Source organism: Rhinatrema bivittatum, chromosome 5, assembly GCF_901001135.1.
Source record: "Rhinatrema bivittatum chromosome 5, aRhiBiv1.1, whole genome shotgun sequence".
Lineage (NCBI taxonomy): Eukaryota > Metazoa > Chordata > Amphibia > Gymnophiona > Rhinatrematidae > Rhinatrema > Rhinatrema bivittatum.
Genome location: NC_042619.1, coordinates 55,767,935 through 56,056,292, shown reverse-complemented (window position 1 = coordinate 56,056,292; position 288,358 = coordinate 55,767,935). Strand labels below are relative to the sequence as shown.

The following is a 288,358-nucleotide window of genomic DNA, read 5'->3' as shown; positions in this document are numbered from 1 at the left end:
GACCCTACCTTGGGTTTTCACTCCTGTTTCAGTGTGGGGTTTCTAATTTCAATGCTAAATTAACCCCTTACCTCTCCAGCAGCACTGTTCCCTCATTGGCAGCTGATTGGTCCCTCCACTGCCAAATGTCAATGAAAGGATCAATCCCCTTTCAGAATCCTGAAAGGACAGCTGACAGTGGAGAGACCAATCGGCAGACACTGAAGGAATAAATACATTAATATTATGTGTCTATTTGCGTGCAATTAGCCTCCTGCATCCCTCAGGGACCAGTTTTTAACATGTGTGTTGAATTAAACCCGAGCTAAAATCTGATTTTAGCTCGGATTTTATTATATCAGCCCCTTTGCTCCTAAACAGTCCTTCGATGTGCTGACATATTTTTACATTGTTTCTAGGAAAGAATCACTAGCAAATACATTTCCCCGCAGCCTCTATAAAGAGAATGCAAGTTTAGCCTTGGGAGGCAAGTTCTAGGTGAGTAGTAGTAACAAAAAATAAGCATGAAAATCACAGACAGCATGCATACCAAGTCAGATTACTGAAAATATTAAAACATTACCTCAGCATTTGATTCCTGGATAGTAATTTGACATACAACATGTTTATACTGTGACTGGTCTGTTAGTGTGAATGCTGCCTATGTTTTTCACCATTTATATTTCATGCATGCTCACAGCAAATTTTTTTATAGGAACAAAAAAGTGAATAAGGAACCGCACTGAATATCCATTTATCAATTGTTATATTAATAGTTGCAACTTTACTTCTAGTAGATTTCCACTAAATTATTCTATGATGTGGCACGAAATGTCAACCCTGCCAAACTCCTTTTAATGATTAGTCAATGTGTCTACTCAATATGCAATTATGTCCTGTTTTCAAATTCTAAAAATGTGTAGTTATACTGTAACCATGTTAATATGAACATTAATTTGGCAAGCAGCATTCATGCTGCAGAAGTAGCTGCCCATCTGTTGTGCAAAAATGTCCTAGCATGACTGAACATAAGATTTTAATGATGGCAGTTTTTTAAATAAATAAATCACAGAAAAGAAATCAAAATAACCCACTAGTAGCACAGTTCCACTTCTAAAGGTAACATCATAAGACATTACAAAGTGCTTTTTACCCTCAGTATTTGCTGCAGGTACTTTTGTACTTGATTTTTCCTGCAGGTAGATTTTCCATGGGGATTAATGCATGTAGATTTGAAAATGCAATCAACGTGCATTACTTTCCTCCTCCAACCTAAACACCTCTCCTCACCCCCTCCCCAGGACTAGCTACTCCTAATGCTGCTAAAAGTGTGCATGTTCTGGAACCCGTCACATACTGATGACCGGATTAAAGGTGAGAAGCTTTCAGACAGCTCTTTAATCCAAGTAAATCCATACTTACACCTAGGTATGACGTCTGAACATTGTCTTTCCCAGATTCTGAAACCTTTTTTCAAGATCAAAAAGTTTTTTATCTGATCTCAAAACCTCACATTCTACATCATCATTTTTTTTTTGTCCTTTAAAAAGGTATCACAATCTATAAAGACTCCTTGATACCTAGTTTTTTGGATTTTTATCAAAGGGTCTTTCTTCAGAAGTGCTTGTTTTTGTGAAAGATCAATCCACATTTTGCATAATTAATCAACTACATATCATAGTCAAGAGGACCTTAAATACTTGGGATTTTTTTCATACAACTGTTTTCACATTTCAAGCATTACCCTCTTCAGAGGTCCAAAACCTAAATTACGAAAATTATATGTTGATCCATTATCCAACAAAAGGTTTTGAGCAGCTTATTGTAATTGCTCATAAATAAGGGAACAATATCATTACAAATCTTTTTTGCATACACTACATTAATTTCTTCTTTCCATCTGTCCCAATCTTGATTTCTTTATATATTTTTATCTCACAAGGATTTCTGTTTCATGCATTCCTTTTAACCAGTGTAGCATGGCCTTGCCTCTTCTACTAATAAAATCCCTATTTGCTGCTGTTGGGGTTTGGGGCCGGATTTTAAAAGGGTTACGTGCACCGGGCCTTTTTTAAAAAGGCCCAGCGACACGCGTAAAGCCCCGGGACGCATGTAAGTCCAGGGGGCTTTACAAAACGGGAGGAGCAGGGGCAGGGTGTGGCGGTCCGGGGACAGAGGCAGGGCCAGAGGCCTCCAACAGAGTGGCCATTCCTGCTGTGTTGGAGGATCACGTGCCAGCAGACTGCTGCGCGCGCAAAAGGTAAAACAAAAATTTGAGGGGTTTAGAGTAGGGCTGGGGGGAAAGGTTAGGGGAAGGGGTGGGGAAGGGGTGGGAAGGTCAGGTTAAGGGAAAGAGAAGTTCCCTTCCAGGCCACTCCGATTTCGGAGCGGCCTGGGAGGGAACGGGGGAAGGCAGCGCGGCTCGGCACACACAAAGTTCACAATTGTGCACCCCCTTGCGCGCGCCGACCCCTGATTGTATAAAATGTAGGCTGCACGCACTTCTTTTAAAATCTATTGCTCAGGTTTTCCCACCCACTTATTTGGATGGTCTCAGGGGTATAAACTGCTTCTTGAGCATGTGCAAAGGGTCTTTCTTCTGTTTCAGAGGATTCATCAGGAGGTCCTTCTGCTCCTGGTGGCTTGACCAAGAGGCTTCAGAGAGGAGTGGGTTTTTGAGAGGAGTTTGAAGGAGTTTGGACTTTTGGAAGAGTTTTATCTTGAAGAATTTTTTGCTTTTGGGACTCTATGTTCCAGTTACTAACAAACATGACAATTGGACTCTGTGGTTTATTTCTTAGTGCCTTGTCATTTGAAAGGACCAGCCTTGTGAGTTTAAAAAAATCACTCAATATAGAGGACATGATTTCGATTCCCAGTTCAGGTATCTACTCCCTGCATTGTCTGGCTCTGGGGATGCTGCAGATGAAGCATTCACAACCGCTGCTGGGGTAGCTAGTCATAGTCATGTACCTAGTGGCCAGATTTAGGCCCATTGCAAGGTTCCCAAAGAAAGCATGGTCCCAACCAATCAAAATAAAATTTTACAAAATGATTTGTTTGACATGATTTCCCCTCTGATAAAATCATGCTGCCTCAGATCTTGGAACACATGATTTGTTGTGAGGTGGAATAATGTTGGGGCCACTTGCCAATAGTGATTATAACATGATCAAATTTGACTGGATAACTGGAGGGAGGATATTAAGGACATCTACTGTGATAGCATTAATTTTCAAAAGGGAAATTATGAAAAAATGAGAAAAATAGGAAAACTCAAAGAAGCAATTGCAGAGGTTAAGGCACGGATGCTGTTCAACAATACCATCTTGGAAGCCCAGATCAGATGTATTCCGCACATTAAAAAAAAAGTAGAAGGAAAGCCAAATGACTGCCAGATGGTTTAAAGGTTAGATGAGATAGGCTATTATAGCAAAAAGAATATCTTTCAAAAAATGGGAAAGGGATCCAAATGAAGAAAACAGGAAAGAAGCTTGCTGAAGAAGCAAAAATTCATATTAAAAACCTTTTCAGGTACACTCAAAGCAAAAAGCCTGCAAGGGAGTCAACTTGTAGGATAGGGTCTGATCGTCGCCAATAGGGAGAAGCCCATGCCAGGGCCTTCCCTTCCAAGAGCGACAAAATGTAGGTAGTCTTAGTGAGGTCGTCCGGGAATGAAGAGGCTTGAAGTTGAAAATGCATGCTGCACTGGTCGATGAATCCTTGACACAACTGAGGATCCCCTGCATAGCATGGAGGTATGGGTAGTAGAGTTGTAGTTTGGGCGGGGTTTGTCATCAGTGCGGGCACAGCAGTAGCAGTAGCTTGAGCCACGGCCATGGAATCCAGGCGTGCATTAAGTCGTTCTAAGGATGAAGCCATGAATTCTAGGATATGTTGTTGCTCCATGACTTTCTGGGCCAGTCCCGGAATGGCTTGCCGTGCCAAGGCCTCTGCCGGGTCCATGGCCTTGGTATTCTGTTATGGAAGTGGTCCCTTGTTTCGAGGTAGAGGACTACCGTCAAAGGGCGAGGCCTCTTGGACTGAAGAGACTTGCTAGAAGTCTTCACCCTGGAAGCATGCGACCCCCCCAGGAGGAGCCCGTAGGGGTCCGGCCGTTGGGACTTAGGTGACTCCTCTGAAGACTGTAGAATGTCTGGATGCAGGCGCCTCCTGCAGGTCATGGGTTCCAGACGGCTGGCGCCACCAGCAGGTCGAGACAGTCTGAAGACGGAGACGAGGAAGAGTCCAAACCGGTCCGAGAATCAAAACACCAGCAGGGTCCGAGTCCAGTCCAGGGTCGAGGCAAGAGAAGGGTCCAACACCGTACCGGGATCAAGCCAGGAGAAGGGTCCAACGCCGTACCGGGATCAAGCCAGGAGAAGACACGTCCACCAGTCCAGAGGTCAAGAGCCAAGAATCAATCCATGGAGCAAGGAAGAAGAGCGGGACGAAGAACCAAGAACCAGGAGCCAGGAACACACTCAGGTCAGAACCTCAATACCAAGGCAAGGTCTGAGGAGCAGACCTTGCCTTTAAATACAGGAACCTGGAGGAGGTGCTTCAGAAGGGAGCCACGACACTTCCTGTCGTGGCCCCTTTAAATCTTGTCTTCAGCCGTGCGCGCGGCCCTAGTGCAGGAGGGGGAAAAGGGGCGGAGTCGCTGAAAGAAGCAGAGCCCCGCGGCCAGCCGAACAGCGACCCAGGCCGCACGGAGACCGTCGTCGGAGGCTCCCTGCACCTGCAAGAGCCTCAACAGAGACCCGACGCTGCGGGTAAGAGCTGGGACCCGGCCGCGGCGGTCCGCAGCCGGTGGCCATGACAGTCGGTCCCGGTCGCGGGTTGCTGTGGCCGGCGGTCGTAACAAAAGATATAATTGCAATGGAGAAGGTACAGAGAAGGGCGACCAAAATGATAAGGGGAATGGAACAGCTCCCCTATGAGGAAAGATTAAAGAGGTTAGGACTTTTCAGCTTGGAGAAGAGACGGTTGAGGGGGGATATGATAGAGGTGTTTAAAATCATGAGAGGTCTAGAACAGGTAGATGTGAATCGGTTATTTACTCTTTCAGATAATAGAAAGACTATGGGGCACTCCATGAAGTTAGCATGTGGCACATTTAAAACTAATCAGAGAAAGTTCTTCTTCACTAAATGCACAATTAAACTCCGGAATTTGTTGCCAGAGGATGTGGTTAGTGCAGTTAGTATAGCTGTGTTTAAAAAAGGTTTGGATAAGTTCTTGGAGGAGAAGTCCATTACCTGCTATTAATTAAGTTGACTTAGAAAATAGCAACTGCTATTACTAGCAACGGTAACATGAAATAGACTTCATTTTTGGGTACTTGCCAGGTACTTATGGCCTGGATTGGCCACTGTTAGAAACAGGATGCTGGGCTTGATGGACCTTGGTCTGACCCAATATGGCATGTTCTTATGTTCTTAAGGCATTATTATGAGTTTTCAAGAAAGGATTTCAATTCCCAATCCCCACCCACCTTCCAAACCCTTGTCACCCATAGCCCTCTCCTCTGAGGAGGAGCATTATTTCTGCAAAGTACTGTCAGCTTCTCACTTGTGGCTACAACTCGAGTCATTAGGGGCAAGAAAAAATTGAGAAGAAGAAGCTCACTCACCTATGTCTGAAATCCACAGCTATATGTACTTTCAGAAAATATACATTGTGCTTAGAGTCCTTATTGTGGTACAATCACAAAGAAAAGAGAGGATGGCTACGGGATTGTGTCAAGGCTGTGACCCACAACCTGTTTCCCCTATGAAAACAGAGGCCACTAACAAGACATCTAGTCACAAGTTATATTTCATGAAAAATGAGACAATATGAGAGTTTTAATGACTGATGGCAATTTGTATTGCTGAGAAGTGCTGTAGCACCAGAGAGAAGAAGGCGTCACCTATTGCTGGAAGCCGCATAATATACAGCAGCAGGAAATGAGAGTTCTGCTTTGATACCGTATTGTTTCAGGCCCCGTACTCAAACAAATAAAAAGAAAGAGAGTAAGTCATCATGAGACAAGTTATATTTTCTGAAGCCAGAAAAAGTGCCCGTAATCTCCCATGAACTGGGGAAGTATGACTGAAAAAGATGTGTTTGGTCTACTCATTTCCTCCAGCTGGAGAGGAATTATGGATAAATATTACTAGAAAGCTTCATGAATGTTACACATATGTAAATCCTTTCTTTTGCTTTAAAAATGAAAAAAAACATACATTTGTTTAGAAACATATATATAAATATATATTTATTTTTTTTTACTTTTATCTTTTGTGGTTTAAGCATTCCTTTGACCATGGTGATGTCAAACCCTTTATCTTATCTGATGAAGAAAGGATAACTTCTGAAGGCTTGTCACAGATGTATTAAGTTAATAAAAAGCTATTACTTACAAATTGTTTGACTCTTAAGGAGAAATGTGTGTCTGTCCTTTCTTTCAGCCTTTAAAATGAAAGGAACTCTTTAAGATTTTGGAGCGGAGCGGCCTTGGAGGGAACGGGCAGCGCGCGCTGGGCTCAGCGCGCGCAAGTTGCACAAATGTGCATCCCCTTGCGCACGCTGACCCCAGATTTTTGTTCGCGCCTGGTGCGCGAACAAAAGTATGCGCGCGCGTAGATTTATAAAATCTACCCCATGTGTATTCATTTCTGATCTTACCCAAAACATGTCTCTGGGATTGCATCATCTCAGTCTGGCCAAAATTATACACATTATGGGACCTGGTGCATACTTTTAGCTGGATTGAGTGAGGGCAATTTTTAGTTTGCCAATTCACGCAGGTGAATTGCTATTTACCCATGTAAATGTCTTTGAAAACTGCCCTCATAACACACTATGAACATCTCTTATAAAAATATATGTGGCATTAAACCTACACTTAACATCAGATCGCCCTTGAACAAAATTTAATTCCATAATAAGAAAAGTTAAGATTCTAAATCAGAGGTGGGCTATTCTTGTCCTCAAGGGCCATAAACTGGTCTGATTTTTAGGATATCCCTAAGGAATATGCATGAAATAGATTTGCACTCAACCGAGGCAGTATGCAGGCAAATCTCTCTCATGCATATTCATTAGGGATATCCTGAAAACCCAACTGGTCTACAGTCCTCTAAATAGATGGTCTTTCATATAGATATGGCAAAGGTGATAAGAGTTTCAGTTTAAACTGGCATATATTTTACTACAAGAAGCAGCATCCTCTTCAGAATGTCTGCTCTTAAGTACCTACTTCCAATCTGCAAATAAGCATACATTGTAATTAAAGGGTAATTTAATAATTACCCACAGACTTCCAGCCTGAATTTTCAAAGTAGACTTATGCGCATAAGTCTGCTTTGAATATACATGGGTTTAATGCATTTAAACTTATTTGGATTTTGGCTCACCTTTCCTGAAATACTCAAGATGAGTTACAAAATAAAACATAAAGGAGTTGATTTCCCAAAGGGTTTACATATAGAAAGCCTAGATTTACGCCTGTAAATGGCCCTTTGAAAATCAACCGGGAATCTCCGTTGCCCAGAAGTGTGTGCCAACCCTGATTTTGCACATTCTTTTGTGTTTGGCCACAAGAGGCATTCTGGGAAGGTGGAGTTGGAGCAAGGATTTACGTGCATATTTTAGAGTTTTTGAAAGTATGCACATAAATCTACACACACAAATTTAGACCAGCTTGGGAGGACTTTGTGCATATATGTCTGCGTGTCTACTTGTTAACTTATTTTCTAGTAGCAAAGTGTACATGCAGTATCATCCAAATCCTGAAACAAACTGTGAACGCTGGAAATACTTTTGTGTTTGACATAACACATTAGCCACTAAGAAAGCTTGTCCATAGAAGCAAATATATTTATTAACAACTGACAAAGCTGGATAATTTATGGTTATACTCTGACATATAAAGGATTGTTTTCAATTATTTCCTCTACACCAATTATGCTTATTCAAGCTTCCAATGTATTTTGTCAATCATAACTGTACATAAAACACTTAAAAGTGAACAGTAAGCAGTTTCTTCTTTACACAAATATCATTGAACCTATAATTACATCTCATTAAACTTTAGTACAATAATTTACAAATTAATTCATTGCATTTGGCCTATGTTTGTAGAATATTCATGAAATGACTTTATCGTGCTGATATGTTTATGGCTCGTAGTGTATCAGCCTCATGGTTTTCCAAATACAGAAATACAGTAACTTTACTGAAGACATGGGGGTCTTTGCAATAAAAATTTAGCGTGCACTTTAAGGCATTACCGGCATGCTTAAAATAGCATGCTATGCGTTAACAAGCACACTAAACTGGGGTCTGTTGTTAGCAAGGCCATATTAAAATTAGCACCTACCTAAGAAATATGGTTATTCATATGGTTTGTTCTCCTCCACTTACTATTTGCCATTCACTTGTTAAATCAAAACATGTAATGCCTACCTTGGAGTAGGTGTTGCATTTTAACATGCATTCTTCTCTTGAAATCCCTTGTGCTAAGCAGCTAACATGAAAGGGCTAATTAGCATGGGAGATTTCATTGCCCCAAATACCCCATAAAGATTGACATGGCACCCCCTCCCCCTCCCTGCTGCAAATCTCAAGGTATTCTTCCCCCATTTAATGTGCCAATCTTCTCTGCCCCCTCCTCCTCCAGAGCTACCCTACCCTTTGATCCCCCCCCCCCCCCCAAGGAATGATCAAGCCCTTTCTGGTACTATCCTCTTCCCCACAAAAATGAGGAAGCTTCTTCTAAGGGTTACCCAAGACTTCCTCCAACCCCCACCACCCTTCCATATTGGCCACCTACCATTCTGAGGTCCCCTCAACAGGAGGGACTACAGAGCAATCCTGTTGGCATAGTTGAAAATCTCAGAATTATGAGTTCTCATGGCACTTCCCTACATAGTGAAGCACCACTAGGATTTAACATTCTGAGTTTGATGGCCATGCCAGAAGGAAGGCTTTGCAATCCCTCTACCCAGTGAAGAAAGAGTAGACCTCCAGAGTAGTAATTGACCATTCCAAAGGAGTGGGAGGGGGATCATAGATCTTAGGTAGCCCCCAGAAAAGGAATTGTTCACTGTTGCAAAGGAAGGTAGCCTCAAGGGGTCATCTTCATTCTTAACAGGGAAGCAAATTAGTAGGTGGAGGTAGTTTCAGATAGGGCTTCTTCGTGCAGTAGAAGGGAGACTGGTACTTTAAACGGGAGAACCTCAGGATCTGTGGGAAAAGACTAAAGAGGTTAGGACTTTTCAGCTTGGAGAAGGGGGGATATGATAGAGGTGTTTAAAATCATGAGAGATCTAGAACGGGTAGATGTGAATCAGTTATTTACTCTTTCAGATAATAGAAAGACTAGGGGGCACTCCATGAAGTTAGCATGGGGCACATTTAAAACTAATCGGAGAAAGTTCTTTTTCATGCAACGCACAATTAAACTCTGGAATTTGTTGCCAGAGGATGTGGTTAGTGCAGTTAGTGTAGCTATCCCTGGTATCTCTATAAAAGGACCTATGGACACCCACGTGCAACGTACACTAAGATCGGAAGTGGCACAGGTGGAGGGGCCCCTTGATTTTATTTCTGAGGCCTCCCCATTGGACTTGTCAACATCTTTATCCCCGATCCAAAAGGAACCACCTGTAAATCCGGCTACATCTAGAGCCCATGGGCTTTGGGGGGAGGGCCCATCTGCGGAAGTCGCAGAGATAGAGTCCCCGCCAGCAGGTCCAAAACCCCTGGATTTGTCTAAGATGGAAAGTCCTGAGGTAGTCCTTTTAGGACAGACCACCTCACTGAACTTGGTACAGGGAAGACCCCACCAGGATCCAATAAAGTTGGACAACTCTGTTTATTTGCCTAAAATATGTGTCCCACAGATAAGTAAACCCGAAGTGGTTACATTGGATGTAATAATGGAAGCTATAGTGAGTTTGCAAAATTCTGTAGTAGCCCAAGTTAATCCTGTTATAGAAAAAGTGAATAAATTACAAGAGAATATAATAAATATGAAGATGAGAAAGGATAAAGAAATAAAAGATTTAGAGAAAATCAAGGGAGACTTAGACAGTTCAAAACTGGTACAAGAAGCAATGATAAAAGAAAATCAAATATTGGAAATGAAATTGGAGAATTTGGAAAATGCTAATAGAAAGAAAAATCTTTGCTTTGTTAATTTTCCAATGTTACCACATATGTTACCTAAAGAAATGTTCAAGAAGTATTTACTTGAAATTTTTAAAATACCTGAAAATACAATACCACCGTTAGCTAAGATTTATTATATTCCAATGTATAAAAGAGGAGAACAGGAAGAGCGGGAGGGAACACAGGTTATGGATAAGTTAGAATCTAGTCTGGATGTTTCCAAAATTTTGGAAACATCTGACAGTGATATGGTACAGAGTGCTCCATTATTAACCACTTTTGTTTTTGAGTCTGATCGAGACTGGGTATTCCATTTATTTTTTAAACATAGGATGGAGCCTTTTCTGACATTAGCTATAAGAGTATATCCAGACTTTTCTAAATCTACACAAAAAAGGAGGAGACAATTTCTTTCATTTAAGGCAAAAGTTCTCCAGATAGGGGCTACTTTTTGCCTTAAATATCCTTGTAAATGTTATGTAGGATTTATTTGTTATTTGATACTATAATATTGTTATTTGTTACTATAATTTGTTACTATAATATAACCCATTGTTATTTGTTACTATAATATGATTATTGAGTTCAAATGTTTTTCTTTTTCTTGTAACTATTTCTATGCCATGTTCAATTTGTACTTTGTTTTATAGTTATATGTAAAGCCCCTCCCTTTTGGGCATCTCACTGTTTTATGTAAACCGGAGTGATTTGTATCTGATACAAAAACCTCGGTATATAAAAATTAAAAATAAATAAAAAAATAAATAGGATACAAGGGCAAGTCCATTGTGTTCTATACTCCTCCTCAATTATCAATTTTCCTAAGTGATAAAACAAAAGTGTGGGACCCTGTGTTGGAAACTCCATAGGTTCCATAAGTGCAGTGAGCCCAATAAAAGTAAATGGTACGTTGTCATTGTACATTATGGATATTAGTTAAATTTCTTTGAACTCTTGTTTACATTGTCTCCTTATATTGAGGACTGAAATATGCATTGTGGTTGTAATTATTTAGTACTATTAAGTTTATTGAATTTATGTTTTCTTTGCCAAATGCTTTTCCTAATCAAGATTGATCTTGTTGTATTAATGTAAAACTTGAATAAATATTAAATTAAAATAAATGCTTCAACAGTAGGGATCTGCAAATGTCTTTTAAAGAAAGCTCTGTGAACCAAATTAATAAACTAGCAAAAAATCTGGGGCTTCATAAAAAATCTGCAAATCCTTCTTAAAGAAAAAAAGGCTGGTTAGTGACAAAATTCAAAGCATAGCATGTAAAAATCAGCTTCTGATTTCTATGAATCATTGAATGTTCTTTGATCAACTTTGGATTTATTTTTTTTTTTTTTTACAGATTTTTTTTCCTGAAATCCATAGTTACAAACTTGGGCCAGGATTCATCATTCTGTGCAGAATGATGAAGCCTGCTCTAAAGGGGGCGGGCGATAGCCTGCAGCCGGCCACACCACAGCGGTGCGGTTTTGCCTGCCATGGTGTTGCCAGCTGCAGGCTAACGCGGGCATAGCGCCACCATAAAAGGTGGTGCTATTCCCCGTGCTACTGCCGGCGATAGTGTTTGAAACATTATCGCCAGCAGCAGTGCTGCCGCCGACTCCTCCCTAACTCCACCCCAACTCCTCCCCTTCCCCTAATTTTAATGTTACCACCGTGAAAAGGCCCTAACACACACGAAAGGTCCTTAGAAAATAGCCCCCTTGGATGGCTTTTCTCATGATCCTGGGTAAATCTGTGGATTTTGACAACATGGGTTCCATCAGATGCAAACATCTTTATGCATCCCTAATTAACAATAAGGCTAGTGAGCCAGATGAGATTTCTGTGCTAGGATAGAATATCTCAATCTTTTTTATTAACTAAGAGCCATCATATGTGTACTGACTGCTGTGTAGACAGGTTTTCCTTTGTCAATGGAATATGAATTTCTTTGAGAGATTTTTCACACCATGATTACACATTGCACTGAAAAGTCCATTGAAAAGTTTCATGTAATGATGGGCTATTACTTCCAAAGAATATGCTTACTAAAAGAATAAAGCTAGAGGGGGCATATTTTAAGATTAATTTGTCATTTTAATTTCTGTCTTGTGGATGCCATCTTAGATCAAACCCTTCAGCTTTTAACCTTGAATGTCACTTATTCTTAATGACTGTGCTTTAGAAGCCTGTTAAAAATTAGATTGACTATATGACAAATACTTCTAAAAATTCATTTATGAAATATATGGTAGATGGTAAAATATAAGCCTGTTCAAAGTAGTTTAACTATGTGACAAATGCATCATAAAATATATATGAAGAATGAAAAAATATGTCAAGTTTATTTTCATTACAAAGAGAGAATGTTTATGATGTGCTTTGGTGCTGCTTGTAGAGGAATGGGCTAAAAGAAGTGCAATGCTTTCTTAAGAGTAGCCCGGAAAGTTGTATCCATCTCTAAGTAGCTGCCCTAAATAGTGGGACATTTACAGAAGGTTTACTTTTTATATTTGCTTTGCAGGTCTTTATGTTCAGGGAGTATTCAAACAAACATATCAGACAGTACGATCCATTTTACACAGTTAAAAACACCTGTACTGCTGTACCCCTCTCAGTTCTATTCGCATGATCACTTGAAACAAGCAAGGTTCCAAGAGAGTAAGAGAAGAGTAGATGTACCGTAGTTCCACTCCACAAGGGTAAGAGAAAGGAGAAAGTGGGAAACGGAAACTACAAACTGTTTAGTATAAAATTGGTGGTGAGCAAAGTAGTGGAAATGATAGTGAAAGAATAGTGCAATACCTTGATGCCAGGAGTGAGTTTCAGAAGCCTTGGCAACATGGCTTACAAAAGGAAGATCTTAACAAACTTGATCAAATTCTTTGAGATGATCAGAGTAGTATATCGAGGATGCCATAGATGTTGCCTATCTGGATTTCAGTAAAGCCTTTAGCACTGTTCCACCTATGAGACTGGTAATAAAGCTGCTGGTTAAAGTAAATAAGAAACTCGTTGAACAACAGAACTTGGAGAGCAGTGATCAACGGGGTCCATTCTGGTGGCGAGAAAATGACTGGTGGGATCCTAGGCCCAGTCCTCTTCAATGTCCTTGCAAATAATATTGTAAACAGGCTAAAAGGGAAGGTGTGCCCGTCTCCAGATGATCTGAAAATCTGCAGCAACGTGGAGGACAGATAAGATGAAAGATTTTATTTATTTATTTTATTTATTTATAACTTTTATATACCGGCATTCGTAAAAAAAAACATCATGTCGGTTTACAGACAACTGAGAAAGGAAATTACAATGATAGATGGAGGAAGGATAGGAAGTTAAAAGGTGACAACTTTACTGTAGAGCCAACGGGCGCCACAGTTATTAAATGAGATTACATGTGGTTAACCAGGTTGGACATAAATTAATTATATACAAGTGGCGACAGAGTGGGGGGTAGCGCGGGGTGGGGGATGAAGCGCATAGGGGAGGCGGGGTGGGGTAGGAACTGTACAAGGGGGCAGGTGGTGGCAAAGGGAAGGAGAGGTGGTGACTGAATATCAGGAAGCCATAAAATGGATGGGGTGGTGAGGGAGGGAGGGTGTGTAGGGGGGCGGGGGGACACTGTACTAGGGAGAGGGAAATAATGAGTGTTGAGGAGAAGTCAAATGCTAGGGTTGAGAGGCGTTGGGATAGGCCTGTTTAAATAACCAGGTCTTGATTCCTTTTTTGAATTGATTAAGTGAAGGTTCTAGTCGGAGCTCGGTGGGGAGGGAGTTCCAAAGGGTGGGGCCGGCGATGGAGAAGGCTCTCGCTCTGGTGTTTGTGAGGTGAGCAATTTTGAGTGAAGGGGTGTGGAGGGTGCCCGCAAGGGCACCCTCCACACCCCTTCACTCAAACTAAAAGAATGGTCAAGAATTTGGCAACTGCATTTTAAATTTTAAAAGGCATAATTATGTATGTGAAGTACAGAAAACCAAGAGTCAAATACCATTTTGCAGGGAAGAACTAATAGTTGTCAGCAGGAAAGAGATTTGGGGGTTATCAACACCAGTGACCTCAACATAGCTAGTCAGTGTGACAGAGCATTTAAAAACGTTAATATGTATACTTGCATAAAGGGGCCTATGTACTGACAGCATGCTATTTTTGGAGACTTCTGGAAGTAACCTGTCAAAAACTGCACATGCAATAAATTGATCATCCAATGTACTAACAATTAAATGTAGAGCACAAGCATGCGCAGAGTGCTATTTTACTGGGAGTATGATCATTTGACTACATCAGTGCTCTGCTTATATTTATGTTTTCATGTTCCCTGCACCAGCCAGACCAAAATAAGATGGTCTGATTAGCATAAGGGAACCTCCCTCCCAAATGCCCAATTGTGAAAACAAAGGTCCCCTTCAACACTCTCCAAGACCAGTAGGAAACCACTCCGTCCCCAGCACCCTCCTGAGCCAACAAGCAGAAAACACATAGACACATAAAAACATAGAAACGACGGCAGAAAAGGACCAAATGGGCCATCCAATCTGCCCAGCAAGTTTATGGTAGTATCTGCTGTGCCATGTAGGCTACCCCTATGCTTCTCAGTTTCTCAGACCATAAAAGTCAGGGGCCTCGTTGGTTACTGTTTGAATCCAATTCCCCATAACGTCTTGCCTTTGAAGCAGAGAGCAATGTTGGAGTTGCATCAAAGTAATCAGGCTTATTGGTTAAGGGTAGTAACCTCTGCATCAGCAAGTTACCCCAAACTTATTTGTTTCCCAGACCATAAAAGTCGGGGCCCTTGTTGGTTGCTGTTTAAATCCAATTCCCCTTTCCCCCTGCCGTTGAAACAGAGAGCGATGATGGAGTTGCATCAAGCGTATGAAGGCTTTTTGATAAGTGTAGTAACCGATGCACCAGAAAGTTACCCCCATGCATTTTTTAATTCATTTCCATCTTCTAGCTTTAGGGATCCACAGTGTTTATCCCATGTCCCTTTGAATTCTTTCACTGTTTTTGTCTTCACCACCTCCTCTGGAAGAGCATTCCAGGAACCCACCATCCTCTCCGTGAAGAAATATTTCCTGACGTTGGTTCTGAGTCATCCTCCCTGGAGTTTCATTTCATGACCCCTAGTTCTACTGATTTCTTTCCAATGGAAAGACACCCAGGCACCTCCCTCACCCATCCTGCCTCTGAAATTCTGCCGGTTTGCCATATCTGGTGAAATGGTGCCACTCACATCTTTACACTTTGTATATTGTGAAACATGTGGTCAGTGTAAAGTTATGCTGAGCAATAGAAGGCCCTATTAAATTTCACTGCTGATACTGTGCTGTTAGTAAATAGCATGGTAATAATTGATGAGGTCATTGCCCTGATATTTGCATGTTTGGCATATGCTAGTACATTTAAATTTATGTAGCCCTACACAGGGGTATGGTCTATATAATGATGGTTTGATTTCCCCTCTGTAAATAGACTTCTGAGGGGAACTATCCCTGAAATGAGTATTCTAGTAGTGCATCTGTGAGCTAAAGAGCACAGCAAAGTAAAACAATACAACTGTTATTGGGCCTTATTTTAAAAAGCATTTACACGCTTAAGAGAGAATTTTCAAAGGAGTTATGTGCTCTAATACTGAACCACACCATCCAGGGATCACTGGATCTCAGATAATCATCCTCTACAACATCAAAGATATTGGTCCCATTGGTAAGGTCCAGTATCCCCCCCTCCTGGATGGGTTCTGCTACCAGTTTATAGGACAGTTTCCCTGCAAAAAATCCAGGATCTCCCTGCTTCTAGAAGACCCCCACAGCCACGATATCCCAATCAACGTCAGGCAGATTGCAATCCCCTAGCAATAGCACCTCCCCTTTCAAAACAATTTTGTGAATATCCTCCATTAAATCTTTATCCATTTCTTCAGTCTGTGATGGAGGTCTGTATATTACACTAATATAAATAGATGTACCATTCTCTCCAGATTAACCCACAGTGCCTCCAATTTACCTCCAAAACCCTGCAATTCTATTGCTTTAATATTATTTTTTTTATATATAATGTGATATCTCCTCCCATTCAAAGAACAGCTCCTTTATATATAGTGCCATGCCTCCTCCCTTCCAAAGATGAGCTCCTAGGTGTGGATGCCTAGTAGGGGAATTATGGACACAGCTATCTGAAAGGACATCTTCCTGCCAGAAGCTTCCTTTTTGCTGATGAACTTAGAGCTTCTGGTGAGTACTATCTTGTTTTATTATGGGTCAAAACTGGGAGTTTTTCCTATGTGGTCCTGGAGCTAGAGGAACTCTAATTGTTTTGGCTGTTATGACAGTGTAGAATCTTTGTGTCTACAAGGCTGTCTGTTTAAGATTTTGGAAGTTGGATCCTGTGACTCATTATATTCGTATTTTTATTGCTGGTACCCCAGAAGAGTAAATAGAAGTTTGATAGCTAGAACTAAAAAGCTATCATAAGACTCCTTTTGTTAGATCCCAGAGTACAGTTTTGATGAGCCAGTAGAAGACAGTCAGAGATTGGCAATATTTCCACACTAGATGGTTAGAGAGGGAAAAAATGTTTTGCCCTCATTTTCCTTTCATGAAGAATAATACACTCCTTTCTCTTTAAACCTGGTCCAATTCAACATCTTACCTGACCACATTTTTTGGTCAGAGCTTGTTTTAAGACAAAAAAAAACCCCTAGCAGGGGTTACACCATGAAAGTTTTCCTTCTTCTTCTTGTAGGCAGTTAGCTGTTTTCATAATAACTACAGGACTAATTTTGTCAGCTAAGACAGCTCGGTGTGCTTGGCTGGCACAAGCAGCAGCAGCGGAGAGATCCAGCACACTGCTGTAAGCACTGGGTTGCTCTCCACCATGTCACTGGAGCATCGGGAGGAGACAGTGGAAAAGGAAAGCGCTGAGATGAGAGGCCCTAGTGAGATGGAGATCATTAGGGCAAGCACGGAGAAGATGGTGCCCGAAACACCCCAAAGTTGATAACCAGCTCTAAGAATTGAGCTAGAAGACCAGATCTGTCTTCAGTTGATGTACTGTTTCATTAATTCTTAAAGGCGAATTTAAAAAGCCCTACACATGCCAAAGTTGGGAGATTATGCACAGAAGTCAAGCCGGAGAGCACTATGCGGATTTTAAAAAGTGTGCAAGTATGCTCATATCTCCCGGTATGCGCAGAAAAATGTTTTTGCAAAAAAAGGGGCGTGGGTAGGCATAAGTATTGCACCAAGGTCCCCTACTGCGTAACTTTACTTCTGCTATGGATTTGTGTGTAAGTCCTCAAACAACAAAACTAAAGAGATTAGTGGGTTTTAAGAGTAAGGACTAACAGGGTAAAAGGTAGGGGGATTAGGAAGTCCTATCCTTTACCTGGATAAACTGGGAGCAAACTGGGGAAACTGTTAATTGCATCGGCACACGTATCTACTAAAATCCCCCACTTACACAGTAGAGGTAGCATTTGCGTGCACGTGTGTGTCCATATAAAATTGCGTGCACATGTTTGCGCATACAGCCTATTTTATATCATGCGCAGATATATGTGCGTATGTTAGAAAATGGCCCTGTTGGTGCCGCGACCGGGCCTGCTCACCTCGTACTTCCCTCCACAAGCTCCAGACACTCTTCCCTCGCCTTGGCTGCCAGCTCTCGGCGTCCTCTGCGCCTCCCCCGCTCATCGCCATCTTCGCAGGCCTCACAGCGGAGCTCCTGTCGGGGTTCCGCGTCCTCAGCATCCTCTGCCCCTGCCCCTTGGTGCGCACTTGGCCCACATTCTGCCCTTTAAAGGGCCCAGGGCAGGAACTTCGGCCCGGACACCGCCTGATGATGTCACCTAGTCTCTGCATTTAAGGCGAGGCTCTGCCCCCAGAACCTCGCCTCGGCAAACGGGTCATCTCTTAGGAGAAGCTAGTTGCCGTCCTGTGTTACCGCATTCTTCTTCCTTGCCTGTTCCAGTGTTCCTGCGTCCTTGTTCCAGAGTCCCTGCGTTCCTGTGTCTTCCAGTGCTCCTGTGTCTTCCAGTGCTCCTTCATTCCTGTGTTCCCATGGTCCTTCCTCCTGCAGCATCTGTTCCTGTCCCGCTACCCAGGTTGTACCTACTTGGACTGATTTCACAGTACTGACCTCGGCTAATCTGACCATGTCTGGACTGATTCTCGGTATTGACCTCTGCTTGCCTCTGACCATGATTGAACCGCTGCCTGGAACTGACCACTGCTTGCCCTGACCATGCTCGGACTGATATATCTGGAACTGATGCTTGCTTTGGCTGACTACCCTCGGACAGATAGCCTGGCTTTGACCCTTGTGCTCCATAAGGACACTCTCTTCGCTGCCCCAGTGACCACCAGGTCAGCCTGTTTCGACGCTACCCGCGGCCTTCTTCTAACTAAACTTATAGGCACTGCCTATCTTGACCGGATGACCTCTAGTTCCTGTCTTACTCCATTGGTCTCCGGTTCCCTCCGTTCTGGTCTAGTTCAGTTGTTCTCCACAAGCCGCGTACCCTTGCTCATGGTGGGCACACCTCTCCGCTACCTCTCTGGGAGACCCTCAGAGGCCCACCTAAGCCCAGGCGGTCCGGGAATCCAAGGGCTCAACCCAAGGAGCCCCCGGACTGTTATTGGTGAAACTTCAGTTAGCCTCGTTCTCCTTGTGTGCCGCACCTGCTGGCGGCAGGCGCCACCTGGGAATCCTCAGAGGGCCGTATCAATCCTGCGCCAGGCCAAGGGTCCACCTCCAGCGCAACAGCGTGAGCCAGCAAATGTGTATACATGTGCTCCCGTGCGGCTGTTTCAAAATTACCATCGTAGTGTGCCTAAGCACACAAGTAAGAAAATAAATCTGGCTTGATTCTTTGCTATTAAGTGTTCTATTATGATACTGTTTTGAAAAAAAAAAATTGAAAATGCAAAAACTATGAAAAAAAATTTACATTGAAGTAAAGTGAGAAGGTCCCAGTATTTAAAGGTCATCTTTTGTTCAGAGGGTGTTACATATACTCTTTGACAGATAGCCTGTTACAGCTCGTTTGGGCTTGGTTTATGGAAAAGGTTATAAAAACCCTGACTATACATGGACTGGGGCTTATCCAGGGATGCAGATCTAAACTGAGGAAGTAGCTGTGACTCTCTCCCAGGGTTACAACAGGGGAGAAGCAGGAGTAAGGCAGAGATTCTTAACCAGCCTCAGGAAGCGTGAAGAAAAGAAAACTAAGATTTTTGCAATACTGTCTTAAAGATTCCTACACTTCACTCTGGTGGGAACTTACTTGTATCAGGAAACAACCTAGACTTGCTATAGTATCTCCTCCCTAGACAGGTATTTATATCCCTATGGTAGGCCCACCTAGTAACTAGAGGTGGGGATTAGGTATTAGTGTAGGGGGTTGGGGGCCACTTTCACATTCAACATGAGACGTACGAACAGAACAGTGGTCTCTTGTGAAGATTTGATGGCCTTCGGAGTGAGGAAACACACTCCAAGATGAGATTTGGGCAATGTTCTCTCCACCTAGCTTGATGGACACTCTACCTGGGCAACAACAAGCTAGGTGGAGAGAACATTGTCCAAATCTCATCTTGGAGTGAGTTTCCTCACTCCGAAGGCCATCAAATCTTCACAAGAGACCACTGTTCTGTTCGTACGTCTCATGTTGAATGTCAAAGTGGCCCCTAACCCCTTACCACTCTTACCTAATCCCCACCTCGAGTTACTAGGTGGGCCTACCGTAGGGATACAAATACCTGTCTAGGGAGGAGACACTATAGCAAGTCTCTCTCTCTCTCTCTCTCTCTCTCTCTCTCTCTCTCTCTCTCTCTCTCTCTCTCTCTCTCTCCCCCCCCCCCCCCTGCAATATATACTGGCAATGTAGCTCAAATTGGGTTAATAGTGTGATTTGCACTAAGAGTGTGTTGCATAGCTGTTATTGCAATTTGCATAAGGTAACACCCCTTTTTGGTATCCCATGCAATATTGGAAAATGAGGCCCTAAATCAGCAAAGACTCTCTGCAGGGCTTGGTGGATTTCTGTCTGCAGAACTCGAGGGATTTCTTCCTTGAGCTGGAGTGTGAGTAACTAATTTTGATAATGGAAAAGAAAAGAGGACCAAGGTAGGCCAAAGAGTATACTGTGTAAAGAGAAAGAAATAACTATTGCTGAGAGAAGAGAAGATTTTGGTTAAGGACTGTGATTTTTATTTTTGTTATTGCTACTTCCTGTTTTGTTTCACCATGTTTTCTTGTGAAGCCGCAGCAGTAAACTGTTTTTATGCTGGAGCACAATTACTGAATAGACATTGGTACATTTCTTGGGGGTGCATCTGCAGGTTATCCTGCCACCAGCTCACGGCCCCAGAGATATTGTCCCCCACCATAGGAGAGCGGTCCCAGTACTTCCCAAGGCCAGGAAGGTAACCCAGAGTGGAACAGGGGCTACATTTATCTAATCATGACTGGGGTGGATTGGGTAAATAGAGGACAGTTATTTACACTTTCAAATTATAATAAAACAAGGGGACACTGCGTGAAACTAAAAACCAGCAAATTTAAAACATATCATAAAAAGCATTTTTTCCCCATTCAGCGCACAATCAAGTTGTGGAATCTGCTGCCAGAAGACGAGGTCAAGGCATCTAGCATAGCGGAGTTTAAAAGAGATTTGGACATGATCCTGGAGGAAACGTCCATAAACAATCAATAGCCAGTTAGACTTGGGAAAGCCATCGCTTATCCCGGGGAGTGAACAACAAGGAATGGATCTATGTTTTGGGATCTGCCAGGTACTTGTGACCCGAACTGGCCATTGTCAGAGACAGGATGCTGGGCTCAGTGGATCTTGGTGTGATCCAACATGGCATAGCTTATGTTCTTATGTACCTATTGATTACATAGGAACATAGAGGTTGAATACATATATGCAGGTGGAAATAACTAGAATAAATTTAACTCTAAGAGTACGGGGAAAAAAAGACAAGCTGGAGATAGATAGGACGATAAGTCTCACTGTCTGTATACAGTACTAAAGTTCAATAGCATGGAAACTTAAGTATTTAATTGCTGATTTCCTCAATAAAGTCTTTTTCAGCCCTGCAATATTTTGAATATATGGGAACCTGCTTAAGTACTGAAAGTGGTGGAAGTTTTCTGTATGAACAGTCATGACATGCAGTCCAAGTGCTTTTTCTGCTGTTCAAATTCAGTGGCTCATTAGAGTTATGTTCTGTAATTAAAAGTGAGGATAAACCTACTGTGACAGCTTTAAGCAAGTAAAAAAAAAAAAAATTAAATTACTTTTCCTGATGTATTAAAAATAATGAAACTGATCCACTTTCCTTTTGAGCTGTGACAATATGCAGCCTGTCTTTGCAGTTTATAGCCTCATTCTATGAGCAAGATTCAGTCCATTTATAAATGCAGACTCCTAATTTAATTTGTCCAAGAAAGGGAGCTCTGTTGTTTTTTGGGGCACAGTAAATATTGCTATTTGCAAATGGAATGTCAGGAAAATCTACAGGCATGCTATTATTTTATCTCTTTTTCATTCTCTACTGCATTTATAGTTAGAGTGTTAGATAATTACACAGTATTAACACTTTTCACTCTAATGGCTAAGTACTTTATAGGCTCTTAGAGAGTCTAAAGTTTAATAGCTAGCGTGGCTTTTGCATGGTCATAAAGTACTCAGTGCAGTTGGTAGCATTCCTCATATCCATATAGCCTTAGAAATGTTAATTGAATGCACTTATTGAAAACTAAGAATTTCTTTGTACAGAAAAGCATTAGGGGGATCAGCTGAAGGTATTCTTAAAACAACAGGAATGTTGCAAGAAGCTAAGTACCCTGAACCTATGGTAGCCACTGGTGATGACACTTGCACAGGATTGTTCATAGCATGTGGTGTGACAGGGCGGGTCCTCGACAGCAATCAAATCTCCACCATCTGCTGCAGGCTTTTCAGTATCCAGCAGCCTTAGGCACCATTATTTTTAGCAACCAAGGGGCCCCTTCAGTCATGGATCCCCAGCCTCTACCAAAATCAGAAAAACCTTCAACCCAACAGGTACAAGGTATTTTCCCAGCTAGCAGACTACCTCACCTCAGTCACAAATGCAGGTCATAAAGTATAAATAGTAAGGTGCGGACAAAAACTGGACTGGAAACCACTAAAAGCCAGACTCATATGCAGTGCAATAAATCAAACACAGAAATATCACCATTCCTCTTTCAGAAAAGTCAAGAAATATAAATTAATGGTAACAGTGAGGAAACCATACTAATAAAAAGCATATTTCAAGCAGATGACAAATATAACACCACCTAATAATTGAGAAGAATAAGGATAAAAAAAAACTTTAAACTTTAAACATTTCCCCAAAGTCAATCAAATATTTCAAAACAGCAGACATAGCAAACACCCAATAATAAAAAAATAAGGATAAAAAAAAATCCCCCTCTCCATACCTGGAAATTTTTCGTTTCTAGTCACCCTGAGAGTGTAGACTCTCTCTTTCAAAGGCACACACATGCCAGCTCCCAATCTCTCTCTCTTTCACAGGCACACACTCAAGCAGGCTGCCAATCTCTCTCTCTCTCTTTCACAGGCACACACACAAGCAGGCTGCCAATCTCTCTCTTTCACAGGCACACACACAAGCAGGCTGCCAATCTCTCTCTCTTTCACAAGCAGGCTCCCAATCTCTCTTTCACAGGCAAACACACAAGCAGGCTCCCAATCTCTCTCACACACAGGCACACACACACAAGCAGGCCCCCAATCTCCCTCACACACACACACACACACAAGCAGGCTCCCAATCTCCCTCACACACACACACACACACACAAGCAGGCTCCCAATCTCTCTCTCTCTTTCACAGGCACACACAAGCAGACTGCCAATCTCTCACTCTCTTTCACAGGCACACACACAAGCAGGCTCCAAATCTCTCTCTCTCTCACACACACACACACACACACACACAATCAGGCTCCCAATCTCTCCCTCTATTTCACAGGCACACTCACAAGAAGGCTCCCGATCTCTCTCTTTCACAGGCACACACACCAGCAGGCTCCCATTCTCTCTCACACACAGGCACACACACACACAAGTAGGCTCCCAATTTCCTTCACATACAGGCTCACACACACAGGCACACACACACACAAGCAGGCTCCCAATATCTCTCTCTCTTTTTCACAGGCACACTCACAAGAAGGCTTCCAATCTCTCTCTATCACAGGCACACTCATAAGTAGGCTTCCAATCCATCTCTGTCTTTCATAGGCATGCACACAAGCATGTACCTCTGCTCATTCTTCAACTCCCACTGGCCTAGATTGAAACAGCGGCCCACCATCTGGTCTCTCTTTCTCCTCTGGTGGGCGCCACTGCCATATCTCCCTTCTCCTCCTTTGGTCCCGCTGGCCTGGGCTCTGGTGGGTGCTGCTGCCATATCTTTTTTCTTCATTTTTGGCTCTGCTGGCCTGGGTTCCAGTGGATGCCACTGCCACATCTCTTTTCGTTTTCAGCACTCTTGCTGTGTCTCTTAAGTGTCTCCTCGCTGATGGGAACCCCTCCAATGCTGACGTCAACCAGGTTGCACCCCGATGCTGATGTCCTGCCTGCGCGCCGATGCCATCCTGCCCCCCTCCCCTTACTGAAGTCATCATCAGAGGCCCATTTCAGTGCAGCAGCAGCAGCAAAAAGGTGACATTTTGGGCCTTTAATAAGAACACAAGAACATGCCATACTGTGTCAGACCAAGGGTCCATCAAGCCCAGCATCCTGTTTCCAGCAGTGGCCAATCCAGGCCATAAGAACCTGGCAAGTACCCAAAAACTAAGTCTATCCCATGTTACCGTTGCTAGTAATAGCAGTGGCTATTTTCTAAGTCAACTTAATTAATAGCAGGTAATGGACTTCTCCTCCAAGAACTTATCCAGTCCTTTTTTAAACCCAGCTGTACTAACTGCACTAACCACATCCTCTGGCAACAAATTCCAGAGTTTAATTGTGTATTGAGTGAAGAAGAACTTTCTCCTTCTTGTGAGTGTGCCGATGACATTGAGAACTCCAGCAGGATGTAAAAGACTCGGCAAGCTGCATCTAATGCTTTTCAAAATTTCTTTCACAAGCCAGATTAAAAGTAAGGGTTGGATTTGGCCTGCAGGCCATAGTTTGCCCACCCCTGAACTAGACTCTGCCCCTGTGGTGAGGTCATAGTAGTTAGAATTGACGCTCTCCATTGGGAAAGGTCATTTGAGATAATTTAACCTCTGCATCTAAGTGATGCAGTAGCAGAATTGGGGAACTGGAGTCAGTTTTAGCTCAGACTGAAGGAATGAGTGTCACTCCTTGAAGAGGAGACTTGGAGGTTCTTCCTTCCACTGGGAAAAGATCTGGAGGAGTGGGCTCTCTCTCTCTTAACAGAGGGGTGCCTGAAAAGAAGAAGTTAAGGAGTGCAGGAGAGGTGAAGTCCTGGAATTCTAGTGAATGCTGAGAAGTGCTGTGAGAAGTTCTGAGTCTGAGGGTTCAAGGAGGAAACGATTACTTCTGAAACAGAGTCTGTGTAAGGATTGTCCACGAGAGATCAAAGAGAAACTGCCAACAGAGGAAAGTCTCTAAGGAGGCCTGTCTGACAAAGGAGTTCAGCCAGAAGGTTCATCCAAGTCAAAGAAGCTATGGGAAGGAAAGAGGAAGGCCTGCCCTACCTAACAGATATTGGCACAGACCCAGGAGTGAAAGGGTCCCTGCCCCAGGGAACAGACCTGAAGAAAGAGGTGAATCTGCTGAAAGAAACAGAGTTTATTTCATTGAATTTGGACTTGTGTTAGTATGTGGTGCACTAGCAACTGATGTACTCTTTTTTGGACTTTGTTCTACCCGCTGATCAATTGCCAGTAAATACTTTTTTTTTTAATTTTTTTTTTTTTTTAACAGGGTGGTGATTTGGGAGTGACTGGATCAGTGAGCAAAAGAGCAGCTGTGCAAAGAAAAACCCTAGGGGCCTTGAAAAACTGTTTCTTTCCACCATCTGTGAAAACATTAGGAGGTCATGTGTTCGTGTCAGGTCAGTGATTCTTCTCATGTACCCCCATGCTGACCAGGATGGGGGCTATATATATGCAAATATATCCCATGCATATCCTATTGCATATATAGCCCCCATCCCAGTCAGCTTTTGGGTAGTCCCATATTCATTGTAGATATCCTGAAAAGCAGACCTGTTTTTGAAACTTGAGAACAGGAGTTGATTACCCCAGTCAATTCACTTCTTTCCACCATGTATCCTGCATTCCTGTACACTTTCCTGGACTTTTGGATTCATACGCTCATTCAGCAGTCTTCTTGCAAAACACCAGTGGCACCCATCACCCATACCTGTGTCCACACACCCCATCCCCCAGCAATCAAGTCTCACTCACCATTCCATGAATTTAATGTTTGTATTCCCAAGATTATGTTACCATTGATGGATACAAATAATTTACAAAGTCAATCTTCTGAAATGGAAAAAGCATAGCCGCAGTTTGATTTATTCAGTGCAAGAATGGAAACATAATCTTGCTGACTGCATCCCTCATTATCAGTGCAGATTCTTTATACTGGATGCCAATTCTGTGTGCTGTAGGGGGAACTTCTCCGTAGTATATAAGCTAGTTATGAGAAGCTCAAACGTTTTCTGGCAAGCCATCATTAGCCCTACCACCTACTTGCTTCCAAGGGATAAAGAATGTGACAGATAAACTTTCTTCCCCAAATTTTGTTTTTTTTGAGTGGCGCATAGAGGGAGCTCCATCCTCAGCTGTCAAAGCTCAAGGATGAATGCACACCTCTTCCTGTATTCAAAATCCAACTGTTCAAGTAACTACCATCTGTGTATCTATTGTGAGAAGAAAGAAATCCCCCACTTGCTTAGTAGTTCTGCACCACAGCAAGAGGGACAAAGAGCATATGGGATGAGGCAAAAAAAAAAAAAAAAGGAAGTGGAGGTGGACCCAATAGCTCTTAAGGTTGAGGCTTGTCTGGTCTCCTCCCCCACCCAATGTTCTCAAAGAATAAAAGTGTTTACAGAATAGAAACTACAGGCCAATTAGTCTCATTTTGTGAGAAAGAAATGTATGGAGAGTCTATTGAAGGAAAAAATAGTCAAATATCTAAAATCCAATAGGTCCCAGGGCATGAAACAGTGTGGGGCGGATTTTAAAAGGGTTACACGCATAATATACGTGAGTAACCCTTTTAAAACCCTTCTGCGCGCACCGAGCCTATTTTGCATAGGCCCGGCGACGTGCGCAAGCCCCAGGACGCGCATAAGTCCGGGGGCTTGAAAAGGGGGTGGGGAAGGGGCGGGGCCAGAGCCTCCAGGCACAGCGGCCATTTGCCGCTGTGCCCGGGATCGCGGGCCGGCCGTTGACTGGCGCGCACAATCTACGCCTGCCCAGAGGCAGGCGCAACTTAGAGTTAAAGGTAATGGGGGGTGGGTTAGGTAGGGGAAGGGAGGGGAAGGTGGGGGGGGCGGAAGGAAAGTTCCCTCTGAGGGAATGGAGGAAGGCTACGCGGCTTGGCCCGCGCAAGTTGCACAATTGTGCACCCCCTTGCGTGCACCGACCCTGGATTTTATAACATGCGCACAGCTGCGCGTGCATGTTATAAAATCGGGCATAGATTTGTGCGCTCCAGGTTTCATGCACAAATCTATGCCCGTGCACAATTCTTAAAATCCAGCCCAAACTGAGCAGCTTGGGGTGGGCCCCAAAATAGAGGCCTGGGTTATAAACTGATTAAAAGATATAGAACAGAGGAAAGTGGTAAATGGAATTCACTCTGAGGAAGGAAAGAGGTTTATTGGAGTGATATTGACAGGGATCTGTCAATATCAGTATTGTTCAATATCTTTGTGAGTGGATATTGTAGAGGGGTTAGAAGGAAGAGTTTGATCTACAACAGAATCAACACCCCTGAAGAAATGACAGAATGAGAAGTGATCTAAGAAAATTCAAGGAACAATTGAGTGCTTGAAAGTTAAGATTCAAAGCAAAAGAAAAAGTTCAGTATCAAATATTTGGATTGCAAAAATACAAGAGAATAGTATACAAGAGGGTAGTGAGACCAACCAGGAGAGGGTAGTGCACCAACCAGGAGAGAGACGTTGTGCTGATTATTTCTGGTAATCTCAGAGTAGCAAAACAGTAAAATAATGCAGTGGCCAGAGCCAAAGGTGCATAGGGAGAGGCATAGCCAAATGAAAAAAGGAGTTGATGTCTCTGTACAAGTTATTGGTGGAACCTCACCTACAATATTGTGTTCTATTCTGGAGCCTGCACCTCTAAAAGGATAATGTGGGGGTATATAGGGAGAGGCATGGTCAGCAGAAATTATGTTGATATTGCCCCATGTTATGTTTATAGGAGGATGTGAACCCTAGACTCTGATGAGAGGTGTTTCTGCCCACAGGGAGGAGCCCTGTGAGCCTCACCGTCAACAGGCACAGTCTCAGTGGCGTGAGACACAGCTAGAATGGAGACTTTATTAAATGGAGAAAACAATAATGTCCACAGAATAGCAGATGTAATAGCACTGTGCTGGGCAATGAGGAATGCCCAGAGTGAGACCACAGATGAGAAGATCCGGAGTGGCCCACAGAACGGGTTATGCCGGGAATCCCCTCTGACGAGTGTAGGCAGTCACAGTAAGACAGATCCGGTAGTGGCCCGCAGAGCGGGGTATGCCATCTCTGACTATGTAGTAGATGTTGAAGAACTGGTAGAGATGCCGGAACCCGGAAGTGGCTCCCGTAGTTGGAGTGATGATATTCTGTAGTGCAGGAAAACTAAATGACTTCTACCGGGTACGCTGGGTACGCCGCGTGGAATCCTTAGTACCGATAGTAAAGTAGAAGTCAGTAGAGGTACTCACAGAAGATGGTTCCTGTAGAGAGAGAGAGAGAGAGAGAGAGAGACCTGAGGAGCAGGTCTGTAGCAGTCAAGCAGATAGGCCCTCCAAGGAACGGTTAGCCGGGAACGCAGGGGAGCCCCCGAGGAGCGGGTACTCCTCCCGATGACGTCAACCCGCAAGCGGGTTGACGTCATCGGGAGGGGACGCCCCCGAGATTCCCACTATGACGCCTTCAAAAGAGGCCCTTGCACGCGCACGCGCACGCACACCTAGGTGATTCCGGTACCAAGATGGTGGTCGGCAGCGCCCACACTGACTCGGGAACACTGGAGGGGTTGGCAGGGATTGGCAGAGGCCGCCATTTTTCCCAGACTTGATGGAGCGGGGAAAAAAAAAAAAGAGGTGAGCATGAGAGATCACAGCCATCTGCAACCGACAGGCGTAACACCCCTGTATAAGTCCCTGGTTTAGACTTCATGTGGAATACTGTATGCAATTCTGGAGACCACACCTTCAAAAGGATATAAACAAGATGGAGTTGGCCCAAATAGTGGCTACTAAAATGGTCAATGATCTTTATTCTAAATCATAAGAGGACATACTTAAAAATCTAATGTATACCAAAGAAGAAAGGCAGGATGGGGGAGATATGAAAATGACATTTCAAGGTATCAATGCACAAAAGATGGGCCTCTTTCAACAGAGAGGAGGCTCTGGAACAAGGGATCATGAGGGTGAAAGAAGATAGGCTCAGGAGTAATGAAGGAAATACTGCTTAACAGAGAGGATGGTAGATGCATGGAACAGTCTTCCAGTAGAGGTGGTGAGTGTGTAAACCATGCATTTGCATGGGGAAGCACACTTGGAGGGTCAGTGGCTGCAGAAGAAAGGGAGCGGAAGAGGCCCAATGGAGCCATCCCACTGGCTGCTGAAGATAAGACAGAGAGAAGCCCAGTATTAGACTGCTGGTGGAGTCCATCCCTTCAGTGGCCGAAGACAAGAGTCCAGATGCAGAGTCACTGGCAGTGCTCATCCTGCAAGAAGCAGAAGACAGACAAAGAAGGAGTGGCCTGTTGCAGAGCAGTCTGTGGAGCCCATTCTGGCACTATACCCTTCCCTATCACACATGAAATTTCTATTCATAGAGATTCCACATTGTATTTGTCTCCTGCAGGACTTATATTCTGTTTGACTAGATTATAGTGCCACTCCTCTTCCAGTTTGACATGGTCTATCATTTTGATATAATTTATACCCTGATAATTTTTCAATTAGATCAGAACCCAGACCAGGTCGTGGGGGGGGGGGGGAGGTTTATTGGCCATTATAAAATCCTATTTAAATCCTAAAAAAATACAAATTATTACACGGTTCCTTATGAACTTTTGCTTATCGCTACAGATATCTTAAATGTCTGTATTATTTATAGCCCTCCTTGAGTTCTTTACTCAGATTTGTCTAGCTTCTTGGAAATTATTTCATCTTTGCCTGTAGATTTATCTAAAACTATTATAATGGGAGACTTTAATACATATTAATAATAATCCTCCACTTCCATTAGAGACTTCCCTTTTAGATGCCATGTCTGACCTAGGATGGGAACAATTAATATCTGAACCCACTCATATTCAAGGCCACATTCTAGATCTAGTTTTTTGTAATCCCTTACTGGGTTCACTGGCCTCAGGGAAGCTTACTATTGATCCCATACCCTGGTCTGATCATTACCTGATTTCTTTTACGTTAAACTTGGTAAACGCCTTTTCTGGTAAAAACTGTAATGTACTTACTCACAAACATAAATTCATTCATACAGACCCTTTCATTGAAGCAATCATGCCCAACTTGCCAACAGAGATAGAAACATATATAGAAACATAGAAACATAGAAGTGACGGCAGAAGAAGACCAAACGGCCCATCCAGTCTGCCCAGCAAGCTTTCACACCTATTTCTTTTCATACTTATCTGTTACTCTGACCGCTGAGGTCAGGGCCCTTATTTGTAACTTTTTAGTTCCAATTCCCTTCCATCCCCACCACTAATATAAATGATACAGTCGACAAATGGAATTCTACAATTATCAGAACTTTAGATATCATTGCCCCATTAAGCACAACTTCTCATAACAAAATTAAACCTAAAGCCCCTCTGCACAACTTTAAGATATTACTATGACATAAAGACCCTTGCTGTAGTTACACGATGTTAGGTTCTATATTAGGAGCTACCACCCAGGAAAAAGATCTAGGCATCATAGTGAATAATACTTTAAAATTGTCGGCTCAGTGTGTTGCAGCAGTCAAAAAAGCAAATAGAATGTTAGGAATTATTAGGAAGGGAATGGTTAATAAAACGGAAAATGTCATAATGTCTCTATATCGCTCCATGGTGAGACCACACCTTGAATACTGTGTACAATTCTGGTCGCCACATCTCAAAAAAGATATAGTTGTGATGGAGAAGGTACAGAGAAGGGCAAGGAAAGGCTGAAGAGGTTAGGGCTGTTCAGCTTGGAGAAGAGATGGCTGAGGGGGATATGATAGAGGTCTTTAAGATCATGAGAGGTCTTGAACGAGTAGATGTGACTCTGTTATTTACACTTTCGAATAATAGAAGGACTAGGGGGCATTCCATGAAGTTAGCAAGTAGCACATTTAAGACTAATCGGAGAAAATTCTTTTTCACTCAACGCACAATAAAGCTCTGGAATTTGTTGCCAGAGGATGTGGTTAGTGCAGTTAGTGTAGCTGGGTTCAAAAAAGGTTTGGATAAGTTCTTGGAGGAGAAGTCCATTAACTGCTATTAATCAAGTTTATTTAGGGAATAGCCACTGCTATTAATTGCATCAGTAGCATGGGATCTTCTTAGTGTTTGGATAATTGCCAGGTTCTTGTGCCCTGGTTTTGCCTCTGTTGGAAACAGGATGCCGGGCTTGATGGACCCTTGGTCTGACCCAGCATGGCAATTTCTTATGTTCTTAACATATATGGCAGCATAAAAAAAACTCCAAAAGCAAAAACACATTTCATTGCACCTTAAGACAATACAACAAAAAAATCAATCTAGCCAAAAAAGTTACTACGCGAAGAAAATTTCAAAAGCAAATGGTAATCCAAATGTTCTTTTCAACATTGTTCGTTCCTTAACTACTATAAACAATACACATTCTACTACTTACGATACTACCATGTGTAATAACATAGCTACTTACTTTAAAGTTCTAAACTGGTTTTCTTCATTTCTATCTGGTCACACACAACAGATCAATACAGGTAATCATTCCTCTGAACAATACTCTTCTGGTGTTCCTCAAGGTTCTTCTCTATTCCCCATTCTCTTTAACATCTGCTTACTCCCTCTGTGTAATATTCTATCATCATTAAATGTACAATTCAAAATATATGCAGATGCTCCATTCAATAATTCCTGGTCTTCTACTTTATCCTCAGTTATATTATACTTTAATACAATCAATACATGGCTTTCACACAACCATCTGAAACTGAATACATCTAAGACTGAACTAGTTCATCTTTCATCTATCTCCAGTTCTAGGATCGGCCCCCCTCTCATCTTTCCTTAAATGGTGTTTCTATACATATTACAAATCAAGCCATTAACTTAGGAGTAATAATCAATACAGACTTATCCATGACTGAACACATTTCATCTATCACAAAAAAAGTCATTCTACAAAATTAATTTACTTAAAAGATTTTGTCCTTTGCTTTTCCAACAAGACTTTTGTACTGTTCTCCTATCCTTAGTATTTTCCGTCTTAGATCACTGTAATGCTCTTTTTATTGGTTTACCAGATTCTACATTGCATCCACTACAACTGATTCAGAATACTGCGCACGCATCCTATCAGGTACATCTATACAAAATCATAAATCTCCTGTACTTCAATCTTTTCATTGGCTCCCTATAAAATCAAGAATCCAATATAAAATCTTAACAATAATCCATTCACTCATATATAATTCCTCCGCTACCTGGTTATGCTCTACGCTCCGTATCTATCAACCGGCAAGACACTTAAGGTCGCTATCACAAAATCTACTGGAAATTCCCTCTCCAAAACTTGCCAGATTACACTTCACAAGAAAACATGCTTTCTCCATTGCAGGTCCTTTTCTTTGGAACTCCATACCGAACTCACTCCATCAAATTTCCAACAGACAGCAATTTAAAAAATCCTTGAAAACATATCTATTTCAGATGGCGTATAAAAATTCCAATAACTGAATAATACCTATAAATATTCAAATGTTTCTAAATCTCAACATAGTTATTAGGCACTAGTACTCTTTCTTTGCTTTTGTAGAAAAAACAAGAATAATCTTATTCTTTATTTGTTTTATATTAACCAAGTTTTTGTAATTTTTCTTCATATTTGTTTTTATTCTTTACTTTTTATTTTTTACATTTTTATTTTATTTTACTTTTATTGTAAACTGTTTTGATCAATTACTTGTAAAGGCGGTATATAAACATTTTTACATAAATAAATACCCTGTATTACAGTATCCTATTGGTTATCCTCCTTCCACCAGGTTTCTAAGTTGCCTATTATATCTTCGTTCAGTGCCATAGATTCTAACTCCCTAATCTTATTTTTAGATTCCTGGCATTCACATACAGACAATTCAAATTATGTTTTTTTAAGTTGTATTCACAACCTGTCTAGCCATGGAAATGGGTAGTTTGGAATGATCTTTTTTTGCTCTTTATTGAAATGCACCTGATCTACTTCTGTGTCTGTCACAAGCTCTCTATGTATTTTCACTTTATAAATTGTTTCAAAGTCTGCAGGTAAAAATTACCCACTGATTGTGCAAATGTTTTGAAAATTGACTCCCTCTAGAATAATCCCATTTTGGCAAATAACGCAACATAAAATGACCAATGTGAATCTTTGACTTTGGTTAACCTTTCTAAAGAGATTTCGAGTACACATTAAAGGTATTATTCACTTCCTGGTAGCAGCTAGATATACTCTGACTGCCTAGCAGAAGAAAGAACATTCCCCTATTTTAGCTGAGTGGATGACAAAAGCATGGGAAGTTGTAATTATGAAAAGGAATCAGTCTTGAGAAAAAAGGCAATAAGACTTTTTCTTAAAGTTTTCAGAATTGGAAATAGGATTTTGTTTTCTTTCCCGCCTAAGTAATATTGACCAATATGCTGCTTCAATTAATTTATAATACAAATAAATTCAAACTGTATTCAGGTTTTATTATCAATATATGTGAGACTATATAAACCATATTATGTGGTTTTGTTAAATATGTCTTGAATAAAAATTTAAGTAATAAAAAAAAAACAGAATTCAACAAGAAGATGTGTGAACATAGAAACACAGAAACATAGAAATGACGGCAGAAAAAGACCGATCGACCCATCCAGTCTGCCCAGCAAGCTCCCATACTTATTTCATGATGCCTTGTTTCCTTATTTAACTACAGACACTATCCAACAGCAGGGCAGCTTTCAAAATGTTCACTGACATCACAGTGTGCTTTGATCTCCCTGATAACTGTATTGAAGTGAACTGACCAGTTTCTCTAAAAGTTAAAAAACAGGAATTCTATGGATCTTGGGTATCAGGAAGACATTAGTAGTGTGAGCTGAGAGCCACAGGGTGCCCTACCATCAGCGGCAGAAATTTAAATGAAATTGGATGAACAGTTCAGAAGTCATTGAGGGGAGGATATACTGGATGACAGACAGAAATGATCCTATAGGGCCAGTGGAAGGAAACTAGGCCAGTGTTTCCCAAACCTCTCCTAATGACCCCAGTGCCAGCCAGGTATTCCAGTAGGGGGATCCCCTTTGAAGATGTGGTCTCTCCCTCCTACTTTCCCATTACACCTTCCTGAGTCCTGTCCCTCCCCAATCTCTAGCCCTCTCCTCACCTCAAGGTGATCGTCTCAGTGGAGATATTCAGGCAGCAGCGAATGCAACAAGAGGAAAGATCTGCGTGGAGCCTGTAAACTAGTCTACAGTCACAAATGCTATAGTAATCTCCACAGGACTCCTCCTGCATAGACTTCTCTTAGCAAAGAAATTCCTGTCAGGGAATGGCCACCACAGGGTCTGCAAGGCCCCACACAGATTTTTCCTCCTATTACCACCACTGTCACATGAAGGTGCTGCCCACCAGGTCTGATTTTCAAACCCTGTGCAGTCCAATAGGTTATATATACCCTAAACTCCATTCCTGCATGCAAATCTATTGTGGATATCCTAAAAACTTGACTGAGTATGACGTCAGTAGGATAGGTTTGAAGACCACTGAAATAAGCTAAAAACTTCAATGTAAACGTTTGGCAGCAGGGATGCCAAGGAAGAAAACCTTGGTATACTGTTTTCTGTGACCAGCTCTTCAAATGACATCAAACAGTTGACTGGCAATACCACTTCCTAGTCCCTCTTCAAAATACAGGGTGCTGTGTCAGAACTTGACTTCTGTTGCTGCTATCTTACAGTAATCTGGGGCCAGCCTGTCATTGGGTAGCAATATGATAGCCCACTGTTATCATTTAATGAGAGAGAGCACACAGTTTGTGACTTGTAGTAGGTCATAGTTAGCTTTAATAAGTTGTGCAGTGGTGGATGTAATGATGACAGCAGCAGTTCATCACAATAATCATACAGTCTTTATGATATATTATCATCAATCAGTATATGCAGAAACAACATCAATCATCAGAGAGACAATTATGCTTTGATAGGATTGAAACAAAATGCATTTCGTCTGAAGATGAGACTCTCATGATCTTGAAAGCTCACGTAGACAAGGATCTTTGGCTAATTCTCACACTGATTTGATAAAAAGCTATTATAACCTGCAGAGTTTCAAGTTTCTCCAGGACCAATATAATTAGAGGCATTCTGCATTTTCAGTAAGATTATTCTTACTGTGTATTTATAAACAAAACTCATTTTTCCTTTTTACATCAACAAAATCTTAGCACCTTTTTCAAACTATAGTTGAAAAAAGGAGCATAGACTTGTGAGATCATCTGGATTCAGCAGTAGTGACAGGAATAGACATCTAGCATGCAAACTGGAAGGATGAAATTTAGCAAACTATATTTTACAAACCTAGGATTTTTAAAATGTTTTGCCAGAGAAGAAAAATATTTTTATATTTGGTTTAATGTACATGTATATTTGAATGAAGGGAGGACAATCCCCAAATTTGGAAATAAAATACTTTGCTTACGTCACTCAGATGTTCTTAGTGTTTGGGTAATTGCCAGGTTCTTGTGGCCTGGTCTGGCCTCTGTTGGAAACAGGATGCTGGGCTTGATGGACCCTTGGTCTGACCCAGCATGGCAATTTCTTATGTTCTTATGTCAGATATTAACCTTTGTAGTTCATTAATTTTATTCTTGTCTCTTCTTTCATTATGTATTTCAGTGTCTATTCTAATAAAACAGATAATATCGGTGGACCTGAACTTTCATCCAAGATCCCTTCCAGCTAGGATCCTCATCAAAAGAAAGGACAACTATCTGTGAGTAATAAATTCATCTGAAATAGGAGAGTATACCCACCCGACATCTTCAGTCAATGCTGGGGGGCTAGAGTAGAGACTCTCTGTGCCAAGTATTAGACTTTTACCATCTAGGAGGGGTTCCCACCCAGAAAAGGGGTCTTAACCTGAGGGAATCTACTGCTCTATCCAGCGGCGGATTCACGATGTCGGACTGGCCTGGGTATTCACCGCCCAGGCCGGCCCAGGACACGTCACGTGGTCTGCCGAGCGCGGCTCTGTCACGGCCGCGCGCGGCAGACCACGTGACTGGAGCGATCGGTCCACCGGGTGATGCCCGATCCCCCGATAAGCCAATCCGCCCCTGGCTCTATCTAACCCAGGACGGCAGCAAATTTCCTGGCCCTAATAATAGACTCTTGCACAGATAAAGGGCACAAGGACGGTATATCAAGAGAAAAGAGAGAACCATGGAGCCGGAAACCTATTTGTTTGTGCAATTCAACCATGCTGTTCGCAGTAAAGTATTATTTTTGGACACTCACTCAGTGGTCCCTGTGTATTCTTTGGCACACAGCACTGAGTGTAACAATTCACCTAGCCCAGGGAATTCAGCGCATGAAGCTAACCACCCCACACTGGGACCTGAAAGGACTCCTTTCTACCCCTAGTCATAATGACCTGCACATTGGGAGGGGAAGAGTCAGAGAAGCTAGCCAGGGTCCCTACCCCATACAGCAGACAAATAACTTTATGTACCCACCCGTGCTGGACTTTCTCTCTGGGGTGGGATTACAGGGAGAAGAATGGGGAGAAAAAGAAGATGATTTGAAAGGCATGGGCTAAAAGACAGAGAATTAGCCTGCTACCTCCTTAGGGGGTGTATTGAGCTCTTGTTCATCATATCCTTTGCTAACTTGCCTTACAGAGAGATCTGTTGTCTAATGTCTTCTCAATACTCCCTTTTATTGCTATCCATAGTTCCTCTGTACTCTTCAGATCCTTGTTCCCTGGATAAAGATTTTTACACACCATCCCTCATCATTCTTCCAAATTTCCAGTCCCTAATTCTAGCATGGTTCAGTTCAGGTACAAATCTAATATAACATCTCAAGCTACATGATAACTAGATTCTGAATTATCCCTTGTCATGAAGTTTCTAAGACTGCTTTCATCTGTTAGTACCAGATCTAGTATAGTTTTTAGAGATGTGCATTCGTCCTGTTTCGGCAACCCCGAAAAACAAAGCAAATATTCCCAAAATTTTGTGAAAATTCGTTTTTTGGAGTTAGTGCTCTAACCTGAAATTCGGGGCGGTGAAAAAAAAAAAAAAAGACCCGAACCACGGGAAAATGGAATTTCCCACGGCAGGCCGATAAAGGCCGATCCAAAAGGTTCGGCTGAAGCACATCATTAATGGTTTTCCCTTGAATTAGTTTGTCCTCTAGCTCAGTGATTCTCAGCCCAGACCTGGGGACCCACCCAGCCAGTCAGGTTTTCAGGAGATCCACAAGTAATATGCATGAGAAAGATTTGCATACAAAGGCAACAGCAAATGCAAATCTATCTCATACGCATTCATTTTAGATATCCTGAAAACCAGACTCACTGAGTGTATTCCGAGGACTGGGTTGAGAATCCCTGCAGGCTGCCAAAGGAATGCCTCTTTGTAGGATGCTGCACCTGTAAGAAGGACATCCGTACAAGCAGGACAGCCCCTCTGCAGGCCATCCTGATGAGGTCCCTTATGTCTGAATCCACCTTTTTACCCTGTACTGAATGCATATATACTATTTCCATGTATACAGAAATCATCTTAGCATTTGCCAGGGCAGCTTACAGTAAGTCAATTCTTCCCTGCTCTCCCTCCACATAGGAAAAAAATAGATTTGAAAATATATGAAAACCATCTCTTTTGTCATCTCTTTTTCAAGAGCATGTTATTTATTGCACTTCCCAGCAAAACTAAAGTCACATTTTCAGATAATACTATTTATCTTCCACATTAAATAAGGTTCCACCATCCATGCTACTTAATCAAGATTAATAAGAGTTTCCTAGAGAATGCAATTATTTCGGTTTGTTACCAGAATAATATTTTTTCCAGGTACTTTTACATAGCTAATAGGGACAGTGCCCTTTACCATGCTGGCCTGAATTCAATCATCCAGATCTTGATATTACAGACACATGACTTATAAATGCTTTCCCTAGCTACAGGAAGCGGGAGTTTAAAATGAATGATGCTAACTTTCCAAAGGCCTGGCTTAAACAAACTGCAATTTTTTTCCACTTGCAGCCAAAATATTATCCAACCTGGAAAGGGTCAAAGTAGATGGGTTGTTTGGGATTTTTTGCATTCCTCCAAATTTTGTAGAACAGGGCCCACAGCAATTATTGTAACAGAGTGAAAAGCAAAACAAGACAATAGAAATGTATTTAGCTAGGTGCATGTCATTACAGTCACTTCTGGAAAAAGTTTCTGAGGGCAATTTTCACTTGCCTGCAGTGCTGCAAAGTATGGGGCAGATTTTTAAAATTACGCGCGGGGGGGGGGGGTACATTTGTGCATGCTACCCAGCGCGCACAAATGTACACCCGATTTTATAACATGCGCACGCTGCTGCGCGCATGTTGTGAAATCCGGGGTCGGCGTGCGCAAGGGGGTGCACACTTGTGCACCTTGCGCGAGCCGAATCCTAGGGGAGGCCCGATGGCTTTCCCCGTTCCCTCCAAGGCTGTTCTGAAATCGGAAATCCTTGGAGGGAACTTTTTTTTGTTCCCCCCCCACCTTTCCCTCCCTTCCCCTATCTAACCCACCCCCCAGCCTTACCTAAATCCCCCCCTACCTTATTTTGTTGAGTTACGCCTGCCTCTGGCAGGCGTAACTTGTGCGTGCCGGCTGTCTGCTGGCGCAGCAGGCCCCGACACAGTCCTCTGTGTCGGGGCACTCGGCCACGCCCCTGGACCCCCGCCATGCCCACATCATGCCCATTTTTGCAAGCCCCAGGACATACGCGCGTCCCGCGGCGCGTATGTCGCGTAGGCCTTTTAAAATCCCCCCCCTCTATGGGTGATTTTGCAGTTATGCAATTTTCAGCAGGTAGCATAACAGGGGACAAAATACCACATGTGAATCTGAAAATCTAATCTAAGCTTGTAGTTTCTCTCCCCTCCCAATCCCAGCCCCAGGGGCAGCCCTTTCTATGAACATAAGAACATAAAGAACATAAGAAAATGCCATACTGGGTCAGACCAAGGGTCCATCAAGCCCAGCATCCTGTTTCCAACAGTGGCCAATCCAGGCCATAAGAACCTGGCAAGTACCCAAAAACTAAGTCTATTCCATGTTACCATTGCTAATGGCAGTGGCTATTCTCTAAGTGAACTTAATAGCAGGTAATGGACTTCTCCTCCACGAACTTATCCAATCCTTTTTTTAAACACAGCTATACTAACTGCACTGACCACATCCTCTGGTAACAAATTCCAGAGTTTAGTTGTGCGTTGAGTAAAAAAGAACTTTCTCCGATTAGTTTTAAATGTGCCCCATGCTAACTTCATGGAGTGCCCCCTAGTCTTTCTACTATCCGAAAGAGTAAATAAACGAGTCACATCTACCCGTTCTAGACCTCTCATAATTTTAAACATCTCTATCATATCCCCCCTCAGCCGTCTCTTCTCCAAGCTGAAAAGTCCTAACCTCTTTAGTCTTTCCTCATAGGGGAGCTGTTCCATTCCCCTTATCATTTTGGTAGCCCTTCTCTGTACCTTCTCCTTCGCAATTATATCTTTTTTGAGATGCGGCGACCAGAATTGTACACAGTATTCAAGGTGCGGTCTCACCATGGAGCGATACAGAGGCATTATGACATTTTCTGTTTTATTCACCATTCCTTTTCTAATAATTCCCAGCATTCAGTTTGCTTTTTTGACTGCCGCAGCACACTGAACCGACAATTTCAATGCTATGACGCCTAGATCTCTTTCTTGGGTTGTAGCACCTAATATGGAACCCAACATTGTGTAATTATAGCATGGGTTATTTTTCCCTATATGCATCACCTTGCACTTATCCACATTAAATTTCATCTACCATTTGGATGCCCAATTTTCCAGTCTCACAAGGTCTTCCTGCAATTTATCACAATCTGCTTGTGATTTAACTACTCTGAACAATTTTGTGTCATCTGCAAATTTGATTATCTCACTCGTCGTATTTCTTTCCAGATCATATATAAATATATTGAAAAGTAAGGGTCCCAATACAGATCCCTGAGGCACTCCACTGTCCACTCCCTTCCATTGAGAAAATTGTCCATTTAATCCTACTCTCTGTTTCCTGTCTTTTAGCCAGTTTGCAATCCACGAAAGGACATCGCCACCTATCCCATGACTTTTTACTTTTCCTAGAAGCCTCTCATGAGGAACTTTGTCAAACGCCTTCTGAAAATCCAAGTATACTATATCTACCGGTTCACCTTTATCCACATGTTTATTAACTCCTTCAAAAAAGTGAAGCAGATTTGTGAGGCAAACCTGTTTCCAACAGAGGCCAAACCAGGCCACAAGAACCTGGCAATTACCCAAACACTAAGAAGATCCCATGCTACTGATACAATTAATAGCAGTGGCTATTCCCTAAGAAAACTTGATTAATAGCACTTAATGAACTTCTCCTCCAAGAATTTATCCAAACTTTTTTTTAACCCAGCTACACTAACTGCACTAACCACATCTTCTGGCAACAAATTCCAGAGCTTTATTGTGCGTTGAGTGAAAAAGATTTTTTTCCAATTAGTCTTAAATGTGCTACTTGCTAACTTAATGGAATGCCCCTAGTCCTTCTATTATTCGAAAGTTGTTCAAGACCTCTCATGATCTTAAAGACCTATCTCATATCCCCCCTCAGCCGTCTCTTCTCCAAGCTGAACAGCCAATCTTCCAGTCTTGCAAGGTCCTCCTGTAATGTATCACAATCCGCTTGTGATTTAACTACTCTGAATAATTTTGTATCACTCGTCGTATTCCTTTCCAGATCATTTATATATGTATTGAAAAGCACCAGTCCAAGTACAGATTCCTGAGGCACTCCACTGTTTACCCTTTTCCACTGAGAAAATTGACCATTTAATCCTACTCTCTGTTTCCTATCTTTTAACCAGTTTGTAATCCACGAAAGGACATCGCCTCCTATCCCATGACTTTTTAGTTTTCTTAGAAGCCTCTCATGAGGTGTTTGTCAAATGCCTTCTGAAAATCCAAATAACTACATCTACAGGTTCTCCTTTATCCCCATGTTTATTAACCCCTTCAAAAAAATGAAGCAGATTTTTTAGGCAAGACTTCCCTTGGGTAAATCCATGTTAACTGTATTCCATTAAACCATGTCTTTCTATATGCTCTACGATTTTGATCTTGAGAATAGTTTCCACTATTTTTCCTGGCACTGAAGTCAGGCTCACTGGTCTATAGTTCACCCCTGGAGCTTTTTTAAAATATTGGGGTTACATTGGCCACCCTCCAATCTTCAGCTACAATTGATAATTTTAATGATAGGTCACAAATTTTAACTAATAGATCAGAAATTTCATTTTTTAGTTCCTTCAGGACCCTAGGATGCATACCATCCGGTCCAGGTGATTTGCTATTCTTTAGTTTGTCAGTCTGGCCTACTACATCTTCCAGGTTCACAGTGATTTCGTTCAGTTCTTCTGACTCATTATCCTGAAAACCATCTCCGGAACTGGTATCTCCCCAACATCCGCATTAGTAAACACAGAAGCAAAGAATTAATTTAGTCTTTCTGCAATGGCCTTATCTTCCCTAAGAACCCCTTTAACCCCTTGGTCATCTAATGGTCCAACCGACTCCCTCACTGGTTTCTTGCTTCAGATATATTTTTAAAAGGTTATTTTTATGAGTTTTTGCATCTATGGCCAAATTCATTTCAAATTCTCTCTTCGCCTGTCTTATCAATGTTTTACACTTAACTTGACAATGCTTATGTTTTATCCTATTTTTATCCTATGTTTTATCTTATTTTCTTCCAATTTTTGAAGTATTTTCTTTTACTAAAATAGCCTCTTTCACCTCACTTTTTAACCATTTCGGTAATCATTTTGCCTTCCTTCCACCTTTCTTAATGTGTGGAATACATATGGACTGAGCCTCTAGGATTGTATTTTTAGACAATGTCCATGCCTGTTGAACTCTTTTAACCTTTGCAGCTGCACCTTTCAGTTTTTTTCTAACTATTTTTCTCATTTTATCAAAGTTTCCCTTTTGAAAGTTTAGTGTTAGAGCTGCAGATTTACTTATTGTCCCACTTCCAGTTATTAGTTTATATTTGATTATGTTATGATCACTGTTGCCAAGTGGCCCCACCACCGTTACCTCTCTCACCAAATCCTGTGTTTCAATAAGAATTAAATCTAAAATTGCTCCCTCTCTTGTTGGTTCTGAACCAATTGCTCCATGAAACAGTTATTTATTACATCCAGGAACTTTATGTCTCTAGTAAGTCCTGATGTTATGTTTACGCAGTCAATATTGGGGTAATTGAAACTCCCATTATTATTGCACTGCCAAATTGGTTAGCTTCCCTGATTTCTCTTAGCATTTCATCATCTGTCTGACCATTTTGTCCACTACACTGTTACCCAACACACAAGGGATTTCTACCCATATAGACTCTACTGAGCATTTAGTCTCTTGTATGATCTTTATCCTGTTGGACTATGTCCTCCCGGACATAAAGTGCCACACCCCCACCAAGTTGATCCTCCCTATCATTGGGATATAATTTGCACCTTGATATAGCACTGTCCCATTGGTTATCCTCCTTCCACCAGGTCTCTGTGATGCCAATTATGTCAATCTCATCATTTGCTGCTATACACTCTAACTCTCCCATCTTACTTCTTAGACTTCTGGCATACAGACATTTCAAAGGGTGTTTTTTGTTTGTATTAACAACCTGCTTTTCAATTGTTAGGGATAATTCGGAAATCATTACCTTCAGTGATGTTTTACATATAGGCACACGGACTACGTTTGCGTTTATTGGAACCTCTCTGTTGGGATGCCCTAACTCTCCTGTTTCATTAGTATCCTTTCAAGGATACATTACAGAAGGCACCCCTGCCCCTCCACCCTTCCCCTGGGTCCCTGAAACAGAAGGGCCCCTGGCCCCTCTCCTTTCTCTACAGCCCTCCTGAAAGCAGAAGGCCCCGTCCCCCAACTCTCCAAAAAGAAGGAAACCCCCCTCCCAGTCCCCCAAAAGCCATGGCATGGCTGGGGCAAGGTGTTGTCGGCGCAGTAGTATCCTATCTGCTCCCAGTTGCTTCCTGCATTGCTCTGACAGCAATAGTGAAAGCATACCATGTTATTATAGTACTCCCATGCTCCTGGCAGGGGTTTCGGGGATTGGGGTGTGACATTGCCTAATCTTCCCTTTACTATGCACAGGTAATATCATAAATATGTTACTGTCCTAGCTCACTACTTTGAGACCCTCCCATAATTTCTGAAATGTCTCCTTTATTCTTCCTAACCCGGTCACTTGTACTCATGAATGACATAAACCTCTCTCTCTCTTCCTTCTGCACCAGCAATCTTAAATGTGGTTTGTACCCTAGTTAGCCAAGGTTCCTGGTAGGTATTCGATCTTCTTGACTTTCTCCAATTCTGCTCCTACATTACTTTCTCTGATCAAGTTGCCTACCAAAAGGACTCTCTTCCTGTTTTGCTTGGGGTTACTTTTATGTTGGATTTCTTTCTTCAGTTCCGTGTTCCCTTACGTACTTGACAGAGCATAACTTCAACTGCTAATGCCATGAAGGCATTCTTTAGTGGAATCAAATGGGGGCTATATCTCAAGTGCACAGGTCTTATCCTACCAGAATTCAACAAAATCCATTTATTTCTAGTCCCAAAACATCTCTGCATGCTGATTTCATGATGTGCGATCCAACCAAGGCTTTCTTATAGACTTTTTTTGTGGAGACTCTGTGTCTCATCTGTTGTGTAGGGTTTTCTTTTTTTCACAAAACTATTTTGGGAAAAATCCATTCCTTCCTCTGAAAGAATGAATAAGAGATGGTCAGTAAAACTAGTAAGAGCAAAAACTAATTCTAAGAAAGGTGCGCACAAGAAGATAGATCTTCTGCCCAGTGGCGTAGCCACGGGTGGGCCTGGGTGGGCAGGTGCCCACCCAACTTAGACCCAGGCCCACCCAACTAGCACCGGAACTGCAAGGCTGTCGCGGGATCCCATCCCCGCGACAGCGAACAAGAGAACCCACGCCTCGCGTGCCATCACGGCACACATGGGGAAGCGCTGCTGCGGCCGTATGGCCAACCGGTCTTCCTGTTCGGGGGGGGGGGGGGGAGCGGAAGCGCCGCGCGCAGCTTCCGCTTCCTCCCCCCAATGCAGGAAGATCAGCTGCCTCTCCTGCTACCACCCGTTCTCCTGCTATCTTCGGGTCAAACGGCCCGCCGAACTTCCTGTTTGGGGGAGCGGAAGCGCTGCGCACAGCTTCCGCTTTCTCCCCCAGAGCAGGAAGATCAGCTGCCTCTCCTGCTGCCACCGGCCTCCTGCTATCTTCTTCGGGCGTCGGGCCATATGGTCCGCCGATCTTCCTGCTTGGGGGGGGGGGGGGGGGGGGAAGCGGACGTTGTGCGCTGCGCTTCCGCTCCCCCCCCCCGACAGGAAGTTCGGCGGGCAGTACGGCCCGACGCCCGAAGAAGATAGCAGGAGGCCGGTGGCAGCAGGAGAGGCAGCTGATCTTCCTGCTCTGGGGGAGAAAGCGGAAGCTGTGCACGTGCTTGAATGTGTATGTGTGGATGAGAATGGGAGTGTATGTGTGGGTGAAAACTGGAGCCTGGGTGTGTATGTGGGTGAGAATGGAAGCTTGAATATGTGGGTGAATGGGAGCTCGAATGTGTGTATGTGTGGTTGAGAATGGGAGCCTGGGTTTGTGGGTGGGTGAGAATGGGAGCTTGAATGTGTGTATATATGGGTGAGAATGAGAGCCTGGGTTTGTGTGGGTGGGTGAGAATGGAAGCTTGAATATGTGGATAAGAATGGGTGCTTGAATGTGTGTATGTGTGGGTGAGAATAGTACCTTAAATGTGTATATGTATGGATGAGAATGGGAGCTTGAATATGTGTGGGTGAGACTGGGAGCATGGGTTTGTGGGTGAGAATGGGAGTCTGGGTTTATGTGTGTGGGTGAGAATGGGTGCCTGGATGTGCGTCTGTGTGTGCATAAGAATATAAGCCTGGGGAGGGGTGAGAAAGTGAGAACTTGAATGTGAGCTTGTGGGGGGGTGGGGGGGGGCGAGCATATGAGAGTGACAGCTTGAGTGTGTGAGAGGGAGTCTGTGAGAGAAAGCGTGTATGTGTGTGTGTGTGTGTGTGTGGAAGGGAAGAAGACAGTAATAGAAGAAAGACACTGAAAAGGAATTAGGAAATGATCTATAAGGGAAAAAATAGGAAAAAGAGACCAGGACCAACTGATTAGAAAAATACAAAGATCAGACAACAAAGGTAAAAATATATATCTATATTTTGAGATGTTAGCAATTTAAATATAAGCAACACAACCGCTCTCTCAAAATTTATGGACAGGTAGGAGCCGTGTATAAAATCGTAATAATAAGAAGGCTAAAGTACCACAAATCACCGTGAATTATGTTTGTATCATTAAGTAAACCTCATACTTAGGCGTAGATGTGAATGCTATGCTGCATAATTTGGCATTATTTATCAGTAAAAAAACAACTAGTAGACCTGCATGCCTACAGCCCACCCATGTTAACCTTGTGCCCACCCAAAAAATCAATTCTGGCTACGCCACTGCTTCTGCCTGATGAGTAACATGTTTCTGAAGTGATACCAGACTATGTAAGGATAGTAAATAGGTTTGCTATTGATATTTCTAAAAATACAGTTTGACTGAAGCTAGTGAAGCTACACGAAGGACATAACTTTACATTTTAAGACTGTTTAAGATATTTGGATTTGGAATTTCTCTGTGCTGCAGAAGTAGAGGTATATGGTGAAACAAAGCCATTATATTTTAGGAGAAGGAAAACCAATTATTTAAGAGGAATACCAATTTTTAAAACGTAAATATTGCTCCTGGGGGAATTCTGTGCAATAAAATGTAAAATTCTGCACACAAAAACTTAAAATTCTGCCAAATTCTACTTACTTTATATTGGTCAAAATAACACAATATACATGACAGCCTTTAAGTAATTAATTTAAAATGTAATACATAAAAAAGTTATTTCTTAAAGATGCAGAGTTGTAAATATTATGAGTAGAATTTCCCTACTCTCCTGGCCAGTCTCCTTTCACTTTGCCCTCTCAGGCCCCAACTCCTCCATCTGCCACTCTCTCTCTCTCCTCCCCCTCTACGCTCAATCCCTTCCACTTTGACCCCTCTCTCAGTACTGCCCCTCACACAGGCTCCCTCTGTCCTTCTCGCGGCACAACGGGGCTTGCCAAATTCTGCGCAGATTCTGCGCAACAGAATCTGCGCAGAATAGGAAGGGAATTCTGCAGGAATTCTACGCTCCGCAGTAGCGCAGAATTGCCATAGGACTAAAATACATGGAAGTCAATATTCAGTGGCACAACGAGCAGCAAATTTATCCGAAGAAAATGATGTGCATAACTTGTTAAGGATATTCGATGGGATGTATGTGCACCAGTCTCCTGCTGATTATATTTTTGTGTTTCATGCTGTACAATGTTTTGGACAATAATTTAATTGAAAAGGTAATACAGACGAAATTTTAATAAATAAAATAATCAGATAAAATTATACTCAGATTTATCTGGGTAAAGTTAGGTCTGCTATTTGTCCAACCAGACGTTTGTGTGTAACTTTAGCCGAAGTGCAATCAACATATGCACTTGTTGGCTAAAGTTTAGACCTGTTCTCAAAATGCTTCCATGGGCACATTTTATCAGGATAAATTTTGTGCAGGATTTCCATTAATCCCCTATTGATACTAGATCAGGGAATATACCATTTAGGTATGGGGGTGAAACAGATTGGTGTTGGTTGGGTTGCAGCTCTCCCATGTGGCAGCTAGCAATGGTAGTGTCCTTAGGGTATTTTCCAGAGAGATCACTACCCCTGAGGATCCTTTATGTTTTCAAGAAGGCAGCATGTCTTTAGCTGTTCTCTTATTTTTCTAAGCCTTAACTTTAAGCTTCATGGACACTTTTGTTTTGGATGAGAGTTTCTTTCCGCCCTCTCAGGCCACCTTTAATATATCTGGGTTTGGAGTTCCAAATCCTTTTGGACTCAACTACGTTGTTTTGATTGTTCTCTTCTAACAAATGGAAAAGGTTCCCTTCTTGCAAGTGGAACCTGAGCTCATCAGAATCCAAGGAGAATGTAAATTGTTGTCTTTTTTAGGGCAGATTTTATAATTTTGCGCGAGCGCGAACAAAAGTACGCTGGATTTTATAAGATACGTGCGTAGCCGCGCGTATCTTATAAAATCCGGGGTCGGCGCGCACAAGGGGGTGCACATTTGTGCAACCTGCGCGCGCCGAGCCCAGCATGCGCTGCCTGTTCCCTCCGCCCTCCCCCCACCTTCCCCTCCCTAACCCCCCCCCCCCCCCCCCCGGCCCTATCTAAACCCTCCCCTTACCTTTGTTGCACGATTTATGCCTGCTAAAAGCAGATGTAAATCAGCGCGCGCCAGCAGGCTGCTGGTGCGCCATCACCCGACCCAGGGGCTGGTCTGGAGGCCTCGATCACGCCCCCGGGCCGGCACCACGCCCCCGGAACGCCACGTCATTTAGGACATGCCCCCGACACGCCCCTTTTACAAAGCCCCGGGACTTACGCGCGTCCCAGGGCTCTGTGCGCGCCGGCGGCCTATGCAAAATAGGCGTGCCGGCATGCGCAGAGCATTTAAAATCCAGCCCTTTGTGTTTTTATTAATATATGGCTATATTACAGTATGTCTTTATTGTTTTTTAATCAATTATTTATTATTATTTTAGTTCTCGTTGGTATATATGGCTTCATACGTCTTAAATGGTTTTAAATGTTTTTATATGTATTTATATGTTTATACATGTTTTATGTGTTTTCATTAGCCCCTGATGCAGCTCTTTTGAGCGAAACTCGGCCTGAGTCGGGCTGTCCTGATGCTTAATAAAGAATTAAGAATCTGTGGTGTTTACCAGTTCTTTTTTCTTGTTTGCTACTGCAATATTGGACCGGTTTCCGGTGTGTTTTTTTGGACCCACTCAGTTTTATGAGCATCCATTTTCCTAACCTGTGCATAGCCACTGATTGGGAAAATGGACACTCATTAATTGAGTCCATTTTCCTAATCTGAATGCCGGTGAGACTTTATTTTATTTTTTTTTTCAGTTCTCGTTTTTTTGGTTCCTCCAACTTAATATCACCATGATATTAAGTCAGAGGAAGTACAGAAAAACAGTATATTGTGAATTGGATTTGGAGATTTCAGAGACTCTGCCTTTTGAATTTCTTCTTATCTGGAAGGTTACCCAACGTAAACCCATACACTGCCAAGGGTAAAAAATGTGCTGGGATCTACACTAGGATTTACCCAGGGGATCACCTGCATACCCACAAGATTTAACCGGTTATTTAACCAATTTAAACACACTCTCACAGAACAAGTCAGCAATGGGATCTTCTTAAGGGCTTATCTGCACACCAACAGGATCTACCTTGGGGCTTGCCCACCACACACACACACACATGAATATGTACACTCTAAGTCAGTATATCACAAGTCCAGGTACTTAACAGCAAGTTTATTTGAGTAATCGCTAAACAAAAAAATATTAGAACAGAGAATAAATAAAGCCAATTAATACAGAGGAACTGATTGCAGATAATGACTACAAAGAATAGCTATTGTAAATATATACTGTATATCTATAGCAAAGCTTGCATTCTTGAATGATGTCAAAAGAGGGCCCAAGGAATTATACTATTTGTGAGGCATCTAAAATTGACAGCAATTTGAGGCAGGCAGGAGTGATGCTCCCTCCCTCTCAGCATTCTTATCAGTTCAGACCTTGCTGCTCAGTACATCTGTGAATCCTCCCTCTTACTGGGACTTAGTTGTTTACTTTCTTACCTTGGAACTGCCTTGGCACTAACTACATTTCCCAGATTCTTGCCTGGCAGTTCATATAGGTATTTTAGCATAAACATCTCCCTCTACATAGTTTCTCAGAAGCATTATAATAAACAATTTCTTTCTCTGCAGCCTTTTCTTTTTCTTGCATTAGAGTAAGTGTGGCCAGCACTCAGAAAGAGTCCCATTACAATCACTCTAATTATAATCATTCACCTACTAATGTATATATTTTTCACTAAATGCATTAAAACCAGGCAATAAAATGCCAATAAAAATACACTTAACTTGACATAAAGTGAAGTCTCCAACAGCTGGTCACTTCTTGTATGTACCACATTTAAATCATTGCACTCCCAGAGCTGATTCCAAAACAATAGAGAAATGCTGGTACCAAATAAGAACATAAGAAATTGCCATGCTGGGTCAGACCAAGGGTCCATCAAGCCCAGCATCCTGTTTCCAACAGAGGCCAAACCAGGCCACAACATAGCATAAGCATAACATAGCATAAGAATTTCCATACTGGGTCAGAATGAGGGTCCATCAAGCCCAGTATCCTGTTTCCAGCAGTGGCCAATCCAGGTCACAAGTACCTGGCAAGATCCCAAACAGTAGATAGATCCTATGCTGCTACCACGAGTGGTGGGTATTTTTTTTATATCTGATACCAGCATTTCTCTGCTGTTAGGGATCAGCTCTGGGAATGCAAAGATTTAAAGGTGGTGTATGCAAGAAATGGCCAGCTGCTGGAGATTTCACTTTATGTAAAGTGTATTTTTGTTGGTGTTTCGTGCCTGATTTTAATGTACTTAGAGAAAAAGTATAAAAATATATACATTAGTAGCTGAATAATTATAATGATAGTTCTCAAATGCTAAGTTGCTAAATTACAGGAAAAATTTCAAAGGAGTTGTGTGCAATTTTCAAAAGCCATTTATGCGCATAAAGTACAATAACGCAGATAAATCCTATGGATAATTCAATGGTATACATTTAAGCAATTTTGAAAAGCCCACTTACATGAGTAAAGTGCATTAATACTTGTAAAACCCTGATTTAAGCATGTAAATGCTTTTGAAAATCAGGCTCTCAATGATTGTCATAAGCACCATTGTTATACACCATATTTTTTAGATACTTATAGTTTCTTGAATGTTATTGCATTCTCATTTTTTGTATGGTCAATAAATGTAGGATTTTTTGGCATGTTTATATTTGTAATAAAGAAGGATCACCCTTATGCAATAACTTCTTATGTCAGTTATTAATAGTCATCCTTGCTGTTGAAAGTGTTATTCCCAGATCATTTTGTCCATCTTACAAAGTGTGCCTCAGCGGTATTATCATTGTCTTTGCCACTTATAAAAAGAATGAGGGCATCCATGCCAGATGCCTGTATTGTACCTGATAAAAGTGAAAATCTACCATATTTACGCCAATATCCAGTTTTTATTTCCTTACCAATACTCCTGGTCTTTTACTTTTGGTTTGCTCAACATACATCTAAATACTATTCATGCCTGGTTTGCTCACAACAAACTTCAACTAAATATTGATAAAACAGAAATTATCATACTCTCACACATAGTCACTCACAGAACATCTTTCCAACATCTTTCTCATTTAAAGGTCAATGCATAACAATCAAACAGCAAGCACACAATCTAGGCATCATTTTAGACAATACACTATAATGAAACCACACAAAAATAATATAGTCAAAAAAAATCAGTTTTCAAACTTCATCAGTTAAAAAATCTAAAACCACTCTTGGAACCCCAAGACTTCTGCTCAGTGCTACAGGTACTGAATGGACTGGACTACTGTAATGCTCTCTTGTTAGGTCTCCCAGCCAATAACTATGAGGGCATTGTAGATTGTCCAAAACTCCGCAGCCCATTTACTTATGGGTACCATGATACATCAACATATGAAACGTCCGCTACAGGTTTGTAAGTCCAACACAGGATGACGTTTCGAATTGTGATAGTTCTTCTTCAAGGGGCGATCTTATATATGTGTTTGAGGTAACATTTTTTAGCTCATGCCGGTTCAAGCAGGAAATGACGTGCATTGCTCGGCATTTTTTTCAAGCTCTGACAATTGAGATAAGTTCTTTTCTATGGGTTTCCTGATGGATAATAGAGACAGAGCATTTTAATTGCAAGTAGAAAATTTTAATTGCAAGTAAAAAAGCTAAAAAATAAGAGAATATATAACAATAAAACACCAAGTTATATGATGAACTGTCAATACAATATGACCGATGATTATATATAAGGCTTAGAACGAAGTGTGATAGCACGAACCGATGATGCCTAGTATGAAGGCCATTCTATTAGTGTCTAATATAATATAGCTGTTTGAATTTGAGGGAAGGAGGATTATTATATTTTGATTTACCGTATGTATACATACCCATGGCACATACAATAAGTACGTAGGACAAATTGTTCTTAAGGACAAATACTAAATACCATAATACTAAGCAATCTCAAGGTATTTTCCCTATGACTGTATTGTTTATTGCTGAATAAAATAACATCGGTTTTTTTTTTTCATCATTATTATAGTGGATTTGATTCTATTTTAAAAACCATTAAATGGTTACATACTTTCTTGGAAATGTTTTGGCAACTCCATGTAAAGCAGTGTAGTTTCCTGTGGCTACTTGGATAAATCGACACACTTTTCAGTGGTCTAAACCAAAGGCTCATGGCTGCATTGTAGACCCTTCTGCCTGCATCTATACTGCATAAGAATAGAGTTTTTGCATGTTTCACTTGTTAAAACTGATTCAATAGTATTGTTCCTTCAAGACGGTGAAATTTATTTAATCTGAGACTGGTTGTGATGTCCTGGGGGGGGGGGGGGGGGGAGATAGTTACCTCCAGGACAAATAAGACTGTATTTACTTACTGCTGGAGTGGCTCCAGGAAGCTTTTTGGCCAGAAGCCAGAGCTGTTCCCTGCTGCAGGGAGAAGGAAGTTTCCCTGCTCTTGGAGGAGAGGAGCTGTGCCAGCTCCAGGAGTTTGTCTAAAGAAGCCCCATACCGGTAGCTGCTCTGACCGCAGAGAGAGAAAGGAGCTGCCTTAAGCCAGCTAAAAGAAAGTAAAAGTTGAAAGCAGGAGCTTCTGCCTGCCCTGCAGTGTTTATAAACAGAGTTAAAAAAAAGTCGCATCCTCCCCCTTTCTGCCTTGCTGCGACTGGAGCTGGGATTCCCAGAGAGACACAGAGAGAGAGGGTGAGAGTTTGCACCAGAGAAGCTGCAGTGAACAGAGCCACAGATGGAGCATGCAACTAGAGAATGGTCAATTGCAACAAATGCTACATTTTCCCAGTCACATGTACTGAAAGAAACAAGCATCTGCCTGTAGCTCAGCCTTACTTTGCATTTGTTTTCCCTGTACATATCAGAAACTTCACAGTGTTTGCACAAGGCATTGTTCTCTGTATCAGTACACTCTGCAGGACAAGCAGACTATATGGTCTACTGCATATCGACCTCAACCAGTTACCTTTTTTTTTCCACTGTGCATGCGAGAGGCATGTCATTGAATCAATGAATATGCCAATCTACTAAGTTTTGCACCACCAAATAAAGTTTTGCACTGTTTTAACGCTGCTGTCTGCTGACCCATGGCTGCTTGGGTCCAAAGAAAACAGAAGGCACTCATTAGGTCTGATAAATCCTGTGGTCTCACAAAAAAGTGGTTATCTGCAACACAAAACCAAGAAGAGGCAGTGGGAAATTGCTCTTGCAGTTCAGATGGCTGAAATACAGCAAAGCTGTGATTATTCCCATGCCTTCTAGATTGTGTTACAGCTTCCTATAATTTCAAAATTCCAAACCAAACACATTTTCATATTGAAACTAAACCCCAAACCGAGCTAACCATAGGAGCTTGCACCCTATTTAACAATAATAATTAACTACCCAAAGATTCAGCGAGAAATGGAAGGTGCCCCAGCACGGATGTGCAGGCGCCAGGAATAACCGGTGCCCACTATATCCATGGGGTGTGGAGGGGGGTGTGGAAGGGGGTGTGGAGGGGGGAATCCCTTCTTCCGCCCCTCCCAGCGAAGGCTGGATTATGGCGCTGGCTGCGTTTGTCATCCTACTCGCGCGCCAGGGTGGTGCTAACGATGTTCTCCCCTTGGCTGGTCCAGCATCGGGTGCAGTGATGTCATTGGAATGCGCCTCAACACCGGGCCATGCAATTGGCCAGGGGGAGGGACTGGCGGGAAATTTAAAACTGCTGGCTCCCCTTTGTCCAGCCTCTTCCTCCTTGGCCCGGGCGCAGCGCAGCTCAGTTCCCTGCCCCGGTTCCGATCTCGCCATGGCGATTAATCAAGACTCAGGCCCCATTCGGCTACGAACGTCCAGGTGAGTAGTGCTGAAGTACTTCCATGATTTAAAGAATTTAAAAAATAAATAAATAAAAACCCGATCTTTACTGGACCTCGTGGACAGCACACACGATGTGCAGCGTGCTGAATTGTGCCTGCTCTCCACTCCCCCTGATTTTTGTAATCTGTTCTCGAGACCGTAAGGCCCATCTTTTGCATGCTCCCAAAAAACAATTTATTTTTTTTTGTTGGCTAGTAGTAACAATTTAATTATTCAGTCCAGCACTCAGTAACTCAGAGGTCCTGCCAAAGTTTGCCGCAGATGTCCCTGAGTTCAAACTCCTCGGCTGTGCCTCGGCAGGCCCCAGCACAGTGTGCTATGGAGGTTTTAGGCACCCCCACCATGGAGATGCCTATCAGACCGGGACCTTCAGATCCTCATCCCATGGCCCCCAGGCTGGCGTTTTTGACCAAAAGGGAGCCAGAAACCGACAGGGAGGAGGTAGGGCATCCACAGGAGCTGTAGCCATTTGGTATGGTGGGAGCCCACCTGTGGGGGTGGAAGGGTACTTCCTGGCCCGCACATGATGGGATCCCTGTGGTGGCAACGACCGAATACTGAGAAATTATTGCAATGCTGGGGGTTGTTTAGGAAGGAGGGAGGAGCCGGTTCAGAAGCGAGAGAGGCCTTGGGGCCACCACTCAGCGATTGGCCACTGATGACGAATGGCAGGTGGGTAGTGGGCTTTGATGAATCGATGACCAGGCACGTTTGCGAGGGGCTCCAGTGGGGCCTGCTGCATGGTGGCCTGCAGGGACCCCTCCAATAACGGTGCTCCGCCCGGGTCCTCCCATGTGGAAGGAACATATATATATCAGCACCTGCCCTGCGGTTGGGATTCAGGACTCTGCGCCTAAATTAGACTCTCTTGTAAGGGTACTCTAATAAACTGCTGAGGCCATTTGCATCCCAGTTATGACTCAGATTTTCATTGTGTGTGTAAATTTGGGTGTCCGGCTCAGATGGGCAGGGGCAGGATAGAACCCCGATGTTATGTTTTAACTTGGTTAGTGGGCCTTTGGGTCTTGGAGAGTGCTGATTCCACCCACAGGGAGGAGCCCTGTGGGGACTCTCCACGACAGGAGGGGTCTCAGCAGTGATGGACACAGGAGTCAGAGCGTATTTATTATACAGCAAGAGAAACCTGAGGAGCGGGTTAGTAAACTCAGTCCTGGAATTAGAAGACCTGAGATGGATTCTCCAGTAGTGGTCCACAGACCGGGGTAACCCGTGGAATCCTTACTTCTTGATAGGCTTTGTACGTGATAGCTCCGGTAGTGGTCCGCAGCGTGAGATAGGCCGGAGGCAGATGAAGGTGTCTGGTACAAGACAGTGTGAATCCGGAAAGTACTTGCTTCTGGTATACCCTGTGCATTGAAGCTCCAGTAGTGATCCGCAGCATGGGGTAGGCCAGAGGTAGATGTTGGTCACTGGCACAAGATGGCGTGGATCCAGTAGTGGTCCACAGAACGGGGTAACCCGAGGATTCACACAGCAAGACAGACATGGTAATGCAGAATAGGTCTTGTACTCATGATGCAATAGAGAATATGTAGAGGTAGCAGCGGAGATCCAATGCAAGAGAACTCACTTAGCTGGAAAAGGTGAGACAGGCAGAAGAGGCTCTCCGAGGAGTGGATAGCCCTGAGTGAAGCAAGGCCCCCGAGGAGCGGGAACCTGAGTCACTCAGCCTGGAATGCAGGAACAGTGATGCAAAGCATCTCAGAGTAAGGAATTAAGCAAGATGGAATCCTTACTAACTCGTAGGTAGGAAAGTCCGGTAGGTTTAAATATACGTAGACAGTGACATCATGTGGAGGGGACGCCCCCGAGGGTTCCCGCCATGACGTGTTTAAGAAGGAGGCAGGCGCGCGCGCGCGCGTGTGCCCTAGATTACACCAGATTCAAGATGGCGACTGGGATCGCCCTTGCTGTCCCGGGAATGCCAGCGGGGTTGGCATGCAGAGGCAGAGGCGGCCATCTTAGCCAGAATCAGAGCTACTGGGCAAAATGAGGTGAGCAGCAAAGATCGCAACCGTCTGCGACTGACGGGCGCAACACCCGAGTGTCCGGGCTACCCAGTTATACAGTCCTGCTTACCTCTCTACACTCTCCACTGCAGAAAGCTTGTTCTTTGCAAACTTTTATAGATACCCCTCTTTTTTTGCTTGCAGTGGAAGCTTCCTCTCTGCACTCTCTGGGACACAGAAACTAGGATCTAACCCCTACTGTCCTGCTCAACCTACAGGCTATTAATGACAGTGTAATTAGTAGAATTTGGTAGAATTCTATTTGTATTTCATACTTTATTACCCTAGCTTAGTTGGGATGGTATATGGACATCTGGCATTCAGAGCACCTCTGGGCCAAGACTGAGGTAGCACACTGGTTGGAGCAAAGGGGGTATTTTCCCCTTCAGAAAAATGAATTCACATACTATTTTCCTAATGTGATTCAGAGTGGGACTGTGTATTTTTTTATTCTATTGTCACTCCTCTCTCTTAAGAACATAATAAATTGCCATATTGGGTCAGACCAAGGGTTCATCAAGCCCAGCATCCTATTTCCAACAGTGGTTAATCCAGGCTAAATGTACCTGGTAACTAAGTAACTAAGTAGATCCCATGCTACTGATGCCAGTAATAGCAGTGGCTATTCTCTAAGTCAACTTGATTAATAGCAGTTAATGGACATGTCCTCCAAGAACTTACTTATTCAAACTTATTTTAAACCCATCTACCCTAACTGCACTAACCACATCCTTTGGCAACAAATTCCAGAGCTTAATTGTGTATTGAGTGAAAAAGTTTTAAATGTGCTACTTACTAACTTCATGGAATGCCCCCTAGTCCTTCTATTATCTAAAAGAGTAAATAACCAAATCACACTTACCCGTTCTAGACCTCTCGTGATTTTAAAGACCTCTATCATATCTCCCCTCAGTCGTCTCTTCTCCAAGCTGAACAACCCTAACCTCTTTAGCCTTTCCTCATAGTGGAGCTGATGCATTCCCTTTATCATTTTGGTCACCCTTCTCTGTACTTTCTCCATCGCCACTATATCTTTTTTTGAGATCTGGCGACCAGAATTGTACACAGTACTCAAGATGTGGTCTCACCATGGAGCAATACAGAGGCATTATGACATTTTCTGTTTTATTCACCATTCCCTCCCTAATAATTCCTAAAATTGTTTTTTTTTTTATTACCGCAGCACACTGAGCCGACAATTTCAATGTATTATCCACTATGATACCGAGATCTTTTTCCTGGGTGTAGCTCCTAATATGGAACCTAATATTGTGTAACTACAGCATGGATTATTTTTCCCTATATGCATCACCTTGCACTTGTCCACATTAAACTTCATCTGACATTTGGATGCCCAATCTTCCAGTCTCACAAGGTCCTCCTGCAATTTATCACAATCCACTTATGGTTTAACTACTCTGAATAATTTTGTACCATTTGCAAATTTGATTACTTCACTCATCATATTTCATTCCAGATCATTTGTAAATATATTGAAAAGCACGGGTCCAGGTATAGATCCCTGAGGCACTTCACTGTTTATCCTTTTCCACTGAGAAAATAGACCATTTAATCCTACTCTCTGTTTTCTGTCTTTTAACCAGTTTGTAATCCACTAAGGGACACTGCCTCCTATCCCATGACTTTTTAGTTTTATTAGAAGCCTCTCATGAGGGACTTTGTCAAATGCCTTCTGAAAATCCAAATACACTGCATCTACTGATTCACCTTTATCCACCTTCAAAAAATGAAGCCTTTGTCTTATCCTTAGGCAGAGTAAGTCAGGAGAGAGTATGCATTGAGCACTGGATGTGCAACACTAGGATCTCTCTGAATTTCATCTAGAGCCCGAGGGAATTTGCATTATTTGCCAGGTCTCCAGGGAAAAGCTAAAGCCAGCAGGGAACCAGCAGGGAACAGGAAAAGTGGGGCGATTCTGGAGAGCAGACTCTGCACTGTGAGGAGAAACTGGAGTAGGGCTGCAACACAGCTCAGGATGCAGATGTAATTCGAGAACTTGGAACTCACTCAGCTGAGAGTAAAGTTGTACAAGTCAGGTGTCTGTGACGTATAAGGGGTGGGATCAAAGAGAGTACTGGGGTCAGGGAGAGAGGAAGGGAAATAATGCTGGTATCACGGTGCCTTGCTATGCACTAATGTAACGTGTGTGGTGTGCACACACATGCAGCTTGCTTGTAAACACAAGAGAGGCAGACTGGGGATTTCACTGCGCAGACCATCCCGATAATAAAGTTCAGTCTGTTAAACTACCCACTGCCCACTGAAGCCCAGTGCACAGAGAGATTGAGTGAGTTGAATTAAACAAACTCGGTTTAAAAAAGCTGGAATTGTTGGCACAGCAGGAAAATGGATGAAATATATTTTCCAATGCAAATTCTATCAAAATTGAATATATCTCTCCCAGCCACAACACCAAAATTGTGCTTGCTTGCAGCCTAGCCCAGAGGGTGAGTGAAAAATGGCACTGCTAACAGCTTCTCTCCCTGGCACAGAGAGACCATCTCAGATCACCTAAATAATAAACTGCTTAAAAGAAACACAAACAGGGCTAGCTGGCACAGACACTGCAGCCAAATTAAGAATAAAAAGCTTTTTTTCTCTTTCCTAACTAGCCAAAATTGCTCTCAATGCAGCCTCCTTCCACAAACCCCACCTCTCCACACCACCCCTGCAAAGAAAGTGCGTGGCACGCCTCGTGCTGAAGTATGTATAGTGCTGGGTCATCAGTAAAATCGTCACAGAGCACTGAATGACAGCGCGATTGGCTGCATCCAGTGCATTTCACTAAATGTCAGCGCTGATATGCTGCATTCCGGTATCCGTGCCGACCTGTCCGACCCTTTCCTGTGAGTCACTGTGACTCACAGGAAAGGGTCAGACAGGTCGGCACTGATACCGGAATGCAGGGTATGAGCGCTGACATTTTGTGAAATGATGCAAATGGCGGCGAAGAAAAGCGCGCATGCCGCGCAACGTATTAATTGGATGATAAGTTATATTCATGGGGAGTTGAAATGCATTTCATCTCCACACGAATACAACGAATATTGACATATACATTGAGGATCGCCGATACGGCGAAAACGAATGCACACCCCTATTATATAATTAAGACACACTGGGCCTGACTTTCAAAAGTTATTTACACACATTAAAAGTGGGTTTTACTGTCTGGAGGGGGGGGGGGAGCTGTTGCCACTGGTAGAAGATGGCTGTCTAACCCTGTAGCTCCCACCAACCCCTGATTAAATCTGTTCAGAATCATTATCATTGGCAATTGTGCACTGCCTAAAGATAGCATGGAAGCCTTTTTTAAGCTATATGATGGTGAAGAAAAGGAAAACAGATTTAAAGCAAGTGGCCAAAATGCTGACAGAGGAGGCTCGGTAGCCATGGAGGCAGTGGGGAATGAACCAGACACCCTTGATCCCAACATTGTGCAACCGGCCAATAATTTCTCAGAATTGCCATCTCGGGATCAATTACGATCGTGGTTTATAGAGCTGCGATCCAATATGAAGCAGCACAAGCAAGATCTATTGGACTCCATCATGGACATAAGAGAGGATCTGGCCACCCTCGGAGCACGGGTAGATGAAATCGATATCCGCGTGGAGAGTGAGGAAGACTCTCTTAAACTGTTATCGGAGCAGAAGAACCTGCAGAAAGAAAACGAATTCTTAGGGGAAAAATTTGAAGATCTAGAAAATCACTCAAGGCGATCCAATCTACAGATCCGAGGAGTCCCAGAGTCCCCAGAATACAATGACTGTTTCTCCGTTGCAAGATCCATCTGCAATTTTATTCTTTCTGCAGATAAAAATGTGCAGGCAGAGGACCCTACCCAGCACTACAAGATTAAAATTGATAGAGCCCATCGGGCGCTGGGCCCTGTCACGTCAAATAGGGTTTGGGATATAGTAATCTGCCTGCACAGCTTTGCACTGAAAGAGAAAATCTCGGCGGTAGCGAGAAAACGTATGGACTTGACATGGAAAGGGCATAAGCTATCTATTTTTAATGATATTGCCCCCGTGATGCTACGAAAACACTTCCAATTAAAACAAGCTACCATCGCGCTACGCTCCAAAAAGATTAACTACCATTGGACTTTCCCAATTGGATTTATGTTCCCTGTTCATCATAACACCTACAGAGTGAAAACTTTACCAGAAGCAGCTGAGGCATTTCAGAAGGCTGAATTGAGCATCATCTTTTCTATAGCGAAAACCACTGAGACGGGGCTGAAAGCAATCAACACCCCAAGATGGCATCGGGTTGGGGTGCTGATACAAATGCCACGCTTTCAGACCAGGGATGAGTGGAGAGATTGATGAGACTGGCGTAAATAAGTGGTCCATTGGACAAAGTTTTACTTACATCTATCTATATGTGGCATGTTTCAAAAATTAGCTGACGAACCTTGTATCATGTTGCTCACCTGGCACCAGGCCTCATAGTTACAGAGTTAAATACTTATTTTGTTGGTTTATGTACTAATGATTCAGTACGATATTATTAGTTTATATCTTCTTAAAGGGGAAGGAGTTTCTCTTTCCTCCATATCCGGGTGACTTTCCCATGGTTGATGAAACCCACAGAAAGGGTCTTGTAGGCAGGAGTTTCTTGAGAGAGTGGGGAATTTCATCATTTGCAAGGCAAATCCCAGTAGTAGGCAAATCTCTGCCTGCTTTGATCATTTTGAAGTGGGAGAATAGGGAAAATTGACCATTGGGATTGCTTTTCATCTTAATTTCTCTATAACATGAAAGGGAAATGACGACTGTTCAATTTCTATCTTTGAATTGAAGGGACTCAATACTCACAGGAAAAGAAGCTTATTGTTTCAAGAATTGTCTACCCACAAAACCCATATAGCGTTTCTCCAAGAAACTCATTTAAAGGGATGTTATGAATATTTGTTAAAGAATCCTGTTTTCCCTCACACATTCTTGGCAGCAAGCCTCAGGGAGGCCAAATACACAGCGGTGGGGGTCCTAATTGCATCCTCTCTCACATTTGAACTCCTACTCCAAATACCCGACTCACTGGGTCGTTATATATTTATCAAAATATGGGTTTAAAGGGAACTATACTCCATACTCTCTATTTTTGCACCTGTCACTGATCAAAGTCCTTTCATTCAAAAGCTGGGGGATACGTTATCCAACTATGCTGAGGATCTAATTATCATAGGGGAGAATTTCAACTTCATCCACAATATCAAGCTGGATACATCTGCTCCCAGATATAGTAGAGGTCAGGGAGTAAGGAAGGAGATGGGTATTTTGATGGAGAACTGGGGGTTACTTGATATATGGAGACAGTGCTGTCCACACTCCAGGACCTACACTTTTTTTCATCTCCCCATAACACATACTCCTGTATTGAATTTTTTCTTGTTGATAAATTGCTCCAAAATGGGGTACAGGAAGCAGGTGTGGGTGACATCACATGGTCTGACCATGCACCCATCTGGCTTGAATTGAGATTGAGGGATTTAGATTCCGGGCAGCGGTACTGGAGGCTAAATGATAGCTTACTAAAAGACGAGGCAGTCTTCCAACAAATGGTTCCCAAACTACAAGAGTACTTTGTCTTGAATCATTCAACTGCTTCCTCCCTAAGCCTAGTATGGGAAGGCACTAAGGCCATTATGAGAGGGTTATTTATATCACAGGCCTCCCATAAGGAAAAAGGAAAGAGAAAAATCTAGGATTGACCTACTCAGACTGAATGCGTCCCTCTCAAGGACTCATATGGCAAATCCCCCACAGGGGATATAGCACAAACTAACAAAAGCTAGACATGAATTTACCCTTCTAGATACTGACCAAATAGCTTACCAATTAGATCTTGCCAACCAGGTGTATTTTGAGGAAGGTAACAAAGCTGGCAGATGGCTGGCATGAAAATCTAAATCTAAAGCAATTCAGAACTCTATTGCCAAAATCAGAATGCGAGCTGGAGATGAGGTTACCTCTTTGAATGAAATACGGGCCTGTTTTATAGAATTCTATGCGTCTCTATATAGTACAAAATTCCAGCTGTGGTGGACCTGAGCATAAATACATACCTGTCTTCTACCTCCTTACCTCATATAACTGAGACCCAAGCAGCATATTTAGATCATTGCTCCCATCAGATTAGAAGAGGTTACATAGGCTATCAAATTATTAAAGTCTGGGAAAGCCCCAGGCTTAGATGGTCTCCCCAGCATTTACTGCAAAAAGTTCTCCCTTCAAATTGCTGAACCATTAGTAGAATACTTCAATAGTGTCTGAGATTGTGCTTCTCTCCTGCCCCATTCCAATGTGCCAGGTATAAAAATTATAACAAAGCCAGGGCAAGACCCGACTCAATGTGGATAGTATCGACCCATTTCTCTTATCAACATAGATTTAAAGATCCTAGCATGCATACTAGCTGAGCGCCTAAATAGAGTTTTACTGGATCTCATACATGTGGACCAAGTTGGTTTTATCCTCAAGTGCATGGCAGCAGACGTGTGTAAGGTTATAGATATGATATGGTGGGTCAAGCAGGAGTCTATCCCAGCTATAGTTTTAATCAATAGATGTGGAAAAAGCATTTGATATGGTCCACTGGCCATTTTTATTTCAAATGCTAGAAAGAATGTGCTTTGGCCCTTTCTTCCTGGGTTGGGTGAGAGAGCACTTTATTGTGACCCTTCGGTGTGTGTCAAGGTAAATGAGGGATATGGCCCTACATTCAGAGTGAAAAGGTGAACTCGACAGGGGTGTCCCTTGTTTCCTCTTCTCTTTGCTCTCTTCCTGGAACCTCTAGCATCCAGAGTGCGTGAATCTCCAAGAATCAGGGATGTAGAGAGAGAAAACATGAATCTCAAGTTGTTGCTATTTGCAGACATTTTATTCTCATTGACTAACCCCTCTCTCCTGACTCAGAGGAGTAGCTGAAGAGCTAGACCAGTTCGGTCTCTGGCTTCAAGGTTAACCTTGAAAAATAAGAAATTTTAAATCTAACACTCTCCGAGGAAGAGGTCAATGATATTAAATCAGCTTTCCCATTAAAATGGGCAAAGAAGGGGATAAAGTACTTAGGAATTCACTTAAACTCGGATGTCACTGATCTCTTTTTGCTTAATTATACCCCTCTACTGGAAAATATAGAATCTGGCCTCACCAAATGGGATAGACCAGTGGTTCTCAACCTTTTTTTGGCCGGGACAAACCTGACAGATGGTTCTCACATGTGTGTCACATTGAACATGTGACCATCATGGGGCTAAATGTAAACATGCACTCTGCATCCACAGGAATCCCCTCAACCCCAGCAATGAGTACAGAGCAGATCTAGGGCATTACCCTGTACAACTCGCCATACAAAAAAGATAGTCTGGTTCTGATGACATCTCAGTAAAAGCAAAACAAACTCCTTTACTACCAGCCAAAATAGCCTTCCTTATGAAAAGACAGTAATTTACCACTAATGTATATCCTATTGAGAAAACACAACAAATACGATTGATACAAATGCCTACATGCTAGTTAAATACCTCACCTCAGTCACACACCCTTCACCAAGTACAGAAAAACCACAAATTATAAATGTGGAGACAGAAACTGGAATGGAAAACAAAAACAGCCACTCTGCATGCAGTGCGAACCTGGAGAAAAGGAAAGAGAAATATAGCACCTAACAGACTCTCAGGATTTGCAATAATGCACACAAACTAACCCGCACAAGATTACACCTGTATTATGGAACACACTCAACAGTACCAACCCTATCTAAGAAATACAACTATTAAACCAGGCCCTAAACACTAATACATTTCCTATTGGGAAAACAGAATACACCAAGCTGCTACAGAGCCCCACACAGAAATAATTGTAAAGCTATACTAAAAATGTTACAAAACAGCTGCTGAACAGAATAATATCCAACAATTAAAAACTCATAAAAATTATTAAAACATGTCCAAATATCAATAAATATTTCAAAAGAGCAGACATCGCATAATACCCAATAATTAAAAAGGCAGTCAATCAAGAAAAATAACCTTAAAAAGCCACCTTTTCTTACCCTCTCCAGCAACTCTCCTACTCCTTTCCCTTCCAGGCCAATAGCACACACCAAAAGCAGCAAGGGCTGCTGAAGCTCTGTCCTCACAGTCCTCTTCTTTAGCACCCACAACCAGTCGTCCCCCCCCCCCCCCCCCAATTAGACCCCACGACCAGTCTCGGTCTCTCTCTCACACCAGTCATCTTCCTGACCAGTCTCTCTCTCTCTCTCACATATGCACACTAATCATCTTCCCGACCAGTCTCTCTCTCTCACACAGAAACACATCACCACCCTGACCAGTCTCTCTCTCAATCACACTCATGGTCTCTTATATACAAGCTCTCAATCACACACAAATGCTCTTGCACCCATTCACACCAGCTCTTACCCAGGCTTCCATTCACACCCACAGACACAAGCTCTCAACCATGCATCCATTCACACCCACAAACATTCACACTAGCTCTCACCCTGGCACCCATTTACACCCACAGACACAAGCTCTCACCCAGGCTTCCATTCACACCCACAAGCTCTCACCCAAGCACCCATTCACACCCACACACACCAGCTCTCACCCTAGCACCCATTCACACGCGCAAGCTCTCACCCAGGCACCCATTCACACCCACAGACACAAGCTCTCACCCAGGCTTCCATTCACACCCACAAGCTCTCACCCAAGCACCCATTCACACCCACAAACATTCACACTAGCTCTCACCCTGGCACCCATTCACACCCACAGACACAAGCTCTCACCCAGGCTTCCATTCACACCCAAAAGCTCTCACCCAAGCACCCATTCACACCCACACACACCAGCTCTCACCCAAGCACCCATTCACACCCACACACACAAGCTCTCACCCAAGCATCCATTCACACCCACACACACCAGCTCTCACCCAAACACCCATTCACACCAGCTCTCACCCAGGCACCCATTCATACCCGCAAGCTCTCACCCAGGCACCCATTCACACCCACACACACCAGCTCTCACCCTAGCACCCATTCACACGTGCAAGCTCTCACCCAGGCACCCATTCACACCCACAGACACAAGCTCTCACCCAAGCACCCATTCACACCCACACACACAAGCTCTCACGCAAGCACCCATTCACACCCACACACACCAAGCTCTCACCCAAGCACCCATTCACACCCACACACACCAAGCTCTCACCCAAGCACCCATTCACACCCACAGACACAAGCTCTCACCCAGGCTTCCATTCATACCCACAAGCTCTCACCTAAGCACCCATTCACACCCACACACACAAGCTCTCACCCAATCACCCATTCACACCAGCTCTCACCCTGGCACCCATTCACACCTACACCCACAAGCTCTCTCCCAGGCTTCCATTCACACCCACAAGCTCTCACCCAAGCACCCATTCACACCAGCTCTCTCCCAGGCACCCATTCATACCCGCAAGCTCTCACCCAGGCACCCATTCACACCCACACACACCAGCTCTCACCCAGACACCCACACACACCAGCTCTCACCCAGGCACCCATTCACACCAGCTCTCAGCCAGGCACCCATTCACACACAGACGCACCAGCACTCAGCCAGGCACTCACTCACACACAGACGCACCAGGATTCAGCCAGGAACTCACACAGACACAGATACACCAGCACTCAGCCAGGCACCCATTCACACACAGACGCACCAGCTCTCAGCAAGAAATTCATTCACACACAGACGCACCAGCTCTCAGCAAGAAATTCATTCACACACAGACGCACAAGCTCTCAGCCAGGCACCCATTCACACCCGCAAGCTCTCACCCAGGCACCCACCCACACCATCTCTTACCCAGGCACCCATTCACACCCATTCAAACCAGCTCTCACCCAGGCAGCCATTCACACCCACCCAAACCAGCTCTCACCCAAGCACCCATTCACACCCACACACACAAGCTCTCACCCAATCACCCATTCACACCCACACACACACCAGCTCTCACCCAAGTACCCATTCCCACCAGCTCTCACCCAGGCACCCATTCACACGCACCCACACCAGCTCTCACCCAGGCACTCATTCACACCCATCCACACCAGCTCTCACCCAAGCACACATTCACACCCACCCACACCAGCTCTCACCCAAGCACACATTCACACCCACCCACACCAGCTCTCACCCAAGCACACATTCACACCAGCTCTCAGCCAAGCCAGGCACCCATTCACACACAGACACACCAGCACCTAGCCAGGCACTCATTCACACACAGACGCACCAGCACTCAGCCAGGCACTCATTCACACACAGACGCTTCAGCTCTCACCAAAAACGTCTTCCTTCACTGCAGCGATGGGCTCCAGTTCCACCGCGGCTTTACTCCGGCGGGCCTTCTTTTTTCGCCATCATGGGAATGGGCTCCTGTGGAGGCCTCGGTCGGAGTCAGGTTTTCTCTTCACTGCCACGGGCTGTGGTGGTCTTGCTTGCTCGGTATCGGGTTTCCTCTTCACCGCCATGGGAATGGGCTCCCATGTGGCTTTGCTTCGTCGGGGGTCGGGTTTCCTCTTCACTGCACGGCCTTGCTTTGTCTGAGTTCAAAAACCTCTATTCCTCCCACCCAACCCTCAGGAATTCTGATGCCTGCCTCACCGGCCAATCAAAGGCTTCCTCCCTTCTTCCTACTCTCACTGGTAGGGAGGAGACTTCCGATTGGCCTGCGCGGTGGCAGGCAGAATGAAGGAGGCTTCCCATTCCCATTGGGCAATGGGGGTAGGAAGAAAGGAGGCTTCCAATTGGCCTGCGGGGGCTGGAAAAAGGCAAAAGGAAAGTAGAACGGGGTAGTGGGACACCGGGAGACGCGACACACCGGGTGAGAAGTGCAGGAATAGACTGCCCTTTTCCTGGATGGGGCAGGTCGTGGTAATTAAAATGAATATACTGCCCCACTTCCTATACCTCTTTAGCACACTCCCGATTTTTCTGTCCCCAGCGCTACTCCGTAGGTGGCAAAAAAGAATATTTGACTTTATTTGGAGGAGGCGTCCTCCCCGGATATCGCGTTCCTTGTTATATCAATCTAGAAATAGAGGAGGTTTAGCCATAACTAATTTAATGTGGTATTATGTAGCCTCTCAATTGAAAGCCTTTATAGATATTCATATTCACTCTCACCTGAAACAATGGGCTCAGCTTGAACAACTATTAGTAGGTAGCATAACATTATTTGCTTTACCATGGCAGCCTAGGTTTACATGGCCAATGTTTAGTAATACTCCCATGGCCCTACAAACAATGCTTAACTTTTGGGATAAGTGGAAGACCAAACTAGTAGGGAAGCGAGATTATTTCTACTCTTCTTACCTATATCAAAACTCTGCTCTCCCCATGGGCTATCAGAATAAGGCCTTTGTCGAGAGGAAAGATAGGGGAATCTTATACTTTGAACATTTACTTTCAGGAGGTTCCATAAAATCTTATCCCTCTCACAACAATATGGTCCAGGTGCTCTGGATGAATTAGCCTATGCTCAGGTATGACATTTTTTAATGTCCTCAAAAATAAACTCCTCGTTAGCATTCAGTAAAACGCTATTTGAAAATTATTGCTCTGGAGCTCCACGTTTAAAAGGTCTGGTGTCTAAATTATATTCCATACTAAGCAGCCACTCCAAGCCTACTTTTCCCTATACTTCTGCCTGGGAAGCTGATCTCAGAACATCCATATCCCCTGAAGCATGGGATGGGATCTACACTTCTGTAAGTAAATGTTCTGTCTCGGTGCAACAGCAAGAAAATTGTTATAAGCTCCTAGTGAGATACAGTGGCATATAACCAGAGTGGATAAACCACATGTATCCACTAGCTAGCGCTTCCTGTTGGTGACAATGTGGGCATTTGGGTACTTTCCTCCACATGTGGTGGGACTGCCCAATTATCTCTCCTATGTGGGAAAAACTAATAACTTGGGTACAGGATATTTTATTTATTTATTTATTTATTTCAGGTTTTTATATACCGGCATTCGAGACAGCAGTCACATCATGCTGGTTCACATAAAACAGGGGTGCATAGTAAACATAACTATAACAATGGTGCTGAAAAGGCAGTTACATATAACAAGGTGATAAGAACTTGGCTGAGAAGGAAGAGAAAGGACAGGTTATTAATTCACCCAGGTAAACGATAGAAGATATGGTTAATCAAGGTGTAGTTGCTTCAAGTGGAAGATATGCTTCAAGTGGAAGACTTGGGAACCTTTTATGAGATGGGAAAATATAGATAACTCGGTAGTAAGCAGTTCTGAGTAGAGTTAGATCCTGGCTTCCTGTATTTGCCATATCCCTTCAATGTATATCCATGTCACTATCTCTTTATTCCAATCTAAGTATCTATTGCTTCACACCTAAATGGTCGTTTCCCCATCTGGGAGGTATTGTAATTCAGTTCATAGTGAAAGAAAACAAACCAGAATATATATGTATATAACTAGATACAGTTTATAATAGTCACAGCAGAAACTTTATCAGGTGGGGGGGGGGGGGAGGGTCACAGTTGTTTGAAAAGTTGAAGCTGAATGTCAATCATTACTTTGTATTGTTATTTTTTATGTTGTCTGTTGCTTATCTCAATGTAATCTTTGAACTTCAATAAAAATCTTTAATGGAAAAAAAAGTGGGTTTCACATGTGTAAATGCACTTTACCTATGTAAGTGGGCTTTTGAAAATTGCTAAAATAAACCATTGAATTGTCAATAGGTTAGATTTTACCCACATTAAGTGCACTTAACCATGGTTAAATTGCTTTGGAAAATTGCTATGGTAGTATATTCAATATGCATGTGTAACTCCTTTGAAATTCACCTGTTAGGTTTGTTAATTAATAAGAGGTTGCATAAGGGTAATTTATTTTTTTTATCAGCATAAATGGGAATTTCACATGCAAATACTCCTCCCTGGCTCTCACTGGGAGAGTATATCCTTATTCTTATTTATTTTATTTAAATTCCGCTTTTCAGCACTTCAAAGTGGATTACATTCAGGTACTGTAGACATATATTGAATAATATCAGTAGAATATCAATTTGCACTACTCGTCTTAATATGCAATGTAAAATTCAATTCCAGATTTACCTCACACCATTGACTCTGAATAAGATATGGCCAGACACATCTGATACATGTTGGAGGAGTTGTGAGTCTAATTGCACCTTTTTTTTTTTTTTTTTTTTTAAGGTTCAAACTGTTTATTGAATATTTCAACAGCATACAAGCCTATAATTGAACCAAATTTTACATGTACAATAAATTCCCTACCTTCCCCCTCCCTCCCTCCCCATCATTCCCCCCCTCCCAAAGAGCTAGATACTAATATATTTAGATGTATGGTATATACCACTACCAATAAATTGAGAACTGCAGGAGATTAGAGAGGTACATGCCAGAGTAGCTTTAGTAGTATTAAGTCCTTGGCCCTAGTGTGTACTCGCCAGAAGATCAGATACCAGCCTCTTGAATTGCGCATTCGGCGTATTTGTCTTGCCAGTCTCTTGGGAGTAGTTGAAAAAACGGTCCCCATGTACTGACAAATGCTCCTTTTTTGCAGGGTTCCGAGAGGAGCCAAGTCCAATAATCAATTTGAAGTAAGGTACACATTTCAGCTTTCCAAAAATCCATCGTCGGAGCGTCTGCCTGGATCCATTTAGCTAGGATGCATTTCCTCGCTTGGCCCACTGCTTTATGAAATAATCGGTCATGTCTTGGATGCACTTCCTGGGCAATAGGCGCCACTCCAAGGACTGCCCGTTCGACTGTCAGTGAAGGGAGACTCTCAATGCCTGTCGCCAACCATGACCAAACCAGGCCCCAAAAGGTCTGAATCAGAGGGCAGTCCCAAATTCCATGCATAAAAGTTGCAACGAGCTCTAGGCATTTGGGACATTGCGAAGTAGTAATAATACCCATTTGATGGGCCCGGGCTGGTGAAATTATGACTCTATGGAGGATCCGTAAGTATTGCTCATGGCTCTGAACCAATGACATGCTTTAAAGAAGGCTTGGGCAGATTCTACCAAGTCCTCCTCAGTAATTTCAGCTTTCAAGTCTACTCCATAGCTCTGCCAAAGTTTGTAGTCCGGAGTTAGGGACCGAGTTCTGTAACAGGCAATAAAGAGATGATAAAGATTGTCTGCACCTCTGAAAAAGTGATATTAATCTTTGAAAAGGCCCTGACATCACATTGAGCTTCTTTTGTCCGAGTATTTTTGTTATATAACTCTTCAGCTGAAGATAGTAGAGGAAGTCTTTATGGCTCCAGCCAAATTTACTTTGACATTGAGGAAAGGAAAAGCAAGTATTGGTGGTTGAGTCTACAAGCTGAATTAAAGTATCCATTCCTTGCTGTTTCATAGATTGATAAAAGGCCCCCTCCTGTCCTGGAGGAAACTTGGGATTTCCGTATATAGGCAACAGTAGCGAGATGTCGACCTCCAAATTTAGTCGTTTCCGCATAGATCTCCATCCGAACTGGCCATATTGCACCAGGATATTATGTTGCAGCTGAGCAGGCAAGTCCCTCTGTGCAGCCTAATTGCACCTTTAAGTACATTTGGTGTGACTGTTCAAAAATCCAGTTATTCTGGTTTGAGATTATAAACCATACATAAAATTACCAAAATTCAGCTGCCTATGGATTACCTGGTGATGCTTGAGTGATAGTAACAATTCTGTTAATATTACTCTTCATAAAAAAACAGCTTGGTTAGTTTATTACTACTGGAAGCTAGACTTATTATCGCCTTCAAGTAGAAACATATTGATCCCCCTTTCCTTCCTGACTGGCATGCCATCAGGAAGGACTGGCATGCTCCATCTAAAAACGTACTCCTAAAAAGAGCTCAAAGATTCCGTCACGGTAAACACAAGTCGTGAAGAAAAGAGGAAAGTATTACTTCACTTGAAAATAATCGCTCCAGTAACTATGTATAAAATTTAAGTATCTTCGTTTAATTTTAATTTTTAATTTTTTAATTTTTATGAAATTTTTAATTTTTGTGACTTTGAAGACGATAAAAACTTATATAATAATATGATAGTGAACTGCATCAGCAAGCCAGTCGGCGTCAAACCAGAAATTTTATGGTGAGCGCCCGGTCTTCTCAATCATTTGCAGTCACTTGTATATATTCATTCCATCATTTATATTTCATTGCTGAACATTCCATCATTTATATTTCATTGTTGAACAAAAGAAATTCTAAGCTGGTGCAGACACCTCTAAAGGACGGTGAGTGTCAATAGAAACGGCTCAACTGCGGCCGAAGTTTCGCTGAAACCAGCTTCATCAGGAGCCAAATTTAAACAAGATTTGTCCAAAGGTTCCGTCTCTAAAGAGAACAAACAGCTAATGCTATTTGATGCTTCGTCTTCACAGAAAATATTTGAACATGAGGACCGCAAGGTCTCTTTACTTCAATTCAATATCCAATTGTCACTAATTGAAAAGACAAAAATATGTATAAAAAATTTTTATATAAAAGATGGAGAATATCTCTTATACTTATCTTAAGACGGAGCAGATTATTTTTGTCTTTTCAATTAGTGACAATTGGATATTGAATTGAAGTAAAGAGACCTTGCGGTCCTCATGTTCAAATATTTTCTGTGAAGACGAAGCATCAAATAGCATTAGCTGTTTGTTCTCTTTAGAGACGGAACCTTTGGACAAATCTTGTTTAAATTTGGCTCCTGATGAAGCTGGTTTCAGCGAAACTTCGGCCGCAGTTGAGCCGTTTCTATTGACACTCACCGTCCTTTAGAGGTGTCTGCACCAGCTTAGAATTTCTTTTGTTCAACAATGAAATATAAATGATGGAATGTTCAGCAATGAAATATAAATGATGGAATGAATATATACAAGTGACTGCAAATGATTGAGAAGACCGGGCGCTCACCATAAAATTTCTGGTTTGACGCCGACTGGCTTGCTGATGCAGTTCACTATCATATTATTATATAAGTTTTTATCGTCTTCAAAGTCACAAAAATTAAAAATTTCATAAAAATTAAAAAATTAAAAATTAAAATTAAACGAAGATACTTAAGAAATTTTATACATAGTTACTGGAGCGATTATTTCCATCTAAAAACGTGCCATGTTGGCTTTAATGAATTATGTAAGGCAGTTTGAGAAGATTGAGACTCATTTTAGGATGTATGTGGAACATTCTGCATTTTCTAACACACTTTAAATGTATTTGTGATGGTAGATTAACACGGAGATATGTTGTTATGTAGATGTGTAAATTGTTTTGTATGAGGTTATTGTTGTTGTTATTATAAAACCAATAAGGATAGAGTTTGAAAGGATTAAGGACCTAAATATACATGCCCTTGAGGAGAGGATGGAGTGCAGTGTACATTTAGTACTGCTGTAGAAATTATAAGCAGTAGGAGGGACATGATAAAGACATTCCAATACCTTTTAGAGAAATAATGCTGATAAGACAAGAATCTTTCAATGGAAAGAAGTTCTAGAATAAGGACTAATGGCATGAAAGGGAGTATAATGAGGAATAACACAAGGGAATACTTCTTCCCAGAAAGGGTAATGGGTGCATGGAATAGCCTCATAATTGAAGGAGCAGAGTTAAAAACGGCAACAGAATTCAAGAAAACATGTACTCAGCAAAGAGGTAAAGCTAGAGGTCCAAGTTGGGATTACAACATTCAGGCCCATACAGTAAACTGCACGGGAGAGCTGGTGCTCCGAGGCAAGCGCCTGCTCTCCCAACACACGCCCAGGCACCTCTCCTGGGCGCGCGATTCAGTATTTAAATTAGGGCCCGCGCTAAAGAGGCGCTAGGGACACTAGCACATCACTAGCGCCTCCTTATTGGCGGAAGCGGCGGCTGTCAGCAGGTCTGACAGCCGACGCTTAATTTTACCGGCGTCGGTTGTCGAACTCGCTGACAGCCATGGGTTCGGAAAACAGACGCTAGCAAAATTAAGCATCTGTTTTCCAACCCACGGGCAGATTTTTCTTTTTAAGAATTTTTTTTTTTTTTTTGGGGGCCTCCAACTTAATATCACTATGATATTAAGTCGGAGGGTATATAGAAAAGCAGTTTTTTCTGCTTTTCTGTACACTTGCCCGGTGCCATCTGAAATTAACTCCTGCCATTGGCAGGAGTTAATTTCTGAGAGTAAAATGTGCAACTTGGCTGCACATTTTGCTTACTGTATTGCGGGTGAATACCTAATAGGCTCATCAACATGCATTTGCATGTGATGAGTGCTATTAGTTTCGGGGGGGTTGGCCACACGTTTTCCACGCGCTATTACCCCTTACTGTATAAGGGGTAATAATAGCGTGTCAAAAACGCATGTCTAAACGGGGGCTAACGGTGCGCTCAGCTGAGCGCACCGTTCTGTATTGGTCTGACTGTAAGCTGAGCATTGCAGTAGAAAAGGAAAACGATCAGACAAGGTGGATCTTGCACCCTTTATCTGCCATCGTATTTTAATCTTCTCTGTCAAAAGTGTTGAGCAGCTTAGTAGATATTTTATTGCATGGTTTTTAGCAATGACAGTACTAATTATCTGAGAAAGCCCTTTCTGGGGATTTATGAGTGCAATAGTCAAATTTCCCATGCTGGTGCAAACTCCATGGATATTTTTTGTGGGGGTTGCACCAGTAATCAAAGCTGAACTATGCACATAGATTTTCTTTGATTATTGCTCTGGGGAAAAAAAAAATCGTGCCCACTTTTTCTGCAGGTACTTTTTACTCCTGGAAATAACACACTTTGTGGCTAATTTTCAAAAGGATTTACTGCAATTTTGAAAATTGCTCTGATATATGCTATTGAATTCTCAATTAGGTTTTATGCACGTAAGGGCACTATAAGCACGTATATGGGCTTTTGAAAATTGTTATGATGTATGATACCTTTTTGGAAAAAGATTTGAAAATGTCATAGCATATTATTTTCCTCCCCCTGAGTAACTCACTCTCAGAAACACATCTTAGTAATGTGCATACAATTACACACATTGTACAGCAAAAATGCATACTTTTATCCAAATTGAGGATGAGCAATTTTCAAACAGTCCATTTCCAAGGGTAAAATGCTGTTTTATCTCCAGAAATGGCTTTAAAAACTGCCCTCCCTAGCCTGTATCACAGTACTCTAACTCAATAGATAGTGATGCCTGTATTAGTTATAGTACTAAAGAGGCAATAGTCATCAGGTTGCTATGAAAGTATATACAATTCTGGTCGCCACATCTAAAAAAAGATATAGTTGCAAGGGGGAAGGTTCAGAGAAGGGCAACCAAAATGATAAAGGGAATGGAACAGCTCCCCTATGAGGAAAGGCTAAAGAGGTTAGGACTTTTCAGTTTGGAGAAGAGACGGCTGAGGGGGGATATGATAGAGGTCTTTAAGATCATAAGAGGTCTTGAATGAGTAGATGTGAATCGGTTATTTACACTTTTGGATAATAGAAGAATTAGGGGGCACTCCATAAAGTTAGCAAGTAGCACATTTAAGACTAATCGGAGAAAATTCTTTTTCACTCAATGCACAATTAAGCTCTGCAATTTGTTGCCAGAAGATGTGGTTAGTGCAGTTAGTGTAGCTGGGTTCAAAAAAGAATTGGATACGTTCTTGGAGGAGAAGTCCATCAACTGTTATTAATCAAGTTTACTTAGGGAATAGCCACTGCTGCTACTGGCATCAGTAGCAAGGGATCTACTTAGTGTTTGGGTACTTGCCAGGTACTTGTAGCCTTGATTGGCCACTGTTGGAAACAGGATGCTGGGCTTGATGGACCCTTTGTCTGACCCAGCAAGGCAATTTCTTTTGTTCTTATGTGTCTGCATGTAAGTAGAAAATTTGTGAAGGACAAGTGTTGCGTGTATGAGGTGTGACAGAATGAGTGTGAGAAAGATGGAGTAAAGGTTTGAAAAAAAGGAAAAGTAAGCTTAGATTATGATGAAAGAGGGAATGTATATTATAAATAGGATTCTAATTAGGATATGCCAAAGCATATTTTAAAGAAGTGTACATTGTGATCCCAGACAGGAAAAATGGTACTAGCCCTAGAATGAAAATGTTTAGTCAGTGTTTAGAAACAGATGCAGGTTGCCCCCCTCCAAATTAAAATTGACCCCAAGATATGCCAAAATAAAAGAATAGGATATTTTTTGGCTAGGCTATTTTTTCCTCAAGCAGACTACAGTTTAATGGATCCATAGGTCCAAGAAATTCACCAGTATTTGGGTAAATCTATATTGTGGGCATGCCTCTAGGTGTCATAGAGGGTGTTGGCAGATAGTCTTGGGCAGCCCCTGCTCCTGCACACCCTGAATAGTTTTTTTTATTTTTTTTCTGGCTGTAAGAAATATCCTTAACTTTGTGAAGAATATCTAGTGAATATCTGCATTTACAACAATTGTTATTCTGCAAAAATCAGAATCGTTACTGCTAATAGACCTTCAAAGACCAAAACTAATTTGGCTGAATCAATCCCTGAGCTTGTAAACTCCTTAAGGACATGGATTTTTTGTATGTCTAAACATTGTGCAGCACTGCATAAACATAATTATTATTAGAGTTGACTATGGGCTTCTGATCAGGGAGCTGGCATTAACAACACTAAACAGAGAGGGAAGCTAATATGGTGCTTTAAATAAAGGTTTCATTTAGTAGGGGTGCACATGGGAAAATGTGATTTGGCTTGTTTCATTTTACTCTTATTTTCATAGCATTTTATTTCATTTCATTACTTTATGAGCTTAAATTCATGTTTATGTTCATAAAATTGATTTTAAGCAGGAAAATACAATTGTATACACGTCTGGCACAGATGCCACTCAATGGATATTGGCCCTGTATTTTTTTTTTTTTTAGGAGGGGGGGCTACATGTTTAAATAGATTTATTCTGTAAAATCTTTGAAAGTTTAAAAATGCAAAAGTGCAGGGTTATCATGTGGGAAGATTGAGGTTTAGACAAGCCTGGGCAAAGGATTTTGGTGGGAGGACATTTTGAGTTAGCCCTTCCTCTAAGGGATGTTCAGTGGGGTTTATTGTTTTCTTTTTTTTTTTGTTGTTGTGTTTTTTTTTTTGTTTTTTTTTACAAAAGTTAAAAGTGTATCCTATTTCCTGAACTGGGAAAATTCCAGATAGTGTTCTAGGACAGCCCCTGGGGGGCAGGGGAGAGGGGGTGAGCTGTGTGTGAGGGGCAAGTATGAAGTTGGACCAATGGTTAAAGTTTTGTGTTTGATATAAATCTGTGTGTGTGGCCTATGAAAGGGACCGGTCACTAAGGAAGGAGCTCAAGGTGTGCGAGTGTCTGTCTGGAGGGTCCAGGTCACAAGAGAGAAAGGAGAACAACTGGTGCTTCACCCAGAAGCACTGCTGGAAGTGTGTAAATCAATTCCCAGTGTGAAAGATCATGAGAGTACCATCTGCTGTCTTGGATTTAGAGAAGTGCTGCAGAAGTCAAGGATTACTGAGAGAGAAGAGGTTCTGAACTAGGAGATTTCTCTGAGGAACTGCGCTGGGGGTGAGGGTGAGAGGTTGGTTGAGCCTTCTGGAGAAGCTGCAGCTGGTTATTTCTTCGCAGAGCTCGAGACTAGCACTGGCTCCAAAGAACTGGGGGGATGCACTGTCTTCATAGCTGCTCCAGAAGAGAAGTGTCTGAAATCCTAACAGCTTCTAAAGAGTAACAATTTGAGATTTGTGTCAGAAAGAGACAACTATCCAAGACCTCATAACATAAGAATATAACATAAGTTATGCCATACTGGGTCATACCAAGGGTCCATTAAGCCCAGTGGCCAATCCAAGTCACAAGTACCAAAATAGTAAACAGATCCCATGCTACGAATGCTGGCAACAAGCAGTGGTTAATCCCTATTGATTAATAGCAATTTATGGACTTCTCCTCCAGGAACTTACCCAAAACATTTTTAAACCCAGCTACACTAACTGCCTTAATCACATCCTCTGGCAATGAATTCCAGAGTCCAAAGACTGCTATTAATCAATAGGGAATAGCTACTGCTTGTTGCTAGCATTAGTAGCATGGGATCTATTTTATATTTGAGTATTTGCCAGGTATTTGTGAAAGGGGCTGGTCACCTTTGGGTTCATAAGTGAAAAAAGAAAAAGAATGAGGGGTAAAAGGTGTGAAGAGTGTGGAGTACATTCGAGTGGGCATTCTGTGGGAGAAAAGTGAGCAAAATCAGAAGTTGTGTAAGGGTAAACCAGGCCTTGCATGCATTGGGAGTAACCTCTACAGAAACTGACTACAGGAGAGGTGAACCGGGGTTTCTAAAGACTCGGGGAGTAACCTATAGCCCAAAGAATACCTTTGAAAAAGAGCAAGAATTTGGGACTGTCTTTTTGTGATTTGAACATAATGGAAAGTGATGTGATGATGATACTGGACCGTGGACTAACTACAAATCTGTTTTGGCTATCAGTTTTTATTTTTATCATAAAGTTATTTTCTTTTCAAGCACACAAGACTTGTGAACAGGGGAATTTTTTGGGGAGTGCCTTCAGCCAGTTTGGCCTAACAGGAGATTCTGTCCGCTGCTGGTTACACATATAAAAAATGTATGCGTACAGAGAAACAAAATGAAACAAAACAAAGCACATCCCTAATATGTAGGAGCTTTGGATGTGGGCACTCCAATGAAAGGCAATAATCAATAGAGATATGCATTCATTTGGAACAAATGTGTAATCTGAAACAAAAATGCCCATTTTCAGTTTTGTTTATTTCAAACTAAATGATTGGTCCACAATCTTTGTGTTTCTTATTTCAGCAAATTCTGTGTACTATTAACAAACAGTGTGAAGTATTTGCTAAGAAATTTAAAACAAAACAAAAAAACCTACTCCTCCCCTCCCCACAGCCCCCACCACCCCCTTACCCCTTCCATAGAGCTTCTCGAAGGGTGAAAGGGGCAGGAGCAAACTTAAAAAAAAAAAAAAAAATCATGGCTCCCCCGTCATACCTTTGCTGCTTGAAGGCGTGAAAGGGACAGGAGTGATCCCATCACTCCTGCCCTGCCAGATCCTTTTTAAAAATGGTGTTGATCTCAGGGCCAGCCTCTGCCATATTGTTTTATAGCCTTTAATACAATACGGCTGTGAAACAAATGTTATAGCCGTAAAACATGGCACCAGCCAGCCCTGAGACTGGCATCATTTTTTTTAAAAGGATATGCCAGGGGCAAGAGTGAATGGGGATCACTCCTGCCCCTTTCACTCTTTAAAAAGCATTCTGTAGGGCAGAGCTTTCCAAACTTTTCATGTTGGTGACACACTTTTTAGACAAACATAATTTCGTGACACAGTAATTCAGTCTACCAGCAAACCAGAAGTTAAAGGTTAAATGAACAAAATGTATTTCAACAATTTATGTATGTTTCCTTAAATATATACATAAATAAAATGTTTCACAACACAACCTATCTCATAATAAATATTTGCAGGCTTCCACTTCCTCCATGCTGATCTCGTACATTGTGAGATCGGCATAGAGAAAGTGCTACTCTTGCACATTCCCAAAGATTACATGTGCCAATCACTAAAAAGTAATTTTTTTTTTTACCTTTGCTGTCTGATCTTAGTTTTCTAATCGGTTGGTCACAGGCTTTTTTTTCCACCTTTCCTTTCTTGTTTTTTTTGCCAATTCCTTTTACAGGGTCTTTTTTTCTATTTCTTTTCTCTCCATCTGTCTTCCCTCAAACACACAATCAGGTTCTCATTCTCACACGCTATCTCACACATTCTCACACACACAGGCTCTCACTCACATGCAATCTCACACATCCACAGCTCTCACATGCCTCTCTCTCATACATACATACATACTGTCTCTCTCGTGCACATGCTGTCTCACTCTCACACACACAGGCTCTCTCACTCCTACATGCTCTCTTGCTCAAGCACAGGCTCTCACTGGCACATGCTGTCCCTCTGCATGGGTTGCCGAAGGATGGGCTCTTCAGAGGCCCTGATCTTCCCTGGCCGTGACATGGGATCTGCAGCGGCCCTGCTATCAGGTTTCCTCCTCTTCTCGGGCTGCCGCGACGTGGGATCCGCAGCGGCCCTGCTATCGGGTTTCCTCCTCTTCTCGGGCCGTCGCGACGTGGGATCCGCAACGGCCCATTAATGCTGCTCTTCTTCTGTACGCAGCAGATGCTCCTCCTCCTTCCTGCCCACGCGGCTCCGGCAATGTTTTTCTTCCAGGGCTGCACAGGCAGGAAGGAGGAGGAGTGAACGTGACCCTTTTCTTCGGGCCGTGGTGATGTAAGCTCCACCACTGCCCGCCGATCTTCCTGCTATAGTTCCCTGCTTCCGCCGGCCCTGTGGACCAGGCAACACACCTCCACACTACAGGCGACACACTAATGTGTCCTGACACACACTTTGGAAAGCTCTGCTGTAGGGATAAGGGGGGGTGGCAGGGGCTGCGTTTATTTTTGTTTTGTTTTTAAGGTTTATTTTGGTTCGGCAAATGAACCGAACGGAAACATTAAACCAACCAAATCCCCCCAAAAAGCTAAAAGAAAACAAAATTAAAATGTTACCTTCTCACGTCTCTAATAATTAACAAGTATGGAACAAATAAAAATCATGAGGTCAATATTCAGAGAGCCAGTAAGTGGGTACGTTATCTAGTTAAAGTTATGTGCGCATAATTACCTGGATGTTCAGCAAGACTTATCTGGATAAGTCTGCTATTAAATATACCTGGATATATTTACACGCAGAGCTTAATCTGGATTACATTAGGATAGGTACAGATTTATGCATGTGACTTTAGTCAGACAGCACTCAATGTTTGTGTGCACCAGCTAAAAATTAGCCCTGCCCCTCCAAGGCCTCCAGCACTCCCTCTTTATCTGGATAAATGTTGAGCTGTATATAATGGCTTGTGAACAGAAAATGTATCTGCTATGCATGAGAAAATAGTCAGATAGTGGCTTTTGTCTGGCTAGCTCCGAAAGTGAGCCGAACAAAGCTTAGAATATTGACCTCCAAGTTATACATGAAAACTAAGAGGTCAATATTCAAAGAGCTCGTCCTGGTAACTTTTGGAGTTGCCCAGAAAAAGCATGAGATTTTAATATTTTCCCCCCAGTTCCCATTTAAATTTTTCCTGGGCAACTTGTTATCCACACAAAATGTACCTAAGCTTCAAAGAGGTCTGGCTGAGGGCAGTCCTGGGGTGGTTTCATTTTGTGCAGGCAGCACTAATATTCAGTGCTGTCCACAGTCAGGTAAGTCAAGTCGGAAAAATACCTGGCCTAACGTTATCTAGATAACTTAATCCAGCTAGATTCAGTGGAACCCTTATCTGGGTATGTTCCACTGAATATCCGGTTACAATTGTCTGCTCCCTGGTTTGCTCTAATGAATTAAATGTTGTATCTGAAATACTTTTTCACAGTCAGCCATAAAAAGGAATAAAGGAACTTGCCTAGCACTATTATAGGTTCTTGGCCACCTTAAAATCTGTCTTTATAAAACAACTTATAGTAGCTTGGAAGAAACAAAATTAGATTTAAAAATACACCAATTCTATCAATGTTTTTAAAAGATACCTCAGTAGCACAAATGAGAAATGATGAATTTCAGCTTTGGGCTTGGGACTGCATTAACACCTGGCTGCTTACAGTGGCAGAAAAGCCACAAGATAGCTTAGCATATAATCATCACACACTTTGAGAGCTTTTAACTGAATGAGGACTGGTGTTTTGGAAAGCAAATATATTTCCATACTGGTTAATGTGGACAATATACTAGGACGTCACCAAAATCAAAGAATGAAAGATTTGCAAAAGGGGTTTTAGAAATGCATAATGCAGAATTTGGAGACTGATTCACTAACCAGCAGTAACCTACAGTACACATCAACATGCATTTTCCGCAGTCCCTAGTATTTTGAAAGCGGCCTATTAAGTTCTGCATGTTAACTTGAGTTAATGGGCATTTCAGGTAACCAGAGGCTGGTGGTTGAAGAACAGTCTGGGCAGCAAAAGCGTTTTTCAGTTGGCCACTTGTTTTGGTTTGAGTGCAGAGCTTATCTCTGTGAGGTTGTAGTAGTCTTTGTGGTGGAGACATTGTGGTGCCTACATTACAGGGTCATTGTGGAGGAGTAAATGGTCAGATGCTGCTGATCTTCTGTGCCACAGCACCCAGATTCCTCCCTGTTTCTTCACCTTGCATGCTCCCTTCTGCCCCAACCACTTCCTCTGGCACAGGTTTTTTGAAGATCCTTACTGACAATCATGTCAGTTTTCTGCTCTCGTCTGACCTCATCACCTGGAGTGTGCTACCTTTCCCACTTCTTCCCTCTGCACTGACAAGTATCCCCCATCTACCAGGTTTAGTTACATCCTCCTTGGAAGCCAACAGTAGGAACCAAAAGGAAAAAAGAACTGAGCAGGTTTAGTTAGACTGCTCACTCTATTTATTTAGCACACCTTAGAAAGTTGCAGGGGCATTGTTCTACTGCTGAAGTTGGTGGTGCACCAGAAAATTTGCTGCTGCCAGGTGCCCTCAGGACCGGTGGTAGCTTTGTTGCTGCCCTGTGCAAACAATTACTATGCTTCTCCCCCCTCAAGATTCATTCAGTCTCAGTCCCAGGCCGGTTAAATAAAACCCAGAAATCTATGTTTTTAAAAACTGACACCTATCCACTCCTCCACAGAACCCATGGTCAAGGGAAGGGTAACCTTACAGTCTTAGACACACACCATCCCCCACACTCCCACACCCTCTATAGCCACGCAAAATGTAATTATGCACGCACATTTTACATGAAAAAGAACATTCACAAGTACAGTCTTCTGAGGCAAAATATCACTTACAACATATATATTATATTTACATGCATTGCTGTGGTGCCAACCAGAAAACTCAGCAAAAAAGACACTTGGAACTTCTATGGGATTTATAATGGCACCTTAGAAAGCCATGAATAAATGTAATTACCATTACAATACAGTAAACCTCCCATACCAAAACAAGTCTGTCAAACACACACACACAAGCTTTCACACAGACACAGACAGGCTCACACACAGAGATACACACTAGGGATGTGAATCGTTTTTTGACAATTTAAAAAAGTCGTCAGATATTTTTTAAATCATCAAAAATCATTAAGAGTCGCGATACAATAGAAATTCCACTGATTTATCATGAAAAATCGTAAATCGGGGGAGGGTGGGGAAAACCGGCACACCAAAACAACCCCTAAACCCACCCCGACCCTATAAAACTAATCCCTTACCTTCCCCCACCCTCCCGAACCCCCCCCAAAACTTTTTACGAGTACCTGGTGGTCCAGTGGGGGCGCGGGGACCTATCTCCTGCTCTCGGTCCATCAGCGCCATTTTGGCTGCCACTCAAAAATGGCGCCGATGGCCCAATAAAAAAAAAAACCCACCCGACCCTTTAAAAACGACCCCTTAGCTTCCCCCACCCTCCCGATCCCCCAAAAACATTTAAAAATTACCTGGTGGTCTAGTGGTGGTCCCGGGAGCGATCTCCCGTTCTCAGGCCGTCAGCTGCCACTCATAAAGATGGCGCTGATGGCTCATTGCCCTTACCATATGACAGGGTATCTGTGCCATTGGCCGGCCCCTGTCACATGGTAGGAGCACTGGCTGGCCGGCGCCATCTTTAAAGATGGCTGCCGCCATCGTAAAGATGGCCGCCACCGTCTTTAAAGATGGCGCCGGCCATCCAGTGCTCCTACCTTGTGACAGGAGCTGGCCAATGGCATGGATACCCTGTCACATGGTAAGGGCAAAGGGCCATCGGCGCCATCTTTATGAGTGGCAGCCGATGGCCCGAGAATGGGAGATCGCTCCCAGGACCACCATTAGACCACCAGGTAATTTTAAAATGTTTTGGGGGGCTCGGGAGGGTAGGTTGTTTTTTTTTATCGGGCCATCGGCACCATTTTTGAGTGGCAGCCAAAATGGCGCCGATGGCCTGAGAGCGGGAGATCGGTCCCCGTGCTTCCACTGGACCACCAGGTAATCGTAAACAGTTTTGGGGGGGTTCGGGAGGGTGGGGGAAGGTAAGGGGTCAATTTTAAAGGGTCGGGCCTCACTAAAAAAAAAATAACGATGTGAATCGGAACCGATTCCGATTCACATCACCACCGATCAGATTTTTTTCCCTCTCTAGCTGAACCCGATCGTTAAGACGATCGGGCACACGATTCACATCCCTAAACACATACATAAACTCTTACGTAAACTCAGATAGACAAATACACAGCCTCCTGTTCTCTTTGGGCCTGGTGGGATGAGCTCCATCATGGCCCCCTGGGCTTCTCTTCTTTTTGGGCCTAGTGGAATGAGCTCCACCGTGGCCCCGCGGGCTCCTCTTCTCTTTGGGCCATGGTGAGATGAGCTCCACCACAATGCGGTGGGCTCCTCTTCTCATCGGCCCCCGGGGGAGGAGTTGATGCTGAAGCAGGAAGGAATACTGTGGTGGCGCAGTTGTTCAACCTGCTAGTGAGTTGAACTTTTCCACGGTCCACAGCCGGCAGTCTCTCTTCCTCTGCAGCCGCCAGCAGGTTTGGCTCCACTGGTGGCCCTGAGCCTCTTCTGTTACCACTGCTGCCCCCCCCCCCCAGTTTGCCGCTCCATGCAAATGCACGGTATGCACACCTAGTCACGCCGGGCCTGGGTGCCCTAGAACACAATACACCCTCCTACATTACCCTGTAAGCACCTCTTTCTTTAATGCAAATTGCCCATCAAGTTTTTGCTTACAGCACCCCAATCCTTAGAGGGAAAATTAGCTAAATCCCTCCCTTAAAATAAATTGTCTAATCTACTAACAGCATTTACAATAAAATATGTGAATGAAAAAATATTTTCTGCAAGAACATTTAAGACCACTTTCTGCATGCAAGTGAAATTAATAAAGAGCAGACATCTGTTTAAAATACAAATGAGGAAGAGAGGACGATAATGCCATAAAAGCCAGTGATGATAATTGATAAGTACCATCACAGCAAGAATTCAAGTTATATAAAAAATGGATTTTTATAATACAGACAAACCCGCACCAAAGGCAAAATGGAAACATGCCAACAAAAACTGTACTGGAAACTACAAGCTCAACTGTATTATGCAGTACAACAGTTAAAAACAGCAATATCATCATTCCTCACAAAACATCAAGCAATAAAATCAAGAGATATAAAAGAGATATTCATAATATTAAAACCATGCTAATAAAAAGAATATCAAAACAGCAGATGAACATTCAATAATTTTAAAAAACATGCATAAATTTGTTCTAATATTTACCAAACATCAACAAAATATTTCAAAACATCTGATGAATGAAACATCCAATAAATAAAAAATGTTCTAATATTTCCCCCAAAAAACTAAAATATTTCAAAACAGAAACAACAAATTACATCCAATAATTACAACTAATAAGGATTTTAAAAAATCCCCTGTTCTCCATATCTGGGATCTTTTCATTTCACTCACCCTAAGATTACCATAAATTGGGGAAGGCAGAGCCACACAAACTATATCCTGTCTTTCTCATTCAGACACAAACTAACACGTTCATTCTTTCACACACTCCGTCTCATATACTTGCCAGTGCTGTCACACACATACATTCTCTCTCCCTCACATACACATTATGTGTGTGTGCACGCATATGCTTGCGAGAGTCTATGTGACACACCAGACCCTAGAACATTAATACACCACCTACTGGGCAAACATAACAAGCAGACTGCTACAAATTCCTACAGATAAACTACTGCACCTTTGTCACACATGCGCATCTCAGACAGACTCTTACCTAATACAGAATAAGAGACTACAAATTAGAAACAGAAACATGCAGGCTAAACTGAAATGGAAAGCCAAAGAAACCAGACTCTGTGAAAAAGCAAAATACAAATATATAAGAAATGCACATTCCCAAAAGTGGCATATTCCAATCACTGAAAGGCAAAATAATTTTTTTTTTACCTTTGTTGTCTGATCGGTTGGTCCCAGTCTCTTTTTGCCCTTTGTCTGTCTTTTCCTTTTTCCGGGTCTCTTTTATTCTTTGTTTCTTCTCTCTCCTCCTGTCTTCTTTCTTTTCTCCTTCATCTACACATACAGGCTGTCTCTCACATGCGTAGTCTCACACACAGGCTCTCTCACACTTGCATGCTCTCTGTCACATACACACAGGCTCCCAATCCCACACACAGGCACCCACTCTCATTTGCTCTCTTTCACATGGAGTCTCTCACGTTCACATGCTCTTATACGCGGGCTTCCATTTTCACAAACACACACACAGGCTCTTGCTCTTACATGCTATCTCTCACATACAAACACAGGCTTTCTCATGCTCTCTCTCACATGCAATTCCCTCTGCAATACATATGTACACACACAGGCTCCCACTCTCACATGCAGGCTGCCACTTTCTCACACACACACACTCACTCTCACATGCTGCATCTCACATACAGCCTCCCATTCCTTCCCACAGAATCACACAGGCTTTCACCTTCTCTGTCACATGCAGACTCCTACTCCCATACATCATGTACACACACACACACACACACACAGGCTCTCACCTCTCATTCTCACATGCAGGCTGCTACTATCACACACACACACACACACACACATGGATTCCCACTCTCATATGCTCTCTCTCACACGCAGGCTCCCACTCCCACATACTCGTACACTCCTTCATACATACATACAGGCTCTCACACTCACATGCTCTTTCTCTCTCACATACACACCCAGGCAGGCTCTCATTTCATGCTCACTCATGCACACACACACACACACACACATACTCCCTGTCCTTCTCTCACACAATTTCCTTCTTTCTCTTGCACACACATACACACCGTCATACAGGCTCCTTATCTCTTCTGCACATACACATCCCCTGCACATAGGTTCCCTCTGTCCTTCTCTCATACACCCTCACACAGGCTACTTCTCTTTCTGACACATATACATATCCACTTGCACAGAGGCTCCCTCTGTCTCTCGCCATTTTCCACACACACATACCCCTTCACACAGGCTCCCTCTCTCACACACATGCATGCACCAGCTCTCACTTACACAGGATCCCAATCTCTCACTCACATGCAATTCCCTCACACAGGCTCCCTCATTCTCTCTCTCATACTCACACACACACACACACAGGCATCTCACAAGCACACTTCCTTTCTTTCACACTGGCTCGCAAGCTTTCTTGCCTCTTATGCTGGCCCTTCTCTGCCGCTGGGCCTGTTGATCTTTGCTGTGAGTGAGATGGGGTCTGCTCACGGCCTGCTGATGCTCCAGGCCTGATCTTCGCCACGAGCAGGATGGGCTCTTCTGGCTGCCATCTAATCCTCGGACCTAATCTTAGCCGCAAGCAGATGCTCCCGGTCTGATCTTCACTGCGAGCAGGCTGGGCTCTACTTACAGCCATCTGCTGTTCCAGGCCTGATCTTCATGATTGAGCATTGCTCACAGCCAGCTAATCCTCAGCCTGAACTTCACTGTGAGCGGGATGGGCCTTTTTCAGAAATTCTGCACAGGATTAGAATTCTGTTCTCTGCAGTAGCACAAAACTCCCCCAAGAGTAAACTTAGAGGAGTGGGAGAATGGACTCCTTCTTCTTCTTGGACGTATACCTCCTCCCAGGCCTGTTCCTCTTCTTGGGCGCCAGTGGGATTGGATCTACCGGCGGCCTCCTGGGTCTGCTCCTCTTCTGAGCCGCTGGCAGGATGGGTTCCGCCTGCAGCCTTGTAAGCCTTTTCTCTGTCACTGCAGCCCTGTGACAGGACCTCTCTTTTAAGGCAGCCAGGCAGTTGGTGGTGCATGGCACACCCCATTTTAAAATTGGTGGTGCCTGTCACCTCTGTGCATTATGGATGCTACACCAATGGTAAGTTTCATGCTCACGCTATTCAGATTTCTGTGCATGACAATAGCATGACCACACTATATCTGATATTTTTAACCACGAGCATGCAAAATCTCTATTGCATCGCTCATTCAGTGACTTGGTTTTGCATTAATTTAATTGCATAGGACCACTATGCTATTTCATTCTCTGAAAAGCAAACAGGAACTATTACAGAAGATTCATATGAAGTTAAGTAAACAGTTCATGCAAAAAAGTGTGGTGCACACTGTACTCTAGTGGTAAGCTGCAGTTCAGATAGATGAAAAATGTAAAGGTTGCAAAGTCTCAATTTAAATATTACAGATTTGAATTAAAAGGGGTATAATTCTAAAGGAAGCATTTGCTTAGACTCAGATATAGTATACGATATCAGCCATTTTGAATAATATTTAGTTTCTGGCTAGCAATCGTTATAAAAATCCTCATATTTTATGGAAGGAACTGGGGCAGGAGAGGGTATTTGTTAAGAACACAGAAATATAGAATATGAATGCAATTAAAGATCATAAGACTCATTTTGTCTATTTCCTTTTCTTTTCTCTGACCTTACCCCCATTTCTCCTCTACCAAGGATCCTTTCTACGATACAATATATGTTCCAAAAATGTTTTGTCTATTGTGCAAATATACAACGCTCTCTCAGGTGCGGTGGAGCACTGGCCCAGTTATCTTCAAATACCCTTGCATTCTTCTCCTGCCTTAGCTCCTCTCTCCCTATTCACGTGTCCATTTCCTTTTCTCCTGGGGTTTTTGCCTCATCAGTACCTTTGTCCCTAACCTTTTCTACTGATAAAATTTCATCTTGTTGCTTGAACATCTCAGTCCCGTCTCCTTTCTCTTCGCTTTACTGAGTCTTCCTTTTCAAATCTTGTCTAAAAGACTTACCTTTCATGCCTTATCTGTTAAAAAAAAAAAAAACCCCAACATTTTGGCATAGCTACAGGAATCTGATGCTGAATGAAATAAAAATGGTCTGCACATGAATACTGTACTGTCTTTTTTTAAAAACCACCCCACATCCCTATCCCCAAAACCTCTCAAGTTCATCGTTTTGTAGCGGCTCAGTAAGTCAGGAGCTAGAGTTTCCTGAAGATCCATGACAGAGGGATTTCTTCGGAGGTGGAAAAAGAGATTTCTCTCTTGTGGGAGTCAGAGGGGAAAAAACTGCCAAATAAGGGAAGGTCCTAAGAGCTGCTGACTGAAGAAAACGGAATTAGAGACTCGGCTGCTTTGAATATTGAAAGACAAAAAGACTACTGGATTTTATTTTTTGCTGCACTGAATGAAGCAGTAGGCTACAATGTACCGGCTGTCTATTTTTTGTTTCCTGCAGTCAAGTGATCAGTAAAGGATTTTATTTTTTCAGCAACAACTACAGTGTGAAGTGTGTTACGTTCCTTGCCCGACTATTTGCTCATGAGCTCCAGGTGAGAGAAAACCTTAAGGGCTCTGAAAGACCAACCCTTGCCTCTGCCCCTGCCTACCCCCACCCCAGGTGGGCAGAACCCAGCAACATGGGCACTGCTCTGACCCATAACCTTCTCCATGAGCCCCTGCATTCCAGGAGACATTGGGGCAGGGGCTACACATTGAATTTACTTTAAAGTAATTCAAAATACCTTCTCTTCACCTGATGGATCAACTCCCAGACGAGTAATTCAGGCTACAGTGAAAGATGGTGGTTCCTGCAGGGTTTGTTTTTTTTTATTTACAATGGTAGAGAGATTTACAAAGTCTACATCCATAAGCACATCACAGTGAAGTCAGTACATCCGGCTGTACTTGAAAACAGCAGCAAGCACTCCTTCAAAACTATGTCTCTAGAGGTAGGAACAAAGAAAGGAGCCGGAACCTTCCAGAAAGAAGGAGTTCAGCATAATAGGTGCTTGCCCTTCAGTTTTCACCTGCAGACTGGACACAGTAGAGTAGGGTTTCTCAATCTATGGGTCGGCACCCCAAATGGGCGTCACAGAACCTTCAGCTGGGTCACAAGTGCCTCAAACGGCAGGACTGTTCTGGTAACAGCCAATAGGAAGTGGAGATGATGAGCAGTATACACTAATGGTGGATAACCATATATGGGGGAGGTATAGCGCTAGAGTTCTCGGATCCTTGTGTTGAATTAATCGAGAAAAATGAAGCCTTGGATCAAGCGTTTTCACCTTTAATTCATAGATGCTTAAACAGAGGTGTCGGTCCCTCAGATGGGACCTGTGAACTAGCAGACACTTGCAGGCCCTGCAGGGGTCCCATTTTCACACAAGTTTCTGTGGTAACTGGAAGCCCTGTGTGAGAAAGGGTCAGAGTCTAAGAACATGTACTGGCTCATGGTTCATGTGCTTATTTTCATTACTAATGCTGCTTCCAGATCATTATCAGCCTTGGAACCAGTCATGAGAGGAGGGAAAGGCTGAGGGTGCACGGGCTAGTAGAGATTGTCATTTCTCCTTTCTCCTCACCTACCACCGAACCTACCTAAGAGAAAGTGTTGCCCCTATCATCATCATCCTGCCCTCTCTTCCCAGCAGTTGTCATCCACCTTTGGCCAGGGGGCACAAAGAAAATTGATGCTACTGAGTCTGGTCAGGGGAATGTTTGAAAGCAGGGATGCTTGAAGGGAAGGGAAGGATGAAATGCAGGAGGGGTTTGAGGGTAGGTTCAGCTAAAGAGGGGTTGGGTGTAGAAGGAGAGGGGGAAGGAATGACAGAATATCAGCTGGGGATATAAAAATGAGCTGGAAGATGAGAGGGGACCAGCTAGGTGGGTGTGAAAAAAGCATTGTTGGTAGGGGGTGAGCCTGCAGGATGAAGGGATGATACTGAGGAGGGAATGTAGGAGAGGTGAGAGGAAAGGGATGACAGAAGATTAATTGGGGGGTTATAAGAAGAAATTGAGGGTGAGAGAGGAGCAACTGAGGGGATTGCAAAGGAATGAGAGAAAGAGAATGGGCTAGGAGTTGTAAGAGGGTTCTTTCAGCAAGAGATGCAGAGATCAAGAGGGTAGGTCTGCTGCAAGGATGGAGGTTAAAAGAGAAAGTCCTCTGGAGGGGGTGGAGGTTTACTTATTTTATTTATTTATTTAAAATATCTTCTAGCCCGCAACTTCCTATCATATGTTGAGAGAAAGAATTACCTGTAAAGGGTGGAATCAGCTTGAGTGCAGAGAAGGTGAGAGTGGAGTGATTGTTGGAAAGAGACTGCAGTCCTGCTAATTTGTTTTGGTCATCCTCTGGTTTTTAAGTGAATTTTCTAGTCTAAAATGGGGTCAAATTGGCTACAAGTTTGGGAAACCCTGCAACAGAGATTGTAGAACATTATTAGAGATCTCACCATCCATGCACCAATCAGGGATCTCACAAGATGACCAGCAGGGGCCTAAAGGCATAGCAGACTGTTTTTAAGATAGGATCACCTGATTATAGTGATAAAGGTTATATTGAAATGATTTTCAAAGTCCAAACTGTACTCCCATCCCGGAAGGCAGGCTGCACTCCGATCAGGCCATAAACTTACTGTCTCTTCGTGGCTGGAAACCTGGCTAGCTGTTCCTGCAGTCTCTTTCCCCAGGGTATGGATTTTTTTTTTTGGGAGGGGAGGGGAAGAGTAAACTTCCAGGGCCTCGAGTGTTAAGGGTGACTTTCCTTCCATTATCCCTGGGAGATGGGGGATATATCCTCACTGTGTACTCTTAAGTGCCAAAAATAAACACTCTGGAGTCACTCGTTTAGTGTCCCAAAAAATGTCTTTACTGTATAAACACTAGTTATATATATATATCACATCAAATGTATTTATTTCTTCTTATATCCCGCAGCTTTTAGGCAGCTTATAAAGTTAAATGCACAATCTAATAAATGCAAAACATAAGAAAAACTAAAACAGAGTGACTACCACTCAAACTCTAAAATAAATTAAATTAAAAATGGGACCTTCTCAGTAAATCAGTTATAAGCCAGTCCGAAAAGATTGGTTTTCAGTGCTACTTCAGCACCACAGAATTCTTTTTTCATTACAATCTTTCTTCACTCTATCTGTTCAGGGGTATCTGGTACCAGGACAGAGAAACATCCACCTTCAGAGCATGGAAGAGTGAAATTCTCAGGTGGACAGGGGATTCTTGTGTGTGCAGGAAAACCCCTCTAGAGCTGGCCAAAAAAAGGTTTAAGCACTGTCTCTGCACAGAGTCCAATTCTCTCTCTTTCCCCAGGGGGTGAAAACACTGGATGGGTGTCCTCAGTGAGTGCTGATTTCTATTATTTATTTATTTATCGAGTTTTATATACCGTCATTCGGTTTCGTCATAATAACACCATCATAACGGTTTACAAAAATACAAGGTTACAAGATTATGGGGGATAAACAGGGTTTCAAAAAGGTTCAAACTGTTGTTAAATATAGGGGCTTCATATGCAAGTTAGTTACTGTTCAGTTTTACATTTCACTTCTTAGTTGTAATACATAGTTATGATAAGTTTTGTTTATTCTTCAGGTTGGAGTGGAGGGTGATGTTGTTGTGTTGTTCATTGGGTGAGTTGGTATGCTTTGTTGAACATCCATGTTTTTAGATCTTTTTTTAAGGTTTTTAGGTTTTCTTGAGTTCTGAGTTCAGTTGGGAGTGAGTTCCAGAGTTTTGGGCTACCTAGGGAGATTGCTCTCTTTTGGGTTGAGGTGAGTTGATTGAAACGCCTAGGTGGTGTTTTTAGAAGTCCCTTATTTGCTGATCTTAGGTTTCTGTTTGGGGTATGCAGTTTTATAGAGGGGCTTAGCCAATTTTCTTGTTTTTCATATATAATTTTATGTAGGATGGATAGTACTTTGTATTCAATCCTGAATCTTATTGGTAGCCAGTGTAGTGAGATAAGTGTTGGAGTGATGTGGTTGTGCTTTTTCGATCCATTGAGGATTCTTGCAGCTGCGTTCTGGAGGATCTGGAGTGGGCGAATAATGTTTAGAGGTAAGTTACTCATGGTTAGCAGCTCTTCTGCTATTTCTCTGGCTTATCACTCTTGCTGGATCCCTGATGGGAGGGATCCCATCAAGCAGGCAGCTATCCCTGCTCCAAACAGGATGGAAGTGGCAATTACAATTTTCCTCCCGGATCTCAAAACTTTAAGTCCTTTTCCCCTCCAATAGAAGTTAACACTGGAGTTCCCCCTTGTGGCAGATCACCACCTCCTCCTTCTTCATTGAGGATATGGAAGGGCAGGTCTTCTCTAACCTACACAGCCCCAGAAACAGGATTCCTCATTCAATGAGTCCAGGCAGTGTGCAGGTCTCAAAAGGCTCCTAAAAATTGTAAAGCCCGAAACACATCCCAGAGGGAAAATCCTGACCAACCAGTGAGTGGACTAGATAATGAAAACCCTTTCGACCCTGGTCAGTCTCCCCAAGCAAGGTTTGCCTGGCACCTCTGACTGGGCCTAAAAAAAGAGAATACAAGAAAATTCCTAATTGCTAGCAAACTATAAGGGACTGCCTCTCGGGTTTCTGGAGAGGGCTGCTTAAAAACAACTCTCAAGGGGGATGGCCTCCCCCATTCACTAATCTATACTGACCTTACACCCAGGCCTTAATGGTAGCAGAACTGGGTGTCTGTTACAATATCATCATCATATACATATTTATTTATATTCTGCATTTTCAGATGCTACAAAGCAGATTATATTCAGGTACTGTAGGTATTTCGCTGTCCTCAGAGGGCTCACAAGCTAACAAGGAGATGCAGCCATAGTAGTGCTCTAACGTGAGTTATATCACGTAATATCACGATATGTGATATTTTGCATCTCCCTGCCCAGGTTCCCTACCCTATTACAATGACCTTAACATGCAATTTGCATTGCATGAATAATGCAAATCTATGCATAGGAGGTCATGCATAGGCAATCCTATTCAAATATTTTATCATGGCCAACCAAGAAGGTGGTCAGCCACATAAACATGAGGCGGGAGGCCCGGGACCCTTATGCAAGTCCCAAGGCTCCCGCCTCACATTTAAAGTGGTAGCAAAACCTCAAAAAAATTATCACTGCAAAAAGGGGTGGATGAATGGGGATCATTGTTGACCCCCGACTCCCCCCAAAGTTTAAAAATAGAAAGAATGAGCCCTTGCGGCGATGGCACTTGCCCCTCCCCCCAAATCTATCACTAAAAATATTTCGTTTACACTCTAAATGTTATGACCTTGTAACTGGGTGTCACAATGGTATTGCTTTAGAATCACACACAATACTTTAATCGCAGGTCAGTCCAAGTGATAAGAAAGTAAATACGTTCCTATATGCTTCAGTTTTTTAATACAATCTCAAATGTATAATTTATTAATGAAATATATAAAATAGATCCTATCTAGACAATAATTACTATCTAACCCAATCATTCATCCATACCACAATCATATCACAATTACAACCATACCACACCATAAAAACATCATGTTCATAATGTAAAAATCCCAACACCAATGTGTAACACTTATTTTTAAAGCACAATATCAAGTATCTAATGCAGTATCATCTGTTATAATTCTAATAACGTTTCACAATGTATAACAATGGTGATGAGACATATCTCTGTGTATGTTAGAACCTGGTATTCTCAAGTTCCAGCATTACCCACTATACTTTTCTGATTATTACAACCAAAAACGGTGACATCGTCCGCTGGACCTGCCCGACAAGGACTCCTTGTTTCGCCCGATTCATCAGGGATATTTTCGTCACTGTCATCTCAAATGCAACCTACATTAAATACATCCATCAATATAGATAATAACCCACATTGTTACCCTTAAAACCCACCTCCTCTCCAAAAATTAAATATAGAAAGGATCTACCTTTACAAAGCATGTAAATTTTATAGCGTTTCCAATGTGCAACCTCCGTTGCCGGATTGAAGTGCTTTATAATTCATTCGATTTTCCAAGTATAGAAGGTGTTGTTGTCAACAGCAGACATCACAGCTCTTTACACAAATGTGCCACAAGATGCAGCATTAGAATTGATAAAGACAGTGTTATCTACCATGGAATTTTCAGATAGAAAATTACGATTTTTGATCAATATGACAGAATTGGTGTTAACTTGCAATTTTTTCTCTTATAAACACCATTTTTTTCTACAGATATCTGGTATTCCCATGGGGTCTCCTATTGCACCCACGGTGGCTTGTTTATATGTTGCCGAGTTTGAGAGCAAAATGGTTTATACGTCTTTTTGGTGGGAGAAAGTAGTGTGGTGGGCTAGGTACATCGATGATGTCTTTTTGATTTGGAGGGGAACCATAGATGAGTTAAAGATTTTTTGGCAGGAGATCAATGGAGCGAATCCTCACCTAAAATTTACCTTTGATATTAATTCGAAATTGTTACCCTTTCTAGATATGAAGGTATATATTGTGGGAAACAAGTTAGCGACCACTATATATAGAAAACCCACAGATAAAAATAATCTGTTGCATTCTGATAGCTTTCATTCTAGACAATTAAAAAATAATATACCTACGGGACAATTTTTGAGATACAGACGACTTTGTTCTTCTGTTGAAGATTTTAAACAACAATCTGTAATTTTGAGTGATAAATTTATGGCTCGAGGATATTCCAAATCAGTTATTAGAAAAGCTTATAAAAGAGCATTGTACTCGAATAGAGACAATTTATTAATAAAAGCACATAAGGAATCTCCATTTAGAACTGTTTGCTCCATTCCATTCTCCTCTAAATCTTCCAAAATTAGAGATGTAATTAAAAAACATTGGAAGGTGTTGTCCCCTTTAAAAGTTTTTGAAGAAAGCCCAATTTTCGCTGTTAAAAAACGAAAGAATTTATGGGACAATCTTAGGACACTTAATAATGTTCCTAATAGTGATGAAAATATGGTGGGGCAATTGAAGTGTGGAAGTTGCTCGGTTTGTGCTCATGTTTTACAGATACAACAGTTTTGTCATCCCAATTTAAAACGGCCATACATCCTTCCAGATAAGTTTACTTGTGAATCAGCAGGAGTGGTATATGCAATTCTGTGTCCTTGCTCTTTAATTTATATAGGGCAAACTATTCGTTCTATAAAATTCCGTATTATCGAACATAAGAGCAGGATTAGAATGGAGAAAATAAATGCTCCTTTGGTAAAACACTGGTTAGATGTTAAACATGAGATTGAGGAATTACGATTTTTTGTCATTAAAAGAGTAACTCTGCAGCGGGGAGGTGATTTGGCTGCTGTTCTGAGAAGGGTAGAACAAAGATTTATTTTTGATTGGCAGACAAGTGCACCCCACGGACTTAATGGTCCAATTGAATGGCAAGCCTTTTTGTGAGTATATGATTGGTTTATCAAGAATTGTTATCGTAGTGGATATTGAAGGTTTGTTGCATGGGATAGTGATTAAGAACATTGTTTAATTGTAAGACCAGTTAAGGATTTAATGAGTGGCATTATAAAACTTACGTTCAGGTTCTTGGCTTTACATCATGCCATTATACGTGATGTCATCAGTTCCGGAGGAAATGTGAGTATGTAGTCGGGTGAACGCTTTAGTCTGATATTTTTGAGCTGGTATTAAATTGTATTTTTCGCTATTTTTTGGTTACAGGGTTGGTCCCTGGAATTAGCGAAATGATGTTGAATTGTGAAATGTTTTGTCTATACTTGGAAAATCGAATGAATTATAAAGCACTTCAATCCGGCAACGGAGGTTGCACATTGGAAACGCTATAAAATTTACATGCTTTGTAAAGGTAGATCCTTTCTATATTTAATTTTTGGAGAGGAGGTGGGTTTTAAGGGTAACAATGTGGGTTATTATCTATATTGATGGATGTATTTAATGTAGGTTGCATTTGAGACGACAGTGACAAAAATATCCCTGATGAAGCCCAGATGAATCGGGCGAAACAAGGAGTCCTTGTCGGGCAGGTCCAGCGGACGATGTCACCGTTTTTGGTTGTAATAATCAGAAAAGTATAGTGGGTAATGCTGGAACTTGAGAATACCAGGTTCTAACATACACAGAGATATGTCTCATCACCATTGTTATACATTGTGAAACGTTATTAGAATTATAACAGATGATTCTGCATTAGATACTTGATATTGTGCTTTAAAAATAAGTGTTACACATTGGTGTTGGGATTTTTACATTATGAACATGATGTTTTTATGGTGTGGTATGGTTGTAATTGTGATATGATTGTGGTATGGATGAATGATTGGGTTAGATAGTAATTATTGTCTAGATAGGATCTATTTTATATATTTCATTAATAAATTATACATTTGAGATTGTATTAAAAAACTGAAGCATATAGGAACGTATTTACTTTCTTATCACTTGGACTGACCTGCGATTAAAGTATTGTGTGTGATTCTAAAGCAATACCATTGTGACACCCAGTTACAAGGTCATAACATTTAGAGTGTAAACGAAATATGGGTGGTATATTTTCATTTTAAATAACTATTGTTTGGAAAGCAGCCACCATAATAATAATAACAATAATAATAATAATAAGTGGAGGATGACAATTATAAAGTTGAACAATTCTTTTGAAATTCATTTACTTCCATCTTTTTACTTTTGGAGACTTAAAAGCGAATAAAATATGAAAAGAAATGGTTTGAAGAACTAGGTGGTCAAGTATTGCTCCTAACATGGTTTTTGAGTGCCCTCTGCTGTTCAAAAGAATTGCTCAAATGAAATCTTCTCTTGCCTTAGTTTGGATTCATGTACTGTAGCTCAGCCTCTTGCTTCAGCATATTAAACAGAGGATTACACCAGTCGTATGCAGACTGTAAAAAGAAAAGCCTCTGTTTTCTTTTATTCCTTTTTAGCATTTTGGTTATGTTGTCCTGGCTTATTCGCACTCCATCCACTCTGGAAAGAGATAATGCCATAAACAGGATGCAAAAGACCGGCAACAGAGTGGAACGCCCCTGAAAAAGCAGAGAGAATGAGAAGTAATCTAAGAAAAATTCAGGAGTGCTGAAAGGTTTGGCAGCTAACACTGAGTTCGAAGATGTTCAGAGTCATGAATTTGGGGGTGCAGTAAACCAAACATGCTGCATGTAATGAGGGGTGAGAGACTGATGTGCACGGACCTAGAAGTGATAGCGTCTTATGATCCGAAGGTAGCAAAACAATGTGATAAATGAGGCAATCAAAGCCAGAGGAATACTCGGCTGCACAGAGAGAAACATAACCAGCAGGAAAAAGCAGGCTAACTTTAGGACACGTCTGTGGCCTGACCGGACTTAACTGGCTAAATTAATCCAGGCACTCTGAGTATCAGTGTTAGCCAGCTAACTTACCCCTATAGCCACTAAGCCGCAAGGTTTTATCACACATGACAGTGGGACCTTGGAACACCGGTAGAGTAAAAGTTAACTTATGTTTCAGGTATAGTGGTGGTTTTAGCAGGCATCCTTGGACCTGGGCTACTTTATCCACATGAAAAACCAATCAGCTATCAAATTGTTTTTAAGCCCTATCATACTTAGTTATTGTGATCTTAAAATGGATTCCATTCTGTGAACAGATTATAACAATGTAAAGCTTTACTTCTGGGCCTACAGATGGATTCTCCAAGGTTTTGAGCCCCCATCTGTTCCTTACTTCTCCAGTCCTGATGGGCTGCCCTTCTTTCTCTCTCCTGGTCCTCTAACCTCTTCCTTGGTCTCCATGTCTTGCCCGTCCATTGCACCCTCATCTCCCTCTTCCAGCTAGCCACTAGGGATGTGAATTGTATTTCGGACGATTGAAAATATTGTTCGATATTTTCAAAATCGTCAGAAATCGGGAGCTCCCCGAAACCGATAGGAAAACCCCACGATATTGTTCGTGGGGTTCTCTTATTGTTTTGGGGGAGGGCGTGAAAAACGGCACACAAAAATAATCGCTAAACCCACCCCGACCCTTTGAAACTAATCCCTTAGCTTCCCCCACCCTCCCGACCCCCCAAAAAACTTTTCACAGGTACCTGGTGGTCCAGTGGGGGTCCCGGGAGCGATCTCCCGCTCTCGGGCTGTCGGCTGCCACTAATCAAAATGGCGCCGATGGCCCTTTGCCCTTACCATGTGATAGGGTATCCGTGCCATTGGCCGGCCCCTGTCACATGGAGGGAGCACTGGATGGCCGGCACCATCTTTAAAAATGGCGCAGGCCATCCAGTGCTCCTACCATGTGACAGAGGCCGGCCAATGGCACGGATACCCTGTCACATGGTAAGGGCAAAGGGCCATCGGCGCCATTTTTATTAGTGGCAGCCGACGGCCCGAGAGCGGGAGATCGCTCCCGGGACCCCCACTGGACCACCAGGTACCTGTAAAAGGTTTTGGGGGGGTGGGGGAAGCTAAGGGATTAGTTTTAAAAGGTCAGGGTGGGTTTTTTGTTTATTGGCTCAGGCGCAGCCAATAAAAAAAACCTGATCAGGCCGGACGAAAAAAAAATCACGATGTGAATCGGAACCGGAATCCGAACCGAATCCGGTTCACATCTCTACTAGCCACTGTTTTCCAGGACAGCCTTAAAAGCATTGCAAACCAGGGCAGAAACTAACGATCGTGCCCAAAGTTGGGAAGTATAGCAAAGTGCATACTATTCTGCTGTAGGCGCCCAGCCCAGAGAGGGTACACATAGATTTAATTTGCCATGCCTAGGACTCAACTGTAACATCCCGGCCACTCAGAGATCCCTGAGGAGGTGTTTTGTTGCCAGGTACAATCGTGGCCACCCAACGCCAAGGTCATTGTGGCATCGGGGACCTTGAAAAGGCAGCATGTGGTGCCACAGACCAGCTCAGCTGTTACATCCCAGCACACTCAGAGACCCCTGAGGAGGCAATTTGTGGCCAGGCACTATCGCGGCCACCTAACACTGAGGTCATCAGGGCATCGGGGGCCTTGAAAGGCAGCATCCCATGGTGTGCCACCACCAGCACGCCAAAGCTACACCCCTTATGTCAGTTTTTATCTTTTGCTAAGAATAGGCAGAAAAAAAGAGCAAAACCTTCTTATAAACCACTGCCCCTGTAGAGTCGAAGATTGCTGTCATGACCGAGGTTGATGGTATCAGTAATGTAGTCGTGAAAAATGTACAGGGCAGCGAGCTCTCAGGTGTTGCCCTACAGGGGTGCTGTTTAAGGCCTTCCTCCCTACTGGGTCTCTTTTCAGAAAGGGGGTTCAGTAGGGATTCTAATTGCTACCACCCACCCAGTGCAGTCTCTTGCCGGTAAAGAGGGGAGGCAAGGATAAATAAGATATTGCTTTTTTTTAATAATTTTATTTAAAAATACTCTTTTAATGAAATTGTACTATTTCTTAATAGTATTGTGAATATTCAAATAACAATTCTCTTAACAAACCTTAAAATATATTTATTTTTCTTTTCTCTATCACAAATTATCAGCTATAAACAAACAAGCAATCATAAAAGAATATATTCCAGCTACTTCCAACTCATCTATTTATCAGATAAGTATTACAGTTTTTATTTTTTCTTGTATATTAACTTTAATGTTTCTTATATCATTTCTTTTAAATAAAAGAAAATTGATTCTTTGTATTTTCTTTTCTTTCTCTTATTTAAGTCCAGTATCTCTTCTCCTTGTTGTATTCAGGTAAGTAAACTTAACTTTTGTTATAGTCTTTTACTTTCTCTTTGTATTTTGTGTCTTTTCTTACTTATTGTTTGTAATTATTCTCAAGTGCACCTGTAAAACAATATGCTCAGGCCTGGCAATAGTAGTTTTAAGTTCTATTATTAAACTTATCTGTTTTTCTTCTTCTTTTCGTTGCTGGCCAGATAATCTTGTCATTCTCTCGTCCTTTAGTCTTCTTCTTTTTCTCTGTATGCTGTTTCTTCTTTCTTGTACCTACTAACTTATGCTTTAAATAAACTAATAACAAATACTAACTCCCTGACACCGCTCCTGGATTATTCCGTAACTAAATATATATATATGTCAACCTGTGTATTCTGTCTTTGACAGAGCTACTTGTTACTGTTTAACCAGCTAAATTAAATCAAAAGATAATTTGTATTCCCTATCTTTTCTTCTTCTTGTTTCACTTTTATAATTAAAAGAACAATTCTACTATAAATACTTTCATACAGCTCTCTTTCTTTTTTTATATTCTTTCACACCTATGAGTTCCTTCTTAAATTATTCATTGGATATAGACAAAAATTCTTTGGATACAATTTTACTTCACCATAAAATATTTCCTTATGTAATTTGTATCCTCGGTTTAATAGCATGTGGTAATTGAGCTATTATAGTGATATCTTCTTTTTATAGTGACTGCTATTGCAGTTTTTGTCACTAAAATGTTATACACTTTATAATGCTCAATTTTATTGCCATTCCATCTCTTCAAAAATAAAAAAAAATTCTCTTCACTCAAACAGTATTTATACCCTATTAAATGCTGGTTTAGAATGTGATACAGCAGGGTTTTTTTTTTATTACTTATTATGTTTTCTTTTGCCTACCTTATCTTAACAGGAACCCTCATACATACACATACATACTTTCATTCATTCTGTTTATAATGCATGTTCTTTCATTATTTCACCATGTTTTAAACTGCAAACTAAGCCTAAAGTACAGAGAATCATGACAGCACCTCTGTACTATTACACTTCTATGTATCAACTAACTGTTTCTCTGTCTCCTTCTTTTCTTACATCCTAAGATTCATTCTCTTGCTGATGTCATTGATCCAAATAGTGCACAGAACTGCTCACTATATATGTTCTGTCTTTCCCCTCATGTTCATTTCTACTTGGGTTTATTAATTTCAATATCAGAAAATTTTTAATAGATTGTTTATTAATAAAATCCCTTCTCATTCGCTACTTTAATTCAGTGCTAAGGCTCAAACTAGTGTACTTGTGCACACCTTGTTATTTGTAACCAAGAAAGCTATTGACATCACTACTTAGTTAGCCCCTTATTTTTCAAAGTTGTTTTAATTTGTACCATCCTACATAGGGGTGTTCAGAATATTCCAATTAGACAATTAATTTATTCATTACATCTTATCAGGCTATTATATCTTTCCTAACTATAATACAAATATTTTACATATTTTCTCTTTACCTTCCTAGTATTTTAATTCCTTCTTACACTTTTACCCTTGCACAAACATTATAAATATACATATTTCATTCAAACTACAACTTAGACTCATTCCTAATACTTAACTAAAGTAACTACAGTTTACTTAAACTGTTTCAATTTCTTCCTAAATTTTCCTTTAGGTTTTAAAGGCTACTTTAGTTTTTAACACATCAGGATGGTCATTGAGTCTATTTAGACATTTAAAAACATTTCTGTTATCCTGGACTTATCTCCTTCAAGTGGCTTAAACCTCTATTTCAGGCTATCAGTATCATTTATTTTAATAAATTCTTAATTTTCTTTATTTTACTTAAAATTAATATGCTCCCCCCCCCCCCCCCACTTAAGATTGGGTCCCTGATGACATCATTAATGACATCACATAAACTGTCTTTTCTTCGGCCTACATCAGAACTTCAACCCATCTAAGCTGGACAGAAGTCCTCCCTTCATTAAAAAAAACCTCACCTAAAAGCTCTCTGATTCTCCTGACACCAGCAGCTGTTCTTTCCTGTCAGCTCTGATGCTTTTCACACAGAAGGGGAAGGCCATAGGCAGAGACAGTTCTTGGAAGAGAAGTCCATTAACTGCTATTAATCAAGTTTACTTAGGGAATAGTCACTGCTATTAATTGCATCAGTAGCATGGGATCTTCTAGGTGTTTGGGTAATTGCCAGGTTCTTGTGGCCTGGTTTGGCCTCTGTTGGAAACAGGATGCTGGGCTTGATGGACCCTTGGTCTGACCCAGCATGGCAATTTCTTATGTTCTTATGATCACTGCCGGTTTCTTTCTATTGCTCTGGAGCTGTCCTGAAGGCTCTCCTTCTCTTCTGTCAGCAGCCCTGCCCGACTGACCCAACCGAGCTCCTCTGAACTGCCCACAATCTCTCTCTCTCTCTCTCTCTCTTCACTCCTCCCATTTCCTGTCCTGCCCACCTGCTCTGGGCTTGACTATGCTCCCTGCCCCCACTCTCATCAGGCCTGAGGCAGTGACAAACATAAACAAACAAGAAAAAAAATATCTTTATTGTCTGCACTAATGCAGACGCCACCCTGCTGGTTTTCCCTTCAGCCTCAGACTCACAAACAAAAAAAAACCCCAAACATGTCTCAGTTTAAACTGAGACCAGCACTGCTCTTCTGTTTTGTTTAGTTTAGATTTTTTTAAACAAGTACAGCAGCCGCTGCAAGCAGGAAACAGCTCTATTCCTTTCCCTAAAAGAAAACTTAGCACTTCTGAAGCCCTGCTCCAGCTCCAGACACAGGTAAACTTTTTAAATTTAATTTATTTATATTTTTTAGATCTTATCTACATTCTACTCCCTCCCAGTCTTTTAATCTGATTTATAGACCCATGGATTCCCATGTACACCACTCCAGTTCACCATTGCATCTTAGTGCGAGTACCAAACTGGGGGAGACCTTAAGTACTGAGTTTTGCCCTCCTTCTCCCATTCCCCAAATACTACATGAGTGATATAGACACCAATAAGAAGTTATGAATCTAACCCTGACCACTGTGGACAATTCTCTGCAATCTCTTCAGCAAAATGGAAGCAAGTGGTCTCCAGTTCCTGTTTTATCTGAAGGTATTTATTTTATTATACCTGTTCCTACAGACTCAAGCTCTGGAAAGGTCCTTAATGTGAACAGGTTAAAAAATTGTTAAATAAAAGTTACCTGTGCTGCTGCAGAAGCAGGGCTAGGCAGAGACAGCATGCTGCTCTTTTGTTTTGGGTATTGCTCTCCCCCAGTATCAGCTGGTTAAAGCAGAGAGAAGGGGTGCTGTTGCCCACATTAGGAGAGATCAACGAAGCTGCTGGTTTCACCTTAGTAGTCCAGCAATGATGATGTCATAGCCTCGACTCTTAAAGGGGCCAGGTTATATCAGTACCACAGGGACAGCAAAAAATGAAAATAAAAGAAATCAAAGTAAAACAAAGCTAAGACGGAGCAAATAAAGGCAAGGGGGGGGAAGGACAAGCAGCAGAGAGAACTTAACAAGCTCCTGCAGCAGTGACAAGCTACCATAGCCCCCCTCCCTGGGAGTGATAGAGATACATGGGAGCACAGAGCAAAGCAGATTAATTAGTAAATACACCTGTAAATTTAAAAACTCTAATTCCAACTCCCTTAGTAACCTAAACTTAACTAGGAACTTAACAAAATTAAGATGAAGGCAGCAGTTCAGCAGCAAGAGGGGGGCTTTCCAGTCTTTTGCATTGAGTGTCACATGCATAATTTTTCACCCACCAGTGAGAGATTGTATATGTTGCGATGTGGTCCCTTGGGCCAAGGTGGGGTTGATGCTATCTACAGGGGGCAGAGCCCACAGTAGGTCCCCGCCATTAGCAGGCAGCCTGGGGTGGTGCAGAGACCCTACCGGACCTTCACCATTACCAGCCCTCGTTCCCCGCGGGTTGAGCCTTTGGGTGCTGGGGCCATGCGAAGGTTCCAGGTGAACGTTGGATGAAAGCAGAGTCAGATGGGCCAGAGTCAGGATAGGCAGCAAGAATCCAGGAGACTAGTTGAGGTCGAAGCTGGCAGCAAGCAGGGAAATCCAGGAGACAAGCCGAAGTCAAGCCAGAGGAGCAGAAGGGGAGCTGGAGCAGGAGCTGGATCAAGAACTGAAGCGGAAGCGGATCAGGAATTGAAGCGGAGCCGGATCAGGAATTGAAGCTGGAGCAACACACTACTCTCACGGAGCTGAGCCATTGATGAGCTGATTCTGGGAGGGCTGAGCTGCTCTTATATAGAGCCTTCTACTGATGTCATCAGATGGGGCTGCAGGTGAGTTTCCTGCCGTGGCCCCTTTAAAGATTGGGATGAACCGCGCATGCACGCCTAAGGGATCCCATGGGGGAAGGCGCGGCGGCGTTCGATTGCTGCAGAGGAGGGCAGCGGCGGCAGCCTCCTCAGACCGCGTCTGCAGGGAGAGGTACACAGCCTTGGCGGGGGGTGAGTAGGGCTGGCTGCACAGCATGGTGGCCAGCCAGTGCAAGTGTACCCCCCCTTTAAGCCCCCTTCCCAGAGGTCTGGGTTTCTTTGGGTGCCGGGCATGGAAACTCTGAAGAAACCTTTAATCCAGGATGTTGACTGCGGGTTCCCAGGAATTTTCCTCTGGGCCGTACCCTTCCCAAGAAAGCAGGTACTCCCACCTCCTGTTCCAATGGCGAATGACCAACACGTCTTTCACATGGTAGACTTGGTCCTCGACAGAGGAGACCCTTTGAGGAGTGGGCCAAGAGAGGACCAGCGTTTAAGGAGTGACACATGAAACACATTATGGATCCTGAGAGTTGGAGGAAGCCAAAGCTGGTACGAGACTGGGCCAACTTGACAGAATTGGGAATGGGCCGATGTAGCATGGGGCCAACCACACGGACGGTACCCTGAGACGTATGTTATGGGTACTCAACCAGACCTTGTCGTCAGGGTGGAACTGAGGGGCCGGACGCCGATGCTTATCCATAAAGCCCTTTGTTCTCCGGGCGGCTCTTTGGATCATCTCCTCAGTTCTTACCCACAGGTCCCGGAGTTCTTGAGTGGTTAACTGGGCTGCTGGCGAGTGAACAGTCAGGGGTAGCAGCAGTGGTGGCAGCAGTTGTCTTCCATATACCACTTGGAAGGTGGAGTATCTGGTTGCCGCACTCACGTGAGAATTGTGTGAGAATTCCGCTCATGGCAAAAGAGTGGCCCAATTGTCCTACTGCTCATTCACAAAGGCTCGAAGGAATGTTTTAAGTGTTCTATTTGTCCGCCCCACTTGCCCGTTAGCCTGTGGATGGTAGGCCGAAGTGAAGTCTAACTTGACATTGAATTTATGACAGAGGCTGCACCAGTACTTGGAGGTAAATTGGAGGTGATGTGACGAGGTAGTCCATTGAGGAGAAAGATGTGGATGGTAAACAGCTTGGCCAGCTCGGGAGTAGACGGAAGACTGGGCAGTGCGACAAAATGGGCCATTTTGGAGAAGCAGTCTATGACCACCCAGATAATCCGATTGCCACTAGAAAGAAGGAGATCTACGATGAAATCCGTAGATAAGTGGGTCCAGGGTTACTTGGGGGCCTGCAGTGGCTGTAAAAGCCCCCAAGGTTGCCCCACCATGGGCTTTTGATGCGCACATGTGGGGCATGGGTCCACACAGGCCTTTACATCTCGATCCATCTGAGGCCACTAGTAGTATTGTCTGAGCAGGGAGAGTGTGCGGGCCCGGCCTGGATGGCCCACTACCCAAGAGTCATGGGACCATTCTAGCACTTGGTGGTGAAGTTGGTTGGGTACCACCGTTTTGCCTGCCGGGACAGGGTGTGAGGCGGCCAGCAGGATTTGAGCAGGGTCAATCACATACCCAGGAGGATCCAGTTCCCCATCTTCCTCGAAGGACCTCGAGAGGGCGTCAACTTTGAGATTCTTGGCTGCTGGTCAATATTTCACCACAAAATCAAACCAATTGAAGAATAGGGACCAATGTGCTTGGTGGGCGTTCAGTCGCTGGGCTTGTCGAAGGTGCTCTAAGTTCATGTGGTCCATATAGTCTGTGATGGTGTGTTGGGCTCCTTCTAACCACTGGCACCATTATTCAAAGGCCAGTTTTATGGCAAGGAGTTCCTTGTCCCTGATGCCGTAGTTCCTCTCCACAGGGGAGAACTTCTGGGAGAAGTATGAACAGGGAAGGAAAGTTCCTTTTGGGGAGAGCTGGCCTAGGACAGCCCCGACTGCGATGGCAGAAGCATAAAATTCCAAGATAAATGGGCGAGTTGGATCCGGGTGGCGCAGACATGGCCCTTTTAGGAAGGCTTGCTTCAGTTGGAGAAATGCGGTGACCACATTGGGGGGCCAGTCTCTGAAGATAGCACCCTTCTTGGTCAGGGCCATCAGGGGTGTGACCAACTTGGAGAAGTTAGGAAAGAAATGCCTGTAAACATTGGCGAAGCCCAGGAACCATTGTAATGCTCGAAGCCTGGAGGGCTGAGGCCAATCACGGATACAGGCTACTTTCTCAGGATCCATGAGAAAGCCAGAACTGGAGATGATGTACCCGAGGAAGGGGAGAAATTCCTTCTCGAAGACCTACTTCTTGTGTGCGTAGAGCTTGTTAGTGCATAAGCACTGGGGGATTTGCCGCACATCCTGTCGGTGGGACTGGAGGTCCTTAGAGAAGATCAAGATATCATCTAGACATACTACCATGATGCGATACAGGAGGTCCCAAAAGATATCATTCATTAAATGTCGAAAAACAGCAGGTGCATTGCACAATACAAAGGCATGATCAGGTACTCGTAGTGACCATCGCGCATATTAAATGCAGTCTTCCACTCGTCTACGGTTTTAATGCATACCAAGCTGTAAGCTCCTCGAAGGTCGAGCTTGGAAAAGATCCTTGCTCCCTGTAGGCAATCCAAGAGCTCAGTAATAAGGGGAAGCAGGTACCAGTCTTTCTTGGTGATGGCATTGAGGCCACCGTAGTCAATGCAGGGCCAAAGTGAGCCATCCTTTTTCGTGACAAAAAAGAACCCCGTGCCTACAGATGATGAGGAAGGATGAATAAATCCTCTGTCCAGATTTTCCCGGATATTCTGGGTCATGGCTTCTGTCTCTCAGAGGGATAATGGATATACTGTTCCCCATGGAGGGGTGGCCCCAGGAAGGAGGTTAATGGCACAGTCGTCAGGGCGATGTTGGGGCAGTACCCCTGCCATCTGCTTAGAAAATACATCGTGAATTCAGAGTATTGTGGCAGCAGCCCAGGAATGGCGGTGACCAGGAGTGGCACAGAAGGATGTCGGACGGAGGATAGACAATTTTGGTGACAGTGGGATTTCCACCTGGCAAGCTGGAGGGTTCCCTAATCAATGACCGGGGAGTGCTCTTGTAACCAAGAAAGTCCAAGTACAATGGGGTGTATGGCCTTCCCCATTACATGGAAGGCGATTTCCTCCTGGTGTAAGAGTCCAATCTTTAAGCGTACGGGGAGCGTCAACTTGGTGATTTGTCCAAGGATGGGGTCCCCTGAGATAGAGGAGATTATCAGGGGATTCTGCCGGGTGTCAGTGGGTAACTTGAGGTGTCCAACAAGGCTTTCATAATAAAATTCCCTCCAGCTCCAGAATCCATGAGGACCAACATCTGGAACTCCTGGTTGCCTGCCAGGAGGGACACTAGGAGTACGAGTTAAGGAGTAGAATGAGTAAAACCTAAGGTCACCTCCCTGATGGACCCTAGGTTCAGGAGTTTCCCGGCCTTTCGGGGCATTAGCCTAGGAAGGGCCCCTTGCCAGCACAATAGAGGCACAGAACCAAGGCTTGCTGCCATTGCCTCTTCTCTGTGGTCAGGGATTGCAACCTAACTGCATAGGCTCCTCAGGGTGCACAGAGGCTGTAGCTGTCGTGGAGAGAGAGCAAGAGAAGGCTGGTGCCAAGGAGACAGCCCGGCACAGAGAGCGAAGCTCTTGGGATCTCTATTGAAGGCAGTGGTCCACTCGGCCTGCCAGGTCAATCTAGTCGTTGAGGGATTCTGGGAGATCCCTGGCTGCTCGCTCATCTTTGATGCGGGATGAGAATCCCTCCAAGAAGATGCTTTTGAGGCAATCCTCCCGCCAGTTGAGCTCGGTCGCCATGGTCCAAAATTCTATGGCATAGTCAATGAGTGACCTTGCTCCTTGGCGGAGGTGCAGGATGTCAGAGCTGGTGGCGGCCAGCTGACCAGGGTTGTCAAAGACCTGCTGAAAGGCCTGGATGAAGAGTTGCATGTCCTGTAGGAGTGAATCTCCATGTTCCCATAACGGTGATGCCCAAGCCAGGGCCTTGCCGTCGAGGAAAGACAGGATGAAGGAAGTCTTGACCACTTCTGTGGCAAACTACGAAGGCTGCAACAAGAAGTTCATAAAGCACTGTTTAAAGAATCCTCGGCAGAGTTTGGGGTCCCACGAGTATTGGGGGGGGAGCCGGGAGACGAAGCAAAAAAGTGGTAGTAATGGAAGCGAGCAACTAGAGAGTTTAAGCATAAAAACATTAGCCTTTTATCCAGATCGAAAAATTAATGTTTGTCCTACAAATCAATTGCACAGTGATATGAACTAGAAACCATGGTTATTTTATCTAAAGAGATAAACTAGTCATCAAAGTAAAGCATGCTTATTTTCAATTTTTAGTGTAACAATATTGTGGCATTAGTTAACTTTTACTGGATATTTAATTGTATTTAATTAACCTATCTCTTTTTATTTCCTCCTATCCAAGTTCATCAGCCCTGTTAATTGTAACTGCATCTCTTCATCACGTTTATTTATGTTCTTGGTTGTATTCTTCACACCCCTGTTTTTTATGTAAACCGACATGATGTGAACGAGTTCATGAATGCCGATATAGAAAAACCTTAAATAAAAATAAATAAATATTGCAGGCACTAAATCTCAGGACTTGGGTTGAACAGTTTTCATAATATACCGTATAATCTGATATTGCATTAAGATAATGTTTACAACCGATACATTGTGTTTCCCCAAAATAGTCACAGAATCCTGCCATTGAAAAGCGTCATCGCATGAAGTATAATATAACACTCTTTGTTGTGGATACAAAGATTCTTTGAACTGGCTACATAGTTTCTTTCATTGAAAGATGCCCTTACAACATCCTTAATCATGGACTCCGAGACTTCTTGAGGTGAATACATTTATCTAAGATCCTTATACATAATGAATCAAGTAGAATATCAAAATTAATTTATATAGCATACAAATTGTTTTTATTTTATTTTTTATTTTAACTAAAAATTTTCAATTTTTAAAAAAAAAATTTTTAAAGGTCATATGATTCTAGAATTTATCTTATCACCCATTTTATAGGTCAACTGATCAAGATATGTTTTTAGATTCTAATACATCTAACCAGGTAAACTCATTTTTTATATCACTGATGTGTCTTATATACATATTTCCAATTTATTTTTTAATAATTTTTAAATTTTTAATCTTCTTTTTAATTTTTACAGTTGGAATTTCTAAAAAAAAAATTTTTAACTCTATTTTTAGTGGATACTTCCAGAGAATACACATATTATTTGAGTACATACTCAAGACATTATTCAATGTCTAAAGGTAATGTTGATCCATACAATCATTCTCTCTCCTCTGTTCTTCATTCCTATATTTAACCTGTCGCCTTCTTTCCTTATTTAATTTCTGTCAAAGAATGTTTTTCAGTTTTACTTTGACACTGTACGATTTGTTCCGTTTTACTCAATCTTGTTGGGTTGTTTTTATTATTGTTATTAAAGTTTATGTTTAATGTACCTTTTATAGAGCCCCCTGATGCAGCCATAAAGCAAAACTTTGGCAGAGTCGGGCATACTACAAATTGAATTGAATAAATCCTTTTCCAAGGCATCAATCTTGTTTTTGTTTCTTCACATCCGTGGCTATCCTAGACTGATTACCGTCTTGTTTTGTGGAACCAAAGGAGGATGACAGAGCTGGGCTGGCGCTGGAGCAAAAAAGACCTGGCTGTGGGCCGTAGTATAAAAAAAAAAAGAGACCCGGCTGCAGTCGCCACGGGAGCCCAGGCTGATGGAGCAGAAACAAAAGGTAAAACTCGCTGGGGCCACCACTGGAGCTCAGGTCAGTGGGGCAGAAATGAAAGGAGAGACTTTCTGCAGGCTGCCACCGGAGCTCGGGCTGCTGGGGCTAAAATGAAAGGAAAGACTCGCTGTGACAATCGCCAGAGCTCTGGCCGGTGGGGCCGAAATAAGAGACTCGCAAGCTGCCTGTGGGGCCAAAGTAATTCGAGAGACCCAGCTGCAGGCTGGCAGGACTGAAGAATGAGCAAAGGCAAAATAGTGTGAGAGATTGGGAGTCTGTGAGTATGAGAAAGAGAGAAATATTGGGAGCCTGCTTGTATGTTCCTGTCAGAGAGCTTGGAGCTTGTTTGTGTGTGCGTTCCTGTAAGAGAGAGATTAGGAGCGTGTCTGTGTGTGTGTGTGTGTGTGTGTCTTTGTGTCTCTGTGTGTGTGTGTCTGTGTGTGTCTGTAAGGGAGATTTTGGGAGCCTGTGTGTGTGTGTATGCTTGTAAGGGAGATATTGGGAGCCTGCTTGTGGGTGGGTGTGTGTGTATGTGTGTAAGGGAGATATTGGGAGCCTGCTTGTGTGTGTGCGTGTATGCCTGTAAGGGAGAGATTGTGAACCTGCTTGTGGGTGGGTGGATGTGTATGCCTGTAAGGGAGAGATTGGGAGCCTGCTTGTGGGTGTGTGGGTTTGTATGCCTGTAAAGGAGAGATTGGAAGCCTGCTTGTGGGTGGGTATGTGTGGGTGTATGCCTGTAAGGGAGAGATTGTGAACCTGCTTGTGGGTGGGTGGATGTGTATGCCTGTAAGGGAGAGATTGGGAGCCTGCTTGTGGGTGTGTGGGTTTGTATGCCTGTAAAGGAGAGATTGGAAGCCTGCTTGTGGGTGGGTATGTGTGGGTGTATGCCTGTAAGGGAGAGATTGTGAACCTGCTTGTGGGTGGGTGGATGTGTATGCCTGTAAGGGAGAGATTGGGAGCCTGCTTGTGGGTGTGTGGGTTTGTATGCCTGTAAAGGAGAGATTGGAAGCCTGCTTGTGGGTGGGTATGTGTGGGTGTATGCCTGTAAGGGAGAGATTGTGAACCTGCTTGTGGGTGGGTGGATGTGTATGCCTGTAAGGGAGAGATTGGGAGCCTGCTTGTGGGTGTGTGGGTTTGTATGCCTGTAAAGGAGAGATTGGAAGCCTGCTTGTGGGTGGGTATGTGTGGGTGTATGCCTGTAAGGGAGAGATTGGGAGCCTGCTTGTGGGTGTGTGGGTTTGTATGCCTGTAAAGGAGAGATTGGAAGCCTGCTTGTGGGTGGGTATGTGTGGGTGTATGCCTGTAAGGGAGAGATTGGAAGCCTGCTTGTGGGTGGGTGGATGTGTATGCCTGTAAGAGAGATATTGGGAGCCTGCTTGTGGGTGGGTGTGTGTGTATGTGTGTAAGGGAGATATTGGGAGCCTGCTTGTGTGTGTGCGTGTATGCCTGTAAGGGAGAGATTGTGAACCTGCTTGTGGGTGGTTGTGTGTGTATGCCTGCAAAAGAGAGATTAGGAGCCTGCTTTTGTTTGTGTGTGTGTGGTGTGTATTTATGCCTGTAATGGAGAGACTGGGAGCCTGCTTGTGTGTGTATGCCTGTAAGTGAGATTTGGAGCGTGTGTGAGTGCATGCCTGTAAGGGAGAGATTGGGAGCCTGCTTGTGTGTGGGTGCCATTGAAAAAAGAGAAATTGAGAGCCTGCTGGCATGCATGAGAGACTGATTTGGAGGCAGCATGCTTTCTTTTGTGAGAGGGAGAAAGGAGTTTGTGCTAATAATCCACAACAATCTTAAAATGAGTGGAAATCAAGCATCGCCAGGTATGAAGAGCAGGGGATTTTGGTTTTTTTTTACCCTTGTTGAGTATTATTTGATGTGACTCCTAAACACCAAAAATGTAAATATTCAATTGGATATTCTATTTGTCAGGTGTTTTGAAATTTGTTCTTTTTTAGTATGATTTTACTATTATTTTTATATTTCTTGGTTTTATTGTTTGATGTTTTATGAGGAATAGTAATGTTTCTGTTTTTCATCTACAGATTTTGTCTGCATGTTTCTTTTTATACTTTATGTTCTCTTTATTCTGTTTTTGATGAGGGTCTGTCTGTATTCTGCCTGTGCCAGACCAACATGAGGTATTCGGTTAGGGAATAGTTTCTGTGTTGGGATCTATAGCAGCTTGGCTTGTTCTGTTTTCTTAATAGGCGGTGTATTGATGTTTTAGGGCCTGGTGTAATATTTGCAATGTTCCTTTTTCATAGGTAGGGTTGTTACAGTTTGAGTGCTGGGAGTTAGTGCTATTTTGATTTGGGGATTTACTATATTGCAATTGCAAGTTAGTTTACTCATGGTTTTCTTAAGGCCAAACCCATACCCAACATGTTACAATAGGCCTAATACTATATGAGTTCCAAGTGCCTTACTTTTTGCAGGGTTTTGTGACTGGCACCACAGCAGTGCATGTAAATGTAGTATGCATGTTGTGATGTTTATATTTCAGAAGGCTGTACTTTGAATGTCCTTTTTCATGTAAAATCTTTTTATAAACGCATAATTTTTAATTGTGTATGTGGAGGGTAGGGTTGGTGATGCAAGGCTGTAAGGTTTGTTTTGGGTGCAGCCCTGGCTCCAGTGGGAAAGCAGAATCCCATCTGGAGCTGTGCTATCAGCTATTGTGGGCCAAGCCTCTCCCCAGTCTCTACTGCAGCAGTCCTGCATATAGCCTTGACCAGGGCTTAATTTTCTTTTTCATAAGCCCTGTGAGAGGCAGATGATATGGATCACTTCTAGTCCCCCACCTCTCCAGGCAGAGCCGAGCCTAGGGAATTATAAAAGCAGCAGCCTGTGAGTCATACAAGTCAGTGAGAATGTGCTGAAGTGGAGGCAAGCTACTGTCAGAAAGGTAGGAGTGAACCAGCAGGAGCTGCCTGTGTAGTGTTAGTGAGAGTTCTGTCTGAGGGGGCTGGGCTGAGTTCTGAGAAGGGCAGCCGGCTGCGGCAGTGCTGGGGCAGGAGGGCACTCACTGAATGAGCTCAAGAGAAGTAGCATAACAGCAAATGTCTTTATGTGCAGTATGGGTCTGAGCCATTGGCTGGCAGTGCAGTTTTCTCATTACTTGGCAACTGCTTCAAAAGCCGATTGGTTGGCAAAAAACCTTAACACCAGACCAGGAATCCAGGATACATGATGCAACCAAACTTGTGGGGGGCCCAACCGATTGCATGGATAGAAAGGGGATTGCAGCTCAGTTTGCTCACCCCGGTCTAGGATGTGCTCCACTTTATTTTTGTATGAAAAAAGTGAAATTTAGGTTGGAGATGTTTTTTGTCTCAGTTGTTCTGTCAGGCTCTAATTTACATGATGTCCTTTTGGGAGGTATTGAAGCAACTACCGTACAGAAAGCACATGAGTGAGTCACAAATACCTTGTGGGCTGGTTTTGAAAAATTCCCCCGGGCTGGCATCTGCCTGCAATCCGCCCCTGGTATTACACGTACATGTTATATTTAACACACAATTATATGTGCGTAATTTTATAAAATGGGTTGAGAAAGTATGTATTTTCCCACATTACAAATATATGTGTATAGTGAGTCATGCACATGTACTTTGGGGGCAGAAATGTGCAGTATTTTATAAACTGTATGGTTCTCACCACACAGTTTATAAAATACAGATGTTATTAAAAAAAAAAATTAGATGCACTGACCTAAGTGTAACCGTCTCTAATCTCAGAAAGGAGGCCCAGACAACTGATCCGTAAAGATAGACTTTTATTGCCAGCAAGATGCAGCTAAGACAAAGGCTTAGTACAACTGCATGCCCCTCCCCTTCAGGAGCAGACTCTTATGCACTTTACAGTTCTTATCTTTTACACATGCGTTCTAAGCATTGCTGAGCAAGCATATTCCGGCTGAAGGGGCTACTGACCCCCTCCCTAGACACCCTGGAACTTTCGTGAAACTTCTCCCATGTTCTGCAGGAGAGGCTGCTGGGACTTGCAGTTCTGGAAAGGAATTTGCGAGTCTGCAGCAATACAGCCCATCACATAATACATCCATTGTTCTAATCTATGTTACAGCAGTGAAAGCTTATCAGAGAATAAGAACAGCGAAGCCAAAAAAATGAAAATGTGCAATGTGCTGACAGAGAGTTTCTCAATGTCCTAATTAAGTAAACCCGTCATGAAGCAGGGAATTCTGGTACATGAAGTCCTTTGTCAGGTTGAAGCGTTCAGACCCCTTCATTCCCCCCTTTGATACTTATCATTCTCTATGAAAAGTATCACACCATCACAACGCAACTGTGGAGCTGAAAGAAACAGAAACAAGAAAAATTAGCAATTTGAGTTCTCAGGGGGCCCTAATTTCCCAAACAGTCCGATGGTTTCTTCACGGGTTTGAGACGGATGGGCCCTATTGGCTCCACCCCCCTTTGTAGCCCGAACTTGTCATGTATGGGAAGATGGCCCAGGATAAAACATGAGGATGGTTAAACAGGTTCTATAGGCTCAGAGGAATACATGTACAGTGACAGGAGCTGCGTGGCTGTTTTGCGTTCAGCAATGTCCTCCATCATCCGACGAAGGCGATTTGAGCAAGAAAGGAATAATTCAGGGTCCTAAAAGACAAAACAGAATTAAACTGGCTAGGATAACAAACAAGTTCTTAAATCCACCGATCATGGAAAACCAACCACGGAATCCATTGGCCCATCCCAAGCACTATGCCACTGCTGGTCAGGGACGTGAGCCATTTCGACCATGCGATCAGTGATGTCTTGGATAACCTTGCTTTGGTCATCTACCTGTAAACAACAATTGGAGAGGTTAAATGTTCCACAAACCCTCCTTCCTGGGCCAGAGGGTAATCTAAAACCAATCTATTCTGGTACACTGCAGTCATAATTTTGGTATTTTGTTTTGCCCAGAGTTTAAGAGCGAAAGCAGTCGTTGGTGATGAGCTCCAGGACTGCCTGAAGCCTGATTGTTCAGTTGTTTTCCCTCTATAATGCTCCATGCACTTGAATTGTAAGAAAGGCATATTTAGAGTCTGTATAGATATTTACAGTTTTCCTTCTGCCAACTGCAGAGCTCGAGTAAGAGCAATTAGTTCAGCTTTTTGTGCAGACGTTCCTGGGGGAAGAGGTTGAGCCTCAATGATTTCATCTTCGGATACAACAGCATGTCCAGCAGAACATATCTCATGCATGATTTGGCTGCTCCCATCAGTGAATAAAGTCCAAGCTCCTTGCCAGGATTGATCCCTCAGATCTGGTCTACTGGAATGTATTGTAGTCATGACTTCTTCACAATCATGGGCAACTGGTTCAGGTGCCGGCATAAGAGTGGCCGGGTTCAAGTTTTTGCTGTCTTGTATTTGAATTTCAGATGTTTCACACAGTAAGGCTTGATACTTGACAAGACGTGAATTAGTCATCCATTTTGGTCCATGAGTTTCAAGTAGTCCTTGAATAGTATGAGGAGTTGTCACTTGCAGAATTTGTCCAAACGTTAGCTTAACAGCTTCGGGTATCAGTAAGCATGCAGCAGCAATGCTTCGAAGGCAACCAGGCCATCCTTTTGCAACATTGTCCATTCCTTTTGACAGATATGCAACAGGTCGTTCCCATGATCCTAAAGTTTGAATCAATACCCCAATGGCCATGCCTTTTTTCTCATCTATGAACAGATGGAAGGGTTTCATTACATTAGGTAATCCTAGAGCAGGGGGTGAGATCAAGGCTTCTTTTAGTTGATGCAGATTTGCTAGTTCATGTCCCTCCCACCGGAAGGGATGAGATTCCGATTCTTTTTCCTCGTAGTTTATCATATAATGGTTGGGCCAAAATTGCATAGTTTGCAATCCAAAGTCTACAATATCCTGTAGCTCCAAGGAATGCTCGAAGCTCTTTTTGCAGGTAGGTACAGGTTGATCTCTTATAGAACTAGTATGAGAAATTGCAAGTCGTAGAGTGCCTTCTCTCAGATGAAAACCCAAATATTCTACTTCTATTTCACAAATTTGCGCTTTCTTTTTGCTCGCACGATACCCCTTCGAGTACAAAGTCTTCAACAAGTGTAGGGTTGATACCGCACATTCATGGTATGCTTCCCTAAATATCAAAAGATCATCCACTTTGGGGCGGATTTTAAAAGGCGCGCGAATAGCCTACTTTTGTTTGCGCTCCAGGCGCAAACAAAAGTACGCTGGATTTTAGTTGATACGCGCGGAGCCGCGCGTATCCGCTAAAATCCTGGATCGGCGCGCGCAAGGCTATCGATTTCGTATAGCCGGCGCGCGCCGAGCCGCGCAGCCTACCCCCGTTCCCTCCAAGGCCGCTCCGAAATCGGAGCGGCCTCGGAGGGAACTTTCCTTTGCCTTCCCCTCCCTTCCCCTCCCTTCCCCTCCCTTCCCCTCCCTTTCCTTTGCCTTCCCCTCCCTTCCCCTCCCTTCCCCTCCCTTCCCCTACCTAACCCACCCGCCCGGCCCTGTCTAAACCCCCCCTTACCTTTGTCAGCGGGCCTCCTGCGCGCCGGGACGCGACCTGGGGGCGGGTCCGGAGGGCGCAGCCACGCCCCCGGGCCGCCCCGGGCCGTAGCCACGCCCCCGGAACGCTCCCGACACGCCCCAAAAACGCCGCGCGGTTCGGGCCCGCCCCCGACACGCCCCCAACACGCCCCCGACACGCCCCCGACACGCCCCCTCCGAAAACCCCGGGACTTACGCGAGTCCCGGGGCTCTGCGCGCGCCGGTAGGCCTATGTAAAATAGGCTTCCCGGCGCGCAGGGCCCTGCTCGCGTAAATCCGCCCGGTTTTGGGCGGATTTACGCGAGCAGGGCTCTGAAAATCCGCCCCATATTGTGGCCCATGTGTGACCCGGTACATCTTCAGGTCTTTGGCCAGTTGTTCTGAGAACAGAGTAGGGTAGGCGAGTCCAAGTATATTGCTGCTTTTCTCCAGTTTGCGCATTTTCCCATGTGAAGGCAAAAATTTTCTGACATTCCTCCGCTATTGGAACGGAGAAGAAAGCATCCTTGAGATCAATGATACTGTACCACTTGGAGCTGGAAGAAACTTGAGCCAGGATTGAGTACGGATTTGGCACGAGTGCCACCAAATCTGCCACTTGAGTATTCACTTTTCTTAAATCTTGTACAGGTCGATAGTCGTTAGTACCAGGTTTCTTTACTGGTAACAAAGGCGTGTTCCACTCAGGTCTGGTTGCTTCCAGGACTCCCTGCTTCAGGTGTTTCTGACTCAGATCCGATTACTGCATCTGGCGGCATATGGCATGGGGTATTGGGTTTGGTTAACTATTTGGGCGCCTTGCTTTAGTTCGATCCAGACTGGGGGCGTTCACGACTAATCCTCCAAGACAAATCCCGTCTCTGTCGATGATGGGGTGTCTTCTGGGTATTTGAGGAAGTAATCTCCATTTCTCCCTGAGGGGGCAGATGAGTATCACTGGATGGTCCCCGAAGGAGGCTTTAACTTCCCCTGTTGGTTGAAATCTCAATGTGGTCTGTAGTTTACACAGCAGGTCCCGTCCGATAAGGGATACCATGGTCCCGCCTACTTGTATAGTTCATTCTTTCTGCAGAGGGGCAGTGAGTACCTGACCTGAGGCACCCACTATAGAAACAGTCTCTTTCGTCGGGGGGCCAATTGGCGCAGTCATGACAGATCGTTGGCCTCTGAGTCCAACAGGCCCCTGATTTTGTTGTGTTCCCTCGTGGATCTCCACCAGAGGGTCAGTGGGGATTCTTCCCTCCCGGTCTCTTCAGGCTGTATGCTCCTTGTCGCCTCCCCCGCCATCTGCCAGTGGGGGTTGTCCGATCTCCTTCCTCCTCGGCCCCTTTGTGTCGGTGCAGGTCCATTTTTGTTGTTAGTATTCACTGCAGGGCTCCCGTATTTCTTTTGCCATTCTTCACAGTCTCTCTTCCAATGGCCTTCATTTTTGCAGTACGCACACTGATTCTTTCCCAAGGGGGGGGTCTTGTTCCCCCTCCTCTTCGCGGTCTGCCATTGTCTTGGCTCCTTCCCGTCCGAGTGTCCTCGAGAGCGGCGGCTAACAGTCACTTTCTCCTTCATATGTCTACTTGCTTCTCTCTTTTCTCTTCCACTTCTCTATTTCCACATACCTGGTCTGCTATAGCTTTTAACTGGCTGAGGCTCATGCCCTCAAAGCCTTCGGCCTTCTGCAGCTTCTTTCGGATGTCGGGTCTCTATTATTAAGTTCCTGGTTGCAGGGACGGGCCCTTTTCTTCTCTTCCTGATCCCTGTTCCCAAACATCTCAAAATACGATGAAAAGATCACAGTCTATCTGGAAATTGAATAGGTGACCTGCGCCTGGAGTCAAATCAGTTCTGACGAGGCTGAGAAACTGCAAAACATTGCTTCCTTCATACTTGTAAGTTTGGCGTTGGGTTAATTCAATAAAGTCAACCTGGATCTGCAGGCTTTAGGTGTGCAGGAGTGATGATCAACCCTTGGAAGCCTTGTACCAATTACATTGCAAACACTAAGAACATATGGTAATAGCCAGAGCCCAGCCCCCACCAGTGGTAAAAGAACATAATTGCAATATATATATATATATGTGTGTGTGTGTGGGCCACTACTTTATCATTTGGGCCGACTCATATTTGCTCTTGTTCCTAATCTTGCATAGTGGCCCCTTCTCTTGCCCACAACTTCCAATAATCCTTATCTTGCGCCTGCCACTGAATCAAAATTTTTAATATTAAGTCTTTGTGTTTTTACAAACGGCATCCTATAATTCCCACAGTCAGAGCTGCACATGCTTGGCTGTCTTATCTTGCCAGTTCCTTAAAACAGGGAGTAGCCCTGCATATTTAACAAAGCTTTAACAAAGGTCCCATTCTTAATCATTTCTCCTCTAATTTTCCCAGAGACAGCTTCAAAATAAACTGCGTCAGCAAAAGAGAGTTCATACTTTATCATGCGTTCCAATGTAACTTTTAAATAACAGATAATATATAGGAGACAAGTACGAACAATAATTAACATGGTAATAGAGAATAATTGACTAACCTGTGGATGTATCGAGTGAAAGATAAGCATAGGGAGGACACTGGGATAGAAGATATGAGAAAACTAAAAACTTCTGATTAACAACGCCAGCATTGAAACGCACAGCCATATTGAATGCACTACGCACTACGTACTGACACACTGACACGCAGTGGAACGCACCACCATTCCACAATTACATTTTTGTACTGTAACAATGAATTTGCTGCTATAAAATGTCTTAAAAATAGCCTGCATCATAAGGCACTAAATGATTTGTAAGGGACCCTTGGTTCTGGTATTTCTTTGCAAGTAGCAATCCTTTGTCAGATTACAGACAGTTTTAGCAAGGACCTTGGAGAATAAATTTAATCAGCAGAAACTCTGAGCTAAAAAAAAAAACTTAAACTTCTGTGAAACAGCCTATAAATGCCAAGGAATCTTCCTTTCGTGTAATTAACATACCACAATTCTATCTTTATTCACATACGCACACCATCAACTAACTTTCAATAATGCTTGCTCTGTTTAAACAAACGAAAATGTTTTTCTTTCCCTTTGTCTTCATTCACCCAGGCTGGCTCAACCCCTTTTTTTTTTTTTTTTCTTCTTTCTCTTCTCTCTCTGGCTCGATCCCCTCCTCTCTCCTGTAATTATCTCTGCCGTTAACCCTTAACTGCCATCAAGTTCTAAACTTCAACACCAGTAAATGCATTCTCCAGTAATCAAATCAGTATTTTAACTTAACACTGTAAATTAATTTGTTGTATAGTAGTCTTGTGCAGCATCTGTAAACCAAAAATCTCTTCTTATTAGGGTTTAAAACAATTAAAAACAATTAAAAAATCCCTGGTACATGTGCTTGCAATTCACAGATAGCAGTTACATACATTACAATCCTTAATTAATAATGGGGACTTCCAGTTCCCCATTTTGTGCGCCTGAGCCACCATTACGAGGGCGGCCCCCTCCACTAACTTCTTCGCCCATGACGGATGATCTAAAATGACTGCAATCCAAGCAGTTATGTACGGTATATCTTCAGGACAACCCGGATTCCCTTCTCGTATAACTATATTCTGGACCCTTGTGGCCGTTTGGAAATCGAAAGTTCCTACCGGAGGCCAATTTACACACAAACTGGGCCACCTATGGGTACATCGTTGAATCATTCCGGGTTTTGTACATTTATGTCTATCGAAGACTTCGCTATAGTGCTCCGTCATGACTTTTAATGGAGTTGAACCGCCCCCTCCCATTAGGATAGAATCACAGACAAAGAAGGGAAGGGAAAACGGATAGGTAAGGGGTCCGTATCCGTCAGACACAAAGGGTCACACTCGCCTCGACTAGAACGCGGTCGCCCGGTCTTAGAACTGCGAGGCCATTCACTCTCTTTCACACAACAAGAAACCTATTCCCGCTATTCTACACTGCGCTACTTTTATTTCTTTGCGCATGGCGAATGGAGCAGAATTCCTATTCACCACTACAAGGGGCGTGATCAAGACCCCCTCGGTCTGCTTGGTGACAGACCGGCTTACGCTTTACACTTTATTCTTCACCTATTCTTCGCTTAATTCCCTTTTCCCACAATACTCGCCTGCAGGGTTCTTCCGATCGTCACGAAAGCCTTCTTCCCGGATCACCGGCCCAGAGGTCTCAGAAGAATGTCTGTGGAACGGTCCCCTCAGAAACCTGATCGCTGAACTCAGCGGTGGCCACTCACCAGGTAAGTCTGGGGGATCGCTCCGCCACCAAACTACCGGACCAACTGGGGGGCTAAAATAGCGTCCCCGGTACCTCCTGGCTGAGGCTCGCCAAATGTAACCGTCTCTAATCTCAGAAAGGAGGCCCAGACAACTGATCCGTAAAGATAGACTTTTATTGCCAGCAAGATGCAGCTAAGACAAAGGCTTAGTACAACTGCATGCCCCTCCCCTTCAGAAGCAGACTCTTATGCACTTTACAGTTCTTATCTTTTACACATGCGTTCTAAGCATTGCTGAGCAAGCATATTCCGGCTGAAGGGGCTACTGACCCCCTCCCTAGACACCCTGGAACTTTCGTGAAACTTCTCCCATGTTCTGCAGGAGAGGGTGCTGGGACTTGCAGTTCTGGAAAGGAATTTGCGAGTCTGCAGCAATACAGCCCATCACATAATACATCCATTGTTCTAATCTAGGTTACAGCAGTGAAAGCTTATCAGAGAATAAGAACAGCGAAGCCAAAAAAATGAAAATGTGCAATGTGCTGACAGAGAGTTTCTCAATGTCCTAATTACAGCTGTATTGCAGACTGTAAGTAAACCCGTCATGAAGCAGGGAATTCTGGTACATGAAGTCCTTTGTCAGGTTGAAGCGTTCAGACCCCTTCATAAGGGATAGATTTTATAAATTTACACGCGTGCGTACTTTTGTTCATGCACCAGGCGCGAACTAAAGTACGCTGGATTTTATAACATACGCGCGTAGCCGCGCGTATCTTATAAAATCCGGGGTCGGCGCGCCCAAGGGGGTGCACATTTGTGCAACCTGGTGCGCCGAGCGGGCTGCTGGTACGCCGAGTGGGCTGCTGGCATGCCAGCGGGCTGCTGGTGCGCCATCACCCGACCCGGGGGCTGGTCCGGTGGCCTCGACCATGCCCCGGGCTGGCGCCATGCCCCTGGTCCTGCCCCGAATCGCCCCTGACCCCCGAACACACCCCCTCCCGCCCCTTTTATGAAGCCCTGGGACTTACGCGCGTCCCGGGGCTATGCGCGCGCCGGCGGCCTATGCAAAATAGGCGCGCTGGCACGCGAGTGCCCTGCGCACGTAAATCCGGCCGGATTTACGCGCACAGGGCTTTTAAAATCCGGCCCTAAGTGCGATTGTGCTGACTTACACGGACTTTTGAAAATTACCCTTCCAATGTTTATGAATGTGCTTAAGAACAACATTTTGGCACTACAAGCTAGGGAATTGGCAAGGTGGGAAATATACTGGACTGGGTAATAATGCAGCGGTGGTAACTGAGTTAGACATTCTAGAATACTTAGGGACAGCAGAATGCAAATGTTCAAGGCACAATAAAGCAGGAAGATATTTATAAAAAAAAAAAGAAAGAAGAAGAAACAAACCCAAAAAAACAAAATTCTATTTTGAAATTGAGAAATATGCAACAATTATACTGGAGGAATACCTTTCTATGGGACAAGGCCAACGATCTCCCATGATGGCTCAAATATCTTTTTTGCAACATAATAAAAAATGCTGCAGTATGAATCCCTCCAGCTATTCATTCATTTATGATAGCCAGGATTTCTGCAGAATTGAGACCACTAACTTTATTTCTATGTGCCATAAAATGCTAGTGGGATTTCAGTCTCAAGGACAAGCAAAACTGCCTGACATGTTCTTCACACCAGTTTCCTTAGAGACTTACCTTACTTCAATACATGTTTTTCCCTAGATTTGTCTACCATCATGTGCAATACCATCTATCTAGTAGAACAATTACCCATCTGGAAAATTCATATGAAATTGTATTTTCTTTCTCCTTCTGAGTATTTATTTACAGTCTCAGTTCCATACCCATAAAAATATGAAATTATTGTGATAAAAGCTTCAGCTTGAAGACTAACTCAGATTTCTCTCCCTGCTCTTCTGAATTGTTTGTTTTACAAATCTGAGTCATTGTTCTACTAATGAAAAAAGCCTTTTAAAATTTTATTTTAGCAAAAAAAAAGTCATTTGTTTTTTTTCTTCCTTTTGTTCTTTATTTTCTTTTTCATATCACGCTGCAGTCTGTTTGGCTGTAACCAACATATGTTTTGTTTTGGGGTTTTTTTTCTTATTTATTTATGAAAAGCGGAAAATAAATCAAGATATTCTGTTTTTCAGGCACTTCAAAGCAGATTATCTTCAGGTATTTCCCTGTCTTCAGAAGGCTTACAATCTAACTGCCTAAGTCACTAAGACTTTTCTCCCATTCTGTGTCTATGGGCCTCATTTTCTAAAGTATCGCAGGCCTGCGATACTTTAGGGAATGAGGGGCGGGCCTGCACTAGCACCCAATAGCGCCACCATAGAAGGTGAAGCTGTTGGGCGCGAACTCGGATGCAAAAAGGGCCTTACCTTTTTGTTGTCCGCGGCGTCTTTGCGGAATCGGCCCAGGTGACGCCCCAACTCCTCCTCTTCCGGGGCCGACTCCGCCCCCATTTTAGTATCACACGCGATCCGTTTAGAAAATAAGGCCCTATGTGAAAATACCTTGATAAATCAGGCCCTAAAGGAGACTGGAGTGACTTGCCTGAGGTCACAAGGAGCAGCAGTGGGATTTGAATCATAGCTTCCCTCATTCATAGCCTGCTGCTCTAACCACTACACTACTTCTGCACTCTTAGCTCCTTCAGAAAAAGAGACATCTGATTAATTTGTCTAGCTGCATCTAAGCCTGAAAAACATCCATATATAATTCATGGTATTCATTTAATTTATGATATATTCATGCTGAGGTAGATCTTCAAAATATACGTGCACGCATACTTTTGTTCGTGCCACCGGCGCGAACAAAAGTACACCAGATTTAATAAGATACGCGCGTAGCCGCGCGTATCTTATAAATTCCGGGGTCAGCGCGCGCAAGGCTGTGCAAAATCGGCAGCTTGCGCGTGCCGAGCCGCGCAGCCTGCCTCACTTCCCGCCGAGGCCGCTCCGAGGGAACTTTCCTTCCGCATCCCCCCACCTTCCCCTCCCTTCCCCTATCTATCCTACCCCCCAGCCCTACCTAAATACCCCCCTACCTTTGTTGGGCAAGTTACGCCTGCTTGAAGCAGGCGTAACTTGCGCGCACCACCCCGGCATCCCCCGGCACAGGCCGTAGTGCCGGGGAATGCCGGGGCGAGCGGGGGGATGCCGGGGGAGCGGCCTCGGAGGGAACTTTCTTTCGCCCTCCCCCCACCTTCCCCTGCCTTCCCCTACCTAATCCCCCCCTTTGTCGGCAAAGTTACGCCTGTCGGCCGGCTGCCCCGCTCCGTGGTCCAGTCCCGGAGGCCGCGGCCATGCCCCCGGAACGCCCCCGGGCCGAAACCACGCCCACGTCGCCGCCCCCGAAACGCCCCGCCCCCTAAACGCCGTGTCATCCCAACACGCCCCCGACAGGAAGCCCCGGGACTTACGCGCGTCCCGGGGCTTTACGCGCGCCGGCGGCCTATGCAAAATAGGCGCGCCGGCGCGCAAATCCGGAAGGATTTACGTGCGCAGGCCTTTGAAAATCCGCCCCTATGTGAACTTAATAGCAGGTAATGGACTTCTCCTCCAAGAACTTATCCAATCATTTTTTCAACACAGCTATACTAACTGCACTGACCACATCCTCTGGTAACAAATTCCAGAGTTTAATTGTGCGTTGAGTAAAAATGAACTTTCTCCGATTAGTTTTAAATGTGCCCCATGCTAACTTCATGGAGTGCCCCCTAGTCTTTCTACTATCCGAAAGAGTAAATAACCGATTCACATCTACCCGTTCTAGACCTCTCATGATTTTAAAGACCTCTATCATATCCCCCCTCAGTCATCTCTTCTCCAAGCTGAAAAGTCCTAACCTCTTTAGTCTTTCCTCATAGGGAAGTTGTTCCATTCCCCTTATCATTTTGGTAGCCCTTCTCTGTACCTTCTCCATCGCAATTATATCATTTTTGAGATGCGGTGACCAGAATTGTACACAGTATTCAAGGTGCGGTCTCACCATGGAGCGATACAGAGGCATTATGACATTTTCCTTTTTATTCACCATTCCCTTTCTAATAATTCCCAACATTCTATTTGCTTTTTTGACTGCCGCAGCACACTGAACCGACGATTTCAATGTGTTATCCACTATGACTCCTAGATCTCTTTCTTGCGTTGTAGCACCTAATTTGGAACCTAACATTGTGTAACTATAACATGGGTTATTTTTCCCTATATGCATCACTTTGCACTTGTTCACATTAAATTTCATCTGCCATTTTGATGCCCAATTTTCCAGCCTCACAAGGTCTTCCTGCAATTTATCACAATCTGCTTGTGATTTAACTACTCTGAACAATTTTGTATCATCTGCAAATTTGATTACCTCACTTGTCGTATTTCTTTCCAGATCATTTATAAATATATTGAAAAGTAAGGGTCCCAATACAGATCCCTGAGGCACTCCACTGCCCACACCCTTCCACTGAGAAAATTGTCCATTTAATCCTACTCTCTGTTTCCTGTCTTTTAGCCAGTTTGTAATTCACGAAAGGACATCGCCACCTATCCCATGACTTTTTATTTTTCCTAGAAGCCTCTCATGAGGAACTTTGTCAAATGCTTTCTGAAAATCCAAGTACACTACATCTACCGGTTCACCTTTATCCACATGTTTATTAACTCCTTCAAAAAAGTGAAGCAGATTTGTGAGGCAAGACTTGCCCTGGGTAAAGCCATGCTGACTTTGTTCCATTAAACCATGTCTTTCTATATGTTCTGTGATTTTGATGTTTAGAACACTTTCCACTATTTTTCCTGGCATTGAAGTCAGGCTAACTGGTCTGTAGTTTCCCGGATCGCCCTGGATCCCTTTTTAAATATGTGCCATCACTCTATCTAATTATTCATCAGTAAATACTTATTTTTTATTGGACACTAACCCAAAAGTCTCCAGTGTTCTTTGGCATATGTAGCACCCACAATGAAAGTGAAGTACGCCTCTTCCAAGAATAAAAGATTAACAAGTCACATTTAGCACTCTGGGCCTTGAAAGGGAAATCTTTCCTCCCATCTAGCAAAGAATCCAGGTCTTAGAAGTAAGAGACTATGTTTAGCTAGTCTGAGGTTCTAGTACCGAAGAGACAATAACATCTTTTATGGTACCATCAGAGTAAAATAAGCTCCCCAGGATTGGGTTACATTACCTACTCACATACCTATTTGGAACTGTGAACCTAAGGGTTGCTAAGGCCTGTAAGGGGGGGGGGGGGCTACTTGATAGCATGAGAAGAAAAGTAAACTGGAAAAAAAAAGACCCTGGAAAAGGAGTTTGGAGAAGACAGTGAAGAAGGAAAACAGAAAGATCAGGACCATTGTGATTAGGAAAACATCACCAAGAGAACCAAGGTAGAAAATATCACTTATTTTCAGGCTAGTGATTGGAATATGTAAGGCAGTGATCTAGTAGTTGTAAGACTCCTGGAATAAAATGGATTCTCTACAGGCTGTAATCTTGAGATGTGCATTCATTTGAAACAAATAGGAAAAGTGATGAATGAGTCCATTGTTTGTTTTGTTTCTGAAAAAAATGGAAAGCTGTCTCTAAAAGTGCTTGAATTTTTATTTCCTTTTCAGATACATTAGTCTATAGGGCCTCAAAAAACCACTTTTCAAGCCATACAGACCAGAACTGGGGTGAAAGGACAAAGAGGGGCGAGGAGGACCAATGAGAGTGAATCCTTTCAAACCAATCTTTCCCAGCATGACTTTTTTTTTTTTTTTTTTAATGAAACTGAAAACAAAATGTAACTTTCAACAGTCCCCTTTTGAGCTCATTTCTTTGGGTTTCACAGACATTTTTCTGAAGCAATTGGAGTGAAAGCTTACAAGCATTGAAGACAAACATTGTGCTGTTGCCTTTTGTCAAATTCTCACTGCTCAGCATTATCATTAGCATTATTATTAGTTGCTGTAGCATTCTACAGGAGTACAAGTCTGTCTGCATTTTGCAGCACACAGATCTGTTTCATAGCAGTCTTTTAAGTCTTGATTTCCTGAATTTTGAAAAAGGAGTTGGTATTGTGTACAGTGACTCTTCCACAAATTGTTACGTTAGTAATGCACTAGTTTGGCTACATACACAGCGAACAGTATAGCTGATAGAATAAGATCTGCAGTGCAATCAGCACTATTTTTCAGTGCGGTTTTTTTTTTTGTTTGTTTTAGTGAGCACGGCAAAAGTAGGTGCCTCTGTGGGATGTAATAAGCAGACAGAATAAGAATACGATACATGCACCAATACCCATGTAAACCCAATAGACAGCTGCAGGGAAGAAATGCACTAAATTATAGGTGCTGATAGAACTGTTGCAGAGTTCATTTCAAACCTAGAACACGTGCTAGTGATCAAAGACAACAAAAGATGAAGTTCATGTGATGCGTTGCTTAGAAATAAAACTCCACCCCAAAAGTAATTTCACTTTTATGGGTTCTTTCGAGATCAGGGCACACAGTACACTTTCCACATGGTAAAATGCTCATTCGTTTCTCATATTTCGTTGGTGTGGGTAAAGGCAAATATGCAATCAGAACTATACAGTTGGCATGGTATACACACTCAGATATGCAGCAGAGTTGGCATGGCTTATGTATCTCAGATACGCACTTAAACTTAACTCCTACCCTGACACAGGCGCTAAAATAACGGCGTAAAATAACCCCACAGTAACCTTTCTCCCTGCCAGCGCATCTCTCTGCATTGCCCATGAATTGCCGCCCTTGCGTGCTATTTGCATGGACTTGCACTAAACCAGCTGCAGCTTTTTGCGTGGGTTTGTGTGTGCAATTTTTCCACGCTAAACGGGTTATCACATACATGCGTAAGATTAGTGCAGCAAAGCATGCGTAATACTGCATGCGAAATCCCACGGAAGGTTTACCGCAGCTTATTAAATCAGCCTCAGCGTGTGGCATGCTTGCTAAGTGAGTTCTGCTCTGACTGTGTGTCCACTCTAGTGCTGGGTGTACAGTACACTACATTGCAGGAGATGTACAATAATACGGCACCAGCCAGCAAGAATGTTTTGAATTGGGGCATGAGAGTCTGAGGATTGCTTCTGGCTCTTTCTGCTTCACAGATCCCAAGAAGGGGGTCAGGACCTGAGGGATGGGGGGGGGGAGCCCCTCTAGGGGAATATCTGGAGGAGGGGTGGTTTAATTTTGCTGTTTTGGAAGTTTTTCTTTGACTTTTCCGAAACAAGTCAATGAGAGTTTCAGAGGGCTTTGTATTTAAAAACAAATGCACATCTCTAAAAGTTAGGCAGACTCCTTGGTTGTGGGTGAAATGCTGGCAAAGTGGATAGGGTTGTAAGGTGTACAAAAAACAAGGAGGTGAATGGAGTGCATCTTGAACAGTTTCTCTTTCTAGTATTGTGATAGGAAAGGAATGGGGGGGAGGGGAAACCCTATTTATTTATTTATTTATTTATTTATTTAAAATTTTTATATACCGGCATTCATGTTGCAAACACATCATGCCGGTTTACATATAACAGGGGTGTACAATGAACAATTGAATAACCTATTAGTGTAGAAGGAAGCAGTTATGATTATCTTAATCCTTTTGCATAGATCTACAGTGCAATCCTACCTTGAGTATTGTGGGCAGTTACCCCATATCAAGAAAGATAATAGGCTAGAGAAGGGCAAGAGGTGGCAAAGGGAATATAGATCCTTCTATGACGAGAGGCTAAAAGGGGTTAGCGGCTCTTCAGCCTGGAGAAAAACAGAGGTTTATAAAATCATGAGCGGGGTGGTACAGGTAACTAGGGGCAGCTATTTACCCTTTCAAATATTACTAGGACTCATGGACACTCCATGAAACTAGAAAATAGCCAATTTAAAACAAATTGGGGAGTTTTTTCACGCACAGCACAAACACGCTGTGGAATTTGTTGCATCTAGCCTAGCTGGCTTAAAAGGGATTTGGACAGGTAGGGCAACTCCATAAATCCTTATTAGTCAGGAGGACTGGAGGGGGAGGGGAAATCCATCGCTTATCCCTTGGAGTGTGCAAGAAGAAGTTGGATCTACCATTTGGGATGTGCTGGGAACTTAATGACCCCCACTATCAGATGCAAGATTCTGAGCTCAGGCGGTCCCAGCACGGCACATGTGTTCTTATATCGCTGCCCTTCTTCCGCCCCCATTCACTGGGATACAGAAGGTTTGAAGCCTGGAGCATTGTATGAGGGTTGGACATTCTCTTGAAGTTCTGACATTCATAGTTGCTCGAGTAACCATCAATCAGTTGGCATGGGGGTGATTCTGACAGATTGCTACTTCAATGTGAACAGAAATGGATTTATAATTGGCATACTACTGAATCACTGTGACTCAATAAAGAAATAGATTTGATCAGGTTTTTTAACTTGTTTCACGATTGGTTATTAGCCTGGAGTGGGAGGAGCTTCAGGGTTTTTAATTTGTGACAACCAGGGAGTGCATTTCCAGTTAGAGACACCTGAGAGTCATGTTTGACACACTGTTACAAGTTCTTTTGTACTTTTTTAAGGCTACAATGAGTTTGTGATATGTTTTTTAATTACATTTTTATTTTTATAGAAAACACCTTCATAATCCATATACCCCTTGAGGAAGGCCGAAATGCTAGTGTCTGCATTCCCACCAGTTTTGTTTTTTTTTTTGACTGCTTCACACACTGAACAGCTGAAGAAATTTTGTTTTGTTGCTCGCTGTAATTGTTTTTGAACTCTTGAAGATTTGTTGTTCGTCTGATTGAAGATGTGAGCCTGAATGGACTTTCCTTCATTTATTATCATGGACACTGGGTACTACTGATGAACTCCATTTCTCAGCTGTCTGACAGGAGATTATTTTATTTTTGGTTTGGGGACACAGTTTCTCGCTATACATTGGTCTGAGCACATAAGAGTCTAGACACTGAATTATTGTATGTGAGCACACTTAGAGATTTTATAAACACAAACATTTCCTATACTAATGATAGACGGTTATACTGTGAGTTTTCAGCCTTTGAATACCCTTGGTCTAACTTTGTGAATCTCCTGATGGTAAGTTGGGATTATACGATACCTTTAGTATATCAGCACTATATATATGGAGTGAGGTGTTTATTTAGTAGTTTCTGGTTGCATGACCTTACTCTCTTTTTGTTTGAAGAAAACCTGCTCCATTTTGAATAGGTCTCTTTTAAGACAGATGAGCAAGTTTGGCTACAACACGCAGGGAACTGCTGATTTGGGAAGTGGGGGTGGGGCAGGGAGATATTTCACTACATTTCTTTTAGCAGGAATGCAGTAGTAAGAATACAGCAGGTTGGTTTGCCTTGTAACTCCCGGGTGAATGCTTTAGTAAAGAGATTTTAGGTGACGTTCCTTTTAACGCTCAGGAAATATTTCATGCCAGAAAGGGTGGAGGAGGCATGGAATGCCCCGCTGGAAGAGGTGGTAAACAGTAATGAAATTCAGACAGGCATGGGACAAACACAGAGGATCCCTGCTAGCTGGAGAATGGAAATGAAGAAATGGGGTAACTTTTCTATTTCACCTAAAGTTTACATTGCTGCTTGGGGGTAGCCTGCATGGAGCAGCAGCTGCTGCTATCCTAAAATTAAAAAAAACAAAACTTGCTGAGCAGACTGGGTAGACCTTTTTTGGCCTTCTCTGCCATCATTCACTATGGTACAATGTAGAGTTACTGAAAATGTGCTGATACAGCAAAATGCAATACTCTTATGCCTCTGTGCATTTCCACTCAGCTCTCAAATGACTTTGATATGACTCAATTGCCTTCTAATTGCAAGTTGCCTAGGAGGGCGTTTTAGCTATGAGGAATAAACTGAGTGACAAATACTGAGGCTTTTACTGGCTGAACTGTGAATTCTTGTTCATAGAATCAATGCAAGTCTTTTTACTAAATCTGTTCATGGAGGTTTCCTTAAAATACATTTTCATTGATATTGATTCCTTTTCACTGCTGTATTTTTACGAAGGAATATGATTAAGGAACAAATATACTGTAAAATATACCTTTGGCCAAAACTGGGCATCTCACAGAAGCTTATGTTCACTTTCCATTCCCTTGTTCACGCCAAGAGCCAAAACTAGGGCCCTGCTTTCCCCTGATGCCAGGCAGCTGCTGAATTTGATTTGAAGCAAAGTCTCAGTTGTGTTATCTGGATGGATTAACATGGACATATTGCCTTGCTTCATGTATCATGTCCAGTACCAGGAAAGGTCTTTAAGGAATTAAAGTCTTATGTCTAATAAACCCGCATGTATAAAGCTCAGTAATCTATGGCTCCCTAAATACAAAGGTGTACCAGCTTTGCCAAGTCTTCAGTTGTATTATTGGGCTGCAATGTTGGTGGCTCTGAGGAGCTGGTTGGCCTTCTCTCTGTTATGCGCCCCACCCACGGTCGTCCCGCGCTCGGGACCGCTTACCTTCGGGGTCACACAGCTGGTCCCGGTCCTGTCTCCCTCGCGTCCCTCGCGAGCCCAGCTAGGCCCCGGCGTCCCGCAGCGGCAGTTGCCGGGCCTTCAGTCACACGCCAGGCCCAACGCCGGACCTCGGAGTCCCAGCAGCTAGCCACGCCCCTACGCTCGCAGACCAGCCACCCTGATATGGGTTCTAGGGCGGGTCCTAGTTCCGCGGCGCACCCTGATTGAATGGATGTTAAAGGGATGTTCCTGGCCTCACTTCCTTGCCTTGGCAATCGGGTCGGTTTGTTCCTGAGATTGCCCTTGCTCATATTCCTGCTTGCCTGTTCCTAGTCTCGTTCCAGGATCCTTCTGTTCCACTTCCGTTCTTGCTTGTTCCTGCTTCCTTGCCCTGCTTGTTCCTGTCTTCGTTGTTCGTCTTCCTGGTCTTACCTTGGTCTGCCTTTCTGGTAAAGACCTCAGCTTGTTCCTGACCTGCCTGCCTGCCTTCCTGCCGCCTGCCAAAGACCTCAGCTTGTTCTTGACCTGCCTGTCTGCCGCCTGCCAAAGACCCCAGCTTGTTCCTGACCTGCCTGTCTGCCAAAGACCTCAGCTTGTTCCTGACCTGCCTGCCGCCTGCCTAAGACCTCTGCCTGTTCTTCGACCCTGCCTGACCACTGGATCTTGACCGTTGCTTTGTTGACCACTCCTCGGACTGATTCTTGGACTTGACCTTGCTCGATTCTGGCTCTGTCCCTAGCCTTGTCATCACCAACACACTTCTGGTTCGCTTATCTCCAACCTGTTTCCAGCCTCAAACCCGATAGCGCTCTTCCAGTCCCTGTGGGCAAGCCGGACTCAGATTCTCCCAGGAGACCCTGCGAGGCCCACCTAAGTCCCAGCCGCCCGGGTCCCTATGGGCTCCTCCCGGGGGGGGACCTTGGGCTTCCAGTGGTGAAGATCTACATTGCCTCTGTCTCCTTCCGTGCTCTGCCCCTTGTGGTCAGATCCCGTACTGCCTCAGGCCAGGGGTCCACCCCCGAGCGCAACACTCTCATTACTTTAGATGGCTTGCAATTGAGAGAGCTTTTGTGGAAGAGATTGATTTAGCACATTTTAATTATTTTATATTCCACTTTTTGGCACTTCAAAGGAGATTACATTCAGGTACTCTAAATATTTCCCTATCCCCAGATGGCTTACAATCTAAGGCCTAGATTTATCAAATTGGACTAAATATCGCATGTGATAGGAAAAGGGCCATGTTCTATGTTGTAAGCCTATTTATCGCAATGTGTGTTATCTTAGCACTTCGCATAGGTATTATGGCAAAGTGCATTAACTTTTTCATTTGGCATTAATACCTACATAATTGCATTTCCCTACCTGCAAAGTGCTCATTTCACCACTGGGGGAGAGAGAGAGAGATTTATTTGATAAATGACCCTGTAAATTTGTACTTGAGGCAATAGAGGATAAAGTGACTTTCCTAAAGTCACAAGAAGCGGCAGTGGGATTTGAACACAAGTTTCACTGGTTTGTAGCCTGTTGCTCTAACCACTAGGCTTCTCCACTACACTACTTATTCATCATGTCTGCAAACCAGGAAAATATGTAGAAATAGCCCAGGGATAGTGCACACATTGTCATTATGGAGGCAAGCCTACAGTAAACTTGGCACAAATAAGGCACAGTTATCTCCAATCTCCGTGATCCATCATAATTCATCTATCTCAATTCACTCTTTCTCTGATAATTTGGAAAATTGTGAGAATAATGGTTTCAGATACAGTATGTGGTCTAACTTTGCTCAGTGAAACAGAGGGTTATTTTTGAGCAATTTGTCTGCCAATTCAAAATTTCATAGTCTACTTGAAAATGTATATAGCTCTTGGTAAATCTCTTACCAAAACAAAGGTGAATGGGTAGATAAATATAGTGGAATTGGCATTGCGCAAAAAAGATCCCAAAGTAAGAGGAATAATAGTATTATATCAAGGTCTCCTTGAATCCAGGGTAGAAGATCGTCATATATTCTTTGAGAGAATGTCAGTCTTTCAATCTGAACAAATTAAAAAAACTGAGACCTCCACTGATGATGACACTGGACACTCAGGCGAGCAAGTTGGAGCATCGGTGGAGTTTCCAAGGGATAGGCAGACCAGAATAAAGATCTTGAGTTGCTGGATTTGGCCCATGAGCCTTAGTTTGCCCACCACTGCTCTAGAGTGTGAAAAGGGTGATAAGGAATGCTTGTTAGAGGGGGATAGCACTCCTGTTAATTTACTTTGGTTGTCCTTTGGGGTCACGTGAATTTTTGAGTGCTAAAATGGGGTTACATTATCTAAACGTTTGGGAAGATCCAATGTAAAATTTGCTCTAAATGTTATTGTACACTTTAAGCAACCCTTTGAGAGAATATGTCACTTTCAGTCTGAGCGAATTAAAAATACTGAGAGCTCCAATTGTCTAAATTAGGTGTCTGTTTCCAAGATTGAGCTACAGTAAATCTTGCAGTCAATAACAACTAAATTGTTAATCTAGATGAAAATAATTGGAGTATTCTGTGGGAAGAAGCCCATTATATCTATTTTGCAGAAGAGCTGACTTAATGTTCAAGACTTTTACATCACACATATGATTTCAACCATACATATAGCCCATGGTGTTGGAGAAATTGTGGTTTGAGAGGGTCTTATTTACACATATTGTGGACATGCCTGATTGTTCAGGACTTCTGATTAGATGTGTTCACTGAGATTTAAAAGGTAGCAGGCTTTTAATTCCCTGGAACTTACATTTTTTGGGATACTAGTAAGATGAAAAAGCTTATCTCCCTAATGTCACAGGCTCAAGATATATTATAGCTCAATCTTGGAAACAGACATTTAATTTGGACACTTGGAGATCTGTTTTTTTAATTTGCTCGGCTTGAAAGACTGACATATTAGGAATTGTGAAGTTTTATTAGTGGGAGACTGGAAAATATTATGCAAGGGAATTTTATCAGAGTGATTTGTATGTGTACTCTGGAAGGCTGGTAAATGTGGGGAGCCTGGAAGATAGCCTTGAGTTGTGTAATAAATAAGGTTCAAACTGCTAACCGATGAGTTGACGATTTTATCAATGGTACTGAAGGGAATAAAGGAAGGTTGCTCTAGGGAGCTTAAACAGGATGTAAGGAAGGCAATCTATTCATTCCACATGACTCGCAAGCCAAGCCACATGGCTAGGCAGAAAATAGGCAGACCACTAGTTCTAATCCTATAGGCACTTCAACCTCTTAAAGCCATAGGCACATGCCAGAGCACCAGTGCCTGAGCCAGAATACAGAGAGTGACCATCAGAGATCCTGCAAGACAGGGGCATCGCCACAGGCTTCCTCACTGTTATGATTGATTTTCTTGATTTTATTTTATGAGGAATGGTGACATTTCAGTTTTTGCATTATTACACTGTATATGCGTCTGGCTTGTAGTGGCTTCCAGTTCAGTTTTTTTGTCTGTACCTTACTATTTATTAGGGATGTGAATCGTTTTTTGACGATTTAAAATATCGTCCGATATATTTTAAATCGTCAAAAATCGTTAGAGCCGCGATACAATAACAATTCCCCCGATTTATCGTCAAAAAATCGTAAATCGGGGGAAGGGGGAGGGGAAGGGGGAGGGCGGGAAAACCGGCACACTAAAACAACCCTAAAACCCACCCCGACCCTTTAAAATAAATCCCCCACCCTCCCGAACCCCCCCAAAATGCCTTAAATTACCTGGGGTCCAGAGGAAGGGTCCCAGTGTGATCTTTTACTCTCGGGCCTCCGGTGCGTTGTAGAAATGGCGCCGGCGCTACCTTTGACTTGTCATATGACAGGTCAAAGGTAGCGCCGGCGCCATTTTGTTTTTTGTCCCCCGACGTCAGGAGCGTAGGAGATCGCTCCCGGACCCCCGCTGGACCCCCAGGGACTTTTGGCCAGCTTGGGGGGCCTCCTGACCCCCACAAGACTTGCCGGCGCCATTTTGTACGGAAAAACGATTTGCGTGCAGGAAGTCGTTCCCGGACCCCCGCTGGACTTTTGGCAAGTCTTGTGGGGGTCAGGAGGCCCCCCCAAGCTGGCCAAAAGTCCCTGGGGGTCCAGCAGGGGTCCGGGAGCGATCTCCTACGCTCCTGACGTCGGGGGACAAAAAAACAAAATGCGCCGGCGCTACCTTTGCCCTGTCATATGACAAGTCAAACGTAGCGCCGGCGCCATTTCTACAACGTACCGGAGGCCCGAGAGTAAAAGATCACACCGGGACCCTTCCTCTGGACCCCAGGTAATTTAAGGCATTTTGGGGGGTTCGGGAGGGTGGGGGATTTATTTTAAAGGGTCGGGGTGGGTTTTAGGGATGTTTTAGTGTGCCGGTTTTCTATTTACACGATTTACACGATATTTAAAAAACCCAAACTGCGACGATCCGATTCCCTCCCCCTCCCAGCCGAAATCGATCGTTAAGACGATCAATCACACGATTCACATCTCTACTATTTATACTTTTATGACCCCTTTGGTTTTATTTGGTGAGAATTTGTCTGCATTTGACTGACATGAGGTAGTCTGCTAGCTGGGGAAACACCTTGTTACTGTTTGGTTGAAGGCTTTTCAGATTTTGGTAGAGGGTGGGATCCATGATTTAAGGGGTTTCACAGGTGCTAAAATTAATGGCACTTAAGCCTGCTGGATACTGAAATGCCTACAGCAAGTGCTAGAGATGTGATTGCTGTGTCAAAGAGTTCTAAGGGGATCCACCACCACCCATCCCCCCCCCCCCCCCCCCCCCCCGCTCTCATTGTACTCGATAACTTGTAACGTTGCTGCAGCACAAAAACGTTTGCCTACCCCTGCACTAAGAGCTGTCAACAAGAGGAGCAAGGGAAAGGCAGCAAGACCTGTGGCTTCCTGGCTCCTTCTAGGAGGAAAGGCAGTTTGGCTTTCTTATCCAATGAGGAAGGCAGCTGCCAGCAGCACTATGGAAAACATTTGTCCCTAGTCCCTAGATTCAGAATCTTGTCAGGGAAGCGGAAGGCACTGACCAGATCTGGTGATGCCAGTTAACACCGGGAGAAGAGGATTTCAAAGATCTGAACAGTTTTCTAAGGGAAAGGCGCCTAGAAAGAACCAAAGTCCCAGTTGTTGTTTTTTTTTCAAACTCTACTTAGCAGCATAGGAACTATATTGGTTTAAGGTTTAAGGTTTATTATTATTTATATACCGTCATCTCAGCGGTAGCCTTCACAACGGTTTACATTACAATAAAAAACATAGTAAGAAAGTTACAATCGTTTATAAATAGAAAAATAAAAGGTAAAATTACTAGCTTAGATAAATAGCTTAAAAGATAAGAATACTAAAAGACAGAATAAAACTATACATATTAAGCAAATAAAATTTTAAAAATATAAGTATATAGTTCCAAGATAAACTTAAGATCACCCAGAGATGGTATAAAGCTTAAGCATCTGGCTATTTCTCCACATCGTTGTATGCCGTGTTAAACAACCATGTTTTAAGGTCTGTTTTGAATTTACTTTTATCTTGCTGCATTCTTAGTTGGACTGGGAGTGAATTCCAAAGTTTTGAGCCTGCAATCGATAGGGCCCTCTCTCTGACTTGACTAAGGGTTGGGTTTCTTTTGTCTACTGAACTGTCTGAAAACTGTATTTTTCTGATTTTTGTAATCCTTTACTGTATATCTTTCTGACCAGTAACACTCATCATGTGGAGACTTATTGGAGTGACTGTGTGAATGGCACCCTTGGGTCTTGGAGCTCCAGCTCCCATTGGAGAATCAATATTCCTGGATTGCATTAGGTTGGCTAGTGCTCTGCAGTACTCAAGGGTGGTCTCTTACCTGTTTAGGGAGGAACCTGAAGAAAGGAGGTAACAGAAATGTAACCCCCCCCCCCCCTTTTCCTCAGTCACCTTCAGAGACTGCAGAGGGATGTGAGTGCCACTGCTGCTGCCCTGGGAACAGGTAAAGTCCACCAGGGATCACCAATTGGGGACCAGATTGTCTCTGGGAGGCCCAAGGGAAGACTTAACCACACAACAAAGTCCAAGGTCCACACTGGTAGTTGGATCCAAAAAATGAATTTTATTGGTAAATCCAAATGATAAAACAGCAGGAAACAATAGAATTATTAAATTGAATAGCTGGATACAGGTCAGTAGGCAAAAAACAGATTCAATAATTTTGCATTCTTCTCTGAGCAGGAGAAATCCCATTCACACAGCACTTTATCCCCAAAACTTTAGGGCAGCATCATTAGAATGTTCTTTTACTGAAGCTTTTCAAGACCAGGATTCTACCCTGTCTCCTAGTAGGGTGTCATCCCTCTGGTAGACCACTAGCAGGTCTCAGCATGGTTCTCCAACTTGGAATCTTCTTTGTTCCTTGTTGTAGAAACCTTTGGATGCCTCACAAGCCCTCTTTATCCTCAGGACTCTAGAAACAACACCTAATAGATACTAGGGGGCATCTTATATAGGTTTTCATTACCCCATTCCCTGTGGATGGAATATACTGCCCCTTTCTTCCTAATCTTCTTCTTGTATCTGCCACTCCTCAAATAAGCATTACCTCATACCCCTTAGTACCCCCTTCTTACAGAGGATGCTTGCAGAGGGCAAGAGTTCTGCATGTTACACAGAACTCCCTGAACTTTGGGTGAACCTGGACATCAGAACCATCCAGAAAGCCTTAGGACCTTTTGAAGAACATTAGTGACTCTTGGTAGGGTTACATAAATAATCAATACAACTATTATGGGACAAAACCCCAAATCTCTGATCCCCTCCCCCCACCTATTCCATGGATCTATAAAAACATAAGAGATTGCCATACTGGGTCAGACCAAGGCTCCATCAAGCCCAGCATCCTGTATCCAACAGTGGCCAATCCAGGCTACAAGTACCTGGCAAGTACCCAAACACTAAGTAGATTCCACATTACTGATGCTAGTAATAGCAGTGGCCATTACCTAAGTCAATTTGATTAATAGCAGATAATGAACTTCTCCTCCAAGAACTTATCCAAACCTTTTTTAAACCCAGCAACACTAACTGCACTAACCACATCCTCTGGCAACAAATTCCAGACCTTAATTGTGTGTTGAGTGAAAACGAATTTTCTCTGATTAGTTTTGAATGTGCTAATTACTAAGTTCATGGAGTGCCCCCTAGTCCTTCTGTTGTCCAAAAGAGTAAATAAGCGATTCACATTTACCTGTCCTAACCTCTCATGATTTTAAAGACCTCTATTATATCACTCCTCAGCCATCTCTTCTCCAACTTGAACAGCCCTAACCTCTTTAGCCTTTACTCATAAGGGAGCTGTTCCATCCCCTATGTCATTTTGGTGACCCTTCTCTGTACCTTCTCCAGTGCAATTATATCTTTTTTGAGATACAGCGACCAGAATTGTACACAGTACTCAAGGTGCGGTCTCACCATGGAATGATACAGAGGCATTATGACATTTTCCGTTTTATTCATCATTCCCTTCCTAACAATTCCTAACATTGTGTTGCTTTTTTGACTGCCGCAGCACACTGAGCTGATGATTTCAATGCATTATCCACTATGAAGCCTAGATCTTTTTCCTGGCTGGTAGAGCCTAATATGGAACCTAACATCAAGTAACTACAGCATGGGTTATTTTTCCCTATATGCATCACCTTGCACTTGTCCACATTAAATTCCATTTGCCATTTGGATGCCCAATCTTCCAGTCTCACAAGGTCCTCCTGCAATTTATCACAATCCACTTCTTATTTAACTACTCTGAATAATTTTGTATCATCTGCAAATTTGATTACCTCACTCGTCGTATTACTTTCCAGATCATTTATAAATATATTGAAAAGCACAGATCCCTGTTTACCCTTTTCCACTGAGAAAATTGACCATTTAATCCTACTCTCTGTTTCCTGTCTTTTAACCAGTTTGTAATCCATGAAAGAACTATACTCCCTAGTCTCACCCCCTTCCTAATCTTTCATATACTATGGGTAACATCTCTGGAAATATAACTGTTCCACTCATTTCCCAAAATTACCTTTTTGGTAGAGCGTATGCAATGATTTCCCTATGAAGAAAGGCTAAAGAGTTTAGGACTCTTACAGCTTAGAGAAAAGATGGGTGAGGAGAGATATGATAGAGGTTTATAAAATTAGTGGAATGGAATGAATAAACATTAATCAGTTGTTTACTCTTTCTAAAAGTACAAAGATTAGGGGACACACAATGAAGTTACTAGGTAATGCATTTAAAACTAATAAAAGAGAATTTTTTTACTCAGTACATAATTACGCTCTGGGATTTGTTGCCAGCAGATGTGGTGAAAGCTACTAATGTTAGGTGCATTTAAGAAAGTTTTGGAGAAATTCCTGGAAGAAAAGTCCACTAACCATTATTAAAGTAGAGTTGCAGAAATCCACTGCTTATTCTTAAGATAAGCAGCATTGAATTTATTTACCTTTTGGGATCCTGCCAGGTATTTGTGAATTGGATTGGCTACTGTTGGAATAGGGCTACTGATCTTAATGGACCATTTGTTTGACCAGATATGGCAAATCTTATGTTCTTATGGACCTCCAGCTTTTGAAAAACTAAGAAGCAGAGTCACTAAAATCTGCAAATGCTTAACATGCATGCTAAATAGCAGACAAGTCACTAAGGGGCAGATTTTAAAAGGCCCGCGCGTGCCTATTTTGCATAGGCTGCCGGCGCACGTAAAGCCCCGGGCCGCGCGTAAGTCCCGGGGCTTTCGAAAAGGGGCGGGAGGGGGCGTGTCTGGGGGCGTTCCCGAAACGACACGGCGTTTCGGGGGCGTGCCGCGGCGTTTCGGGTTCAGGCCCGGGGGCGTGGTTGAGGCCTGAAAGCAGGCGTAACTTTGCCGACAAAGGTAGGGGGGGGGGGGTAGATAGGGCCGGGGGGGGTGGGTTAGGTAGGGGAAGGGAGGGGAAGGTGGGGGGAGGGCGAAGGAAAATTCCCTCCGAGGCCGCTCCGAAATCGGAGCGGCCTCGGAGGGAACAGGCAGCGCGCGCTGGGCTCGGCGGGCGCAGGTTGCACAAATGTGCACCCCCTTGCGCGCGCCGACCCCGGATTTTATAAGATACGCGCGGCTACGCACCTGGTGCGTGAACAAAAGTACGCGATCGCGTATTTTTTAAAGATCTACCCCTAAGGATGTAATTTTGTAACGTCCCACATAAATTAGCTAGCAAATATACATCTAAGTTACACCAGTTTTAAAAACAACCTTACATGTGAAGGATCATTTTGAAAAGTAGCCCACCGTTTACCCTCCCACAGTTACACCTGCTATTATGTGTGCAGAAAACTGTTACGATAGTGGATCCTTGGGCCAAGGGGGAGTTGACACCACCTATGGGGAGGAGCCCCACAGGTTCCCACCGTTGGCTGGCGAGGTTTGAGAGTGACTGAGACTCCAAGGAGCCTTCACCACTACCAGCCCTGGTTCCCCGCAGGTTGAGCCTTTGAGTGCCGGTGCTGGCTGGACTTACATGGGGGTCTCAGGTATGGGAAGTCTCGTGGTCCAGAAGCCAGGCAGTGGTCAGGGCAGGTGGCAATAAAAATTAACATTTTGCAAGTGTTGGTATGAATTAGGAGTGCTTGTGACCTGACCACATCTGCAGTTTGGGATCAGTTTGGGATCAGAAGTGAATTTTAATTAAGTTATACCATCCATTTTCCCAGGTGGTCCCCGTGATTGAAAGATGATTAAAACCTGTTAGAAACTGGGGTTTGGTGGTTGTGGTGGTCGCCAGGTGAGATAATATAAATATGGATTTAACCCTTGGTTTGGGAAAAAATGTTTATGTAAGTTAAAAATATAATTAGCTGTAAAAATGTTAAAATAGCTAATATGGCCATGAAAAGACACAGGACTACTGACACATTTATTTAGAAGCTAACCTGAAGATTTGGTGTGATTTTGAACTGTGCAAGAAGAGTTTTTTCATTGGTTTCATTTTCTCATTCATTTTAATGGGCAATCTAAAACATAGTAAAAACAAGTTCCGTGCAGCTCTCAGAGAGAAAAAAAAAAAAAGAAAACACTTTGCCATCCCATAGACAATGCCATGGTAACATCATAGTAATACTAGCCCATCTCAGTGTCTATGCAAAGCAGTTGGGTTATCAGGTCTGCATAGAAACACCAAGTTGAGGCAAAGTGCATGTTGTATTTTGTAAGAGTGTGAACCCTGGGCCAAGGTGAGAGGTGTCTCCACCCACAGGGAGGAGCCCTTTGAGCCTCACCGTCGGTAGGTGTGGTCTCAGTAGTCTCGAACACAGCTGTAAGGTAGAGACTTTATTATGAAGGAAGGAAAAGCAAAGCCCACGGAGCGGGAGATGCAGTTAAAGTAAAGTTATGAGCTGAGGGGTATACCCTCGAAGTGAAGATCCGGTAGTGGCCCGCAGAGTGGGATATGCCAGAAAGCATGTTCAGAAGTGCAGCAATACCTCAGACATGCAGATCCGGTAGTGGCCCACAGAGCGGGGTACGTCAAAGATGTCTGTTCTGTGTTGATGATGAAAAGTTAGTCTGAGGTGCAGGAACCCGGAAGAGGAAGATGCTCCTGTAGATGGTGCAGTAATAACCTGCAGCACAGGGTATACTGGAGCGAATTCCTACTGGGGAAGATATGGTAGTGGCCCGAGGCACGGGGTACACCACAGAGAATCCCACAATAGGTTCAGTATCGTTGAAGTCCGTAGTTATGTACTCACAAGAGATAGTTCCAGGAGAGTGTCCCGGGAAGCGGGACAGGTAGTAGTCCAAGGCAGGAAGGCCCTCCGAGGAGCGGATAGCCAGGAATGCGGAAGGGCCCCCAAGGAGCGGATACCCAGGGCAACTTACGCCAAGGAAGGAATCTGGAACCGGAAGTCAAAGGATGAAGTGGAATTCAGCAACAAAGAAACTCCTTGCTAACTCGTCGAAGCATAGGGCCAGTCAGTATAAGTACAGCAGGAAGATGACATCATTCGGAGGGGACACCCCCAAGGTTCCCGCCATGATGTGTACAAAGATGGCCCTTGCGCGCGCACACATGGCTAGGTGATTCCTGAAACATGAGGGTGGTCGGCAGTGCTTACGCCATCCTGGGAATGCCAGGCAGGTCGGCGGTGACTGGTGGAAGCTGCTATTCTTCCTAGGATTGACATTGCAGCAAAGAAAGAGGTGAGCATAAGAAGTCGCAGCCATCTGTGACTGACGGGTGTAACAGTGCAAAAAGATTTCAGAAGTACATAAGAACATAAGAAATTTGCCTTAAAGTAATTTGCCTTAAAATAATGTTTTGAACATACTAAAAAATTTTTTTTTAAAGCTGTGTTCCTTAGTCAAGGAGTTTTTAAATGGTTTCTTGGTGGATAAGATGAGAACTATTTCTTGAAAAGATTTCAAAGGAATATGGATCTCTTCTGAGAATTTTTTCAGAAAGCACGTGGAGACTGAGGCAGAAAGAGCAGTCCTGGAGACTGCAGAAAAAGCATGTGTAGATTGAGGCAGAGCTATGCTGGAAATCTGAGGCACAGCTGTGCTAGAGAATGCAGGGGAGAGACCCAGTTGCAGGTTCTTGTCACAGAAGCCTAGACTAAGTGAAAGAGCACCCAAGTACCCTAGGAAACACTAACTGTGTGGGTGATAATGTATGAAAGTGGTGCTTATTGTAATTCTAATCCTTTCTGAGGTAAGGAATTAAGGCTAATTTTCTATAGCTGGTCTATGGTATTTTTTGCCAGCTTTGATGGATAAGTGGATGTGAGAAAAGTGGATGATTGATGGTCTGATTCTGAGTTGATTTAATTGAAGTACATACTACCACAGAAAAAAAAATATTTCATTAAGTCTCACAGACTTCAGATTGTGTACACCACCTGTAGATAAAGGTACTACACCCTAACCACTAAATGCCCTATTTTTGGCATCTGTACGGTGTAACAGAAATTTTATCACCGCACAATACCGTTTGAGGCGTCAAGGGCAAACGCAAATGCATCAAAAGCCTTGCCATAATATATGAGGTCTCATTGGGGGTAATTTTCAAAGGAGTTACGCATGTAAATGTGACATACTATCGTAGCAATTTTCAAAAGCTATTTACTCGAGTAAAGTGCACTTACTTGAGTAAATCCTATGGACAATTCAATGGCATATATTGTAGCAATTTTGAAAAGCCCACTTACTTGAGTAAAGTGTATTTACTCGAGCAAAAACCAGTTTTGCTCGAGTAAATGCTTTTGAAAATCTGGCCCATTGTCTATAATATACCTCAGGCTAGAGCTATCTTCGGTATTATATGATGGTATTTTGAAATAACTTGATAGAAGAATCCATCATAAGTAGACAGTTTCAATTTAAAAGTGAAAACTATTTTTGGCATCTGCACACTAACAGTAAAAATGTATGTCCACCTCCTGATCTGCCACTGACCACTGATTACAAATGGTAAAAAAGGATTTGGCAAAAAACTTTTGTGGCAAGCATGGAGCAGTTTTGGCTGCCACAGCAAGAAATGCTCAGTAAAGCATGGCGGAGTAAGGCCTACTGAGAGAGAGAGAGAGAGAGCGAACAGCAGGTCAGAGAAGAGAGAGGGAGAAAGGGAGAAGTGAAGGAGGAGGAAATGAAGTGAAGGAGGAGGAAATGAGATAAATACCCCTATTATCTCCACTCCCTTCTTTTTTGTCCCAAGTCCCTTGGAGAATGAGAGGTGAAACAGGCAAGACAGAATCAAATACGAAGTTTCCAGAGAATCATCCATGAATACAAACAAGGTCCTCCTGGGACAATCACAAAACATCTTTAGTAGCACTCTCACAGCAACAGAAATCTTAGTACTGAACAAGAGTCTTTTCTTCATGCCCATACTTCATTATGATCCATTACAGACAGGTATTGATCTTTTCAGATTCATAATGACTGATGGCAAAGCACCTTTTCTTCTAAACAATCTCAAAGCAGCCTGGATCTATCTGCTGTAAAGAAAATATCACATTCAGCTCTAACAGGCTCCATTAATCCTGTTATATATATACACTTGTCAACAGATTGTTTTAGAAGATGTAATGGCCTTGCAGAATAAGAAATACAGGAACCATTTCAACCTTAGCATGAAAATAAAGCAGTTAAATCCTTAGTTGATAACCCTAAAATCATTAAACTGGCAGATGAGAATGGCACAAAAGTGATTATGGACATCCACAAAAAAGAGCAACAACTTTGAGATGCTTACCTAGGCAATCAGATCACACGATATGTTTGTAGCTCAAGATTCAATGGCTGCTGTCTCTTGCTAGAAAGCAAAGGTTTGTTACTCCACAAGAAAGGTGGCTCTTAGATGTTATATGTAAGAATCCATTCAGCTCCCTTCTAGAGTACAGTCAGGACATACCATTAGTGTAGGGAGAGAGACATAATAGTAACCTTGTGGGTTTACAGATTTCCCATGTGGGAACTGGTAATGGATGTGTCTCTCTGGCTTATAGAGCCTGACCACTATTTGATCTTTTGGATTTCCTGTTTTATTTTCTAGAGGCAGCATGTCTTGGCTGTCCTCTGATTTTTCTGATAATCGAGTCAGTGTCTCCGTGGAGTATTTTAGTTGAGTGGGAATTTCTTTCCACCCTCTCAATCAATTTTGTATTCTCGCATTGATTTATTTAAGTTTGGAGTACCCAGTAATTAGGGACTCGGCTAAATTAATTTAATTTCCGCTCTACCATCAAAAGGGATAGCTTCCCTTCATGCAAGAGGGGCCTGAGATCATCAAGATCCAAGGAGAAGGGTGAATTTCAGTCACCTGAGAAAAGGAGAAAGAAGAGACGGGAGGAGTTTGGACCATATCCAGGGTCCAAGGTCATCTCCTGGAGATATGCAGAAGAGGAACAAAAGGAATCACACTGATACTGAAAAGGAGATTAGGAGAATTTGTGCCATTCAGGTACTGTGAGCAGATTAAGGAATGAGGGGCGATAGCATGGAGGAAGTAGGAGATAAATGACTGTATAACATGAATTCCATCTTTGATATTTCATCTACATTGGAAGGGAAGTCCTTATCTTGCTGTCAATTGGAGGGAAGAAATTTAAAATATGAACTACATCAGTTGGATTTACCATCTGAAACTCGAGAAAAACTATAAGAAGTCACAAATTTATTTGGAAGTACTTGTATCAACTGAAAGTGGATCAATTAGCGGTAAAGAACTTTATTCATCAATTACAATTTATCAGTAAAGAGTGTTGTTGGAAACCATCCAATGCTTTCAGCATGTTTCCTTGTTTGGTGACTTGAATGTGCATCTATTCTGTTATCATCACTACCGTATGCAAGAACTTTAAACTGGGAATTTAAATGTATGCAATGCAAAGGGCTTTGAAAGACATCTTCCCCCATTGCAGGAAACCCTGGAAATATATATTATTGAATGATAAAAGTGTTCTATCTGAAATTTACATTTGAGATATGGCCTCTTGAACTATTATCCCGGTTCAACCATCACAGGAGTTACATATAGATCTGGTGGTAAGCACCATCTACATCCTACCAAAGACACAAATCTCTTTTCACTCTTCTAGGCAGACTTATTTTCTCAGCATAAGTTCACTTTTGGAATATCTCTCTGCCTTTCCAGATATTTTTCTGAGACCTTTTGTCATTAGGATTCCATCCTATGTAAGAGAATTAGCAAAGTGTTGTGTTTGTGGCATTGTGTGGACCCTTAGTCGCAGTGGAGATGACTCCTCCCATGAGGAGGGGCCCCATGGGGAACCACAGCGATAGGCTAAACGCAGAGAGCGGACACTTGTAGTTGGAAAGCTTTATTGTACTGCTATGGATAGATGGTATGAAGCAGGAAGGAAAGGCACTGGAGTCCGGCAAGGTGCTAATACATTCTGACAGTCTCAGATGTAGAAGTCTCACCCAGATGTTAAAGGTAGATAGGAACCCGCAGTGCGGGATAAGCCGAGCCTGGTGGGTGGAGTGGAGAACCAGATCGTAGAGGTACTCACTGGAGCGTAGTGCAAGCATCTTCCTTGCAATGAAGATGGTGGACCTAAGGTCCGTGGTGCAGGATACACTGGGCTGGTAGGCCCTCAAAGAGCGAGTACCTGATAGTACAGAAGATCCTGAAATAAAGAGAGAGAGACCCCCGGGGAGCGGTTGTCAAGTTAGTAGAAACCCCGAAGGATAGTTGGAAGTGAGAGGCCCCAGAGGAGCGGGTGCCTAGAGTTTCGTCAGGAGCGAGATTCCCCGGAGGGTAGCGAGGCATCTAAGCGAGCAGCTTAGAGTGGTCAGAGTAGCTAAACCGAAGTCCTTGCTAACTCAAGGTAGGTAGCGGAGCAGAGGCTTAACTACCCGGAGGTATTGACGTCATGCGGTGGGGACGCCCCCGAGGTTCCCGCCATGACATGTACATAGGTGTAGGCAACATGCACGCGCGCATGCGCGCACCCTAGGAGGCCAGAAGGAGCATGGCGGACTGGGACGCCCATGCTGGATTGGAGACGCCGAGGGTTATGGCACTCGGCACCGGAGGCAGCCATCTTGCCCAAGGAGGATGAAAAGGGTAGAAAAGAGGTAAGGCAGAGCGGTCACAGCCGTCTGCGACCGACGGACGCAGCACAAACATTATCACATTTTTATATGCATCAACATAAATTTTAGTAACATTCTTTCAATGAGCTTCGATATAGAATCCCTACCCACTAACATTTTCCAGAAAGAATCTACAGAAATTGTAAGAATGATACTGCACAACAGAGAGGATAATTTACATATTCCCTCAGATTTTATTTGTGAATATTTTATTTGACTTCCAAGGGGAATTTTACAAGCAGATTAAGGGTACTGCTATGAGGTCTATCATGGCTACTGAATCTAACCAATCAATATATCACTCTATTGAAAAGAAAAAAATGTTTAACCACCCACACCAACAATCATTTCATTGTAGAATTCACAAAAGTTTGAAAGATACAATAGTATCCTAGGCACTACACCCACCAAAGGACATTCTCTTATATACAAAACAAAAAGCTTTGGGTATTTTAAATGCAGAAGATGCAACATCTGTCCTCAAACAGTACAAAACTAATTCCTTCACACCTCCAAAAAACACAGAAATCCTTTCAATTGCAGTCAATTAATATCAATTTTTTAATTTAATTTAATTTGTGAATTGTTTTTAATATTCCACTTTTTGTGAAATTGAATTTATTTAGATATTTTTACATACCACCTAGGTTGACACAAGATGTTCTAGAAAGGGTACAATATAAAACATTTAACATTCTCATTAAACAATTAAAACTTATAGAGATCAATATTCAAAACTAAACATTTAATTAAATGGATAACTTGGAGTTAGATGGATAACATGAGTTAGATGGATAACATGTGAGTTACTTGTGAGTTATCCATCTAAATGGCTTTGAATATTAACCTCATACAATTTACAAATTAAAAACAGACCTAAAAATTAAAATCAGCAAACACTACAAAATACACACATAAAACTAAAACAGAATAATCTACATTTCTGAATTTTTGATTGTAAGGCTGGGAAAACTACATCAAATGTCAACTCGTCATGAATGTCTGTTGGAATTAAAGGGCTGTTGCATCGGCGGTGGACCCTTGGGCCCAGGTGGTGTTGACGCAACTCGTGGGTTAAGACCTATGGGTCCCCACCATTGGCAGGCGGAGTGGGCTTATAGACAGAGGTCGCTGTCTACTAGCCCTCGTTCCCCGCGGGTTGAGCCTTTGGGTGCCGGGGCCGGCAGGACTTAGGTGGGCCTCTGTGTGAAGTCGAAGTAAGTGTTGGTTCAGCCCAGAGACAGCAGGTGAGAGATGGTACAGTCTTACTCTGGACTGGGTAATGTCCTAGAAACTCGGACGCCAATGGAACGAAGGCAGACAGAGCGCTCGAGCAAAAGCAGGCCGAAGCCTGAAGAAACCATGTCCAGGGAGTAAGCTGGAGAGGCATCCAAGGGCTGGCTTGAGTCAGGGCTGGTGGCAATCCGAAGGCAGTGACAAAGGTGTTGAGGTATTGTGATTTGGTTTGAATAGGTACCAACATTTGTTAATCAAGAGAGCAGTGAATCACTCTGGCTGACTAACTGAAGTTAGACTGCTTGTATTTCCCAACCCTCCCCTTGCCCATCTTTTAATTTATAGACGGGTGCCACTTTCACAAAAAAAAAAAACAACCCAACAACAACACTTTATTGAGAGTTTGATCAGTCCCCTGTAGGCCACTACCAGACATATAGTGAATTCGCTAATACATTTAAAGGACGTTAATTAGACACATTCCTACTCCCATAGCAACCTCAAACATAACTAAGAACTGAACAAAATTGAGATGAAGGCAGTAGTCCAGCAGCAAGAGGGGGGCTTCCCAGTCTTTTGCATCGAGTGTCACATTTATGATTTTTTACCCGCCGGTGAGAAGTTGTACATGTGCATGCGATGTAAAGAGCTCCTGGCTCTCAGAGAACGAGTCCGATCTCTGGAGGCTAGAGTGGCAGACCTGGAGGAGATGAGGCAGACAGAGAGGTATATAGATGAGACCTTCAGGGACATAGTAGTCAAGTCCCAACTTCAGACTGGCAGCCCTAGTGCTGCCTTGGATGAAGAAGGTCTCATGATTGGAGAGCATCAACCTGGTGCAGCAGGAAAGGATCCTGTAGCAAGGATCTGCTCTCCAGGTGATGCATTGTCCTTTCGCACCGAGGATATCTCCCCAAGGCCTACAGTCCAGGAGGGAAGGGTTAGGTCGGCCGTCATAGTTGGTGATTCGATAATTAGGAATGTAGACAGCTGGGTGGCTGGTGGGCGTGACGATCGCCTGGTAACATGCCTACCTGGTGCGAAGGTGGCAGACCTCACGCGTCACCTAGATAGGATTTTAGACAGTGCTGGGGAGGAGCCGGCTGTCGTGGTACATGTGGGCACCAACGACATAGGAAAATGTGGGAGGGAGGATCTGGAAGCCAAATTTAGGCTCTTAGGTAGAAAGCTTAAATCCAGAACCTCCAGGGTAGCATTCTCTGAAATGCTCCCTGTTCCACGTGCAGGTCACCAGAGGCAGGCAGAGCTTTGGAGTCTCAATGCATGGATGAGACGATGGTGCAAGGAAGAGGGATTCAGTTTTGTTAGGAAATGGGAACCTTTTGGGGAAGGGGGAGTCTCTTCCAAAGGGATGGGCTCCACCTTAACCAGGGTGGAACCAGACTGCTGGCGCTAACCTTCAAAAAGGAGATAGAGCAAAGGGGAAAGCCGACAGTCACTCAGCAGCGCATGATTTGGAGAGAGGTATCTTCAAAGGATACTAATGATGCATTAGAATTAGGGCATCACGACAATGAGGTTCCAATAATAAGAAAAATAGTCCAAGTGCCTGTAACTAAAAACTCACCTGAGCTAAAACATTCTAACTTATCCCTATCAATTAAAAAGCAGAATGAAAATACAAACAAAAAACAAACTTTGAAATGTTTGTATGCTAATGCCAGAAGTCTAAGAAGTAAGATGGGAGAATTAGAATGTATAGCAGTGAATGATGACATAGACTTAGTTGGCATCTCAGAGACATGGTGGAAGGAGGACAACCAATGGGACAGTGCTATACCGGGGTACAAATTATATCGCAATGACAGAGAGGAGCACCCGGGAGGCAGTGTGGTGCTTTATGTCCGGGATGGCATAGAGTCCATCAGGGTAAACCTCCTGCATGAGATCAAATGTACAATTGAATCTTTATGGGTAGAAATCCCTTGTGAGTCGGGGAAGACTGTAGTGATAGGAGTCACCTGGTCAAGATGGTGAGACTGACAGTGAAATGCTAAGAGAAATTAGGGAAGCTAACCAAATTGGTAGTGTGGTAATAATGGGAGACTTCAATTACCCCAATATTGACTGGGTAAATGTATCATCGGGACACGCTAGAGAGATACAGTTCCTGGATGGAATAAATGATAGCTTTATGGAGCAATTGGTTCAGGAACAGACGAGAGAGGGAGCAATTTTAGATTTAATTCTCAGTGGAGCACAGGATTTGGTGAGAGAGGTAATGGTGGTGGGGCCGCTTGGCAATAGTGATCATAATATGATCAAATTTGAATTAATGACTGGAAGGGGGACAGTAAGCAAATCCACGGCTCTCGTGCTAAACCTTCAAAAGGGAAACTTTGATTAAATGAGAAAAATAGTTAGAAAAAAACTAAAAGGATCAGCTACAAAAGTAAAAAGTGTGCAAGAGGCGTGGTCATTGTTAACAAATCTGACACAACAGAAAACCAAAAGTATTGTACTGTTATAGAATAGACGCTTCAAATGATTATTTGACCAGTCATAATAGGCTTCATCTTTTAGAGCATTATAGCTAGATGATTGGCCTTATTTTTAATCATCGGTCAGAGTCCCAAACTTCAAGGCCATTTTTATAATATATTTTTTTCTTTTGCTAAGTGAACCATTCATGCATTTCATGTGACCTAACTTATAATATCGCTGAAGCAATGAGATGTCAACACGTCCGGCATGGGTCCATGTTTCAAACACTAATGGTTCTTTGTCAAGGGCTGGATTTCAGCATTGTATTTGTAGTCCTTCAGGGTTTAAAGTTTCAGCAATGGCGTTTCGGCATATGTTTGGATTTAGCCATAGTATGTTTGGATTCAGCCATAGTACTTCAATTTATGATTATTGGGCTTTTGTGAGTTATTGTTCATTGTTAACAAATACCATCCTAGAAGCACAGTCCAGATTACCGGCATGTTTAAAAGGGGAAGTGAAAGAAGCTATTTTAGCCAAAAGATCTTCATTCAAAATTTGAAAGAAGGATCCAACAGAAGAAAATAGGATAATGCATAAACGTTGGCAAGTCAAATGTAAGAGATTGATAAGACAAGCTAAAAGAGAATTTGAAAAGAAGTTGACCGTAGAGGCAAAAACTCACTGTAAAATTTTTTAAATTATATCCAAAGCAGAAAGCCTGTGAGGGAGTCAGTTGGACCATTAGATGATCGAGGGGTTAAAGGGGCACTTAGAGAAGATAAGGCCATCGTGGAAAGATTAAATGATTTCTTTGCTTCGGTGTTTACTGAAGAGGATGTTGGGGAAGTACCCATACTGGAGAAGGCTTTCATGGGTAATGATTCAGATGGATTGAACCAAATCACGGTGAACCTAGAAGATGTGGTAGACCTGATTGACAAACTGAAGAGTAGTAAATCACCTGGACTGGATGGTATACACCCCAGAGCGCACTGTTAACCGGCATTTGGACGTGCGTTTTTGATGCGCTAGCTTTACCCCTTATTCAGTAAGTAAAAGGTGCAGCCAAGCCGCACATTTTACTTTAAGAAATTAGCGCCTACCCAAAGGTAGGTGTTAATTTCTGCTGGCGCCAGGGAAGTGCACAGAGAAGCAGTAAAAATTGCTTTTCTGTGCACCCTCCGACTTAATATCATGGCGATATTAAGTCGGAGGTCCCAAAAGTTAAAAAAAAGTAAAACATTTAAAAAAAAAATTTTAAATCAGCCCGCGGCTCGTGGGTTGAAAACCGGATGCTCAATTTTTCCGGCGTCTGGTTTCCGAACCCTTGGCTGTCAGCAGGCTTGAGAACCGATACCGGCAAAATTGAGATCCGGCTGTCAAACCCGCTGACAGCCGCCGCTCCTGTCCAAAAAGAGGCGCTAGGGACGCACTAGTGTCCCTAGCGTCTCTTTTTGCTGCCAGCCCTAATTTAAATATTTTGGTTTACTGAATTGCGCGCACAGGCCTGTATGTTAGGTTCCATATTAGGTGCTACTACCCGAGAAAGAGATCTAGGCGTCATAGTGGATAACACATTGAAATCGTCGGTTCAGTGTGCTGCAGTAGTCAAAAAAGCAAACAGAATGTTGGTAATTATTAGAAAGGGAATGGTGAATAAAACGGAAAATGTCATAATGCTTCTGTATCGCTCCATGGTGAGACCGCACCTTGAATACTGTGTACAATTCTGGTCACCGCATCTCAAAAAAGATATAATTGCAATGGAGAAGATACAGAGAAGGGCTACCAAAATGATAAGGGGAATGGAACAGCTCCCCTATGAGGAAAGACTAAAGAGGTTAGGACTTTTCAGCTTGGAGAAGAGACGGCTAAGGGGGGATATGATAGAGGTGTTTAAAATCATGAGAGGTCTAGAACGGGTAGATGTGAATCGGTTATTTACGCTTTCAGATAATAGAAAGACTAGGGGGCACTCCATGAAGTTATCATGTGGCACATTTAAAACTAATTGGAAAATGTTCTTTTTCATACAACGCACAATTAAACTCTAGAATTTGTTGCCAGAGGATGTGGTTAGTGCAGTTAGTATAGCTGTGTTTAAAAAAAGATTGGATATGTTCTTGGAGGAGAAGTCCATTACCTGCTATTAATTAAGTTGACTTAGAAATTAGCCACTGCTGTTACTAGCAACAGTAACATGGAATAGACTTAGTTTTTGGGTACTTGCCAGGTTCTTATGGCTGGATTGGCCACCTTTGGGAACAGGATGCTGGGCTTGATGGACCCTTTCAGGCAGGCTAGGACAAGACCACAGGTTTTAAAAGAGATACGTGAAACGTATTATGTATTCCCAGCATAGGAGGCAGCCGAAGCTGGTATGTAACTGGTCCAATGCGGCGGGTGACTATAAAAAGTCCAATGTACCTTGGAGCAAACCTTTGAGAAGGTATACTGAGTCAGATTTACCGAGTACTTAACCAGACTTTCTGGCCAGGAATGAATTCAGGAGCCGAGCATCGGCAACTGTCAGCAGTTCTCTTGGCCCGGGAAGCGGCCTGACGTAAGCGAAGATTCGTCTGTTCCCATAAAGTCTTGAGGCATCCGCAGTAGCCTGCACTACAGGGGATGGTACTGACAAAGGTATAGGCAGCGGAGGTCGTGGTTGCTTTCCATAGATGATGGAGAACAGTGACATGCCTATAGCAGTGGTAATGTGGGTGTTGTGAGAAAACTCCGCCCAGGGGAGAAGTTCAGACCAATTGTCTTGGCGGTCATTGATGTAAGCGCGCAGGAAGGCCTTCAAAGAGCGATTCATTCACTCGACATCTGTTGGCTTGGGGTGATGAGCAGTTGTTAAACTGATGTTAATACGAATTTTCGGCAAAGAGTGCGCCAATATCTAGCAACGAACTGTGGACCTCTATCAGAGACAATGTCCTTGGGTAAGCCATGCAATATGAAGATGTGGTGGAAGAATAGGTGTGCCAGTTCTGGAGCAGATGGTAGGCCTGGTAGAAGGACGAAATGGGCCATTTTTTAAAATCGGTCTATGGTTACCCATATCACGGTATGACCCTTAGATGGAAGCAAATCCACAATGAAATCCGTAGACAGATGGGTCCACGGTTCCTCAGGAGCTGGAAGTGGTTGCAGGAGACCCCATGGTTGACTGACTGGGGGCTTTTGCTGTGCACAAGTGTTACAGGATTTGACATATGCTTTAGCATCAGAGACTATAGTAGGCCACCAGAAGAACCACTGGAGCAGTGCCCAAGTTTGTGCTCGCCCTGGGTGACCAGCAAACTTAGAATCATGTACCCAGCAGAAGACTCTTTCTCAGAGTCATCGGGGCATGACAGTCTTCCCAGCAGGGACTGGGTGAGTAGCAGACAGACAGATACAAGCTGGGTTTATTATATGACTAGGTTCTTCCAGGGTGCCTTCAGGCTCGAAAGAGCGTGATAGGGCGTCTGCCCGGAAGTTTTTTTCAGCTGGACGGTAATGAAGCTCAAAATTGAACCTGGAAAAGAACAGGGCCCATCGGGCCTGACAGGCGTTGAGATGCTGGGCATGGCTCAAATGTTCCAGGTTCTTATGGTTGGTGAACACGATGAACTTATGTTGCTCGCCCTCTAGCCAAGGGCGCCATTCTTCAAGGGCTAATTTTATGGCAAGTAACTCGCAATCTCCAATATTGTAGTTCTGTTCCACAGATGAGAACTTGCAGGAGTAGAATGAACATGGTACTGTAGAACCAGAAGCAGTGCATTGACTCAGGACCGCCCCAGCTCCAATCGCAGAGGCGTCCACTTCCACTTGAAAAGGACGGTTCGGGTCTGGGTGATGTAGACAAGACCCTGTCTGGAAGGCCTCCTTGAGGCAGAGGAAGGCTGCGATGGCTTCCGGGGTCCAATTTCGAGTGAATTGGCCCTTACGAGTTAATGCTGTCAGAGAAGCAGCCAAAGTGGAATAGTGTGGGATGAAATGGCGATAGTAATTTAGAAATCCCAGGAAGCGCTGGAGGGCTTTAAGACCCATGGGTTGCGGCCAATCCTGGATTCCTTTCAACTTGGCAGGGTCCATAGAAAATCCTCGTTGAGAGATTATATATCTGAGGAAAGACAGACTGGATTTCTCGAATAAGCATTTATCCAATTTTGCAAATAAGTGATTCTTGCATAGGCGTTGGAGGACATTATGGACATCGATGCAGTGTGTGGCCAAATCCTTGGAAAAGACAAGGATATCGTTCAAGTATGCCACGACCTTGGTATACAGCAAATCTCTGAAAATTTCGTTCATCATTTGTTGGAAAACTGTGGGCACATTACAGAGGCCGAAAGGCATCACCAGCTTTTCATAATGCCCGTCCCAGTTGTTAAAGGCAGTCTTCCAAATGTCGTCGGAACGGATCCATACCAAGTTAAACGCTCCATGTAAGTCCAACTTCATGAATATAGATGCTCCATGCAAGCGATCGTATAATTCCGAGATAAGCAGCAGAGGATACTTGCCTTTGCGGATGATGGAGTTTAGGCCATGACAGTCAATACACGGTTTGAGTTACCCATCCTTCTTGGTCACAAAAAAGAATCCTGTCCCAGCAGGAGAAGTTGAGGGGCGGATGAATCCCTTCGCAAGGTTTTCTTGGATGTACTCCGTCATAGCCTTTGTCTCTGGCAGAGACAGAGGATAGGTGCATCCTCGGGGAGGTGTGGTCCCAGGCAGGATGTCAATGGGACAATCAAACCTCCGAAGAGGCGGAAGAAGGTCTGCTTTTTTCTTGGAAACCACATCTTCGAAATCCGCGTAAGGAGCGGGTATACCTGAAGAGGTGGCCACCAGAGGAACCACTGTTGGTGGTACCACTTTCTGAAAACAGGACTGGTGGCAGGCAGAGCCTCACTCCACCAGTTGCAACAAACCCCAATCAAATTGGGGAGAGTGCCTTTGAAGCCAGGGGAGTCCTAGGACTACAGGATGGATGGATTTCTCCAATACTAACAGTTCAAGTTCTTCGGTATGAAGGGCGCCAGTGTGCAGTTGGACTGGTTCCATGGTCAGGAAGATTCGACCAGGTAACGGTTCTCCATAAATAGATGCTATACACAAGGAGGTCTCTACAGGATGGGTCTTTATACCCAGGAGCTGGACTAGATCTTTGAGAATGAAATTACTTCCTGCTCCAGAATCCACCAGAGCAAGAACTGGGAAGAACTGGGAGTCCCAGATCAAGGTGACCATTACAAACAATTGAGGGGCCAGAGTGCTTGCGCCCAAGTTCAGGACCCCTATTGAACTTAGGCTGGGAAGTTTCCAGGACGGACAGGACAGGTCTGTAGATGGTGGCCAGATGCTCCGCAATACAGACAGAGACCAGTTTGTCTCTGCCGGAGGCACTCTTCCGGTGTCAGCCGCCCACGGCCCAACTGCGTGGGCACTTCTGTCTTAGCCACAGTAGTGACCCTACTTGGGGTAGGGCTGGTGGTCGGTGGCGAATGGGATGGAACCCGAGAGGGCTTCTTGGGTATCCGACTCTCCCGGTTACGCTCTTGGAGACGGTGGTCGATTCAGCCTGTCAAGTCTATAAGGTCCTCGAGAGAGGAAGGGAGCTCCCTTGCAGCCAGCTCATCCTTCAGCTGTGAGGAAAGTCCATCCAGGTAAATAGCTTGTAGGCAGTCTTCCTGCCAGGCGAGCTCGGAAGCCAAAGTCCGGAACTCAATGGTATAGTTGAAGAGACTTCTTTGACCTGCTTCTGAATACCACTTCTGCCTGGAAGTCATTGCTGCCTACAACACCAGTGAGTTACCATCCTTCTCTCAGAGCTTTCCTTGGAACCAGGTACTCGCTCCTTGAGGGCCTAATCCATTCCAGCTCCTGGGCTGCTTCAAGAGACTATTGTCTCTGCCATCCTGGGATCACTGTTCCAGTATCTGAGGGACTACAGCCCAGCCGGGTGCTTCCAGCTCACTACTGCCACCTCTGGTGGTTCAATATACTGTTTAATAAAAGAACTAGTGTGTGTCTGTCTCCATACTCTGAGCCTGACCAGTGGTCCCTCTCGGGATCTTTCCCCAGGGGGCGTGGTCATCTGCCACCGGCCCAAGGATCCACCCACAACTATCCCAAACAATAACAAAAACAAAGAGGGGGGGGGGGGGGTCTGCCTTCAGTGTGTGTATATGTATGAATGGCAGCTTGTGTGTGTGTGAATGAATTGGTGTCTGCTGGGGGCTGTGTGTGTGTGAGAGAGAGAATGGATGCCTGCCTGGGTTCTGTGTGTGTTTGTGTGTTTGTGTGTGTGTGTGTGTGTGTGTGTGTGTGTGAGAGAGAGAGAGAGAATGAATGAAAGGATGCCTGCCTAGGGATATGTGTGTGTGTGAGTTACAGAGAATGAATGGGTACCTGCCTGGGGGTCTATGTGTGTGACAGCCTGCATATGAGGGAATCTGGGAGAGTAGGAGCTTTTGTGTGTGGGGGGAGAGGGTCGTAGAGCCTGTGTATGAGTTTGTGAGTGCGTATGAGAGTATCTACATAAGTGTATGTGACAGTGTATGTATGAGAGAGAATATACATGCGAGTGTGTGTGAATGAGAGAGGATAAAGTTTGTGTTCCCCTTGGTCCCTAATCCTCGACAATCTCTGGGTGACAGGAAATCAGACAGCAGGAGCTTTTTAAAAAATTCTTATTAGTTTTAATTATTGGGTGTTATTTCCTATGTGTGATGTTTTGAAATATTTTATTGGTGCTTGGGAAATTTAAAAAAATGTATATGATTTTAATTAATAGAAGTTATTTTATTTGTCAGTAATTTTAAAATATTCTTTTATTAGTATGGTTGTATTATAATTGATGCTTTATGATTCTTGATTTTATTTGTTTTATGAGGAATGGCGGTTCTGTTTTTCCATTGTTACACAGTCTGGCTTATTGGGATTTCCATTTCAGTTTTTGTCTGCATATTGCTGGTTCTAATTTATGACCCTTTATTCTGCATTTGCAGAGGGTATGTCTCTGCTCAGTGCGTGTAACTAAGGTGAGAGATTCTGCTAGTGTGAAGTGTCTGTGTAGGGATCTATAGCAACCGGGTTTGTTTTGTTCCCTCAGTAGGTAGTGTATCAGCATTCTGGGACCCAGTGTAAGTGCTGCTTTTCCACAGGTAGAGTTCTTGTTGTTTGAGTTCTTAGTGTTATTACTGTTACATTATGATAAATTTGCATATAGATTTTGAGTGTCTTTTTTGTGGGGTTTTGTGTTTGTTCATAATATCTTCAGCAGTGGAAGAGTTTTGCTGCTCTTATAGCAAGCTGCCTCTCTGGATGTGGTGTGGTATCTACCTCTCTTTCAAGCCAATACAGTACGGATGCACTAAAAATGTGTGTTCATTTTCGGCGCCTGTGTTACAGCCCCGGTCGCCTGCACGGCAACCGGGTCCTTACCTTCCCCGCGGGTCTCCCCTCAGCGCTGCGAGCTGCGCGGTTCCGGGCAGGCCTGGCCGCATGGCAGCGGCGTCCTCCTCGTGGGGACGCCGGCAAGGCCCGATGGTAGCTCCGCCCCTGCAGGGGAACGCGCGCGCGCGGGCACTCCTTTTGAGGTCCCCGCACCCAGAAGTGCCGATCCGCCCTCTCCCTGACGTCAGCCCCGGCGGGGGATTTAAACCCGCAGCTTGCTTCCTTGCCTTGCCTTGCAACGAGGTCGCTCCTAGGAGGATTAGTTGCAGTTCCTGATTCCGGTTACCAGTTCCTGGGTTCCTGTCTTCACGCTTCTGATTCTTGCTGCCTGCCTTGACCACGGATTGTCTTCACGCTTCTGATTCTTGCTGCCTGCCTTGACCACGGATTGTCTTCACGCTTCTGATTCTTGCTGCCTGCCTTGACCACGGTTATCTTCTCGCTTCTGATTCCTACTGCCTGCCTTGACTACGGTTTACCTTCACGTTCCTGATTCCTGCTACCTGCCCTGATCCTTGCTCCGTTCCGGGTTTTCCATCTCATCTGCGACTCTCCTAAGTCCCAGCGGTCCGGGTTCCTACGGGCTCCTCCTGGGGGAACCTCGGGCTTCCAGGGCGAAGCCACCTAAGCGCTAGCGACCCGGGCCTCAACAGCTCCTCTGGTAGGGTCTCGGGTTTCCAGGTGAAGATCCGGATTCTCCGGTGTGTGTCTGCCTTCCGACCAGTCCTCGTCACTGGTCGGTCCAAGGATCCACGTTGACGCTAACAGTTTGCAAGGCCATGGATCCGGCAGACCTCGCCGGCCTGCAGGCCATTCCCGGACTTGCCCAGCGCTTGGTGCAACAACAGCAGGTACTGGACTCTTTGGCCGCCACCGTGGAACGGTTGGCTACTTGCATGGACGTTGAACCCGCGGCAGCGGTTCCGGTTGCCGTACCCGCACCAGCACCTGTGGTGACACTCCACACCCCCACGCAGCTTCCGGCTCCGTCACGTTTTGCAGGGGATTCTAAAGCCTGTTGCGGCTTCCTGAATCAGTGCTTCGTACGGTTTGCCCTGCTGCCCAATCAATTCCCTTCGGATGGGGTTAAGGTGGCCTACATATTTTCGTTGCTCGATGGCCGGGCTTTGAATTGGGCGTCTCCCATGTGGGACAAGAATGATCCTGCGCTAAGTGACCTAAACAGATTCGTGGAGGAATTCAGAGCAGCATTCGACGAACCTGCACGCCAAGCCTCCGCAACCTCTGAGCTGCTCCAACTCCGGTAGGGTACTCGAACCCTAGCTGACTATGCCTTGGAATTCCGCACACTTGCCCTAGAGGTTGGTTGGGGCGACGATGCTCTCCGAGGTGTTTTTCTGGAGGGTCTAGCAGCTAGAATTAAGGACGAATTGGCGGCTCGCGACCTCCCGGAGGACCTTAATTCTCTTATTGAAGTGGCAGGTCGCATCGATCGACGTCTTCAACAAAGAGCTAAGGAGGGGCGTCCTCCCCGTCGCTTGCCTCCATTATCCTCGGCCATCTCTAGACCATCGAATTCTGGGTCGCGCACCACCAGTACCCCTGCGGAATCCCCAACGGAGGAACCCATGCATTTAGGAAGATCCGCCTTATCCTCTGAAGAGAGGCAACGCCACCGGGACTTGAGGTTATGCCTTTACTGCGGAGGGAAGGGTCATTTCTTGGCCCAATGCAGGGAACGAGCAGAAAACTCCCGCGCCTAGGGATAAGAGAGGAGGTTTCCCTAGGTTGCCTAAATGCAACTCCTCAATGTACAGTTCCAGTAACCTTGAGGTACCCGGGCGGTTCATTCAGAATACAAGCCCTTATTGATTCCGGGGCAGGAGGGAACTTTATCTCTAAGGACCTGGTGCAGCGACTCCAACTCTCCACGCAACGTCGGGAACCGCCCTTACGGGTTACTTCTATCCAGGGTACACCCCTTTCTGGCAGCATCTCTACTGTTACCACGCCCCTCATCCTTCAGACTGGACTGCTCCATACGGAGAGGATTTCATTTCTGATTTTGGAGAAGTCCGTACACCCTGTGGTCCTCGGATTGCCCTGGCTCCAATTACACTCCCCGGAGATCCGATGGGATGATTTTCAGATTGTTCGATGGAGTCCACAGTGCTTCCGCTCCTGCATCCGATCCTGCAAGGGGCAACAGATACCCCTAGCACATACAGAGATCAAACTTCAGCTTCCGCCCCCATATCAAGAATTCGCCGACGTGTTCTCTAAGGAAAAGGCGGAATTGCTGCCGCAACATCGATCTTTTGATTGTGCAATCGAACTGCTTCCTGGCTCTACCCCTCCTCGGGGAAGGGTGTATCCTCTCTCTCAACCTGAAACTCGGGCCATGTCAGAGTACATTACCGAGAACCTCGCGAAAGGCTTTATTTGTCCCTCGAAGTCTCCTGCTGGGGCCGGCTTCTTCTTTGTGGCTAAAAAAGATGGGTCCTTGAGACCATGCATAGACTATCGCGGACTCAATGCCATAACCAAGAAGAATCGCTACCCACTACCTTTGATCCCTGAGCTGTTGGACAAACTCCAGGGGGCACGAGTATTTACTAAACTGGACTTACGGGGAGCCTACAACTTGGTCCGTATCCGTCCCGGGGATGAGTGGAAGACCGCCTTCAACACCCGGGACGGACATTACGAGTACTTAGTAATGCCATTCGGACTTTGTAATGCCCCCGCTGTGTTCCAACATTTAATGAACGAGATCCTTCGGGACTTTCTGCATTCCTGTGTCATAGTATACTTGGATGACGTTCTCATCTATTCTCCAGATCTGATCTCTCACCGGCGACACGTTCGACAGGTACTCCAGATTCTTCGGGATCATCGCCTGTTTGCTAAACTTGAAAAATGTCTCTTCAAACAAGACTCTCTGCCCTTCTTAGGGTACATCGTTTCAGCAACTGGTTTTCGAATGGATCCCAGCAAAGTATCCGCCATCCGGAATTGGCCTCGGCCGGTAGGCCTGAAGGCTTGCAACGTTTCTTAGGTTTTGCAAACTTCTACCGGCACTTCATTCCACAGTATTCCCGAATGGTGGCACCACTCACCTCACTGACCAAGAAGGGCGCAGACACCCGAGTCTGGCCTCCCGTGGCCTGCAAAGCTTTTGAGGACTTAAAGGAGGCCTTCCTCCTCGACACCTGTTTGAAACATCCGGACCCCACACAGCCTTTCTTCGTAGAGGTGGATGCCTCCAACATAGCTGTAGGAGCGATACTTTCCCAAAAGTCCAGTTCCGGTCATCTATTCCCGTGTTCCTACTTCTCCAAGAAGTTTACCCCAGCCGAAAACAACTATGGAATAGGAGACAAGGAGTTACTTGCGATCAAATTAGCGCTGGAGGAGTGGAGGCAATGGCTAGAGGGAGCTCTTCATCCGGTGACGGTCTACACCGACCATAAAAATTTGGAGTTCCTGAATCAAGCTCAGCGCCTTAACCCCAGACAGGTGCGGTGGTCACTGTTTTTCAGTAGGTTCGACTTCATCCTCAAGTATCGATTTGCAACAAAGAACGTCCGGGCGGATGCCTTGTCTCGTAACAGTATTCCGGAGGAAAGAGAAGAAGCACCTCAGCACATCATCGATCCTGCCAAGATCCAGTTAGCTAGTACTGTTGAGTCCTCTCCTGAGCGGATAGTTGTTCCCCGCAGGGATCGCAGGAGGGTTCTCGCTTGGGCTCATGACTCCCTCTCCGGGGGCCACGCCGGCAGGGAAAGGACACTTGACCTGCTGAACCGCTATTACTGGTGGCCCAAGGTACGCCAGGACGTACGTCTGTACGTGGACTCTTGCCCCGTCTGTGCTAGGCAGAAGCCTCTCAGCGGCCGACCATGGGGTCTCCTTCAGCCACTACCAATACCCACTGAGCCATGGACCCATATCGCCACTGATTTTGTGGTAGATCTACCTCCTTCCGACGGCAACACCGTGATATGGGTAACAGTGGATCGATTCTCCAAAATGGTTCATCTCGTACCTCTACCTAAACTACCTTCAGCACCTGAGCTGGCCCTCCTATTCATACAACACATCTTTCGGGCTCACGGACTCCCGCAAAGTATCGTCTCTGACAGGGGCCCTCAATTCACCGCTCGGTTTTGGCGAGCCATCTGCAAGAAGTTCGGGGTGCAGCTGAATCTGTCCACTGCATTTCATCCACAGAGTAATGGACAAACTGAACGAATGAATAGGTCTTTGAAGACCTTCCTCCGAAGCTTTATCTCCGAGAAAGGAAACAATTGGGTCTGCCTTCTTCCCTGGGCCGAGTTTGCCTACAATAATCACACTCACTCAGTAACCGGACAATCACCTTTCCAGACGGTATTTGGACGCCACCCGAGACCGCCGGTTCCTATCCCTATTACAGTGCCTTCACCGGCGGCACTGTCGGTGGCTCATCAGATTCATCATCTCTGGAAGACCATTCAGCAGCGACTCGCCTCCTCCGCAGAGAAGGCACAAAGATGTGCCAATCGTCATCGACGGCCAGCACCAGTACTCTTACCTGGTACCAAGGTCTGGTTGAGTACTAAGAATCTTCACTTGCCGGGCCGATCTCGGAAATTGGCATCTAGATACTGCGGCCCTTTCACCGTAGCAGAGCGTATAGGGTTAGTCTCCTATAGGCTTCGTCTGCCCTCATCGCTGCGTATACACAATGTATTCCATGTGTCTCTGCTGAAGCCTGTGGTACTCTCTCGTTTTCATCACCCTGCTACAGATGACGTATCCTCCCTCTCCGGTGAAGAACCTACTTATCAGGTACGAGAAGTTCGGGACGTAAGTTTCCACGCTCGTCGCTGGGAATACCTACTGGCATGGGAGGGGTGTGGGCCTGAGGAGGATTCCTGGGAGCCTGCCCGAAACATTTTAGACAAATCTCTGTTACGTCAGTTCCATCAAGACAATCCCGGGAAGCCGGGCCCTCTGAGGAGGGGGCGTAAGAGAGGGGGTACTGTTACAGCCCCGGTCGCCTGCACGGCAACCGGGTCCTTACCTTCCCCGCGGGTCTCCCCTCAGCGCCGCGAGCTGCACGGTTCCGGGCAGGCCTGGCCACATGGCAGCGGCGTCCTCCTCGTGGGGATGCCGGCAAGGCCCGATGGTAGCTCCGCCCCTGCAGGGGAATGCGCGCGAGGGCACTCCTTTTGAGGTCCCCGCACCCGGAAGTGCCGATCCGCCCTCTCCCTGATGTCAGCCCCGGCGGGGGATTTAAACCCGCAGCTTGCTTCCTTGCAACGAGGTCGCTCCTAGGAGGATTAGTTGCAGTTCCTGATTCCGGTTACCAGTTCCTGGGTTCCTGTCTTCACGCTTCTGATTCTTGTTGCCTGCCTTGACCACGGATTGTCTTCAAGCTTCTGATTCTTGCTGCCTGCCTTGACCACGGTTATCTTCTCGCTTCTGATTCCTGCTGCCTGCCTTGACTACGGTTTACCTTCACGTTCCTGATTCCTGCTACCTGCCCTGATCCTTGCTCCGTTCCGGGTTTTCCATCTCATCTGCGACTCTCCTAAGTCCCAGCGGTCCGGGTTCCTACGGGCTCCTCCCGGGGGAACCTTGGGCTTCCAGGGCGAAGCCACCTAAGCCCTGGCGACCCGGGCCTCAACAGCTCCTCTGGTGGGGTCTCGGGTTTCCAGGTGAAGATCCGGATTCTCCGGTGTGTGTCTGCCTTCCGACCAGTCCTCGTCACCGGTCGGTCCAAGGATCCACGTTGACGCTAACAGCCTGCTCTTGCAATGCACGCACAGCTCCCTTTCCTGGGCGAGAGATACAGCATTCAAATGAGGGGTCGCGCTAAAAAGAGGCGCTAGGAACAATTGCGCGCCCCTAGTGCCTCCTTGGCCCAGGAGAGGTGGCTTTCAGCAGGTTAGGAAAACAGACGCTCAATTTTACGAGCATCCATTTTTCTAAACCCACAGGTTAGGATGTACAGAAAAGCACATTTTTTTCAGTATCTGCGGCAAATGACTACTAGCCTCATCAACATACGTTTGCATGTGATGAGCGCTATTAGTTTTAGGCGGGTTTGGACACACATTATGGATAGCTAAAAACCCCTTATTGTGTAAGGGGTTGTGGACGCGCGTCCAAAACGTGCATCCGACTCGGGTTAAACAGTGTGCTCAGCTGAGTGGGTCTGTTTGTCTGTATCTGATTGCTCCTTTCAGCAACCTGAAGAGAATCAAAACTGGAATTTTGAGCTTGTGGCTGGCAGTGTGATTGCCTGCTATTTAGCAAAAGGTTCAACAGCTGATTGGTTGGTGGGAGACTTTGACATATATATATATATATATATATATATATATATCTCCAAATCTCCAACTCAATCTCCAAAAACACATAACCAACATTACAAGAGACTGCTTTTACAAATTACACATCCTGAAAAAATTAAGACCCCTTTTACACCATAACGACTTCCGAACTGTCCTCCAAACTACTCTATTTTAAAAATTGATTACTGCAATACCTTACTTCTAGGATTGCCTGTGTCCACCACCAGACCTCTGCAGATGCTGCAAAATGCAGCAGCTAGAATTCTTACCAACTCCCGGAGATCTGACCATATCACTCCAATCCTCAGGGACCTCCACTGGCTCCCTATCTCAGCTAGAATCCTTCATAAAAGCCTAACTATCATCCACAAAACCCTACACAATAATGAGATTCACTGGCTTAATGACTCCCTCCAGTTTCATATCCCCAACAGGCCTACCAGATCCGCCTACCTAGGGACTCTAACTGCCCATTCACACAAATCTGGCCAGCTCACTTCCAACCGAGAACGGGCTTTCTCCATCGCAGGTCCTACATTATGGAACTTGATGCCGCCTGACCTACGCCTAGAACACTGTCCAAACACCTTTAAAAAAAAGTTAAAAACCTGGTTATTCAAACAAGCATACTCTTAGGGGTAGATTTTAAAAAAGGGCACCCTCGCGTACTTTTGTAGGCGCATCAGGCGCAAACAAAAGTACGCTGGATTTTAGTAGATACGCGCCTAGCCACGCGTATCTGCTAAAATCCTGGATCGGTGCGCGCAAGGCTACCGATTTCGTGTAGCCGGCACGCGCCGAGCCGCGCAGCCTACCTCCGTTCCCTCCGAGGCCGCTCCGAAATCGGAGCGGCCTCGGAGGGAATTCGCTATCGCCCTCCCCTCACCTTCCCCTCTCTTCCTCTACCTAACCAACCCCCCCGGCCCTGTCTAAACCCCCCCTACCTTTGTTGGGGGATTTACGCCTAGACGCGACCCGGGGGCGGTTCCGGAGGGCGCGGCCACGCCCCCGAAACGCCGCATCCCACCCCGAAAACGCCGCGCCGATCGGTCCCGCCCCCGACACGCCCCCCTCGGAAAACCCCGGGACTTACGCGAGTCCCGGGGCTCTGCGCGCACCGGCAGGCCTATGTAAAATAGGTGCACCGGCACGCAAGGCCCTGCTCGCGTAAATCCGGGCGGATTTACGCGAGCAGGGCTCTTAAAATCCGCCCCTTAATCCCTTCCTTGTCTCTTCCGACCTCCCAGTCTCCATTACTCCGGTCTCCATTACTCCGGTCTCCATTACTCCAGTTTCCATTACTCCAGTTTCCATAACTACAACTTTTTAACCCTATCACTACCTAACTTACCTATAGCCATCTCTGGTAAACCCCAAATATTATTCATTGTCACTACAATTTGCTGCAACAGCTAATGCTTTTGACTGTCATACAGTTTTGTAAATATATTATGTAATATAGTTGCTATCACAACAAAGTTTTAAGTTTTGCTGTATTCTTCCTGCTAACACTTTGACTTGGCCCCTTAGACCATTCCGCTTTCTCACCCAGTTCCTTATGATTCCCTGTTAATTGTAACTTTTTTATCCTTCCTTTCTCTCTACTAGTTTTTTGACTTCCCAGTTGTATGTGAACCGATGTGATATTCATTTGAATGTTGGTATATAAAAGTTATAAATAAATAAATATATATATAGCGAGAGAGAGAGAGAGAGAGATGTTATATATACATGATGTAACCCAACTTTGGTGGTCCAACAAATTGTATGAATGAAAGGGAGGGGCCATGGCTCAAAATGTTTGCTCCCCCTGCGTTAGGGGATCAATATCATCTCTGACTTCTTCATAAAAAAAGAATTGTTCTTGTGCTCAGTCTGTTCTTCAGACCACACCTGTCTCTGGTAAACCCAGCAGAGTTGTCCTTAGCCAAAATATACATTGCCAATGTGCCCTTCTGTGAATGGCTCCTCTTATCCCCTCTTCTCTTCTTCAGAAATAAAAGCACCTTCTTTCTCTCTCTTTCCTCTCTCTTTGTTCTTCCACTTCTGCCAGATCCTTGGTTCACCTGCAAAATGAACCAAACCATCAGAAAAAAACATATGTAATTCATATTGGCACAGAGAAAGCACCTAGACACACACTACCATGTTAACACTAAAGATTAGACTAGAATCGCCCCCAGAAATGTGAGTTAACTTTTACTTCTGCCTTGACCCAGGAGTTTTAGGTTATAGGGTGTTATAGGTTGCTTTATTTATATGCCACCTGTCCAAATGCCCTAGGCGACTTTCAGCAAAACATGTACAATATCTAGTATGAAAAAGTACCAACACCATAAAAAAAACCCAAGCAATTTAAAATCATTAAAAATTATTATAAAACCGATTAAAAAAATAAATATGCAGAATGGTCTACCAATAAAACGATTAATAAAGAATACATATAAATAGTTAAAATAATTAGACTTAAACATAAAGACATATCTTTTTATTGATGTTTAACTGTTAAGGTTTTGGTGCAGTAGAAAAAGACACACTAAGCAGGCTTCCCTCTAATATGTCTCCCTGCATTGCCCAGTAATGGCTAATACTTTCATTTACATGGGATTTGCATGCACCAGTGCTAATCCTAGCATGCTTTTTAACTTTTGCTTTATGGTGTGTTTTTTCTGTGTTAAAACCCCTACTACATAGTACATACTGGGAATAGGTTAGTGCTGAAAAACGTGTGCTGCTTGGGTCAGCATGGCTTATTACATTGGCTCCAATGTGTTTGGACAATTCTTCAGGTAGCAGTAACAAAAGCAAGGCAGTCTGAATCACACAGAAGCAGATGATAGAGCGCTTGTTGGAATAAGCCAGGCAAGATGCTTTCTCAATGATGAACTCAAAGATGATATTAACAAACAAATGAGTACATGATACCTATTGACTTTGGAGAAGCCAATGTCATGTCATGACAAAGGCACAATCTCTTACCAAGAAATCTCTGATCCTGAACGACTACCTACTAGATTCCAAACCAGACATTTGCGCCATAACAGAAACTTGGCTCAAACCAACAGACATAGCCCTAATAAATCAACTCCCCACCCAGTTTTACGACTTCTTTTCCCTTCCCAGACTAAAGAAAAGAGGCGGGGGAATTCTTCTAGCAGCCAAAAAAGAGCTGAGATTCTCCCAACTCCCTATAACCTCGGACTCAAAACTAGAAATCGGCCTTTTCAAAACAGACCAACTCCAAATCCTCCTCGTCTATGCACCACCAGGTTTTCTTGAATCTGATGCCTCTTCCATCGTAGAAATTATTGCAAAATACTTGAATCTGGACTCTCCTGCGATGATACTAGGTGACTTCAACCTACATGTTGACAGCTCGCGCAACCAACTGTGAGGCTATTCTCACCACCCTCTCTGCTATGGGCTTCAAACAGATCAGCAACAAGCCCACCCACAAAGCAGTCCACACGCTGGACCTTATTTTCATTAACGCTGGCATCTCGCACTCATCCTTCCCTGAATGTACACAGGTCCCTTGGTCAGATCACTCATTAATCTCCGCCACTTTCTCCTTGACACAAACCCATGCCACCTACCCCATTCAATCATCGTTCCTCTACAGAAGAAACTGTTCCTCAGAAGTCCTCAGCAACCACTTGGCTAATGAACTTCCGCATATTGACCTTTCAGACCCCAACTCAGCCCTTCTATCTTGGAGCAACATTACAGAATCAGTAGCAAACAAATTATGTCCTCTAGCAACAAAAAAACTCAACCCCAACTCCCCAAAAAAATAACCGTGGTTCACCAACGAACTCCATAAACTCAAACAAAAGCTCCGACGGAAAGAAAGCAATTGGCGCAAAACCTCATGTTCCAGCACACTATCCGCATACAAGCTCGCTCTCCACCACTACAAGAACTCCACCCTAAGGGCAAAAAGGGATTTCTACGCCCACAAGATTCACGACCTTATTTTCGACGCCAAAGCATTATTCTCCTACGTAGCAGATCTAACTCAAGCTAACGCCCCAATGATCCCTAATGACCAAGCTCAATCCAAAGCCAACGAACTAGCGCTGTACTTCCAAAACAAAATCTCCAATCTCGTAACCCAGTTACCCCCCAACCCCTCCTCTACTACTAGCTCCTACCATCTCCCTAACAAGAACATCTCCCTAGAATCGTTTGAACCCACCACAGCTTCAGAGATCCAATCTCTAGTAAAGAAAATGAAACCCTCATCCCATCCACTCGACCACATCCCTACAAAATTGCTGTTGCTAATACCCGACACCATCTCCAAAACCTTGGCCGATATCATAAACTGTTCCTTATCTCAGGGAATCTTCCCAGAGGCTTTAAAATTGGCATCTCTGAAACCTCTCCTAAAGAAACCGAATCTTGATCCAAAAGATCCCAACAATTTCCACCCCATTTCTAATCTCCCTTTTGTGACCAAGATAATGGAAAAATTGGTCAACTCTCAACTTTCCAATTACCTAGAAGACCTAGAGACCCCTCCTTCACTTTCAAGATTTCCGATCAGTTTTACAAGCAATCATTCTCACTAAAATTGACTATTGCAATTCACTGCTACTCGGCCTCCCCGCTAACGCCACAAAACCTTTACAGATGTTGCAAAACGCTACAGCAAGGATTCTAACCAAAACAAACAAAAGTGACCATATAACACCCATCTTAAAAAACCTACATTGGCTACCCATCAAATTCAGAATTCTTTTCAAAGCCCTCTCATCAATCCACAAAGCAATAAATAACATCACCCCACTCAAACTCATGATCCCACTTCAACCTCGCACTTCAGCCAGACCGGTGAGACAAGCATACAGACATAATCTACAGGCCCCACCGATCAAGACAGCATTAAGTAAAAGAGCTTTCTCCACTGCCGGTCCTAAACTTTGGAACTCTCTTCCATTAGACCTCAGACTAGTACAATGCCCAACTACATTTAAAAAAAGACTAAAGACCTGGTTGTTCAACCAAGCTTTCTCATAACTTCAGTAGCTTATTAGAACTCTAACCAATGAACCCTTTCATTGGTAACCCCTCCAAGAGAACGTGCTATCTATTTATCTCTATGCAGTCAAATCTTATAAACCTTGTCCTACTCTTAACATCTGTCTTAACTACAGCCTACATTATGCTCCTTAATTATTTTATTCTACGTTGTTATTCCCAGTTATTTGTATCCAAGTTCGAATCATCCTGTTTCTTGTAAGACAACTCCTTGTCATGGTTATTGTTTTGAATGTAAACCGACTTGATTAGTAATTCTGTTACTGGAAAATCGGTATATAAAAATGCTAAATAAATAAAAATAAAATACTGCACCCCACCCAATTCGGGTTCCGCAAGGCATTAAACACTGAAACCCTTCTCATTTCACTTACTGACTACCTCATCATGGGCCTGGACAAAGGCCAATCCTTTATACTAATTCTCCTCGACCTGTCTGCGGCCTTTGACACCGTCAACCATTCCATCCTCCTCAACCAATTGGCGGACATCGGAATCTCAGGAATGGCTTTCTCATGGTTCAAATCTTTCCTTAGTAACAGAGGTTACAAGGTAAAAATCAATAGCAAAGAATCCCTCCGCTACGACTCATCACTGGGAGTTCCGCAAGGTTCCTCCCTCTCCCCCACCCTTTTCAACATTTACCTTCTTTCACTTTGCCAGCTGCTAACTAACCTCAAACTAAAACACTTCCTTTATGCCGACGATGTGCAAATACTGATCCCCATCAAAGAATCTATTACCAAAACACTCGAGCACTGGGAAACCTGCCGACAAGAGATTAACCTTCTTCTCTCTAGTCTAAACCTGATACTAAACGCAGCGAAGACAGAACTCCTCCTCATCTCCCCGGAAAACAGTAATATCACACTAAGCACACCATATAACATCTTCGTCACCCAAGCAAGAGACCTAGGAGTTCTAATCGACAACAGGTTGAATTTAAAATCATTCATCAACCGCACCACCAAGGACGGCTTCTACAAACTGCAAGTACTAAAAAGAGTCAAACCACTCCTCCACTTCCAGGACTTCAGAACGGTTCTCCAACCCGTGATTTTCTCTAAGATAGATTACTGCAACTCTATCTTACTAGGTCTCCCTTCCTCCTCCATTAAACCTCTTCAGATGCTCCAAAGTGCAGTAGCTAGAATCCTGACAAACACCAGAAGAAGAGATCACATCTCTCCCATTCTCAAAAATCTGCACTGGTTACCAATACATTTCAGAATCCTCCATAAGTCCATGACTATCATCCATAAAACCATCCATTCCCAAGCCCCTCTTAGCCTTCAAATCCCACTCAAACTACACTCCTCTTTCAGACCCATCAGAGAAGCCTACAGAGGATCGTTACATGTTCCCCAATCCAAAGTGACACACCACCTCGCCTTCAGGGAACGAGCCTTCTCCACGGCGGGACCTTCCATCTGGAACGCAATGCCCCCGGACCTCAGACAGGAACCATGCTTATTAACATTTAGAAAAAGACTTAAGACTTGGCTATTTAGACAAGCCTTTCCTGAATCTCACTGACTCCTCTAATGGGCCTTATGAACTGTCTGCTACAACCATCATGTTACATCCCAGCACTATGTAAATAGTTGTTCCTGTTTTTACTCCTAAAACTACTCAGGCTTCTTTTTTTATCCCAGTTCCTGCTTCCCCTGTTTTATTGTAACTTTCTTGCTTCTCTCCACCTGTTAAATGTTAGGTTTTTTCACTCCCCTTGTTACTTGTAAACCGGCATGATGTGATTCTATCATGAATGCCGGTATAAAAAAAAAGCTTTAAATAAATAAATAAATAAATGTGCATCTGCTTCAATATTTTATATATGTAGCTGGAATAACATTCCTGCACTTCCTTCTTTCTTCTGGTTCTTAGCACTTTAATCCTTTTTATTTATTTATTTGTCGTGTTTTGTATACCTTTTAGTTGTAAGAGTGGATTTGTCAGAATCAAGTAAGACAAAATCTTCTCACTCTGTTAAGAATCAGAAACAGGATACCGTATAATCTGAATAAAAGCCACTGTATTCATAGGAGCACCTCAATACTAATTATAGTTTGTCTTCTGCTTACTTTTGATTGGACCAAAATATTAGTGTGATGAAAATCATCTGGAATAGATCAATGTAAATCTAATATTTGATCAATGACTCTTACAATGGAACTAGGAAGAGAACATAACATCTATGTATAAAAGGAAATGGAAAGAACAAATACAGAACTTATTGATAGCCTTTCATTTCTGCTTTTGGGTCTGAGTAAGTCATCTTAACCCTACACGTCTGCATTAAGATCAGTGTGAGAGGAGGGTGTTTCACAAAGATACAAAAGAAGCTCAGTTCATAGTACTGGGAGTTTTGTTTGGATATGCTCCTGTTCCCAATATTGTAGGCACAGGCCATGAACTGGACCTCTCATAGAAATCTGCTCACCCCTGTGTTAGTGTGTGGGGGAGAGGTAGTGATGTTGTAGGCAATGTGGAGTGGGTGTGAAGGGGTTTACCTCAAGGCTGTCCACTTATCATCCATCCTATTCAATGTATACCTCATGCCCCTTGCAGCTATCATAAGATAACACAGACTCAAAGTATACATCTGCAAATGGCAGCGGCATTAGTAAGGAAAGTCAGCATGAGGCATATGACCAGTGCATGTTCACAGGCCTTGCAGTGCCCCCGATCCCTCCTAATAATTAAGCCACTGCAGAGCTTATGAGTGCATGATGACGCACCAGTTGAGTTCCACTACTAATGCTACTGGTATCTGAAAAGTGCTGTTGTTTGAGGCACTTGTGAGACACCCCCCCCCCCCCCCCCAAATTTGGGATCACAATCCACAGTTTGGGACATCATGATATATGATCAAGCAGTCCACTTTAAATCAGCAGATGTCATCTTATGTGCAAACCAGTCTCTGCATATTCTCAATAATCAAGCCATAACTGCCCTTCAAAAAATGTTTCCTTCAAAACTTCAGTACCATTATTACTGTGGCATGGACAGAACTCCAAACTTTGAGAGCCTTAGAATTTTTGTAATTCTAAAAAAATCTAAAATATTATTGCATTCCAGCATGCATCTACTCATTTAGCAAGTAAAACCAGCTTGGGCTAACAGTGCCCAAAGTAGATTTATCAAGCCAGCTTAGGAGCACAGGCGTAGTTTGAGGGGAGCGGGGAGTGAGAGACAGGTGAGGGCAAAGGGGGCCGATTCAGATCTAGCCGCTACAGAATTTAGGGAGTACTGCCTCCCCTCGCAATTAGCCCTGTTTCAGTGCCTCTGGACTCCCAGCGCCACAATGGCATGTGTGAGCTTCACATTCCCATGGCAACCACAGGCCAACAGTCCTTCAGTTGCAGAGATCATACCAGGCCCACATCTCTTAAGGTGGGCGCCTCTTCCTGCTGCTTTCCCAGCATCATTTGCTCCCCAGTCCTTCACCAATAATGCCTTGAGCCTTCTATCTCCGCGGCTGAACTCGGGCTGTTATCACACCCCCACCCAACTCCGCTCCACTCCTCCTCCAAGTCTTCTAGCAGCGGATTCTTATTCAGATATTACTGGCACGACAATTTTTGCTTGTGTTGCTAAATTAACATACAGATTAAAATAAAAGCGTAGAAAAAGAAGAGAAAAAAATTACAAAATTTGAGAGTAATAAGAAATGCTTAACCATTTTTATTGCAGGTACTACTATTTTTTTTATTTCATACTTGCTCACTACAACCAAAAACATCTCAACTAGTACAAAAAAAACAGTAGCAGCTTAAAAGGAGCACGCGCAGTATTAGTCACTGCGGGATCGAAAGCAGCGATAGCCTATAGAGAGCATGCGCACATTGCGCAGCATCGTTTCGTTACCCTGAGACCGGAAGCTGCCGTTGGATTCCCGCATGTTCTTACCAGCAGTTAATCGGTGACCTTTCCGTGTAGGTGTGTATGTAGGGAGCCCTTCCACCGCGGAGACACTCTCCACGGTGTTAGCAAGATGATCCGACCGCGGAAGCAATGAGGGAAAGAGCAGTAGCTCACCGTCGACTACAGCTCGGCGAAAAACCCGCTGTTTCTCTGCTGTGGGAGGGAGATATAGGAAGGTACGACTCACTGGTTTCAGAGGTGAGGTACAGTACTATGAAACCAAAAATATTTCTCTGGCAGCTTGATCCATAGAGCACCCTCATCTTCAGAACCTGTGCATGCCAATAATGAATTATATGTGTGTGTATGCTTGTGACCATCAATAACAAACTGATGTGAGGCATGAAAGGGGTATTCCTGTTGTAATGGCAATTCAAGTTAGGTTTCCCAAACTTGTCCTGGTGACCTCACAGCCTGTTGGGTTTTCAGGATATCCGCAATGAATATGCATTAGAGAACTTTGCATAATAGTGTCACCAAGACAGGTTTGGTAAACCCTAGACTAAGGTATCTCAAAGTATTGATAGCAGATAAAGGCCAAATGGTCCATTTGGTCTGCCCTTCAAGTTGCTCATGATATTATCTGCCACTCTGCAGGTTACCCCCAAGCCTTTTGTTTAGGGTAGTAACTGGTGCTCCATGCAGGTTACACCCATGTACCCCTTTCTTCATTTCCAACATCTAGCCTCTAGGGATCCATAGTGTTTATCCCATGCCCTTTTGAATTCATTTATGGTTTTTGTCCTCACCACCTCTTCTAGGAGGGCATTCCAGGCAACCACCACCCTCTCCGTGAAGAAATACTTCCTGATGTTCTGAGTTGTTCCCCCTTTCATTTTGTGACCCCCTAGTTCTACAGTTTCCTTTCCAATAGAAAAGGTTTGAATTCAGGTATCAATGCCTTTCAGGTATCTGAAGGTCTGTATCATCCCCTGCATCTCCTGTCCTCCATGAGATATGATGCATACTATTGACCTGCATATCAGTGGGTGTTGCTACTTTAAGTATAATATATTTTATTTGTTAAAAACATATTCATCTTCAGACTGACTTAACCAAAACCACTTACCAGAAAAAGTCAGATCTCTCAGGATGAACATAAGAAATGCCATACTGGGTCAGACCAAAGGTCCATCAAGCCCAGTATCCTATCTCCAACAGTGGCCAATCCAAGTCACAAGTACCTGGCAAGAATCCAAACATTAGATGCGTTGTGTAAAAATTATACCAATTTTATTAATTCTTCAATATCTTAAGTCTAGATTTTATTGTAACTTCAAAGAGCATGTTTTATGATTCCATAATTTGCATGTGTATGAAGTTGCTCTGGGGATAGTGGTTAAGTACTGACCTATGTAGCTATCTGGCTGCTGCATCCCACTGCCAAATAGATGGATAAATCCATATTAATCGGGTGGTGGTGGCAGCAATAGCCTGTCAGGGATGCCTCCACCCTCTTCCTGAGTTTAAATGTGTGTTCGGACTGTGCCAAACACTCATTTTAAAGTTAAAGTGCATTTTTTAACTCCTGAATGCATTAGCATAACGTTAACTTACTGCATTGGGAGTTTAAAAAAAACCCCAACAGTCTGGGTGTTAAAAAAAAAAAAAAAAGTGCTCTGTGAACCATCGCAGTTTCTTAGCGCCCAGATTATTTCATTGGCCTGTGAAAGTGTGACAACAGTAGTACAGGGAGATTCACTCGAAAGAGGCCCCAAATATTCTGTAATAACTCTCCCTAGGACGAAGCAGTCTGAACGAAACCACATTCAATGTGCTCTTCAGTATATGGAGCTTCGAACAAGCCGGGATGCCCCCGCGTTGGAGCAATGAGGTAGGTACCGGACAGCCGTCATGACGTTTAACCTCTGTTTGTGAGATGGAGCAATGTGTGGAAGATTTGAAGGAAAACTTCCAACTTGAAATTGCTGCTATTCTCCCCGATATGCTCATAGACATGTTCAGGAAAATGGAATGTGCATCGAAATGTGTCTGGCAGAAAATGGCAATCACTTCCAGCATCGCATGTAATGCAAAAGATTACACATATGTCAAGGTATGTAGCGTATTTTTTTTGGTTCAGATTGCTTCATTCTAACAGAATATTTGGGGCCTCTTTCAAGTGAATCTCCCTGTATAATTATAGATAGTGTGTGAGGGTAAGGCATCTCTGGTTCTCAAGTGACACACACAGGTCTGATTTTCAGGATATCCACAATGAATATGCATATGATAGATTTGCATGATCTGCCTCGATTTATGCAGATATCTCATGCCATATTCATTGTGGATATCTTGACAACCAGACCTGTTTGTAGCACTTAAGGACAGGAGTTGCCTACTCCTCCCTTAGGCCTTATATAGCAGAGATGGATTGGAATCCTCTACATCAGTGGTCTCCAACCCTGTCCTGGGGGCCCACCAGCCAGTCGGGTTTTCAGGATATCCACAATGAATATGCATGAGAGAAAATTTGCATGCACTGCCTCCATAACATGCAAATTTTATCTCATTCATATTCATTGTGGATATCCTGAAAACCCGACTGGCTGGTGGGCCCCCAGGATAGAGGAGGGGACCACTGCTCTACATCATTGGTTCCCAAATCTGTCTTGGAAGACCCCCAGTCAGTCGGGTTTTCAGGATACCCACAGTGAATATGCAGGAGGTAAATTTGCATGCATTGCCTCCATAGCATTCAAATTTTCTCTCATTCATATTCATTGTGAATATCCTGAAAAACCTGGCTGGCTAGGGGTCCCCCCCAGGACAGGTTTGGGAATCTGCTCTATATCATCTGATCTGATAGGGAACTACTCATTTTCAGCCAAGTTCAGCACAACAGTTTGGAAGAGTGACCAAAATCTAGTGCAGTAAGTCGGTGTCGTTTTCCTCTACAACTGCTATTGCTCCTTATTTCTTTAGTGTTACTAGGTGCACTCAGTACAGTACAGCGTATCAGTGCAAATGTCCACACCCTGAATAAATGAACAGCAAACAAATGAAGCACCCTCCTTCGGTTGATGACAGATCCAGGCCAACTATTAAAGTATGCAGTCTGCAGGAAAGAGGATTTTTCCAGTTTCCAGATATAAGCCAAGTAATGAAAGTTTGCCGTGGCAGTAATAATAATTAATTTCACAAAACGGAGTGGGTAAAGTTACCTCCTTTATGTATTTGGGATTAACTTTCAAAAAGTTGTGCATGAGGTGCATGCATAAAATTAACACATACATGTGTAAGTAGCATGTACATGCATATATGGTATTTTATAAACCTTGAGAGTATGGGGGGGGAGGGAAGCTCTGGGGTTCAGACATAGACACACACATTGCTATTTTTTTAAGCAGTATACTTGCATACATTATCAAACTTGCCCAAACAATTTTAAACCGGTTAATTGACTTGTGCAGTTTAAATCACACTTGTCTTTTCTCTGCAGTTTTTAGGTGTGAGGACTGGGTGGAGTGCTGGAGGGTCTGAGTGAAACTGGTGACTCTTAAGTATGTGTGCAAGTAAGCATTTTCATAAGCGGAGTACATGGCATACCTTTTAAAATATCTGCCTCTGCATTTAATTCTGGGTTGTTATGCACAAATTGCAGGGGTTCACCTGTCTCCTCTTATTGGAGGTGGGTCAAAATCAAGTCAGACCAGTGGGTTCTGGAGGCGATAAGGAACTGCAATGCTCTGGAGTTCTGTGTTCCTCAGGACAACTTCATGGCGTCTCCCTGCAACTCTCCAGAAGCCGCTGAGCTTTCCTTTCATCCCATCCTGGTCCGAAAGGATGTCAGTGGTCATTGTGAGTGGCTCATTTACACATGGAAACCTTACACTTGGTGATAATGGCAGAACAGTTGGGGAGTTTATGTCTCTGGATTTGTCAGAGGTGTATCTACATATTCCCATTCGGCTGGAGCATCAACAGTTTCTGAGGTTTGCTGTTTTGGTGTGACATTATCAGTTTTCAAGCGCTACCTTTCAGTTGGCCACTGCGCCCAGGACCTTCTCCAAGGTAGTGGTGGTGGTAGCAGCAGTGTCGCGACAGGATGGCATTCTGGTCCACCCGAACCTAGATGTTTGGATAATTTGAGCCAAGAACATGGAGAGAGTCTTCAGGCCTCACGCAAAGTGGTTTCCTTGCTGCAATATCTAGGTTGAGTGGTGAATTTGGCCAAGAGCCAATTTGTTCTTGCTGGAGGCTCACATTCAGAAACGGATAGCGCAGGTGCGGCTGTTGACAGAAGCAGTTTGCCCAGCGATATGATCTTACCTTCAGGTGTTTGGTTAATGGTAGCCACCCTAGAAGTGGTTCCGTGGACAAGGCGCATATGCATCCTCTTCAGTGCATGATGGAGTCCACATTCTCAGAATTTCTCGATACAGCTTCAGTTACTGGTGAAGATTAGCATTAAATGCAGTGGTTGAAAGCGCATCATCTAAGGAAGGATGTTTCCTTATGAACATCAGACTGACTGGTACTCACGATGGATGCAAACCTCCAGAGTTGGGAGGTTCACTTTCAGGCATTGATGGCGCAGGGGCACTGGACTGCAGAGGAGTCTCCCTAGAGCATCAGTCGTCTGGAAGCATGTACCATTCGGTTGGCATGCTTGCAGTTCATTGACCGCTGGCAGGGTCAAGCATTCTAAGTAATGAGACATTGTGGCGACAGTGACTTACACCAAGATCCAGCAAGTGTCGCAGGAAAAATTCCAGCTCTTGGAATGGGTGGAAGTACATCTTCAGTAAATCTCTGCCTCCTACATTGTGGAGAAAAAACCAGTGTAAGAGCTGATTTATTTATTTTTTCCAGTAGACGAGTTTGGATCCAGGAAAATGGGAATTGTTGGACGAAGTGCTCCAGCTCATAGTATAGCACTAGGGCCTACAGTTTATAGTCTGTGCAATATTGCCAGCAAATGTGAAGGTTCCTCCCCTTTTTTCAGTCTTAAGAGAGATTTGAAGTCCTTGCGCATCGATGCTCTCAAGCAGGTGTGGCTGGAAGACCAGCTTTGGTATGCTTTTCCCCCTGGCCCATGTTGGGCAGAGTGATTTGGAAGATCGAAGGACACAAAGGGCTGGTGCTTCTGGTGACTCCAGATTGACTCAGGAAGCTGTGGTATGCAGATCTGCAGAGGCTTTTGGCGGACTCTCGTTACCAGTCCACAGGGATCTATTCTTCGTGTAGGTCAGTCTTGATTTTTGTCTTTCGATATGTTGCTTGATATCCACCTCGCTTCGAGCACAAAAGTTCTCCCTCCTCAGCTTATGTTCGTGGTTGGAGAGTGTTTGAGGCTTGGTTTGGGAACGAGGCGTGCTTCCTCGTTCAATTAAGATCCTGCTCATTTTGGAATTCTTACAGGATGGGTCACTTAAGGCCTTGGCCATTAAATTCTTGAAGGTGCAGGTGGCAGCTCTTGCCTATTTTCAAAGGTCAGGTGAATGTTGGACCCTTGTCAGCCCATCCGGATGTGGCTCAGTTTTGTAGAGTGCGAAGATTCTTCGTCGTCCCTTGCAATTGTTGGTGCTCTCATGGAGCCTTGATCTGGTTCTAGAATTTTGGCAAATTCCACTTTTTGGCAACTGCATAGCCTCTCCTTGAGGTTAAATTCTTGAAAACAGTGTTTCTTGTGGTGAATTGTGCCGTCTGTTGGGTCCAAGCTACGGGCTCTCTTGCCAGAAACCGTTCCTGCGGGTGACTCTGGGGTTGATCCAGCTTCAGACTGTTCTGTCCTTTTGTTTTTCCCCGAAAGTGGCCTCGGATTTTCATTTGAACCAATAGATTTCCCTGCTAATACTGGACAGGGAGAGAGATGTGGATGAATATCATATGTTGTGGACCTAGGAAGTCGGAGACATCTGATGCAGTATTGGAGGTTATTAAAGCCTCTCAGGAAGACTGATCACCTGTTCGTTCTCCTCGGTGGAAGTAAACAGGATGAGTCGATGTCATGGGCTTCGTTAGCCCGTTGGGTTAAGGAGATTATCATGGCCACGTATATGGAGGCTGAGTAATCCTTGTCTAAACAGGTTAGGGCACATTCTACTAGAGTGCAGGCATTCTCAAGAATGGAGCTTCGATTGTTGTCTCCTGTTGATTTGCTGAGCTGCGAAGTGCTCCTCCTTACATACTTTTTCTAGGTATTACCGCCTGGATGTGCAGGCCCGGGAGGACACAGCTTCTGTTGCATGCACTGTTGGTTGAACCGCGGGCAACCTCCCGCCATGTTCGGGAGTAGCTTTGGTACATCCCACTGGTCGTGGATTAACCTGTCTGAATGCTGATAAATGAGAAATTACTGCTTACCTAATAATTTCCTTTTTACTAGTGAAGACAGGTTAATCCATCTTCCTGCCCTCTGCTGCCGGTTTGTGGTTCTATGGCCCTCCTTTAGTAGCTGCGTGACCGGGGATAACTGGTAAATGTCAGTTTTAGTCTCTAGATTAGTCATATTACACACTTTCTGAGCTCAGTGTTTCCTGTTGACTAAGTACTTGAGTAGTTGTCTATTAAGTTATAATCAAGTGTTTGTACGCAGTTAGCTTTTGCAGAGAATACTGGCGGGCTGATGTCAGTCCAGGGGTATATATACTGTGACATCAGCTTTGCTCCGTCTCCATCTGCTGGTAGAGGTGCATAACCCACTAGTCGTGGCTTAACCTATCTTCACTAGAGAAAAGGAGATTACCAGGTAAGTAGCAATTTCTCATTTGTGAGGGGCTTTGGGTTCTGTTTCCGGTTCAGGTTTTCTGCTCCTCAGGTTGGCTGAGGCTGGAGATGCTGCAAAGACAGCATTTTCAACCCTGAGGGGAAGAGTCATAGTCATTCGGCTGGATATATGAGGCTCATAAGAACATCCATGCTGAGTCAGACCAAGGGTCCATCAAGCCCAGCATTCTGTTTCCAACAGAGGCCAAACCAGGCCACAAGAACCTGGGAAGTACTCAAACACTAAGAAGATCCCATGCTACTGATGCAATTAATAGCAGTGGTTATTCCCTAAGTAAACTTGATTAATAGCCATTAATGGACTTCTTCTCCAAGAACTTATCCAAACCTTTTTTTGAACCCATCTACACTAACTGCACTAACCACATCCTCTGGTAACAAATTCAAGAGCTTAATTGTGCGTTGAGTGAAAAAGATTTTTCTCCGATTGGTCTTAAATGTGCTACTTGTTAACTTCATGGAGTGCCCCCTAGTCCTATTATCTGAAAGTGTAAATAACCGATTCACATCTACTTGTTCATGACAGCATGGCTCCCTAGACAAGAACTATCCCTGCAGTGACGGGACTAAAGCAAGTCAGGAGGGAATAAAATAGGAGGAAAATATCCCTGAGTTGTTGCAAATGAAAGCTAACAGTGCTAGATCCCAGCCCTGGTTCTGATTGAGCTGGAAGCGAAAAGAGCAGGAGGAAACTCCCAGGTGAAAAAATAGAGTAGGGTGCAGTCCATTTCACCATTCACATGGAGTCCATTTGCATGCCACATGAGATTCAATTTCATGAGCTGCAATTTACCATTTATATGGAGCTCATTTGCATGCCCCAAGTTAGAGTAAAAGAAATGCATGATGAGTGTGGCAAAGCGAGCAGTTTTATCAGCCTTCACTTCTTCATAGCAATACTGTGAAATAATAAATACTTCTTCCACTACCTATTAATTTCCTTTGTTTAGGTGCCAGCCAGTGAAACAACCTGATCAGTTGAGTGTTCCCTGATAATTTATACCGTGAGTTCTTTGATTGTACTAGATTATTAAAATGTGGGTATTACATCGATAGGTTGCATTTGTTATGGTACATTATGGTCCAAGCTGCTTTTCAAATGTAATATTGTTTTGGGGTTGGTTTTTTTTTTTTTTATAGTCCCTTCTTGATGGAGAAAGAGAATATGAGCAGAAGATATGAAACGAGGAAGAACACAAGGACAGAACAGTCTACATGCAAATCTCGAGTTGACTGGAGGCGCACCAAAAGAGAGAGGGTTTCATTAATGTTAGACAGTGATGATCAGCAGGACTCCGAAAGTGACTGGGAAGAAGAGAGTGAAGATGTGACTGATAGTAGTAGTTCTTCAGAAGATGTTCAGGAGCAACAGCAAAGTGCAACTGTTGTATCCAAGGAGGATGGAGAAGAAGAAGAATGTGTTGCTTTGGGAACTCGGAAAAGGACATCTTCTGTCATGTTTGACAGTGACAGTAGCAGTGGCGCAGGTCCTGTGAGAAAAGTATTTGGCAAACGACGTTGCATCATAGATGAAGATGAGTGTGACCAAAGAGACAGCAATCAGCATCTGAACATAAAGGAAGAAGAAACATCTAGCACTGGAGAAGATGAGGAGTCCTTCCAAAAGGAAGAAAAAAGCCTTAGAAAACAAAGGCGGCTATCGAAGCTGAAAGAGCTCTCTGAAAAAAGAAGATCAAAAAGTCATGGATATCTTGAGGTGAGCTGTTAATGTTTTCCTATTATGCTAAAACCACCATAAATGGTAGCATACAAGTTCAATTTTCTTATAATTTAATCTCTACTATGTCAACCTAAGATCAGTTATCAGACTGCCTACTTGTGATCTCTAGTAAATTTAGCAACTAATCTTTCTAAACTTTAATCTGTGTGCATAGCTGAATGCATAGAAACAGAAACATAGATTATGACAGCAGAGACGCATCATAAGTCCCATCTAGTCTGCCCAGTTTCATTCCTGATCATAGAACCTAATTGCTCTCTCGCCTTCCACTCCTTTCTTTGCAAGTGATCCTTTATGCTTTCTTGAATTCTGTTAACAGTTTTTATCTCCCCCCATGCCATACATCCAGCACACTTTCTGTGAAGAAAAATGTTCTGCTGTTGCTCCTGAGTTTACCACCTTGAGCCTTGTATCATGCCTTTTTGTTCTAGAGCTACACAGCAAAACTCTGAACACAAGTCCTAGGCAGACTAGAATTCTAGTAGTATTGTAAAGGGTAGGGTGGGCTGGAAGGTATAATGTGCAGAGGTGGCATAACTATCTGTAATGATTCTGACTCGCTTCAGAGAAAGAAGGGAAAGGTAGTGAATGAAATTGATAAGGATAGCGATAGAGCTTGCGGAATCTTTCCCTCGGGCAGGAAATGTGGATTGTTTTAATGGACCACAGACAATGATGCTGTTGATTCAAAATATCTGCTTTTAAAAACTAACCAGCTAACCAGATCCAAATGTTTGTTTGTAAGCTGGGCTCACTCTCTACCGGTGGATAGTGTTAAAATACAGGAATATATATTTGCAGAAGAAAATAATTAGGAGGCAGCAAGCAGATTAGCTTCTGGATGCAAGAGAAAATATTAACAAATGTTTCTTAAAGTTATCAAGGAGCTCCAAGACTGTTTAACCCTTTTGATAGTTCCAGTTGGGATTAGAGAGCTACCAGAGAAGGAGCAAAGCATTCTGGTCATGTGCTAAACCATTTATTGTAGAGAACATACTGTAATTTGCTCCTACAAAGGTGTATCATTGTGTATTTTGTGGAAAATAATTTTAACTTAAACAATTTCCAAGTCCGATTTAAATTTTACTTTAAGGTTGATATAAGACATTCATGGTTTATCATTTTTTTATTTATATTAAAACAATATATAGCGGAAGGTTATTTGAATTTCTTGGTAAAACCCAATGAAAATATTTACAAAAAATATAGCTATATTGATATAGTTTTGTATCTATCTATCTATCCTCCTGCACTGACATCAGCCTGCCAGTATTCTCAGTCTCCAGCAGATGGTGGACGTGTATCTCCCTACTGGGGATTATGTTGAAGTTTAATTGAAGGAGAAAGAAGGATGGAAGTTTATTGTCCAGCTCTCCTGTGGTGATTTGTTATGGTACCTCCCTCAGTCGAGATTTCCTGAGGTGGATTTTGGTGGATTCCAACTCAGATGATTGCTTTGGTCCAGTAGCTGGTTTTTCTGGCGTGAGCTTTGCTTAGCTATTAAAAAAAAAACCAAACAAACCAAAAAAAACCCAGCTGAAAGACAAGTGGGTGCAGGAAGTCGAGCACGGTGGTAAAGGTACATGCCTTCTCCCCCTGCAGCTGGACACAGACTCCATTCTCAGCTGGGACGGGGCTGAGCTCAGATAAAGTGTGTTAAAAAAAAAAAAAAAAAAGAAGAAAAAAGACAAAAAAAGGAAGTGAAATAGGGGGAGTTGATTTTTAGGGATTCCTCTCCACTCTGGTCTCCTTGATTGGCGCGCCAGTCCGATGTCCATTCCCGCCTCTGGGGGAGTTGGGGAACATGGGCAGCCTTTTGGGCTAGGCTCCGCTTTCAGGCTCAGAATTTTGCTGCTTGGTGGGCTGCAGGGGCCTTCGCATGCTTTTCTACAGAACGTGTCTGCCCTCTTTAGAAATTCGGTTCATGCTGAATGCCCGGATGTGCGTCTAATAGTGCGCATATGGATGCACAGTTGTGCACATAGGCCGCCTTCTGGAACGCTTGGTAGTGTGCTTGAAAACACCTAGTTGAAAGTATAGTGCTGTGCTTCAGGGTGCCTAAGAGTTGGATGTGTGACAAATTGGGTATCCAGCCACTTGGGCATATTGGATGCCTAATTTTTTTTGGCATCCAGTCTTTTCAAGCAACAAACTCAGCCGGGTGTGCACGCTACTAGCAGTCAGTTTAGAGTAGCAAATACGTCTAAGCACATTGCCCTGTATGCTGCTTGCCATATTCAGCCATCTCAGCCTGGCATTCCCTCTAATTTTTGTCAGCACTGTTTGGAGGCTTAATGAGACTTGTCTCTTTCTGATTTTGTTAAGCCCATTCCTTCCCAGCTTGTTGGGAGAAAGGGAAAAGAGTTGCAGAGATCTCGCCTGGAATTGGAACTCGCCTAAATGGTTTCTCAGCGGGGGAAGAAAGCTCAGTGGGCGCAGTACCACACCATCTGTTTTTTTGCCTGAATCCATCTACCTTTTCTTGGGTGGACTTTTTTTTTTTAAGGGCAGCAGTCTTTTCTTCAGGTACAGTCATTGGCCCCAGTTAATAGTGATTCAGGATCTCAGTCTGCCAATCCCCGCGCACCTGGTGTTGTGGGTAAGCATCGAAGTAAGTCTATGCCTGCCGCAGGTAGCTCCGTTAGGGACACGGATGATGAAACCGATCATTATTCCTTGGAGGATGGAGAAATTCTTCCAGGACAGGAGCTGTATAGATCTATATGGCATTTCTTCCATAGAGATGAGATACAGTCTTTGATTTCCAAGACCTTAAAGATGCTGGGAGTACTGGGGGGCAGATTCCATATCTGAACCAAAGAAAAATCCTATTTTGACTTTTGTGTAAAGCCTTGTGTTTCTTTCCTATTATGGAGGCTATTCAAGAATGAATTGATCTTGAATGGGGCACCCTGGAAGCTAATTTTAAAGGGGACAAACCTTGGAAAGGTTGTATCCCTTGGATCCAGCTGTGAGGGATCAGTTGCGTTTTATGAAAGTGGATGTGCTCTTGTGTGCTGTCACTAGGTGCACAACCCTTCCCATGGAAGGGGGAGCAGGATGCTCAAGACAGAAGACTTGAGGCCATCCTTAAGGAAGCCTTTGAGGTGAAGGCAGTGAATTTGCAGATAGCTTTGTGTTGCTCCCTGCTGGCTCACTCTTGCTTACTTCTCTCTCAAGAAGTCAGCTAATCTGGTGTGAGTTCCAGGACAGTGATGGAACCAACAGCTGCCTTTTTGGCAGATGCGGGCTGCGACCTGGTCCGTACTTCGGCTAGAGGGGTGGCTTTAGTAATAGCGGCCAGACATCAGCTATGGCTCAGAAATTGGTCAGCCAATACAATTTCAAAGTCTAGCCTTACTAAATTTCCCTTTAAAGGGTCACACTCTTGTTTGGGAGTGAGCTGTAGAAAATGGCCAATAAATTGGGTGAGGCCCAGATTCCTCAGTTGGCAGAGGCCAAGAAGCAGATGCCACGCTTCTTCAGCACGACAGGTCATGTGAGAGATTTCAGACATTTTCGTCCCTATAGAGGTGTGGCTTCTCGGAGGACTTGGCCCTTGGGCAGGTCTCAGTCCTTTGGTCCCAGAGAATCCAGAATAGGTGTAGGCTCGGCTAATGGTGCCCCCGAGCTGCTCAATGAAGGTGTGCAGTCCCACCCCTGGGAACAGGAGATGGGGGTTGCTTTTCTAGTTTATCTGAGGTGTTTCGAGATCACGTGAGACCAGTGGGTGCTGGAGGTGATAAGAGATGGTTACACTTTAGAGTGTCTCATTGTTCTTGGGACATCTTCATGGTGTCTCCATGCAACTCTTCACAGAAAAGAGACAAGCAGTGGAATGTACATTAAGACTCCTCAGCCTGCGGGCTGTAGTCCTAGTGCCCAGATCTCAAGAAAACATGGGCCGATTATTCCATTTGCTTTGTAGTGGCAAAGAAAGAAGGCTCCTATAGCCCCATCGTAGATCTTAAGGGAGTCAACCGCCATTTGTGGGTGACTCGATTTCGCATGGAAATCTTACGCTCAGTGATAATGGCGGTACAGTTGGAATTTTTTATGTCACTGGATTTGTCAGAAGCATACCTTCATATTCCCATCCGACTGGAGCATCAGCAGTTTCTATGTTTTGCTATGTTGGGGCGACACTATCAGTTCCGGGCACTATCTTTTGGTCTAGCCACTGCATCCAGACCCTTTTCCAAAGTTATGGTGGTGGTTGCAACAGCGTTAAAGGATGGCATTCTGGTTCACCTGTACTTGGACGATTGCCTGATTCGCGCCAAGATCCTGGAAGAGAGTCTTGGGGTCTCCTTACTGCAGGAACTAGGTTGGGTGGTGTACTTGGCTAAGAGCAAACTGCTGCCATCTCAAACACTGAAGTACCTAAATGTTCGCTTCGACACCAAGCAAGGCAGGGTGTTCCTGCCAGAGAGCCGCATTCATAAGCTAATGGCACAGGTGCAATTATTGACAGAATCAGTGCGTCCGACTTTGTGGTATTATTTACAGGTGCTCAGATTGCTGGCAGCCACCCTAGAGGTGATTCCATGAGTGAGAGCACATATGCGTCATCTTCAGCACACCCTGCTGGGTCATTGGAGTCCTCAGTCTCAAGACTATTCAGTTTGGCTTCACCTTCTGGTGAAAATCCTCATAAAGTTGCAGTGGTGGTTATAAACGGACTTCTAAGGAAAGGGGTTTCCCTATGAACACCGGACTGGCTTGTATTCTCGACAGATACAAGCCTCCAGGGTTGGGGGGCCCACTGTGCTGGAGTACAGAAGAGTATCTCTGGAGCATCAATCGCACGGAAGCCTGGACCATCCAGTTGGCGTGCTTGCGATTTGTGGACCAATTGCAGGGTTCAGCAATCTGGATAATGTCGGACAATGCTTCGGCAGTGGCTTACTTCAATCTCCAGGGAGGAAGAAATAGCCAGCAAGTGTTGCAGGAATAGCCCAACTCATGATAGGGCAGAAGTGCATCTTCAGGAGATCTCAGCCACCCACACTGCAAGAAAAGACAATGTAAGAGCCGACTTTCTCAGCAGACAGAGTCTGGACCCAGGATAAAGGGAATTGTCAACAAGGCATTCCAGCTCATAGTGGACCACTGGGGTCTCCCATATTTAGACCATCTGACATCTCACAATGCGAAGGTTTCTCTCTTCAGTTGCAGGAGAGACCAAAAGTCCTTGGGCAACGATGCCCTCCTACAGGAGTGGCCGGTGGGAAAGTTCCTATATGCCTTTCCTCTGTGGCCCATGTTGGGAAGAATCATTCAGAGGTTTGAGAATTATACAGGGATGGTACTTCTGGTGGCACCAGATTGGCTCAGGACACCATGGTATGCAGATCTGCAAGGGCTCCTGGTGGATCTCCCTATCTGATGACTGGTTCACAAGGATCTGCTGCGACAGGGCTCTGTTCTTCACGAAGATCTGATTCTGTTTTGTCTTACGGTATGGCCTTTGAGAGGGTTCGGATGCTGAAGGGTGGGTATTCCACTGCAATGATTGCCACCTTGCTACGAGCAAGAAAGTTATCCATTTCCCTAGCCTATGTGTGGGTTTAGTGAGTGTTTGAAATTTGGTATAAGGATCGAGGGGTAATCTCTTGTTTGGTTAAGATCCAGTCATTCTGGAATTTTTGCAGGATGGATTGAAAAAGGGTTTGGTCCTTAATTCATTGAAAGTACAGGTGGCAGCTCAGAGTTGTTTTCCAGGTCAGGTGAATGGTGGACCCATGTCAGCTCATCCAGATGTGGCTCGCTTCTTAAAAGGTATGAAGCATATTCATCTTCCCCTGTGAGTTGCCAGTGCCTTTGTGAAATCTTAATCGGTGTAGGAAGAGATCTCGTGTTTACCATTGATGCACCAATAATGAATTATAATAGCCATGTACAGGCCAACTTCTGACATGCCTCAGACACTGTCACTGCAAGAGAAGGAACTTTTCCCAGATACTTTAAAACCTTGTCACTGTGGAAAATGAAGAGGATATTTTATCAGATGTGCCTGTTTGTCAGTCCTGTGCAAATATAAAGCAGACGGAGAGGCAAAGACTTAAGATTCTAAGCAAATGTCAGGGACAGCAAGCAAGCAGGGCCGGAGGAACCACTAGGCGAGCTAGGCCTGTGCCTAGGGCGCCAGGGCAGGCAGCAGAATTTTGAAAGGGCAAAAAGTGCCCTTTCAAAATTCTGCCAGCCTCTGACTCGCCTAGGTAGAGACCAAGCGCCGAGACTTAGGGGGCGCCGCGGCAGGCAGCCAGCTCCCGACACTCCCCTAGTGGTCTAGCGGAGGTCCCGGGAGCGATCTGCCGCTCCCAGGGCCTCTGCTGCCACTAAGCAAAATGGCGCCAGTGGCCTTCAGCCCCTACCATGTGACAGGGGCTACCGGTGCCATTGGTTGGCCCCTGTCACATGGTAGGGGCTGACGGTAACCGGCGCCATTTTGCTTAGTGGCAGCTGAGGCCCCGGGAGCGGCAGATTGCTCCCGGGACCTCCACTGGATCACTCGGGGGGGAGGCAGGGCGAGTCGGGAGCTGGCTGCCTGCCGCGGCGCCCCCTAAGTCTTGGCGCTGATCTTCTTTCTGTGAGTGTGTGTGTATGTGAGAAAGGAATTTGCCAGTTAAAAAATGAAATATGATAATACATATACCTCAGCTTTTGAAAAGTTGGATGAAAGATGAAATTACTAAATTTTAAGCATCTCTCTTCTGGAAAATAAAATTTAACTTAAAGTGGGTAGAGACAAAATACTAAAGCAAAAAAAATTAAAGTATTTAAAATGTTCATCTCAGCAAAATCACAAATTTAAGATACTGATGCCAGGTGGGGTTTTTTTTTTTTTTTTTTTTTTTAAGCATGAAGACTAGAATAGAATCTAAAACGGTTTTGCTATTTTTTTTTAAGTCTTTAGAAAATGTATATTTTTAAATGACTAAGACTGGAATCTTCCCTTTTAAAAGGGAAGCCGACTAAGGGTGTCTTTCTGTTCCATATCTCCCACATGAATAATCATACGACTGATAGTTTGAAGAAAGACACTTACTTTATTGCCTGAAAGCGTAAAAGAAGAGAAGCTGTACAGTGTGGGTGGCTGTCCCTTGGGAGGACAGAACCTGAAGGAAGGGTGTCATTTTGCCTTTTCATAGGAATGTGGTTTTCTTATTTAATGGTTGGGAGCATCACTTTCACTTTTAGTAAAAGTGAAAAATGCTGCAAGTCTGAAAGCAAGGTGCTTCGTTTATGTGTGTTGTATATGTGAGTCAGGGAGGGTGTTTCTGTATGTGTGTGGTGTATATGTGAGTCAGGGAGGGTGCTTCTGTGCGTCAATATGTGTGTGCGAGAGAGATGGAGCATGTTTTTGGCTGGCTTGTGGCTGTGAGAGAGGGCATGTGTGTGAGCCTGTTTGTAAGTGAGAGAGAACATGTGTGTGATTGAAAGCCTGTGTGTAAGTAAGAGAGAGCGAGAGCATTGTGTGATTGAGAGAGACTGGCCAGAGAGGTGACGTGTGTATGTGTGTGAGAGACTGATCAGTGAGATGACTGGTGTGTGTGTGTGTGTGAGAGAGAGAGAGAGAGAGACTGCTTGGGGAGATGATTGGTGTGTGAGAGACAGAAACTGGTCCTGAGGGTGTGGCTGGTGTGTGTGTGTGAGAGAGAAGAGACTGGTTGTGGACCCTAAGGAAGAGGACTATGAGGACAGCTTCAGCAGCTACTGCTGCTTCAGGTATGGCCTGCAAGGGAAAGGAGTAGGAGAACTGCTGGAGAGGGTAAGTAAAGGTGGCTTTTTAAGTTCATTTTTCTTGATTGACTACCATTTTAATTATTGGGTAGTATGTGATGTGTCTGAAATATTTTATTGGTGTTTGGTAAAGCTTTCAAAATTTGCATGAGTCTTTAATTATTGGATATTCTATTCATCAGCTGTTTTGAAATTATTTTATTTGTATGATTTTATAATTATATATTTATATATATGATTTTATTGATTTGTTTCACGAGGAATGGTGACATTTTTGTTTTTCCATTGTTACACTGTATAGAGTCTGGCGTGATGCGTTTTACAATTCAGTTGTCTGCACATTTCTATTTATACTTTATGTGGCTTTATTCTGTATTTGGTGAGGGTTTGTGTTCTACATGCAAAGACTGAGATGAAGCATTCTTTTAATATGTGGCTTCTCTGTAGGAATCTGTACTAGCTTTAGCTTGGCCTGTTCTGTTTTCCTGACAGGAGGTGTATTGATATTTTAGATTCTGGTGTAATATTTGTGGTATTCTTTTTCATAGGTAGGGTTGTTATTCTTTGAGTGTTGGCAGATAGTACTGTGTTGATACGGGTGGACCATGCCGAAATATATCATAATAGGTATGATGCCATATGAATTCCAAGATGCAAAGTTTTCTTGTTGGCATCACAACAGTGCATGAAATTATCACAACAACTTGTATATTAATTTTACCTCAGAATGTCATTGTTCATGTAAAATATGTTATAAATGCATAATTTAAAATTGTGTATGAGGAAGTGGTGGTAGGGCGCCAGGCTGTAATGTTTGCCTAGGGTGCCTAATACCCTTGCACCGGCCCTGCAAGCAAACAGAGGTCAGAAAGACCCTCATCCTTAGGAGGGGGCAGCCTGAGATGGAGATGCATACAGATGTGGCCGTTCTCCCCCTAAAGAAATGGGAGGGGGGAAAAAGGACCTGCAGTGTGACAGTACCCCTCTAGAAGAAATGGGGAGGGGGGAAAAGACCTGCAATGCTGCAAAAGACCCTCCGCCCACCATGAGCTTACGCATATTTTTCAGCTGGGAAGTATAAGACAAGGGGGGGCAAGGAAGAGAAGGAAGGAAGAAAGGACCTCCCTGGGAGAGAGCGACCCTGAAACCAAAAGGAGAAGGCAAGCAACGGACCCCCAGAAGAAGAGGCGGCAAAAACCTGGGGAGAAAACTCGGAGAGTGAGAACCTGTGTTGAGGTGTCCTTGCAAGTGAAAGGGGTGCCAGAGGCAAACCAGCCTTCCCTGCTATCAAGAAGGGAGAAGACTAAGTGTGGCCAAGTGATCAGAGAGAGGAGACCCTGGCTCAGGTGCAGAGAGTGACACAGAGTCCTAGACAAGGAAGGGTGAGAACCAGCCCAGATAGCCGGCAAGCACCAGAGCCAGAAGCTAGCCTCCTTCCTGCACAGCCTGCCCGCTCTGCCAGCACCAAGCCCAGGAAGCAAGCCTCTTCCCTGCCCACAATTTCCAGCTCTCCAGCCGGAACCTGCTTCAGAGGTATCGCTTGCACTTGGAATCAGGGGTAATTAAGTTAGCTATAAATATTAATATCTTAAGCAAGCTAAGGTTTATGACGTGTGAAACTACCCATGATACAGAACTTTCTTTAGGGAAAACTGGTGCTTAGTGGCCAGGAAGTTAAAGATAGCATTTAGAAAATAACAATTCCTATGTCCTGTCAAATCTGATAAATAAAAGTCTATTTCTGAGGAGAATGTACATTGTCTTTTTCCTAACTTAGGATCGCAAGTAAGGTGGAAGGGCAGCTGGCAGTGCCTTGTAGCAGACAGATCCCTGCACCCTTAAACCTGCTTACATCTTGTTTTGGATTTCTTGGTGAGTTCCACCTTCCGACTGTAAACAAACATTGGTCGGCCCCTGTCACATGGTAGGAGCAATGGGCCACCGGCGCCATTTTGTTTACTGGCTGCTGAAGGCCAGAGAGTGGGAGATCGCTCCCGGTATCACCGCTGGACCACCACGGATTTTAGGCAAGTTTTGGGGGAGGGGGGTCCGGGGGGGGGGTTGTAAATAACTAAATTTTAAGGGTTGGGTGGGGTTTTTTTGTTTTTTTAAATTGTTGCTCCCCCCCCACGCTAACCCGAACAACGAATTTTCCCCGAAGTTCGGGGAAAATCCATCTCGGGATTCAGGTCCTCCGACCCATGCCAAATTGGACTATTTCTTTGAAATAGTCCAATTCGGCAAAAACGATTGCACATCACTACTGTAATGTAGTCCTCCTTACATACCTTTTCCAGGCATTATCACCTGGATGTGCAGGCCTGGGAGGATGTGGCCTTCACAAGTGTAGTTTTGACAGGACCTCAGGCAGCCTCCCGCCCTGTTCATAAGTAGCTTTGGTACATCCCACTGGTTCTGGATCAACCTGTCTGAACGCTAAGAAAGGAGAAATTACTACTTGCCTGATAATTTCCTTTTCTTTAGTACAGACAGGTGGATGCACCTTCCTGCCCTTGGCTTCCGAATAGTTGTACTATGGAAGTCCCACGTGATTGTGTGTTCCAGGGAGTACTGGTAAGTATCAATCCAGTCCCTAGACTAGTGTTGTTGCACTTCTTGTCTGAGCTCAGTGGTTTCCTGGTGCCTGAGTGGTTGGTTGTTTTAGTTTGTCCACTGTTGGCTTTTGCAGAGAATACTGGCAGACTGTCAGTGCAGGGGTATATATACCTTCACATCAGCTTTGCTCCATCTGCTGATAGAGGTGCATAACTCACTGGTTCTGGATCCACCTGTCTATACTAAAGAAAAGGAAATTATCAGGTAAGTAGTAATTTCTCCTTTGCAGGAGAAATCAACAAGAAAGTTGACAAATTTTGCTCCATTCTTCAAAGCAAGTTCAGATCCACTCCAGATGCTTTTCTGCACAAGTGGGATGAATGTCTGCTGTTTGCTTTTCCTACACTTCTGTTGGTGGTGAGGACAGTGCAGAAGTTACTCAAGGAGTGGGCATACCTTATCCTCGTTGCCTCAGGATGGCCCAAAGTTCTAGTACCTCATCAAGTTGTCAGTCCGTCCAGTGATCGCTCTGGGAACTGACCCTACCCTACTAACTCAAGAGGAAAGTAGTCTGTAATCCGAACTTCCCCTCCTTCAACTTGATAGCATGGATGTTGAATAAGAAGAACATGCCATACTGGGTCAGACCAAGGCTCCAACAAGCCCAGCATCCTGTTTCCAACAGTGGCCAATTCAGGCCATAAGAACCTGGCAAGAACCCAAAAACTATGTCTATCCCATACTACTGATGCTAGTAATAGCAGTGGCTATTTTCTAAGTCAACTTGATTAATAGCAGGTAATGGACTTATCCATATGTTTTTTTTGTTTTTTTTTAAACCCAGCTACACTTACTGCACTAACCACATCCCTAGCAACAAATTCCAGAGTTTAATTGTGCAGTGAGTGAAAAAGAACTTTCTCCGATTAGTTTTAAATGTGCCACATGCTAACTTCATGGAGTGCCCCCTAGTCTTTCTATTATCCGAAAGAGTAAATAACTGATTCACTTTTACCCGTTCTAGACCTCTCATGATTTTAAACACCTCTATTATATCCCCCTCAGCCATCTCTTCTCCAAGTTGAAAAGTCCTAACCTCTTTAGTCTTTCCTCATAGGGGAGCTGTTCATCCCCTTTATTATTTTGGTTGACCTTCTCCATCACAACTATATATTTTTTGAGATGCGGCGACCAGAATTGTACACAGTGGGGCGGATTTTAAGAGCCCTGCTCGCGTAAATCCGCCTGGATTTATGCGAGCAGGGCCTTGCGCGCCAGCGCGCCTATTTTCCATAGGCCTGCCGGCGCGCGCAATGCTCCGGGACTCGCGTAAGTCCCGGGGTTTTTCGAGGGGGGCGTGTCGGGGGCGGGGGCGTTTTGGGGGCAGGATGCAGCGTTTCGGGGGCGGGCCCGGGGGCGTGGCCGCGCCCTCCGGAACTGCCCCCAGGTCACGTCTCGGCGTGCTAGCGGCCCGCTGGCGCGCGGGGATTTACTTCTCCCTCCGGGAGGCGTAAATCCCCCGACAAAGGTAGGGGGGGGTTTAGATAGGGCCGGGGGGGTGGGTTAGATAGAGGAGGGGAGGGGAAGGTGAGGGGAGGGCGAAAGCGAGTTCCCTCCAAGGCCGCTCCGATTTCGGAGCGGCCTTGGAGGGAACGGAGGCAGGCTGCGCGGCTCGGCGCGCGCCAGCTGCACAAAATCGGCAGCCTTGCGCGCGCCGATCCTGGATTTTAGCAGATACGCGCGGCTACGCGCATATCTACTAAAATCCAGCATACTTTTGTTTGCGCCTGGTGCGCCAACAAAAGTACGCGAAGGCGCACTTTTTAAAAATCTACCCCAGTATTCAAGGTGCGGTCTCACCATGGAGCGATACAGAGGCATTATGACATTTTCCATTTTATTCACCATTCCCTTTCTAATAATTCCTAACATTCTGTTTGCTTTTTTGACTGCTGCAGCACACTGAGCCGACGATTTTAAAGTATTATCCATTATGATGCCTAGATCTCTTTCCTGGGTGGTAGCTCCTAATATGGAACCTAACATCGTGTAACTACAGCAAGGGTTATTTTTTACTGTAAGGAGGCTAAGGGCATTGTGATTTTGGCCTGGAAGCTGTCTATCAAAAGGGTGTTTGACTTTAAATGGAAACATTTCTCATTAAGTTGTCAAGCACGCTCCCTGAACCCATTTGCCTGTGTGTCAGTACTTGTTCTCCCTCTCTTAATCGGGTCACAGTACTTCATCATTCAAAGTGCCTCATAGCTCTATTGCTGTTCTCATTCTCAAGTATTCTCTGGCATTGACGTTCATGAAGGGCTTGTGGTATAACAAACCTCCAGTTGTTAAACCACCTGTGCCATGGGATCTCCACATCGTCTTAGTGCAGCTCATGAAACCCTCCCTATGACCCATTGGAGTCTGCTTCCTTGAAACTTCTTGCATGAAAGGTGTCAATCTTAGTTGTTATAACTTAAGCTAGAAAAGTGAACAAGCTTCAAGCATTTGTTTCATGCACTGTACCTGCAGTTTTTTCACAATAGGGAGGTGCTCCGCACCCATTCTAAGTAGCTGCCTAAAGTGGTTTCTGCATTCCCTTTGAATCAAGCTATAGTTTTGCCCACATTCTTAAAATACTCATTCAGCTTCAAGAGTCTGTTCCTAATGAAAATATTTGTAGAGCTGGTATCATATAGTGATCAAATTGCCATCACTCTGGCAAATCTACTACTAGCTCCTTCATTGCCATCTTCTTGGACACATAGTGTATCTCCCACCAGTGTGAAACTTTTTTTTTTTGTGTTTATATATGTGCAAAAAAACTTTATTTTTAAAAATAATTTTTGTACTTAGACTTTGGCAAAGAAAAAAGTTATCAATAATCTCATTGATGTTTCACATGCTTGCCATTTTTTGATGCCATGAGGAGTTTTCCTGAATTCAACTACAAAAAAACCCTTGATGCAGGCAATATAATTTGCCGAAACATTACAATGTTAACTCTACTTTCATCACCAGAGCCTTTTGGAATTGAATGAATATGTGAAACATCAGTGAGATAATTGATGGACTGTGGCAAAGAAAAAAGTTAAGTATAAAAATTATTTTTAAAAATAGTTTATTTGCATATATATATAATCACAAAAAAAATTTCACACTGGTGGAAGATACACTGTGTGTCCAAGAAGATGGCAGTGAAGGGACTAGTAGTAGATTTGCCAGAGTGATAGCAATTTGATCACTATATGATACCAGCTCTACAAATATTTTCATTAGGAACAAACTCTTGAAGGTGAATGATCAGAATTTTAAGTGTTTCCTTTTTTGTCTATTGGTTGATTATTTTGGAACATTGCTTGGCTTCTTTGTTGGGTTAATTAGTTACCCACATTCTTTACAAGACCTCGTGCATAAAGGGGAAAAGGACCTCCATACACTGGACTGTAAAAGGGCCTTAGCCTATTACTTGAGAACTCAAACACATCATTGGGCTTCTCATCTATTTGTTTTCTATGATCCTCATAGACTCGGTGTGGCTGTTGCCAAATGTACTCTAACTGGCTAGTGGACTGTATCATGTATTGTTGTGCACTGGCTGGCCTTCAGATCAGACTTTGTCAAGGCTTACCAAATAAGAACCATGGCTACCTAAAAGCATCTTCATTGAAGATATCTGCAAAGCTGCATCTTGATCGTCTGTTCTCACTTCATGTCTTACTACTATCTGGACAAATTTTCAAGAAGTGATAGTAACTTTGGGCAAGCAGTTTTGCACTGCCTGTTCACAGAGTAGGCTACTCTCCACAGGAGGTCTAGATTACTTATTCAGTAAAGGTTCCTCCTCACAGTCCTCAGCTTATGACTTCCCATCTGCTTGTTGATGGAGAAAGCAAGTTTGCTTACCGTAAACAGGGTGCTCTTCAGATAGCAGGATGAATTGTCCATGTTTAATACCCATCCACCACCCTGGAGAATTGACTCCTCAGCTAAAGCTAAGCTCTATAGTCGACTGAGGGACTCATGAGGCAGTGTGCGGGAATGCCAGCGCTGATCTAGAGGTATGTCAGTTGATGTCACCTGCTGACGATGGAGAATCTTGTTAACAGTTAGTAAACTTGCTTTCCCTTTGAAGTATTGCATTCATTTTCTTAATGCTTCTACTTGGAGAATACCCTGAATTTTCCATCTACTAGGCTGTGTTCTAGTAATAACAATAAAGTATCCATAGGCACAGAGAGATAATTACAGCACTAACTGAAAGGGTCTGTCAAAAATGACAACTTGAAGTCTTTCTCCCATGTACTCACCATCTGTTCCTTCTTTCCATTTTGGGTGCGAGTTGGCCTAGAAGTACAGTCCCAACCATTTGTTTGCATTCTCGGAGGCAAAGAGGCTGTGTATATGTACAATTGGTCATCAGTGCATGGTGTTGGCCTTTAGTGGCCTTCATTGCATGTTGGTAGGGGTTAGTGCATGTTCTCAGCTTCCCGGACCCATGGCTAATGTGCTAAATCTCACATTAAGATTTAGTGAGAACACCCAAAGGATTCAGAAACCATCATCAGTTGTTTCCCACTGCCCCTTAAAAGTGGCCATTTTAAGTATGTTAGTGTGACCAGTACACACATACTCTGTAATTATCTAGAGAGATTGAAGCCAAACTCTTCATGATGTCTCATGAATAGTAACCCTCTATGTGCAATAGTGCAGGAACTCAAAGGAAAATTAATTTACTGTTTCATTTCTGAAACAAAGTTATAGGAAGTCATAATACAAATCATTTATTATATGGCCGTAGAGCTAAGCTGTCATGATGTGTGCTGCAGGTGGTTCCTTTTCTAAGAACAGGGCTCCTGCGGTGCAATATTATTGCATTTTTAAACATAAAACTACTTTTATGGGCCAGGTATGCTAAGCAATTTTTCCATAGACACAAAATGGGAGAAACCCTGTGGTATGCTTGTCTCTGTCGGGCCGATTCAGTATGGTGCGCTCAGCCGAGCGCACCTTTAGCCCAGATTTGGCCGTGCGTTTTCGACGCGCTATTTTTACCACTTAAACAGTAAGGGGTAATAGCGAATCGAAAACGCATCCCTAGCGCCTCCTTTTTGACAGAAGCAGCGGCTATCAGCGGGTTTGACAGACGACGCTCAATTTTACCGGCGTCTGTTCTCGAACCCGCTGACAGCCACGGGTTCGGAAAATGGACGCCGGCTAAATTGAGCTTCTGTCTTCCAACCCACGGGTCAATTTAAAATGTTTTTTTGTTTTGTTTTTTTTAAATTTTGGGGCCTCCGACTTAATATTGCTATGATATTAAGTTGGAGGGTGTACAGAAAAGCAGTTTTTTCTGCTTTTCTGTACACTTTCCCTGTGCCGGCCTAAATTAACGTCTGCCTTTGGGCAGACGTTAATTTCTGAAAGTAAAATGTGCGGCTTCGCTGCACATTTTACTTTCTGTATCGTGCGGGGATAACTAATAGCATTTGCATGTTGCGGGCGCTATTAGTTTTGGGGGTGGCCGTGCGTTTTTGACGCGCTATTTTTACCCCTTTAAATTCTCGATCACGCGCCCAGGAGAGTGGGCACTTGCCTTGAAGCGCCAGCTCTCCCATGGTTTTTACTGTATCAGCCTGTGTGTTTGTAAGACCAGAAAATGTGAATAGTCAGATAAACAGAAGAAAACAGTTGATAATGCTCCTTTAAGGCTAGGTCTTTGGCTGTATTTAGAAGGGCATGCAGTAATTTTTTATTTTTTTAAGACAAATGCTCCTTCTGTAGAAAAATCCTTTATTTGGATTAATAGCCAAACATTGACATGTCTGGTGAGGTGGGCATTGAGTGGACAGTTTTTTTTTCAAAATTGCCTGCAGTTTTGTAAAGTATCCATGTATGTTCTCTGAAAACTGCCTAACAAAAAAGTACCTGCAGATATCTATACTTGCTTTTTCCATGCATTATTTTGCTCTGAAATACAATAAACGTAGTTTTGAAATTGTAAAACTATACATATTATTGTCTCCCCTGACCTACCTCCGCCTCTGACCTCACTTGCTTTCCCCATGAATAAAAAAAGTACACTGGTTATTGTTGATCCCTCATGTGTACCTTTTAGCCGCATACAGGGTGGACAATAACCATATACCTGGTCAAATAGCTTTTGAAAATTGTCCTATAAATGAATATTTATGTATGTTTTTATGATAGGGGTTTGTGCTCCCATATGTTAATTAGGACTCTTCAGAAGAAGCTGACCAGTTTCCGCTAACACCAGATGACACTAGTGACCTGGAAGATGACAATAGTCTGAAAGATTTCATAGTGGAGGACGAGAAGGAAGAGAATACAGAAGAAACTAAGGATCAAAGCAACACAGAAGATAAAAAACCAGTCATGCCAAAGTCTATCCTTGCACAGCATCACATTCCACGCTGTAAGTTTACTGTAAATAATCAATGGAATATTTGCAGGTTGTGCTAAGTCTCAATGGACTAACACAAAGGGTGTTGTCCATGAGCTGCCTTCAGCTTTCACTGAAAGAAGAAAGCATTCTGTTGAGAGAATTGTTGCTTTACCACATTCTCTGACTATATATGTTCCCTTTTTTCAGCCTTGTAGTTACATCTGAAGCAGACACCTATGTGGTCTCAAAAGTTCATGGAAATGGAAATTTTATTATTTATTACACCAATTTCCAACAAGCCACCAAATGGTTTACAATGAAACTTAAAAATCATACGTAATGAAAACATCATAAAAACATTATCCAAAATAAAATAAGTAATTCAAAGAAAACAAAATACATTATTGATTTAAAATCTCAGAGCAGCAATTGAACAAAACATGACTAACTCAATTAGAATAGTCAAAAACTAAACAACCCTGATTTCATAAGTTTCCTAAACTTTTATAATTAGCCTCACAGCGAAAATTTAAGGACAAAGAATTCCAGAACTTTAGAACTTGAAATTGGAAAGTTGCAGATCTTGTTCCTTCTGAGAGAATCTCACAAACAGGCCTATGCAATAAGAATCGCAGGAGAGCGGGCACTCTGTGTTGAGCGCCCACTCTCCCAAAGCACGCCCAGCCACCTGTCCTGGGAGCGTGATTCTTTATTTAAATGAGGGGGTCACGCTAATAAGGAGGCGCTAGGGACGTGCTGGGCGTCCCTAGCACCTCCTTATTAGTGGTGAGGTGGCGGTCAGCGGGTCCCGACAACCAATGTTCTATTTTACTGGCGTCAGTTTCCAAACCCACTGACGCTGGTAAAATTGAGCGTCCGTTTTGCTAACCTCCTGACTGGCGGGCAGATTTAAAAAAATTTTTTTTTTTTAAATCAAATTTTCAATTATACAAGTATACACTTGCTTAGAAATCTTCAGTACAGAAAGGCAATTAACACAGGTATACTTAAATATGTGTTCCATCAAAATTCTGTACTTATACAAAAATAAAAGAAATATAGGGGACAGCCCTGAAAATTAGAGCGTTTCTATTACCATAAAGAAAAAAGAAAATAAATAATGGTAGCGAAAGGAGATCCAGCACTTATTACTTAATACCAAGCCTGCAAGGGTTACTTCAGGTGTAAGAGTCTAGGAATACCCCTTAGTTGAGGAGGATCAAAAAACATGTAATTCTGATCTTGAAATCTAATACAACATTTACAAGGATAGCGTAATTGAAACTGCGCTCCCATTTGTATTACTTCTGGGTGCATATTAAGGAAACTTTTCCTCCTGGTTTGTGTACTTTTCATTAGGTCTGGATAACACCAGACCTTTTGCCCAAAGAACAGTTTGCCTATTACGAAAGAAATGTTTAAATATATTTCTGTCCATCATAAATGCAAAAGATACCAAAAGAGGTCTCCGTCTCGTCACGGTTGTCTCCTGAGACATCTCCAGTAATTCGGTGACATCTAAGGGAATTGCAGGTTCCTCCGCAGCTTCACGGTTATCCTCTGCTTGTGGTAGATGATAAACTTTAGTTACAACTGGTTTGGCAGCATCTGGAATTTTCAGTATCTGAGATACATACAATCTGAAAAGTTCCATTGGGGAAATTGTACTTATCACAGGGAAATTTCAAAAATCTCAGATTATGTGCCCTTAGGCTATTTTCAGTGTTCTCAAGCCTTTTATTATGAACCGTTTCTCCTTGTAACAAATTTATTTGCACTTTTTCAACTTCAGTCATTCGTACTTCCAATGCTATCAGGAGTACACTATACCCATTGGTCCTGAGTCCATCTGCTACACGCTAGGAAATGCCTCTATTTTTTGGCATTTTGTTGGGAAAATCCCATTAGCATTTAATAGGACTTGATTTTTAGTTTCCAAAGTCACTTTAGTAAGGGCCGCAATAGAAGTTTCCAGGGATTTTAATGCTGTTCAAATTGTAGTTAAAGATATCTCTGAAGGAGTTTGTATGATAACTCCTAAACCAGACACTCCTTGACTATCACCACCTATCAGACCTTGTAGTGTCTGTCCCATTCTCAATGCCTGGAGGTCCCAGAGTCTATTGGGCACAATCCCCCTCCTCTTCTCGCCCAATGGGACTGTACCTGGATGTTGGCGTCACTCACAGTAAACTCCTGTGAGGTTGCTCTCTGTATTGCCTCTGCCCCTCTTCCCCAGATATCTTCCGGAGGAGCCGTGGTCAACAGCTGCTCTTCGGCTCCTTCTCGGCATGGAGGAACAGGCCTGCTTGGAAAGCCAGGGCTCAGCGACACATCAAGGGTTAAAGGGGACAGTGCATGCCCTGCCACAGTCCCCTCCGCGACCAGCTCATCCGGCTGCCGCGGCGAAAAAGCTCCCGATACGAGGCTGGGTGGTCTCTAACGAAGAGGAGCTAACCCCTGCTCCCCTCACTCTCGCCTTTCCTTTTTGTGTGTGGCATTTTCGTCTAGGAATGGGTAAGTAGGCAATCAGTTCGGGAGCCCTCCGATATCGTGTCTCTTCAGGCGGCCATCTTTGAAGGCTCTACCCTTTGTTTTTGTTTTTTTTAATTTTTGGTTCCTCCAACTTAATATCGCTAGGTGTACAGAAAAGCACTTTTCCGGATTGCTCAGAATTTTCTGAGAGTAAAATGTGTGGCTTGGCCGTATATTTTACTTTCAGTATCCTGGGCGACTAACTAATAGCCTCCTCAACAAGCATTTGCATGTGATGGGAGCTATTAGTTTTCAGGGGGGAGTGGCCGCGCGTTTCGACACACTAATGCCCCTTACAGTATAATGGGTAATAGACATGTGTCAAAAATGCGTGGCCAGTCACGTGCTAAATGTTACGCTTGGCTGAGCACACTGTACTGTATCGGCCTGAAGGTGAGAGTACCTTTAATAATCCCTTTTGTGACCATCCCAATAACCTCACCAGTCTGTAAGGAAGTAAGAATTGCTAAATCTGATTTTGAATAAGACAGTGCTTTATAAGTGAGACAGAATTTTTAAACACAATTCTATGCTGTACTGGATGCCAGTGCAATTCATGCAACAAAGGAGAAATAAGGACAAAATTGGAGGCTTTAAAACAATTCGTCACTGAAGATTAGATTCTGTATTGCCTACATACCGAGAACTGCAATAATCCACACCAGCACCATGAAACAAGACAGCATTTTAAAATCTTCGACCAATGGAATGTTGACACAATTCATCACAGATACCAAGTTCTCCTCAGATTTGCATCTACCAAACCATATCGCTTCAGATGTGGTGGGGTTAACTTTTAATTTATGGTCTTGTTACCAGTTCATAATTTTACTCAAGCAAGAATTAAATCTTGTTATATCAGGTATCGAATTAGAATTAAAGGCAGCTAATACTGGATTATTGTTGGTGTTGTGATTAACTAAACTGAATTCTTGTATCATATTTGGAAGGGAAGCTAGAAATAGGTTAAAAAAATAAATAAGGGGGGAAAAATAGACCCCTGTGGAACTCCATTTTACTTGAAAAGAATGGTCTTTGTAGAAATGGATTAAACTAATTTAAAACCATTCCTGAACTTCGCCGATCTTTCAAGAATAATAAAAGTAAATTTTATGCTCCACAGTGTCAAAAGCGGAGCTCATGTCAGACATAAGAATAACGTCTTTGTCCTTGTCAGTGTTTAATCTTTCTTCATTGGTCAAAGTTAGCAAAGCAGTCTCTGTATGGAAATTTTTCCAAAAACCTGATTGATGAGAATGGAGAGAATTTATTTTCTCGACAGCCATATACTATAACACCCTTTTTGTTGGTCTAGTAAAAGGTTTTACAACTTCAAACACTCCAGTTTGGTTTTTTTTAAGAAGACAAATACAACTACTAAACCCCTACTTCTTTAATAAACACTAATCACTTACCATAGGGCAAGCATGGACAGATCAGTTCCAGATCTAAGAGTCCTCTTCAAAATTTAGGCACCAGGATGGATACCAATAACCAGCCTTCACGTTTCATCTCTTATCCTGATGAACTCTCCTCCCTCCCCCTTCCCCCACCCCAATCCTCTATTGTCTGTTATCCCAGCTCAGCAGCTTCTACTGTTGTAGTTCAAAGGTTTATTTATTTAAAAACATTTTCCTAGCATGTAGCCAGATGGACTCAGAACAAATGGGTATAGTGTGCTCGTGCTAGCAGTTGGAGACGGATCTGACGTCAGCACGGGTACATATACCCCCACAGGAAGTGAGACAATTCAGTAATTTCCGTCTCCAAAGCAGTTTGGAGAGCCTGCACGCTCGCTGAGCGTGTCTTCCAATACTACTTTCTACTTCTCTATTCTACTTACTAAAATTCTACAGACAACAAGCCCCGCACTCCTGCGGTGATACCCTCGGGTCCTTCCCAGAGTTGAGTTTCCCGGGGTGATTTCCGTGATCCCTCGGAGGTCTACGCCTCGGTCCGGTGGCCGAATCGCGGCAGGGATCTAGCCCCCGAGCGAGAAGAGCTCGGGCGTGGCGGAGAGGCGCCTCGGTCCCGGCGTGGACTTAGGCAGCGGTGGCATTTCCTCAAGCGCGGTGGTGAAGGTATTTCCCCTCTCCCCCGCAGCCGGAGACCGCCCGGGTTTCAGCCGGGAAGCGCCGATGATCAGGTAAGGCGTATATCTCTTACTTTTTGGTCTCCGAGGTACGAGGATCGGCGGCGTTGCCTGCATGCGGCACGCCGTGGAGGTCGCCATTTTGTTGGCCTTGTTCAGGTATTGAGCACCCATGATAGGCGCCCGTTGATGAGCGCATGTTGTATACAGGGATTCTGTTATACATAGTATTAAGCGCATATTATTGGACCGCATATTATTAAGCGGTGTATATTGCTGACTGCATATTATTGAGCGCATATTGTATACTACTGAGCGTATGTTACTGACCGCATATTATTGAGCGCTGGCGTTCGGCATTCACTAGCCGCGATGGAACATTTAAACGCCCCGGCGTCTCCCGTGGCGGCGCCGCCTGATTCCGGCGTGAAAGCTCTCGGCCTCTGCTCAGCATGCCAGCTTAGAGCCACGCACAGCGAGGAGCCAGACTCCCTTTGTGCCCAATGTGAGGAGGCAGTGGGAGCCTCGGGCCAGGACCAGTCTCAACCAAGGTTTGCTGACAGTTCCCCAGGGGCTACCCCGGATCTAGCGGGCAGTCTCGACCAACCTGGGATCCCGGGGGACCTGGTACCCCGACGACTAGAGACCACTTCCATTTCCTGGGTGGATCTCTTTAAGGGGATCCATGCCTTTGTACAGATGCAATCAGCTTCCCGTCCAGGCCCTGCTGCTGCTCCAGCTGATCCTGCCCATGGACCTTCGCGCCCTTTTCGTGGGCACCCGCCTCCGGGCAGTCCGGTTCAGGCGGACCCTGACGTCTCGGAGGACGAGTCTGAACCCCCCGAGGAGGGGGAACTTCCCTCGGGGATTGAGCCATATCGAACCATGAGGCGGTTCTTTCCGACTTGGTATCTCAGTGCCTGGCGGAGTTGGCTATTACAGGCCCTAGCACTATGGTGCCATCTACGCAGAACCCTCTACTGGAAGGTCTTTGTCCTACAACCCGCCATTTTCCCTTCTTGCAAGCAGCACAGCAGCTGATCGATTTGGAATGGGCAGCACCAGAGGCCTCATTCAAAGGGGGTCGGGCCCTGACGGTTATGTACCCCCTGGACCCGGCAATCAAGGAGATGCTGGCGTGCCCTCAGGTGGACGCCTTGGTTAGCGCTGTGGTCAAGCGCACTACTATTCCAGTTGAGGGGGGGCGGCCCTCAAGGAGGCTCACGATCGGCGACTGGACGCCATCTTGAAACAGACCTTTGAGGTGGCAGCTCTATCCTTGCGGATCGCAACCTGCTGCACAGTGGTGACGCGTTCCTGTTTGTCACAGGTCAGGAACAATGCTCCGGCAGCGGACATGGAGTCAGCTCTTTCGTTCCTTACAGATGCCTCATCCGACCTAGTCCGTACGACAGCCAAAGGGGTCTCATCCTCTGTAGCTGCCAGGAGGCAGCTCTGGATACGGAAGTGGTCAGCCGATGCTCCTTCAAACACAAGCCTCACCAGAATGCCCTTTAGGGGTTCTCTCCTGTTCGGCAGCGACCTTGATAAACTGGCCAGCACATGGGGCGCCTCTCCAGTACCTCGACTGCCGGAAGATAGGTTCAAAAGGAACCAGCACGCCTTTCCGAGGCCTTCCAGAGGCAGAAGCTCCCAACGCTTCATTCCCTATAGGAGTCGCTACCAGGCACCTCGTCCTCAGGCCAAGGAACCAGTCCTTTCGGACCAAGCAGCAGAAGAGGGGAGCTGGATCGGGTTCAGGGCCCGGCCGCGCCTCCCAATGAGAATCAGCCGATCCATCCGGGGGACAGAGCCATAGGGGGCAGGTTAACCCTCTTCTACCCCAGATGGGTCGAGATTACGTCGGACCAGTGGGTCCTCGCCATCATCCGAGAAGGGTATTATCTGGACTTCCATCATCTCCCTCCGGACAGGTTTGTGGAATCTCCGTGTCCAATCCACAAGAAGGCAGCATTGGAAGCTACCTTGGCGAGGCTCCTGTCATTGAAAGCCATAGTCCCAGTACCTGCATGGGAAATGGATTCTGGACATTATTCCATTTATTTCATGGTACCCAAGAAAGAGGGCACTTTCCGGTCCGTACTGGACCTCAAGTCAGTCAACCGATACTTAAGGGTCCCGAGGTTTCGCATGGAAACTCTGCGCTTCGTCAAGACCGCAGTACAGCCAGGAGAATTCCTCACGGCCTTAGACTTGTCAGAAGCCTACCTGCATATCCCGATCCATCCGGATCATCAGTGCTACCTACGCTTCAAGGTTCTGGGACGCCACTTCCAATTCCGGGCTTTGCCCTTCGGGCTAGCCACGGCGCCGCGGATCTTCACCAAGGTGATCGTAGTGGTAGCAGCGGGGCTCAGACGGGAAGGAATCCTGGTCCATCCCTACCTAGACGATTGGCTGATCTGGGCGAAATCGCGAGAGGAGAGCCATCAGGCAACCAACAGAGTGATCGCCCTTCTGGAAAGCCTGGGATGGGTAGTCAACCTAAACAAGAGTTGCCTACAGCCTTCCCAATCACTGGAATACCTGGGAGTCCAGTTCGACAACCAGGCAGACAAAGTCAGTCTCACCACCAAGAGAAGGTTAAAACTTCAGACGCGTCTCCGGTCCTTGATGGGAGCCAGCCGGCCCATAGCTTGGGATTATCTGCAGGTTCTCGGCCTCATGGCATCCACCCTGGAAGTGGTACCCTGGGCAAGGACCCATATGAGACCTCTGCAACGCTCCCTGCTCTCTCGCTGGAGCCCCCGCTTCCGGAATTACTCCGTGCATCTACCTCTGCCAGCCAGAGTGCGGACCCAGTTACGGTGGTGGTTGCAGGCCAATCACCCGAACAGGGGATCGAAGATGTCCTCCCCCAAGTGGATTCTGCTCACCACAGATGCCAGCCTGAGCGGATGGGGAGCACACTGCGAAGAACTCACCGCACAAGGGCGGTGGAACAGAGAAGAATCAGGATGGAACATCAACCGGCTAGAGGCACGGGCAGTCTGGTTAGCCTGCCTGCAATTTGCTCACCGACTGAGGAACAGAGCAGTCAGAGTGATGTCCGACAATGCCACCACGGTGGCATACATCAACCGTCAGGGCGGAACCAGAAGCTGACAGATGTCCCTAGAGATAGCCCCGCTGATGGCTTGGGCAGAGGCGAATCTTCAGGACTTCTCCGCTGTCCACATTGCCGGGAGGGACAACACCACGGCAGACTTCCTCAGCAGAGAAAGCCTAAATCCGGGGGAATGGCAGCTGTCGCCCACAGCCTTCCAGATGATTGTGGATCACTGGGGGAATTCCGGACATGGACTTACTAGCGGACAGGTCCAATGCTCAAGTACCCAGATACTTCAGCCGCAAGCGAGATCTGTTCTCTCACGGGATCGACGCCCTGGTTCAACCATGGCCTCCAGGGACCCTGCTGTACGCTTTTCCTCCGTGGCCCCTGCTGGGCACCCTTATCCACAAGATTCAGAAGCACCGGGGCCTAGTTCTTTTAGTAGCACCAGACTGGCCAAAAAGACCCTGGTACGTGGACATGAGAAGACTACTGGCAGGGGAGCCTCTTTTCCTGCCTCCGCTCAGGGACCTGCTGCGTCAAGGTCCCATCCTCCACGAGGATCCAGCTCAATTCTCTCTTACGGTCTGGCCATTGAGAGGGCTGGACTGAAGAAAAGAGGTTACTCGGAGCCGGTGATAGATACACTCCTCCGAGCTCGCAAGTTTTCCACATCCCTCACCTACGTAAGGATCTGGAGAGTATTTGAAGCCTGGTGCGACACTCACGGCACCAATCCACATGCGACCACCATCCCTATCATTTTGGATTTCCTGCAGGATGGGCTTCAGAAGGGTCTCTCCCTCAGCTCCATCAAGGTACAGGTGGCGGCGCTGTCTTGCTATGGTCCCAGGAGGGATGGCAAGACCTTTGCCACGCACCTAGATGTTTCTCGCTTCCTGAAAGGAGTCAAGCACATTCGTCCGCCACTGAAGTGGCCAGTGCCTTTGTGGAACCTCAACATAGTTTTGGATTTCCTCGTGGGATCCACCTTCAGACCCCTTCGGGGCCTGTCTCTCCGTTCGCTAACTTTAAAGATGGTGTTCCTGCTGGCAGTGTGTTCAGCACGCCGCATCTCAGAGCTACAAGCGCTGTCCTGCCGTGATCCGTTTCTCAGAATCACTCCTGAGGCTATCCATCTTCGCACGGTTCCATCCTTCTTGCCTAAAGTAGTCTCACAATTTCACCTCAACCAGACCATATCCTTGCCAACCACGGCGGGCTTGAAGAAATCAGAAGAAGGGCGTTTGTTACGCCATCTCGACATCGGCAGATTGCTGCCCAGGTATCTGGAAATGACAGACAGTACGAAAGACGGACCATCTGTTCGTCCTTCACAGCGGGAAGAAACAAGGAGAAGCGGCCTCTCAGCCCACCATCGCCCGCTGGATTAAAGAAGTTATCAGAGCGGCTTACGTAGAGGCCGGGAAGTCACCGCCTCTACAAGTCAAGGCTCATTCTACCAGAGCCCAAGCAGCATCTTGGGCGGAATCTAGGATGCTGTCGCCTGCAGAAATATGTAAAGCGGCGACATGGTCCTTCCTCCATACCTTCTCCAGGTTCTACCGTCTGGATGTCCAGGCCAGGGAGGACACAGCATTTGCGAGGGCGGTCCTACGCGGTCCTCAGGCAGCCTCCCACCCAGTCTGGGAGTAAAGCTTTTGTACATCCCACTTGTTCTGAGACCATCTGGCTACACGCTAGGAAATGTAGAGATTACTTAACTGATAATCTCGTTTTCCTTAGTGTAGACAGATGGACTCAGCATCCCGCCCGGCTGCCAGTATACATGGGTTTCACCGATTCAAGGTAAGCCTTATCACTTCTTACATGAGTGCGTCCACTCTACCAGGTGTCGACGCCTTCCGGTTGGGAATGCTGGCGGTCTCCAGCTACTATCAATCGGTCAGGGGAATCCTGTTTTCACTATTTCATTGATCGTCAGTACACATATATCCATAACAGCTTTTGCAAGGAAGATTACTGTATTGTCTCACTTCCTGTGGGGGTATATGTACCTGTGCTGACGTCAGATCCGTCTCCAACTGCTAGCATGAGCACACTATACCCACTTGTTCTGAGTCCATCTGTCTACACTAAGGAAAACGAGATTATCAGGTAAGTAATCTCTATATTATAGCCTGCTTCTAATGGTTTGAACAGTTCATGCCCCATAGATGAGCAGATTGGAATTGCAAAGTGTAGAGTCGTACATTTGAGGAACTGACATCTAAAGGAGCTATACACAGTAGGGGGTGAGATTCTGATGTTCAGTAAACAGGAGAGCTGTCTTGGTGTAATCAAATCTGATAATCCAGGGGTGGCCAACTTGTGGCTTGGGAGCCACATTGGCACACTCATGTAAAATGCAGCTTTTGCTCTCCTGTCCCCATAGCAACTGGGTAGCACTGCATAGGACAGAATCAGAGGTGCTGGGGATACTAGTGCTGGGCAGAAGGTAGGGGAGGCTAGAGAGTGTGGTAGGGAGAGAAAAGGCTTGAAGAGGGTGTTGGGGGATATTCCTGCTGGGCAGAGGGGGGATGGTAAAATAGCACAGGATATGGTGGAAGATGTTCTGTTGGTTGCTGGTCCTCCATTATTTATTTATTTAAGGTTTTTTTTATACCGGCATTCATGAAAAATTCACATCATGTCGGTTTACATAAAAAAACAGGGGTGCGATGAATACAACAACGAACATAAATAAACGTGATGAAGAGATGCAGTTACAATTAACAAGGGCTATTGAACTGGGGTGGAGGAATTAAAGAGAGGTAGAAGAAGTTAATTATATACAATATATACAGTGTACAATATATACAGCTACTGTGTCGAGTGTTTGCTGGTGAGGCGTATTAGTTGGGGTTCGGGAAGGCTTGCCTGAACAGCCATGTCTTGAGTCTTTTCCTAAAGGTTAGGAGGCATGTGTGGGGTGGAGGATGTTATGCTAGAGCTGCCAAGAGACAGGTAGGAAAGGGTGGGAGTATTGAGAGAGTGGACGGGTCTGAGAGAGAGAGACTGGTTGGGACAGGTTGAGGGAATTGAGAGAGAAACTGGAGGGCACAGGATGGGGGAACTGAGAGAAAAAGAGAGAGAGGCTGGTGTCCAGGTGAAGGGATTGAAAGATTCTGGTAAGAGGATTTGAGAGAAGCTGGTGGAAACTGGGAGGATTGAGAAAATATTGGGGACAGGATAGAATTGATTGAGAGACTGATGGGGACAGAGTGGGAACATTGAGAGAGACTGGTCAGAGCAGGGAGACTGGAAGGATGATAGAATGGTGGGGAAAGAGTGGAGGAATTGAGAGAGAGACCTGGTGAGGACACAGTGAAAAGATGGAGAGAGACTGGTGGGGACAGGCTGGGGGAATTGCGAGAGACTAATAAGAAAACTGAAAATTGGTAGGGACATGAGAGAGACTGATGGTGAGTCTGGGAGGGCTGAGACAGATGTGGGAATAGGGTGGGGGATTAATGAAACTGGTAGAGATGGGGAAGCATTGAGAGAGAGGAGAGACTTTTGGGGACAAATGCCAAAAGGAAACTGAAAGGACAAGTGTTCAAGTGAATTAAATATTCGTGCATAAGTGCGTATATGTACATGCATTCAGCACTTTTAAAATAAGTCACTATGCACGTACCATTTGTCATGCCCCCGACACCCATTTTTTATGCATGTACAGCTTTGTACATGCGTATATACTTCTATTTTAAAATTCCCATTGCACACATTTCGCTGGTATATGCGTGCAAATGGTCATTTTTGCGTGAATAAGCTTTGTAAAATTCATCCGTAAAATTTGCTGTGTGCAGCCGCATAGCTTAGAGGGAACATTGTAAGTTGCAGTGACACACTGCGTGAATCGCTTGAATTATATATGGACGTGAACTTAGATACCTTGACATTCGAATTAGATTTGTGAGTATTGTCACTGCATTCTGCCTTATCCTATTTAGACTTGTTACCAGCAATTGTGGACTGTCTTTGCTCCATATTCTGCAATTTATGTTTCTATCTTTGAAGGTGAAGGTAACCTGTTTAGTGTTCATGTTGACTCTGCTGTCTAAGGTTCTATCCTGCAATGAATCCGCAAAGGAAATGTGGTCTCAGTAACTCAGACCAAAATGCCCATGGACTGTGCATCTAGACAGAAAGTTTGAAAATTGTCCCTTAAAAGTACCATGTCAGGTAGACACAATGGCCTGCTTGTAGCACTGTAAGTATAAGGAGTAACCAATCAAAGAGCAACGGAAACATGGTTGATTGCCAATAGAGATGTATGATCTTTCAAAAAGAAAAATCCTTTGTAAATTAGTGCGATGACCCCAAAATAAATTTGTACAAATTTAGGGTCCAATTCATCAAGGCATTTTCCCGTAGACACAGAATGTGAGAAATGCCTTAGTGAATCAGGCTCTTAGTTTGAACTGTAAGAAAAAAATGTGATGCAAACCATTGTTGTTTTTTTGTTTTTGTTTTTTTTTTCCCAAGAAACTATCTAATTTGAGAGGTTCACATCAGGTAAATTTGTGGCGAATCCGCCACAAATTTGCATTGAATAGTAAATGTTGGCAGATGAGACCATTTGGTCTACAAGTCTGCCTGGTTGCCCCTGCTTTCTTGATCTAAGCATGGACTGTAAATATCAAAATCTCCTGAGCTCTCTGGGGGGAAAAAAATTACTATGTGACTCACAGTTGGTTTGCTAACATTTGTATGGAGAACCAATATAACAAGAAGAGAAAAGTAGGTTAAAATTCCCATTATATTAGCTTCTCCGAGGACAAGCAGGATGGTAGTCCTCACACATGGGTGACATCATCAGATGGAGCCCCAACACAGAAAATTGATATCAAAGTTTTTAGAACTTTGACTTGCCCCCACCTGACATGCCCAGCATGCTCTGTACCATGCATCCACGCGGGGTCCCTCTTCAGTCTGTTTTTTCCACAGAGATGCAGCATCGTGGTGTGTGAGCTCACTTTTGGCTTTGTAGCCTCTCTTGGAAAACTTTACATTTTTCACATTTCAACATTTATTGGTAAATTTCCTTTCATGGTTGATTTCCCGCGCCATCAATTTTGATCTTGCTTCCTGTTTATTTTGTCCCGTCGTGGCCGTGTCTATATAAGTGATGCCCTTGGTGCCCAAGGACCACGTCCATCATGGAACCCCATGATGAATGTGTCTTCTGCCTGGGGGCATCGCATGATATCTGGGGTTGCCGCAAATGCACCTACATGACCACAAAAGGACATCATCTTTGGCTTAATAAGATGGAGCACCTCTTCAAGTCGGAGAAGACTGAGCTGTCCACATCGAAGGACCACAGAACTGCACCGTTGAACACCAAGCCATCGACATCAGTGGGACAGTCTGTGCCGTTGGCTGAAAGAGGCGCCGGAGACTGGCCATCGTCTGGCTCCTTCAGGCCGAAGACGTCTGGTTCCACGTCATTGGCCTCAACACCAGGGAAAGACTGTGCCGAGCATCAAGGGAAGCTGAAAAAGCATCAATCTCCATCTATGCATGGTACTGGGCATGGGGATGTGCCAGCTCATGCTGTGATGCCCCTGAAGTGACCCCACGGCGAGGAATGCAAGTCCTCCATTGGAGCCGGGGGTCTGTGATGTTCTCCACCGGTCCTGGTGCTAGTCACCAACCCTCCTCTCTGTTCTGAAGAGGATCTGGCCACTTCTCCTTCTGTCAGAGTTGGCATCAGCAGTGTTTGAGGAAGAGCAAGAGTGATGAGTACAATGAGCGAGCAATTCGGGGCATGTGTCCCGTGGCACAGACAGCACCAAGGCTGGCAACGTCCTTCTTGAAGCCGCTGTTGGAGAAGCTCCATGCACTCATCGGCGTGTTACCGACCCAGCTGGTGTTGTTTCCCGGGTTGATGTCTGTGCCTGTCAGGGCCCTGCATCCTTCCTTTGCTGATACAGTGGTCGTGGCCGTTTTCCTAGGAAGAGGAAGCTCTTACTGACACACCAAGGCCTGCAGCTCCCTGTCCAGCCCTGCAGTGCCTGAACCTATGAACAAAGGCTGACTGCCTAGGGCCCCATCCCCTGACTATTTCATTTGAGGATGAGGGCCCCTATGATTCCTGGGGGGATGACACCATGGAGTCCTTCATTAATGGCTCTGAGGGTCTCCCCCCTCAGAACTTTCTCCTCCAGAGGAGCAAGGGAAGTCTCTGCCTGAGGACTTCACCTTTGCAGGGTTTGTGAATGTGATGGTAGAGGCCATCCCGTTTCAGTTATTGACAGGAGGATGCGAGACACAAAATGCTTGAAATCCTTCAGTTTGTGGAGCCACCTAAGGAGATTGTGGTGGTCCCAGTGCACAACATCCTTAGGAGTTACTGCTAAGGATGTGCGAACACCCCCTCAGTGCCTCCCATGCATAAGAAAGCTGACGAGGTTTACTTTATCAAGAAGGTCCCCGGGTTCGATAAGCTTCCTAACCAGTCTGTGGTAGTTCAGATTTGCTCTCGAGTCCCAAGGGGTCTCTGATCCATTCCTCGGCACCCCCAGGAAAGGATCAAAGAGGATGGATGCTCTTGGGAGAGAGGTTTTTCAGGGAGCTATGCTCATTGCCCACATAGCTTCCTACCAGCTCTACATGAGCCAGTAAGAATACAAGAAAATGCCATACTGGGTCAGACCAAGGGTCCATCAAGCCCAGCATCCTGTTTCCAACTGTGGCCAATCCAGGCCATAAGAAACTGGCAAGTACCCAAAAGCTAAGTCTATTCCATGTTACCATTGCTAATGGCAGTGGCTATTCTCTAAGTGAACTTAATAGCAGGTAATGGACTTCTCTTCCAAGAACTTGCAGGACCTCTGGAAGCATGTTCAGAAAGTGGATGAGCAGTTGTCTCAGCAGCAGGACACCCTCATGTCGCTGGTGCATAAGGGCCTGAAGAGCAGAAAACACGAGGTCCAAACGACCTACGATGTTTTCAAGATGGTAGCAAGGATTTCTGCAGTGGGAATTGGCGCCCATAGAATGGCATGGCTGCAGGCCTCTGATCTCCGACCAGAGGTACAGGAAAGATTTGCTGATGTGCCGTATACCGGGGAGAATCTCTTTGGAGATAGGGTGAAGGGATGTGGTGGCCCAGCTCCGGTACCAGCATGAAAACTCCAACTCTCCGCCAGCACTCTGGACCCATCCTCCTCCTCTGCTAGAAGGTTGGCGAGATCGGGGCAGAAGAATTCTTTTTCACCAGAGGAAGTACTGTCCTCCATACCCTTGCTCCCATCAGGGCTCCCGCAGCCGCCCCAGGCATCAGAGAGTCCCCAAGGCCCAGCCGCTTCTTCAGTCAACTCCAGGGATGGGGTTTTGACTGGGTTGTAGGGAGCATAGTCCAGTTTACCCATACCCAGGGCGATGAGTCTGCTGGTCGGGAGCAGGCTGTGTTGTTTGTTTTTGTTTTGTGAAACAGTGGCCCAGTATAACCTCAAACCAGTGGGTTGTTTCTATCGACCATCAAGGGTACCAGTTGAACCTATTGGGTGCCCCACCAAATTGCCCTCCAAGTCCATTTTGGGGGTCGGTGACACATCAGGAGATGATACTAACGGAGCTCTCCTCCCTCTTAACGGCCAGAGCAGTCGAGCCTGTTCCACCAGGACAAAGAGGGGGCAGGTTTTGCATATTCCAAATAAAATAGGAAGACTCTGTCCCATCCTAGACCTAAGGGCCTTGAACAGATTTATTAAAAAGGAAAAGTCTGAGATGGTTTCCCTGGGCAGCTTGATCCCCTTTTTGCAAAAAGGGGACTAGCTATGCTCCCTTGATCTGAAGGATGCATACATCAACATCAAGATCTTTCCAAGTCACCGGAAATATCTCCAATTTGTGGTTGGAAAACAGCACTTCCAGTATCAGGTTTTGTGATTTAGGTTAGCATCAGACCTATGGGTCTTCACAAAATGTCTGACCGTGGTAGTGGCACACCTCCGCAGGCTGGGGGTGCATGTTTTCCCTTATCTGGATGATTGGCTGGTCAAGAGCACATCTCGTGCAGGGGTCGTTAGGTCTAGTGGCTTGGCCATCCGGGTGTTGGAGTTACTAGGGTTCGTCATCAACTACCCAAAGTCCTATCTCAGTTCGTCACTTCAATTGGACTTCATAGGAGTCCTACTAGACACAGCTCAGGCCAAGGCCTTCCTGCCTTGTCAAAGGGCCATCACTCTGACCATCATGGCACAGATTCAGCAGAGCCAGCAGGTGTCAGCCTGGCACATGTTGAGGTTGTTGGGCCATATGGCTGCAACCGTCCATGTCACTCCCTTTGCACCATTGCACATCTGCAAGGTCCAATGGACCCTGAGGTCACAGTAATGCCAGGCCATACAGAACCTCCAAGATCGCATCTGAGTCATATCACCCCTATTGTGGGTACTTTCAAATCTGGAACGGATATCTCTTTCCAAGGTCCTCCTACCCAAATTGTCCTAAATATGGATGCCCCCCCCCCCCCGGGCTGGGGAGCTCATGTAGATGGGCTCAGCACCCAGGGTCTGCCCAGGAAAGCTGTTGCTAAATCAATTTTCTGGAGCTCTGGGTGATCAGGTACGTGCTATGGGCTTTCAGAGATCGGCTGTCCAACAAAATTGTCCTGATTTAAACAGACAACCAAGTGGTAACGTGGTATGTCAACAAGCAGGGACGGAGTCATATCTCCTGTGTCAGGAAGCGGTTCAGATCTGGTCATGGGCCCTCTCCCATGGGATGGTGCTCAGGGTCATGTACCTGGCCAGAATGGAGAACGTGTTAGCGGACAGACTGAGTTGTGCCTTCAGACCCCACGAGTGATCCCTGGATCAGGGGTTTGTGAATCGGATATTCTGCCTCTGGGGGAGCCCGAACATGAATCTCTTCTTGTCCCCTTGCAACAGAAAGCTGCCTCTGTTCTGCTCCCTGTACAGGACAGACAGCAACCCAACCTCAGATGCCCTTTCCTGATATTGGGGGCAAAGGTCTTCTATATACTTATCCTCAGATTCCCTTAGTAGCGAAGACTCTTGAAGCTTCGTGAGGACAAGGGAGCTATGATCCTACTCCTTTGGGAGTTGTCCATCCAGAGGACGATCAGTCTGGAGACTTTCCCAGATCTCATCACACAAGATCGAGGCAGGTTGGGACATCCCAACCTCCAGGCCCTATCGCTCACAGCCTGGATGTTTAGGGGTTGATTCTGTAGCCGCTTGATCTTTCAGAAAATGCGTCTTTGGTCCTGTGGCTTCTAGAAAGCCTTCCACTAGAAAGTCCTATGGACTGAAGTGCAGGAGGTTTTCCGTGTGGTGTGAGCAGAAGGCCCTAGATTCATTCTCCTGCCCTACACAAAAACTGCTTGATTACTTTCTACACCTATCGGAGGCTGGCTTGAAAACCAAGTCAGAGTTAATCTAAGTGCAATTAGCGCATACCACCATGGTGCACATGGTACACCCATCTCTGTACAGCCTATAGTTGTACATTTCATGTGGGGCCTTCTTCAATTGAAACCTCCCGCTGTGTCTTGGGATCTCAATATGGTGTTAGCTCTGCTGCTGTAAGCTTCTTTTGAGTTTATCATGACAAGGTGGACTTGCATATGCACCCTAAGGGGCGGATTTTCAGACTCCGCGAATAGGCCTACTTTTGTTTGCGCTCCAGGCGCAAACAAAAGTACGCTGGATTTTAGTAGATACGCGCGGAGCCGCGCGTATCTGCTAAAAACCTGGATTGGCGCGCGCAAGGCTATCGATTTTGTATAGCCGGCGCGCGCAGAGCCGCGCAGCCTACCCCCATTCCCTCCAAGGCCGCTCCGAAATCGGAGCGGCCTTGGAGGGAATCCTCTAACGCCCTCCCCTCACCTTCCCCTCCCTTCCTCTACCTAACCCACCCGCCCGGCCCTGTCTACACACCCCCCCTTACCTTTCTCTGGGGATTTACGCCTCCCGGAGGGAGAAGTAAATCCCCGCGCGCGAGCGGGCCTCCTGCGCGCAGGGCAGCGACCTGGGGGCGGGTACGGAGGGTGCGGCCACGCCCCCGGACCGCCCCGGGCCATAGCCACGCCCCCGTACCCGCCCCCAAAACGCCGTGACGACCGGGCCCGCCCCCCCGACACGCCCCCGACACGCCCCCCTCGGAGAACCCCGGGACTTACGTGAGTCCCGGGGCTCTGCGCGCGCCGGTAGGCCTATGTAAAATAGGCTCACCGGCGCGCAGGGCCCTGCTCGCCTAAATCCGCCCGGTTTTGGGCGGATTTAGGCGAGCAGGGCTCTGAAAATCCGCCCCTAAGTTTCTGCCTAAGATGGTGACTTCTATCTTTACCAGTCCATCGTCCAACATTCTTTCTTTCCCAGGCCCCATTCGCATCGAGGCGAATGAGCCCTGCAGTTTGAACTGCAAGCCAGCTTTAGGCTTCTATCTGGTTCGGATAGAAACCAATAGACAGTCCATCCAATATTTTGTTTCTTTTGATAGGATTAGGTTGGGCATTCCATTACCAATCAGACACTACCGAATTGGCTAGCAGATTACATCTCCTTCTGTTATGCCCAGGCGGGACTGTATCTTGGGGGGTCTTGTAAAGGCTCATTCTGTCCAAGCCATGGCAGTGTCAGTGGCCCAATTCTGAGCAGTTTCTGTGGAGGATATCTGCAAGACTGCAATGTGGAGTTTTCTCCACACATTCACTTCTCACTATTGCTTGGATAGGGATGGCCAATGCGACAGTAGGTTTGGCCAATCTGTCCATTGCAATCTGTTTGCGTTGTAGAACCCAACTCTCTCCGACCTAAGGCCCACTGTTTGGGTTCAGGTTGTCTCCCCCTCTATTACCAACAGCGCCATTGCTGTTGTACCTGTTGGCACTTGGTTTGGGTGTCTGTTGGTCCCCTTTTATGTTGGGGAGCAGCCTGTAGCTAGAGATTCACCGATGTGTGAGGACTACCATCCTACTTGTCCTCGGACAGCAGGATGTTAGTCCTCGCGAAACCTGCCCAGCAACCCAGGGAGTGATGTTTCTCCTATTTTGTGATTTATTCTAATTTTGTTATAAGATTGAAGCGGGGACCCCGCATAGACGCGTAGTATAGGACATGCTTGGCATGCCCAGTGTGGCAAGGCAAAGTTCTAGAAACCTTGACATAAGTTTTCTGTGTCGGGGCTCCATCTGATGTCACCATGTATGAGGACTAACATTCTGCTGTCCTCGGAGAACACCTGTTACAGGTAAGCACTGCTTTCCCACCCTTCTGGATAATAGGGATATACTTTGGCTGTCTCTTGATGGACGTCAAATGGTATGATTTGGTTCACATTTCTTTAAAAGGATGCATCTGCAGAAGCCCACTTTTCTATTCTGTAATGCTGACAGAACTTATACAAGGAATTCCAAGTTTCTGTCTTGCAAATTTGTTCTACTAACATGCCAGTAAATTTCCGCAGATGACAGTCATCACTCTGAATACATTCTGGCAGAGCCTTCTGCCCTAGAAATTTCAGTAAGCTTCCCTCTGCAATTTGGAGAAAATCCAAATATTCTATTGAGCTCCAACCAGGTTGAAATTCACTAGTTTGACTTCAACTTTTCTACATATTTCTACTCTCTAACACCCCAGATATCAGCAAAGATAAAGCCACTAATCTTGCCTGGTAGCAATCTTTGCCTGGTAGCAATCTTTGAGGCCGATACAGTAAAGTCCGCAGGAGAGCGGGCGAATGCCCGCTCTCCCGGCGCATGCACCGGCCACTCGCCGGTGTGCGCGATTCAGTATTTAAATTAGGCCCGGCGGTAAAAACGGGCAAAAGGAGGCGCTAGGGACACTAGCGCGTCCCTAGCGCCTCCTTTTTGACAGGAGCGGCGGCTGTCAGTGGGTTTGACAGCTGACGCTCAATTTTGCCGGCGTCAGTTCTCGAGCCCGCTGACAGCCATGGGCTCAGAAACCGGACGCCGGCAAAATTGAGCGTCTGGTTTTCGGCCCGACAGCCGTGGTCCGAATTCAAAATTTTTTTTTAAACTTTTTTTTACTCTTCAGGACCTCCGACAATATCGCCATGATATTAAGTCGGAGGGTGCACAGAAAAGCAGTGATTACTGCTTTTCTGTGCACTTTCCCGGTGCCGGAAGAAATTAGCGCCTACCTTTTGGGTCAGCGCTAATTTCTGAAAGTAAAATGTGCGGCTTGGCTGCACATTTTACTTTTTATATCCCGCGCGCATACCCAATAGGGCCATCAACATGCATTTGCATGTTGAGGGCGCTATTAGGTGCCGCGGGTTGGACGCGCATTTTCCTCCCCTTACTGAATAAGGGGTAAGGGAAAACGCGCGTCCAAGAGCAGGCTAACAGTGCGCTCCATCGGAGCGCACTGTACTGTATTAGCCTGTTTGTGTGGAAAGAAATGAGATATTTCTTCCTCTTTTCCCAGCAAAATGTTGTATTGTTATTTTTATTTATTTATTTATTTAAATGCTTTTAAAATATACCGACATTCATAGGACATATCATGCCGGTTCACAATCAACATTGTAAAGGAGGAAGAGGAAATTACAAATAACAGGGAGGGGGGAGGTGGAGCAGTGAAGGAAAAAGGAGAGGATGGGGGTCAGGTGACAGTAAGCGCAGAAGTTGCGGGAAGGAGAAAGGTAGTGTTATACAGAGAAGAGTAGCTGGACATGACCATTTTTTTTCAAGAATACTACATTGAGCTGTCACATAATTTGTAATTAACATGCTTCAAAATAATTGCTTCTGATTTCTTATTAGTAATTCCTTTTTTTTTTTTTTTTTTTTTTTTTTTACTAAAAATAGTGCTGTGTTCTTTAGATCCATGTCCCCTTTGAGTATTTCACAGCCTTAAACATGTATTTGTTGATTTATTTACTAAATTTAACATGTGAGACACTGTCTGGTTTAATAAAAAAAAATAAATCAATCCAGGCAGTTGCAGACCATAAGTGTTATCGCCCAATTTCCAGTCTCTCTTCAGTAGCGAAGCCGCTGTAGAAGGTGGTATTGACACAATTGACTGATTTTTCTAGAAGAGTATCATGTGTTAAATGACCATCAAAGTGATTTTTGTAGTGGATTCAGTATGGAAACTTTGCTGGTAACCTTGTTGGGATTCTGTGCTATGTGAGATAAGGATGATGCTGTTATCCTGTTAATGCTAGATGTTTAATCCATGTTTGATATCTTCAGTCATTAAATTCTTCTGGAAAGATTGGTTAGTGTTGGCTTAGATGGAGTTTTGAAACAGTTCCAATCTCTTCTGTCAAACCAAGAGCAGCAGGTGAGACTAGGGCTCACCTAGAAAAAAAAAATTCTCTTCAGGTGTCAATGTTCTGCCCCATATTCAGTACTTTTTAATATCTATCTGCAGTTGTTGGGTGAACTAATCTCTTCCTACAGCATTGAATTTTAGATTTATGTTGATGTGCAATTATTTTTACCTGTTCATGACTGCATTAAGTCCACTCTGGCTTTATTAGACTTATACACAAACTTGTGACAAAATAGAATGAAATTAAATGCTGGGAAAAACCAAAACTGTGTGGCTTAGTCGTCTTAATCCTTCCATTTAAACTTTTTACAGTTAATATCCATTTTTAACAGGCACACAATTTAGGGATACTGTTAGATTCAAACTTGACCTTTAAGACTTGCCATATTGGATCAGACTAAGGGTCCATCAAGCCCAGTATCCTGTTTCCAACAGCAGTCCATCTAGGTCACAAGTACCTGGCAGGATCCCAAGCGGTAGATAGATTCCAAGCTGCTTATCCCAAAAATAAGTAGTGGATTTCTGCAACTCTATCTTAATAATGGTTAATGGACTTTTTCTCCAGGAACTTGTCCAATCCTTTTTTAAACACAGCTACACTCATAGCTTTCACCACATCCTCTAGCAATGAATTCCAGAGCTTCATTATGTGTTGAGTGTAAAAATATTTTCTCTTACTAGTTTTAAATATATCATCTAGTAACTTCATCGTGTGTCCCCTAGACTTTGTACTTTTTAAAAAACTGATTGTTTGTTCGTTCCATTCCACTCATTATTTTATAAACCTCTATCATATCTCCTCTCAGCCATCTCTTCTCCAAGTTGAAGAGGCCTAACCTCTTTAGCCTGTCCTCATAGGGGAATCATACCATCCCCTCTATCATTTTGGTCACCCTTCTTTGTACCTTTTCTAATTCTACTATATCTTTTTTGAGATTTGATGACCAGAATTGCACACAATACTCAACGATGAGGTTGCGATAGAGAGGCATTATGTTATTCTGTTTTATTCTCCATTCCTTTCCTAATAAATCCCTTGCATTCTAATTGCTTTCTTGGCAGCTGCTGCACACTGAGCAGAAGATTTCAACATATTATCAGCGATATCGCCTAAATCCTCAGATTAGTGAAACACCTTAAATCACGCAAGTGATTTTTGCACTATAGTACAAGCCTTGGTGTTACCCACACTATATTTTTGTAACATACTATATGCAGGCCTTCCTAAAAGCTATCTAAAGGTCTTGCAATTGCTACAAAATGCCGCTGTTCATTTTATCTGATTGTGCTTTATCTGCTCTCCACTGGTTACTTGGGGCTCTAAGGGTAAATTTTAAGCTAGTTAGCCTAGTGATTAAGGCATTATGACAAGGTGGCCCTCTTATAACTAACAAAGTTGTAACACCTTATGTGCATTCATCAGAAAAGTGTCTGCAAACATGTATGCAAATAAGTTTTCTTCGTTCCAGGACCTATTTTATGGAACGCTATCCTTCAGGAGCTACAAAGACATCGATTGAGTCTGTGTTTAAACATTAGACATTCTGTTTTCATAAGTCATATGGAATGAGTTGAAACAACAATGCTATTCAGTTTCACTGCGGAAGTTGCAGAAGAGAGCAGAGGATTCTTGTGTTGTCAGTATTAATGTAATATTTACATTGTTTTATGTTTTATTACTATGTCTGTTAATGATATAACCAGCTTTGAGTGCTTTATATCTGCTTAGTCAGGATATAAAAACTTTTAAATAAATACTTTGCTCAGTATTTTATCTGATGGTCTTTTCATTGCTTTCCAGTTTCTTGCAGTGATCGTTTTGATCACTTCCAAAGAGTAGTGAAAGCTTTCCTTATCAACGCCCTCGATTCATCTTTTCTGAGCTCATTGTACGGTAAGTGTAAATATATAGTATGGACTGCTTTATTATTTTAGTACATGGAAATACAGAGAAAAGCTTTGTTGCTGGTTTCCATCTTATTGGGCCATTAACGTGGTCCCCAATTCTGGTCCTTCAAAAATTGCCTCTCCCTCCACCCTCAACAAGTCTGGGTTTCCAGGATATGCACACTAAATATTCATAAGATATATTTCCATACATTTGCTCTGATTAAACAAAACAAATTACACTTTTTCATCTCCCTGAAACCCAGTCCTGTTAAATTCTTCAGGATTGAATTTGGGAACCTTTTGGTCACTGGGACGTTTTGGAGAGATGGTTAAAGCTCAGAAATTTGTTCCATGGCAACTCTTGAGGTTATTAGTTTGAATCCCTTTCCTGTCACTGAATTTTTTTTTCTTTGACATATACTTTTGTCAATATAATTGGATAGTAATTATATTAACCTTTAACCTGTTAAAATTTTATTGAGAAATTTTGCCTCTAGGAAATCATTGTGTAGAAGTAGAGTGACCTCATAGCTCCATGTCACAAGGGGACAAGCTGAGCCAGTTTTATCCCATTGCATGCTTAGAGATATGGTCTTGCTATTCTTAAGGAACTTAGCAGGGAAATCAGAACTACATCTGCAAAGGGATAAAACCAGGATTGACTATGGTGTTATATGATCACCCTATGTAGAGACCAGATTCAGTTTGTAACAGGGACCCTGAGACCAACCCCTGCTTCCTATTTTAGACACTATCTTGCCATACCATCTGCCCCAGATATGTTTTGTTAGTGCTACATTTTAAATCCAGTAATGCAAAGTATATCTGCATTTAGTATGATTTCTGAGTAGAGAAATTTGATTTTATTTCTAAGTCTTTCTCCTTTAGCATGAATTGGAACATCATTTTCATGCAATGCTCTTTTGAGCATTAATCTTAGATAAGATCTCTTATCTTAAATAAAACTCATTAAATTGCTCACAAGAAACAGGATGTGCCTCACTGCAAGAAGGAAAATAAAAAGATTGCATTAATGCATTCTAGCAAGGTTTTTTTTTTGTGGGTTTTTCTTTGGGGGGGGGAGGTGTTTTGGGGGGGTGTTTTGGGTTTGGTTTTTTTTTGGGGGGGGGGGTGTTTAGATGCCATAAATGACTACTGTATCATCTTGGAACCAACGAAATGGGCAGCAATTTTAGATCTAGTCTTTAGTGGAATGTACGACTAGTGCAAGAGGTTATCTATGGTGTGGCCACTAAGCAATAGTGATCAAATTTGACAAAATCAGTGTAGGGAGGACATAAGTAGAACTGCTGTAGTAGCACATAACTTTAAAAAGGGAGACTGTGATACAATGAGAAAATTAGAAAAAATTAAAGCAGTTGTAAAGGTTAAAAGTTCACATGAGGTATGAACATTAACTGATTCCAAAATCAAAAATACTAAAAACAAGTGTGGAAAAAAAATCATACCATCATTTACAAACAAAAAAGCAAAGCAAGGAAAAAATCCTTATTGTGCTATATTATAATATATATTATAATAATATATTATAATAAATTCATGCATAATAAAATGGCATGGATATAATATAAATCTGGAGCTTTTGGGGTCCAGATTTATAGTAACATAGTAATGATGGCAGAAAAAGACCAAAATGGTCCATCTAGTCTGCCCAGCAAGCTTCCCAGGGCAGTCACTGCTGCTCTGTGCAGGTTACCCCCATGTTTCCCTTAAGGGTAGTAACTGCTGCTCTGTGCCGGTTAAGCTTTTTTATTTCTTTTTTTTATTTATTCCCATCCTCTAGCCTTTTAGGGATCCACAGTGTTTATCCCATGCCCCTTTGAAATCCTTCACAATTTTAGTCTTCACCACTTCCTCCGGAAGCCCATTCCAGGCATCCACCACCCTCTCAGTGAAGAAATATTTCCTGACATTGGTTCTAAGTCTTCCTCCCTGGAGTTTCAAATCGTGACCCCTAGTTCTACTAAATTGTTTCCAATGGAAAAGGTTTGTTGATGACCATGGAACATTAAAACCTATCTGAAGGTCTGTATCATATCACTCCTCCTCCTCTCCTCCAGGGTATACATATTCAGGTTCTTTAACCTCTCCTCATTCATAAGTCATTTCGATGGAGACCACCCACCATATTGGTCGCCCTTCTCTGGACCGCCTCCATCCTGTCTCTGTCTCCTTTTAGATACGGTCTCCAGAACTGAACACAGTACTCCAGGTGAGGCTTCACCAAGGACCTGTACAAGGGGATTATCACTTCCCTTTTCTTACTAGATATTCCTCTCTCTATGCAGCCTACCATTCTTCTGGCTTTCGCTATTGCTGTCACAGTGCTTCGTTGACTTCAGGTCATTAGACATTATCACCCCAAGGTCTCTCTCCTGCTCTGTGCACATCAGCCCTTCACCCCCCAATGCATATAGTTCTTTTGGATTACCACATCCCAGATGCATGGCTCTGCATTTCTTGGCATTGAATCCCAGCTGCCATATCTTAGACCACTCTTCCAGCTGTCTTAAATCCCGTCTCATTCTCTGTACTTCTACCGGCGTGACCACTCTATTGCAGATCTTAGTATCATCTGCAAATAGGCAAACTTTACCTTCTATCCCTTCCGCAATGTCACTCACGGAGATGTTGAATAGAACTGGTCCCAACACCGATCCCTGTGGCACTCCACTTAACACCATTCTCTCTTCAGAGTAGGTTCCATTTACCATCCCCATTGTCTTCTATCCGTTAACCGGTTTGTAATCCTCAACAACACCTTGGTGATGATTCTCAAGCTTCTCATTTTGTTGATGAGTCTTCTGTGTGGGACTGTATCAAAAGCTTTACTAAAATCCAAGTAAACTACATCGAGCGCTCTTCCCTGATCCAGTTCTCTAGTCACCCCACCAAAGAAATCAATTAGATTCATCTGACAGAACCTTCCCCTGGTGAATCCATGCTGCTTCTGATTGAAGCAATCCACTGGATTGTAGATAAGTTCACTATACTTTCCTTCAGCAGATTCTCCATTAATTTTCCCACCATCGAGGTGATGCTAACTGGCCTGTAGTTTCCAGCCTCTTCTCTGCTCCCACTCTTGTGAAGCGGGACCACCACTGCTCTTCTGCAGTCATTAGGCACTACACCCTTTTCCAAAGATCTATTAAACAGGTCACACAGTGGACCCGCCAGCACATCTCTGAGTTCCCTTAGTATTCTGGGGTGAACCTCATCAGGCCCCATGACTTTGTCCGCTTTCAGTTTTCTTAGCTCTTCCCATACATTATCTTCTGAAAATGGAGTTTCATCTATTCCACCCCGTTCTACAGTCTTGATTACAAGTGATGGTCCTTCTCCAGGGTCTGCTTTAGTAAACACTGAACTGAAGTATTTGTTTAATATTTCTGCTAATTCGTCATCTCTCTTTACCCATTGATCCTTATCCCCTTTCAATTTCACTATACCACTATGTACCTTTCTCTGATATAGCTGAAAAATGTTTTGTCACCTCGCTTTATCTCCTTGGCAATCCTTTCCTCTGCCTGACTTTTTGCTTTCTTGATGACTTTTTTTCATCTTCCTCGGTTTTGCCAGATAATCCTCCCTGTGTTCCACTTTTTGGGATTCTTTATATTTCTTAAAAGCTGCTTTTTTTGCTTTTATCAGCCACCTCCTTTGTGAACCAGATTGGAGTCTTATTTCTCTTACTTTTGTTTACTTTTCTAACATGCACATTTGTTGGTTTTGTAATTGCTCCTTTTAGTTTGGCCTACTGTTGTTCGACCTCTCCCATTTTTTCCCAGTCTTCAAGTTCTTTCTCCAGATATTTCCCCATTTCTATAAAGTCTGTTTTTTTGAAGTTCAAACTTCGGATCTTTGACACTTCTCCGGATCCTAATTGCAATATGAAACCATACTGTTTGATGATACTCCTGGGGGAATTCTGTGCACAAAAACTTAAAATTCTGCAAATTTTATATTGGTCAAAATAACACAATTTACATGACAGTCTTTAATTACATTTTAAATTAATACAGAAAAAATGTTGTTAGTTAAAAATGCAGAATTTTAAATATTTTAAGCAGAATTCTCTAGAAATTAACTGTAAGAGTGTCCCTTCAACTCGCTCTCCCTACTCCCCTGGCCACTTTTTCCTCTCAGGCCCCAACTCCTCCACCTGCCAGTATCTCTCCCCTCCACCTCTAGGCTCAACCCCTTCCACTCTATTGCCAGTCCCAGAGTTTGACTCTGTTCTCAGTACTTCCCCTCACACAGGCTCCCTCTCTCACACACATGCTTCCTCTCTCTAAATCACATACACTCACCCTCATACAGGCTTCCTCACTCTCTCGCACACACACACACATCCCCTTTTTCAGACACATGAGCTCCCAATCTCTCACACACATACACACTCCTTCACAATCTCCTCATATAGGCTCCCTCTCTCTGAAACCCACACTCAAGCATTCCCCCCCCACTCTCTTACCTCCCATGCTCTCTCTCACTCCCTCCTTCTCTCTCTTGCCCCCCTCTCTCACACACACACACACTCTCACTGGGGCCGTCCATCTTCGCCGCGAGTGGAGCACACTCTGTCGCGGCGCGCCGGGGCCTTCATCTTTGCCGCGTACAAACTATTGATGATCACTGGTGCTGAGGTGGGCACCCACCCAGACATTAGCCCCATTAGTGGGCACTAGGTCAAGTATAACTACCTCCCTCGTGGGTTCCATTACCATTTGTTTGAACAGAGCACCTTGCAGGGCATCCACTATCTCTTTACTTCTGTTAGATTCTGCAGAAGGGATTCTCCAGTCCATGTCTGGCAGATTAAAGTCACCAACAATCAACATTTGCCCCTTCTTTCCCGCCTTTATAATGTCTTTGATCAGATCTCTGCCTAGTTCTTTCTTTGAGTCTGAGGCCTGTACATCACTCCAGTAAAAATGGATGCACCATCATCCTTTTTTTTAGGATGGCCCATAATGCTTCTTCTCTACCCCACTTTCCTTGCAGTTCAGTTGCTTGGATATTATTTTGACATAAAGTGCTACTCCTCTCCCTTTTTTGTCCTTTCTGTCATTCCTTAACAAGTTATAGCCCGGTATGGACGTATCCCAGTCATGAGAATCTGTGAACCATGTCTCCGTGACAGCAACAATGTCCAAGTCTGCCTCCACCATTAAGGCCTGCAGGTCTGGGATTTTATTGCCCAAACTGTGAGCATTTGTAGTCATAGCTTTCCAATTTTTCTCCCTTGCTATGTTGCACTTCCTTTTTTGTTTATTTTTTTAGCTGATTATTTTCACTTCGCAAGTCCGTCACAGGTCTTATTCTGCCAGAACCTACTGTTATCCAATTGATTCTGGGTTTTTGAATCCTGGATGTCTGATAACTCTGTGGGAGTGGGGATTACAGGTTGCTGTAAACTTGGGGAAGGTGGGTGCCTGATTGTCACGTGTCTAGTTCTACCTGAGTCCACTGTAAAACATTTTTTTCCTGGGATTCCATAACCGCTGTGGGAGATGGGTGACAGATGGATGTTTCAAGGAAAGGGAGGTTAATTGAATCCTGGCCAGTTGCTTCCGAGAATGGATCAGCACCATTTTTATTTTAGACAGCTGAAGGCAAAAGGGACAGCCCTTGATTCTCCAAATGATAGGCCTTGGGACATAAGCACCACAATTGTTCATTGAATTAAAGCCGTTCTCTCTGATTAATTAAAATCTTAAAGATAAGGTAAAGTATGGTTAGTCCCTAGCAAATATTTTTAATAGGTATTTGAACTAAAAGTATATGTTATCCAGTAAAGATTAATAGGCAGAATATGCAAAACAAATTTAACAAGCAATATGACAGTATAAGTTCTATCTAGGCTGTAAGGAATTACTAAGTAATTTGGGATGAGGTAATTGAAGCTAATTATTTAGGAGACCAGGGAAGAATATAAGAACATGCCATACTGGGTCAGACCAAGGGTCCATCAAGCCCAGCATCCTGTTTCCAACAGTGGCCAATTCAGGCCATAAGAACTTGACAAGTACCCAAAAACTAATTCTATTCCATGTTACCGTTGCTAGTAATAGCAGTGGCTATTTTCTAAGTCAACTTAATTAATAGCAGGTAATGGACTTCTCCTCCAAGAACTTATCCAATCCTTTTTTAAACACAGCTATACTAACTGCACTAACCACTTCCTCTGGCAACAAATTCCAGAGTTTAATTGTGCGTTGAGTAAAAAAGAACTTTCTCCGATTAGTTTTAAATGTGCCCCATGCTAAATTCATGGAGTGCCCCCTAGTCTTTCTACTATCCGAAAGAGTAAATAACTGATTCACATCTACCCATTCTAGACCTCTCATGATTTTAAACACCTCTATCATATCTCCTCTCAACCGTCTCTTCTCCAAGCTGAAAAGTCCTAACCTCTTTAGTCTTTCCTCATAGGGGAGCTGTTCCATCCCCTTTATCATTTTGGTCGCCCTTCTCTGTACCTTCTCCATCTCGATTATATCTTTTTTGAGATGTGGCGACCAGAATTGTACACAGTATTCAAGGTGCGGTCTCACCATGGAGCAATACAGAGGCATTATGACATTTTCCGTTTTATTCACCATTCCCTTTCTAAGGGAGGGAAATAAACAATAGATAGGAGAACTGGCTGTTCTTTTTTTAATTCTTAGCCCTAGAAAGCAGACAAAATAGCTCTTTCAGGTTTCAGTTTCAAATCTGCCCCTTTCTAACAGACAAGGCACAATCTTTTGCAAATATAAAGCCCTATTACATTAAGCACAGGTAAATAAAATAAAATTGCACTTAGTTTCAGCAAGGCTCTGGCTCATGAAGATCCCAGCTCCAAAAAGATTGTTTCCCCAGCACATGATACTGTATCTATGTCAATTTATTATATATGAATTGATGATAATTATATTATAGCACAATAAGGTTTTTTTTTCCTGGTTTTCCTTTTTTTGTTTGTGTGACCATTGTTTAAAATTACCATCTTGAAAGTCCAAATAAAATGTATCCCATACGTATCAAAAGGTTGAAGGAAGACCAAAAGTCTGCCAGCATGGTTTAATAGTGAGGTAAAGGAGGTGCTTAAAGTACATCGTTGAAAAAAATGGAAAGCAGACCCAAATGAAGAAAAAGGCAAGAGCATAAGTACTGGCAAGTTAGATGTAAAACAGTAGTATGACAGGCCAAGGGAGAATTTGAGAAGCTTGCCAGAGAGGCAAAAACTAATAATAAAATATTTTAATTACATGCAAAGAAGAAAGCCTATGAGGGGGCTACCTGAGCTACCAGATGATTGAGGGTAAAAAAGATACTCAGGGAAGACAAGGGAATGGCAGAAAAACTGAATGAAATTGTTTATGTAGAAGTAAATACAATTGAAAGCTGCTAATGAATAAGTGGCAAGTTGTAATGTATTACCCAGCAAGCAACATTTAAGATTTAAACTAACGAGACAGGAAGTAGAATACAGTAAAACATAACAATCAGCCACGAGGTGGCATCAGTGTATAAGTTAAATCTGTATCAGTATTTACATAACTTTCTATTGTAAAATGTCCTACAGATTAAGTCTTTTAGCAGGCTTTGAGTGTAGACAGGGCTTTTCTGTTGCAAGCAGTTGCTAATCTCTTGCTTCAACTGTGGAATAGGGCAGATTAGGTTTGGCAGATCTAAAAATCATACAGTATAGCCTGCCTCCTTAGACATTTGGGGGACTGACTCTTGGGGATTTATACCCTGCTCAGATTGGAGTGGGATTTGGTTTATCCTTTGTCTAAGATATTCTCCATATCTCTCCATTGTCACTACCAATACATGTGCAGTGTAGAGTATTGGTCACCCCAATTATGAAAACTTGGAAGTGACTATTTTTATAAATATTTATCATCTGCCTATATCGAAATTGTGCTAGCTGAAGTACAGTAAAAAGGCTATGCCACAAATTACAACAGAAGGACACAAGCTCACATTTTCTGCCCTTTCAGGGGGACAAGAACTTTTCTCCAGGGTATTGCTTTGAGAAATGGGGTCAAAAGGGTTTACAGGTAATTCAACATTTCTTTGGGCATATTGGAAGAATTGCTTACTTCCAGGCAATATAACTGTGGTTCCAGGCTATTCCACAGCACTTCTTTGCATATCTACAGGACCGAAACTATGCCTTCTACTTGGATGCATCTGAATTAGATCTCAAGAATCGAGAATTTTTGGCTGAATTATTTGATTTAGAGGATCCTGTTAGGCATACAGTATTGTTCTTATATCAGCCTCCCTTTTCCTTATAATTTTGTATAAGATGTACTCATCTCATAGAGGTATGGCAACCAGAATTGGGTATTTAATAGTCTTCTCATTTTACGGAATTCGAAGCACAACAAAAAATATTTCTTTAAGGGAAACTTAATACAAATTCTTTGTGGTTTTATTATTCTTAGCACAGGTTCATTTAATGAATATTGTTAAGAACACCTGTGTTAAGTGTCAGAGGAAGGTGGGTACACTCGGATACCAATTCTGGACCTGCCCTTTGATAAAACATTTCTGGAAGCATGCGCTGTAATACCTTTTGCAGGAGGCAAAAGTTGTTACATCTGGAAGCTTCCCCTTTCCTTTTTGAAGATATCCACAATATTTTTTTTCCTGATAGATATACAAAGTTGTGGGTTTGAAAAGTGCTTTTGTTGGCAAAGTTTATTCTGCAGAATTGGTTAGCAACTGATCTGCCTACTTTGACACAACTTAGGAATATTCTGTATCATATTTGTTGTATGGAAAAATGCATTGAATGTGGTGGTGTTTTACCCCACAGATAAGCAGGGATGAATTAGCCCTGCTGTCTCGGACGTCCTCTGGGTGGCCAGGTGGCAGAGCTTCTCCAAGAAAATAGAATTTTAGACTGAATGCGCCTGCGTGTGGTTTCCCATGCAGCTCCCATCTTGCTTCAGTCTTTTCCTTCCGCGCTGCAGGTCGCACACAGAGCATTTCTCCTCCTCCTCAAGAAAAGAAAACTTCAAAAAAGCGAAGAAATGCCGCAGCCACCAGGCTTTAAGTTTTGCCAGTGCAGCAAAATCATGTCCGCGACCGATGGCCACCTCCACTGTTACCTCTGCCTTGGTCTGGACCACAATCCAATGGCGTGCAGGGACTGCGGCCACGGGTCCCAACGCCAGCAGGCTGGAAAGATTGCAAAACTCAGAGAGGCAGCGTCGGAGTCTTATATCCCCACTACCGAATCGGCCCAGTCATCTCCTGGACTCAGCTGGGACCATCCATCATCTAAATCTAAAAGGGCCTCATCGGTGGGTCATTCGGGTGACCCTGGGGTCCAGCTGAAGCACCCCCACACTGTCCCGGCACATAGAGCTTCGGGAGAAGCACAGCCTCTGCCTCAGAGGGCACGAGCACCGGTCAGCTCCATGCCTCAACACACCCCTTCGCGACAAGCTGACGCACATGCGTTGAAGCATTGTGCACATGGATGGCCACAGACACACACTTTCTCGCCCAAGCACAGAAAGGCTTCAGCTGTTGATGCACCGACGTAAATCAGCATTGGGATTGCACAGCGCATCACCAGTGAGGGGCTCGACACAGCAATGCACAGCACCATCTGCCTCTATGCATAAACGGGCCGCTGAGCATGGGGTCCCACACACTCATACTGTTGACACATCTCTGCCCCTTTTGCTGGAAGGACGACAGGAAGCCTCTGATCCAGTCGTTGAACCGGTCTGCTCAGATGTCGATCCACGGGGTCATCACACTCCTTGCGAGTTTATTCGGACTTGTCATTGGTGTCTCTGCGCAGGCAGTCTAGAATCCACTTGCAGGAGCTCCTAACAAAGCATCACAAATGAACTTCTGCAGTGGAAAAAGCCGGTACTTGTAAAAGAAGCCCAGACTCCGATATTATTATAGCTGCGCTACCAACAATGTCGCAGAATTCCCAAATACTGACAGTTTCTCTCGTCTGTGGAGAGCAGGGCCCTGACAAGCGGAGCACCAGAGCATGTTACGCTTTTCCCCGCAAGCCCTCGCTCTTACCCTGACAAAGGAGTATTAGCCCTGAACCACATTCAGCCAGTCCACCTCCACAGAGCTCTCCGCCTCGATGTTTCTCCTCACCGGTATCCATCCACATCTCTGGGCTCATCGACCGGTTATCCTTCTGACCCTCCGGAAGAACAACCTGAACCAGTTCCCCCCCCCCCCCCCCCCCCCCCCCAGAGGACCTCTCCTACTAAATTCATGGAGCACGTAGGAAACAGGCTCAACATAGAGACCAGAAAGGTGCCAGACCCCCAAGCGGAGGTTCATGGCATATTAAAAATCTTTGAGGCGCCGTCCGAGCCCACAGCCCTGTCCTCGCATGCCATGTTGGATGCAGTGATGACCAGGACTTGGGAGTCCCCTTTCTCCAGACCAGCAACATCATGTAAAACTTTGAATGAGGCAGTCTCCTTTTTATAGTATGGTCCAGCTCCCTTATGTGTCTGTCATGGTTGAGGCTATGAAGAAAGCAAATAAGACATGGCTGCATTCTAACACCCTCCAGGGTGAGATTGCAAATACCTGGATGATTTCGGCAAATGCGTTTTTCAAGCGGGTATGCTTAATACAAAGATCCAATAACACCAATTTTACATCACTCAATATTTATATGAGTGTCTCCAGTCTCTTAAACCATTGGTCACTGCGGCTGTGCCAGATAGCAACCTGCCTGAACGATTTCATGATCTCGAGGAAGGGCTTAGACATTTGCTCCATACCATCTATGAAGTATTCGATATGTCCGCTCAGGCCACAGCGGGAGCCATGGCCGCCAGACATTTAGCATGACTTCGTGCCAGCACCATCAGGAAAGACATGCACAAGAAACTAGCTGATCTTCCCTGTCTCCCAGACAATTTTTTTTAAGACAGCGCAAGACAGTAGCTGAATTGAAAGAACAAAATGTGGCAGTCATGTGTCTGACATTGCCAACGGACCCTTCGTCTGTGAAGAAATATTATTTGGCCTACCAGAAACCCTACTTCTAAAGATGTCCATACAGACAGTACATGTCCTTCCACCCACAACATTACCCGCAAACCAGGATGCAGCCTCCTCCGCAATTGCAAAACAATACCCGGCAGCGTAATCCATGATACCCTCACCCGCCTTCCAATGGCAACACACCCAAGAACCCATAGGGTTTTTAGAAATGTCTGGGCCACTTCTACCGCTGCCTGTGGGTGGGAGACTTTCCCATTTCTTCCACTCTTTGAAGCGATCACCTCTGACAGTTGGGTGCTCAAGAACATTAAGGAAAGCTATTTCCTGAATTTCAATCCACGCCAACCCTCCCTCACCAAGTACGGTCGCAGCGGGTCGACTCACAGAGCAGCCGTTGCTTCTCCAATATTTCATCCACTGAGTACCAGTCGCTCAGTGGAATCAGGGATTCTACTCCCAGTACTTCCTCATCCCCAAAAAATCGGGGGTCTTCGTCCAATCATGGACCTATGGGCTCTCAAGTTTCTGATGAGAAAAGTTCAAGATGTCTTCTTTCAAATCCATACTTCCCTTCCTACAACCCAGTGATCGGATGGGTTCTCTAGACCTCAAGGATGCCTATTCCCATATCCCCTATGCACCATGCATCCTGGAGATACCTGTGCTTCCAGGTCAGTGAGACACCATTTCCAGTACAAGGTGCTCCCCTTTCGACTCTCGTCAGCCCCGAAGGTTTTCACCAAGTGTCTAGCGGTAGCTGTGGCCCATCTAAGGAAACAGGTGTTTCCTTACCTCGACAATTGACTGCTGGTAGCCCCGGATCCCCCTGCCCTACTCAGCAACCTACTGACAACAATTCAGTGCCTGGAAAGGTAACGAGAAATCCAATCTGCAACCAATTCAATCCCTACAATTCATTGGAAATGATGCCCACTGACCTGGAAGCACAGGTACTGCCAAGACGCATAGGGATATGGGAGTATGCATCCTTGAGGTCTACCCCAGCAATGAGCGCCTAGCACGGGATGCTTTCCTCATCTCTTGGAAGAGGAGGTCTCTGCCTGCTTCCCCGGACAGTCTCTGCTTCTGATTCAATGCAAGCTTTGAGACAGACTAAAGCAAGATAGGAGCCCTGCGGGAAACCACACGCAGGCGCACTCAGTCTAAAACTCTGTTCTTGGAGCAGCTCCGCCACCTGGCCATCCAGAGGATGTCCCAGACAGCATGGCTAATTCATCCTGCTATCTACGGAAAATAATATTTATAGTAAGCAAACTTGCTTTTACGGAAAATACAAAATGTTCTTTAAAACTTGGAACTTTTATTTAGATACATTACAGCACAGATTGTGCAGTCTGATATTGAACAATTGTGACATAACCACAGGGTTTACCACTGATGTCTTTCTCACCACCCTGTAAGGGTATTTCTAGGGTATACTAGGTGGGGGGAGGGTTCAACTGGTTATCTTGTTTGATCATTTGAGATGATGTAACTTTGTGTGCGATATGACCTCATTGTATTGTATTCCAGGATAATGTGAAAATTCAATAAAAAAAAGAATTAAACTAAAGTAACAGAGACAGGAAGATAAATATAATCAGCCATAAGGTGGCATCAATCTATAAGTTAACATCTGTAACATCTCCATCTTTACTAAGGAGGATGTCAGGAAAATACCCATGTCGCAAACATTCTTTGAAGGTGATGATTGTTAGCAACTAAAAAAATGTTTGTGATAATTCAGGACATAAGTCAAATTGGCAAACTAAAGAGTAATAAATCACCAGAACTGGTTGGTATCTATCCTAAAGTCTTTAAATTGTAAATCTGTTAATAATCTGTATGGAGAAATTACTACTTATTGATAATTTCCTTTCCTTTAATGAAGGGTACGTCAATCCCAATGAGTGGGTTATGCACATCTGCCAGCAGAGGGAGATGGAGCAAAAAGCTGATGTCATGGCCCGATATCAGCCCGCCAATATTCATTGGAAAAGTCAAACTGTGGACAAACTGATTATACTTGAATATTATCAACAGGCAACATATATGTTTCTCAACCAACAGGAACACTGAACTCAGTCAAAGAAAGAAACATATCTAGCAAACTAAAGGCTAGAGAAGTCACTTACCAGTTGACAGTGAAAAGCAGGAATCATACTCTGCATAGTTCGCACTGAGAGGCTAACCAGAAATTCAAACACCAGCAGCCGAAGGCGGTTCTTGGGATTGTCCTACCCTTCACTAAAGGAAAGGAAATTATCAGGTAAGTATTACTTTCTCCTTCCTTAGTGTTCGGATAGGTCAGACCCAACGAGTGGGATGTACCAAAGCTAATGTTGAAAAGTGTGGGAAGCTGCCTTGGGCTAGGGAGGACCTGTGAAAAGGCAGTGTCCTCCCTAGCCCAACATCCAAGAGATAATGCTCGGAGAAGGAGAGCAAAGATGACCATGACGCCGCTTGGCAAATTTCAACAGTTGACAGCAAACGAAGTTTTGCCCATAATACCGCCTGAACCCACATGGAATGTGGTCTATCCTGTCTTGGTACGGCAATTTCAGCAGCTACATAGGCTATGGTAATGACTTCCTTAATCCAGAGGGCAATCATTGCCCATGTTGCTGGAGCTCCTTACTTACCTCTACCATGAAGCAAGAATAGGTGATCAAACTTCCAAACAACCTTACGCACCTCATAACACCACCATAAAGAACGCTTGATGAAGGAATGCAAACGGTGGTACTCTTCTACATCTCTGTTCCTGTCCAAGGCAAGCAGAGAAATGGACTTATTGAAATGAAACTCTGAAACCACTTTGGGCAAAAAAAAGAGGGCACTGTCCAATTGGTACCGCATCTGGAGTTATATGGAGAAAAGGCTTATGGCAGGTCAAGAGACCTGATTTACCGATCAGGTTACTACAAGAAAAACAGTCTTTAAGCTACAAGGAAGGAGTATGCAGCGGTAGAAAAGTCAAACCTTCCAAAAACTTTGGGACCAAGTTAAGGTCCCACAGAGGCACTGGAAGCTGCAACAGAGAGCAAAGATATTTAACTCCCTGTAAAAATGGAACATGTCTGGATGAGAAGATAAAGGTCCTACAATGACTTTCCCCCTATAATAAGCCAGGGTTGCGACTTGAATCTAAACCCTTAAGTAAGCCATCCTGTAAAAACCCCAAAATCAATGGAATATCCACTTTGAGCGGTTGAGTACTTCACTCAGAACACCAGGCTTCAAGACACTCCAAATTCTAAAATAGTCTAAAGGAGTAGAAATTTTACAGGCCCGAAGAAGAGTGGAAATTACGGCAGGCGAAAGACCCCACTTCAACAACTGAGCCCTTTTAATGGCCAAACCATAAGACAAAATTCACCCAGATCTTCTTGCAGAATGAGCCTCTGACATAAAATGCTGTCCAAAACTGTAGTCCAAGAGGACTATCCACTAGAAGTCTCTGGATATTGGCATTCCACAGCTTTCAAGCCCAATCCGGAACCAGTAAAAGGACAGGACAGTGTTGGTTTGACTTGTAAACCTTCTAGACCAGCCTGTCTATTAGAGGTCAGGGGGAAACACAGCAGAGTGCCATGTGGCCACTCCTGAATAAGAGCATCAATGCCTATCACTTTTGGATCCCACCTGTGACTAAAGAAATGTGGAGTTCGCCAACAGGCCTAAATCCAATAGGCTCCAGAGGTTCACCAGGAGCAGAAGGCCTCATCCGCCAGCTCCCATTCTCCCTAGGTCCAAGTTTCTCCCAATGAGGAAATTGTCTCTGCAGTTTGTTCTTTCTGGCTATGAGGAGGGGATATATTTAGGAGAAGCCGTTCTCGCCTCTCAGTGAATCGCCGGCACATCAGCCAAAACCGCTCATACTTCCAGTTTGTTGATGTTCCCCCTCTGGTCTGCTGCATTCCAATGCCCTTGGCCCACCAGCTCCTGATAGTGAGCCCTCCCAGAGGTTAGCATCTGTCATAGGGAAATTCCTTTCCAAAGATGACCTGCCTGTAATTACCAGTCCAACTGCAATCTCGCCTCTAACAGGAGAAAGCCTCACCGCATATTCAACTGCAGACTCCCAACAGGAGATCAACGGGCGCTGAAGAGGGCTCATATGTGCCCTCTCCCAAGGAACCACTTCCAGTGCAGCAGTCATCAACCCCGGGAACTGTAGATAAGACCCACTGTCAGACAAACAGGCTCCACAGGGATTGAACTCTTAGTATCAAAATGTTTAACCAAAACTGCAGCAGGAAAACTCTGTGCTGCCTTGCATCAAATCGAACCTCGAGAAAACTCTATGGCCTGAGGCGGCTGCAAATCCACTGAGGCCGGATTCATCCCCAGCCTAGTTCCTGTAGCAAGGAACTATTCTGCAGGAAAACTCTCTTCCTTGGTTTTGGTTCGCATCAACCAGTCGGCCAGATAGGGGTGAACTGGAATGCCCTCCTTGTGGAGAGCCGCTGCTACTGCCACCATGACCTAGGAAAAAGGTCCCAGGTGCTACTGCCAGCCTGAAAGGCAAGGCCAGAAACTGGTAAGGACAATCCAGAATAGCAAAATGGAGTGCTGAAGTTTCCAACAGATGGGAATATGCAACTAGTATGGTCTGAAAGACCCTTCTTTCTTGGGCATGACCAAATAACTGGAATAACAGGTCACATATCTCTGAGAATTGGAAATCGGAATCCCTGCTTTCAGGTTCAACCTCCGTTGTAACGTTGCTTACACGTCTACCCTCTACTGAGGGGATTTAGATAGACCATGAAGGCATCCAGAGGAATGCGAAGAAATTCTAGAGCACACCTATCCTAAAAGGCTTCGAAAACACAATGATCTGAAGTAATCTGGACCCACCTGTGGTTAAAAAAAAACAAACCAAAAAAAAAAAAAAACCCACAGGATAGACACTACCTATCTCCTGAACCAACAGGCAAGCCTGCCGACCTTCATTGGTAGCCTGAGGGGCTTCACCTGAAAGCAGAAATGGGTCCCAGCAACAGGGGAGAGGGCTAACGCTTTCACTGCCGAGTCTCTCTCGGAAACTGGTCCCGGTTATAGGGGTAGAGGGCTAAGGCCTTTACCGCCAAGCCTTTCCTGACTTGCAATCGCCATTGGAATTTCTGGTTCACAGCAGTCAAAGCTACCGGACTGAGGGTGGGACCGCACGGTATCACCTCAGGAGGCAGTCAGTGCTGTATAGACATCTCGTCTTTCTGTTATCTCCTTTCGATTCCGTGGTTTTTTTTGTTTTTTTTTTTACTCTCAGGCAAACCTCCGAAGGGAAAAGCATGTCCACTGTCTGTTAGAAATGGAGAAATACTGGTGGGCTGATCTCGGGGCAGGACTACATTGCCGTGACATCAGCTTTTTGCTCTGTCCTCATCTGCTGGCAGAGATGAATAACCCACTTGTTGGGATTGACCTACCCTAATAGTAAGGAATCTATTTAAAACAGCCACAATACCTGAAGAGAGCAGTGTGGCACTGTAACACTGATTCTTTATAAAGAGCTCCGAAGGTAAGAAAACTATAGACTGGTGAGCCTGGTGTTGATGCCATGCAAAATGGTAGAAATTGCATTTAATAACAAAATTACTAAAATTAAACTGTAATATCCATACATTTAAGTTTTGTCTTTTGAGAAATTACTCTTTACAGTTGTCCATTTGGTAATGCTTGTATCACTTGATTTCCAATAAAGAGATTTTAAAAAAACAAAACAAAATTATGGCTTAAAGGGTAAGAGTCGTCATGGTTTTAGCAAAGAGAAGCTTTGCCTTACAAATCTATTAGATTTTTTTGAAGCTGTAAATAAATATGTAGATAAGGTCAGTCAGTTGATCCTCCATTTCGATTCCTCAGGAAATTTAAAAAAATCAAGAGATGAGGCACTGTCCTATTATGGATTGATAACTGGTTAAAAGAGGAAACAGATGGTAGGACTAAATGGTCAGCTTTTCAAATGAAGAATGGTCATTAGTGGAGTGCCCCAGGGATCAGTTCTGGGACCTGTGCTGTTTAATACATTAATAAATGATTTGGAAAAGAGAGCAATAAGGTGATCAAATCTACAGATGGCACAATTATTCAAAGTTGTTAAAACAGCTGATAACGAGGAACTGCAGAAGGACCTTGTGAGACTAGGAGACTGGGCATCAGAACAGCAGATCAAATTTAATATGGAAAAGTGCAAAGTGAAGCGCAAAGGGAAAACTAATCACAAATACAGGTTCACAATGCTGGGTTCTGTATTGGGTATCACCACCCAGGAAAAAGACTTTTAGAGTCCTTGTGAACAGCACATTGAAATCCTCTGGTGTGCAGTGGTGATCAAAGAAAGTAGATAGGATGTTGGGAATGATCCAAAAAAGAATGAATAATAAAAACAGAAATATCATATTGCTGCTGTATCAAGCCATGTTGTGACCACACAGAGTATTAAATGCAGTTCTAGTTGTCTCATCTCAAAAAAACCATAGCATAATTAGAAAAAATACAGAAGAGGGTGACAAAAATAATAAAGAGAATGGAGCAGCTCTTCCGGGATGAGAGTCTAAGTAGGTTAGGTCTCTTCAGTCTGGAAAAGATATTGCTGAGAGGAAATACAATAGAAGTTTATAAAATCGTGAGCGGAATGGAATGGGTAAATAAAGGATGGGTTTTACCTTTTCAAATAATAACAAATAACAGATTTGAAAACAAATTGTAGAAAGTGCTTTTTCACTTGGTGCACAATCAAGCTGTAGAATCTGTTGCCTGAGAACATGGTCAAAGCCACTAGCGTAGCAACGTTTTAAAGAAGTTTGGACATGTTATGGAGGCAAAACCCATAAAACATTATTAGCCAGGTAGACTAGAGTAGTCCTGGTAACCAAATCTACTTTGGGATCTGCTAGGTACGGACTTGGATTAGCCATGTTGGGAGGCAGGATGCTGGCTCAATGGTCTTTGGTCTGACCCAGCATGGCATTTCTTATGTTCTAACAATGTGGCAGTTGTGGAAATTTACCTCCTGTAGCTCTTTTTTTGTTTGTTGTTTGTTTGGGTTTTTTTGTCCAAGTAGTTGTCTCCTGTTCTTTCGGCCTCCAGCTCAGTTGGAAATAGGGGTGGAATCGTGGTCCAATGAGCCTTCATTAAGGACTGCCTGGGGATTATTCATTATTGTTTATCTCTCATTCCCCCCAACATTGCAGCAACAGCTCTTAGTTGGGGGCCATGAGCCCTGGCTCCTTCTGTAATGCTGTAGTTATAGGTCCTAAATCTGGCCACTAGGTATCACGCTGGAGCAATGACCACAACTCTTTCCTCCTCTTGGATTGTGAGTACTGCTTCTTCAGCATCCCCAACTGACCCAGGATCAGAAGACCTAACTCGATGAACGAGTTTGGGACTTTTTCTGTATGGCAGAATATTGTCAGTGTTCTAATTGAAGGTATTTGTGTGGGGTTTGTTTGTTTTTTTTTTGCTTAAACAGATGGAACAAGACAAAAGAGGTATGCACAGGAAATGGTAACAGCCTTGTACCATTTGGACAACCGTTCTGTACAACCTCGTCTTGAGAATTTAATCGGCAGGAGCCGCTGGAAAGAGCGATATAAGGTATCGTGACACTCTTTTCCTTTGTGAAGCAACTGGTATGATTATTTATTTAACATTTTTATATACCGAAATTCATGTAGCAAAAGTTACATATCAATTCGGTTTACATTATAACATTAAACAGGCAAGACAGAGTGCAATTACATCGAACAGGTGTATAAACTTGGATCAAGTAACTGGGTATTAAAGAACAAAAGATACAATAAATAATGAAGTACTAGAAAGGACCTGGCTAAATATACAGTAGACATGTTACAAGGTGCACATATTTGGAAAGATTGAGAATAAAATTATTGGTATGGATAGAAGGCTTGTTCGAATAGCCAGGTTTTGAGTCTCTTTTTAAAGGCGATAGGGCAAGGTTCTTTCCGGAGGTCTGGTGGTAGAGAGTTCCATTGCGCGGGGCCTGCTGTGGATAGAGTACGTTTATTTAATGAGGATTTGATGGTTGGGGCGAGGAGAGTATCTTTATAGGCTGTTCTCACCGGTCTGGAGGGTATATGTGGCTGAAGAGGGATATTGAGTTCCAGAGGAATGAGCTTGTGTATAGATTTATGTATGATTGTTAGTACTTTGTAGGAGATTCTGAATTTGATTGGGAGCCAGTGTAGGTTTTTCAAGATGGGGGTAATATGATTTATTTTGTTAGATTTAGTTAGAATCCTGGCTGAAGCGTTTTGGAGCATTTGTAATGGTTTTATTGTGTTGGTTGGGAGGCCAAGTAGGAGGGAGTTACAGTAGTCAATTTTTGAAAAAATGGGTGCTTGGAGAACTGCCCGGTAGTCTTGGAAATGGAGGAGCGGTCTGAGTCGTTTCAGAATTTGCAATTTATAGAAGCCGTCCTTAGTGGTATTATTAATGAATCTCTTAAGGTTTAGTTGATTGTCCATGATGACTCCGAGGTTTCTAACTTGAGGTGAGAAGGATAGTTGACTAGTAGGGGGTAGGTTAGATGTTGCATAGTTACAGTCTTGTGTGACGAGGAGTATTTCGGTTTTTTTTGGAGTTAAGGATCAGGTTAAGGCTCTTGAGTAGGTTGTTGATGGCTTGGAGGCAGTTGTTCCAGAATTCTGCTTAGCAATGGGAATATATATTTTAATTCTTCAAAATTCAAAGAAAAAATGAACAGGTGTGTCTCGAACACATCTATTCTTCACAGAGATGGACACATGCCTTCAGTCGCAGACGCAGCCTGTTCTAGAACAATGAGGATAATGAGATAAGACTTGGAGTAATATACTAAAATGTTCATTGCAGAAGAGGTGATGGATTTATGAAATTGGATAGGAATGGTATGAAGCCCAGAAAATCCTTAGTGATTGGAAAACACAGATAAAGCCAGAGATTGATTATGGTATGCGATAGTGGAGCAGGCAGAGCCAGTAGGCATGCTGGATGGACTTGACAGTTGTTACTTGCTACAGCTCCCTCTTTTTCTTTTTCTTTTTTTATTATTTATTTTAGAATTTTAATAGTACATATAAAGTATGTATCCAAAAGAAAAACTTCGATAAAGCATTATTTGCAACCTTGTACAATAAATTCTCAATACCTTAATGCTTTAACCTCATTTTATACTCTGGTGGGGGCATAAGATTCCAAGGAGTTTAAATTGTTTTTGTTAAGGTATTGGTATAATTCTGAATAAGCAGTACCACCTTCATTTTGGATCTCTGATTCTATTACTAATTAGAAAAAAAATCAATGAAAGCTCTAAGTTGCTCAGGAGCAAAGAATATGTAACAATCATTTCCCTTTTTGACAACACATTTGCAAGGATGGCGCAACAAAAATGTTGCACCGAGCTCCCTCTTTTTCTATACTAAGATCTGTTATATCCTGAAAGAAATCTCATGGAACCTTGCATCATTTGGTGATTTTATTAGGCAGAAAATAAGTATTTTTAAATAAAAATAAATAAATAAATAAACAGTACTTTAAATTCAGATGGCCACAGAAGTAGTCTTTCTTTATCAAACAGCTTATCTTTTGGATAAGCAGGTCAAAGAAAAACACATTTGTACAGTCAGCTAACTTAATTTTTTTTTAGGTATTCATTATGAAAAGAAAAATTAAAGCCTTGTTTTTGTCCTGTCTATCCGCCTGTCTCTGTGGTCCACTTTGGTGTAGTATTCCAAGCCCTGACATATGAGGCGCTGTGCTGGAAAGATAGGGAAGGCAGTTGATGCCCTGGAGCTGTCACTCAGGCACAAGCATCCATAAAAGCAGGCTGAGGAGAAGTTAGATGGTGCAGTGGCATGACAATGTCTGTGCTGACAGCCAAAATCCTGGAGCCAGTAGCTGACCACATATATCCAGGGGTCAGGGACAGAGAAAGAACACATCCAGGATCTTGGAGCTCTCACGCAGATACAGATGACCTTATAAGCCAGCTGAGGATATGCTAGAGGGCACTATGGTGGGGTGATGGTACTGTCACAGTGGCCTGAAGCCCGTGGTTAGCCGTATGTTTCTGGCACCCTGAGTACAGCTATTGCTAGAGGACACTATAGTGGGGGAAAACAGAGAGTGGTATCTAGGGCTTGCGGTTGACCACAGGGAGATGAGTGGTGGAAGAAGCCTAATCTCTATATCCCTGGATGTATGTAGCCCTTACAACTTGTTTTCTTGTAGGAGCGTGTGGAGTGTTATCCATGTGTCCGAATTGTTCTGCAAAATCCATCAGATGCATCTTGCCAGGCCTGTGAACTGCAACGATATTGTAAATATTCAGTGTTTTTATCAGGACAATCTTATAACAACAGAACCCTGGAAACGGATGATTTTCTGCCACACGACAGACAAGTAAGATTATGATTACACCACCATAGTTATGATTATAATGACATGTCGGTGTTAAATTCTGATTTTCACATCTTACTTTTTTCACCAGGAAAGATTTTGCTGAAACTTGGTCCATGTATTCTTGGGCTGTCCGTGTTGCACGCCCATCTTTGCTTGTTTTGTGAGTCAGCCATTTACCTTAGATTCAACTTCAGATAATCGGATAGAATCACTTCTTAACTTCCAAAATCATTTATTAGAACAATAACATAGCACTCACTGTGATGGATTCAAGAGTAACTAACTGCACAAATTTGAAATTGTCACAGTTGTGCCGGATGCTTAGTTATGAAGCAAACTGCAACTGTAAATTAAGCTGGTAAGATACAATGCTTTCTTAAGGAATTTTATGGATTAAAGACTGGAAGCTGCAGCTAGCTTGCAGAGAGCCTTTTCAGACTGAAAAATCCCTCCAAGGACTCATTCTGCAGGCTGACTTGGGTCAAACGGACCAATTGGCAAAGGAGAAACACGCTGATAAAGGAAATGCAAAATAGGCAACATCCAAATCAGAGAAGCTAAGTCAAACAATACAACAAGACACAAGGTGGCAGTGCAATAAGGAAAACATATATAACAGTCATTGTGAAGACAAAAAACTCTGATGTCCCAGATTTCAGTGAGTTTGTTTAGCTGAAAGGGGTTAAGCGAGTCCATACTCCCTTCAGGCTATTTGTCCCTCAGTGGGACCTTAATTTAGTCCTTAATACTCTAGCGGGACTGCCCTTTGTGCTCCTAAAGAGATCCTTGACGGACCTCTCCTTTTCAGATGGTTTTCCTTGAGGCAATCTGCTCAGCCCAGTGCATTTCGGAGCTGCAGGCACTGTCCTATAGAGATCTTTATTTAATTTCTCTCCAGACTCTGTTACATTCCATCCAGTTCCCTCCTTTTTATCAAACATGGTTTTTCTCTTCCATTTAAATCAACTGATTTCTCTCCTGGACTTTTTTGAGATGAGGGAGATGCCCAGGGGTCAGGAAGCTACATCTCCTGGATGTGAGATGTGAAGGTTACCAACTCCTTCAGGATGATGTATAGGCTATTTGTGATGTATGGAGGCTCACATAACGTCGAAGCAGCCTCCAAAGCCTCATTAGCCAAATGGATCAAGGGGGTGATTGCAATAGCTTGCCTGCTTAACAGCTCGGGAGTGCTGGCTATGTTTGGGCACATTCCACCAAGGCACAGGCGGCATCATGAGTGGAAGCATCAGCAGTACCACCAGATGAGATTTCCAGTGCAGCCACCTGGTTATCCTTGCATTCCTTCACAAGATTCTACAGATTGAATGTAAGAGCCAAGGCAGACTCATCGTTTAGCATGGAAGTCTTTTTAAGGCAGGGCTGTCTTCCTCTGGCCAGTCATAGGTATGGCTTGGCTACTTCCCATTGGTAGAACCTGATCTAGCAGGAACATAAGAATGTGAAATTAGGACTTACCTGATAATTTCCTTTCCTTGAGTCCTGCTAGACCAGTCCAGAGCCCACCCAGGAAGACGGTGGCACCCATTGGATCTTAACATCTTGCCAAAGCAGGCAATATATTACCTCTTTTCCTTTTCATTCCACCTTTGTTTGTCTTCCCCTCTCTTATGTGTCTGGAAGAGGTTTTTGTTTGAATTCCCCCTGATACCGCAAAAAAAATAAAAAAATACAGAAATTAGAAATGTTCATAGCCTTAGGAGGCAGCAGGGAAGTGAGGAGCTCCCCACCTTTCCTTGCCCTTATTTCTGTTCTATTAATAATTAAAAAAAAAAAAAAAAAGTAAAGCATGGGATTGTTCCAAAATCAATTAGATTTTGAAATATTAAGCTAACACAATGCTAATCCTTTGTTCAGTTTTTGTTGCTTGACTCACCACTTATGTCAGTAGGATACTGGCATCTGCCTTGGGCATGCTTCCCTTATACCCAAGAATGATGTCATAGAAACATAGAAATGACGGCAGAAAAAGACCAATCGGCCCATCTAGTCTACCCAGCAAGCTTCCACACTTATTTTCCCATACTTATCTGTTTCACCAACCACCAACGTCAGGGCTCAAATTTCCTGCCATCCCCTGTCATTGATGCAGAGAGTAATGTTGGAGTTGCATCAAAGGTGAGCATAAGGCAGTAGATGTTTTAGGCAATACAAAACCCGTAGTTTGTAAATTCCCGATTGAATAACTGCTTTAATTTGAGGGTGAAATGTTACGAAAGAATCAATAATCCTAAATTTTTTTTATGTTGGAGCTCAATGGAGAGCTTATATTTTCTATAGTAATGGTTATATGTTGTACTTTAGAGTGAGGTTTCTAAGTTAGTAGAAACTGAGTTTTGGAACTGATTAGGGCTGATTTATTGTAAAAGAACCATTTCTGGATAGTTGAAAAACAAATGTGTACAAGTTCAACCATTCATAAGAGTGAAAAGAATGTAGGTGTGTCCTCTCTTTGGCAGCTGTGGAGCAGAGATATCCCATTGGTAGAGACTGGTCTAGCAGCACTCAAGGAGAGGAAATGATCAAGTAAGACCTAATTTCACTTTACGGTCACTATTCTGTATAACTCCTGAGCCTCGTAAATGAAGCTGCAAAAAAAGATATTTGGAACAATTCAGGATACATGCAACTCTGGTCTAGGGATATATATTCCTGTCTGTAATTTTTACAAACCACCAAACATTGTCATGAGCACAGTATACACTATTACATGATTTAGCTGATCTGTCTAGTGATATGCTTTTTTGATTTGATTTAGGTTTTAAAGGTCGGCAGTGTGTGTGCTGATCGTACAAGGGTATACCACCAACTCCGGCACTTTAAGTACAACCTGTATCAGGCGTGCATCTCCAAAGCTGAGCAGGATGGAACCCAGGGGGAGCCAGTGAAAGACATAGTGGAGAGGCTGTTCTCTCAGCTGAAGACTAAGGGCTGGATTCAGGAGGTATTACTTTTTGTGTTAAGGTTGCATTTACCCTGTATAGAAAAAAAACATAGTGCACAAATGTTGAGTTTGTGAGAGAGGAGTTGAAATTGGCAGGTGATGCTTTTTAAACATTGCTTTTCTTTTTGGACACCATGGGGTAGATATTCAAACTTATCCAGATAAAACCTGGTTGATGCTTACTGAGCAGAATTAATGTTTTATAAAAATGTATTGTGCAGTATCGCTGATAAGATTGATGTTTTTATTGTTTTACTATGACGTGTGATTCAATATTGTACACTGCTTTGGACACCTTATTTAGTTAGGAAGGCGGGTTTATAAATCATTTGAAAAAAATAGATAAAATAAGTAAGTTAGCCAGATAAGACTTATCCAGCTAACTTTCAAGGGATATGCAACAGTTCAGCTATGCTGCTGAATATCCCCATAAACAGCTCTGGTTAGCTGGATAACTCTTTATCAGACTAACTTTAGATCTGCTATTCAGCAGGTCTAACTTATCCGATTAACTTAACTGGATAAGTCCGAATATCGGCACTTATCCGGCTAGATTGAATGGATAAGTAGTTCCTCCTTAATCTACCCATATCCTGCCCAGCACTTATCTGGCTAACTACTTAACCAGATAAGCATTTATCCAGCTAAGTGGCAACCACTGATTGCAGCCAGATATTCAGCCTCCTCCACTTAGCCAGATAAGTTGCTACTTGTCTGGAAAGTAACACTGAATATTGGCCACCGTCTGTCAGATTTACTAGTAATTTTTATTCCATTAATATAGGGAAACTCCTTTTGTAAATTTTGTCTTAAGAGTTTTGTGTAGCAATGGCTAAAATGTAATTTTTTTTATTTCTTTCTTTCTTAAAATGTGGTGAGGTCCCTTTAAGAACATAAGACATTGCCATGTGGGTCAGACCAAGGGTCCATCAAGCCCAGCATCCTGTTTCCAATAGAGGCCAAACCAGGTCACAAGAACCTGGCAATTACCCAAACACTAAGAAGATCCCATGCTACTGATGCAATTAATAGCAGTGGCTATTCCCTTAGTAACTTGATTAAAAGCTGTTAGTGGACTTCTCCTCCAAGAACTTATCCAAACCTTTTTTGAACCCAGCTACACTAACTGCCCTACCCACATCCTTTGGCAACAAATTCCAGAGCTTTATTGTGCATTGAGTGAAAAAGAATTTTCTCCGATTAGTCTTAAATGTGCTACTTGCTAACTTCATGGAATGCCCCCTAGTCCTTCTATTATTCGAAAGTGTAAATAACCTAGTCACATCTACTCGTTCAAGACCTCTCATGATCTTAAAGACCTCTATCATATTACTCAGTGGTAGGGATGCTCAAGCAACCCAAACACTTACAGAGCTGGCACCTGTGAATGAAATGACCAGACTAGGTATATTGGAGATGGCGGGGATAGAAAATAGGGTAAAATATCCATGAATGGTTACAAATGAAGGGTCATGGCACCAGATTTCAGCCCTGGTTTTGATTTGAGCTGGAAATGTAAAAGCACAAGAAACTGCCAGGTTAAAAAAAAAAATCCCAAAGCAAAACAACTATTTTACGCCAGGGAACCTTTTAAAAACCCTGGTCCTGGTACATTGAGGGTGATTCTCGATGTGTGATTAGTCAACATTGGCATTGTCTGTGTTTATTTGAAATCTATAGCACTTCTATCTTTGTGAACTAGGCCTAGTAACTGAGTATAACTGCTAGAGTAAGCAGTTTGAATACAGTGAAGGTGGGTGTTTTTTGTTAAAGAAACTCTCATGCATCTCTAAAGTGAGATCAAAACCATATTGAAAACAATTTAAACATATTTAACATATGTTTAATGAAATGTTGATAGAACAATATCATAGACACTGTTAATTCAAAGCAACTTCTCAGCATTATACATGAGCACAGAATGCTGCCTTGTATGGCTAATTTGATGGCATTGGATCTTCTTGCATGTTTACAGATGTGTGCATGATGTCTGGTTGATTTGTGATATTCCTCTGTGGTCCAAGATTGAAAAGTGTTTGGTGGTTCATAAGAATGTTTGAGCTGTACAAACTGCATCATTGTCACTACTCAGTCTGCAGGATCTAGTACCACTCAGCAACAGTCAAGTTCAGTGATTTCAATTACAAAATGCTTGGAAATGAAAAAGTTTATTGGAATCTTGATGACTAATTTTTACTTCATTTTTGTAGCATGATTTCTCTGTTTGGTTTTGTGCCATGCTGCAATGCAATATTCTGTGAGGGAAAAATTGGTATTTTTTCATTTTGCACAATCACCAAGCAGCAGTAGCTTTGCAGAGAATGTTTTTACATTTCACATACTCTGCAATTATTTTTCTCTTTCTGCCTAAGGGCCTGATTTACTAAGGCTTTTCTCCCATTTTGTGTCTGAAAAAAATGCTTAGTAAATGAGGCCCTAAATTTGAGAGAGTTCACAGGATCAGTAATAATGCACAAAAGCAAAACTGAGCACCTTTAGAGCTGTTGGAATGCACATCCTCCTTACTTACAAGTTGTTTAAGTAAATCCATGACATGATTCAGTATTCATCTTTGAAAAGGCCATCTCACTTAGACATAGCATTTCAGCAAAATATGTGTGCGTTAATGTGCTATGCTGTGACTTTTACACTGCTGCTGGATTTTTCTGGTCTGTTCTCACAAAGTTCAGCACTTTGGCTGTGTTCTTTATCGTACAGGAAAGTATAGAAAGCTCTGTAAAGTGATAGCTGGTGAATAATGAAATAGCATGATGCAACATATTGTGAATTTTCATGTTGCTGAAGTTCTCATTTGAGCAGTACAGCAGTTCTGAATTTTGCCAGGATAAAAGGGTATTTATTGGAGTAGAACCTTAGAATCTGATGGCAGATAAAAACTAGACCAGGGCTCCCCAAACCTGTCCTGGGGACAGGTTTGGGGAGCCCTGGTGGATATCCTGAAAACCCAACTGGCTGTGGGGTCCCCAGGACAGGTTTGGGAAGCCCTAGACTTAGACCCATCTAGTCAGCTCAATTCACTTTCTGGTGTATTGCCTTAGGACCCCAGTTCATTTCTGGCTTTCCCTTCACTTCTTTGCTGCTAGGAATCATCTATGCATATCCCAGGCTTTCTTGAATTCTTTTACTTTTCTTGCAACTGCTGCCTCCATTGCAAAGCCATTCCGTGCATTCACCACCCTTTCCATGAAGAAATATTTTCTGAAGTTACTCCTGAGTCTATGCCCTTGAATGGTATTTTTGATTTGCATTTAACTTGTTATGAATTTGCATTTTTGTATTTTATTAACTGTATAACATGGATGAGCTGAGGCAGACAGAGAGGTATATAGAGGAGACCTTCAGGGATATAGTAGAGTAGTCCGGGGTCCAGTCTAGCAGTTCTTGTTCTGCTTTGGAAGAGTAAGGTCACCTGGCAGGAGACTATCTCCTTGGTGTGGCTGGTACATAAGAACATAAAATTTGCCATACTGGGTCAGATCAAGGGTCCATCAAGCCCAGTATCCTGTTTCCAACAGTGGCCAGTCCAAGTCACAAGTATCTCGCAAGTACCCAAACGTTAAATAGATCTCATGCTACTAATGCCGGCAACAGAGTCCAAATAATAAGTTAAATTAATTGATGTATATTGGAACAGCATTTAGGGTATCTTTTAGGATAAGTGTGTTTTTCACGTAGCTAAGCAGCTGAATTAGCCATGCTTTCTGGGATGTCCTCCTGTCCTGTAGGTGGTGGGGCTCTCAAAGTAAAGTTTTAAGTCTTGCTGTAGTGTGGGCCTGCTTGGCACCTCCCCCTCCCCTCTGCAGAGTCTCTTCAGTCTGTTTTTTTTTCCGTGAGGCTGACGGCATGCGGAGCTCTCTGTCTCCTCGTGCTTTTTTCTGAGAAAAGTTTGATTTCTAAAAAAGAAGTTTCTGAAGGATAAAACCCTTCTTAGTAGTTAGGCTTAACTACTTTTCAAGGAATTGATCAAATTTTTCCTCGTAATGCCTCGCCCAGGATTTAAATTTTGTACTTGTGGAAAAATCATGTCTGTTACAGACAGACATGTATTATGTTATCTATGTCTGGGGCCCCAGCATGAACAAAGTACTTGTGCTGACTGTGGACGGATGTCCCCCAGAACACGACAGAGGGCAGCAAAAATTGAGGAATTGAAAAGACAAGCGGTAAGATCTTATGCCCCCTTGGAAGAGTCGACAAAATCCTCCCTAGGGCTGCAGTGTGCGCCGAAGGAGTTGGCGCGGCCGTGAGCAGCGTCGATGGAACGTTCGGCGTGAACTGCGCCGGCCAAAAAGATGATGATCGGAGCCGGCGACGCACCCAGGGTGTGGACCGGAGCAAGTGCATCGACTGGAATCAGCGCATCGACGCAGCTGCATCGATGCTTCGGCTCATCGACATCGACGCACCCGGCACAGCTAAGTCAAGCCATGCTTTGGGCTCGAAGCATGGCCACTCTATCTCAATGCACAGACGCATTATAGAGCAGGTGCACCGCAAAAAGCATACAGACTAGACTCCATCCACACACAAGAGTCTAAAACCACCCAAAAAACGTGTCTCAGGACGTAAGAAAAGAGAACCATCTCCACTGTTCATAGTGGATGACGACCCGGGTTCATCTCCTCCTGGCCCTTCTTCACCATCTCTTCACTCAGAACAGGAGGCACCATTGCCAAAAAGACCATGCAAGGCTTCAGAAGATATACACAGACCTGCTGAACACCCTCTACCGGCCTCTGGGAACACTCCGCCAGCTAGACAACCTCAGCAAGCTCTGGCATCTCAAGCGATGTCCCAAATTTCTCTGATTTTGGTGAAATTTTTAGCTTCCATGGCGGATTCGGAACAACCTGGTGACCTACCACCATTGCAGGAACCCCAGTTGCCTCCTGGAAGCCCGACTCTGGGGACAGAACCAACCCCCCCTTCTCCACCACCACCAGACACTTCGCCAATAACATCCTCTCCTGGTTCTTCTACGGGATACCTGTCTGACCCGCCAGAAGACCAACCAGAGCTGATTTCACCTCCCGAGGACTTAACATATTCAAAGTTCCTGGAAAAAGTGGGTGAAACCCTTAATATAGAAACCAGAAAGCTACCAGATCCTAGGGCTGATGTCCTAGGGCTACTTAAAGTTTTCGAAACACCAGCGGAGCCTGTAGCTTTACCTTCACATGAGGTACTTGACACCCTCATGAAGAGAGCCTGGGAAACACCCCTCACAGAACCAGCTACCTCCAGGAAATCCGAGCTAAAATACAGAATGCGCAAATCATCCTTTTATTCTCATTTACAACTGCCACACGCATCAGTGGTAGTGGAATCTGCGATGCAAAAAGCGCACAAATCACGGCTTCATTCCAACACGCCTCCAGGTCGCGATAAGTATATGGACGACTTTGGAAAATGGGCATTTCAGTCTGACATGTTAAATGCCAGAATACAACATCATCAGTTTGCGATAACGCAATATCTATTTGAATGTTTACAAGCCCTAAAGCCAAAACTGCAAGATGCATTACCGGACAAACAACTACCGGAGGAGTTCTATAATATGGAAGAGGGAATGAATCACCTCATATGCACAGTGTATGAAGGTTTTGAAACTTCAGCAAAGTCTACCACAAATGTTATTGCCGCCAGAAGACTAGCATGACTTCGAGCAAGTGCTATACGCAAAGATGTGCAAGAAAAACTAGCAAATCTTCTGTGTCTACCTGACAATTTATTTGGAGATCACTTCAAAGACACAGTAGCACAATTGAAGGAGCAAAAGCTAGCGGTACAGTCTCTGACCACTCCACCCTCTTTCTCATACTACAGAGGTTACTAACCGGCCTATAGAAGACCCCAATACCAACGACGCCCCTTTAGGCCTTACCCGCCTTCTAGGCCTTCATATTATTCTTCACTCCCTCAAACAATGCAAACCCAAACCTCGCGCCAAAATCAGAGACCTCCGAGGCAAACCAAAACACCTCACGATCAGTCCCAACCTAAAACTTCCCAAAGTTTTTAGAGCATCAGACACCACCACTACCTTTCTTTGTCGGAGGCAGATTGACTCAATTCTTATCTGCTTGGACCAACGTAATAACCAACACCTGAGTATTAAACATCATAAAAGATGGTTATGCGTTAAACTTCCAAACCCTCCTGGTTATACCACATTTAGCATCCAAAAGAGATCAAAACATGCAGTCACAACTTTTACTCCTAGAGATCAACAACTTCCTGCAGCAACACTGCATATAAGAACTACCTGTTTCTCAACACAAAACAGGTTTCTATTCCCCATTCTTCCTCATTCCAAAAAAATCAGGATCATTCCGACCTATCCTGGATCTCAGGGCACTCAACAAGCACCTGAAGATGGAGATGTTCAAGATGACTTCTCTCAAATCTATTCTACCCTTCATCCAACCAAGGGACTGGATGTGTTCCATTGATCTCAAAGATTCATATTCCCACATACCGATGCACAAGGCCTCCTGGCGGTACCTTCGCTTCACAGCAATGAATAGTCACTTCCAGTATAAGGTTCTTCCATTTGGCCTATCATCGGTTCCCAGAGTTTAAAAAAAAAATGCCTAGCGGTGGCTCAACTACGTTGCCAGGGTATCCAAATATTTCCGTGATAATCCCCTTGTACAGGTCCTTGGTGAGGCCTCACCTGGAGTACTGTGTTCAGTTCTGGAGACCATATCTCCTAACAGACAGAGTTAAGATGGAGGTGGTCCAGAGAAGGGTGACCAAAAAGATGAATGGTCTTTATCAAATGACTTATGAGGAGAGATTGAAGAATCTAAATATGTATACCCTGGAGGAAAGGAGGAGCAGAGGTGATATGATACAGACTTTCAGATACTTGAAAGGTTTTAATGATCCAAAGACAACGACAAACCTTTTCTGTCAGAAAAAAATCAGCAGAACCAAGGGTCACGATTTGAAGCTCCAGGGAGGAAGACTCAGAACCAATGTCAGGATGTATTTCTTCACGGAGAGAGTGGTGGATGCCTGGAAAGCCCTTCCGGAGGAAGTGGTGAAGACCAGAACTGTGAAGGGCTTCAAAGGGGCGTGGGATAAACACTGTGGATCCATAAAGTCTAGAGGACGTGAATGAAGAGTGGGTGGCTAGCAGGAATGACGGCTACTACCTGGAGATAATACCCTTATTCAATAAACATACACACGGTTAATGCGACTCCAACATTGCTCTAAGCTTCAGGAAATGTTGAAAAAAGGATTTTCATTCACAAAAATTCGGGGAGTGGCTTGCTTGTTACGGCGGTTACTACCCCAAAACAAATAAGCCTGATACTTCACTTTCAATGCATATTCAGCATAGCTCTCTACTTCAACAGCAGGGGGAATGAAGTAAAGTGGATCTATATACAGACAACAACCAACAAGGACTGAATTACATAGTCTGGGTAAACAAATAAGCATGGGTGTAGCTTGCTTATTGCGGCAGTTATTACCCCTAACTAATTAAGCTAGATATTTCACTTAGATGCAGTTCCAACACTGCTCTCTACATTAATGGTGGGGGTGGAAGGGAAATAGAACCAAAAGGTTACTAAGAACCAAGAGTAACAGATAAGAATGAGAAAAAAAGAAAAAAAAACCTGCGAAACTTGCTGGGCAGACTGGATGGGCCGTTTTGTCTTCTTCTGCCGTCATTTCTATGTTTCTATATGTATCTGGACGACTGGCTTCTGGTAGCACCCAGTCCCTGCAATCTACAGAACAGTGGAAAAGGGGGTAAACAGTGGAGTGCCTCAGGGATCTGTCCTTGGACCGGTGCTTTTCAATATATATATATAAATGATCTGGAAAGGAATACGACGAATGAGGTTATCAAATTTTTGGATGATACAAAATTGAGAGTAGTTAAATCACATGCGGATTGTGATACATTACAGGAGGACCTTGCAAGACTGGAAGATTGGGCATCCAAATGGCAGATTAAATTTAATGTGGACAAGTGCAAGGTGTTGCATATAGGGAAAAATAACCATGGTTGTAGTTACTTGATGTTAGGTTCCATATTAGGAGCTACCACCCAGGAAAAAGATCTAGGCATCATAGTGGATAATACTTAAAATCGTCGGCTCAGTGTGCTGCAGCAATGAAAAAAGAAAACAGAATGTTAGGAATTATTAGGAAGGGAATGGTTAATAAAACGGAAAATGTCATAATGCCTCTATATCGCTCCATGGTGAGACCGCACCTTGAATACTGTGTACAATTCTGGTCGCTGCATCTAAAAAAAATATAGTTGCGATGGAGAAGGTACAGAGAAGGGCAACCAAAATAATAAATATGGAACAGCTCCCCTATGAGGAAAGGCTGAAGAGGTTAGGGCTGTTCAACTTGGAGAAGAGATAGCTGAGGGGGGGATATGATAGAGGTCTTTAAGATCATGAGAGGTCTTGAACGAGTAGATGTGACTCAGCTATTTACACTTTCGAATAATGGAAGGACTAGGGGGCATTCCATGAAGTTAGCAAGTAGCACATTTAAAACTAATCGGAGAAAATTCTTTTTCACTCAACACACAATAAAGCTCTGGAATTTGTTGCCAGAGGATGTGGTTAGTGCAGTTAGTGTAGCTGGGTTCAAAAAAGGTTTGGATAAGTTCTTGGAGGAGAAGTCCATTAACGGCTATTAATCAAGTTTACTTAGGGAATAGCCACTGCTATTAATTGCATCAGTAGCATGGGATCTTCTTAGTGTTTGGGTAATTGCCAGGTTCTTGTGGCCTGGTTTGGCCTCTGTTGGAAACAGGGATGCTGGGCTTGGTCTGACCCAGCATGGCAATTTCTTATGTTCTTATGTAATCTCCTTACGACTATTCAATGTTTGGACTCATTGGGTCTACTAGTCAATGACGAAAAGTCAAATCTGCATACCACACAAGTATTGCAATTCATAGGGGCCACTATCGATACTTTACACGACAAAGCTTTCCTTCCCCAGCCAAGAGTTATGGCTCTGAAGACTCTAGCTCAAACCGAGTCACTCAACAGAGACTCCGGCCCGTCAAATTCTAACTATATTTATAACTTTATAACTTTTTTATATACCGAGGTTCAATTAACAAGATTAATTATCACTTCGGTTTACATTACAACCAGCAAAAAATAACAGAGACAAAGTCTTGTTTTACAATGAACAGGGTAGAAGTAACCTGGATTAAAACAATGAACAGGGTAGAAATAACCTGGATAAACATAAAATGGGTGAAGCAAGTATAGAGAATTGGGTCTGTATAACTTGGGCGGAAAGCAGGGACATTAAATAGGGGAGGACTATGAAGGCCTCAAGTTGGATAGAGTACTCATGATGCGGATAAGAACCAAGGCTGAAGTGAGTAGTTATGGGAAGGCTTGTTCGAATAACAAAGTCTTAAGTCTCTTCTTAAAGGTGATTGGACATCGTTCCAGCCTCAGTTCAGGAGGGAGCAGGTATACTCAGCCATATGGCGGCATCTGAGTCCCACACACTCGTCTGCAATGGGGCTTAAAGTCCCAATGGAAACAATTCTCCGACCGCCTCTGCACTCCAATTTCAGTGACGAACAGCATGAAACTGGATTTGGATTGGTGGCTGCAATCAACAGCCCTCACCATAGGAGCTCCTCTACGACCTGCGGTGCATAAGATCATACTCACCACAGATGCCTCTCCAAAGGGATGGGGAGCTCATCTAACCCGCCTTCAAACTCAAGGCCTCTGGAACGCCTGGGAGAAAAAACAACAAATAAACCTCTTAGAACTCCGAGCGATCCGGAATACTCTTCGAGCCTTCCGTCTGCAACTACAAGGAAAAACGGTAATGAACCACAGGGACAACCAAGTAGCAATGTACTATATAAACAAGGAAGGAGGGTCCGGTTCTTGGACACTCTGCAAAGAGGCGGTATCCATTTGGGAGTGGGAAACAACCAACTCCATTATACTTCTTCAAGCGACATACTTACCAGGCATAGACAACACCAAGGCGGACAATCTCAGCAGGATCTTCCATCCCCACGAATGGGAACTTCAGAACAGTGTAGCACTAAAGATCTTCCACACCTGGGGGTGGCCTTACATCGATCTGTTTGCCACAGAACACAATTGAAAAGTTCTGAATTTTTGTTCAATTTATCCCAGCCACGAGAGACTGACATAAGATGCATTCCTCATGGACTGGTCTCAACATCTCTTTTACGCGTTCCCTCCAATACCCTTGATTTCACGCACAGTGCAAGAAATGTAGCAGGGACAAAGCGAATCTAATCTTAATAGCTTCGGCATGGCCCAGACAGCCATGGTATGCATACTATCAGTAGACACTCCAATGCCACTGGGAAACAACCCTCGTCTACTCACACAAGACGGGGGTACGCTTCTATATCCACTCCTCTCTGAACCTCACGGCATGGAGGTTGAAAGGCTGCTATTTCAAAACCTAAACCTTTCGCCTCAATTAGAAGATATTCTACTTTTCTCTAGAAAACCTTCAATCAGACAAAACTACAGAAGAAAATGGTTCAACTGTGCCTCATGGTGCTCTGACTTGGACATTGACCCATTCAGCTGCCCAACGGAGACGATACTGTCTTATCTCCATACACTCTCTACCAAAAAGGTCTAGCTACTGCTTCCCTCGGGGTCCACCTCAGTGCCATAGTGGCCTTTCTTTCACTACACAACGATGCACCGATTTCTACCCATCCTCTCATCTCCAGATTTATGAAAGGGGTATTGCAGCTACACCCACCGGTATGCAAACCACCTGTGCCGTGGGACTTGAACCTTATTCTAGAACAACTAATGCTGCCTCCTTTTGAACCACTGGACACCTGTCACCCCAGGTACCTGGAATGGAAGGTCTTCTTTCTAGTAGCATTCACTTCAGCTAGAAGAATTAGCGACCTTCAAGCTCTAGTCCACTACTCCCCATACTTGGTTTTCTACCATGATAAGTTGGTTTTATGTCCACATCAACTTCCTTTCCAAAGGTAGTTTCGTCTTTCCACCGCAATCAATCCATAACTCTTCCAACCTTTCATCCTCACCCTCGCACGGATGCGGCTCAACGTAGATTGCAAGCGAGCGCTGGCATACTATAAGCAGCACACTGCCTCTTCTTCCATACCTTCTCAACTCTTCCTCTCCTTTAATCCGAACGCACCTGGCTTACCAGTCAGAAAAAGAACTTTGTCATCCTGGATCACAAATTGTATTCAATTTTGTTACCAACGATATTCGGAGCAGCTATCGTCTGCGCCTAAAGCTCATCAAGTGAGAGCAATGGCGTCCTCTAATGCCCACCTACATGATATGCCAATATTGGACATTTGCAAAGCTGCGACTTGGTCATCACTTCATACCTTCACCACTCATTACTGTTTGGACAAACTTGCTTCATCAGATGCATCCATGGGCAAACAGATTTTACAAGCGGGCACCTCCTAAATGTTTCTTTACATCACAAAGGACTGTCCACACTATATCTTGGCAACCTGAGCACAAGTAACAGAATGTTAATAAACATAGCTCAAGTTGCTAGCTGGGGACTCCCAGACAGCATGGCTAATTCAACTGCTTATTTACGTGAAAAGAGCAAGTTTGCTTACCGTAAACAGTGTTTTCCGTAGATAACAGATGAATTAGCCATGCTGACCCTCCCACCTCCCCGGACAGTCTTGCATTCTTTTTTTTTTTTTTGAATTCTTTATTTATCGTTTCACATAGTTACAACAAATAAATTATAAATAGAATGTCAGGACTGAGTTATACTAATAGCTTCAACAAAACAATTCCATATGGTAATACATTATCTCACCTTCCTTTCATGAATTTAAACATAAGGAAAATAGAAGTGATATTCTGGTATAATTGAACGATAACAAATTCAAGAAACAGTCTTGCATTCTATACTTGCTTTACCATGGGACTGAGGAGACTGCAGAGGGGAGGGGGAGGTGCCAAGCAGGCACACACTACAGCAAGACTTAGAACTTTACTTTGAGAGCTCCGCTACCTACAGGACGGGAGGACATCCAACAGCATGGCTAATTCATCTGCTATCTACGGAAAACACAGTTTACGGTAAGCAAACTTGCTCTTTTAAGGGTTGGATTTATCCCCTGAAGAAGACAGTATATGGTGATTGGGATTAGGTTATTTTAATGGGATGAATATTCCTGATAGTTTTTGTATTGGTGCTATTGTTATGTAAACTATTCATAAATAAAAATTTGTTTTTATGTACAATTGTGGTATCTTTTATAACATTGATGCCAGATTGTTACCTTCAATAATACATTACCGTCATAGATTCCTTATATTTGAAGGGTTACTGTGACTTGCTTTACTTGCTAAATTTGCTTTATTGTAGATATTATATATATATTTTTTTTAGATTAATTTCTATATTACAGAATTTGTGTTCTGCTAATAAAGGTTTACTTTCAATACCGTTCCCTAGATTGGCTCATTTATACAGTGTGAGAGAGAGAGCCCTATCTTTGGCCGGACCCAAATTATGGAACTCCTTACCATCTGAATTAAGACGAGTGTAATTTTCAGACATTCAAGAAGAAGAAGCTAAAAACTTGGTTATTTCGGTAGGCATTTGATGAGCACCCATGAAATCTGTTATCCCTTAGGCCACTTTTCTGTTTTATTCTAATTTGATGCTCTTTTTATTGTCTTTTTAATTTGATTAATTTTATTGTTTCATTTATCTGATCACGTTTTGTATTTTTAATTGATATATTTTCATGAATTTTGTAATTTATGTACTTAAATTATGTGAACCGGTATGATGTCCCACGAATATTGGTATATAAAAAATAAAAATAAATAAAATTATCTGTAAAGAAAGAAGAAACCCAATGCATACAGAAATTCCATAATACAATCAGTATCCAAAGGAAAAAACTCATTGTGCTGGGTGACTCTGTCATCAGAAGCACTAATCTGGGAACTCTCAGCGAGGGAAACACTACAGTTAAAAGCCTCCCAGGATCATCGGCCAGCAGAAATGCTATTCAAATAGTCAATGTGATCAAAGAAGAAAGCAAAGGCTTTAAAGTTGATATTATCATCCATCTGGGAGCCAATGATCTTGCTAGAAATAGCATCCAAGCGGTACAGAGAGATTTCCAGTCTCTAGCAAAGCAGATTAGTCACATGGTGACAACCATTGCCTTTTCAGAAGTGTTACCGTTTCATTGAAAGGGGAAGGAGAGGCTAATCTATATTAATAACTTCAATGTATGGCTCAAATCCTGGTGTAAGGAACAAAGTTTTGGATTTATTGGGGGCTGGGGCCGTGTATGGAACAAAAGCTCTTTGTCAAAGATGGCTTACATCTGTCTGTGGCAGGAAAGAGGATCCTAAAAGATAAATTCAAATCCTTTGTCATAAGGCATTTAAACTAGATGCTGGGGGTGGCAGTAAGAAATTAGAATGTCACCCCACAAATACAAAGGAAAAGGGTGAAGTGGATAACAAAACTCAACTAAATAAGTCACAAAAGGAGTCCAGGAAAAGCAGTAACCTGAACGAGAAAATCTGGAAAGCTATGAGCACAAATGCTTGTAGTATGGGCAATAAAATCCCAGATCTGCAAGCCCTAATGGTGGAGGCAGACTTGGACGTTGTTGCGTTCATAGAATCTCATGATTGGGATATGGCAGTACCGGGCTATAACTTGTTAAGGAAGGACAGAGAGGATAGGAAAGGGGGAGGAGTGGCTCTTTATGTCAGAAACAATATCCAAGCATCTTAGCTGCAAGGAAGATGGGGCAAAGAAAAAGCACTATGGGCCAACCTAAAAAAAGATGGAGCATCCATTTTTATTGGAGTGGTTTACAGGCCTCCAAATCAAAAGGAAGAGTGTGACAGAGATCTGGTTGAAGACACCCAAAAGATGGGAAAGAAGGGAGAAGTGATTGTTTGAGGCTTTAATCTGCTGGATGTAGACTGGAGAATACCTTCTGCAGAATCTAACAGTAGTAGAGAGATAGTGGATGCCCTGCAAGAGGCTCTGTTCACACAAATGGTAATGGAACCCACGAGGGAGGGAGCTATGCTCTATTTAGTGCTCACTAATGGAGATAATGTCTCTAATGTCCAGGTGGGTACCCACCTCAGCACCAGTTATCATCAAACGGTATGGTTTCATATCACAAATAGGATACGGAGAAGAAGCACGAAGACCCGAGTTTTGCAGTTCAAAAATATGGACTTTGATGAAATGGGGAAGTACCTGGAGGAAGAACTAGAAGGCTGGGAGAACAAGAGATATGGAACAACAATGGACCAAACTAAAAGGAGCAATTACCAAGGCAACTAATCTATATGTTAGAAAAGAAAAGCTAGAAAAGAAAAGCAAAAGAAAAATGAAACCTATCTGGTTCTCAAAGGAGGTGGCTGACAAAATAAAAGCTAAAAGAACAGCGTTCAAGAAATATAAAGGATCCCAAAGGGAGGAGCACAAAGAAGAGTATCTGGTGGAACTGAGGGAGATGAAGAAAGTAATCAAGGCGGAAGAAAGGATTGCCAAAGAAGTAAAGCGAGGTGAAAAAACATTTTTTCAGATACATCAGAGAAAGGAGAAAAGTTCAAAGTGGCATAGTGAAATTGAAAGGTGAAAAGGATCAATGTGTGGAAAGAGACGAAGAAATGGCAGAAATATTTAAATGAATACTTCAGTTCAGTGTTTACTAAAGAGGACCCTGGAGAAGGACCGTCGCTATTTAACAAGAAACTGGAGGGGAATGGAGTAGATGTAACTCCATTTACAGTAGAGAATGTATGGGAAGAGCTGGGGAAACTGAAAGTGGGCAAAGCCATGGGGCCTGATGAGATTCATCCCAGGATACTGAGGGAGCTCAGAGATGTGCTGGCAGGTCCGCTGTGTGACCTGTTCAATAGATCCCTAGAAACAGGAGTGGTGCCAAGTGATTGGAGAAGAACAGTGATCCCGCTTCACAAGAGTGGGAGCAGAGAGGAGGCTGGAAACTACAGGCCGGTTAGCCTTACCTCGGTGGTGGGAAATGTAATGGAGTCGCTGCTGAAAGAAAGAATAGTGAACTATCTATAGTCGGAAGAATTGCTGGACCAGAGGCAGCATGGATTCACCAGGGGAAGGTCCTGTCAGACAAATCTGACTTTTTTGACTGGGTGACTAGGGAATTGGATCGAGGAAGAGCGCTCAATGTCATGTACTTGGATTTCAGCAAAGCTTTTGATACAGTACCGCACAGGAGGCTTGTGAATAAAATGAGACGCTTAGGAGTGAGTGCCTGGATTGCAAACTGTCTTCTATCCATCAACCAACGCTTGATGGTAAATGGAACTTACTCTGAAGAGAAAGTGGTGTTAAGCAGAGTGCCGCAAGGATCGGTGATGGAACCGGTCCTGTTCAATATCTTTGTGAGCGACATTGCGGATGGGATAGAAGGTAAGGTTTGTCTTTTTGCGGATGACACTAAGATCTGCAGCAGAGTGGACATGCCGGAAGGCGTGGAGAGAATGAGACGGGATTTAAGGAAGCTGGAAGAGTGGTCAAAGATATGGCAGCTGGGATTCAATGCCGAGAAGTGCAGAGTCATGCATATGGGGTGTGGAAATCCAAAAGAACTGTATTTGATGGGGGGTGAAGGGCTGATGTGCACGGAGCAGGAGACCGACCTTGGGGTGATAGTGTCTAATGATCTGAAGTTGGCGAAACAATGTTACACGGTGATAGCTAAAGCCAGAAGAATGCTGGGCTGCATAGAGAGAGTAATATCGAGTAAGAAAAGGGAAGTGATTATTCCCTTGTACAGGACCTTGGTGAGGCCTCACCTGGAGTAATGTGCTCAGTTCTGGAGACCGTATCTCTGAAGGGACAGAGACAGGATGGAGGCGGTCCAGAGAAAGGTGACCAAAAAGGTGGATGGCCTTCATCGAATGACTTATGAGAAGAGATTGAAGAATCTAAATATGTACACCCTGGAGGAAAGGAGTAGCAGGGGTGATGTGATATTTTATTTTATTTATTTATTTAACATTTCTTTTATACCGATATCCGTTCGCACATCGTATCGGTTCACAGTGAACAAAAAACCATTGGGCAGTGCCCGTACATATAACATATAACAGATAACATAATATAATATGATGAACTAGGCAACATATAAATAAATTTTTGGGAGGAGCCCTTACATATAACAAGCATCAATGGGTAGATGCTATGGAATATAACTATAACTATATACATGAAAGTGCAAAGTACAAAATCATCAGACATAAAGGCGTTCATACCAAGATATCAGTATAACATTCATAGGGGGGTTTTATGTAATAGGGGGTGAGATGGAGTAGGCTTGCTGAAAGAGCCATGTTTTAAGTTTCTTTTTGAACGTGGGGGTATAGGTCTCTATGCGGATATCATGGGGCAGTGAGTTCCATATGGTGGGGCCGGCAAGAGAAAAGGCTCTGTTAATAGTGGAGGAGAGTTTAAAAGATTTAATAGATTGGGCACAGAGTGTTCCTTGGAGAGCTGGGCGTGTAGGTCTCTTGGAGGTACGAGGTAAGAGGGGGGGGTTAAGCCAGTTGAGGTTGGAATTTACTAGACTCTTATGTATGATCGAGAGTGTTTTATAAAGAATTTGTGACTGTATAGGGAGCCAGTGTAGTTCAATAAGTGTGGGGGTGATGTGATATCTTTTCTTTGTGTTTGACAATATCCGAGCGGCGGCATTTTGTAGGAGTTGAAGTGGCTTAGTGTGTGTTGCAGGAATGCCAAGTAAGAGAGCATTACAATAGTCAATCTTCGATAAAATAATAGCTTGGAAGACTGTACGGAAATCATTGAAGTGTAGTAGGGGTCTGAGTTTCTTTATTGTTTGGAGTTTAAAATAGCAGTCTTTTATGATGGATTTGATGAATGGTTTAAATGAGAGGTGATTATCAATAATAACTCCTAAGTTGCGAGTGTGCGATGGGAAGTTGGTAGTTGAGTAAGCAGGAGGGATGTCTGGGATCGGTTGCCTATTAGATATGATTAATAGCTCAGTCTTGTTGGAATTAAGAGCTAGGTGCATGTCCTTTTGGAGTTGGTTGATAGAGGAAAGACAGGATTCCCAGCTGTGTAAAGCAGTTTGGATGGTGTCAGAGAAAGGGAAGATGATTTGCACATCGTCAGCATAAATAAAATGCTTGATGTGCAGGTTAGTGAGAAGCGTGGTAAGGGGAAGCATGTATATATTAAATAGCGTGGATGAGAGTGAGGAACCTTGGGGTACACCTTGGGGAAGACTGATGGGATCAGATTCATTGTTGTCCATTGTGACAGTGAAAGTGCGATTTTGGAGATAAGATTGCATCCAGTCAATGGCCTTGCCAGTGATCCCAATATTTCTGAGTATGTTGAGTAGGACATCGTGATTGACTGTGTCAAACGCAGCCGAGATGTCAAGTAATGCAATAAGGTAGGAGGATCCGGAGTCGGTTCCTTTGATAAGGGTATCGTGCAGGGAGAGGAGCAATGTTTCAGTACTTAAATGCTTCCTGAAACCATATTGGGTAGGAGGGAGGATGTTGTTCTGTTCAAGGTGATCGGACAGGCGTGAGTTCACCAGCTTCTCAAGAACTTTAGCTAGGAGGGGTAGGTTGGACACCGGTCTGTAATTAGAAAGGGTGGTGGGGTCAAGGTTGGATTTTTTGAGTAGCGGTTTAACTATAGCTTGTTTCAGAAAATTCGGGACAAAGCCATGCTCTAGGGAACAGTTGAGAATATTTGAAATGGGTTTGGCAACTACCTTGTGTATAGATAGTAGGAATTTAGAGGGAATAGTTTCAGAGGGATGTGTTGATGGTTTCATTTTCTTAAGTATGTTCTCTACTTCTAGGGAAGATGAGGACTCAAACGAGGAAAGGGAGACTGGAGAGTTGATATTGGGAAGACAGATGTTGAGGTTGTTGTGCGAGAACTGTGCCGTGATGGATGATACCTTGTTTTTAAAAAATTGAGCTAATTCGTTGCAACGATTTGTCGAGGAGTTAGCTAGTTGTTGCGTGTGTATGGGAGAAGTCAGGTCAGCGACCATAGTGAAAAGAGCCTTGGGGTTGTATTGCAGACCATTTATTTTTTTTGGCGTAGTATTCCCGTTTAGAATATAGGATGGAATTTCTATATTCATGCATGCGTTGATAGTAGAGAGTTTTGGTTGCGGGGGATTGGTGTTTGCGCCATGACCTTTCCGAAGCTCTGAGTTGGATTTTGAGATTTCTGAGGAAAGGCGTGTACCATGGTTTCCTATTTTTTCGGTTGGGGTTGATAGTTTTTGTTATTAGGGGGCAATATTCATTGGCAATGCTGAGTGTAAGGTTAACCCAGGAGGAGAATGCATTATCTAGGGATGATAGGTCAATTTGTTTGTCTATGTCCGAGCATGCTAGCGTGATGGTCTCTACATCACAGGATTTGCGAAATTTGAAAGATATGGGCTGACGGGGCGTGGACAAGGAGCTTTGGGGAAGTGATAGTTTGGTCTGATCAAGGAGTGATCAGACCATGGTACTGCCGTACATAAAGGAGGACTGTTCACGCTGATGGGGGAGTTGATAAAAATCAGGTCAAGGGTGTGGCCAGCTTTGTGTGTGGGGGAGTTTACTATCTGTTGGAAGCCCATAGCTTCAAGTGAAGACAGGAAAGCTTCACAGGCAGGTGATTGTGGTGTTGTATCTACGTGTAAATTAAAATCTCCTAGGAGGATAGTAGGTAGGTCAGGTGATAGTGAGTTTGCAAAGAATTCAATAAGTGGTGATGAATCTTTCTCTAGTAGACCAGGGGGGGTATAGATAAGACACAGTTGGAATGCTTTTGATTTGAAGAAGCCAATTTCTTATTGATGAGGGATGTCACATTTATGGGACAAGAGTTGGAGGTCTTTTTTTACAGCTAGGAGTAAGCCGCCTCCTCTCTTCTTCTTCCTCGGGATTGAGAAAATATCATAGATATATACAGAATTTCAGATACTTGAAAGGTTTTAATGATCCAAAGTCGTTGGGAAAACAATCAGCAGAACCAGGAGTCACGATTTAAAACTCCAGGGAGGAAGACTCAGAACCAATGTCAGGAAGTATTTCTTCACGGAGAGGGTGGTGGATGCCTGGGACGCCCTTCCGAAGGAAGTGGTGAAGACCAAAACTGTGAGGGATTTCAAAGGAGCATGGGATAAACACTGTGGATCAATAAAGTCTAGAGGATGTGAATGAAGAGAAGAGGCGTGGGAGTGGCTTGCGGGAATGAAAGCTACTACCTGGTGATTAATACCCTTATTCAATAAGCATACACACGGTTAATGCGACTCCAACATTGCTCTATGCTTCAATAGCAAGAGGAAATGTGGAAAAAAAGGATTTGCATTCACAAAAAAGCAGGGGAGTAGCTTGCTTGTTACAGAGGTTACTACCCCAAACCAAATAAGCCCGATACTTCACTTTTAATGCATATCCAGCATAGCTCTCTGCTTCAACGGCAGGGGGAAATGAAGATAAGAGGATTTATATTTAGACAACAACCAACAAGGATTGAATTGCACAGGCTGGGTAAACAAATAAGTGTGGGAGTAGCTTGCTTAATGCGGCAGTTACTACCCCTAACCAATTAAGCTTGATACTTCACTTAGATGCAACTCCAGCACTGCTCTCTACAACAATGATGGGGGTGGAAGGAACTAGAACCAAAAAGTTACTAATAAGTATGAAAGCTTGCTGGGCAGACTGGATGGGCTGTTTGGTCGTCTTCTGCCGTCATTTCTATGTTTCTATAATTAAGAAAATTGCCATGCTATGTTTCTATAATTAAGAAATTGCCATGCTGGGTCAGACCAAGGGTCCATCAAGCCCAGCATCCTGTTTCCAACAGAGGCCAAAACCAGGCCACAAGAACCTGGCAATTACCCAAACACTAAGAAGATCCCATGTTTAGTTATTTGGAACAAAGAGAATCTACTGTTTTATATCTGTTCTTTTTATTTGAATTGCAGATGAACAATCCTGTAGTAGGTGATTGGGATGGATATTGCAAATTGAGGAAAAAGATGATACTCATGGAATTTCATACCGCATCATTGGCAGAGTATTACCGCATTAAAAGATTCCCTCATGGATTAAGAGTATTAAAAGAACCATTGCTATTTTTGGATCAGGAGGAATTTATTAATAAATGGAATTCGGTATTGAATAAATGCTCATATGACCTTATGATTTTGATAGTGGAGACTATTAAATCATCATTGGTTTCATTAAATGAGGAGCTTATGGCTCAGTTGGCGATACTGAAAGAGGATCTCAACGGCAAATTAGAGCAGTTCAAAGGAGAAATAGAAACCTTTTGTTCTGAAATTAAGAGCATTAAAATGAAAACTTTTTTTTTTTTTTTTAAAGATCAGACAGATTACACAAGGATGTGTTTAACAATGGATGGTAAAAAAACCAGAAATTCTGATAGATCGCATTTTTCCTCTTCTGGTGAACCATCAGAGGAGGAAGAGGATCATAGTAAAGGTGAAGGAAAAAAGGTGGTGTCATTTGTTCAGTCAGTGGTTGATCCCTCATTTCAATAATATTGATGATATTTCCAATAGAGAAGCTCCTCATTTTTTACGTTCACAGAATCAAGGGAGCAGGGAGACATGGCAACAAGGCTTTCGGGGGCCATCTCACCCAAGGCGATATCGGGACAATTGACAGTAGTTACATTGAAGACTGAAGTAAATTTCTTAACTTCAAGACAGTTAACAGAGGACGATTACAGTTTGTAGATCATGGTTTGTCACTTATTCCTAGTACAGGATACAATTCCTTCAAACTCGCATTGAATTGTATACATTTTTCTGTTGGTTGAAATTAGAGAAACTTTTCAACACACAATTTTGTACGGTTAATAAATCATGTTTTCACAGACAGTCTGTGGGTGCCACCTGACCCACAAGATCCATTCATACAGTCTTTGAAAAGATGGTTTTACGTGATTTGTCTGTTCTGGAACAGTCAAGATGCTTGTGTCAGTATAATCTTACTTGTGCCTATTGGTCAGCTGTGCAAGATTTGAAGAAGGATATATCATTAGTAATAAAATCTGCAGATAAGGGAGGTAGTATAGTGATTCAGGATAAAGCCCAATATACAGCTCAAGTGTACCGTCAATCCGGAGACAATAATTTTTACCATCTGTTGTTTCATATGGTTTGAAGAATATCTTATGGGAACTGATTCAAAAGGCCATATGTAATAAACTGTATGAAGCATTTCCAGTAACCCCCATACTATATTTAGTACCTAAAATACATAAATCTAGTACTTCTGCCCCGGGTCGCTCTATTGTGTTGAACCTTGGGTCTTTGAGCCGAATTCAAAGTATATCGATACTTTCTTATAGCCGGCTATGTCGAAAATTGGTTCATACATTAAAGATACTGCTGATTGAGTAAGTCAATTATCTAAAATCAAACGGGTCCATCCCGATTGGTGGTTAGTCACTAGAGATATAGCTGCATTATGCACTAATATTCCACACGATGATGCGGAGATTATTATTAGAGATACTTTGGAACAATCCGATATGTCGATACAAAAAAGAGAATTTTGGGGACAGCTGGCAAGTTTTTTGCTCAAAGTTTTTTTTCCTATTTGAAGACAAATTACATCATCAGATTAAAGGCATACCAATGGTGTCTTTAGTGGCCCCATCGGTTGCCTGTTTATATGTAGAATGTTTTGAACATCAATATGTTTGAGTCTGAATTTTGGAAATATATAATTATTTGGAAAAGGAATATTGATGATGTGCTATGTATTTGGGCAGGTTCATTGGATTTGTAACAGCAATTTGCACAATGGATTAATATTTTAGATCTGAATCTTCGATTTAGTTTCCAATATCATCAGCAACATATTTCATTTTTAGACTTACGAGTCTATAAAAGGGGTGCTTACATGCATCAATATTTAGAAAATCAACAGATAGAAATACATTATTACGTTATAAAAGTTATCCTCTTAGTCTCAAAAATAATATACTTGGTCAATTTCTGAGACTATGACAGATTTATTCTACAGTTGAGGAATTTAAAAACAGGGTAGGGAATATTATATGCAGGTTCCAGGATTGGGGTTATATGAGGTCTTGTATCAAAAAGGTATATAAAAGAGCACTTTACAGAAACTGCAATAATTTGATATCATCTGGTAAGTCACAAGTCTTAAGATTTATTTGTGCAATTCCCTATTTTCCATATACAAGTCAGATTAAAGGAATTGTATGTTATCATTGGTCTATTTTGAGCAATGACTCTATGAAGAACTGCCAGTATTTGCTACAAAAAAGAATCTGTCATTGCGAGATTTAACTGCCTCCTGCCTTCCATTGTCAGATGTTAATGTGACATTGACAACTGAATAGGTTCGATGTGGTTCCTGTTTAGTTTTTTCTCTATTATATTTGAAATCACACAGTTTTTTGTACAAGCACAGCAATGTGTATATAGGCTTCTGGGAAAGTATGACTGTCAATCACAAGTTGTTTATGCAGTGTTGTCATTGTAATCGTATATACATTGGACAAACAAAAAGGTTAGAGCAAGAATTTTGGAACACATGAGCTCTATTCGTACAGGGAAAGAGGGAGCACTGTTAGTAAGTCACTGGAAGTTAAAACAAAACACAGTAGAAGATTTGAAATTCTTCGTTATCGCTTAAGTGAAGTTACAGAGAGGAGGCAATATCTCTAAGATTTTAACATGTAAGGAACAAAGATTTATCTTTGAATGGCAAACATCAGAACCAGTTGGTTTAAATCAAGATATTGAGTGGAGCGTTTTCCTGTAAGAAAAATCATGTGTAAGTTTGTGTGAATAATTTTGTAATATCAGAATGTTTATGGCTATGCTGTTTGAAACACTCATAATCACACGTAGGGTTTGACATTTCTTGAATGGAGGGAGTAACTAGATTTGATTGACAAAAGATAACAGCCAATGGTTTACTATTGATGTGACATAGGAGAGAGGAATCCTAGTTTGATAACCTATATTTAACAGCTAGGTCACATGAGCGGCGTTTTTAGCAGTCAGTGGTACAGCGAATATATTGAAAGTAAGGATACAAGTAAGTGTTACATTGTGGAGTTGAATAATTGAAAAATTTACAGTAAGATGTTTTATGTTGAATATGTTTTGTTGTTGAGTGTCGCTGGCAGATTACAATGGAGGAGTTTTTGCTGCAGCACGATAAGTGCATATAGTGGTGAATCCTGAGGAAGTTAGTAATGTGAACACGGTGTGTACACGTGGTCCCATTGGAAACTATCATAATGAGGAAGATTGTGTTGGAAATTTGAAGAATAAGTAAGTAGTTACGTTTTTCTGCCACAGACGGTTTTTTTTTATTGGGTGCTATTTATTTATTTTTTATTTATTTATTTAACATTTTTTGTATACCGTCACTCAGAGTCCATCGAAACGGTTCACAACAGGTTAAAATACAGTTATCCTAATACCTAAAATACATTGTAAACTTCTAAAATATCCGTAACAAGAAAATAAAATATTTCCTAACTAAAACTATAACATACCTAAAATCAAACATCAATTCATGTCCTAAAACCCTTCAGATTGTACATCAAAGACCCTTTCATAATTAAAATTAGTTAAAACACATGTTATTACAATCTAAAAATAACTTTTCAAATAAAAATCTAAAAGTGACTACAAATCTAGTAACACAAAAATCTTTGAGCGTCTGTGCTTAAAATTAAGATTTGGCTCTAACCTCAAGGCTACTGGAAGCAAATTCCCTGACAATGTTCTATCCCTCGCCTGGTTAAGATGAGCCAACTGGACATTTGGTAAAGTTAGGAGACCCTTATTTGCTGAACGCAAATTTCTCTGCGGGACATGTAATTTTCTTGCTGCGTTTAACCAATCTACCTGGTCAGCGAAAATCAACTTATGCAGAATACACATAGCCTTAAATTTGATTCGGTAATCGATTGGCAGCCAGTGTAACTTAATCAGGATTGGCGTGATATGTTCATTATTTCTAGTCCCTGTTAATATTCTGGCTGCCTCATTCTGTAGGACCTGTAAAGGTCGAATTGTAGATGCTGGCAGTCCTAACAAAAGTGAGTTTCAGTAATCTAAGCTTCCAAAGACAAGTGCCTGCAAAACAGTGCGGAAATCATTTATATCTAATAATGGTTTTAGCTGTCTGAGCATTAACAATTTTGCATATCCCTCTCTCACCTTCGTTGAAATATGTCTCTTAAATGTGAATTCTGGATCAATTATAAATCCTAAATCCCTTATAGATTCTGAGAATTGTAAGATGATATTGTCGTGTAGATGTACCTGGTTTATTTCTCTTAGAGAGGTCTTTCTTTCCAATAAAATAATCTGTCTTTTCGATATTAAGAACAAGCCTCATCTGACTAAGCAACTGTTTAATAGCCTTCATATATACTGATAAGAGCTTACATGTGTCCTCTACTGAAGTTTCTATTGGCAGTAGAATTTGAATATGATCCGCGTATAAGAAATATTTCAGTCCAAGCCCTGACAGCAGTCGACAAATTGGCAACATATAAATGTTAGAGGGGATGACAATGTGGAGCCTTGTGGAACACCTGTGTCAAGGTTAATTTTGTTGGAGCATGTATTTTTTAGTTGAACTTGAAAAAAACGGTTCATTAATGATTCGAACAGTTTTAACACAGTTCCATCTATTCCTATTTCCGCTAATCTCATAATTAAAAATTTATGATTAACTATATCAAAGGCCGCAGCTAAATCCAATAAAATGAGCAAATACGCCTTCCCCATGATCCATCCCTCTTAAAACCGTGTCTGAAAGAGATAAAAGCAATGTTTCTGTGCTAAAATGACACCTAAAACCAAATTGTGATGGATATAAAATGTCATTAGAATCCAGATGACATGTTAATTGTTTTAAGACTATCTTTTCTACCATCTTTGCCAAAAAAGAAAGGTTCGAAACAGGACGATAATTCTTCAATATAGAAGGATCTAGGTTTTTCTTTTTAAGAATGGGATGCACAATTGCACCTTTCAGATTAGTTGGAAGATTTCCTTCTTTTAAACATGTATTAATACTTTTTGTGAGTACTGGCACTATCACCCCCGGGATTTATTTTAAATGTGCTATACTAATGGAATCTAAAGGATGGCTTGCTGGATTCAAAGCTTTCAGCAAGGATTCAGTTTCCTTTTCTGAAATATCGTCAAAGTTATTCCACTTGGGAAGATCTTTAATGTCAAGGGTTATTGTCTGTTGTGTATTATTAAAATTGGTGAGTAACTTTTCTATTTTCTCTTTAAAGAAACCTGCCATTTCATTACACCGATCTTCATTAAGACCTCCCCCTGTTTGCTTTGAATCAGTGGTTAGTTTGGCCACTAAATTAAATAATTCCTTATAGTTGTTGGAATATTTGTGAATCTTTTTTCCAAAATAATCATTTTTAGTTGTCTCAATTAGCTTTTTGTGTTGTGATAGGCATTAGCAAATTATTGTATATGTTTGTCGTTTTACACTTCCTCCAAATTTTTTCTTTTTTCCTAAGGGATTTTTTCTTTTCCCTGATTTGTTCAGTGTACCATGGATTGCCCTTCCTATTTCTGACAGAAGCCTTCATACGTACCGAGTTAGTTCTATTCGCTGTTTCCTCTGTGATATTTAACCATGAATCAACAGCCACTTGAGCTGATGATTGGTCAGTATTTACTAATTTTCCAGTCAGTTCCTTATTTATTGGCAGTTTATAATGAAAAAGATTTATCATTGAGTGAATTAAGAGTTCTATCCTGAGTGAAGAGCAATAGTGCTGGTGAGCATTTTTGTGTGTAAATGTGGTTTGAAATCATTGATGTATCTCTTTAATATTTTTTATAGCTGGTTTATGTTAGCTGATATATGGAGGTGAATAGAATGTTAAGAGTGGAAGTGTACATTCGAAAATTAAGTGGGTAGGGACATTTACTAATGTTTTGAAGTCACAGGGTATAGTTTAATAATTGGTTTGAAACAGTTTTTCCTTATAGTCATATAACATCTTTTGTTTTTTATTTACAGCCACTACATTAGCATATTTATGCAGTGGAACATTGGCAGCTAAGGAACATTCAGATCTGAATATATTTATGATTATCTAGCAAATAATAAGTTCAATTAATTGATGTGTATTGGGACAACATTTAGGGGTATCTTTTAGGATAAATATGTTTTTGACGGCATATGGTCGTCAAAACTGGGATTAGGTTATTTTTAATGGAATTAATGTTCCTGATAGTGTTTGTATTGGTGCTATTGTTATGTAACCTATTCATAAATAAAAATTCTATTGTTTTTATGTACAATTGTGGCATCTTTTATATTATTTTGTTTAATAACATTGATGCCAGATTTTGTTACCTTTGATAGTACATTACTGTTTTGCAAAGTGTAATCTTGCCTTACTAATTTACTAGAATTTTTTGAGAATGTAAATATGCAGACAAAAGTGAGCCGGTTATTTAGTATATTTGGATTATCAGAAGGCATTTGACAGAGACCCTCATGAGAGACTCCTGAAGAAACTGGTTGGTCATGGGATCGGAGGCAGTATCCTATTGTATATTGTAACAGGATAAAAGGACAGGAAACATAGGGTAGGACTAAATGGTCAGTTTTCTGAATGGAGTAAAGTTGTTAGTGGAGTGCCCCAGTGGTCTGTATTGGGACCTGTGCTATTTAGTATATTCATAAATGATCTAAAGAAAGGAACAAGCGAGATGACACAAAATTCTTTCAAGGAGTTAAAATGGCAGCGGATTGTGAAGAACTGCAGAAGGACCTTGTGAAACTAGGAGGCTGGGCTTGTAAATGGCAGATACAATTTCATGTGGACAAGTGCAAAGTAATACATGTAAGGAAAAATAATCTCAACTACATGATGCTCGGTTCTGTGATAGGAGTCACCACCTAGGAAAAGGACCTCTGAGGCCTTGCAAACAATAGCTTGAAAACTTTTGGCTCAGTGTGCATCAACGGTGAAAATGCGAATAGAATGTTAGGAATTATTTGGAAACGGCTAGAGAACAAAACTGAGAATATAACGCCTTTGGGCCAAAGCTTAGAATGGCCGCGCGCATAAAAATCAGCACTTATGGGTGTGGCCAGGCCCTGCACCCGCTGCGCGCATTTTCAAAAGGGTCTGGCCACGCAGGTAAGTGCCGATATGCATGTACAGGTGCCGGGCCCTGAAAAAGGGGCAGGCTGGGGGGGGGTGGAGGTCGGAGGCCAGCCAGCGTGCACAAACTACCTCTGCCTCAAGGTAGCAGTAAGTAGTAAAATTTAAAAAAATGTAAAAAAAAAAGTAAGTTGCTGGGAAGGGTTTTCGGGGTGGAGAGGAGAGGGGAACAGGGAAGGAGTTTAGGTAGAGGTGTAGGGAAGTTCCCTCCCAGTCCCCTCCTTAATTGGAGCGGACTGGGAGGGAACTGGGGGAGGCTCGATTTGCGTTGCTGCGTGTAATTAGCAAAAATTTGCCCCCCCCACCCCCACCCACAGCGCATACCGCCCACACAAGCACACACAGATTTTAAAATCTCCGTGCATACGTATGCCGCCAGATGATTTTATAACATGCGCGTGCATGTTATAAAATTGGCGCGTCCATGTGCGTGTGCGCTCCTTTTAAAATCCACTCCTTTGTATAGATCCATGGTGCAGATCTGGTTGCTTCATCTCAAAAAAGATGTAGCAGACATGGAAAAGATACAGAGAAGGATGACAAAAATGATAAAGAAGATGGACTACTCCCCTTATGGAGAAAGGCTAAACAGATTAGGGCTCTTTAGCTTGGAAATGAGACAGAGAATATGACTGAAATTTATAAAATCATGAGTGGGGTGGAACGAGTAAATAAAGAACTGTTTTATTTACCCTTTCAAACCCTAGGTCCAGGCGACCTCCATGAAACTAGTAACTGGCAGATTTAAAATAAATCATAGGAAATGTTTTTTTCACTCAATACCCAATCATGCTGTGGAATCTGTTGCCAGAGGATGTGGTCAAGGCAACAGAGGATTGTTCAAAAGAGGACTGGACAAGTTCCTGAAGGAAAAGTTCATAAACATTTATTAGCCCAGTAGACTTGGGAAAGCCATCATTTATCCCTGGGAATGTGAAAGATGAAATAGATCAACTAATGGGACTTGTGATCCAGACTGGACACTATTGGAGACGGAGTGTTGGGCTTGATGGACCTAGGTCTGACCCATCATGGCATTTCTCATGTTCTTAATTTTTGTAAACTGCTTTGAGCAATCCATAAGGAATACAAAGGAAAGAGATTATGAATAAATAGAGAAATTTCTCCTATCCTTAAAGAATTTCATTGTTTCACAGTCCCTTTCAGGCACCTGAAAAAAAATTGTCATATGCTTTTCTTCAGAATCTGTCATAGGAAAATTACTGTATACTACGTATCCTCTATTCCTTCCCTTACTCCCTCATCTAGTCATTCTTCTGTTTCTTTACTATTCCATCCTACTGTTGGTGGAAGTTTGCCTTTTTCTGCCTGTACTATCTGGAACAGCCTTCTCACTCACCCTTTGGCCAATTTATTCTTTCTCTGTCAACAAGGAGGGCTGAATTAGCCATGACACACAGGTGATGTCATCTGACGGCATCGCATGGACCCTTCTGTTTCTTGATTTTTTTTTTTTTCTTGAGACTGGGTTGCCTCACTGACTCACAATAGCCCCCAAACAGCACTTTTAAGTGATAACATTCAGAAACTGAAGCCATTGCTTGGCCCAGTTGATGGGGCAAACCTCATGTCCACAGCTGCTCTTGGACATAGAATGCAAACGCCATCTCATTCAATAAGTAAATGAGGCATTTAAAACAACTGTCCCCTTGTCAGCTTACATTGATGCATGCTGAATAGCTTGGCTACAGTCCAGCAGTTTGCATGACAATATCCCTAACAAGTTGGCAGATATTCCCTGCATGGAGCATCACCTCTTTTGAGATAAACTCAGGGAAACAGTTGCCTAGATCAAGGAGTAGCATGCTCTGAGCAACCATCATCATCAAGGCACCTCTGCTTCACTTTTAAGTGTTCACATTTTCAGAGACTCTTCTTCCAGCAATTCTAGCAGTATTATGCTTCACCTTTGCTTCTGCAACTACTACTTCCAGCTCGAGGCCAGCAACACGAGAGGCATCAACCGAAAATGACACAGCCGAAATCTCAGCCAAATTTTTGACCAGCCTCCAAATCCAGCACTCAGCCCCTCCAGTAGGGGGGAGAATATCTAATTGGAGAAGTAGCAGAAAATCACCAACGATTGTTGGGTACCCAAGATCGTGGAATCTGGTTACCGCTTATATTTCTCATGACTTCCGACGCCTCCCCATTGTTCAACTTGCAATCCGGATCCATCTCACTCCTCACAGCTCTGGAGATGGCATTGCTTCTCAATCAGCAGATGATAGAACCTGACCAACATGGCCAGGGTTTCTACGCCCACTGTCCTTATCCTCAAGAAATCTAGGATATTGATTTTATCCTGGATTTTCAAAGTCTGAACAAGATTTATTACAGGATAAATTCAAGATGAACTCCCTCCACACCATTCTGCCCTTTATCCAAGCAGGGGAGTGGATGTGTGTCCTAGATCTGAAAGATATGTCTACATACCTATGCATCCCTCCTATTGGCACGATCTACACTTTGTGGTGGAATTCTCACTACCAGTACCAGATACTCAGCTTTGGACTCTCAGCGGCACCGAGAGTCTTTGCCAAATGCCTAACTGTAGTGGCAGCATATATCCATCGTCAGATTATCTACCTGTTGAGGATATCTGCAAAGTTGCAACTTAGTCGTCAGTACACACTTTTGCGTCCCATTACTGTCTCAGTCAAGATATGACAGTAAATTTGGACAAGCTGTGTTGTGTAGCATGTTTACCCAGTAGTCTACTCTCCATGGAGGGGTCCAAATTGCTTTATTCAGTAAGTGCTCTGCTGCACCCCTCAGCTTGGGACTCCCCATGTGTCATGGCTAATTCAGCCCTCCATCAACATGGAGAAAGCATATTTATCTTAAACTGGTTCTCCGTAGTCAGAAGGATGAAATAGCCATGATTAATTCCCACTCACCTCCCTGGAGAGTCAACTACATGGCTAAAATTTAATTCTAAAATCAGGTGAGGGTCTCATGAGGCGATGCTTGCGCAGAAACTCCCATACATGCTAAGTAGGGCAAAGGCTATATGAGCTGAGACATCAGATGACATCATCTGATGTCTCAGCTCATGTCTTCAGACGACCGAATACCCTTTTTGAACTATGGATCTCCATACCAACTTCAAGCTCTGATTAAGAGCCTACTCAGTCTCTTTAAATGTTTTTATTATCCTAATCTCTATGTTCCTTAGCCCTTTCTTTCTAGCAGTCTTGGCTTCCAAGTTTACTACCCCTGTTGAATGTAACTTTTTCCTTCCTGTTTTTTACCAATGGTTTTGTTACAGTTTCCCCCTTTCGATGTAAACCGATCTGATATGGTCCTCAACCATGAAGGTCGGTATAGAAAAGTGTTAAATAAATAAATAAATCAATCACCCATGATTTCATACTGCTGTCTACGGAGAACCCTGTTTTACAGAAAGCAAACTTGCTTTCTCCATTCAGTACTCTAATCAAAATCTTTCCATGGTCTGGTATGGAAGCTCAGTCAATACTACTGTTACCTCTTTTTTTTTTTTTTTTTAAACACTTTGCCAAGCATTTATCAGCACTGCATACAGCTAGTATCGCTATAGAATTGAGCTATAGTAGCAGTTATTGAATTCGTTCATTTTAGTTCCCAGTGACTGCAGAGAGTTTTGAAAATCATTTGTATAAAAGACTCTTAAGAATACACTGGAGTGTTCTTATTTTTTTTTTCTTTAAATATAATCTTTCTTGCACTGAATGTTAGTGCATTTTATTTATTTTTATTTTTTTTAGTGAGCACTGACTATGTAAAGTAATGTTTTTTATTTGTCATTCAGCAGTTTGATCTTCTGGAACGTTATTTGAATGAAGCAGATTTCTTCCAAGAAGAAAAGATGGACTGACTATTCCGGTGCTTTCTACTAGCCGGCATATAGTACATTTTACTAGTACAGAAAAAAAATATATATATAAACTAGTGTTTATGAACAGTGTTTTTAAGTATAATATAGCATGTTTGTGTAATATAAAGAAATGCATAATCATGAACCAATACAGGATTAAATTATGCTGCCTATTTTGTCATTGTAGTGTGTATTTTTTCCAATTGTAATATGTATTTTGACTGTAAAAATTGTACATAGAAAAATCTATAGGGTAAGTTTTCAGCAGTTTAGTTGGGAACTAAGTAGAGAAAAATCATGGATTTATGCGGGTAGAATGCTTAAATTTACCTATGTGGTTTTTCAGCCATCTAAAAGTACATTTGTAGTTTCATAACAAGTATTTTTAGCCATAGTAGAGAGCATCATTTCAGAGGCGTAATTTAATGTACACTATGCATGTACATTAAAGTTTCAAAAATGTACATTTTTTTTTGTAAAATTTTCTATAACGGTGTTTGGAACAAAGACCGTCACATCGGTTTACAACATTACATTTAAAAAGCATAGAAATAAATATATAAACATAATAAGTTAAAATTCAATGCGAATAAAAATAAAACATAAGACTGTGTAAAAATAACTTCAATTCATATTACAAAATCAAGATACTTAAGTACATGTGTGCTTCAAATCATTTCAGAGGTTGAGTTTGTGCATTTTTAGCTACATATGCTGATAAGTCACACACGAAAGTACACGGGTAGCTCATGTCTGAATATTGGCTAATTTGTGCAGATTAAAAAGTAAAAGCATGCAGTTGGGTGCCCCTTTTGAAAATTGTTACCTTTATGTGTAAATCACATAGTGAAACTTTCTCTACTGCATATACATGAAATGTAATAAATGAATTTATAAAATAGTGGCATTTTTTTTTTTATTATAGAGTTCTTATTTTTTTTTTATAACCAAGCAGGAAAAATGTATTCTATTATTCTCCATCGACAGAGGCATGAATCAGCTATAGTGTGTGGGTGACATTTTCCATTGGTGCCAACATGGACCCAGTACTTGGAGCTCGGTAGAAGTCTTATTGAGTATGAATAGAAGTTCACGCTGCTTAGTGAGCCCCTCAGTTTTTCTTTGTCCAAGCTACAGTATCACATGGACATGTTCTCAGTCTCTCTCTCTTCAGTTTTGTTTTTGCCACTGTCTTGGCAGCCCCTCAACACAATGTTTTGGTTCTTGAAAAAAATAAGGAAAAGCTTAATGGCAAGAACACCACGTCACAGATCAGGGGTTGAGCATTGTATGGAAGTCTGCGGCACCAGTTGAGGCACAAAGAAGATAGTCTAAACATGAGGAATGCCCTCCAAGATTGTGTCCCTTGGTACCAAAGAAGAGGTTGGAACAGGGCCCCTGCCAGAGTGGATCCTATCCTTGACTCTGAGGTGGGAGATAGACTCCTTAGTACAGGTGCCATCTTCATGGCATGGAAGATTCATATTTCGCTGAGCCATGTATTCTAACTGGATCTGATGCTGACTAGGGCACTGTCTGTATCATCAGTGCAGAGTATGCATTTCTTGATGTAGTAAGCCCTATTGACACAGCATGCTCAGGCTCCTTCAGTTTCATCAGAGTGGAGCACTGCAGGTCATAAGCTCGAGTCTCACTACTATGAAGTACAGGGTTATAATGGAGATCTTAACTGCACAGACTATCAAACTGAGCCCCAACCAACAAGAGGTGTCGATACAACTAGTTCGGAACTCCTCTTAGCCTGCCACTTCTACATTTACAAATGTTACAGCTCCAAGCTCCTACTCAGAGCCATTGGTGTCAGCAGTCCTTAATGAACCAATTAGAGTTTCTGAAAAAGAATCTCTCCTCCAACTCCAGTACAGAAGGTCCTTCAGCCAATGGGAGTCCAGCTGTCAGAACTGGTGAAGAATTTCCTTGCCTCCTTAAGCCCTGAAGATCAGAGAGGGAGGATGAAACGTCTCCTATCTAAGGTGGAGAAAAATTTTCCTATATAGTGAGGCTGTTCAAAGTTCCCCAGAGATATATGCCTTGACCCAGGGACTTTCAGCGGTGGGGGTAAGTCTCTGCCCTGAAATAGTAGATTCACCCCCTCCAGGGAAGTTCCTTTATATATCAGAAGTGGGATCAACTCATTCTGAGTTTTGACTTTTAAAGATGGTCTCTATTAGTCTTATTCATGGCACCAGATGCAAAAACCTCGGATAAAGTAAGACTAATAAAGACCATCTTTAAAAGTCAAACAGTGAAGTTTATTATAAAGAAAGGCGTGGTTTCTTTAGGAGTAGCAAGCGTTACAAAGCAAGTGGTATAAGCTCAAACCTACTCAGAGATCTATTGCTTGTGCACAGCATTATAAGGGTTTACCTTCAGCCAATCATCAGGTATCTGTGTTTACCCGCCCCTTATTCCTTGTCCAATTAGTAAATTTTTGCATGTGTACGTGCCTTGTTGCTAGGAGTGCTTGTTCTGCCATTTACACTTGCTGTTAGTTTTCAGGAAATCGGTTTTCTTAGGTTTCGTTTTCTCAGGTCTGAGGTATCGTGTACTGACCATATTTATACATTTTCCTATTTATTTATTTAAAACTACTTGTATTCCACTGCTTCTCAAAACAAGTTATCCAAAGCAGATAACATAAGAGTACATCTTTCCAGATGTTTCACCCTCAGATCATCAGAAATCGCCTCTTGGCTCTCCCTCATCATTGTTTGGTTCCTGGCTCAGCATACCCTCATGGTCAGGAGAGGAGGATTCCATGGGGATTAATTCAGGCCCTCCTACCAGACTTGTCTCAGCATACCTCTCTTCCAGAAGATCTGTTTGCACTTTTTTAGAAAGTAAAGATGCTGTCCATCAATGTTAGGAAGCAACAGAACAGATTTTTTCGGGCTTCTACAGTTTCTCCAACCTCCATCAGACTTTGTCTATTCCAATGCATAGCCTTCTCAAGGACCTATAAATGAGGATGTGGCAGGCGCCAACATTGTCTTCTGGTGGCCCGGAATCTTGATCTGATTTATAGAGATTAGGACTCGCCAGGTTTTGGATTAGTCCAGCTACCGCACCAATCTGTGATGGTGGAATTGACATTGAAGCATGCAAAGCAATCCATGGCCACTCTAACATGCCTTCAAGGAAGGATCTTAAAGCGTTTCATGCTTGTGGCTCATCAGTTGTACGTGGTGCAGTACTTGCATGAATGTGTGCAAAGGCTGAAATCTTTTGAGGGAATTGTCAATCCCGGGGCAGGGAAGGTTCAATCGAGCAGTGGAAGACATGGAAGAATATGAGAAGTATCTTGTTCATTCCATGTTTGAAGCTTTCCATTCTGCGGCCAGAACTTCAGCGGCTTCTATAGGCATACAAAGGCTTATGCGGTTGAGAAGATATACGTGACCATATAGCAGATGTACCCTGTAGAGGGGACAACTTGTTTGAAATCATGGTGCAGGAGACAGTGGGCTTCATTAAGGAACATTTAATCCATGCTGCAGATGTCAGCAGTGGTGAGAGACCAGCTGGCCCCGGCCCATGGCAGTACTTTTCCTACAAGCATCCATTCTTTTAGAGATTGCTCTTCAACATTATCAAGCTCCTCCCACTCTCCAGTAGTTGCCCAGAAGGAATCTGCAGAGGGAAAGGCATTAGTCAAAATCCCAGCAATAGTCACAGCCTAAGCCTGGGTCCAGTTTTGATGTCTCTGCAGGTTACCCTCAAGCCTTCTGAAAGGGTAGTAATAATTGCTGGTCATATTCTTTGAAGAATCTGACCAGCCGACAAAGAAAATCAATTGATAAAAGCATAAATATAATGGAAAATATAGGGAGTTGCCAAATGGATCAACAGGAATGGTTAAGGAGAGGTGACCTTAGATCTGTAGATGAGATTGATAATTGCAGCACATGATAGTGGATTATGGGCAAATGGTTAACTGCTAGCATAGAAAAAAATGGTAAAACAGATAAATGTAGATTTTAGTTACACACCTTGTAACTGGATGTCAAGTGTTGAAGAAATGCCACTTCCAGTTGCAGTTGAGCAGAATGGGATGGGTTGAAACTGATGTCCACTGGGTCAACAAAGGAGTAAAAGAAGCATAAGCGGTAACCATATTCTACAATTTTCACAGCAGCCATCTGTCCTTTATAATGTGGATCCTTTCTGGAAAGAAGGACTGCACCCTGTGGGTGCAGCTGTGAAAATTGTAGAATATGGTTACCACTTATGCTTCTCTCTTACTCCTTTGTTGACCCAATGGACATCAGTTTCAACCCATCCCATTCTGCTCAACTGCAACTGGAAGTGGCATTTCTTCTTCAACACTTGACATCCAGTTACAAGGTGTGTAACTAAAATCAACATTTATCTGTTTTACCATTTTTTTCTATGCTGGCAGTTAAGCATTTGCCCATAATCCACTATCCTGTGCTGCAATTATCAATCTCTCATCTTCAGATCTAAGGTCACCTCTCCTTAACCATTCCTGTTGATCCATTTGGCAACTCCCTATATTTTCCATTATATTTATGCTTTTATCAATTGATTTTCTTTGTCTGCTGGTCAGATTCTTTAAAGAATATGACCAGCAATTATTACTACCCTTTCAGAAGGCTTGGGGGTAACCTGCACAGAACAGCAGTTACAACTACCTTAAAAAAAAAAGAAAATAAAGTTGTTGGGCAGTCTGGTGAACCATCTTGGTCTTTATTTGCTATCATTTACTATGTTACTATAGTTGGACTTTGTTCTCTTTTTGTATTGCACATTCTGTTGTCTCTTTCACATTATATGCTGATAAATTCTCACTTATTTCTTCCACGTGCTGAAATGATTATCTGAGCTTAAGGATGGAAACTGATTTTAGTCATTTATTTTTGTACTTCAGCAATTTTCAAGTATGTAGCTATGCTTGAAGCCCACATTGCCTTCAGCTCCTTCAACTATAGGAGATACCTAATGTGTTTCCTAAAGAGGACTCAACCTCACCATCAAGTTTCTCAGCTGTTTGTTTCCTGTGAATCCAATAGATTAGGAAGGGCAGTTGATGAAATCTAATTGGCTAGTGGACTGTATAGTGCACTGTTATGCGCTGGCTGGTACAGATTACAGACTCTCAAAGTCATCAAATGAGAGCCATGATGTCTTTGGTAACTCATGTTAGGTTCACTTCTACTGAAAATATATACAAAGCTGCTATTTAATCATCAGTTCACACCCTTATATGTTCCATTACTCTCTGGAAAGCATGTCCAAGACAGACAAAAACTTAGGGTAAGCAGTTTTGGGCAGCCTGTTCCTTCAGTAGTCAACTCTCCAGCAGGTAGGATTGGGTTGTCTTTTAAGTAATTACTGTACAGCTTGGGACTCACCACAGGTTGTGCCTGCTTCATGCCTGCTTGTCAATGAATAAAGCAAGTTTGCTTACCTGTAAACAGGGTTCTGCATAGACAGCAGGATGAATCAGTTATACTTAATACCTGCCCACCTCCCCCGGAGAGTTGACTACCCTGCTTAAGCTCTGGAAGAAACTGAGGGCTTCATGAGGCAGCATGTAAATGTGTGAAGTCCTACACATGCTCAGTAAGTCTGGTTTTGTTTGGGGGGGGGGGGGGGTGGGTTGTTTTTTGGTTTTTGTTTTTGTTTTTTTTACTGATTTTTGAGAGCTGGGTCTGTCAGAACCATCAAATGTTGCCACTCGTGCATTATGTCTGATTCATCCTGCTGTCTACAGAGAACCCCATTTACAGGTAAGCAGATTTGCTTATTCTCCTGATTAAGGAACAAGCAAAAATTGTAGTAGTATTTATTTATAGCCCAAGCAGAGACCACCCCCACCTCTGAAACAATACACATAAAACGTTCTGGTAGTTTGTCAGATGTCATGGATCGTGATTTAATACAGTATATGCTTTCCATAGCCATACATAAACCATATTTCAGTTTGATTGGGTCACTAACTAGTCAGCATTTTGACAGCTTTAATATGTGACTCCCATGTTCTTTTTCCTCCTTGCAGACAAGGATACCCTCCTCATATTATGTACAAGGACCTAGTGTTTATACATTTTTGGGTAATAGATTCCTGAATAGTTTTTATTTTTTCCAGCGGGGGTCCAGGAGCAGTCCGGGAGCAATCTCCTAGAATTGGGCCATCGGCTGCCAGTAATCAAAATGGCGCCGATGGCCCTTTGCCCTTACTATGTCACAGGGGCTACCGCTGCCAATGCTCAGCCCCAGTGACATAGTAAGGGCAAAGGCCCATCGGCGCCATTTTGATTACTGGCAGCCAATGGCCCAAGTCCAGGAGAATCGCTCCTGGACCCCCGCCGGACCACCAGGGACTTTTGGCAGGTCTTGGGGGAGTCAGGAGGGTGGGGGGGGGGGGGGTTTAGTTTTTTTTTATATTCGCTCCATAAGACGCACATACACTTTCCCCCCACTTTTGGGGGGAAAAAAGTGCGTCTTATGAGCGAAAAATACGGTAATTAATATGGTTCCTCAATTTTTGACACAGTTACACTGTTATGCCAGTTTTATCCTTAGAGCAGAAAGACTTAGCTAATCTAAGCATTAATAACATCTAGAGTTGACTATTATAATTCCTTAGTTTGGACTACCAATGAAATATATTCAAAGGTTACAACTAATTAGAATGCTGTTGCACATTTATTGTTGGGCCTGACTCTCTGAGATCATATTAAATCAGCCTTTAAGAAAAAAATGCACTGGTGCTGTTTAGTTTGCATGCCAATTTTAAGATATTAGTGCTAGCATTTAAAGCTGTAAGAGGATAGAGTCCAATGTACTAGGAGTGACTTACATTAGAGACTCCTGTGAGGATGCTCAGATCAAATCAGAATACTCTTCTCTGGATGCTGTTATCTTCAGAAAGCATTTTCTTTTATTGTGGCCTATTTATGGAATGTCTTAGGGAGGCCCATTTAATTGGAGAGTATTTAAGATTTAGAAATACAGTTTAACATTATGTTCCTTATATGAGCTAATGTCTGCTTATGGGATTTTTATGAATATGATTTTATCCTAATCGTTTTCATATAAATGGATCTCGTATTTTTAGATAATTTGTAATTTTGTTTTAGGAAAAGAAATGGCGTTTATTTTTATGATTTTATTTTATGGATTATTTTATGAATTTTAATTGTTTGAAATGTTTTGTTATGTTAATAGTTATGATTTAAGTCTTTATATTGATCTTTTCAATGTGTCTTATTGTTTTATATTTTTCATTATTATGTATTGATTATTTTGTAAATCTGCCAAGCATTTTTTGAAAAGGCAGATCAAAACATTTAAAAAATAAATGAGCTCATTATTACCCTATTTGTGTTCCTCTATTTTTTTTATTGAATTTACAATACATTTTGTACACAATTTCTATTTCGTGAGTATAATGTTAACTCATCTGAGAAGATACTATGATATCAATACTGGACCTAGTGTACAAATGAGAAGAGTATGATGTCATAGTGGGGGAACACCTGTTATCTAGTGATCACTAGATGGTGTAGATCACTATTAGAATACATGCAGTGATTGGAAAAGGGTTTTTCAGAAGATGGGAAAAGGATATATTGCCACATCTCTGATAGAAAATTCTTATAAACTGTTATACCACTGGTGTATATACCCTCAAAAACTACATAAGTTTACACCACACATCTCCGATCTCTATTGGCGGGCATGTGCGAAGACAGGCTCATTCTTTCATATGTGGTGGGATGTTTCAGTGGATGTGGGATATGATTCCTGGCTTAGCTGCTATTACACCGGGTCAGGCATTATTGGGTTTAAAAATTCCAGGTATAGTGGAAGAACATAACAGATTGGCTCATAACCGGGAGACGCAAAACTCACTTCGAAACCTCAAATTCTCCCCCCCTATTTAATAGACAAATCACAAACAACTTTATTTGGTCAAATAAAAAAGGCGGCAGTTTATTTTCCAACTTAACCCGAGCCCGAACCTTCAAACAATCTTAACAATAACCCCACCCCTTTTCACATCTTGAATGCCTTGCCCCCCACCGCATCCCAGTGGTAGAGCTAATCCAATGTCCTCCTTTGTCTTACCCCACCGCTTCCCAGCATAGGTAAGTGCCATGGCCTCTGAGCATCGGCCCCCCTCTTGCTCATTGGCCATCTCATGTAGCAGCCACCACACTGCACAAGTTTCCCCCCCCCCCCCCCCCCCCCGAATTCCTTTTAACAATACAATAACAAAATCAAACATTGGGCTCGGGTTTACCGCCACAGAACAAGGACAACCAGTTGCCCTTGGTCCCCTCATTGCGGCCCTTATCTTTCCCCAATCACCTGCTCCAATCCTCTTGCAACGTGTTATTGAATAAATCGATACCGACATCCGACAAATGAACCCCATCCTTTCTGAATAGACCCGGTATACCTTCCCACAACCACTCATGTTTAACCCAAAACCCTCCATTCTGTATCAACCATTTCCCAATTTGTTTATTCATCTTTTTAACCCCTCTGCACCATAAAGGCGAGCTGTACACTGCAACCGAACTATAATGTCCGACCAACCGAACTTAGTATTCGGCATACCATTCATAAGGAAGGACAAGTCTTTTCTTACCGTTGCTACCATCTCCTTACATAAACAATTCCCTACATCATTACCCCCCAAATGAGTTACTATGATGTTCGGCACACCACATTCCATAACGCATTGTTGCAAAAAGGATAGTAATCCCTCCCACTTCATCCCTCTATGGCTAAACCAACGGACGATCCAATTTCTGGCATCCAAAGTCAAATGTCCATACGGCCTCTTCTCAGCCCTGTACTGAGCCCAATGCAAAAAAGAATGGCCCACGACCCAGACATACTCTTGACCTTTGCACCGTCCCAGCGACTCTGTAATAAAGAAACAACTGTTTAATATCACAAGCCTTTTGCTCTCCCTTCACCCAAACCGCCATGCCTTACATAAGCCAAGAATGCCTTGGACCTCCATCGACCTATGGATTGAATCGCTTGGCCAGACAACCCTCCTGCAGCTGACATCACCGCCCCTATCCGAAAAGAATGGGACGTGTAACGCTCTAAATTCCAACCCAACCTCTGAATCACTCGTCGCAACACATGCGTAAACTGGAAAGCCGTCAATGGCGATCCATCCTCATGTACTAAAAGTAAACCTAATATTTAACTGAAAAATATGATGTAGTACAATTACAATTCAACAAAAAACATCATATGTGGAAACATTTTACTTAATATGAACAGAAATCTCATAAATTGTTCTTTATAGTAGCATTAGCTGTACAAGCTTTAAACAATCTATGACATTAGGACCGTTATGCTTGATTTTTTAATCATTGATTTCCATTCATTATATGGTGTAGTATGGGACACTTCACTTTAGCTTCAACTTATTTCTTGCCTTCTTTAGTGTCAAACCGTAAAAAATGTCTAGAGTCGCCGCTCTCCCCTGGAACTTTGCCCAAGAGCCACCGCTCTGCTTGCTTTAACTTTGAAACAGGCTTAATACAATGAGAGCCGCCGCCGCTCAGCTTTGCCCAACATGGCTCGTGTTTCGTGTGAATACTTCCTCAGGGGCCTGTGATAATATATGTTTTTCTACAACAAACAAAAATAAAGCATTGTTTCTCATATCGTATTAATTATTTATCTTAAAGTTGAAATATTAAGTAATGCTTTGGTTACATATGGTCCTTGCAACGTGGCTTAATTCTGTGTCCTCTTCTCAGGTACAGCGTTTCCGTCAAGGATCCACCATTTTCTCTTTTTACCTTTTTTTTATAGTTTTAGCCTCACTTCAGTTACTGCCAATCACAAAAAGTGGAATGAGAACCAATCACGTTCATGTTTTCTTTCAAATAAGGGACAGCCACTCCACACTATCATTCATGCCATAGGGTGATTGGGCGGATAGTTTAAATATCCAACACTGCTCTCTATAATTAAGTTGATTTTGAAGATCTCTTCCTCGAGCGGGACTATGTAGTTGTTCCAAAATTGACCATTTTAATTGATCAAACGAATGATTGTATTGAACACAGTGTTTGACCATTGGAGCCTCTAAGTTGCCAGTTTTCAACCAGCTGCGGTGTTCTCTAAGGCGCACTCTTGCTTGTCTTTTTGTGCGACCTACATACAGTTGTGGGCATGAACATTGAATTACATATACCACATTTGTGGACTCGCAATCAGTGTTATGTTTTCTCTTAAATATATCTCCAGTCAATGGATGTTGCCATTGTTGACCACAGATTGTGTTTGCACAGATATCACACTTCCCACATTGTTTATGTGAACCTGCATAGGTCTGTTTATTGATGCTTGAAAGGGAAGCACGAACTATATAGTCCCGAATGTTTCTGTTGTGTGATAAAAAATTAACGGAAGATCTTGAAAAATGTTTTGATGTAATTGTACAATGTGCCAATGGCATCTAATGCTCTGTGCAATCAAAAAAGCTTTATCCGTGTGTTTCAAAACACAAACATCTATGGAAGTTGATTTCTTCGATTGAAATTGAAGGAGGGCTTAACGTGGAGAGTAAAGTGCTCTTATACGCTTTACGAATCACCGAATAAGGATATCCCCGTTGAAAAAAATTTTTTGCCATGAGGTGTGCTTGCAATTTAAATTTTTCTGTAGTGGAGCACAGTCTTCTGATTCGAAAAACAATATAATGTAATCTAGAGTTTTCTAATGAAACGTTCAATAGATATTCTGCTTTCAAAAGCGTCATGTTTACTTTATGGGACAAAAGATAATCCTAAATTTAGCACTTGTTCCTGTGCTTGCGATAATGTGTACCGGGATATATTCACGATGGCTGATCGTGTCTGGTCTGTGGACCTTCCCATTGATTTATTGATTTATTTATTTAAAAACTTTTCTATACCGTCGTTTCGTAATGCACCTTCACAACTGTTTACAGTTAGGCACGAAATAGGTTTGGTTTCTAAATTATCCATAGGGTGCCAATATTTTACGGTTACATAGTTTAATAATATACTCGAAATGGGTTGGGGTTACTATTTATTGATTATTAGGATAATCATATATGTTTATACTGTCTTTCTAATTTAATACTTAATTATGAGGAAAATAATAAAATGAGTAGTTCTGCATATATATATATATATATATATATATATGTATGTTTCAGCTGAGTGTGTGTTACTTACTGACCTCACTGTGAAAGGCTTTTTTGAAGAGCCATGTTTTTAAGCTTTTTTTGAAGAGTTTTAATTCTTTCATCAGTCTTAATTCGAGTGGTAATGTGTTCTAAAATAATGGTCCTGCAAAGATAGTGCTCTCTCTAACTTGGGTCAACTTTGCTGTTTTGACTGAGGGTATGTTTAGCAGGGCTTTATTGGCCAACCTGAGATTTGTCTGAGGAACATGTAGTCATAGTGCAGTGTTTAGCCAGTCGGCATTTTCGTCATTGATTAGCTTATGAATTGTGCGTAGTGTTTTAAATTGCACTCTTTGTTCTATTGGGAGCCAGTGTAAATCTGCAAGTGTTTGGGTGATATGATCTCTTCTGCCTTTTCCACTAAGTATTCTGGCAGCTGAGTTCTGTAGTATTTGCAGTGGTCTGATTGTAGTATATGGTAATCCTAGGAAAAGTGTGTTACAGTAGTCCGTGCTAGCAAATATTAGTGCTTGTAGTACTGTACGAAAGTGTTCTTGAGTTAATAGGGGTTTTAGTCTTCTAAGGATCATTAGTTTGGCGTAGCCTTCTCTTACTTTTATTGATATGTGTTGCTTAAGGCTGAGTTCCCTGTTTATGATTACTCCTAGGTTTCTAGCTTTGTCAGTTAAATCCACTTATTTATTATTTTTAAGTTTGATGTGATTTTGAATTCTTTCAATGTTTTTTCGTTCAAGATGTATAAATTCTGTTTTTTCAAAGTTAATTACCAGTTCCATTTGGTTTAATATTTGTTTTATTATATCTAGGTATAACATCGCAAAGTTCAGTGTTTTTTCAATTGATTCTTCGACCGGTAGAATTAGCTGAATGTCATCAGCATATATATAGTATATGATACCTAGCCCTGCTAGTAGGTGGCAGAGGGGGAGCATGTAAATGTTAAATAGAGTTGCTGAGAGTGCTGAACCCTGTGGGACTCCTGTCTTTAGTTCGATCTTGTCTGAGTGCGGCTCCCGAACAAAAGAGCGGTGGCTCTTGGGCAAAGTTCCAGGGGAGAGGGTGACTCTAGACAATTTTTTACAGTTTGACAATAAAGAAGGCAAGAAATAAGTTGAAGCTAAAGTGAAGTGTCCCATTCTACACCATATAATGAATGGAAATCAATGATTAAAAAATCGAGCATAACAGTCCTAATGTCATAGACTGTTTAAAGCTTGTACAGCTAATGCTATACTATAAAGAACAATTTGAGATTTCCATTCATATTAAGTAAAATATTTTGTT

The 288,358-nt window shown here is 43.3% G+C and overlaps 1 protein-coding gene across 8 annotated transcripts; it reads left to right on the top strand.

Annotated features, from left to right (window-relative positions):
* The first annotated feature begins 172,105 nt into the window (after positions 1–172,105).
* CCDC82 (coiled-coil domain containing 82) lies at positions 172,106–276,775 on the top strand. Of its 8 annotated transcripts, XR_003856865.1 has the most exons (11): positions 175,091–175,316; positions 175,659–175,731; positions 179,899–179,952; positions 180,089–180,665; positions 197,226–197,424; positions 220,179–220,271; positions 238,773–238,897; positions 241,532–241,702; positions 244,482–244,667; positions 257,175–257,313; positions 275,809–276,775. XR_003856865.1 is itself a non-coding variant. In XM_029602384.1 (8 exons), exons 1-8 carry the CDS (start codon positions 172,307–172,309, stop codon positions 275,872–275,874), a joined length of 1,500 nt encoding a protein of 499 aa, XP_029458244.1. In that variant the 5' UTR covers positions 172,106–172,306; the 3' UTR covers positions 275,875–276,775. The 8 variants fall into 8 exon arrangements, 2 of the variants coding, with proteins under 2 accessions (XP_029458244.1, XP_029458243.1); XR_003856862.1 differs by lacking the exons at positions 175,091–175,316; positions 175,659–175,731; positions 179,899–179,952 and adding exons at positions 172,164–172,231; positions 173,959–174,050; XR_003856866.1 differs by lacking the exon at positions 179,899–179,952.
* The last annotated feature ends 11,583 nt before the right edge of the window (positions 276,776–288,358 follow it).

What these genes read in the sequence shown, in the direction of transcription:
- CCDC82 (XM_029602383.1), top strand. Translation starts at nt 172,307, where the DNA reads ATGAGGGAAAGAGCAGTAGCTCACCGTCGACTACAGCTCGGCGAAAAA. An exon ending in TTCTGCCACACGACAGACAA is followed by an intron (nt 241,703 to 244,481) that starts GTAAGATTATGA and finishes GATTTGATTTAG; the next exon opens with GTTTTAAAGGTCGGCAGTGT. An exon ending in CTAAGGGCTGGATTCAGGAG is followed by an intron (nt 244,668 to 275,808) that starts GTATTACTTTTT and finishes TTTGTCATTCAG; the next exon opens with CAGTTTGATCTTCTGGAACG.